This window comes from Arvicola amphibius, chromosome 9 (genome assembly GCF_903992535.2).
Source record: "Arvicola amphibius chromosome 9, mArvAmp1.2, whole genome shotgun sequence".
Classification (NCBI taxonomy): Eukaryota; Metazoa; Chordata; class Mammalia; order Rodentia; family Cricetidae; genus Arvicola; species Arvicola amphibius.
The window spans coordinates 94,638,622-94,926,979 of record NC_052055.2 but is presented as its reverse complement, the minus strand read 5'-3'; the positions used below and the strand labels follow the sequence as shown (position 1 = coordinate 94,926,979).

Sequence of the window (288,358 nt, the reverse complement as noted above, 5' to 3'; positions counted from 1 at the left end):
CCTGGGGACCATGCAGCTCTGCAAACTCCTCTGCCTACCCGAGAACTGCTGGATGGCGTGCTGTTTTCATCATGGCCTCTCCTGGCCCCAGCTCTCTTTCATTGTTGGGGATGAAAATGGGAAGATGGTGGGAGACATCCTGGCCAAAAACGGAAGAAGACTTAGATGATGTGCTTGGCCAGAGGACCTAGTAGCTCAGCGGCTGTGATGCATTTCTACCAGCGCCTTGGCCTGGCCCCAAAACTGATGGGCCCAACCCTAGTAGGGAACTTCAGTGTCAAATGCATCTTCCAGTGCGTTAGGAAGAGTAACCAGGCCACCCTTCTCTTTCAGATCAGTGAACTGGAGTCCCTATGCAGATAAGAAAATACATATGTAATGAGGCAAATATACATATGCAATGATGGTAATATGCATATGTAATGAGAAGATGCATTTGCAATGAGGGGATATACATATGCAACGAGGGGGATACATATATTTAATGAAGTGGAACAGAGGGTCTGGCTTCTCTTGCCTCATATCTGACAACTCAGGCCCTGTCTCTTTCCAGCTGCGCACCCTAAGGCTCCTGGTGGCATCTGAGGTGGCACCTGGAACAGAAGGGAAAGGCCAGGCACATGGTGGGTGTTGATGGCCAGGGAGAACGAGGCAGAGAGCAAAGCCGACGTGCTTCAGCACTCAGGAGAGGCCTGTTGTGAGGAGGGCTGGCTGCTGAAGACAGAGCTGGCACATCAAGGACTTGAGCAAGGTCAGTGAGACCACAGAGAGCACAGGTGTGGAAGACACCTCAGAGCCCCTGTTTCTGCTTCCTAGAGCCAGGGCCACCCACTCCCAGTCCCACCCCCACCCCTTATGCTTTTACAAAACAACTTACCTGCGGTCTTGGGGAACCTATGAATGTGAAAAACAAAAACAAAACAAACAAAAAAAACCGCATAGCTTGAAGCATCGCCCATCAGTAGCAGCAGCGCATTTCCAGTGGGCGCTCTTGCTGTATGTCTGCAATAGAAAACCATACTGAACAACCCCAGCCCCACCCTTGAACCCAGGACCAGCCAGCTGCCAGTCACCCAAGGTGATGTCTAGCAAAGCAAGGTCTGGGGTGAACTACACTCGAGGGCTTAACCCTCTAAATTTGAAAGCCTTTAATATTTTTGTCAATAAGTTGTCCAATTCTTAAACTAGCAAAATAGAATTGGGAAAACAAGAATTATTGAGAAGTAGAGAAGTGTTTGTCATTGGCAAATGAGGAAAGATCATCTAAATATATTTCGGGCAGATCTCTGGTAATGTGAGCCACTCAGACTGTCCAGCAACAAACAATAGACAAACGGAGACCAGAAAGACAGTTCTTGAAAGATTCAAACGTGGAACCAGCAAGATGGTGCAGCGCCTGAACTATGGGAAGGTATGCGAGCTGGGAACTAGGCTGGAGATTTAAAAGCACACAGAGACAGAGACATGGGGACACGGGTCATTCTTGATACAAGAATGCCAACTTTATTGTGCTCCAGGGAAGCTTATATAGGGATTATTAACTGATAGCCATGCCCCAGTGCTGGGGATTTCCAGCTGTAAAACCCACCACAATTCACTCCCCTGCCATCATGAACTCACGAGGGTCTCATGCTCAGAGCAGCTGCAGGCACGGGAAAACAAGTTGTTTTGCTTGGTTCCTCCAACAGGCAAACAGTCTGAGGCAGGCAAAGAAAGTCAAGGGGCCAGGGGTCTGCAGCCCCCAACAAGATGGCTCAGTGGGCACAGGTGATTGCCACCAAGCCTGGTGAGTTCCTTGCCTGGGACCCATATAGTGGAAGGAAAGAACCAGCTCCTACAAATTACACACACACACACACACACACACACACACACACACACACACAGAGAGAGAGAGAGAGAGAGAGAGAGAGAGAGAGAGAGAGAGAGAGAGAGATGTGTGTGCTCTCATGCACTAAACAAACATAAATTTAAAAAACTCTGCCAGGTTCAGTGGTGCATGCCTTTAATCTGAACACTAGGGAAGCAGTGGCAGGACTACCTAGTGAGACTTTGTCTCAAAAGAAAAAAAGAAAAAAATGTGTTAGGTAGGTCTGGGGTGTAACTCAGTGGTAAGGTGCATGTTTGGTATGTATAAAGCCCCGAATCCAATCCCTGATATCAAAAATCAGAAAGAAAACCCCTCGTTTTAAAAATTGCCTCATTGTACCAGGTGGTAGTGGCACAACCTTTTAATCTCAGCACTCAGGAGGCAGAGGCAGGTCAGCCTGGTCTACAGAGTGAGTTCAAAGACAGCCAGGGCTACACAGAGAAACCCTGTTTCCAAAAACAAAAATAAAAACAACAAAATCCCACATTGTCTCTGAGGGCTCAACAGGACTGGGAATGGTAAGCTGAGTCCCGTGTCCCTGGGAAAAGCACGGTGAAGTTGCCCAGTCTGTTGTCTCCTGAATGAAGTCTGTCTGACCTTTTGCACTCCCGGAAAGGGCTGACCCTGATGTCTGAGAGTCCTCTTCCCCTAATGACTCAGCTAGCACTTCTGTCCAGCCATTTTCCCAAGGCTGGAGCCTCCAAACTGGCTCGTCTACCTGCCCCTGGGAACTGTCTCCTTCCCTTTGCCTCTGCTGTCTCTCGGTTGTGGGTGGTTTCACTCTTGTGACAGCCTGAGTAAACCGCTTTCTTAACTGTCTGCACTTCTGCCTTTCATGGGCCTGGAGTAAATTCTTTATTTTGAACACAGGAGCTTTTATTTGAGGTGTATAAGTGCTTTTTTTTCTGCATGTAGGTGTAACATGCATGACTGGTACCCACAGAGGTCAGAAGAGGTTATTGGATCCCATGGAACTGGTGTTACTACCATTCATGAGCCACTGTGTGGGTGCTGGGGACCAGACCTGAGTCCTCTATGAGAACAAAAGATGCTCTCAACCTCTGTGCCATTTCCACAGCCCTTCAGCACTTCCTTAGTGGGACATAAAGACAGTCAGTCTATCTCCAATAAAAATGATACAGCTCCTGTGTTCAGAATAAAGAATGCAGATAACTTTGAGAATCTCTGTAAGACCCAGCATCGCTCTGGGTTCTTAGCCTGCCTCTCTCCTTTAGCCCAGAGCTCCTGAAACCTCAGCTGGTCCATTCTGACAGCCTCCTCCGCCAAAGAGCCCCAGCTGAAATCAATCCAGAGATGATGTCTGATGGCCAGCTTTGATAAAGAGTCCAGGTAAGAACCTGAGCCACCTTGGGGACAGTCTGTGGATCTCTAGGCAGACACACATTCTCCATTAGAGGCCCTGGCGGGGGCCGACTTCAGCAAAATCATTAAAAGCTGACAGTTCTGCAGTCATCTCTCGTCTGCTGTGCGGTGCTGGTGGGGGAAGCAGGCGAGTGTCGTTTTCCTTTGACGCAGAACGAAGCGGTAGGTGTGGAAGGACAGTAAGACAACCCCACGCTTACCCTTGAACTGACCATGAAATTCAACATCCAAGACTTTTGAAAGACAGGAAGAAAGAGTTCCAGTGACCACTGCACTGTCTCAAGGCCACCAAGTGGGAAAGGAGGTCAAGGGCTCTTCAAAGTAAATTAGAGCGCAGAGGCTGGAAGCTGGGCGGTAGACTTCCCCCCCAGAGGATTTAACCAATCTCCCCGGGTGGGTTTGATGTGTCCCTGTGTGTGTATAGCTAAGTGTTCACGTGCATGTACATCCGTGTGTGTTTTTGTTCATGTGTGTGTAAATGGATAGGTGGATGAATGTGTGTGTATATGAGCCTGTATCTCTTCATTTTCATGTAAATGAGTGTGTGTATATGCACACGCATGTGTGCATGTGTAGGTCAGAAATTCAAGGTATGTATCTTCCTCACTTTCTGCCTTTAAAAAAGCTTTTATTATTTTATATGTACGGGTATCTCAACTGCATGTGTGTCTGTGTACCACATATGTGCCTGGCACCCAAACAAGCCAGAAGAAGGCATCAGATCCTTTTGAACTGGAATTGGAGACAGTTATGAGCTGCCATGTGGGTGCTGGAAATTGAACCCAGTTCCTGGCAGACCAACCAGCACTCTTAACTGCTGAGCCATCTCTCCAGCCCCTCCACCTTATTATTTGAAACAGGGTCTCTGAGTGAACCTGAAATTCACCAGTTTGGCTAGGCTGTCTTACCAGGGAACCCCCAGGGGTCTTCCATTGCAACTTCTCCAGTGCCACCGTGTCCCACTAGGGTGTTCTGGATATGAACTCAATTCCTTATGCTGTAACATGACTTTGCCAACTAAGCCACCTCTCCAGCCCTTGGGTTTGGTAATCTTAACACACTGGACACCACTGTGTGTCCAGGCATCTTCCTATGTCTAGCTCCAAGTGGGCTGGGGTTGAACATCTCTGTAAGGAGGCCTCAACTCCTCTGGGGAGAAATATAAGCTATGGAATTGCACAGGGGTCTAGCTACACATGCAATGAAAGAATCAGAAGGGAAGACTGAGAGTGGTGTGAATTAGGGACTGAACAGGAACCCCATCTGCTTATCCCCAGTTACAGTTACCTTCAGCATTCCCTGACCCCCAACTATGCAGATGTAAACCAACTCATTTGGAAGGGTAAATAGCATCTTAAAATTCTGAATGATGTTAGCTGGTATAATAATATATAATTATGTACTATTTATATATAATACATACTACTTTATTTTCTTATATTTATTATATAAATAGTATATAATTATATAATAATACTAATAATGCGGTGATACATGCCTTTAATCCTAGCACTTGCAGGGGGCAGAGGCAGGCAGATATCTGAGTCTGAGGCTAGCCTGGTCTACTGAGCAAGTTCCAGAACAGCCAGGTCTACACAGGGAAACCCTGTCTTGACAAAACAAAACAACAAAAATTCTGAATAATGTTTGATTTTAAAATATTTTTATATTAAAATGTTTAAATTTAAATTTTTTATGTAAGTGGATGTTTTGCTTTCATGGGTATGTGTGCACCATGTGTTTGCCTGGCTCCTGCTGCAGGCCAGAAGAGGCTGTCAGATGCTGGGAGCCTAATGTGATCCTCTGAAAGACCAGAAAGTGCTCTTGACCACTGGGCCATCTTTCTAGCCCTTCACATCTATTTTTCAATTAGCATGTGATCATTACATATACTGGGGAGATAGTTTAAATTAGAGGGCTTGCTTAATAAGGACAAAGTACCACAAAATAGTGACAAGAATATTGTACCACTATGTGTTCTCTGGGATAGCTTGATACATGCATACAATATATATATATATGTGTGTGTGTGTGTGTGTGTGTGTGTGTGTGTATTTGTTTTTTTGAGACAGGGTTCCTCTGTAGCTTTGGAGCCTGTCCTGGAACTAGCTCTTGTATACCAAGCTGGCTCTGGGATTGAAGGCATGCGCCACAACCATCTGGCTTGTGAATACAATATTTAGTGATCAAATAATTTCTATGCGCTGACACATTCATCAGTTCCTTGTATTAGGAGTCTCTGAACTCTTCTTACCTTGACCTTTAGAGTGGCATTTCTATTTTGTCTTTGTTGTTTTCTGTGACAGGATCTCACCATGTACCTCAGACTATCCTGGAACTTGATATGTAGACTAGGCTGACCCAGAAGTTACAAAGATCTGCCTTAGTCTCCTGAGTGCTGGGCCCCTGTATGTGTTTGTCACTATGCCTGGCCTGGGTAACAGTTCTAAATGACAGGTTAACACTGGTAGTGTTGAGACATGCATCATGCCCCCAAACACACATGCATGCATGCACGGACGCATGCACACATACAGACAATGGTGGAGTTTATACTCCGAGGGTTTGGTTTGTTAAGCTACTTTTTTCTTGGTATTTGTCAAATCTACCAGCTTTGGGAAGAGGGGGAGCCGTGGGCAATTTCACATCACAAAATCTTCTTGCTATTATTAAACAGAAGAAACGTGTGTGCACCCAGAAAGACTCTTCTGGCAGCTGGAGGAGACAGCCACATAACAGGCTAGCTTCCTCCGTTCCTCTCCAGGTCCTGGCAGGTGACCCTTGACTGCTGGCAAACTGCCAGCATCAAGCCCCAAGCTTGATGTGTGTTTCACAACTTCTTCCCTTTCTTGCAGGGAAGCGACCCCTCTGGCAACAGGTCTCAGTTCCTCTCTGTCACCACAGACCTGCGGAGTGACCCAGTGGCTCACTTTACTCTGCTCTCTGTGGGAGCTGGAAGAAGAGCTGAGAAAATTCCATTTTTTAAAGTTTTTTTAAAAAGATTTTATTTATTATGTATACAATACAATTGTGCTGCCCCCATGTATGACTGCAGGCCAGAAGAGGGCACCAGATCTCATTGTAGATGGTTGTGAGCCACCATGTGGTTGCTGGGACTTGAACTCAGGACCTCTGGAAGAATAGTCAGTGTCCTTAACCTCTGAGCCATCTCTCCAGTCCAAAAATCCCATCTTGAATGCCCAATGTGGACTGGGAGAATAGGTCTGATGGCTGAGTGGGAAGTAACCTCCTGCCAGGAAAGCTCTCAACTGGGAAACACCCCAAGTTTCCAGCCTTCCCTGAGATTTGGGTGCTATTTCCTCTCTCCTAATTCTCCTAGAAGGAGCGGCGGGAACGGAGGCCAGAGTGGGGAAGTAAGGTCACCCCACACAGAAACTGGGGCCCAAGGCTCCTTAGGTCCCACACAAAATCCCCCTAATTATTATGTCCTTTTTCCTTTGAATGATTGTGCGCTTGACTGACAGAAGAAACTTCTGGCACGGAAGCAAACACTGAGCTAGGTCAGAGCCGGAAGCTCCTGTGACTTCCAGAGAGTTTTCAGATGGCATCGAGTGGGAAAGGCAAGAATCCCAGAACATGGTAGTTCTGTCGATGATTCTTGAGAAATACATGGAATGGCAGCCACTGAGCCGTAACCAGAACACAGGCCTGTCTCCGGGGTCTGTCTGGGTGTGCAGCCAGATGGCACAGTTATAGGGCACCAGGGAAAGCAATGTTTCTGTCCCATAAATCCTGGGACAAACAGGAGTCTGATCTGGTTAGGGAAGGTAAAGGGTTGGAGAGGACACAAGTGTACATAGCTCTAAAGAGCGGTTATGAGAAGGTGATGAAGCAGGGGCCTAGGAAGGTGCGTGCAAGGCTTTGCATCCCGGTGTGATTTGAACACAGAACATGGGTCCCAGAATGTTATAGGGGTGAGCAGAATCGGGCAAGGTGTAGTCTTATTACCACACAGGCTGAGAGATTCAGACTCTGCTATGCAGGTTGGAAACTCAAGAAAGACATGATGAGAGTCTGGCGCCACACTGGCAGTGACGGCGGAGAGAGGAGAAGGTTGAGACCATAAGTAAGGGAGAGAGAGGGGCTGGAAAGATGGTGGTTTAAAGCTTGTGTTACTCATGCAGAGGACCCGGGCTTGGCTCCCATCACCCACACAACTGCCTACAGCTCTAGCTCCAGGGGATCCCATACCTTCTGGATTTCAGAGGCACCTGCACCTACACATACCCAGCCCCACCACACACTGGGCCTTTCAAAAAGTGGCTAAGGGAAGAGAGAGACATTTTTCTGTTGCGGGAGCTCCTTCTGCTCCTTCAGCCAATAGCCGCTGAGATACCAGCCCATTGGGGCGTGGTCTCTTTAAAAATGCGGCCTCTTCCCTCTGCTTTCTCTCTGGCTTCCGTTGTCTGGGACGGTGATCTGTAAGTTTTTCCCCTTTAAATAAACAACCATTCTATTAATCATAATTCCAAACTGGTGTGGGATTGTTTGTGATTTACGCCTTCATTTTTCTTTTAGAATATGGCCCCTGGTAGGTTGACTGTGGTCCAGGGCATGTCGCACCCACCTGACTATATGGGCAGCACAAATTGGACTTCACGGGTTATTTAAGGAAAAAAAAAGAGGGGGAGAGGTAGGAGTAGATGTCAGAGGAATTGGGGGAGGGTTAAGAGGTAAATATGATTGAAATACATTGTGTGCATGTATGAATTCTCGAAGAATAAAAATACCACATTTACAATAAAAAAAATAGGTCATTTAGGTTCAATGAAATCATAAAAGTTGGGCTCTAGTGGAAGAGGATTGGTGCCTTAGGAGAGGAGGCGACACCAAGGACACATGAGAGGAAAGGCCGTGTGAGACAGAACAAAAAGATAACGTCTGCTGGCCAAGGCGAGAGGCCTCATGGGAAACAGTTCTTAGCAGTCCCTTGATGGTGAGCCTGCAGGACTGCGAGAAAATCTGTGTCCATTGTTGCATGTACCCTTTCCTTTGTATTTCGTTCTGGCAGCTTCAGCAGGGTGACTTAGACTTGGATCTAGAATATATGAGAAATTATTGCACTTCAATAATAAAGAGACAGGGCTGGGAGATGGTTCAGTGGATGACTGTCTCCATTTAAAAAAAAAAAAAGGCAGAAGAAGACATTTAACGTTGACCTCTGGACTCTACATGGACACCCATGTGCACACACACACACTTGTATAGGCATGCACATGCACTCATAACACATGCACATAGCACACTGACATGTTTGTGTTTGCATGCACCCACACAGATAAATGAAAGATTTTCAGTGTGCAAATATGGTGGGCCACGTTTTATCTTGTCCCTTTAGAAGCTCTCAGGTCACGGAAATCGTTAGATTTTTCTTTCCTGGTCTTCCTCCCACTTCCCAGTGTGATGTCCACTTTGCTCTCAGCTGCACCCTGGAGGAACTGTTCCCAGCCATCCTGCCTTCCGCAAGCCAGAGGTCAAGGGACGCGCTGGCTGTAGGGGTCCCAAGTCCATTGTTTGTTTCCCTCTGAGGTCATAAGCAAGGCTGCCATGCCTTTCTGCACAGTCTGTACCCACGTGGTATTTGACCCCGAGAGAACCCGCACACGAATGTCTGTAAATGATAATGTGCATTTGAGATGCGATAGACATATGTAGTTTTCAGTGTGTGGCATGGAGCACTTTCTGAGTTTTTGCCACGTGTTATGAATAGAATTGTGTTCCCTTAAGATTTGTGTTTTGAAGTCACAGTTCCGAGTGTATCTCAGTATGTGACTGTATGTGGAGAAAGTGCTTTTGAAGAGGCAGGTAAGGTTTCGGTGACTTGAACGAGAAATCTCCCACACAGGCTTACACAATTGGTCTCCAGTTGGCGTCTGTCTTAATTAGGGTTTCTATTGCTGAGATGAAATACAATGAGCAAAAGGCAAGTTGGAGAGGAAAGGGTTTGTTTGGCTTACAGGTCAGCATTGCTGTTCAGCATTGAAGGTCAGGACAGGAGCTCAAACAGGGCAGGAGCCTGGAGATAGGGGCTGAAGCAGTAGGCCACAGAGGGGTGCTCCCTGCTGGCTTGCTCACATGGTTTGCTCAGTCTGATTTCTTATAGAGCCCAGGACCACCAGCCCAGGGATAGAATCACAATGGACTGTGCCCTCCCCCATCAATCACTGTTTAAGAAAATGCCCTACAGCTGGATCTTACAGGGGCATTTTCTCAATCGACGCTCCCTCCTTTGAGATGACTCTAGTGCTTGTGTCAAGTTGACAGAAGACCAGCCAGCAAGGCAGTACTGTTTGGGGAGCTTATGAGGCTTTTATAGGCTATAGCCTTGCTAGAGGAAGTACATCACTGGGGGCAAGTTGTGAGAGTTTATAGCCTCATGCTCCACTTCCACTTTGCTCTCTTGGCTTTCTATGTGTGGCTGAAGATGTGATTGCTTAGCCTCTTTCTCTGACCACCTGTTACCACACCCCCTCCCACCATTATGGACCTCCTCGGGATCCATAAGTCAGGATAAATCCTTCATCCTGTAGGTTGCTTTTGGTCGTGGTGTTTATCAGAGCAATAGAAAAGTACCACAAGAGGTAGATGAGGTCCTATGAGTGGGCCCTAATCCAAGAGTCCTGGTGGCCTCAGAAAAAGAGAAGGGAGAGGCAGCAGAGAGTGGTAAAGGCCAAGGAAAGGCCATGTGGAGACTCAGCGGGAAAGAACAGAGGCTCACCAGAAGCCACTGTGCCGGCGCATTCATCCTGCTGTGCCTATAACACACAGCACCCCAAGAAGGGAATTCCTGTTCTCTAAGTTGGTAGCCTGTGGCACTTTGTTACAGCAGTAAACATGACTTGGCATTTTTCCTCCTCTTGTAAGAATAATCATTATAATATGTAAGACCATCTTAAAAATTTAAAAACAGGCCAGGTGGGTGGTGGTGGTGATGGTGCATGCTTTTAACCCCAGCACTTAGGAGGCAGAAGCAGGAAGATCTCTGAGTTCAAGGTTAGCCTGGTTTACAACATGAGTTCCAGGCCAGCTAGGGCTACACAGAGAAACCCTGTCTCACAAAAACAAAAAAGAAAATAAAAAATGGGAACGTAATGAGCGCCCCCCCCACACACACAAATAAATAAATAAATAAAAATTTAAAAAATGTAATAAATGCACAGGATAATTAATGTGTTGTTTATTTTCAACTTCTTGGGTACAAAGTTCTTCTCACTCATGCTCTGAGAACAGTGTCCTGTTCTCCGCCAGTTTCCTTGATTTTGTTTGTTCTGTTTTCCCTGCTTGGCTCTATCGTGCAGACCCTAGTTCTAGCTGGCTGCTTCCAAGAGAGGTGACTTTCCCACCAAACCTGAGCATCATCTCCCTTCCTGGGTGCTGAGAAATCGCTGCCTCAGGCCTCATCTGAGCAAATGGCCTCTCTTCTCGTTTGACATAAAGTTTGAGAAGACTGGGCCCTTTCAAGTCTAGAAACAATCTTTTGATGGATTGGTTGGGTCTAGTTGCGCCTCTGGCAACAGGGAAGAAGATAAAAACCATTCATTTACTTCTATGTGGTTAAAAATAAACACACACACAATTCTTAATTTCTGTAATGGTGTTTGAAAAGCTAATTCTAACAATAGGCATTTAAAGTGTTTCTACTGAAGGCAGGTGTGGTGGCCCATGCCTGGGATGCAAGCGTGTTAGGTGGGGAGGGGAGGTCCAAGACAAGCCTGCATTGCATGGTGAGACTCTCTCAAAACAGGAAAAACATGAATTTTTATAGGTTTCATCTTAGTCTTTGTTACAATAAAATTCTAGGAAACGTACAGTTCTGACTCCAATGAGATATAAAATGAAATTGTAGAAAAAGTGAAAAGATGTCAAGAATTTATATGTTAATCAGTTAATATATGTATTATGTAATATAAATCTGTACACGCAGTATTTCACACACTACTTTAGAAAATGGAACTTGGAACAGGTCCACAAATCATAACCTTTGGGGTTATGAACAAAAATTAAACTAAAATTCCAATTGAACAGAAATTTGTCTTCATATCTTTTCTTTTTTTTTGAGACAGGGTTTCTCTGTAGCTCTGGAGGCTGTCCTGGAACTAGCTCTTGTAGACCAGGCTGGTCTCGAACTCACAGAGATCTGCCTGCCTCTGCCTCCCGAGTGCTGGGATTAAAGGTGTGTGCCACCACCGCCGGGCAATCTTCATTTCTATCAGACAAAAATCTACATCTTAACTCCTGTCTATAAAGACTTATAAAACAACCCTGACAATAAACTTGCTAGCTAGCTCAGTATGCTTCAATAAATGAATACCCGGAGTCTTGCTAGTCTCCTCAAGCTGCTATAACAGAATGTCTTCAACTGGGAACTTAAAAACAATAGGAATTTATGTCTCCCAGGTCTAGAGCCTGGAAAGTCCATGATTAAAGTGCTGGCATGTTCAGTATCTGATGAAGGTATGCATAGATGGTACCTTTCTTCAGTATTCTTATATGGTGGTGTGGAAAGTTTCTTTGGGGTTTCTTTCATGTACACACTAATTTCATTCATGAAGCTCTACCCCATGGTCTAATTACCCCGCCAAAGGCCTCACCTCCTAATGCTATCACGCTGAAGATTAGGCTTTTAACGTTTACATTAATCTTGGGAGGATTCAAATGTTCAAATTGTAGCACCTGTGATTTCTTTTGATTTTTTTCCCCCATGCATTTAAAATGTCCATGGGGGGGCTGTAGAGATGGCTGGGGGGGTTAAGTGTTGTGGAATATTGTTTTAAGATGTGTTACGTTTGTTTATGCTATGGACCATTTATGTAATGATGCAGAGATGTGTTGCATTCTTGTTGTTTTTTTTTTTTTTTTTTTTTTTTTTTTTTTTTTTTTTTTTTTTTTTTTTTTTTGGTTTTTCGAGACAGGGTTTCTCTGTGGCTTTGGAGCCTGTCCTGGAACTAGCTCTTGTAGACCAGGCTGGTCTCGAACTCACAGAGATCCGCCTGCCTCTGCCTCCCGAGTGCTGGGATTAAAGGCGTGCGCCACCACCGCCCGGCTGTGTTGCATTCTTTTATGTTGCATTTTTGTAACTCTGTGAAGCTTGTTACTTTGCCTGCCTAAAACACCTGATTGGTCTAATGAAGAGATGAATGGCCAATAGCAAGGCAGGAGAGAGACAGGCCTGACTGCCAGGCAGAGAGAACGAATAGAAGCAGGGCTGCAGCCAGCACAGCCTGGAGAGCCGAGACTGACGGGGGGGGGGGGGGGTGCCGGGATTGAGACACAGAGGCTTCTTTTCAGGTGGAAGAACAGCCACCTTTATTTTGCCCAGCAACCTTTTATACCTCTACTCCTTCTGTGGAGACCCACCAGCCAGAAAGAACACAAACATCCTTGTCAATTGCAGACCACAAGAAAATTCCGCTGTCAGCCAGGGGGAGTGAGGGCAGCTGGATCACAACAAAGCAGGAGAGCAAAAAAAAAGAGCAAGAAAAAAGGAGAAGGATGGAAGGATGTCAGAGGCCAGCCACCCAGCTACACAGCCAGTCACAGAGTAAGAAATAAAGGTATATAGAAGAGAGAAGCATAAAAGCCCAGAGGCAAAAGATAGACAGAATAGTTTAAGTTAACAAAAGCTGGCTAGAAATAAGCCAAGCTAAGGCTGGACAAGCACAAGTAAGAATAAGCCTCCCTCTGTGTGTTTATTTGGGAGCTGGGAGGTGGGCCTCCAAAGAGAAGAGAGTAAAAACAACCACTCCCAGTTAAGGCTCTTCCAGAAGAACTGAATTTGGATTCCAGCACCCACATCAGGGTGAGCCACCATCTGAGTGCTGGGAATTGAACCTCTGTCCTCTAGAAGAGCAGCCAGTGCTCTTAACCACTGGGCCATCTCTTCAGCTCTGTTATTCAAACTTCTAATGCAAAGTTAAGAGCTCCCTGCCCTATGGTCAGTGCCCAAAAGGTAACCTGTTTTAATACCTCTTCTTTTTTCTTACTAGTTTTATAATTGACCTTAGCCCAGAGCCAGAGAGCTAGTTCTCCTCTGTTTCCAAATGTTAGGCTCTGTTACCAATTCTTAAGTCTCAACATTCCAGTGTATGATATCGCTAACATTTTGCTTCCCAATATGAAGACCTGCTTTATATATTACTGTGATGCTAGGTGAGCCAAGGGCTTTGCTTTGAGGCCCATGCTTGGCCACCCATCCACATGGAACTCTAAGACTTAGCTTTTCTCAGCTCCTAAACTACACAGTAGTTCTTACGATCTGCTGGCCTGGCCTATCACCGGGGTACCCTGTCCCTTTAAGAGACAAACTCCGCCTACTCCCAACCCTCCCCTTCCACTGAGGCAAGCAGATTTCCCACCTCCTCCAGCCTGTGCGCTCTCTCTTTCTCTCTCTCTCTCTCCCTCCCTCTCCCTCTCCCTCTCCCTCTCCCTCTCCCTCTCCCTCTCCCTCTCTCTCTCCCTCTCCCTCCTGAAGAGGTAACTTCTGCTCTCTTTGACCCCCTCTCCCTGCCTCTCTCTCTTCTTCCCCCTTCTCTCCTCCCTCCTTTCCTTTTCCCTCCATAACCTACTAAATAAACTTTATACCCAAACTCTCTCTGCATGATGTATCTGTCTGTCTCCTCCCCGCCAAGGTGACCTGCCAAGGCCTCAGGTCACCAGCCACTACCACTGGTGGGACTGTCAACCCTTGTGAGACCGGCCTTCCCCCTTCCCCCTTATATCTTTTGTCAGCATGGCACAAACTACAGTCACCTGGAAGCAACCGCAGTTGAGGAATTGTGTCCATCAGATGGGCCTGTGGGCGTGACTGTGCGCTGCTTCTTAATGTATGACAGGTGTGTAAGGGCCCTGCCCACGGTAGGTGCCACCCCTAAACAGGAGGTCCTAGGGTCCATGACTAAGGCTGAGCCCACATGGACAGCAGGACAGTGAGTAGTGTAGCCTTATGCTCTCTGCTCAGTTCCTCTCTAGAGTTCCTGCCTGGGCTTCACTTCATGATGGGCCAAGAGAACTTTCAGGGATCCTATTAAACCAGGGTGTGTGCCTCTTGTAATGATGGCGGTCCCCATAGCTCAGTTGGTATCAATCAGGATGCTGTTTGTTGCTAGTTTAATATTTGGTGCCTGGGTGCTGATCAGGGCACCAACTTCAGGACAGACTCTATGTGGAGCATGGGGCAGCTTCTGCGTCCCTTGTCTCTTTCTTCCACACCCTCTTCCTGAAAGTGATCTTCCCAACCTCTGGACTGAGTGAAAACCTGGTTCACCAGGCTAAAGATGGCTGCTGCAACATTAAAGAAGAACTTTGAGTGACTGTCCAGGTAGCGAGATGTCTCTGTCAATTCTAGAGTTTTGGAGTTGTTAAAATGCACTTCCTGTTAACTTAGGCAATATTATATCCTTCTGGGGTCTTTGATGGAGTTGAAGAATAGATAGTTATAGTTTTCCTTAGTTATGCTAAAAGATAAAGTAGATATAAGTATTGTAACTAAAATTCTTGCTTGATACCTGTTTTACTATATGTAAATTTACTATGTTAAAGTTAAAACTTTCCTTTCTACTTAGAAAGGGGGAGGTTGATATGGGATTCCCCTATGTACACTGTGAATGTATTTGCTTAGTGAAGAAAGCTGCTTTCTTCCTATAGCAGGAAACAATAGGGCTAGGTGGAGATATTAAGCTGAAAGCTGGGAGAAAGTAGGCAGAGTCAAGGAGACACAAAAGATCTATCGCATGAGACAGAAGCTGGAGAGAAGCATATCAGTAGGCCACCACAACATGCCAATACACAGAGTAATAGAAATGGGTTGATTTCAGTCATAAGAGTTAGTCAGGAATATGCCTCAACTATGGCCAAGCAGTGTTGTAATTAATAAACTTTCTGTATGATTTTTTTCCTATCTGGGTGGCCAGAAACACCACCTGCTACATCGTCCCTCACTTTCATGAACTACTAAAAAATTTGTGGATTATGAGTTATTTTTTAAATTGCTGAACTCATCAGTGAATTTTCTGATAATATGTTAACCCATTGGTTCCTTCACATTGTGTTGCCTAGTTTTATTATTTAGAGGTTTAAGTTTTTTATTGATTCTTTTAAATCTCCGTTTTATATATGAGTTTGTTTCTTAGGGGAAAGCAAGGAAAGATGGGAGGTTACAGAGGGTCTGTGATGTGAGGAGAGATCCTCCATCCAGACACGAGAACTCTAGTAATGATGCACACTGACTGGGAGTCTGAAGCAGTTTCATTCCCATTAGACAAAGTATGTCTTCACGAACCTCAAAGATTCTCTGGAATCAGGAGGTCCAGCACCACCAAAAAGCAGGCTTCATTAATATCAGGCCTGTGCTACAATGACAGAAGAAGGGATCTGGAATTGAGGCTACTTGCAGGCTCACTGAATTTCTGGTGGGGATAAGTAGAAGAGACACATTCAGTGCATGACTGTGTGACAGCAAAGAATCTGCCTTGACTTCGGGAAATCTCAGGTGCTGGAAAGATGGGTAGGAACCCTCTTTGATAGACCCATGCTCATTGGATACATTTATGTTGTGATAAAATTTCATAACCACGGGGTCATAAGAAAGAACACATCTGGCTCATTTATGGAAGGATAAGAGCCCATGGAGGTGGGACAGTGGCAAGAAAGAAGCTGGAAGATTGAAAGCAGTAGACTTGAGTGCCACATCCCAAACCTCGAGCAGAAAGTAGGGAGAACAGAGAATAGCTTGCTCATCTCAACAATAACACAGTGATGGTCTTCTGCCACTAAGGCTCTACAATATAAAGTTCCCCAAATTGTACCATCAACTATACTTGTTCAAATGACCATTCATATGAAATATTTTTTCTTTTTTTCATTTTTTATTGATTTTTATTGAGCTCTACATTTTCCTCTGCTCCCCTCCCTGCACCTCCCCTCCCCTTCAACCCTCTCCCATGGTCTTCATGCTCCCAATTTACTCAGGTAGTTTTTCCATTTTACATACCCAACACAGTTCCCCATTCTCTTCTCCCACTTCCCACCAACTTCCACAAACCCCACCCCAATTCACTCCTCACAAAGGCCTCCCACTGGGAGTCTGGCATAACAAGTTGAGGCAGAATCGAGCAAAGCATCTGCCATAGGGAAAAGGCTCCAAAAATTAGTTCATGCAATAGGGATAGAGTCTAGTACCACTCCCGATGGTCCCACAAAGTGTCCAAGGCACACCACTGTCTCCCACAATCAGAGGGCCTACTTTGGTCCTGTGCAGTTTCTATAGATTATCAGTCCAGAGTCAGTGAGTTCCCACTACCTCGGGTGAACTGTCTGTGGGTTTCTCCACCACAAACCTCACCCCTTTGCTCATACACTCCCTCTTCCCTCTCTTCAACTGGACTCTGAGAGCTCAACCCAGTGCTTACAGGGTGAAGATTTTCAGGGTGGAAATTGGTCAAAATTCAATGTCTGATCTGTTGACAGCTCAGAGAACGGCTGGATTTTGTGCTTAGGGATTCGTTGATTTTGTGCTCGGGGAATGGATGGATTCCCTGCACAGAGACTGGTTAGTTTCTGTGCTGAGTTTGTCAGAATAAGAATGCATTCTCTAGGTCTGGTTTCTGATCTAAAGCGTATTGCATTCACTGACCCTTTTTAACATTTTGACTTTAATATCAGGGTCACTGAAGTGGCTCTGATTTCAGGTCCGGCTCTATTCTTTGGCTGTGATTTCAGGGACAACGGGGTTTCTTTGGCTCTGCTAAGAGAGTGCTTCTTTGGCTGTACCTTTGACTCTACCCTACCCAGAGCAAGTTCATCAAAACATTCCCGTGAATGCCTGTACAGCATTGTGGTCATACCCTTCTGCTCAATTTCACTTCCTCCACTCCATCCCTGTGACTAATATTGGTTCATTTATAAATGCTCACCCTCTTCTTGCTAATATCCACAGTCAAAACCTTATTTTTTGTTTGTGGATAGACTCCTTGTCTGTGATAATATCTCTAGTTGTAGCTACACTGTGTATAGCAGAAGAGTTCAGGGATCCCTGTGTCTGAGTATGGACTCCACCCCAGAATCTGAACATGTGCTGCTACTCTCTTGTCTGTTTCTTCATGTAAAGTATCCCCCGGATTTTTCCTGTGTCTAAGGGCCTGAAAAGACATCATTGTGTTATTTGGGATATCTCAGATTTCAAGACAGAAAATTCATAGCTATAATCTTCCATTCTAAAACTACATGAATTTTTTTCTATCATCATGTGTCCTAAAATTTTCCACAAAATACAGTGGCTTAAGTTGATCTCAACATCATGGGCAGCCAAAGGAAGAGGACATGCTTGGAATGGATGTCAGGATCTTAACATCTCTGGGTTCTGGTTCATGTGAGAGTTGATGCTTGCCTGCGACCACCCACATATGCACAGGTGGGTCCTTCAGAAACAACACAGTCTTCTGTCTCATAGCACTTCTGAAGCACACATCCTGCATTCCTTGAAACATAGCAACATAGTTCAGTTTTTTTCACGTCATTGACATACAGACATGATGCATGTCTGTGACCTACCCACACATGACAGATGGCTGTCGAGGCCTTCAGAAACAACACAGTGCTCTGACTCACATTATCTCTGAAGAAAACATCCTTCGATCTATGGAACACAGTTCCATAGCACATTTTTGTCTCGTCATCACCATACACTGATTTATGTGGATAGCAACATAGTCCAATTTTTTCAAGTCATTGACACACAGACACAATACATGTGTGTGACCTTCCCAAAAATACACTGTTGGCTGCCAAGATCCTTCAGGAACAACACAGTGCTCTGACTCATTATATTTGAAGTAAACATCCATCAATCTATGGAACACACTTAAGTTACATAGGACATTTTTTTTTTCAAATTATTGATACACAATGACTTATGTGGTCATGGAGTATGTTCCAGGAAAAGATCTGGAGATGTTCCTCAGGAAGATAGGCAATCTAAAGAAGGAGGAGGATAGACCAACCATCCATCAGGTTATGTCGGCGGTGCACTTTCTCAAAAAGACACATTGCACATCATGATATTAGAGGATATCATCCAGCATGGAACTGGTAAGGTCAAGCTCAGTGATATTGTTACGGTTACTCAACTTGAACAGGGAAAGATGTTCAAAGAGGTTTGTGGCTCCTTACTCTATATGGTCCCAGAGAAATTGGCAACAAAACCCTATGATGGTATGGCAGGTGGAGCTTGGGCATCACCCTACATGGCATGGTCACTGGCCACTTTACATGTGTAGAAACCACCCTTGATGGCATGCACAAGATCATCACCACTATGTGTGTCCCATTCATTACCATTTATAAAAACCCTGTCACACTATCATTGCATGATTACTCACGGTCCACATCTGGTAAATGCTAATAATAAGTCAACCTGTGCAACAACATTGGCTGGGCCACGTTCAACAACGTGTACCACGTGACAATAAGGAAATCATTCCCAGAGTCGTACAGCATATGTACAACATTGGCTATACCTGTGAAAAGATTGTGTCATTTCTAACACACAGGCAGAGACCAAATAATAACAGCAACATCAATATACTCAAATACCAATTGAGCTATGAGGACAGCCATCAGCATGACAAGTCCTGGTTAAATAGGATTCCTAAATGTCCTCTTAGCCTTCCTCTACCCGTGAAGAAAAGAGCTAGTGAGCCAGCATTTCATCAGTGCAGATGCTGGGAAGATTCACTTTCAGAGGATGTGGAACAAAGAGGCAAGGAATGCCGAAGCTACACCATGCTCCAAAGATACTTCTCCCTGGAGGAGATACCCTGTCCAGAACCCAAGTGACCAAATAATAAACTAACTGCAACAATCAATATTCTGAAATACCAGTTGAACACTGGGAACAGTCATCAGCAAGATTAGACACTCTGGTTAAATATGGTCCACACAGGTCCCTTTATCAGCACTCTCCCCTTGAACAGGAGCAAATGAACCAGCTTTTTAATCAGCATGGAAGCTGGGAAGCGTCACTTTCAGGAAGATTGTGAAGAAAGAGGCAAGGGTTGCAGAAGCCACACCATGTTCCACAGACACTCCAGCCTGGAGGTATGCCTTCTTCAGCACCCACATGACTAAATAATAAACTAACAGCAACAATAATATTCTCAACTACCAATTGATCCATTAGGCCAGCCATAAACAAGATATGTCCTGATTAAATATGATCTCTAAAGGTCCTCTTAGGATACCTCTTACCTTGAAGAGAGCTAGTGAACAAGGTTTTCAATCAGTCTAGAGGTTGGGAAGAGGGTGTGGAAGAGGCAAGGGATGCAAAAGCTGCCCCATGCTCCACATAGAGTCTGTCCTGGAGTTGATGCCCTGATCAGCACCCAGGCACCAAATATTAAACTGGCAACAGAAATATCCTGATCATTACTAACTGAGCTATAGGAACAGCTATCATCTCAATGAGACCCCCTGGTTAAATAGGACCTGTTGGGGTCCTCTTAGCCTCCACCTCCCCTTGAAGAAGAGATCTAGTGAATCAGCTATCCAATAGAATAGATCACTTTCAGAAAGAGGGTGTGGAAGAAAGAGGTAAGGGATGCAGAAGCTGCTGCGGGAGCTCCTTCTGCTCCTTCAGCCAATAGCCTTTAAGATACCAGCCCACTGGGGCATGTTCTCTCTGGCTTGAAAAAGCAGCAGTAGCCGCATGCTCCCTCTCTTGCTTCGGACTCCGCTTCTGGCTACAAGATGCCTTTCCTGGTCATGCAGGGGGCTGTTGTCTAGGACGGCAATCTGTAAGTTTTTCCCTTTAAAAAATAACCCTCTTATTAATCATAATTCCAAACTTATGTGGGATTGTTTTGTGACTTACTCCTTTAAGAAGCTACACCATGCTCCACAGATTGTTCCACCTGAACAGCTGATGCCCTGTTCCGTATCTAGGTGACCAAACTATAAACATCAATATTCTGAAATACCAACTGAGCAATATGGTCAGCCATCATTACAAGAGGCAGCCAGCTTAAATAGGATCCATGGAAGCCCTCCTCGTCTCCCTCTTTCTATGAAAAAGAGATGTACTTCAGCGAGAGACGCTATCATGAGAAGGTAATAAAACAATACTCAGCTCGTGTCCTTGATGCAATTTCTCCAACAAAGATGCATTGCACACCGTGATATTAAAATAGAAAATATTCTTCTTGATGGAGTGGGTAAGGCCAGGCTTTGTGAATTCGGAAAGGCAACTCAATTGCAGAGGTGCAGATGTTGGAGGAGGTCTGTGGCTCCTTACTCTATTGGGCCTCACAAATCGTAGCAAGGAAACTATTTGGAGAACTGGCAGGAGATAAGTGGAGCTTGAACATCATCCTATATATCATGGTCCCTGGCCACTTTACATTTGTAGAAAACACCCTTGATGGTATGCACAAGATCATCACCACCACAGAGTGTCCCCCCATTCCCTACCATTTGTCAAATCCCTATCACATTATGGTTGCACATGGAATGACACTGGCTGGGCCATATTCAATAACGTACACCACATGCCACTAAGGAAATCATTCCCAGAGTCATACAGCCTATGTCCTTCATGGGCTAGAAATGTGAAGACACTGTGTCATTTCTAATACACAGACAACCAAATTGTAAACTAATAGTCACAATCAATATTTTGAACTACTGATCGAGCTGCAGGGAAAGTCATAAACAAGATGAGACACCCTGGTTAAATGTGATCCCTGAAGGTTCTCTGGGCCTCCCTCTACCCTTAGCGGGAGAGCAAGGAACCAGCTTTTCCAATTAGTACAGAAGCTGGGGCGAGGGTACAGAAGAAAGAGCCAAGGGATGCAGAAACTACACTGTGCTCCACAGATACTCCAGTCTGGAGGAAATGCCCTGTTCATCACCAGGCACCTAGTAATAAACTGACAGCAGAAATCAATATTTTGAAATACAATTGAGCATGGGAAACAGTCATTGACCTGATAAGACATGCTGGTTAAATATGATACATTCACATCCTCTTATCCTCTCTCTCCCATTGAAGGAGAGAGTTAGTAAACCTCTCTTTCACTGTTGTCATGAAACACACAGTACAATGAAAAATGCCAACAGTACATACCTTTATATACACTTTAGGTGACAGTCATGAGTACACTTTCTCCACCATCACCATAACAGCACACACACACACACACACACACACACACACACACACACACACACACACACTGTTCCTTAAAGCATCAGCACCATCACCTCTTCTCCACATATACTACTATTGCTCAGGCGCTGCTGGAGACAACCCTGGTAATCTACATTGATTGTCATGTGTCAGACCCTATTATAGTAGACACTTTGCAAATGCTGCCACACAACATATAATGCTGTATTCATAAGACACTGTAGAGCATCTCCCTGAAGCTCCCACAGAGTCATCTCAATATCGGGGCTGTGCACTCTTCAGGCCTTATTAGACACCCCCTAATCCTGTTGTCAAATTCACGAGTGCTCTACTTGTTATCAGGCTGCCTGGACACTCCTTCCAACACGATGGCAGTCTGAACACACTCTTTGATTTCAGGGCTTGCTCACCACCTACCTGAGCCCTTGTGCAATACCATGTATCATATACCTCTGCACTCTACAGTCCTGAGCCTCAGACTGTGCCTAACTAATGCTCACTAATGCCTGGACACCGCTGACAATGCTAAGCAGTAAACCACCATCTTGGCTTAGAACAGGAATTTGTTCTCTCCTGGGGTGCGTCAGAGGCCAGGCTCTCTCTAGATGTCCTGAGGAGTTGTCTCCTCAAGCCGTTCTCCAGACTCTATTTCTTGGGCAGTGGCTGCAGAGCTCACATGAGAACAGTTCATCTTCTCTGGGTTGTTTCCCATCTTCCTCCTTATGAGCAGAAACTTGTGTAGGTCTCTTCTATAACTGTTGCATGAACATCGTAGAGTTTGGATCTGGGGCAGGTGTAACATTTGAGAATGAGTTGAGTTTTCTAATGGGTTTGCTGTTGATTGCTTTTGCACAGTTATCCTGCAGCCCTTAGAGGGCAGTCCATTTTCACTGCCTTGCTTTCCCTGGATGCCATTGAGAAAATTAGCTGACATAATGCGGGTAGGTCTGTCACTTTAACAACAGTATGGGTGCTGAGAAACAGGGGTGTCTGAGAGATGATATTCCTTTGTCTTCTCAGACATCCTAAACTCTTCTGAATGTCAATTAGAATAAATTCTCTTGGAATTCTACATCAATAATTCAGTATTTGTTCATTGTTTCTCCAAAACAAATGCCTTGTATTATACAAGTGGAGGACCTCAAGTACACCATGTGATTGATGGCCTGGAAAAGGGGTCCCTGGACAGTGCCCTTCACAGGCAATGCTGTCCCGATTCTTTGCAAAGAGGCTCATTAGTTCCCACCCGCTCTACTGGGGCACTTTCTCTATCTGCCCAAGCAGGTTTCCCGGGGCGTCTGTCAGAATAGAGAGGCATAGGTCACCTCTCGGCACTGTCAAAATATGCACAGCATCGAAGTGGAACAAGGATTCCACAGTAAAACGTCCACTGGGAAGCTTCCACAATTTGATCCTCCTGTCGCCCCCAGAATTTGCTGATAACTGGGGAGGGGGGTCTGTGATGGGATGATGCAACAGAATTTCTTTCATTGCCCTACCCAGGATGTCCTCCTGAACCAGGAGGGAGCATCTGAACCAAACAGCTCAGGAAAGGGCCTGCTAGTTTTCCAGCAAAAAGAGAGAGCTCTCCTCCATCACTGGCTCTAGTGCTGAGTGTGCACGTCCTCAGGTCAGGAATTCCCCGGGGTGTGTGTTTCAGGATGTGACCAGGCACCTATAAGAGAAGGAATATTAGAGACCAATGTAAGAGCTGGCTAAGATTCTACATACCCAAAGCTCAAGAAATCTGGCCTAGGAGGATAATGGCAGGTTTACTTTTAATGCACTTCAGGGACTAATGAGACACATATAATAATGCCCTTGTCTTCCAATGTGCCCTTCCCTAGGCCAACATCATTAGGGTTTCTTTAGGGACTTCTGACTGCAGGGAATGATGTCCCCTGGCTACTTTGCAGGAATGAGGGTTTGAGAACAATGAATTGCAGCTTCCATACAACATGCCTAAACTCGGGCATTCTGCTTGCTGCACCCCATCTCACTTACACTTGCCTACATCAGACAGGACACATCCTTGGTGAAAATGAGCATCCACAATAGAACAAGTCCTAAAGAGCCTGCAGATATTAGGAGATAAAGGATGGGAACTAGAGATCTGGAGGTGACCTATGAGACCACAAGGGATCCAACACTACCAACATAGTCATCATAGCTCAGCCAATAGGGCACTGGGTGAACATTAATAAGTTTCCAAATCAAATATACTTTGTCCAAAAGAACATCTCAAAGTATCAGCTTTGTCCTCTGCACAATGGATACTTGAGGACAGCTTTGGGATGATGTGTGTTCAGTTTCTGATACAAATAGCTGGTACTGAGTGCACCTGTCCCTGCTCCATCCAGCAGACCAGCAGTGACGGATGGAAGAGTTGGGTGTGGAGTCCTAGTTTTTAGCTGACTTCTATTCTCCCAGGTAAGAGGCAACATGGCTCCCTGAGTAGAAGGGACACACAAAGTCACCATCAGATCCAAGGCAATTTTCAGTATAAACAGAAATATACCTCACATCTCTTTATACTGAGACCATCTCCTGGGTTTGGAGCCAGTGATTCTCTTGGGCTGTCTCTCCTGGGAATCACTGACCTGGACATAGCACCCAAGTCTCCCTTCCCAGGCCTTAGCTTCAGTAAAGTGCATTAGGACTGAAACATCCCACTGATGTATAACGATTATGACCACATAAGTAAGAGCCTCAGTGTCTCATGACTGCTTTTCCTTGCAAGGCTGTCTGCATCCTCGTGCTCAATCATCTTCAGCCAATTACAGACTAAGTAGCTGGCCTGTGGGAGAGTGACTGTCCTCCCATACAGATGTAAAAAGATATTCACCCTCTTCTCAAACATTTCCTCCATAGTAGTTTGGGGCGAGAGGGCCAGAGGGCAGAGATGCATTGCTTGTCATAACTTATCCCCAAAATCACTCCGAATCCATTCATCTGTTGTCTCTCACTACGCCTTTACCCCTCTGCATCATGAGCCCAATAACCACCTTCCTGGAACTGGAAAGGGCGGCTTTGGCAGCTTATGCTTATTTGTCTATAGATCAGTGTCAAGGGTAAACAGAGAACATAAACCCATCTCATACAACAGTATTAAATTCAGTAGTTTCAGTGATACCTTCAGCATTTGAGACCCACACTGGAGTCCTCACATACAGTCCTGCTTGGAGAGTTTCCATGACAACCCATAGCCAACTTTGACAGGAGACCTCCCAACCAGACAACCGGGCTGGAACCCCAGCTCTATGGTCAAGGCTCTCTCTAAGCCTGACCATTGAAGTGGGGTATGAATAACATGTAGTTCCCAGATGCTGACTGACTCGTGTATGCACTGTGTCCAGGACAGGCAGGCATCACCCACCGTCCAAAGAGAGGCAACCTCCCAGCATCCCACCCACACTCCCACCCATTTCTGTTTACCTTGCAGTCACTGTCCTGTCAAGACACAAATACGGTTCTGGTAAACATCACAGAGTGACTGGTCCTTTTTCCAACATCTAGACTGAACCAGCATGCAGCGGGACGGTGTCTCCTGTGTTGAGAGCAACAAAGGGATATAGGTAGGATGCAAACACAACAGCAGGCCTGGGAGGAAGACGGTGGAGGGGTCACCTCCCCCAAAGTGACAAAACTTTCCTTTGGACCTGACCTTGATATCAAAGACAGATGAATGAGCTTTGCTCTTCTGGGTCCATGAAGACTGGTCCATAGGTTCTTCTAATTCCCAGGCAGCTTTTGTGGGGTTTTGCACAAGGCTCCACTCTTAGAACGATGCTAGGAAAGGCCATAAGTGGGACATATATCATGTTTACTATGTGTTCCTCTGGAGAAGCCTGCGGTAGAGGTTTTGTCTCTTTTTGTGCTGGACTTCTCTGTAGTAAAGCACACTGCCATCTGGACTCCCTGCAGGGCTCCAGATCCGCCTTCTCAGTCACACCACAAAAATACCCACCTCGGGTCTCAACCTGCAGAGAGGCTTATCCTTTACAAAGATCCTTATGTCATACTCAGGACCCTTGGACAAGAGACCTCTGCTGTGGTACAGCTGGCCTGCCGCCTCCACACAGAGGTGCGAGTTGCTGTGAAGATCCTGGTAAATGGCAGGACACATGACTACAGCAAAATAACAGAAATCAACATCATCAAAGTGCTAGACCAGTCAAACATCATCTAGCTGTGCCACATCATCAATACTAGAGACCATTAATACATAATGGAGTACGCACCAAAGGGGATCTGGCAGGCCACACTGAGAAAGTGGGCTGTCTGCAGGAAGAACACCGCAAGCACATCTTCACTCAGATGGTGTGTGCAGTTCACTACTGTCATGAGAACAGCATTATACATAGGGTCATAGAGAATCAGAGAGGCTTATCACTTAAATAGGATCCCTAAATCATACTCAGGACTCCTGGAAAAGAGACCTTTGCTGAGGTAAAGCTGGCTTGTCACTTCCACACAAAGGTGCAAGTCGCTGTTATCCTCGGAAACAGTAGAAAGAATGATTATAGCGACATAACAGAAATCCACATCTTCAAAGAGCTGGACCAGGCAAACATCATCTAGCTGTGCCACATCATCAGTACCAAAGAGCACACCTATATGGTGATGGAGCATGCTGTTCATGGCGATCTGGTGAGCCACACTGAGAAAGTGGGCTGTCTGCAGGAGGAGCAGGCCCAGCACAACTTCACTCAGATGGTGTGCACAGTTCACTACAGTCATGAGAACAGCATTGCACACAGGGTCATGAAGGGTCTGTGAGAATCCTCTTCAGAGGCACTGCTTTTGGGGTCCATCTGCATTGTCATGTCCTCTCTTCTCTTGCTCAGAAGTTTCTTCATAATTTCCACACCAACTGGACAAAACCAGATGAGAATAATGAGAATTGAGCCAAGGGGAACGTGTATGACTTTCAATTTCTATGTGGAAAAAGGAAAGATTTGTGAAGCAACAAAAATCTTCTGGGTCACAGAAAAATAAGAATAAATTAAATTCCAAAAAAGTACCTAGGAAACATTTGAAGATGAGGACAGAATGTAAGGAAATGGACAACAATGAACACACACAGACGTAAAAACGTAAATTACTGAAAAGGAAGAGCAGAGCCCAAAGTGATCAAGAAGAAGACACAGTGGAAGTCCACAGCCAGACAATGGTGCTGTTACAGAAAAAATGGCTAGACTCACTGGAATCATGTAGAAGTGTTTTTGGCACAGAACAACTTGTTTTATTTTGACATGGAGATAGCATATCTATTCTGTAAACAATTTTGAAGATAAAATGTGTTAGTAAATCTATAGCAAACCATTTCATTATTAGCAGTCTTGGGAATAAATTTTGCCACCTTGTTCACTACTGAGTTCTCAATAACTGGAACAATAGAAATCATATAACCATGAACACTTGGGATACTTTCTTAATGAAATTATAGATTACAAATTAGTATCAGAATCAACAAGCCTGAAGACATAACTAAATCAGAGGGACCAGAAGGATCACAAAGCACATTTTAGCAGATGCTGTCTATGCTGAAGGAAAGGAATGCAAATTATTAATATATTTATTACATACCAAGAAAACCTTTCCATTCCCAGATTCTGAGGGAATTATCAAAAATCTTATGCTATCAGAATACCTAAGTTTCCTGTTCCCAAACTGTATATTTTACTAGAGATAATTTGGTGAATATGATGATATCTCACTTGTTAACACCATAGTGAACATTATTCCTTAAATAATGTAGAATACCATGCTGCATTAGTTAGTAGTCATTTGCTTTCATGCTAACCCAATTCATGAAACATTTATCAGAAATCCATATTAATCATATATTATAAGCCTTAAGTATATTTATAACTTATTTTGAATTTTCAAATTTTTTTCTTTAATCTTGTAATATTTGTGACACTTTCATACATGATTATTCAATTTACATTCTTTTCTTCTACTGCTCTTTTTTAAAATCTGACAATGTTTCTCCTCAGGGCAGATGTAACGGGCATGATGTTTCCTGATAACATGACGTCATGTAGCCAGTGTCCCAATGTCCCCCACTCCCACTGTTAGGAATCGCACAATAACATCAAGCTACTCAGCCATAACATATACACAGAGGACCTAGGTAAGACCCCATTCCACAAAGGCTCCCATATTCCTGGTCAATTAATTCTTTGGGCTGTGTTCCTATGGTGTCCCTGACCACACTTGTTCCTATGTTCCCTTATCTGGAAGTATTTTAAATCCTTAAATCGTATAAATTATAAAACTGGAGCAAAGGGACAAATGTCTACATGTGTAACTTACCAAAACTGAAAAGAGGGCAAATAAAAACCTAAGCAGGTCAATAGTAAGAAACAGTTCAATATTCATTGAAAAAAAATCTGGGAAAAAAAAAAAGCTTTGGTTCCGTGACATGATTGGATTCTATCTTTCTGAATAGCTGGAAAAGGACCCCATGAAAACCCACTAGCTCATTCTGCAACCTTACTGTTATGCCCTATTGATGAAGACCACACTCATGTGTGTCAGCCAACACGGAGAGGTTAAGCTGGTGCATAACTAGAAGCTTCACCACTGACTGATGTTCATGATAATAGAAATGTATTTTGCAGGTTACTGGAGGAGAAAGATAATCATCAACATCATCCAGCTACAAACCCTAGGACGACAGTGAGCCATCTGCAAAGTGGACTGATAGAGGCACAAATACTAATGGTAGCAAGCAACCACTTTTTGATTGGATTGAAAGCCACTCCAGGAGATGGAAGCCATACCTGACACTGCTAAATGAGCCAAGAAACTGAGTAGGTCATTCAGGGGCCTAGGGGAAAACCAGATACTATTATTCTGCTAAAGGAAAACCATGATAAAATGACTCTTGATGTTATATGGCTATAACTAGATGTATATGAATAGATAGATAGATAGATAGATAGATAGATAGATAGATAGATAGATAGATATAGATATGTCTCAAACAGCCCGTGCCAGCCCATTCTTGAAGGTGATGGAATTAACACTGAGACTCACAACAATGTAGAGATTGTATGAAACTTTGGGATACGCAGTCCTAAATGGGATGGATTCATGAAAACCTTCCCTCGGGGTTGAGGGAGCTATTCAGAGGAGGAAATAGAAAGATACTAAGAGCCAGAGGTAGTAGACGATGCCAAGGAAACAAAGAAACACTGTATTCCACATATGACAGGACTGAGGAACACATGAATTCAGAGACTGTAGCAATACACAAAAGTATACAAAGGTTCAAGCCAGATGGAGGTTCTAGCACTGAAAAGAGGAAGAGGACACAGGGTTCCAACCTTAACCAAGAAGACATCTGCAACTGTTTCCTGACGGTAAAGAAAGAATAAGTTTTTCCAGTAGTTTCTCACTGGGTATCATCACCACTCCTCTTGGTAGAATCCTTGCACTAAATTAATGCCAAATTCAAAGTGAACCAATGAATTTTGGTACACAATTGGGCTCATTGTCCTTTCTTTGGGCATCTTATAGGTCTTGAATGCTTATTCTGTTTTTTTCCCCTGTTTTATTTTTTTTAACTGAAAAAGAGATAAACCTTATCACTGTAAGGGTGGGGAGCTGAGGAAGGTCTGGGAGGAATAGAACAGGGAGGAGGGAATAATCAAAATACATTTGTATAAAAGATTTCCAGTGATAAAATAGCAATAAAATGAAAGACTGATATGAATGTATTCATATATAAATTCTACACAAGTTTGAAAAAATTAACACTAATATTCCTCCAAGTATTCAGTAAGGGTGAAGGAGACACTTTACAGCCTGTTCTACACAGTCTGCAGGAGCCACTGCCAGACCTGCTGACTTCAGCTTCCTCCCTTGATTCCCCAGTTGGAAAAATAGCACCTAGAGCCACAAGTTTCCCTCTCAACTCCATGTGTCTGGGTTGTGACAGAAACTGATAAACACACACAGCAAAATAAATAATATAAAATAACCCTAAGTGTAAAATAAACAGGAGGTGTAAGGGAAGAGTTTATGTACCTAGATACGACAATCCTTAATGAAAGAAACTGAAACCTTCTAGCAAGTTCAACAACAGAGAAACAAGGCCAAGTTCATGCTCAAAATGAGTTTGTCACTTAACAGAAGGACAATTCTAATATAAATTTTGACAAATAAAACATATAAAGAGGATACAGGACAAAAAGTCCATAGTTCCAAGAATGAAATTTAGTCTTTTTCCAGAAAAAAGTTGCAAATGAAGACGATTTTGTTATCTGTGACTTGCCAGTCTCCAAAGGTAAATTTTGAGGGAACATAAGACAGGCCAGGGAGGACATGAAATAGGACAGTAGTCTCCCTGGGACTGTCCACAGTGTTCTGGGAAGGAGCCTGGGTGTCTCAGCCACCACAGATTCCTCAGACAAAACAGTGACGCTCAGAGTCCTAGGTGGTCCAGGATCCTGGCCTGGGCTCCTGACTAACCACAATTAGGAACAAGGGCTGCTGGCCTAATCCACATTCCAAAGTGGTTTTGACAAAAATAATAATAATAATAATAACAACAACAACATTGTGGGTGCCATGAAAGCAAAACAGTCTTGGTAGACAGCAGTCAATCAGGACGTACCTGGTGTTGCTTGAGTAGATCAGAAACTTTTCTTCCAAATCCGTGCCACATCGCATTGTCTGTGCGCACTGCCTCTGCCTCTGGTGTCCTCCAAGTGAAAGCCCCGCCTTCAACAGCACATAACTGTCACCAACTGACTCTTAGCCACATCCCTCGTGCTGTGGGTTCTGATCTGCGACCTGATTGGTGATACTTACAGAAATGAGCCAATCAGATTGGGTACCTAATCACAACTTCCTCATTGGTCAGGTTGCAGTCATGTGACTCGTGTCTACTCTACAGTGGTTTTAGTCTGACCTGGACTGCAGCTGGGGTCTTGTGAGAGCAGGGTTAGAGTAGAAGTTTTGCTTGTGCTCTGCCTTTTGTGCAGAGACATCCCAGCCTGGCTGTATCTCCCCTCACTTCTATTCCAGGGTCTCCTTTCTGTATGAGAACAGACTCGGTTCTGAAGGTCGGATTGGGGTTCAGTCTCTGTTTCTAGTTTATCCTGGGTTAAAGGGTCTTCGGTCGATATCTGTACACTGTTGACTTGTGATCAAACCTAAATGCAGCATCAACGAGTTGTGGGGAACTCCTGTCTTCAAAGAGCTAATACTCTGAAACAAAAAGGCAGGCTCTCTTAAGAATCCCACATCCATGCTGGGCGGTGATGACACAGACCTTGAATCCCAGCTCTCAGCAGGCAGAGAAAGTTGCCTGGTCTAGAGAGCCAGTGTCAGGACAGGCTCCATAGACACAGAGAAACCCTGCCTTGAGAAACCAAATCATCATCATCATCATCATCATCATCATCATCATCACCACCACCACCATCATCATCACCACCACCATCATCATCATCATCAAGAATCCCACATCCATGCTGGGCGGTGATGACACAGACCTTGAATCCCAGCTCTCAGCAGGCAGAGAAAGTCTCCTGGTCTAGAGAGCCAGTGTCAGGACAGGCTCCATAGACACAGAGAAACCCTGCCTTGAGAAACCAAATCATCATCATCATCATCATCATCACCACCACCACCACCACCATCATCATCATCATCATCATCATCATCATCATCCAAAATCCACATATGAGCAAGTGTTGACCTGTCCCTAAGAGGCCTCTCTCTTGTTTAACGCCAGTGCTGAGGGCTGTGTTAAATCCTTTACTTTGCGAACTCGAAAGTTACACCATTAACTCCTCATGGCTTATCATTCCTGTTTCTGCCTCAATAGCCTAAAATTAAAACAACACAAAACATGACCAAAACCATTGTTTTCTTCACCAACTTTTACTATTCCTTGTACTACATTGTGATAGGTCATTTTAACCCATTAATTTGTATTTCTCAGTTGGAGCAACTTCCAAACATTATTCCATTTGTGTGTTTTCCTTTTCCGTGGGAAAACATTTTCAATCACTAGGTGAACTAGTCCTCAAATTCCCAGATGCAGTTTTCACATTTCCTCGGTATTGCTGCCCAACCAGGAACTAGTTCTTTTAAGGTCTATTGAGAACTTCACATATGAAGACTGCATCTAAATATCCTCCACCAAGCCCATTCTCATTTGTGCCTCAGTTTACCTCATGGACCTCTCCCTAAATTATGATCTCTCTACTGAGCAATAAACATGTGTATGTGTGGTTTGTGCACATACTTACACACATGCATTTCTAACCTGCTGAGTCCAGTCAGCCTTGATCATTTGTCCCTGTGTCCAGATTGGACCAATGGGGACTGAACAGCCTATGTGGGGTCTTGTCCCTGTAGAAGCATTCCCCCTTTCATAGGTAATGACAACCTGTAGTTCTTCTTCTAGTGGTGTTCCATGCGGGAGTGCCCTGTCCACATTTGCACGTGAACTGCTGTTGTAAGGTGTCTTTTGTATATGTAACCACATTATTGAGAGGCAAGGTTTACATGTCCCATAAAAGACACAACTGCAGATCTGTCCGTGTAGATTCAGAAGGGCATAGTCACTTCTCTGCATTCTGACAGGTTAAGTCTCATTCAAAAGGAAGCTTCTTTGCTGAGGGCCAGTTGCTATACTTCTCTGTGGGTACAAGGTTATGCATTTGGAACACGGTTAGACATCACATTGGTTTTAAAAAATGGAAGTCGTAGTTCTCCTCTCTGGTCCATGACGTCTTCTGTGGGGGAGCAAAAATGTGGGTCTGAAGGTTAGAGAATTTCAGTTTGCTCAAAGTTGTTGACAACTATGGTTGCACACCCTGGCCTAGGGTGTGGTTACTTGGTGTTTTGGACACTAAGAAGGCCCACAGAAGTAGATCCTCTCCACCATGACCAATGGTCAGAGAGTTGGAACTTACTTCTGTTCCTTCAAGGTTATTTTCTGTTTCTACCTCAGACAGAGGTCCCACCTTGATTTAGATCAGAGAGTTTTGTGCTCTCTCAAGGTTATTGTCAACAGGTGTGTCTAATATTTGGACCTTGTGTTTCAGGTATAGAGAAGCAAATCTCTTTCTACCACTAACAAAAGACTAAGGATCCAAATAAATTCCTGCTTCATTAGGGAGATAACAATGGATTCCACCCAGGGAGTGGTTTGCCCACAGAATGTTTTGGTCTAGGGTGTGAGCTTTACTTGTCTTGTTCTGGCAACTGGTCTTAGGCCACAATCCTTCAACTGTTTTGTTAATTGGTTTGTATCATGTTAATGAATTTTTTTTTATCTTACTACACCTCTTGTGGTCTGGGTATTTTAAGCAAATGAAAATGAAACGTGGGCTATTTCATATTCACTGGAACTCCCTCCCAGTGCTATCCTGTTTCTGTTTCTGTTTTATTTTCACCCACGTCTTCATTCTCTTATTTTCCTCGTCCTCATTCCCCTACCCTGGTAAGTGGCATACTGTCGAAGCTGGCCTCCAACAGCCTTCAGCCAAGGTTATCGGTCTAGGTTTGCAGTACCAGACATAAATGCCTTAGCCAGGTGTTTGTTTCCCCGAGATAAAAGCGCCACGATTGCACCATTGCAGCTATCTCGCCGGCCCGTTCATTTCTGCAGATCATAGAACTGCAGCTCGGTGAGCCAACACATTCCTCCTCTCCTTGTCAGTTTACCCAGTGCCTTCTGAGGCTGTGAAGGCCAGTTCTCACGGAGGCTTTCAGGTCAACTAGACTGGAACTCCTCCAGTTCCTGTGTTGGAAGTGTGTGGTGTCTTCAGCAATAGGATCTGAACTTGAAGACCTGGCTGGCAACCAATGACAACAGCAATAGCCTATGTTGGTCTGAGAGTCTCTTAGACTCCCCTGTGCATTAACTCAACAGGAAAGTTTTTATATATGGCCTCATAATTTTTGTTAGGTTTTGACTCTTGCTGGTAGCATCATCACCTCAAATGGTAAAACTTCATTTATACATCATACACAACTGCACACACATGTATTTTATCAATGTACATTTAGCTTTAATGAGGAAAATTTATCTCTGGAAGAATGTAGGCAGTCATGCCACTATAAGATATGCTTAATTTAAATCTTTCCTTGATTGAAGAGATTCCAATGCTAGAACATTCCGTTCCTAGGAAGGAGACTCTCAAACTAGAGTCTGAGGCTTCATGCTGCCAGCATCCAGTTTTTGCCATGTGTACAATGTCTAGTCCATGAGACAATTTGAATTCCACATGAAGGAAGGCTCTGCCTATGGAAGCCACACCACATACATGAAGCTGCTCTTGTTGGATGCAGCAAGGAGAACACGGCAAGGCATTCTTCCCAAGTTTGTCCATTTCTGTAACATTCCAGTGATGTGGTTGTATCTCCTGAAGGTCTGGGAAATCTTTAGCAAAATGATACCACAGGGCAAACCATCCTTACCAAAAATATGGCAATGCCACAGAGAGGGTGCTCATGGGAGTACTTATGTCTAAACTCATCCAACACTAAGGTGCTCTTGGACAGGTGAGGAAGGGGTCCCTGGCTTTCAGCTCAGCAGGCAGCACCTGCTTACATTGTCACTATCTGCCAAGTTCACCCAGTGCACACGCAGGAATGCTGCCTCTTCCTGAAGTTCCATTTCCTTACTTATCGGGGGATGAAGTCACACTCCAACACATATACCCTATGTTCACCCTGAAATGCTGGAACCTCACCTGCAGGAAACTGGAGAAAATTAGGACTTCTGTTGGTTTGGAGAAAGAGGAAGAGGGGTGGTGTGGAGAGCATGTGGGCCTGAGTCTTTTGATAGCAGTGATCAGGGCCTGAAAGACTCTGCAGATTTCTGGGTATAATATAGTTCCACAGAGAGTCAGTGCTTCCTCAATGCTATGTATGTGTTTGTACATAATACAAGTAACATAATATGATGTTTCCCTATGGCATCTTCAATATTTCTTGGTGGTGCTGTTCCCCAGTTGTTCCCTTCCTCCCCCTTGCCCAGAGGATATAACTGCCTTTTGCGTGCCCAAAGGTCCTTGCACCCATAGATCACTAGGCAAACCAGAAGGCTAACCACACAGGGGACTCTTCTCAATGGAGGAGATAAAAATCACTCTTTTCCCACCCAGAAGGCTGAGAGTTGATTTTGTTAAGGACCTGGTGACCACTCTGCTGTCTTTGAAGGCAGACCTCACCTGCCTTTTACTATAGAGGAAGCCCTCTCCCAAACTCCCCACAATGACTATTCCTGACTCTTCCCTCCCTAGGCCATTACCCTCCCTTAGAGAAGATGTCACAAGTACTTTATAGCCCGCAGACCTCTATGCTCTCTCAGTCAGAGAGCACAGTAGATTCCAGGTTTTAGCTATCGCCCTCAGCCTCACAGTCACGTGTGCTTTGTAACGGAGTTTCTATGTAGCAACACCTTAAGCTTCATTGTGCACCCGGAGTTGGAGTGATTGTAACCTGGAAATACTTTTACCAAATTGCACAGTGTTTTAAATATGCTGACAATGAACTGCCTGGCATTAGCCTCCTAAAGGTCAGATCCAGACTGAAGAAGTCAATCTGAACTGGGTTTTCCCTCTCATCTCTTCACAGTTCATAGTCTGAATTAATACCTCCTGGATCCCAGCTGCCCACCTGTCTTTCCAATTTTCCTTTTCCTAACACTTGTGTCCTATTATCCCCCTCTTAGCTGCCAGTCATACCTCCAGACACCTTTATATTTTTGGTTTTTGTGGTAAGTTCGTGTAGTGTTCTCATATTTAAAGATTTGGAGCTGGAATCCATAGAGAGCATAGAGTGGTTGACTCTCTAGCTTATAACCGCTCACTTTATCATACATGCTAGTTCCATCCATTTACCAGCATATTTCTTGATCACATTTTTCCTTATAGAAGAGTAGAATCCCATTGAGTATATTTACCACATTTTCATTACCAGTTCATCAGCTGAAGGCCATTTTGACTATTTCCACATTTTGTTCCTATTGTGTAGAGGGGGGCAATGAACATGGCTGAGCATGTATCTGTGGAGTAGAATGTTCAGTCCTCTCTGCATATGTCAGGGAGTGGCATAGCTGGATATATGCGGATTTATATTTAGCTGCCTTTTGAGAATTCTCCACAATGATTTGCCGGGTGGCTGGCCCTTGGCATCTATTTGTTGTTGTTGTTGTTATTGTTGTTGCTGCTGCTGTTCAAGGATATCATGTAGACCTCTAGCCTGCTATGTGGGTCAAAGACATCAGCAAACTTTTTGTTATTATTGGTTAGGGAGAATTTGTCTCTCTTGTGGGAGAAAGTTGCAGTGTTCCCTATAGACATTCCCTTAACCATGTTCTCTAACATTATAATCTGTTGGTTCTCTATTTCATTTCTCACTCCAGATAGGAGTCAAACATGATCACATTCAGGATAAATCCCCTTTTTAGAGATGGATTTCTGTAATTCAGGCTGCCTGGGTTACAAAATGGATAGTATAAAAACCATATGTAATTTTAGCTTAAATACCCATAGGCCAGAGGATATAGGACATAGAAAAGAGAAAACTCAGAACGTATAAAATAATGAAGAAAGAAAGAACATTGGGATTTTCTATTTCCATTTCATGATTATGTCACAATGACTTGAAAGGGAAAACAAAAACATGAGTTTGGGGGGCATGCTGGGACAGACACAAAAGCCAACCGCAAAACTGGACAAATAGATTCCCAAGTATCTTAGAAAAGGAGGCTTGGAGATTCCATGTGGAAGGTGGGGCTGGGAGAGCATCTTGACACTCAACATAGCCTGCATATTTAGCCTCCAGGTGTCAGATTTGTCAGTGGCAGCTGCTTGTCTGATACCCAGCAATCTATGATGGAGGAGAGTTATCTGTCTATGTTTCTTTCATTGGTTAATTAATAAAGAAAACTGCCTTGGCCCTTTAAGAGACAGAAAATTAGGTAGGTGGAGTAGACAGAACAGAATTGTGGGAACAAAGAAGTAGAGTCGGGGAGACGCTTCAGGCAGTCGCCATAGTGAGTCTCCATGCTTCTCCTCTCCGAGATGGACGCAGGTTAAGATCTCTCCTGGTAAGGCACCCCTCGTGGTGCTATATAAATTACTAAATATGGGTTAAAGCAAGATATGATAATTAGCCAATAAGAGGCTGAAACTATGGGCCAGGCAGTGTTTAAAAGAATACAGTTTCCGTGTAATTATTTCGGGTGTAAAGCTAGCCGGCGGCCGGGTAGCGGGACACACCCCGCCGCTTCGCACTACAAATCTATTCCTTTTGTTTCACTGGGATGTGTGCTTTCTGAAGACCGGCTCTAGGCTGATGCAAATTCACATGAGCCTTCCATGTCTAACCACTTTAAAGTGTCAGCTTCCTTTGATAGTTAGCTAGTGCTTGTGGTTCATGGCTAAGAAAAGTCTTCATTCAGTGTAGATATATGCCTGCATATACAGCATGTAGAGTCATATGTCCAAAATCACATAATGCAAACATACTTCAGGAAAGACTTGAGTCGCTTCCTAAATCTATAAGCTGGGTGATATTCTGAATGCTCACTTTTATGAGGAAGTTTATGAGTATCATCATTTTGGATTATGTCAAGTGGTTATAATAACCAAGAATTCATTTTGAATTGGCTTTTTAATGGAGCTATTACCAAAGACAATAGTCAAGTCACATAGTTGTTCCTCCATGATGTGGTCACAAATCAAAAGATGGCAGAAAACCACATGGTGGTCTGGTCAGTGTTAACCCAACTCCCTTGTAAGGTGAGCCTGTGCAACATCAGACATGTCCCTTTGGAATCCAGAAGGCTCAGAGGTTAAATGTGAACTGTTATACTCTTTTCTTTGAAAAGACACTTAGTTAGGTTAATAGGAATACTATCATTAGTTAAGAGAGCATGTCACTCTCTTGGCTCTGGTGTGTTACAAAATGAACAAACCAATTATATCATTCTAACATACAACAACACAGAATATAAATTTTCCTTACAAAGTAGAGGAAAGGTGGTTACTCCAATTCTTTTTGTATCTGTGGATGTTTGCTGTGTTATTGAGTATGTTATCAATTTTTGAGAAGGTTCCATGAGGTGCTAAGAAGAAAGTATATTCTTTACTGTTTGAATGAAATGTTCTATAGATTTCTCTTAAGTCCATTTGATTCATTACCTCTGTTAGTTCTCTTATTTCTCTGTTAAGTTTCTGTATGGTTGACCTGCCCATTGGTGAGAGAGGAGTGTTGAAATCTCCTACTCTTAGTGTGTAGTGTTTGATGTGTGAATTGAGTTCTAGTAATGTTTCTTTTACATAAGTGGGTCCTTTTATATTAGGGGCATAGATATTCAGGATTGAGACTTCATCTTGATGAATTGTTCCTGTTATAAGTATAAAGTATCCTTCTCCATCTCTTCTGATTGATTTTAGTTTGAAATCAATTTTGTTAGATATTAGGATAGCCACACCCACTTGTTTCTTAGGTCTCTTTGATTGGAAAAACTTTTTTCAACTCTTTGAGGTATTGTCTGTCTTTGAGGTTGAGGTGTGTTTCCTGTAAACAACAGAATGCTGGATTCTGTTTTTGTATCCATTCTCTTTTAACCTGTGCCTTTTTATAGGTGAATTGAGTCCATTGATATTAAGCGATATTAATGACCAGTGGTTGATAACTCCTGGTATTTTTTGGTGGTAATGTTTGTGTGTTTCCCTTCTTTGAGTTGTGTTGGTAAAGGGTTATCAGATGTCTGTGCTACTGTGGGTGTTGTTGGCTTCCTTGGGTTGAGGCTTTTCTTCTAGTACTTTCTGTAAGGCTGGGTTTGTGGATACGTATTGTTTAAAACTGTTTTTGTCATGGAATATCTTGTTTTCTCCATCGATAGTGAAAGAAAGCTTTGCTGGGAATAGTAGTCTGGGCTTGTATCCATGGTCTCTTAGTTTCTGCAGTACATTTGGACTATGTTGCTATTCACATAAATCAGTGTATATCAATGACGAGAAAAAACTGTGCTATGGAACTAAGTTCCATATGGATCTATGTTCCATAGATCGAAGGATGTTTACTTCAGAGATAATGTGAGTCAGAGCACTGTGTTGTTTCTGAAGGCCTTGACAGCCATCTGTCATGTGTGGGTAGGTCACAGACATGCATCGCGTCTGTATGTCAATGACATGAAAAAAACTGAACTATGTTGCTATGTTTCAAGGAATGCAGGATGTGTGCTTCAGAAGTGCTATGAGACAGAAGACTGTGTTGTTTCTGAAGGACCCACCTGTGCATATGTGGGTGGTCGCAGGCAAGCATCAACTCTCACATGAACCAGAACCCAGAGATGTTAAGATCCTGACATCCATTCCAAGCATGTCCTCTTCCTTTGGCTGCCCATGATGTTGAGATCAACTTAAGCCACTGTATTTTGTGGAAAATTTTAGGACACATGATGATAGAAAAAAATTCATGTAGTTTTAGAATGGAAGATTATAGCTATGAATTTTCTGTCTTGAAATCTGAGATATCCCAAATAACACAATGATGTCTTTTCAGGCCCTTAGACACAGGAAAAATCCGGGAGATAATTTACATGAAGAAACAGACAAGAGAGTAGCAGCACATGTTCAGATTCTGGGGTGGAGTCCATACTCAGACACAGGGATCCCTGAACTCTTCTGCTATACACAGTGTAGCTACAGCTAGAGATATTATCACAGACAAGGAGTCTATCCACAAACAAAAATATGAGGTTTTGACTGTGGATATTAGCAAGAAGAGGGTGAGCATTTATAAATGAACCAATATTAGTCACAGGGATGGAGTGGAGGAAGTGAAATAGAGCAGAAGGGTATGACCACAATGCTGTACCGGCATTCACGGGAATGTTTTGATGAACTTGCTCTGGGTAGGGTAGAGTCAAAGGTACAGCCAAAGAAGCACTCTCTTAGCAGAGCCAAAGAAACCCCGTTGTCCCTGAAATCACAGCCAAAGAATAGAGCCGGACCTGAAATCAGAGCCACTTCAGTGACCCTGATATTAAAGTCAAAATGTTAAAAAGGGTCAGTGAATGCAATACGCTTTAGATCAGAAACCAGACCTAGAGAATGCATTCTTATTCTGACAAACTCAGCACAGAAACTAACCAGTCTCTGTGCAGGGAATCCATCCATTCCCCGAGCACAAAATCAACGAATCCCTAAGCACAAAATCCAGCCGTTCTCTGAGCTGTTAACAGATCAGATATTGAATTTTGACCAATTTCCACCCTGAAAATCTTCACCCTGTAAGCACTGGGTTGAGCTCTCAGAGTCCAGTTGAAGAGAGGGAAGAGGGAGTGTATGAGCAAAGGGGTGAGGTTTGTGGTGGAGAAACCCACAGACAGTTCACCCGAGGTAGTGGAAACTCACTGACTCTGGACTGATAATCTATAGAAACTGCACAGGACCAAAGTAGGCCCTCTGATTGTGGGAGACAGTGGTGTGCCTTGGACACTTTGTGGGACCATCGGGAGTGGTACTAGACTCTAGCCCTATTGCATGAACTAATTTTTGGAGCCTTTTCCCTATGGCAGATGCTTTGCTCAACCCTGAATCAGGGGAGGGTCTTGATTTTGCCTCAACTTGTTATGCCAGACTCCCAGTGGGAGGCCTTTGTGAGGAGTGAATTGGGGTGGGGTTTGTGGAAGTTGGTGGGAAGTGGGAGAAGAGAATGGGGAACTGTGTTGGGTATGTAAAATGGAAAAACTACCTGAGTAAATTGGGAGCATGAGGACCATGGGAGAGGGTTGAAGGGGAGGGGAGGTGCAGGGAGGGGAGCAGAGGAGAATGTAGAGCTCAATAAAAATCAATAAAATAAGAAAAAAAATCTCATATGGATGGTCATTTGAACACATGGACCTTCAAGTATAGTTGATGGTACAATTTGGGGAACTTTATATTGTAGAGCCTTAGTGGCAGAAGACCATCACTGTGTTATTGTTGAGATGAGCAAGCTATTCTCTGTTCTCCCTACTTCCTGTTTGAGGTTTGGGATGTGACACTCAAGTCTACTGCTTTTGCCTTCAATCTTCCAGCTTCTTTCTTGCCTCTGGCCCACCTCCATGGGCTTTTATCCCTCTATAAATAAGCAAGATGTGTTCTTTCTTATGACCCCATGTTTATGAAATTTTATCACAACAGAAATATATCCAATGAGCATAGGTTTAGCAAAGAGGGTTTCTATCCATCCTTCCCGCACCTGAGCTTTCCCGAAGTCAAGGCAGATTCTTTGCTTTCACACAGCACACACACACACACACACACACACACACACACACACACACACACGGCCCCACAAAAAAATAAACAAAAGACTGATAACACCAAAAAGAAACAAACACCAACAAATCCCAAATAATTAATTTGATACCAAAACCTCACAGAAATACCACTGAATTTGTTTTCTGTGCCTTCCTGAGGTGTGGTTAATATACCTGGTGAGACTCCATTGAAGAAAATCGATTCCTTTGCCAGTGGGTATCAATTGCAGATAGTTTCTTGGCTAGAGGTGGGATCCTGTGTCCACTTCTCCATCTCAGTGATGGGACCTGGTCTGGTTTGAACTTGTCCAGGCCTTGCATGTGCTGCCATGTCTCTGTGAGTTCCTATAGCATCAATTCGATCTACAGCCATACCATCCTGAATGCCCCAATCTTGTCTGAGCATCAAACCTGTTTTGTCTGGAAGATGCTGTTTCCTTACCATCCGTCCCCTCTGGCTCTTATAATCTTTCCAACTCCTTTTCTGCAAGTTTCATGAGCCCTGAGGGGAGGGTTTGATGAAGACATCCTATTTAGGACTGAGTGCTCCAAAGTCTCTTGTTCTCTGTACATTGTCCAGTTGTGTGGTCTATGTTATTTCCCATCTATTTGAAAAAGGAGAAGAAGAGGAGGAAGAGGAGGAGAAGGAGGAGGAAGAGGAAGAAGAATAGGAGGAGAAGGAGAAGGAGAAGGAGGAGTAGAAGGAGGAGGAGGAGGAGGAGGAGGAGGAGGAGGAGGAGGAGGAGGAGGAGGAGGAGGAGAAGAAGAAGAAGAAGAAGAAGAAGAAGAAGAAGAAGAAGAAGAAGAAGAAGAAGAAGAAGAAGAAGAAGAAGAAACAGCTTCTCTGATGAGGACCCAGTGAGACACTGATCTATGGGTGTAGCAGTATGTCATTAGGAGCCCTTTATTACTGTGCTCCTTTAGCAGACCAATGGTATTAGGTTTTCCCCTAGGCCCATGATCTATCTAGTCTAGGTTCTTGGCCACTTTCCCAGTGTCAAGTATAAGTTACAGCTCATGGAGTGGGCCTTAAATGCAATCATGAAGTCTTTGGTTACTCCCATAACATTCATGCCACTGTTTCTCAGGTGTATCTTTTTTCCCGTAGCACTTGGGAGGCAGAGGCAGGCAGATCTTTATTTATTTTTTTTTAATATTTATTTATTATGTATACAATATTCTGTCTGTGTGTATGCCTGCAGGCCAGAAGAGGGCACCAGACTCCATTACAGATAGTTGTGAGCCACCATGTGGTTGCTGGGAATTGAACTCAGGACCTTTGGAAGAGCAGGCAATGCTCTTAACCACTGAGCCATCTCTCCAGCCCATCTCAGGTGTATCTTACAGGTTAGTTTTGTTTGTAGGTTTCAGGGTTAATACATAGCTTGGTGAAATAAATGATTACTTTTCTTCTCCAGTAGCATGCAGAGTGCCTTCCAATACCATGCATGATAGTCAGTAGGGATGAAGCTTCTAGTTAGGCACCCACCAGATGGACTTCATGTTTAATGGCATATGTAAATGTTATCTTTAGCAATAAGGTCTTACCATCAGGTTATGGCAATAGCTTGTGATGTTTGACTATAGGGCCTCTTTGGCCATAGGATGAAAATGTTTACTCTGCTTACTGTGTGTTGGAAGTATGTAGCTTGTACTTTTATTTCCCAGGATCTCGTATTTAAGAGACTGTCTTGAGTCCCAAATGAGAGTTTTGATTTTGAAACAAAACTGTTGAAAACCATGGAGGACTAGAAAAATAGCTCAGGGGTTAAGAGCACTGGTTGCTCTTTGAAAGGACTCAGATTTAATTCCCAGCACCCACGTGGCAGCTCAAAACCACCTGTAGCTCCATTTCTAGAGGATCTAGTACCTTCCTCTGGACTTATGGGTATTGTAGAGCATATATATTATAAATGTGTGTGTGTGTGTGTGTGTGTGTACACAGAGAGAGAGAGATAAAACACTCATACATATAAGTAATAAAATTAAATAATAACAATAAATTATGAAACTTTTGAAGTTGGAGTGAATACATTTTTTTTATCATAAGATGGTTATGAGCCTGGGGCAGAACGTTGTGGTTTGAGTGTGGAATGTGCCTCATAGACTCATGTGTTTGAATGCCTGGTTGTCAGCTAGAAACAGACCTTGATGTTTCTTAGTGTAGCTCAGTTCCTGTTCTCTCTGACTAACTGCAGTGTGACCAGAAGCCTCACTCTCCCATGTCTTCCCCTTCTAATTGTAAGCCTAGGTGAATTCTTTTTCCCTTCAGCCATTTCTCCTCATGCATTCTTTTGCAATCATAAGGAAAATAGCTACTAGAGTTGGGTATAGAAGTTTTTTTTTAAACTAAAATCATCCTTCCGGGGCTGGAGAGATGGCTCAGCGGTTAACAGTATTGTATACTCTTCCTTCCAAAGGTCCTGAGTTCAATTCCCAGTAGCCACATGGTGGCTCACAACCATCTGTCATGAGATCTAGTGCCCTCTTCTGGCCTGCAGGCATACAGGCAGGCAGAATACTATATACATAATAAGTAAATAAATCTTTAAAAAGAAATATCCTTCCTTAGACCTCTGGAGGCTCTGCTCTGCTCTCTTCTAGCTTTGGTATTTCCCCCGAGAAGTACACTATCGATTGCCGTGCTGGTTTTCATCATTAGATTGGCACAACCGTGAATAACCTGGGAAGAGCGTCTCAGTGATGGATACCCTAAATCAGGCTCACCTGTGGGCAGTCCTGTAGGGCCCATTCCTTAATTATGTTCATTGAGGTGAGAAGAACAGTTTGTGGGCAGCAGCATCTCTTGAGCCGGGCCCTGAACTGTGTAAAAGTGGGGAAAGCAACCGAGCAGTTAAACATGCCTGCATTCATTTCTCTCTGCCCTGGCTGTCCACGTGAGAGTTCCTTGTTTTAAGAACCTGCTGACTTGATGCCCCCACATGGCAGACTGTAACCTGGAATTGGGAGCTAAAATGAAGCGTTTCTTCCCTGTTGGTTTATGTCAGGTTATTTTATCCCAGTAACTGAGATGAAACCAGGACATTTTTCTAATGCCTCATCTTTTGTTTGTGACTGTGCTGCTCTCTCTGGGAAGGGTTCAGAATCATATTTCTAGATATTTCTAGCGCGGGTCTATTAATTAGTGTGATGGTGTGTCTTTGCATGGTTCTATTTTAATTTATGAAGCTGTGTACTTTCAAATTGGGTCTTAAAGTTCGTCACTGAAACAGGGACCTTGCAATGCATAGATTCATGTCGTCTAGTTCTGGTTAGTATTTGCTCTGTGTTTTTAGGTGATTTCCACTGTCATTTTCATGTTTTCCCTTTACAAACTCTAATTTGTTAGACACTGCCTACTTAAATGGATACCTTGTTTTCTTTCTGTGTCTGTATTGTTTCCTCCTGGGGAATGTAACCTCAGGCTCCACTCCCTGCCTTTCTACTGAACTTCTCACTTTCCCATTTGTAACTTTTCCCTTTTACGGTTGTATTTTTCTCTTGCTCCAGTGTCTTCCTTATTCTCTTTTTCCATTTTTAAAAATAGCTTCTGCTCTCATGTCATGGCACAATGCTTTATTCTCTGAGGACTTTCAATATAGATTTTTAAAAGTTTTTTTGTTTGTTTGTTTGAGACAGGATTTCTCTTCATAGTCATGACTGTCCTGGAACTCACTCTGTAGACAAGGCTAGCCTCGAACTCACAGAGATCCGCCTCTCTCTGAGTCCTGATTAAAGGTGTGCACCACCACTACCCGGCATAGATTTTTAAAGTTTTAATTTTGTTTTCTTGAGATGGAGTCTACTTAAGTTGCCAGGTTGGTTTTATCCTTCTGGGCTCAAGAGATCCTCCTGCCTCAGGTCCTGAGTACCTGGAATGATGATCGTATATCACCGTCCCCAGATTTCATTATAGATGTTTTTTAAGATGTCATCTGTTCCCTGTGTTGTCTTGACTTTATTTTTTATAGTGTTGTTTTCAGAGTCTCTTTCTCTTTTAGCATTTTCCAAGTGTATTGAAATATCCTGTGGCTTGTTCATATTTTAGAACGAAGCACTACACAGTAGATCTGAGCGGCATATGTGTGCATGGTGGTGCTGATTGCTGGCGCCTCACTGTGGGGACAAGGAACTGAGTTATCTTTTTGAGAGAAGCTTCAAATGTCCGTATCTTGTAGTCATTTTTTACCAGCTAGGCATTTTCTCTCCTTTCCTGACTGTGTGTGTGTGTGTGTGTGTGTGTGTGTGTGTGTGTGGAAAACCCCTTCCCATGTTCCTTAAAGCCTCAGTCAATGGTTTTTGTTTCCAGTTTTGCCTCCACTCAAGCTAGAGAGGAAATTGATGACATTCAGAGCTGACAGTGGAGACAGCTCAGCTTTGTGTGAGCAGAATTCTTTGGAATAACCTTTTCATAGTTTAGACTGGTTTCTAGCCCGATTCCATTTCCAAGCTCTTGCTAGCTCGGCTACCGTTTCTGCTCTCCTCCTCCGTTTATCAGCCTTTAAGTCCCATTCACAGTCATTTCAGTGGAGTTCTGAAAGAGGAGAAAAGAAAAAGGCCTGGAAGGGGCACCTGGACTCTCAGCATGGCCTCTAAATGCAACCCCTAAGCCAGTGGTTCTCAATCTATGGGCCGCCATTCATAACAGTAGCAGAATTACAGTTACGAAGTAGCAACAAAAATAATTATATGATTGAGGGTGGTCACCACAATGTGAGGAACTGCATTAAAGGGTCGAGGCATTAGGAAGGTTGAGAACCACTGTCCCAATTAATTCAGGAGATGCATTATACACAAAACATATGAAGTGTAATAATTTGTTCCATAACCTTTTTCTTTTTTCTTTCTTTTCTTTTTTTTTTTTTTTTTGAGACAGGGTTTCCCTGTAGTTTCTAGAGCCTGTCCTGGAACTAGCTCTTGTAGACCAGGCTGGCCTCGAACTCAGAGATCCACCTGCCTCTGCCTCCCGAGTGCTGGGATTAAAGGCATGCGCCACCACCGCCCGGCCCATAACCTTTTTCATACATGTAGGAGGAACATGTACTAAGCTGTATGGTACATCAATAGTAAACCAGTAGACATTGCTGACTATCACTGGGTACATGCACCATGCACCATGCATCACGCACAGGCAATACTTCCATAGGCCAATAGCACAGTAGGTCATTCATGCTGGCAGCACCACTCATACGACTAATGCACTGTGCCAGTCCCTGATGTGTTTCACGGGCAAGAGGAAGTTTTTCATTCTTTTATAACCTTATGGGACCACTACCATACATACTGTCTTTGTTTACTGCGGTGTCATGTGTACACATGACTAATTTAAATTGACATCTAAGGCCAAGGATGGAATCCTCATCCACCTAAGCAAAGCAGACCCTGGGTTCCATCCCTAGTGTTGGGTGCCAACACTGATACTAAATATGGTGGCTGATGCCTGTGATGACCTCAACTCTTCAGAGGCAAAAACAGAAAGACTTTTGTGGGTTTGAGGCCAGTCTAGGCTACAAGGTGATTGCCAGCACGAAGGCATTGCAATTCTTGCTCTTCTTAAAAAGAACTCAAAACGGTCTGTATGCCAAGTGATAGCATAGCCAAAAAGTCGTAGATCCACAGGCATTTCTCTCTCTCTCTCTCTCTCTCTCTCTCTCTCTCTCTCTCTCTCTCTCTCTCCTTTCTTTTTTTCTTTCTTTCTTTGTTTCTTCCTTTTATTTGAGGCAGGGTTTCTCTGTAGCCCTGGATGTCCTGGAATTCACTCTGTAGACCAGGCTATCCTCAAACTCGGAGATTCACCTGCTTTTGTCTTCCATGTGTCTGGGTTAAAGGTGTGTACTACCATGCCTGGCTTGACTTTTTTTTTTAATTTAAAAAAGTTTGGCGTGGTGCTAAGCTAGGTAAGAGCTCGACCACAAAACTCTATCCCTAGTTCTGTGAAAATCATTTTTGTTTTGTTTTTGGAGCCAGGTTTTGTTATGTAGCCCTGGCTGGTCTCGAACTCATGACGATGCTTCTGCCTCAGCCTCCTGGGTGCTAGGTTTACAGGTCTGTGCTGCTATATCACACCAAGCTGGAGATTCTTTTCTTTTTTTCATTCTCATGTGTATATGTGTATGTATGTTGCATGTGTTTGTGATGCACTTGTGTGGAAGTGTGCATGCACATGGATGGACGGATGTTTGTGTGAGAGTTGGAGGTTGGTGAGAATCATCCTTGACTGTGGTTTCTAAGGCATCCAAACTCAATCCTTAACTTTGTATGACAAGTTGTTTAAACACCGAGCCATCTCCCTAACCCCTTGAAGATCTTTTTCATTGACTGAAGAGAATTGTTCTCTTCGTAGACCCAGTCATGGTACCGGAATCCAGCACTTGGGAGGTAGAGGGCATTCTTGGCCACATAGTGAGTTCAAGATCAGCCTGGGCTAAGGGAGAGGCTGTCATCTAAAGGATCTCATACCCCTACCACAGAGATGGTTGCTTATCCATGCTTCTCTATTCACGACAGTGATGAAATGGAACCAGCCTGGATATCAGTAATATCTATAAGATATCAACAAGACTCTGTGAGTTCGAGGCCAGCCTGGTCTACAAGAGCTAGTTCCAGGCCAGGCTCTAAAAAAGCTGCAGAGAAACCCTGTCTCGAAAAACCAAAAAAAGAAAAAAGAAAAAAAAAAGATATCAACAAGAAAAATGTGGTAGATAACTATAAATGAAACATGAAACCATGAAACTTGCAGGAAAATATATGGATCTAGAAAGCATCATAATTAAGTGAGAAAACCAAACTCAGCAACACAGAACCTGTGTGCTTTTGTCATACACGTGTCCTGGCTGTGATGTATGTGTATATATATGAGGGTAGACATGGGGGAAGCCTAAAAAACTAGAAAGGAGACCTAAAGGGTAAAGATACTTGCCAAAGCATGTGACTGGGGGGGGGGTGGGGGGAAGGAGAACAAAAGGACCCATGGCGTGAATAGAGAAAAGAGGCTGAGGGGCGATTACAAGTGGGGAGAGGGATAAAGGAGGAGCCAAAGATGAGGGAGAAGAATCTACTAAGACACACTTTGTTCAAAATACCAAAATGAGACAGCCGGGCCTGGTGATCCATGCCCTTAGTCCTAGCACTTGGGAGGCTGAAACAGGAGGATAGCTGTGAGTTTAAGGCTAGCCTGGCCTACCTAGTGAGTTTCCGAACAGCCAGGGCTACACTGTGATACCTTGTCTCAAAACAAAGGCAGATGATATCTAATACCCTAGAGGTAAAATTTAAAAATTAAAAAGAAAAATAAGCCGAAATTTGCTATCATTCTGTTTAAGAAGCGTAATATTGAAGTTGAACACCAGGCCAAGGGGTTGCGGCTCTGTGGACGAGTGCTTGACTGTCAGGCCCAAAGGCCTGGCTTCAGTCCCCAGCACAGCCACCCATTTAACTCTCCAAAGAAACAGAAAGCAGATTTGTATCTGCTGTAGATCAGGAGCCCATTAGAGATCATTTTCACGGCTCTGTTCTTTGGGCTATGTGTGGATGCATGTGTTCTCCTTCTCATTTTATAAAGAAGTGAAACCAGCTGGTTTTAAAATGGGGAAAACATTCAGCAGAGGACATGGTTCACCTGCTCATCTCACTGTGGTTTTCTCTGACACGTGTACAGATTCAGCTGTGTACAATTTCTGAGATAGGGTCTCACTGTGGAGCCCAGGCTGGCCCCTGCCTCAACCTTCCAAGTGCCTGGATTGCAGATTTCACTACACCCCAGCTTTTTGGGGGGAGGTAAGTTTGGGAATGCAAAGAGCTACATACACGCACACACACACGGACACACACAGAGACACACACAGACACACACAGACACACACACACGCACACACACCCCTCCCTGGTCTCCCTTCTTTGGCTTTCTTCTGGTGCCTTAGTCTCACGTTGGAGCCACGCAGCTAGGACGGGATGCCAGCTGTATTTCTGCAGGATGCCTGTGACCTGTTAACATTTCTAAGGTGAGTCCCGAGTCAGGGAAAGGCAAGCGGAGGGCAGGTGAGCTCCTCTACAGTACAGAGGCATCAAAACACCATCCCTGCAAAAGGGGTTGGCAGGGACTGTCCTTCTCCCTGTACCAGATAAGGTCCTTTTCAGTGACGGGCTTGTCTGAAGACACAGAAGTCAAACTTACCTCAACATCCATATGCGGCCTATATGGGTGCTACGTGGTTTTAATCTTCATCCTTGGGAGAATGCCAGATAACCCCACCCATAATTATGCATAAACATACTCCAGGCATAGTTAGGAATGTGTATTTGCTTTCCATGCTTTTCGTGGTAGTTCAGTGTAGTTCATTATTATTCATGTCCTATCACCTTATCTTCCTGGATGCTGACCTCCACCTATGCTTGGAAGAATGCCAGGGCCGTTCCTTTGGCCTTCATGATTGGGAATCACCTGCAGAGCGGCAGGTAGAGGTGAGACACACCACGACATACCAGGGCTAGGGCCGTGATAACCAGGAGGTGGCAACAGCTCTGTTTAGGAGATGCGCATATGACAAGCCTGTGGTAGACCACCTTATTTCAGCCGTGTGAGGCTGCAGTGAGAGACTCTCAAGTGTCTGGGTGAAGATGCTGGAGCTGTCTGAGGTTAAAGGGCTCGCCTGTGGTTACACCCTAGAGGAAGCTGATGTTCAGATCCACATCTGCCCTCTCAGAAGGTCATGCTGATAATAGTTGTTAGAAATGAGTTTTGGGTCCCAAAGGAAGAGACCGCTGTTCCAATTGAAATGTCTGAGCAAGGCCAGTTTTATTCTTGGTCATGATCGTGTGTTCGGAAGGTGAACACACCGACGAGACAAGAATCATATTTGGTTTTCATCCTAACTCAGGTGGTAACTGAGTCTTTGCCCTATTGGCCCAGGTCCAGGGTCACAGTCTTAATCTAAATGGCTAGTTTGAAGAGAATGGTGCCTGGGAAGTGAAGGAAGGGAAAAGGGTCACAACTCCAGGTGTCAAATTCCTGGAACACAGTAGTGGCCCTTTGTATAAACAAACTGTGAGACGGGGATCAAAACATTTGCATAAAAGTCTTTCAAGGTGTGTGTGTGTGTGTGTGTGTGTGTGTGTGTGTGTGTAAATATCTGAGTTCATGGTCCTGAACACAAATTTTGTAGTATTTGACAGGAAAAACTTTTATTTTTCTTACTCATTTCTCCTCTTTTCTGAGTGCTTCTCATCTCATCTGGGGCATTCCTGTGCTTTGTTTCCAAGACCTTTCTCTCTCTCTCTTTTTTTAAACCTAATAAACAGATTTTATTATATGTAGACATGTAGTGGCACAGACTATTTTCAGAGTGTTTCAGACATCTTTATTCTCACACTACAATTGCAGGCTCCATTTGTAGGCTACTTGAATTATTTTTTTTCACTTCTAGCAATGCTTTGCACTGTTTCTTGAAAGTGCTTCTCTTTTTTTTTTTTTATTAAAAATTTCCGCCTCCTCTCCGCCTCCCATTTACCCCCCTCCCTCCTCCACTCCTCCTCCCTCTCCTGTCCAGAGAGCAGTAAGGGTTCCCTGCCCAGTGGGGAGTCCAAGTTCCTCCCCCACTCCATCCAGGTCCAGGAAGGTGAGCATCCAAACAGGCCAGGCCCCCCAAAAGCCAGTGTGCGTAGTAGGATCCAAATCCAGTGCCATTATCCTTGGCTTCTCAGCAGCCCTCATTGTCCACCATGTTCAGGACCTTTCTAAGGCCTCTAGTCAGTGCGGAGGAGGTGGCCTAGGACTGGGTGACCTTGGGATGGGTGGCAGCTGCGTCCTAGCTCAGGCCTGTTTCTTTCCCTCCTGGGCTTGGCCAAGTGTCTCATCTGAAGAGATTAGCGTATTTTCTTGGGATTCAGTGGGGGCATTCAGTGGGGTGTCTCTATTGTGGAAACGTACCTTTGAGGGTTTTTTCTTAGTTCCTCAATTACATGTTCCCTTCCATTTGTTTATTTATTTATTTTTGTTTATGTTCTGGTGTATGTGAGTGTTCATGTATGTCCAGATGCACATGCATGTTCCTATTACACACGTATGTATATGCGGAGTTCAGAGGTCAAACTTATGTTTCATTCCTCAGAACTGTCAAATTTGTTTTTCCCACCTTAAATTTATTTTTTTTAAACATTATGTGTATTGTGTGGGTCTGCGTGTACATATGTGTAAGTGCCAGTGCCCAAGGAACTGGAGTTACAGGAGGTTGTGAGCCACCTGGTATGGGTGCTGGAGATTGAATTTGGGGCCCTTTGACAGAGCTTCAAGGGCTATTCACCACTGAGCCATCTTTCTGGCCCCCTCAACCTTATTTATTGAGACAGCATGACCCACTGGGACCTGGGACTCTGGAACTGAGCTAGGCTTTGGGGGGCCGTGTGTTGATTGCTCCGAGACCACCAATAGATTACAACCTTGGTTTGGAGAGCTGAGTTCACAGTCAGCTGGCTGGGGTGAAGTGGTCCAAAGAGTTTCCCCACCGGCTACCTCAGAGAGAGATAGGAGGACACACAGGGGAGAGAGAGGAGGAGCCAAGGGGTTGCGTGGCCCTATTGATCTAGGAAGTCGGGAGGGGCAGGATCGTGTCTTGATCATTCAGTGGATCTCCCAGGTTTATTCCCATATATTTATCCCCCAGTTTTGTTTTTTAATGAAACGAGAAAAGGAATCACAGTAAGGCTTACTGACTAGGGCCCAGGTGTCCACCTGTGTCTGCCTTCCAGCACCAGGATTACGCATGCGCACCACCACGCCCTGGTTTTCACTGGGTTGTGGCAGTCAAGCCTGCGGCTTCATGCTTGCAAGGCACATTCTTGACTGTCTCCCAGCCCTATCCTTCCCCGTTGAAACCATTCAGCCACACATTGCATTGCTCTGAATAAGAATTATCTGTTACTGTTTTCTACAAAATACCTTTTCAAATATTTACAAAGTTATTTTGCTTCCATATATATATGTGTGTGTGTGTGTGTACGTGTGTGTGTGTACGTGTGGGTGTCCGCACGTGCACATGGAGGCTGACACTGATGTCAGGTGTCTCCCTTCACTGCTCTTTAGCGTTTTTAAAAAGTCAATCCTGAAGCCGGGCGGTGGTGGCGCACGCCTTTAATCCCAGCACTCGGGAGGCAGAGGCAGACGGATCTCTGTGAGTTCGAGGCCAGCCTGGTCTACAAGAGCTAGTTCCAGGACAGGCTCTAAAAAAGCTGCAGAGAAACCCTGTCTCGAAATAAACCAAAAAAAAAAAAAAAAAAAAAAGTCAATCCTGATTTTTAAAGGTTATTTATTTATTTATTTATCTTTCCAGCCTTATTTTTTGTGATGGGGGTCTTTTGTTGAACTTAGAGCTTGCTGAGTTGGCTAGACTGGCTGCCTAGCATGTCCCAAGGCCCTTGCCATCACCATTGTGCTATTGACTTTTCTTGTTGGTTCTGGGGGTTCAAACTCAGTACTCATGCTTATACAGCAAACAGTTGATTGACTGAGTCCTCTCCCTAAAGTCACAAGCCTTCAGTGGTTTTTGTTTATTTATTTGCTTTGTTTTGTTTTGTTTTTTTTGAGACAGGGTTTCTCTGTTTAACACTCCTGGCTGTCCTGGAATTCGCACTGTAGACCTGGTTGGCCTTGAACTCACACAGATCCACCTGCCTCTGCCTTCCAAGTACTGGGATTAAAGGCGTGCACCACTACTACCCAGCACAAGCCCTCACTTGTAAAGGGATTTTGGCGTATGCATGTATATTTGTAATCACCATAACCTTTTCCAAAACTCGTTTATTACTCTGACATATCATATATCACATAATAATCCTAAGTATGTGACTATTTATAAATATTGCTGACTCCAATCTTATATTTCATCCCTCTTGGTCTAACACTCTGGAATATGACTTGTACATGACCTTCAATATATACAGACAAGACTTTCCAATTCCGAGGTACATAATGTATTTTTATTCCCCTTCCTCCAACTGACCTTGGATTCTCCTCCCAGGGAGCCTCTCTTCTGCGATCCTGGAGTTGATGATGTACATCAGGGTAGGTTTTAAGCAAGGGCTGCGGTGAGTCTCAGGTTTCCTGTAGGTGGAGGCTGAGGCTGATTTCCCCCTGCAATGGCCAGGGAGATGTGGATCTGAGGGTCAGTCCAAACGTTTCCAGAACGCGTCTGTTGACAAACATCTCCCCAATCGGTGTCCTCATCTTCACAACGGAGCTGGCTGAGGTAAAATGCCTAACCTTTGTCCCAGTTTGGTAACCTGCGCAATTAACATTTAGCATCAGAAGAACCTTGTCTGTCCTGTGGTCACACAGAGAAGGGCTTCTTTGAATTACACCACGCCTCTACCTTGAGACGCAAATTTAATACTTCATGCTTCTTTCTTTCATTCTCCCCTTCTTTCTCTCTTTCTCTCTTCAGGGCAGTGGCAAACAGCCATCTCATTGTACAAGCTTTGTAATTATCACGGTTGCCATAGCAACCACACTTCACAGCAGCAAGAGCCCCCGAGCCTTGTTCTTTACCAGCCCCTCACACCACCACGAGGGATACGTTGAGTAACCCTGCTGGCAGAGAACCGCATGGGTTCCTAGTATACTGTTGTCCCCTGTGCACGGTTAGAGGAACAGCTCAGTCAGGATTCCTTGTCAATAAACTGTTTCCCGAGGTCATTCTTCATATCAGCCAGGGGTCCTGTCCAGAACCGGAATCTATCTCAGAGTGGTTGGAAGCTACTCGATGCTGCACAGATGTAGGCAGGCTCAGGGAAGCAACCGTCGTCTTTTTGTTAGAATAGGGATAATGAAGTACCACAAACCAAACTTTAAATAGAGATTTATTATCTCCTAGTTGTGTGGGTTGGAAACCCAGAATTCAGTGTCACTGGGGTTGGTTCCTGCTGAGGATGGTCAGGCTTTCTCCGAAATCCTGGAGTTTACTGTGACAGGATTACTCTAACCAGCACGTGGTATTCTGTGTGTCTGAACAAACTTCCCCCTTTTATAAGGCCCACACCCTCGGGACTAAGACCCACTTTAATAATCCCGCCTCAACTAATGATGCCTGCCCTGATTCTAAGTGAAGACACAGTCTGAGCTACTGGAGGGGTAAGAGCTACAGCCCAGGAATTTTGAGGGATACACTATGATAACCCTATGGTGATTAACATCCAGATGTGAGTGACAGAAGAATTCTGTGGGTACCTGTGCTATGTATTCTCCACCAGGTCCTGTGGTTCCCCTTTTCTTGTTCTGTTTCAGAAGACTGAGCTCCCAAGACTGCACCATGCGTGTTCCTGGCTTCTACTGCATTCTCTCTGACATAGATGGTGAGAGGCCTTAGAGACGGGAAGAGAGGTAAGTCAGAGTAGCTTCTCTGTGTACCTCTTGGTCTTGTTTTGGAAGATTAAAAAAATATTTTATATTAAGTGTTAATGTATGTTTCTGTGTGTGGGTTTGTTCATGTGAGTGCCGTGCCTGCAAAGGCTAGAAAAGGGTGTTAGCTGCCGTGCGTCTGTTTACAGGAGTGCAGTACCTGCAGAGGCCAGAAGAGGGAGTTGGACCTCTGGAGCTGTCTGAGTGCTGGGACCCAAACTTCAAAAACAGTAGTCTTGCTGCTAACCACTGAACCATCTTTCCAGTCCCTGCTTCTCTTACTTTTATTTAACATTTGACAGGGAAGCCTTTAATAATTACAACATGAGTGACTGTAGCTGCAGCGGGAGATTTTACATTCTAGAAGAACAGCTAATGTTCATTGGGTGTGTGCAGCATGTCTTGTCTGGTTTTGTTGCTATAACAGGATACTTCAGCTGGAATAATTTATGAAGAACAGAGGTTTATTTGTGCCACAGTTCTGGAGGCTGGGGCATCGGAAGCCATTAGGCTTGACTTTGTGGGAAGCCCATATATAACTTTTAAGTTCCCGTCTAACAAAAGCTGCTATGTAGAACTTTCTCAACCTGGTGCTCAAGGACTTGAACATTGAATTTGTGTATCTGCAGTGACTTCAGTCAGAGCTTTACCGTCTGTAACTCTTTAAGGCAGATGTTATGTAACAGTTTCTGCGGGTTAAAACATTCCATCCTGCAGGGAAGCTCCTTAAGCATGAAAGTAAACAAATTGCTTCAGGAAGTCCTTGAAACTGACCAGAGTCTCTAACACCCCCTCCCCCCTCCCCCCCGCAGAGCAACAATAAAAGCCAAGAGTCTCCCTCAGACACAGGAGAACTAGACCGCAAAGAAGCCCCTAAGACCAGACCAGGCGCCCTGAAGAAGCAGAAGCCAGCCAAGCTACCTGGAAGAGTTTAGACCCTCTGAGGTACCTGGGAAGGACACTCTCCAACCTGTTGAGCTGCTGCAGGCTGTGTGGTGTGCTCCAGGTTCCCAGCCTTGTGAGCTGTCACCCATGCTGGGGTAGGCTTTGGTTATGTAGCTGATTTTGAGTCATTTCTGGCTCTGTAAGTAACCCCAATAAAACTCATTGGTTCACCAAGACGGACTTTGGTGGCATGTGTGCTTGGGTCTGTCATGGGTTCCCTATCTGGGGTGGACACGTGTGTTGCCTCTCCCCAGGAAAAGTTTTGACACATAATAGCAGGCTAATAGCCAGCTCGCCTCTACGATTCCGGCCTGCTGTGCATCTGAGAGCAGAGGGTGCCCGTTAATATTTCTCCCAGGGATGTTTACTTGCCACCCATCCCTGACTCTTTTGACTCTGGCGTGGCTCCATGCCTGTGATTATGGCTTGCAGACTTTCTATTTTATTCAGAAGATGGTTGTCTGTGGCTAGCCACAGAACCGGCTTTCTTTCTTTCCTTTCTTTCCTCTTCTTTCTCTCTGTATTAATTTTTTGGTTGATCTGAAAAGAATTGGGTTTCATGGTGACATTTTCATACAACATAGCTCTAAGCCTTGCTTATTCACTCCCCCCACTGCCCTCCCCCAGCTTCACTTTCTACAAGGTTCCTGTCTGCTGGATCTGATCAGAGTTTCTGATACTCCCCCAGACAGGTTCCTCAGCTTCTCCTTTTTCAGTCCTGTCCTAGTTAACAACCACATTTTGTCCCTTTGTCAAAACCCAGGGACTAAGAGAACCTTTCCCCTCTTTTTGGCTAGGATATTGGCTCTAACCACCTCCCTGAGGAGCCCTTGGATCCCTCCTCCGCCGCCCTTTCAAGGACAGCTACCATGTACCAATTTCTACAGGAAAAAATATTTATTTAAAAGCCTGTGTCCAGGATAGGCTCCAAAACTACAGAGAAACCCTGTCTCGAAAAATCAAAACAAACAAAAGCAAAACTCAAACCCTGTGTCTACACGCCCGGTGGCTTCTCGCTACTATTACCTGTTCCACATGTTCTAGTGTTTGATGTTTTCTCAGAATAGACGCAAGGGCTTTATTTCTGTGTCAGGGACCCCCAGGGGTAACTCACATAGCGGTGCCTCCTATCTTCTGTGCCTCTGGAGGGACATTGCCAGTGTTCACTATGGTCTGCTGCTGTCTCCGGTTCTGCCTCTCTGCCCCTTCCATAGCTCAGTTGGAGATTTATAAAAGCACGAAAAAAACGTGCTGTAAGGGAAATAACAAATGGGGACTGTCAAGATGACTTATGCTGTCAAGCCTGACGACCTGACTTTTATCCCCAGGGCCCACAGAGTGGAAGCCAAGAATTGTTTCCCGAAAAGTTGTCTTCTGACTTCCACATGCCAAAACCTCGCTCTCTCTAACCACCCTCCAAATAAATGAAATGTAATAAAGAAGAAATGGTAAATGTTTGAACTAACGGAAAGCAATTTCTCTGATCCTATCCTCGTGTACTGTATACGGGTATTAAAATATGCAGTACTTTGTACGTAGTTATTAGTGCCAGTTTAAAAAATAAAGAACGCAATAGTTAAAGAATCCAAATATAATGGTTTCCTAATTTCAGTGTTAGCTTTGGTTATCTGAAACTCAAACACACTCGAGTTTACCGGCGTGCATTGTACTTCCCAGGGTTAACTAAGACTCTGGGTTGGACAACCTGCAGTTTGGATAACAAGATGCCTTTTTTTCCCTTAGGGCCTTCCTTCACCTCTTAGAACCTGGAGCGAGGAGACAACACGCGCTATTGCTTGCTTCCTCCCGGGAAGGAGGGGATTCAGGACCGGAGGGAGGGAACCTGGCTGTGGTTACGATTTCCTCCCGCCACTCCGGAACCCTGCCCGGGAGCTGCTGGGACTAGGAAACCAGGGAGGCGCCACGGGAGCCACGGGGGCGGGTGGAGGGCGTGACTTCAGGGAGGTGGGCGGAACCAAGCGGGCGGGGAGGGGCGGGGCTTAGTCGGGGAGGGGCCACAGCGGGCTGCGCGGGGTGATCTCGGCGAGCTGTGGTCTCTGCGCTCCGGGACTCGGCAGGCGCTCGCTCGGGCTGCGGTCCTTGCTCGCAGCCTCCGCCGTCTCCTTCCAAGCGGGCTCGGCCCGGTGAGGCCGGCGGCTGGGGCGATGTGAACCGGGGCCCTCGGGCGCGGCAGGTTCGCCGCGATGTGGCTCAAGCCCGAGGAGGTGCTGCTAAAGAACGCGCTGAAGCTCTGGGTGACCCAGAAGAGCAGCTGCTACTTCGTCTTGCAGCGGCGCCGCGGGCACGGCGAGGGGGGCGGCCGCCTCACGGGTAAGGGGCGCACGCGGCGGCTCGGCCCGGGCTTCTGTCCCTGCTGCCCGATCGCGTCGCAGGTGGTGTTTTGGTGGCAGCCTCCGAGGCCAGGACGGCCCAGCCTATGGCTTGTTTTCCTTTCTCCTTCGTTTCTCACGCGAGCTCTGGTCGGGCTTGGAGCTCAGGGACCCACGGGCCGGGAGAGGCAGGTGCACCTAGATGTGACCTGGCTCGTGAGCGCTGGAGACACGGTTTCTAGAGCTTGCCACAAGGCAGCGGGATCGGGGCGCCCTAGGGCCCCGCCAGGTGACAGAAGGGTGCGCCCAGGCAGGCCCGGACTTGACCATCTGGACGCAGCTGTGGCTCCAGGTGGTGTTGCAGCTGGGGACCTAAGGCCAGACCATAGAGAGGCTCCAGAGACTCCGGACTTTCTGGCTCAGGAGGAGAGGACTGTGTCTTCGCTCCGGAGGGAAACTGAGGCACTATAATTCCTAAGCTTGTAATTGGAGTAGTGAAGTTAAGCATGCCAGTTCAGTTTCTCCTTTCAGTTAAAAACTCAAGGCTTTGAAGTTGCCCAAAACAAGGCATTTTCCCTTCCTAAAAGTTACAACTCAAAGCTTTTAGAAAATGGGACTAGTTTTCATTAGCTATAGCGCCCGTTCAATCAGTGAAGAATTACAGTATTGTTATCGAGGGGATGGAAATGAATCCTTTGAATAGCAGGGATCTTAGATGATGGTCCATTCTTTCAAAACCTTCTGCGGAAGGGAGCTGAGGAAGTTAAAGGAGCAGAATCGTGTGCTCAGATTAATTGTTGGTGACTCTCTGCTCTTGGGCCAGTCTGGGAAAGGCCCTTTGGGAATAGAGTATGATTAGAGAAATTGAGGAATATGCCCATAGAAAAGGGCAGTATATTCTAGCGTGTGGGTTTGGGAGTGAGGGGGGATCCATCGTGACAACAGAGTCTTTCTTGAGACCTCAGCTTTGGGTGGGGGATGGTAGGGTTCTGGTTGAAAGGGGTAGCGGACAGTGGGGAGCTCTGGGTGTGGCAGTGGGGTGACCATTAGTCCGCCTGAGCAGCAGGGAAAACTTCTGCAGCAGGTGGGCTGTGCGGTAGGAGGCGGGAGGTAGGGGCCTTTTGTGAGCACCTGAGCAGCAAGGTGGGGCTTAGTGTTGGCCTGGGGAACAAGAACTTGGTATCATCCGGTAAAGTGCAGTAGAGGCCAAGAGACTGGAGAGGACTGTATGTCCACAACACTGAGGACAGTGGCTTTGTGGTGGATTGAGTAGAGTATCTGGTATACAAGTGGTCTCCTGTTGCAGAGGGTGACCGTAGGGCAGGAGACTTGTGAACTTGGGAAACATGAGGACAGTGTGTTCCTCCAAACATGTTCTGTCCTGCCCACCCACCCACTTAATCCACTGACCCTGTGGGATGTTTGATGCATTGCCTTGGCGAAAAAAACCCAGTGGGGCAGGTAAGGACCCGCAGCCTTGGGCTTATTCTCCATCTAGCAGGGTCCAGACTGGAGGGCACAGCTGCCTATCAGTGCTGGGCGGAGCTTCAGGGGGTTTATGATTCAGATGTACAGAGTCCATTTGTCCGTGACTTCAGAGCAATGTGGACTCCTTCCTGCTGAGGTCTCGTGTTGTAATACCTGTAGCTTTGGTCTTCCCTGGTGTTTCCGTTGTCTCCATCTTGTGAATATGCAGAAACTTCCCTCTCTTCTTCTCTTTGAGACACAGTCTAAAATATGTAGCTCAGGTTGGCCTCACATTCACGTTCCTCTTGCCTCCACTTCTGGGGGTCTGGGATTACAGCACATGCCTGCATGCCCAAGCAAGAAATTTCTTAAAAACAACACATAAATAGAAAAAAAAAATTAAAATGAGAGAAAGCCCACAAAGAGAAGGTAGTTCATTTCTGAGATGTCTGGCATTGCGTTTTGATTGTGCCAGGAGGACATGCCCTTTGTAGACTGAATCTTAACCTTTGCACATTTATTAAGCAATCTAGACTTAGTGCATTGCCCTTGAGAGCTCATCTTCACTCAGCCACGTAGGAATGTGGTAGAGTCAGGACCCGATGAGGCGCTGGGCAGCTCCGGTGTGGCAGCTGTTAGAAGGCAGAAATGCAGTTGGCATATTTTAGTAATAAGAGTTTATCGTTTACATTGTGTTTAAAGGAAATGATAGGGACTAAAATGATGAGTGCCGTGACCAATTCTAGATCTTTTTCGTTTTTGCAGAGAAATCAGTAGACTGGCTCCATAAGATAACAACCAGAGGTGGAGGAAGGGAGGGAGGGAGGGAGGGAGGGAGGGAGGGAGGGAGGGAGGGAGGGAGGGAGGGAGGGAGGAAGTTGAGAGGGAGAACTGGGAATGGCTTGAGATTTTGAAACCTCAAAGCCCACCCCCAGTGATGCATTTCTTCCAACAAGGCCACACCTCCTAATCCTTCTCAAACAGTTCTACCAACCTGGGACCATGCATTTAAATACATGAACTTATGGGAGCCATTTTCATTCCAGCCACCACATTCTCTCAAGTCATGTAGTTATGGTTTTTTCTAGTTGTTTTTTTCCTTTTTTAAAGAAATACGTATGTGCATTGATGTTTTACCTGCATGTATGCCTGTGTGAGGGTGTCAAATCCCCTGGAACTGGAGTTACAGTCAGTTGTGAGCTGCCATGTGGGTGCTGGGAATTGAACCTAGGTCCTCTAGAAGGGCAGCCAGTGCTCTTAACCACTGAGCCATCTCCCTGGCCCACAAAATGTTTTTCTTGATTCGGTTGCATGTTTATAAGGGCAAATGTTTTATCTTTGATGCTTGGTACATACTGTGTACGCTCAATAAACATTTGTAATAGGCATAAGTGGGTGAAAACAAATGAGCCTCCTTTTGGGGGTTCATGTTGGGTATGGGCATAGTGACCCAGGCTAAGCTGATCCTATGGGATCAGAGCATCCCCCACCTCCTCTAGACTTCTTGCTTCCCTGTCAGTCTGACAACTGTGGGAAGCTGCGATGGGTGGATGGGTGTTGTACCCTCCTCTTCCTCCTCTCCCATCTCCTTTATTTTTATAGCTCCTGCTTTGGAGACCTGGGGAGGACCATGGTACTGACTTCTCAGGTGGCCAGTAAGGGTGGGTAAGAGGGAGCTGTCCTTGTCACCTCCTGGGACCCGTTTCTCTTAGAGGGGAGGGATTGCTGAAATGCGAAAGCCGGGGCTCTGGAAAGTCTGGGTAGCCGTCATGTCAGGTTAGAACACGATGAGTTCAGTGTCATGAGACGTTTCCTGCGCTCTGCTGACAGAAGTGGTTTTGCCACCCTGGGAAGGACGTAGACTGAGGCGGTGTTCACTTGGATACAGTCTCCAGCCCATGGGAATATTGCGTAGGGAAGTTCAGTCCACCGTGGGAGAACAAAGAGCCAGCAAGTGAGCACGTGGGAGGTGGTGGACAGAGAGAGCATACACCATCTCTGCCCCCTCCCCCAGGTCTCTCTGAAATTAACCCTAAAGCTCAGGCCTCCTAGACTAGACGGGCCCCTCTGAAGGATTTCGTTTTAGTGTTTGGTTCTGTACAGTTCTCTATAATCTTACAATTGTTTTCTTGTAGAGCCTTGCTAGTATAAACTTACAACTTGAACAAGTTATTGACGCTTTCTGCTTTGTAGAGTGCTTGGCCGTAGGCTCCCCCCCCCCTTCACATTGCTGCATTTGTAATGACCTAAGGCGGATCAGGGAAGGGGGTAAGAGGTAGTGGAACATAGTGGCCAGTGTTGGCTTTGGTTAAGCATGCTGGGTACCAGTGTGGGGTGGGAGGCCTGAGCTTTGTTGATCCGGTCCTCAGAGTTGAAGTGGAGCAATGGTCAAGTTAGGGTGGAGGGTTAGGGGTGGTTCCACATTAGCAGCTCTGGGCTGCCTTTCTGCCCAGAAGGGTTAGAATTCGGAGGGATAATTCACTATGCTGCCTGGCCCTTAGCACCTGGTAGGTTGGAAAAGAAGGAAAAGTAGCATTAAAAGAGACTCGTGTGTTGTGATGGCTTCTGAGAGTAAATGTGTAAAGAAGTTTGTACTGTTGTGTGAGCTGCAGGGCTGACCTGCAACTCACTCTGTAGTCCAAGCTGGCCTAGATCTCAGCCGACTTCCTACTTCAGCCTCCTAAGGTCTAGGTTACCAGGGTGAGCCACCACACCTGGCTTCCTAAATGCAGTTTAAAAATTGACACATTGAGAGCATTGCAGGGCAAAGGATTGCCCATTGGCAATGGAAAGGCATTTCGCAGCCTGTGGTAGCTCATACTTGCAATCCCCATACCAGAGAGAGTGAGATGGGAGCATTGTTGAGTTTGAGGATAGCCCAGGCTAAGAAGTGAGTTGTATCCAATGTGGGCAAGAGCTAGACCTTGCCTCAAAACAAAACAAAAAACAAACAAAACAACAATAATAAAAAAGGGAAAGATTTTTTCCAGATTTGATATGGGACTCCTTAGATTACATACAAAGAACTTCACCCCATATCCTTTTGTGGAGTGTATTGGCAATTTGGGCATGAGTGAAGCCAAGCATGCCTTTGCTTTTTTTTTTTTTTTTTTTTGGCTAGTGTCATGGCTAGTTTTAATTCTTAACTTGACACAACTTAGAATTATCTGGAAGAGAGTCTTTTTTAATGTTATTTTGTTGATTTATTATTTTGTGTATATGAATGTTTTACCTGTGTGTATGTCTGTGTACCAGATGTATGCCTATTACCCAAAGAGGTGGTAAGCCTCCATGTGGGTGCTGGAAATTGAACCTGAGTCTTTTGCAAGAACAAGTGCTCTTAACCACTGAGCCAGCTCTTCAGCCTCTGGAAGAGGATTTTTTTGTATACAATAGTCTGTCTGTGTGTATGTCTGCAGGCCAGAAGAGGAGGGCACCAGACCTCATTACGATGGTTGTGAGCCACCATGTGGTTGCCGGGAATTGAACTCAGGACCTTTAGAAGAGCCATCTCTCCAGCCCTGGAAGAGGATCTTAATGAGGGGTTGCCTAGATCAGGCCCATGGGCATGTGAGGGATTGCCTAGATCAGGCTGATGGGCATGCATGTGAGGGATTGCCTAGATCAGGGTGATGGGCATGCATGTGAGGAGTTTTATACTTGGTTGAGGTTGGAAAAACCACCCTGAATGTGGGTGGCACTGTTTTGAGGGCTGGACCCTTCATGGTGGAAGTGTGTAAAAAAGCAAACTAAGAATAAATAAGCATGACTGCATTTATTTTTTTTCTCTGCTCCTGATTGTGGATGAGCTGCGACTAACTGCTGCAGGTCATACCCTGATGTCCCCGCACTGATGGCTGGTAACCTGGAGTCGTAAGCCAGATAACCAGATAAAGCCTTCTTCCTCCTCTAGGTTGTTTCCGTCAGGCTATTTTATCATAGCACGGACTTGAAACTAGGGTGGCAGGTATGTCTGGTTCTGGCTGGGGACCCACTCAGGTGACTGGATTTGTTGGTGGTTTTGTTTCCAAGGAAACCCCCTGGCTGGTACCTACATGTTGCTTCTGGAGTCTTACTGCTTTGGTCTTGTTTCCCCAAAATACCATTAAGAGAGAAACCATAAATAAAGAGAGTAGTTTGCATTGGTGCACAGATCTGAGAAATGACAGGACTGAAGTAATGGACACAATCCCAGGGGCTGGTAAACCATTAGCAGAAAACTTGGTGGTTTCCAAGACTTGCCCTTACGGAGGCACTGTAAGAGGAAGCGCTACAGGGAGATGATTAAAGCCGTTCTAGTGGCACTCCCAGAACATGGAAGGAGAAAGCCTCTGAGTGGTGAGTAGTGAGCCTCCAGCCGCTGGAAACCCCTGAGGAAGACTGACCGACCTGGGTGGCCCATAGCTTTAAGAAACCGAATTCATAGTAGGGAAGGAGGGGCAAGAGTTTTAGGTTCTTGACCTAGTGTTCTGCTGGCACTGAGGAAGGGAGGAACTTAGGGAAAGAAAAGTAGCAAATGCCAAAGATAACACTGTAAGGCAGCGTTTAGCCGTTTGTATAAACTGTTCCTCACCTGTATCAAAAAGTGGCCAGAGTAGGCTTTCATTGCTCTGAATTGTGGGTGTTTCCCCTTTTCTGAGTCCTGGGACTTCTACACCTTCTGCTCTTACCCTTAGACCTAGGCAGTCATGTCTGCCTGGATCTTTATCGCTGGCTGTCCCTACTGGATCCTTCTGCCACACGTCCCTCACCCCTCCTGCTTCATGTTTTCGCTTGTCATCCTGAATTCCATTTCCTGGAAGTGCAGGACCTGCCCTCCCCCCCCCCCCCTTTTAGTCTTGAACATCTTCTGCTTTCCACCTGTGTCACATCTGAGCTCCTGGTGGCTTTATCTGTCCACAGTTAGCTAGCGCAGGAACTGGAGTGGGGAGTGGGGGATGGGGGAAATCCTTGTTCCTCTGCTGTACTCTCTCTAGCTGGAGTGGTTCCTGCCGTTGGAACATGCTTGGTAAATATTTTTTGAGTGAATGGGCATCAGGCAGGTCTGAGATGGGAGCCTGTGAGTTTAACCCTGGAAATGGAAATTCTGCATGGTCGGAACATAGGGATGAGCAACAGAACATGGCTTCTCACTTCTAAGGCCAGCGTGGTGTGCAGTTGTTGAGTGTTGGCAGGGCTAGCTGTTGGAACTACCCATAGGTGACCTTACAGAAGCGATTCCACTCTGAGCCAGACAGAGCTCTCAGCCTGGTAGCAGCCTCTCAGCTCTGTGAACTCCAGCCATTTATCTTTTTTTTTTTTTTTTTTTTTTTTTTTTTTTTTTTTTTTTTTTTTTGGTTTTGCGAGACAGGGTTTCTCTGCAGCTTTTTTAGAGCCTGTCCTGGACCTAGCTCTTGTAGACCAGGCTGGCCTCGAACTCACAGAGATCCGCCTGCCTCTGCCTCCCGAGTGCTGGGATTAAAGGCGTGCGCCACCACCGCCCGGCTCCCATTTATCTTTTTGAATGCTTGTGGATTTTTATCTTTTCTTCTTCTTCCAGAGATCTGCTTTTCACAGAGGAAACAAAAATTCACAAAATAAACACCCCTACTGTGCTCTCTCCTTAAGAAAGATGCATGTCATGCATCATCCTGAGTATGAAACCTGTGTGAAATCCTGTGTACGACATAAGCGTAAAGAATAAGCCACAGGACCAACCCTGTGCACACATCGCTGGTTAACAGAAGGCTTCCCTGCTTCTCTCCCCTTCCCCCATGGTAACCACTGCCCTGATTTCTGTGCCATCCCCTTGCTTTCCTTCATTTTAGTAGGCTTATGTCTATCCCTACTCCATTTATTGCTTAGTTATGTATAATTTTGTAACTACGTAATGAAGAGTCATGCTTTATTCAACACATATATTTTTTCAGCAGCTTGGTTACCAATTTCCCTCAATAAAATGCCTCCCTGACATTGTACCATGGTGCGTGTGGCCAGAGTCCACTCATTTTCACCCACGTGTGGTAGCCTGTGGCCTGACTACTGCTGTTTATTCTCCTGCTGGTGGCTATTTGGCTTCTAGTTGCCGTTGTTACTATTACATGTAATGTTGTGAATGTTCATGTTTCTAAAGATTTTTTTGTTTTATGTGTATGAATGTTTTGCTTGAATGTATGTGTGTGGGCCACATGTGTGCAGTACCCTCATGGAGGTCAGAACGTGGTATCAGATCCCCTGGATATTTGTAAGCAACAGTGTGAGTGTTGGGAACAGAACCCAGGTCCTCTGCGAGAGCAACAAGTGCTCTTAACCACTGAACCAACTCTCCAGCCCCTTGGACATTTTTGTTCACACATACAAAATTTCCTGTAGAGAATATATCATCTGTGACAGACTTCAGTGGGGCACATCGGAAAAGGGAGGTTTTTTTTTTTTTTTTTTTTTTTTTTTTTTTTTTTATGCTGCAGTAGTTCACCCACCAGCAGAATTTATTTTTCTCTTTTGGAGTTGGCCCCGGCCTTGGATGACACGCCAGGCAGGTGCTCTACCCACTGAGCCACACGTCTGTTTCAGGGAATTTGTTTTTCTTCATGCTGCCCGTCCTGCGTGAGTCAGCAGTGGTCCCCTCTCACTGAAGTCATTCAAGAGTGGATGAAGGCTTCATCCAGAGTGTCTCTGTGATCACTGGAGCAGGGGAAAGGCACCTGGTAAATGTCGTATTGGCCGGTAAAGGTTCTTCCAAAGTGGAACATGTTTCTTTCCTCTGCATTCAGTAATGTTCCTGTGATTGTAATGATTTCAAGGTTGACGTACTAAATTACTGTCTTGGTGGGATGTGAGTGGTAGGGGGCATGGTGGCCAGTGAAAGGGGACTGACTCCTCCACTGCTCAGAGCTGGTAGCTAGTGCCTACACTGAGAATTCAAGAGGCTGGATGAGGTGGTACAGGTCCACAATCCCACGACCAGGGAGGCAGAGACAGGAGGATTAGGAGTTCAAGGCCAGCCTGGGCTGCTTGGTGAGACTCTGCCTCTGAGACAAAAACCACCCAAACTGCCATGGATATGGTGTAGTGGTAGAGTCCTGTGTACAAGGGTCTGACCCCTAACACTGAAAATCAGAAAAAATAAATTTCAGATAGTTCCATGGCGTGGACTTGAAGAAGTGAAGGAGAATACACTCGGAGAACTGGAAGAAGTCGCTCTCAGGAGCAGGGGATGGGAGGTCAGGCTGGGGTCAGGGGACTGTGTGTCGTCCACTTGAGCCTTGCCAGGCCTATGTGTTTCTTTGCACACACCTGTAGCTTTGATTAAACAGAGCAGAAGCTGAAGTTTGGGAGAGCTTGGTAGTGTTTCTGCTAGCATCCCTGTGTGGGTACTGATGTTGGGACAGTGTCCTGCCCTAGCCTCGGGAGACCTCGTGGCCAGTTCCGTGTCCCCTCGGTGGGCTGTGTTTATTCTCCCGATGTCTAAAGTGTGTGGGGTGTGTTTCATGTAGTCTTGCACCTGTGTTCAGAAGTGAGCTAACCTGCTCAGGTGTTTTCAATTAAACTTAAAAGATAATTTACTCTAAATTTTTCTCTCTAGAAAGGAAAGCAGTTTAGACTTAGGCTCTGTGTGCTGCCTCCAGTCTAGAGAGGTGACCATCACATGACATGCTCCCTCTAGGGTCTCAGGCTCTTAACCTGTAAAACAATAGTAACAATTACTATCAAACCACCTAAACAATTTTTGTATTGCAGAAGATTTCTTGTCCCACACCATTTTGTTCTCCATATATGCTGACAAAGTCAATTTAGTTACTTACAATCAGAGAAGAAGAAATTCCCAGAAGGCTTCTCTTCCCCACAGCACGCAGCCCTGTGCTCATAAAGCTTTACAGTCTGACGGAGTTGGAGTTGGAGTTGGAGTTGGAGTTGGAGTTGGAGTTGGGCAGTGGTGGTGGTGTGACATTAAGTCACAATACGATCCTACCAAGGGTGGTGAATGCAGGGAATGCAAGAGACAGCATCAGATAAATGAATGCAGATCGGAGCACCATGAAGCATCTCTCAGGACCTGCGATCTCAGCTGAGACCTGCAGGGTGTGTGAGATAGTGTTAACTGGGTCAAAGGTGGACGAAAGTACCATAGGAGAATCAGAAACAGTGTGTGCAAAGGCCCTGAGGCCACCAAGAGTCTGTTAGCATTGACATTCCCAGAGCTGTTCAGTAAGCCCTGTAGTAGAGGAAACAGTAGGAAACGAGGGGTGGCCAGAGGCACAGGAGAAAACCAGCAAGCGTCTTTTCCCTGAAGCTGAGGGCTATGCAGGAAGGAAGGAGGGAGAAGACTGGCAGTGTGGGTGGAGGAAGAAGTTCCTGAAGACCAGTGGTCGTTGAGCGAAATGGGAGGGCACGTGAGGCAGATCGTGAGTGCATTACACTTATTATTCTTTTCTGTTTAAAAGTTTTTTTTATTCACTGGGAATTGAGATATGACTCACAGGTTAAAAGACTCACTGACTGCTCTTCCAGAGGTCCTGAGTTCAATTCCCAGCAGCCACATGGTGGCTCACAACCATCTATAACGGGATCTGGTGCCCTCTTCTGACTAATAGGCAAATAGTATGCTGTATAAATAGTAACAAATAAATATTTTTTAGAAAAGTATGCTCAGTCTCCAGGTGGGCGAGCCAGGGGGAGAGATGGCAGGCCTTAGATGGGTCAGAGTAGGATTTGCGTAATCAGGAGGCAGGTGAGGCCTCCCCAGGAGGGGCTTAGGTGTCATTTCCCAAGGAAGTTTTGCTTTTGAAATCATGCCAACTACTCTGCACAGAGAAGAGATAATTGCTTCAGTGACCCAGCGAGCAACTTCCTGTACGTAATGAACACATTCGTGTCTCTCCCTGGCTGGAGCTCCTAACATGCTATAATTTTTGAGTGACAGGGTGTTAGAAGCATCTTTTGTTCCAATAATTGGCCTGTCACTTGGGTTCCTGCTTCAGAGATCTTAATCCTTGGGAATTTCCTGGTGATAGGAGCATCCTTTGTCCTAGTGAGGCAACCTTTGGGCTCCTGGACCAACCACGATCAGAAGTTTAGAGTTCCCAGCCCCAGCCCTGTGCTCCTGGAAAGAGAAAGGGCTTAGATCAAACCAACAATTGATCCTATATGATGAAATTTATATAAAAGTACCTAAACTACAGGGTTCCAGGAGTCCAATCTGAGAAGACCATGTTGCTAGGGAGAGTGGCGCACCTCATCCTCACAGAGACTGTAGCTTGTAGGCTTGGGTGTAGCCAGCTTTCTTGGCTTGCCAGCCTCCAAATCAGGACATGAACACACTATTAATTATAAGTGCTCGGCCTTAGCTTAGGCTTGTTTCTAGCTAGTGTTTTTTTTTTTTCTCTCTTTAACTTAAACTAGCCCATTTCTATTAATCTGTGTGCTGCCCCAAAGGTTGTTTACCTCATCTGCATACTGTCCATCCTGCTTTCCTGGTTCCTCCAGGTCTGTCTGTCTGGCCCATGACTGGCTGGGCCCTTTGTTGGCTGGTTGGCTCCCCTTTTCTCTCTGCCCACCAGCCCCACTTATCCCTCCTCTGCCTAGCTGTTGGCGGTTCAGCTTTTTATTAGAACAATCAGGTGCCTTAGGCAGGCAAGGTAACAACATAAACACATGCTACACGTCTTTACATAGTTAAACAATTACTCTGCAACACAAACAAATGTAACAATGTTTACTTAGTTAAACAAATATTCTTTTTTTGAAAATCCTTTTTTATTGAAAAACATTATTTTCATACAATATACATTGATTATGATATTTTTCTCCCCAGTTTCTTCCATGAAACACTTTTCTAATTTAGGGTGGTGGGTTGCTGAGATGTCTCAGTGGGTAAAGATGCTTGCCAACAAGCTTGATGACCTAAGTTTGATTCCTGTACTCACGTGTGTACCAAAATTTTTCTTTGGGGCCACCAATCAACTCCCAAATCATGACATGGAGACTTCTTATTACAAACAAATATTCTGTTTCACAACATTTTCCCTTTTGTCTAAATAAAAAGGAAAAATTTTAACTTTAACATAGTAAAACTATATACAATAAGAACAATTATCAAGTAAGAATTCCATTTACAGTATCCAGTCTATTTGTATTTGGCAAATGCAAAGAAAATACTTCATTATTTATCCTATCTTGGTGAATTCAAAGTTTTGTTTGTTTTTTTAACCTAATTTACTTTCTATCATAACTAAGGAAAACTATAACTGTCTAGTCTCCAACTCCACCAAAGATTCCAGAAGGTTATAATATTACCTGAGTAAACAGAAGTGCAGTGCAAGCCACTTCAAAACTATAAAAATGACAGAGACATCTGGCTGCCTGTAGATTCACCCCAAGGTTCCTCCACAGTGTTGGGGCATCCATCTTCAGCCTAGAATATCTGGCAGGCTTTTCTACAAAGCTGGAACTTTGAAGGACTGTCTTACCTTGTCTTGGCAAAGTTTGATAGTCACTTTCCTTTGAATCCTGTATGTACACCTGTCAGCAGTTGAAGCAAGAGCAGTTTCTTACCCCGTTGGCTAAATTGCCACAATGAAAGCAAACTCCATATGGAGGCTCTTCAAAGCCCATCATCCTTCTATGAAGTAGATTGGTGCTGCCAGGATGTGTCTCACTGTCATGAAAAGCCTCAAGTTATTAAACATGCCATACTCTGTAGGTCTCTGAGGCATTTGAAGATCACCGATCTAAAACATCTGTGTAACATTGGAAATATACCTAATATCGCTACAAGTTTGATTATTATAGATGACTACTGACCCACATTTTTAATTATACATTACATTTTTAAATGAGCTGCATAAGCACAATACTCCAGACAAGAGTAGGAACATACATACAGTATAACAAAAATATCTTTAAATTTGTATCAGTATACCAAAATCCATACCAATGCAAAAATACTTGAGGTTAACAGTTGTCTTTTTATCTTATATTCCTATATCCCCCATAAACAATGACAGACATCCATAACCCACCAAATGTCCAAAAACCACATATCCTACCTCTTGGGAATGTGGGCATTGTGTTCTCTGGACTGCTTTCTGTTGTCCAGGGGCAGCGGCATCTCCAGAGGACCCTGAGAAAATTGAGACAATGGTCAAGTCCTGGGAAAACTAGCTGTGACATTGTTGTCCAGTCTCAGAGCTGTTCCCATGCAGAGGGATCAGTAAATATGCCTCCTGTCTTGTAGTCTTCCCTGGTTTATTTCTTTATGTCTGTGCCAAGATTTTCAGGAGGTCTCCTATCAAACCTGATCTCTATTAACCTTGAAGGAATCCACAGCCTTTCATTTCCTGTGGAAACAAAAAGCATAACTTCTCTCCCAATGCAATGCATTTTCTGAATTCCATTTTAAAGTTAAGATATCCCTAAAGTATCTAGGCTGGTTTAATTCATCAGTTCCTTTTATAAGCCAATGTTTTTCAGCATTCAAAAAATTCAAAGTCAACACAACATCATACAGGATTAAGACTCCCTGTGTATTTTTACCATCTTTACAAGACTTTTTCCCTTTATTACTTTACTCTCACTTTAAAGACTTATTTTTCTTTCTCCCCCCCCCTTTTTTTTTTTTGTTTTCGAGACAGGGTTTCTCTGTGTATTTGGTGCCTGTCCTGGAACTCACTCTGTATACCAGGCTGGCCTCAAAATCACAGAGATCCGCCTGCTTCTGTCTCCTGAGTGCTGGGATTAAAGGCATGCACCACCACCGCCCGACTAAAGACTATTATTTTTAAACTATTTATTTTTCCTATGACAGTCTGTACCCATTTTCTTAAGTGCTTATGGACATTTTAAAACACAGTGTAACCTGTTTAGAGGTTTTTTTTCCCATCTACACCTGGTTTACTGTGTCTCTGTAGCCTTTTCTGACTGCCTGAACCGAACCTTAGACTTGGTGTGCAGCTCTGTGCAGGCGGCTGGCTCTGCCCCACTTGGGTCTGTGAAAGCCCTACTTTGCGCCCACGGGCCTGATCAAGAGCTGTTCTGGGAGCTGCATTTAATCCCCCAGCTCTAGGAAGTTGGTGTCCACACTGTGGTGGTGTTTTTCTTAGCTTGTTGTTCCTACTTAACGTGCTGGATGCTCAGGTGCTCACTGTATGGCGGAGCCATGCCCCTGTACTCTACCCGCACTGGGCTACTAAGAAACCGTGTCAGCTTTTTGTTTTTTCTTTTTTTTTTTCAGTTCTCTCAGGCCCTACATAGAAATATGTGCTCTATGTTAGGTGCCAAATGTAGCCAGCTTTCTTGGGCTGCCTGTCCCAAATCATGACGTGGAGACTTATTATTAATTATGAATGCTCGGCCTTAGCTTAGACTTGTTTTCTATTAATCTGTGTGCTGCCCTGAGGCTTGTTTACCTCATCTGTATACCGTCCATCCTGCTTTCCTGTTTCCTCTGTGTCTGGCTGACTGACTCCCTAGTCCTGCCTATCCCTCTTCTGCCTAGTTATTAGCCGTTCAGCTTTTTATTAGACTAATCAAGCTCAGGCAGGCGAGGTAAAACAACAACATGTCTTTACATAGTTAATGATTCTGCACCACAAACAAATGTAACACATCTTTACTTAAATATTCTGTTTCACAATACGTGGGATCTTCTGGGCCTTACCCTGGACACCCCTTTATCTGATTATTTATCTGTACCTGTTATATTCTTTATAATAAGTTGATTCCTGGGTGCTGGGGGCTATTCAAATAAATTATCAAACGTGAGGAAGGGGGCATGGTGATTCCTAGTTTCTGGTTGATAATACAGGTAGAAACTATGGAATGAGCATCTGAGGTACCTATAGGATGGTACCTTTGACCTGCAGGATCTGCCTGAGTTCCCAGTAGTCGGTGTTCTGATGGAATGCTGGACATCCCGTTGATGTAGGGAGAATCCACACTTACCTGGTTTCAGAACTGTTAAGAATAGTAGTCGCCTCCCAGCTCAGAGAATTAACTAATAGAAAGTGGACCCCAAGGATGTCTTCTTATAACTAAGACAGAAAATGTATCACTGGGAGAAAGGTAGCATTGGGGGAAAATTTAAAACTTGAGGAACATGGGCCGGGGGTATAGCTCGGTGGTGAAGTGTTAGGGAATGTTATTTGCAGGTGTGTGACTTTTGTTTACGCTGCATTTCTTTAACTCTGTGAAGCTGTGTTACCCTGCCTGTCTAAAACACCTGGTGGTCCTAATAAAGAGCTGAACGGCCAATAGTGGGGCAGGAGCAAAGATAGGTGGGGCTGGCAGGCAGAGAGGAGAAATAGGAGAATGGAGAATGAGGAGGACATCGGGCCAGCCAGCCACCCAGCCAGCCACGGAGAAGGGTGAAAGTAAGATACACAGAAGTGAGAAAAGGAAGAAGCCCGGAGGCAGAAGGTAGTCGGGATGATTTAACTTAAGAAAAGCTGGAAAACACAAGCCAAGCTAAGCTAAGGTCAGGCATTCATAACTAAGAGTAAAGCTCTGTGTGTGATTTATTTGGGAGCTGGGTCTTGTCCCCCCCAATAAAGGCCAAAAGAGCAAAAACAACACACAGTAGTGAAGCAAACCAGAGGCCCTGAAAGTGAGTAATGTGATTTACGTGGCATCTGGTGACACATGGTGTCTGGATGTGTTCCACGCTGTCGGTCTCACCCAGAGTAGATGGTGATAGGACCCTTTGCCGGCTTCATGTCTCAGCATCATAGAAATGTTTTGTTATAAATGGTATGATCAGGATTTGAGCAATACAGTTCAGGTTTAGAAGAGAACTATGGGTAGATTTCACTTCAGTGACTTACGTGGACTGACCAGGAGGTTTGGCTCTCCTTAAAAACTGTGTTAAATTCTTGGTGTGTGGCAGACCATGTGACGCACACCTTTTGGCAGGAGAGACTCATTTGATTTCGGCTCATGGTTTAAGGATTTTCAGTCCATGTCTGCTGGCCCCACTGCTGTGGGCCTGACATGAGACTAAATACCACGGCTGGGAACGTATGATGGAACAGGCAGATTGCTCACAGTGACCAACAAGGAGAGAGAGACCCCGGGAAAAGGTACAGCCATCAAGGATGCTTGACCAGGAACCTATTTTGTAGAGCTAGCCCCACCTCTTAAGATTTCCAGAACGCACGGAAAGAATATCATCAGCTGGGGCCAAGCCTCCAAGAATGAGTGTGTGTGTGTGTGTGTGTGTGTGTGTGTGTGTTTGGGGGGGGGTGCATTTTATAATTAAAGTCCAACAATGATTGACTGTTTCAGAGAGTCTTGAATGTGTCTGTAGCCCATTGGCTGGGATGCAGAGGACTTTGTCTACAGAATGCAGGGGCATTCTTTCAGTGGGGTTTGCCTAGTGAGGAACAGCTTAGAATAGACTCTTGGATTTTTCCCATGAGAAGTGGTGTTTGAATGACAGAAACACTTCAGCTCCACGAAGGCATTCGCCCAACTGCAGAAAGAAGCTGGAGGAGGTGCCGAGAGCTAACAGGGGCTCTGGGCTGTGTTGTTTTAGTGTTACGATTTAAGTGTAAAACTTGAACAAGGCATGAAGCTTGCTCTCAGAATCTGCAGTTTGAGATTGATCTCACCTGTGTGGGATCCAATAGCAACAGTATTTACTGGTGGGAAGGATCAGGCTAGGTGTTAGTGGATACAGTGTCTCCAGATTTCATGGGAACCACACCTTTGCGTTTTTGCTTTAATAAGTAGCTTCTCTTGGATTCCTTAAGAAAGGGGGATTTGGACATCCGGTCTGCTTTCTGAACAGATAAGGTTTATTGCCTGTGATTTAATGTCCGTGTGTGTGGGATTAGGTTGCAAAAGCAACACGTGGGATAAGGGTTGCTTAAGGTGAAAACAGCTGCAGAAACAGCAGGCCACCTGTCCCTCTGTAACATGGCTGTGCTGTAAAGAGTCACTGGGTGATAGTATCCCGTGAATTTGTCTGGGGCATGCTTTCTCCCAGTAACAGGCAGTCCATGCTGATGTGTTGCTCAGGGTGTGTTGGTTGACACAGATTGTTGAATTTGATAAGTCAAACTTGAGATGTGAGTTGAAGACCCTAAGATGACGTCACAGCCAGAGGTCAGACAGTTGTGTGTGGTTTGCTGTATTAACGGGGAGGTGTTACGGGGGTGGGGGAGGGACAGTGGTGTACTGGTGGTGAAACATCTCACTGGGGCAACAGCACTGGTTTCTGCTGTTTGGATGGGCTTGTAACCACAGGGTACATCTATACTAAGTGGATGCTGTTTCCCCTTTAGCCTTTTGCCCCTCTTCATTTATCCAAACAAACATTTTGATCTGGGAAAGGAAAGAGTTGGGAGTCCATTGTAGAACTGGAGGACTCTCTGTGGTTGTCGTGTATCTCACGGCACAAACTAATTTCCAAGTTTGGATTTTACTTCTTATATAACCGAGAAAGCCAGGTGTGAGCACTCAATATAAAAAAATAAAAGGTTGGCCGGGCGGTGGTGGCGCACGCCTTTAATCCCAGCACTCGGGAGGCAGAGGCAGGCGGATCTCTGAGTTCGAGGCCAGCCTGGTCTACAAGAGCTAGCTCCAGGACAGGCTCTAGAAACTACAGGGAAACCCTGTCTCGAAAAACCAAAAAATAAATAAATAAATAAAAAAATAAAAAAATAAAAGGTTAAGTTAAACTCTGCTAGATGAATAAAATTCATTTAGGCTGAGGATGGATGCAGTGTGGGCACCTGCAGTGGACTCAACAGGCCAAGTCAATGTGACATTTAACTACAATAACAGCATTGCATGAAAGAGCACCTGTTGCCAGCCAATCATGCTGCAACTGGTTGACGTTTGATTAAGTGATAGCCAGTCTAGGAATTCTCTATGCTTTGCCACTGTTTCCCCTGAACGCTATCAGGTCAGGTTGTCCGTTAGCATTCTCAGAGCCTGCTCTAGCTGTCTGGTGTGAGCATTGTTTGAGGAAATCACGGTCTTGGTGTCGTGGGTGAGCTATGAAGCAGGGCTCCAGCAGCCCCCTCCTTTCTCCCGGGAACCAGGTAACCGACATAGGTGCCCCACAGCGCATTGTACTGATCTTTGTTGGTCAGAGTAAGTTCTCCCCTGACTTTTCATAGCTCCACGCATTTATGGTTTGAGTTCTTTGAGTCTGATACACGTTTTTGTCTGGCCTGGATTTAGAAGATGTGGCAGGAGCAAGACTGGGTTCTGGAAGGAATCCTAAGGTGTCTAAGTTAGACAGAAAGTGAACTGGGTTCAGTAGGATGGGGTTGGATCATGGAGATAGGATTCCCCCCCAAATAAAAACAACCCAAACTGAAGTGGGTTCAGTACATAAGCTGACACTTGGGAGGCATAGAGTTGGGGTTCTTCTAGACCCCGGGATTGTGGAACTCTGCCTTCCCTTACACTGTCAAGAATTAGCCTTGCTGCTAGAGAACTAGTAACCGTAGGGTGTGCCAGGGGCCAATGTGTGCTAGGGAGGGCATGTGACCCTTTGGGGGTTTGTGGTGATGCCTGAGTTAAATAGACCTGGACTAGTCCCAGGATCCGGAGCACATCTGTTTGGATCTCTAGCCAGTCTTATGTATAAGAATTCCCTGAGCCTAGACTTCTTGAGAAAAGGATAGAACTTACCAGAAGTCACAGTGGCCACAGTTATGGAGTTCTGCTTTGGGTAAAACTATTTATAGAGTACATTATAAAAGGAAAGTTCAGAATCCACAAGACAACAATGGAATGTATAATATTACCCTTGAGACAGAATCCATCTCAAGGCCAGGCTGGCCTTTTGAGTGCTGGAATGTATGGAGCTTTAAATTGTTATTTATGTGGGGGTTTGAAGTGTGTGCGAGCATGCATGTGGGGGTTGGGAGACTGCTTTCAGGAGTCAGTTGTCTGCTGTGGAAGTGGGTGCTGGGTGCTTAGTGCAGGCACCTTTACCACTGAGCCATCTCAACGACTCTGGGATAGAAATATATATATAATTATTATAAAGAGGCCTTTAAAACAACTAAGTGTGTGTGGGAAGGGGTTAGTTTATAGATGTTGAACCAGATCAGTGGGCTCTGTCACTTTGAACACCTTTATGTGTTGATCAAAACTCCTGAGCCTATAGTAAAGGATCCTAGTTGGAAGGTGCCCTGTGGGCCCCATGTTAACGGGACCCTCAGCTTCAGTAAAAAGGACAGAGGCAGTTAGAATACTGCGCTTCAATTGCTTCCATACCAATACTTAGGGGAGGTGGCTCCCTTTAAACCTGGGGCTGAGAGAAGATGAAGCTTCACCTTTGACCATGACATCCTACCTAGTGTTTCTCTTTGTCTTGGCCGGGAATGGTGTTCAGGTCTGAAATCTGATTTACAGCAATTCTGAGGCAGTTCAGTCAATGGAAAGGCGAGAGGTTCTGGAATCAGCCCTCTCTCCTCCATGGTCAAGGACAGAGTGGGTCTCCCCAGATAGAATGACTACTGAGAACGCTAAGTGGGCAGGAGGCTTTGTTTAGGGTGCTGTGCCTGGTTTAGGGGGAACCTCTCCTGAGATAGACTTGATCTCTGAGGATCGTCGTTGGTGCAGTCTTGAGAATCGTCTCTTGTTGGAGAGGACTTACCCTGGCAGTTTGTTGTCTTTCTAGTGCTTTGGAGTTCTAATCAATATGGATATTCAAAAGAATATATTTTGGGGTGATAATTTTTAAACTCTTTCAACAACTTACTTTAAGCATTTCAAGCATATTTAAGGTAAACATAAATCTGTTGTGAGCTTGACAATAGCTTTGGGACTCTTGAACTTGAGGTCTGTCTGCCACCATGTTGTTGAATTCACAGATACCTGTGAAATGTCTGGGTCTTTTTGAAGAAAGTTAAACCACTAAAACTTCTGAGAGATTTCAATGCGGTCCCACAGCAGAGTGCCCAGGTGCCTGACTACCAGAGGCGGCTCTGAAAACCAGCTGTGCCCTGCTGGCAGCGAGAAGTGTGTAGTGGTTTCTAACTGGAAAACACCGAGTCACGGAGCAGCAAGGTGGTTGAGGCTGACGACGTGTGGCGTTCAACAGATGCACAACCATCGAAGTGTAACACAGTCTGCGAGGCACAGGGAAGTGACAAGGTAGATATATGTAGTTCCTTCCCTCATGAGAGCCATAGGAGAAGCAGATGCACACACGGTGGGAAAACACAGGGAGGAGAAAGGGGGCTGTCTGTTCTGTCACCTGTGTACTCCTGCAAGACAGTGAGGGCTTGAAATGGGCTCCCTGTGTCAGCATTATTGTACCAGTTAATACAGATCAGAGAGATGCTTCTGTTGAGTCAACTTTTCTCAGCTTTACAAAGTGGAAAATCTAGGTGCACTTGGGTCTGTGGGTAGCCAGAACTGTATGATGAGGAGACATGATTCCAATAATGTTATGAAGTGATGTTTATTTGCAAATTGCTGATTCAAAACCACTCAAAATCACTCCCTTAGTCGTCCCTAGAAGTTGAGATTCCTAGGAACGGACTTCTGGTGAGCAGGTGGCAGCTGAAACTGGAAGCTGTTCCCGTGTGAAGAATGCAAGGCAAGAATGCAAGGCGTGCCCTCGGTTGGCTGCAGCCGCAAAGTAGATCTATTCACAAGTAGAATTTTGTAGCTTTTAGAATTTTGTCTGGTCTTAATAGGACGCAGGTTTGACTAGCGCTCTTGACGGCTTCATGCTCTGTTGAAGAGGTGGGACTTGGTTTCCCTTTGTAATCTCGTTTTTCTCGAAGGACCGCTGCGTCCAGTGCCCTGTGGTCTCATTGGATCAAGGCGTGTGCTGCTGTTGGTGGTGAGCTTTTGATCTGTAATCCAGGCCCGTCTTGACCTCACTGAGTGGCTGAGGATGGCCCTGGGTTCCTGAGCCCCTCCGCTGACTACAGGAGTTTGAGCCATCATGCTTGACTTGAGTCATTTTGTTGAGCACAGTTTGTTGGGAGACCATATATATAGACTGGACCCCTACACTGGCCAGAAGGACTTAAGCCAAATAGGTTGGTGACAGTGATGGAGCTTTGCCTGAAGGAGGCCTAGTATCAAGTGAACTAGGTTATAACTAACTGGCTGGCTGATTAAGCTGTAGCCAGTCAAGTAGTTTTATTTTTTTAAATTAATTTGCAAATTATTTTTGTCTTGTTTACCATTCTTCAAGCAAGCACTGCTGACCATGATCCATCCGAGGAATTTTCTGTAGCATTTTACATAACAGTATACTTAACTTTCTTTGAATTAAACTTTATAGGAACTCTAGAACGTTATTTCATTTATAAAGCAAAGCCAGAGTTTGGTTTGTTGATACCCGAGTCTTCCTAAGACTCCTGCCCAGAGCTCCCATTTATAGCAGAGAAAGTATATGGGTGAGGGGGTAACCTGAGATGCCTGTGGCTGATGGACTAGCGCAGAGAGGTCCTCGTCCCGGAACTGGTTGGCAACACACATGCCCATACACTCTACCTAACATAGATGTGTGCATTCCTGAAAAGCCCTATTTAGATTCATAACTGTGCAAATTAGGAATCTTCCCATTATAGCATCAGAGAGATTGATTGATTTTAAGTATGGAACATTCTATTAAAATTTATATTCTCTAAATAAAATAAAAGAATTTAATGTGGATCTGGAAGCACTCACTTATTGATTTTTTTTAAGTAGACTAACATTTGAGTGATAGTATCACTCACTTTACAAACTGAAAGTAATTTGATTGATGGAAAGGGAGGGTGTGGAGACTATTGGGTAATCAAAGTCTGCCCTCCTGGAACCCGAAGACTACCTTGGTCATGTAGGGCAGGAGTTCTTGGCGTGCACATATGTGCATAGTGCCACATATGTTAGCTTGGACAGTATTTTACATTTAATTAAAATATTTGGTGTCTCCATCATATATGAAGATCTTGACTTTTTATAGTGCTTACCGTTCAGAATAAATATTTAGTCAGAGGCACCTGGACCTCTGAACACTGTCTTTGTGGCTCTCTTCTGAGGTGTGTTGATGTCTAGCCTGGGGCAAAGCACTTGGATTTGGAATGAGCAGCTTTGACTCCGCGAAGGTTTGTTCACCAGAGACGTGAGGCCTGTGGAGCATGTGAGTGCATAGTGGAGCCCTGCTCGGGCCTCAGGGTGCAGACACCTGTCCCCTGGGCACAACCCTCTTCAGCCCTATAGAGTTTGGCACAGCCACTCTGGTGGATAGATGCTTTCCTGTCTTCCCTATCCCCGCTCCTTGTGTTCAGCAGCTCAGCTGTTTTCTGGAGGAACCAGGGATAAAGGGGACTCATGTTTCTGCTTTAAAAATAGCCCCGACAGCTGTGGGTTCAAGGCGTCTGATCACGAGGATGGCACCTGTCTTGGGGCTGGGACTCCTGGTCACCATGCTCCACACGGGACAGGGCAAGTCCTCATTCGAGGTGGGAGTGGAGACTATCTTCTTGTAGATGAGAGAGCTGGGAAGAGGTTCAGGAACTTATCTGTGCCCGAGATGGGTTTGCTTGGTTGTCCTTTACCTGAGGTTAGCTCTTCTTTCCCATGAAACAACTGTTTAAAAGATGGGTTTCCGCGACTGTCTCATGCCTGAGTGAGCGAAAGAGATGTGGCAGTGAAGAGTCTTCTATTTGATTTCCACACAGGCACCGTCCTTTGTCTGAAATACCTTACATCCGCTCTGTAGCTTGTATTAGCTTTGAACTTGTCATTTTTCTGTCTCAGCCTCCTAAGTGCTGGGATTAAAGACATGTGTCAACACAGCTGCTTTTAATGGTTTAACCCATATAAAAATCTTGTGGCAAAAATATACCGATCGTTCGAATCACCACCTAAACCATTAAGAGTGTGAGGTTGATGCCGGGCGGTGGTGGAGCACGCCTTTAATCCCAGCACTCGGGAGGCAGAGACAGGCGAATCTCTGAGTTCGAGGCCAGCCTGGTCTACAAGAGCTAGTTCCAGGACAGGCTCTAGAAACTACAGGGAAACCCTGTCTCGAAAAACCAAAAAAAAAAAAAAAAAAAAGAGTGTGAGGTTGAGTGGCCCTTCACGAGGTTCAGCCATTACTGCCATCTGCTTCCAGAACTTTTATCCTCACATGGAAATGCGGCCCATCCCCGTCCCCTCCCCAGCAGCCCCTGTGTACCACCATTCTCCTTCCTGCCTCTATGGATTTGGTTATTCTTGGTCTTTTCTGAGAGTGGAGTCATACAGCATTTATTCTTTGTGTCTATTTTATTTCACTGAGCATGGTATCTTCAGGTGTCCTAAGGAATGTACTCCAGGTTCACGCTCCATTGTATGCACTTACACACGTCATCCATCGTTCATTGAAGGGCATCGAGTTACTTTGCCCTCCTGACTATTGGAAATGAGTTCCGGAGAGGCCGGTTTGCCGACAGCAGAGTTAGTATCTGTAGGTCCCTGCTCGCAACCCTTTACAGTATGTATCCTAAAACTGGAATTGCTGGCCCATGTGGTGATGGTTAAATTTTGAGATTACCTTGACTTTTCCCTGCTGATTTCTTCAAAGAGGAAAAAAAAGTGACTTAGTGTTTCCAGGTTTATTAAGTCTCATTTTGGATTTCATGGGTTTTGTTCTAAGTGAAGTGTTGCAAGTTAGTTTGGTTTTGGAGGCTATTCCCAACACATCCTCAGTTCTATCTGTATGTAAAGTGGGTGCCGTTAGGAGGCAGGGAAAGTAATCTTGTGTCTGTTATCTGGATGTCCTTAGGCCTTAGTTTCCTCTTCTGTGAAATTGAACCAATGACACAGAACCAGTAATGGTTGTGAGTAATTGGGAAAGTGGATCTGAACCACCTGGGGCAGTGCTTAGTCATTAGCGAGCTGGATCCTGTTGTCAGGGAGTGTTGGGGGTGGTGTGTTGTAGAAACCCTGTGGCAAGGGTTGACTTTCATACTCCACTTTGGAAGGGAGCTGAGGGTAGAACTCAGGCTGAATTTGGGTCTCACATAGGTGTTTATCCTCCACCCCACTCCTCACTCATTTTCCTCACCTGTGAGGAGGCTGGACCTCTCACCTCCCCGCCCCTCTCTGAAGACGGCAGACACGTGTCTCATGGGGTGTGAAAGAGCTGAGAAGATGCCCAGCCTTCTGGGTCATAATTTCCTGTTAGCAGCTTGGTGCTGCGTCTCTGTAGCCTAGGATTTGAAGTACCTATATGACATCAGCTCCCAAGGCCCCGTTTCTCAGAGAATATCCACACCAGGTGGGGCATGCAATTGGAAAATAGAATAAGGCAGGAAAGAGGGACTAGGAAGGACTTGGCTCTGCTGCCCTCTGGCCATAGCCACCGTCTTCCTCTGAATTCATTTTCCCGTTCTTTTTGTGGTTCTGGTTTTTGAACCTGGTGTCTAACACATGCTAGTCAAGTGCTCCAAGACTAAGCTACACTCCCTACATAGTGTTGTCTGTCCTGAAACTCAATATATAGACCAGGCTGGCCTTGAACTCAGAGAGATCACCCTGGGAATAAAGGCCTGTGCCTCCACTCACAGATTTTCACTCTGTAGCTCTGGCTGGCCTGGAATTTGGCTCTGTAGCTCAGGTTGGACCCAGACTCACCGTTATCCTCCTGTCTTAGCCTTTAGGTGTCCTGGCCTGCAGGCTCTATGTGTTGCTGTGTAACATTAAAAACGTCTTGCCTCCTCTCTCTAGGCTACTTGACAGTATTGTTAGCTGTAAAAAGACAGGAAATATCACCTAACATATGTTATTGCTGATCTTGAGGTTTGGGGGCTGGCCACTTTCCTTCAAACCAAAATAAAGGCTTTAGATATATAATAAGCGGATCCGTAATGGATCTGTCTATACTGTGCTTTGTGGAAATCCTCCCAGAGAGGCTTTTGTCTGTGCGTGTGAACGTCTTTGTATATTTCCTCGAGTTCCTGACTCCGCAAGGGCTTCATAAATCTGTCAGACTGGTATTCGGAGTGGTGCAGAAGTCATGGAAAATGTGATGTTTTCCACGGTTTTTCCTTACAGGCTCATCATGTATCCTTTTAGGAGGGAGTGGCTGTGAGGAGCAGGTTCAGGAATGTGGGGCCGTGTTGTCATAGTCTGAACCCTGGGCCCAGCATGCAGGGGGCTCCGTAGGTGCTGCTTTGACTGGCTGGCGCTTGTTGGCCAGAAGTGATGTTGTGTAGAGGAGTGCCCGGAAGGCTGCTGGATGTTTGGATGAGTGCATTTGTCATGGGAGACTGCATGACAAAAAAAAAAAAAAAAAAAAAAAAAGCATAAAAATATCGTTTTGCTCAAAGGAAATTGATTTACTCAAGAGTGCCGTGAACCTTGGTGGTCTTAGGTATTGCCTGTGAGATAGCTTTGGTTGACAGGGAAACTTTGTTCTGAGGCTCTGACCCCTCTGTGGGAATGCTCAGCTTCCTGTGCTGAGCTATGAGAAGCCCTCCCATGCCTCCAGATTCTCTGGCCCACTCGGCTCCTTCATAGCTGGTTGCAGCATTTTTTTTCCCACAGCTTTACAAGTAACAACAAAATATGTGCCTCCCCTGCCGCACCAACCCTGGGCCATGAACCAAACCAGGATTATGTCCTGAGCATTAGAAGGGAAAAGCCAAGTGGAGTCTGGTCCCCGATGTAGGCTTGTCCCTGCTTTTGGAGAGAGCAAGCCTTATTTGCTTTTTTGAACCCCTTTGCTAAGTCACACCTTCATCCACTGGTCGACCATCCCCTGAGTTAGTGTGATGTGTTCCCTTACATTGAGAGGGTTTGCAAAATTGGTCGGGTGGCGGAGGGGGGGGGGGTATTTGCAAAATAGCAATGTGGTAATTTCCTCTTGTTCAGTCTTTATATAATTCCTCAGGTGTTTCAGATGTCCCCCAAATGGTTTCTTTAGGTATATTCATATGTGCATAGGTGTGAGTTTGCATCCCCACGTTCATGTATTCAGCGTGCTTGTATGCATGTAAGAGACTGAGAGGAGGACACACACACACACACGGGGGCGGGGGGAGAAGGGAGGGAAGATGTCAATTTTAGGAACTGTCCACCTTGTATTTGAGATAGTCTCTCCCTGGAGCCTGGTGCTTGCTGATTAGGCTGGACAGGGTGGACAGAGAGGTCTTGTCTTTGTATCCCCAACACTGGGATTTTAAGCACACTTCGATTTGCCTGGCTTTTAGTGTGAGTATTGGGGTTTGTGTAGCAAGAACTTTACTGACTTAAGGCCCAAGAGCAGTTTCTCTTAACAGCCTTGAGGTGTCAGACGAACTTGAGACGAGTCACACATCCGCGTTACATTTGTGTCAAGGTTGAAAGTGTGTCACAAGAGTGAGTCCTGCTTGGCTGTGACATAGTGTTTTTGCCTTTTGTCGGCAGCAGTCTACACCCGTGTCACAAGACTGCCCCACTTGCTGCTGGCCAGTAGACAGCAACATACATGTAAATACCTCTGCTGTGGCAAAGCACACTTTATATGGTGACCAAGACTCGGCACCGTGGTGACAGACCTTGGGATTCGCTAGGGAATACAAGTATGGTTGGGGGAGGGGCTGCTGTTTTAAATTTATTAAGTGTTGGAACAATTAAAATCCTGCCTAGTTCAGGAGTGTTTGTGGTTACATGTATTTATGGCTCCAGTTTATCACAAGAGCTGCTGTCTTTGGGAGGGAGCCATGATGATTGCTAAGGTGGCATTATTTAGAGACTTTCTCAGTCCTGCCTGCCTGCCTGTCATTTTTATTTCTTCCCCTTCTCCTTCTCTTCCTTCATTTCTTAAGACAAAGTTACTGTGTAGCCCTGGCTGGTGTGGAACTTGTGTAGACCAGGCTAGCCTCAAACTCACAGAGATCTGCCTGCCTCTGCCTCTCAAGTTAAAGTTAGGATTAAAAGTGAGTACTGGCTTGATGTCTGGTTACTTATTTCTTTGTGTCTTTTATTTATTTGTTGACAAGTAAGAGTGATTGTGTGTATGTGTGTGTGTGTGTGTGTGTGTGTAATTTGATTATATCTACCCCTATTCAACACTTCCCATCTCATTCCTACAGTCATATCTTTTTTTTAAACCCTCTGAGTCCAGCTAGTGTCTTCTTTTTCAGTACTGATCTTGTTGGCCTGATCTTGAAGAGGTCACCATAGCTGTAGTGAACTCTTGAGTACATTGGCCATGCATGTCCAGCAGGCAGCATTTCACGGCAGCCTTCCCATCTTCTGGCTCTTGAATTCTTTCTACCCCTTCTTCCACTGAGCCTGGGTGTGTGGGGGGTGTTTGATATAGGTCTCCCATCTGGGGACTGAGGACACAGTAGTCATGTATTTCTCAGTAACTTGAGTAGTCATGAGTCTCTGTATTAGCTGCTGTCTACCTCAGAGAGAAGCATCTCTGGTCAAGGTTGAGAGCCTCCTTAATTTATGGGTATAAAAAGTACAATGTGTCCTTTGAGAAAAAGAGCAAAACAGTAGTAGGTCCATCCCTTAGGTCCCTCTAGGGCCTATGACCTCCTGAGTCATGGGTTTTTGGCCAGGTTTACAGCACAAGACCTGGGTTTCTTTCTGTAGAGCAGACCTCAGATCTACCCAAAAACCAGTTGGTTACCCCTGTACCTTCATCCATTCTTGGCCAGTGGGCACATCATCTCTGGCAGGTCAGTATTACAGCTTTCAGAGTTTTGTTTTGTTTCGAGATAGATCTCACCAAGAAGCCCAATCTGGCCTTAAACTTGAGGTGATCCTCATGCCTCAGCCACCTGAGTAGTGGGTTACAGGTGTGTCCAGCTGTGATGGACATAATTTAGTTCTTAAATTAGAAGACAAGAGCCAGGGCTCAGTAGCGCCCCCTCCCGCCCCTGAGGATTTCTACATAGTTAGTGCATGCTGCGTCCTCATCCACTTAGATCATGAAGCCCAGTTTGGATAGGTTCAACAGAAGTGTCACACACGGGCTGCCCATGCCTGCTTTAGCACTGCCAGGACATACACATACATTTTAGTTTTTTCAGTGTGTGCTGGCAGAGGGAGAGACCTTTTCTTCAGTGGTGTAACAACTGTCAAGGTCCCCGTAGCCCTGTACACAACCCAAATGATATGCATTGAGTTATAAAGAAAACGAGATATGAAAGTAGATGAGTACTAGTTGGGAAGAAAAAAGGGAATCGGGAAGTGCGGAGGGGTAAGAGAAAGTTACAGAGCAGGGCTGAATATGATCAGAATGGTAAATATATGTATGAAATGTCACAGACCATGTTAAATGTATGGAAATGTCATAGTAGAATCCATTCTTATATATAATTGATATAAACTAATAAAAACATCAACAAAAACAAGAGCCTGGCAGTGGCATGTAGTATAATTCTAGTGCTCTAAGGTTGAAGCAGGAGGATTACCCATGAGTTCAAGGCCAGTCAAGGAGAGTGAATTATTTGTGTGTGTGTGTGTGTGTGTGTGTGTGTTTAGTGATGCTTTCTTGAATGGCTTTATAAATGGCGATTATAGATGGCCAGGAAAATAAAAGAGAAAGATCTCATCCCAGAGTTCACTTTCCTTCTTTTTTAAATGAGATCTCATGTTTCCTAGACTGTTTTCAACTTGCTGTGTAGCTGAGGATGACCTTCAATTTTTGATCCTTCTGCACCCTCCTCTCCAGTGCTTTGGAGTTTTTACTCTGATTCCTTTCTTTCCTCCTCCAAAGCCCTGCTGGAAACCTTGAATATAGTCCATTAGGCCAGTTGGAGACTTGTTGTTTTGGGGTCTCAGGCCGTTCAGTGTCCTGGTCAATCATGTCCGGTATCGATGTGCTACTGGGCTTCAAAAGGGCCAGGAGAATAACAGAGTAGAAATAGACAAGAAGGCAGTTGCTTACAGCGCTCAGCTGTTCAGCCTGCCCGAGGCTGTGAGTTCTAACCCAGAAAGCATGACTTTTCTTTTCCCGCCTCCATTACCCATGGCTTCCTAAGTCTGCGCCTTGACACTGGGGCTTTTCACCATTTCCTCTCACCACCCTCCCCCCTCCCACTTTCCCACAGCTGCTCACGGCCCTTCCTTGCTGCTCTGAGACTGCCTGCTTTCTTGGACCCTAACTCAGAAGGCAGAACTCTCTCTCTCTCCCCCTCCATGTCCCTCCTCCTAGCAGCTGTGGGAGTTACAGCTTGTCTGCCCTGCCTCCCTGTGTCTCAACCTCTTATAAAATGTTCCTCAAGCTTGAAGAAAGGAAAAGAAGAGGAGAAAGGAGGAAAAAGAAAGGGTTAAGAGCTCAAATCTACTGAACATTTCAGCATAACACCAGCGTGGTTGAAGTGTAATCGTCTCGTTCTTATGTCCTCCCAGGCCTGTGTATGTGCATAAACCCTTCTGTGGGCCCTCTTACTAGCCCCCCTCCCCAGCCTGTGCCCATGAGTGAGCTGTGCTAAGGTTAGATGTCAGCCAGCTTTGTGTATGGTCCTTGGCCTTTCCTACCCAGTGTGTGAGTCTGTCCCCCATGAGACTGGCATTCTTACAGGGGCCTTACTGGATGAAGGAGACTGTCGGATGTTCCAACCTTTGTAATAATTCCTAAATGTAGGCGGCTAGCCTGTGTTTTATGTTCTCTCAGGCAGAGTTTTGGCGGATAGTTCCGCTTCGTACCCAAGGCCCCCCCGCTTGACTGTACAGAACAATGGGGTAGACCCTGTGTTTCTCAAGCGTGACTGTCCCAGGCCGCATCCCATACTAATGACTCCTCTGGTACTGGGATTTCAACAGCTCCCTGGGGTTTCCTGGGCTAAAGATGAGGTTGGAGGTGTGAGGGGCGCCTAGGGAGGCTAAGCAGCAAGATGCCCCACCCCCCAACATGCTCTGCAGACTGGAGAGGTTTTCACACTGCCTCCAGCACCAGACTGGAGCTGCTACCGGGATGCTTGAACAACTCTGTTCTTCCGTGCCCCCACCCACGCTGGAATGAGAAGTCAGGGAGCCCCTCCCAGCCCTGACCTCCAGGGACTGCACAAAGGAAGTCCCAGCTGAGAGACGGGGAGGCCCGAGTCCACAGTGGTCTCTGGTTTGGTTACTTTATTGCCTGCTCAGTGGGAAAGAGGAACCTCCCTGTCTACCGTCTTGTTTTATCTGCTCTTCCTATGACCAGCAGGAAGGATCACCGTCTTCATCCTGCAGATGAAATGGGGTTTGGACGGCAGGTGCAGCAGTGAGGGGGTATGCTCTGCCTCACTTCAGAGGGGTGACTTGCGGTGCAGAGGGAAGCACAGCAGCAGGTTCAGTAGCCCCGGGGATGAGAGGACAAGTCTAGAACACTGGTCCTAGGCTTGGACTGCATAGTGCGTCCCCCGTGACCTGGGGTAGTTCCCATGTCTGAAGCAGCCCCCTAGGCTCTTGCCATTGGATGGTAGGTGGGGCCTTGGCCTCAGCACTGTAGCCAAAGTCAAGAGCCTCTGCAGTGGAGAGACTGGGCATCATTGAAAGGGACCAGGAGCGTGAGCAGAGAACTGTCTGTGTAGTTTCTAGGTGGGGCTTCTTGTGGGGTATCTACGGAGAGAGACTTGAAGGATTCTAGGGATAGATGCTGAAGTACTCTGTTGCTCCCCACTCTGCAGAGAGCTGAGAGGGCTTCGCTGAGGCCCTGGACCTGAGGTGCTGGGGCTGGTGTGTTGCCAGGTCACCTGTTAAGTCCTATCCTTACTAGTTCTGGCCCGAAGAATGGTGATGGTGCTGGCATAGCCTTAGCTGTTTCAGGAACGTGGGTATATCAGCTTGTGTGCAAGGAGGTTATTATTATGTGGGGAGGTTATTAAGAGCAACCTGCCCACGTCCAAGAGATTCTGAGGAGTTCACCCTTTCTGAAGGTTAAACAATTTTTTTTAGCTACCCTAATAACTAACATGGTCTTTGATTGTGGCTTTCTCCCTGAATGTGTCCTTCATTGCACTTTAGAAAGTCAAGAAGATGAATAAAATGAAGAGTAATAAAAGAACTACTATAGAAATTGCTTTTGAAATCCACCTTGAGTTCAGTCAGATTCAGTCAGATTGACTAACTGAGATGGTTAATCCACAGTTGTCTCTTTCTTTCTCCTTTTCTTTGCTTCTAATGGTGTTAGGAGTGGAAGCCAAGCCCCTGTACATGTTGGGAAGTGTTTCCTCAGCGAGCTCTGCTCCAGCCCTATCCCAGGAGGTTTTAGAGATAGATCTGCTCAAGCCCTTAGGACTTGCTGCCTAGACTGGAGCCTGTTCCTGCATCAGGCAGTTTGTCAGTTTCTATGAACCGCCATAACACAGGGCCACAAACTGGGTGGCTTGAGATAGCAGAGCTGAGGTCCTAGGGTTGATCTAGATGTCCAAAAACTGGGAAGTAGGTGGGACCATGCATCTTGGAAACCAAGAGAAGAATTCTCCCTCACCTCCTCTTGCTTCTGGTGGCTGCTGACAATTTGTGGGTTTCCTCATAGTTTCGGTTTGCCTTCATCCTCAGATGACATTCTTCCTGTCTCCATATGTCTATCTTCTTATGAGGACACAAGTCATTCGACTAAGGGACCACCTTACTCCAATATGACATCAAATAGCATTGAGTTTTTCCCCTTTATTTATGATGCTGTGGATTGAATCTAAGGGTCTCATGCATGGAGGGCAAGTGTCCTAGCGTTGAATTATAGCCCTGCCTCTTGGTTTTATTTTTTTTCAACATTGACTCATGTTGCATCTAAATAATATTTTTTAAAGTTAATATCCATAGGCATTGAGGCTAGGACTAAATATGTTGGGGGAGAGACACAGTTTCACTGCAGCAGGCAGATGGGTGAGTCTTTGTGCATGTGCCACCCCAAGCAGATGTGTGCGCTGGGTGTTACCGTGCTTGGACTCACAGGACGCTGAGACCGAAGGGGGTGAGTGTGCTTGTCTAAGCCACACAACTAGGTGGGGACAGAATCAAATATTGAACCTAGGACTTTGTAGCTCAAGAACATATGACTCAAGACTGACTGGGGTCCTTTGGGGGCATCTGGAATGGAATCCATATTCTCTGTCCTTTATAGAACCAGGGGTGCTGGAATGCATCTGCAAGAAGCTGTTCTACTGAGAAACCACGGTCCTGTCTCCTACCTCTCTTGATAAAAATAAGTATCACCTATTTCTAAAAGGGAGCATGGAAACACCCTGTTAGTTTAATTGGTTGAAGTGGTGAGAAGGGGTGGATGTTTTTCTTAAATATGCATATTTACACACATATACACACACACACACACACACACATTTGCTCTAACAAGCTGTACTTAACTTTTAATGGAATTTAAAAAAAAAGCTTTAAAAAAAGCTTTTAGATCTTGGCTTCTCCACACTTTGCTGAATGTTGCTATGAGCACGGGGTCCTTTTATGCTATCAGCTGTACATGATGATTGCTTATGCTTCTGGTGGCTTCCCTAGCACACAAGGGCCCAGAGGGTAGGAGCCCTAAGATGTCCTGGCTCCATCATCATCTTCTTCTTCTTCTTCTTCTTCTTCTTCTTCTTCTTCTTCTTCTTCTTCTTCTTCTTCTTCTTCTTCTTCTTCTTCTTCTTCTTCATCATCATCATCATCATCGTGCTTCTGTCTGCAGAGTCGGTGTCAGAGTTCTTTGCTAATAAGTACTGTGCACTGGTTCATCTCAGGGATGCAGAATCTGGAAGGCTGCAGCGGCCAATAGATTGCAAGCTCTGAATCCCCAGTAGGAAACCCTCTGTAATAAGGAGTCAGCCAGCCATCCAAGGAAGTAAATTGTCCCTGCTGGGATACTGCCACTCAGTCTTAATAATTTTAATTGGATAAGAATTTTTCCTAATCACTGTCCTCACATTGACTGTCAGCCACGTGTTCTCTGCCTGCAGATGTTGGTGGAAATACATCTTGGGGGTAAAAAGGACAACTTTTCCTAGAGATAAGTTGGGTGACCTTTGTCCCTAGGATGCATGTTGGCCTTAGAGACATAGGGCAAACTCTCACTCTTTCTCTTCGACTGTCTTGGTCTTGTCAGGACTTGTATGCAGCTGAGCCCTGGTCCATGGCCTTCTTAGGAGCCAAGAGTAGCAACAGAATTTGTAACTCATGTGCACTGGCAGCATTTTAAAGACCAGCTCTGACAGTGTCACCTTCCGAGGAAATCAGACCTTGGAATGGCTTCATATTTGATTTCTAATGTTCCCTGAATAGAGCCCTTCTTGGGGGGGGGGGGGGAAGGCAGTGTGTTCTCCTTTCTCCCATCTTGCCCTGCTCTACTTTCTGGAGTTAATGGTTGGCGCATTTGCCATCTGTATCTCTGTACAGAAAACAAGCAGCATCTCTGGGGATACATTCTATCCTGCTGGGACTTTACTGTATGCTTTTGCCTCAAAAGAAAGCAACTATTTTAATCCACAAGATAAATTTAGTTACTTAAACATGCATTTTTGCGTAGTCCAGGATAAGATTAGCAGGGCACTGTCGCAGAACTACTACGGAACTGTTGCTGTGTTGCAAGTCCCTGCATGAGAGTGACAGATGGCCAGCTTTGAGTAATCCGATTTCAGGGCTGTGGTGGACACACTCCAGCTACTTAGCATATGGAAAACAGTTTCCAAATGAGCTTACAGACTCAGTGCTCTGAACTTCTCTTGTTCAGAGGGCTCTTCAGCCCTACCCTTTGCCTTTGTCCCTCTTAGACTTGCGCTTAGGAAAACACGTGCTGTTTAGTGGTAGGAAACTAGATTGAGTTCTGAAGACACCGTGCGCTCAAAGATAAATGTTGACATGAAAGTTAGTTTGGGCTTTGTTGTGAGGTCTGTAAACAGTCCTACCCAATGCCGCTGTGTGCTCAGCTGGGCACCTTTGGTATCAGTGGAACCCGGTCTGGCCTCAGGACACCTAGCAGCAGTGGATGAACAACAGATGCTTGTTTCACAAATTAAGGATGAGCCTCTGTCTTGATGTGCATGCGGCTTGGTAAACAGTGGCCTCTGTTTGTAGCGTGCAGGCTCCCAGGGAAGTTCTCCACCCCTTCCCCCACCCCCGTGCTGAGACAGAGCTCACCTCAACGCCGTCTTTCATTTTGAACTTGAGCCTATAGAACTCACGTCATTCTCTGACCTTTTTGTCTTCCATATTGATTTCCATTTTGCAAAGGAGACACAGTTGGCTTATTTATTTTTCTGTGATTATTAAGTGCCTCCAAGGTCCATTTCCTGCCTTTAGTTTGGAATGGGAGCGTCAAACAAAAGCGTGGATGGCAAGGTGGAGGTGGCGGGATAGTGGCTCTGCCAGGGTAAGATACCGTCCGGCAGCAGGCTGCATTTGTGCTGAATTCAGCCTGGCAGGCTGACTGTGTCATGTGCTGTTAGTCCTGTTGGGCAAGTTTAGCAGCCTTTCTGCAACTGTCTCTGAATATGAAATGGAAACTCTGTGTGTTTTCATGTTCAATCTTGTGTGCATATGTATAGTTTGCATGTGGTATGTGCACATGGTCCTTTGTGTATGCGTGCGTGAGGTCAGAGGTCAACATCGGGTATCTCTCCCTGGCATTCTCCATTCTTTGGAGACAGGGTCTTAGACTGAACCTGAACCTCAGCAATTTGGCCAGTGAGGAAGTACTTTTTTTTGTCTCCCCCTCCCCAGTGCTTAGGGTTACAGACATACCGCCAGGTCCAGTGTTTGTTGTTGGGATCGAAACACAGGTCCTCATGCTTGACAACAAGCACTTTATTGGCTGAGCCATGTCCCCAGCCCCATGTTGCCTATTTCCAATTTTCAGTCTCTCCTGGGTGGTAAGAGGAAATAAGCTTATTAGTACAGCAGATTATTTTAGCAGCCAAGAAGTTGCTATTAAGGGGACAGATCAAAACTCAGTCTTATTTTCCTAGGTGGGATTTTAGGAAAGGTATTTAAAAAACTCATTCTTTCTGGACAGTGGTGGTGCATGCCTTTAATCCCAGCACTTGGGAGGCAGAGGCAGGTGGTTCTCTGTGAGTTCAAGGCCAGACTGGTCTACAAGAGCTAGTTCCAGGACAGCTAGGTAGGGCTGTAAAACAGAGAAACCCTGTCACAAAAACCCCACTTCATTCTCTTTGTGATTTTAGGGTAGGGGTAATAGTTACTAAACTTGTTAAAAGGGAATATCAAGGTGTATGTGTGTGTGTGTGTGTGTGTGTGTGTGTGTGTGAGAGAGAGAGAGAGAGAGAGAGAGAGAGAGAGAGAGAGAGAGAGAGAGAGAGAGAGAGAGAGAGAGAGAGAGAGAGAGAGAGAGAGAATGTGTATACACAGGTTTCACTAAAGGATCTTGGTTCTTTTTTTTCTTTTCTTTTTTTTTTTTCTTTTTGTGGTTTTTCGAGACAGGGTTTTAGAGCCTGTCCTGGAACTAGCTCTTGTAGACCAGGCTGGTCTTGAACTCACAGAAACCCACCTGCCTCTGGGATCTTGGTTCTTTTGAAGCAGCAGGCATTGGCAAGAGAGTATCCTATGTACTATATGACCTGCATGTATCTATATGACCCCATGTAGCAGTAAGATACATATTTTAGAAAATAGTTTTTGTCTAAGCTTCATGGTTTAGGGCATGGTAATAGTTTAGTCTTGGTGGGTTAGGGGTTACTGGTCACTCATGGAGGAGTCTAGCAGTTAAAATGGAAGTCAGTACGGCTCCTAGGAAGAGCCTATAGTGAGTGGACCCACACAGTGGGATGGAACCATTAGGACCCACAGCTGCTGAGAGCCAGAACAGTTAAGGACAAGCAAGAAGTGTCCTTGAGGGTCTAAGGAAGAGCTGTGCATGGCCCTGCTTGCCTTGGGCTGGATAATTGTCTGTTCTGGATGCCTCTGGTAGCTGGTACTTCATTTGAAGACTCTATTAGAACAGAAAGCCATGCTCTTTGTCAGAGCTTCATTTTGTTCTTCCTCCCATCGTGTCTATGGCCTTCTACTTTTACAGACTTGAATGATGACTTTATGACAAGAAAAGACCTGTCTTGCTTCCACCACACCAGAGTGTAGCTTAGATCAGGCAGAGCCATGTGGACAGAAACGCTGGAAGCATTCACAGAGCTGCACACGCCATGTCTGTGGTCACAAGCGTCAGCAGTCTCCATGCTTGGGCTGCCCAGCCTGACGGCCTTCTGTGCAGGATGCTCACAGTCGATGCGTTTGGAGCATTACATCATCCTGCTTCATGGGCCAGGACCACAGCACCCCTGCATTTACTGTGAGGCAAAGCAGAGGGCTTGGATCCCATCCAGGGGTTATTTACAGATTACACAGAGGAAGATGCCAGGGTCAGCTGCGTGAGTTCAGGCTCAGATCCTGTTCAGAAACATTTTCAATTCCTCACTTGTAGATGTGGATTAGGCAAAATTTGCATTGACGTTTTGAGTTTCGGATGTTCTGACTGTTGGAGTTTCCCATGCTTTCCACGCAGAAATCGGCCTTTGTGCACGTCTCGAAATGTATAGTTCCACAGTGTTGAGCATAGTCCCGCTGTTGTGTAAACCTCACCATCGAGCTTCTTCAGATTTAGGCTGCAAAACCAGCTCTGTTTTCAGTGGTTTTTTAGCTTAAATGAAAACCCTTCAGAAGCTTCTCCCTGCTCTTTAATTGCACTGCTGTAAAGAACGAGCAGCGTCTGTCGCCCTGGCTGGCTGAGGCGGACAACCCACCCCTGCCGTCTTCCCTTGATGTCCTGAGAAAGCTAAGGACTGCTGCATAGATGGCATCCCACTCGTCTGGGGCATGGCAGGCAGTAGGTTGGCCGCACCCTTGAGCTGCTCTTGCCTTGCGCTGCTCTTCAGGGCACCCATGCACACATACCCTGGTATTCAGGTTGTGGCTCCTGCAGCCGCTTGCAGCTGCTGTGACAGATGCACCATCACCATATTATCTACTTAGTTTTGAGAGACGAGCTCATTTGGTGGATGTTGCTGGGGCACTGGGTGTGATTTGGCTACTGCATGGTGGCTTTGCCTGACGGTCTGCTGGTATCGCTGAACAAAACCCTGTGCCTCTTGGTTTAGGTGAGATTTGGGTGGAGCATAAAGGTTCTGCATCCAAAGGGACCCTGAGTTATACAGAAGAGTCTTTGAGTAAAGAGCTCAGAGTTCAGTGTTCCGGTGAGTGCTGGCACCTGGATTAGGACGAACTGTCCCATTAAAAAGCCAAATCTTTCCTCTCATACTCACTTCTTACAGTTAGGGGAAAGTACTTTTTTTGGCTATGGGATATCCTTTTGGTTATTTATGATTAATGAGTTTAGCATTCTTTTCCTTTATGATGGTGTGTGTGTATGTTAGGTCCTGATGCATGCTAGACAACGGGCTACCCACAGCCCACCTGATGATTCTTAATTTTTCTTTTCTTCCATATTCTATAGCCACAATAGCCAGACCAAACAGCCTATTGGGAAGACAGACCCAGCCAGTGCTTGGGTTACCCCCCCCCCCCCACACACACACTGGGTTGCGGTGCCCAGTGAACACACTTTGATGGCTAGTATATGATGATAGGAATCCCTTCCCTTGAGGTAAAGAATTTCCCGTCATGGGATTGCTCAGGTTGTGTCTGAACCCAAAGCCATTAGATACCTGCTTTGTTTAATACAAAGGTAGAAAAAAAAATAAAAGACTTCAGGTTTTATTGAAATGCTTTATGTGTAGGGATAGGGGGTAAATGTCTCCATTAAAAAAAATAGGGGTCTCACTGTGGGATTATTTTTCAATAAGAGCAGAGAACATTGCCACAGTGTCTGTGTTAAGTACAAGGCCCAACACAGAGATCACAAAAACTACAAAGCCATGGAAGGTTTCTCCTAGTGTCCCTGTGTGTCCCGTGTCCACACTGCCGTTTCATCTCAGCCCTGACAACCCTGAGCAGACGGATCCAGCAGGGATCAAATGATGGCACCCTCATATCAGAGTGTGTTCTTAAGTAAGCCCCTCCTTGGTCTCTCCTCCTGCAGCTTGTCACCCGTTGTCGCTCCCAGCCAGAGTTGTTATTTTAAGAACCTAAAAATAGGAGTGTGTTGCTCACTAGGATGCCAGGAGGCTTTTCCTATGGTGCCAGACAAGCCACGTGGAGCCTCTGCTGAGGGGAGACCAGAATGCACCCCGCGAGCTGCCCTGGGGTCCCCTGGAGAGCAGTTGTAAATTTGGGCTTGTTGGTTTTAGGTGATGGCTTGTCTCTGTTTGTTTTTATGTGTGCATTTAGTTATGATCGGTCTGTATGTGGGTTTGTGCATATGAATGCAGGTGCCTGAGGCCAGATATGTTGGAGTTCTTCTCTCCTGGAGCTGGAGTTACAGATGATTGGGAGCCACCTGATGTGGGTGCTGGGAACTAACTCTAGTCCTCTGTAGACCAGAGGACTCTCCAACCCCTTTCTACCTTTTGGTTTTTTTGTTTGTTTGTTTTGTTTTTTGTTTTTGTTTTTTGATACAGAATCTCAAGTTCTCTAGGCTGGCCTTGAACTCTTGATCCTCTTGCCTCTACTGCCTGAGTGCTAGGAGTGAAGATGTGTGTCACCATGCTAAAACATCATTGTTCTGTCTTTAAACAGACCGTGCCTGGTAGGACAGACTATGGGTCCTGCAGCCAGGATGGATTATTTTACCTCCCTCTAGCCCAGTGGTTCTTAACCTTACTAATACTGTGACCCTTTAATACAGTTCCTCATGCTGTGGTGACCCCTCCCAACCATAACATTATTTTTGTTGCTACTTCATAACTGCAGGTTTGCTACTGTTATGAATCATAACATAAATATGTTTTCCGATGGTCTTAGGCAACCCCTGTGAAAGGGGTCTTGACCCCCAGATTGAGAACCACTGCTTTAGAACATCCTGTGTCTTAAGGAGTTCCTTCCAAAACTGGGCAGTTTTAATCTTGGAGCAAACTGCCACACAGCAGGGCATGTTGGGAGCTAGCGTAACTAGCCCCGACAAGTTCACCACTGTGGTCTTGAGGCATGCTGTGCCCAGGCTAGGTCAAATCTATACCAAAATAATTTTCGCTTTTCAAGAACAATTGCCATAGTTTACTGTGTGATTTTTGTTGTTTATTTTTCTTTTATAAACTTAAAAAAACTTTTCTAGTGATTCTTAGCTTAAAATATGTCTATAAACCTTTCCATATCCATATATATATATATATATATATATATATATATACACACACACATATTATATATATATAAAATCTCCATATCCTAAGATCTTAGGGAATATATATATATATATACACACACACACACACACACACACACACACACACACAGACACACACACATATGGTCTGTATAGATATATATCTTAGGATATATCTCAGGCTATATCTATATATATCTTAGGCTATATCTATATATATCTTAGGATAGTCCTATATCTTAAGAGATTTATATATATATATATATATACACACACACATATATCTGTATACACATAGATATATGTGATTTTAAGTTTTTTGCTTGTTTGTCTTTTGCTAAAGCGGCACACTAACACAGTGCTTGGCCTAGGACTACATAGCATCCAGACCAACAGTATCACTGTCTTTTACACATCCTGTTGCCCTGGAAGGACTTCAGGGTAAGTAACCTCTTAAGGTGACAGTCCTGCCACTGTCTTCTTTTTATTTTTAATTATGCACGTGTGCCTGTGTGTGTGTGGTGTGTGTGTGTGTGTGTGTGTGTGTTCATTTTTTGGTGGGAGTGCAGGTATTGGAGATAGTCAGAAGAAGGTGTTGGATCCTCTGGTGCTAGTTATAGGCTGAAGTGTGCTCTCTGGTGTGGATGCTGGGAATGAACTGTTCTGCTAGAAGAGTACCTACTCCTGATTGCTGAGTCATCCCTCTAGCTCCACCAGTGCTTTTTTCTGGATCTCTCCTGCCCCTCTGTTTTCCTGTAGAGGTATGGCCATGCTGATAGCTGGGCTTGCTTCTTTGTGTCGTAGACTTGTTTCTGAAGGGATAGGTAAGGTCCTGTGGATTCTTTTCTGCCTTGATGAAAACCTTTGTTTCCGGGATGTATGCAAATGTTTATTGTGGGACTTGGTGTAGGAGGTTCTTCTGTTCATGTTTTTGCTTTCATTGGCTAATCAATAAAGAAACTGCTTGGCCTGATAGGGCAGAACTTAGGTAGGCAGAGAAGACAGAACTGAATTCTGGGAGGAAGAAAGCAGAGAGCCGCCATGGATCTCCTGCCTGAGACGGACGCTGGTTAGAATCTTGCTGGTAAGCCACAGTCATGTGGCGATACACAGACTAATAGAAATGGGTTAAATCAAGATGTGAGAGTTAGCCAATAGGAGGCTAGAGCTAATGGCCAAGCAGTGTTTTAATACAGTTTCTGTGTGATTATTTGGGTGTAAGCTAGCTGGGCGGCCAGAACAAAGGGACCCTCTCCATTCAGCAGGGATTGATGTGATTGTGAAGACTGAGAATTCACAGGACAGGTCAACTAAAAGTTGGAAAACTAGAGAAACTGACGATGTAACTGAGATCCAGGGGTGAGGTGCCAGTGGAGTAAGTCTCAGAGTGTGAAGGTTGGAGCCCCTTTAGCTAAGAAGTCCAAGAGGAAGAGGGCGGTGTAGCTTGAGAAAAGATAGAATTCACTTTTTTTCTTGATTTTCCGAGACAGGTTTCTCTATATAACAGTCCTGGCTGTCCTGGAACTCATTCTGAAGATCAGGCTGGCCTCAAACTCACAGAAATCTGCCTGCCTCCGCTTCCAAGTGCTGGGATTAAAGGCGTGCGCCACCACTGCCTGCAGAATTCACTTTTCTTCTGCCCCCGTTGATGTGATTGGACGATGTCCTCCTAGGTTCAGCGTGGATCATCTTAATGTATTGATTGAAACACCAGCTTCTTCTGGAAATATCCTTGGCATTATGTCCAGAAATAGAAATATCCTTGGAATTAGAGACGGTGCTGTACAGTTAGAGACACGGGCATTCCTCTGTCAAGTCTAAGCATCTTCCCTGATGCTTCATTTCTAGTAGCTGTGTGTAGTAGCACCAGGGTTGTTAGGCTGTACTCCATGGGCTACATACATACATGCATGCATTTCTTTGTGTTTCTTGTTTTAGACTCAGTTTATGTCCAGTTACATGTGAATGTCGTTCTCCTTGCCCACTTTAGTAAGATGGGTCCCAGATCGCTTGCACGGTTAGATTGTCTTGCACGGTTAGATTGTCTTGCACGGTTAGATTGTTTTTCCTTAAAAACCAGTGAGGACTGGTCACACTTGAGGCCATCTAGGTGGTCTGTGTTCTCATCTGAAACTTCTGTGCCTTAGTCTTCATACTTCATACTGTAGTAGGCTGTTGAGTTAATTTTTGTCGCTATTGTAAAGTCTGTTGTCTAGGTTGTTTCTTTCAGTTTTTCCAGCTGCTGAAAAAACTTTTCCCACCAAGTTGCCTTTGCTCCCTTGTCAAAGATCGGATGGGTGATTGATTGCATCTGTGAGGGTCTGCTCTCTCCTACTGGTGTGGGGTAAGGGCTTGACCATCATAGCTCTGCAGAACAGCTTTGAATCGTCCTAAATCTGTTCTCCAGAGTTTGTTGGCCCTTGCTTTTCCTTCAGTTGTCAATATTTATGAAGTAGCATGCTGGGATTTCTACTCATGTTGAGTTGAATCTACATGACCTTGACAATAGCTCCAGTGTCTCCCATTTACATTATTTTTGGCTCCTCTTCCTCAGCATTTTGTATTGTTATGCATGTAGATCTGTGCATATTAGTTAAGCTTGTGCTGGAAAAAAAGTACCTTTGACTATTGCCCGTAGTGACTTACTCTGTTTTTGTTTTTCTTCAGAGTCTCGACATTCATTCCTGGCATGCAGGAAAGGAGTTGCCATAGGGGGTGACAGGTATCTTGTCAAAAGTACTATACTTTTGGTTATTAGTTCCTTAAGGCTTCTGCTTTGTGGAGCAAACATGTCATCTGTGAACCAAGTTTTATTTCTCCCTTCCCTATCTGTGCACGCTTTATTTCCTTTTTTTGTCTTGCTGTGTCAGCTAGGACTTTCGGTATGATGCTAAGTGGGAGTGATGTGAAGAAAGCTCCTTACCGTCTTCTTCATTGTCCAGGGATGTGTTCGGTTTCTTACCACTCAGTGTGGTAACTGTAGGGCGCTCTGTATGCTGAGAGAGATTTCCAGATTATAGACATTCTCAACTCCTTGGTGGTCGGTTTTTGTCTTAATTAATCATGAGTGAGTGTTAGATCTTTTTTCAAGTACCAATTGACATAAGAATTTTTACCTTGATGATTTTATTTTTTTCCATTGTATTATCCTTGTATATTGAGCAAGTCACAATTGCCCATGGAGTTTAATTCATGTTATGCGATATTGGATTCTTTTTGTTGATGACTTTATGCAAGGGTTAGATATGGTAGCTTTCTTTTTTCAGTAGCTCCATCAGTTTGGTTGTTCTAGAAATGCAGGGTTCCTGTCACAGTCAAATGCACTAGAAGAGTGGTTTCTGAAGAGATTGCGGGGACAAACACATTTGCTTTGGATAATTTATCAGGCTATTGCTATTGATTTGAATTCTTTATTAAATAAAGATCTGTTCAAATGACTCACTATTCCTTGAGTTTTGGTAGTTCATTTCCTTAAAGGATTGTGTCATTTTGTATAACATACTGAATTTAGAGGCATAAAATTATTTACAGTATCTCCTTATGGTTACTACCCTTGGGTATTAGCTCTAATTCCTCCTCCCAGGAGGACCTCAACATCTTGGCTGTGTTGAACACCTCCCTAGCCAAGGATGACCCAGATTCCTGATCCTCCCCCGCCTATGGAGCGCTGGGATTATAGGTTGGCAGCCTCACACCCAATTTATGCCATGCTGGGAATCAGAGCCCAGGCTCTTATCATGCTGGGCAGACACTGTACATCCCCGGCCTTCTGTCCTTTTCTAATATTGGTAACTTGTCCTTTTCTTCTTTCTCTGGTTACCCTAGGTAGGGCTTTGCCAATTTCCATTGATCTTTTAGTGTTATTTTCTTCTCTATCTTTTAGCTTTTTATTGACTTCAGCTTTGATTTTTCTTTTGCATTAGGATCAGATTGCTCTTTGGCTTTCTAATGTACTGGCTTAGGTTATTGGTTCCTGATCTTTGTATTATCCTAACTTATGTTGTAATCTCCCCAAGCAATCCTTTTGCTCTATCCTACACATTTGTCTAATTTGTAAAACCTCACTTCCATGTGGTTAAAATATTTTTAAAAAAATCTCTTGAAGGTTTTTTTTTTTTGACCTGTTTTATTTGAAGTTGTTTAACTTCTAAATTTTGGGGAAATTCCCATCTTGCTTTCTGTTCCTTGGCTTCTGGTGTGATTCCTTTGTGGTCTGAGGGTGCTTGTGTGATCTCTGTTCCTTTCAGACAGGGTTTGTTTTAGGTCCATCTTGGTACCTGCCACCGTACACTAGAGATGCACTGTCTGGTGCCCGTGAAGGGTCCATAAACACAGAGGAGATTGTGTTGGCTTGATCCTGTTTGGGGTAAATGTGGACTCCGTGCTTTTCTGCAGGCTCGGTCTGCCAGTTACTAGGAGATGGTTATTGAAATCTCCAACTAGGATGCTAGACTCCTCTGTTTTCCCTGAAGTTTACCACTCTGGTCAGAAGGATGTAGATGTGCTGTTAGGTAATTCGTGTTAATGACTGGTGTGCAGTCCTTCAGAAACCTTCAGTGTTACATAACGCCTCTCCTAACCCTGATAGTGCTTCCTGTTATGAAATCTGTTTTGTCTAAAATTAACACATCTGCTCAGTTTTAAGTGGTGTTAGTCTAGTATCTCTTGGTATGCTTACCTTCCTTATCCTAGTATTTAAAAATTGAAACTTCTTTTAAAAATTTATTAAAATGTTGCATTTCTATATATTCATTGTACAGTTAGTGTGATGTTTCCATTGTTACTTTCATACAAGTGTATTGTACTTTGACCATGTTTGCTTTCTTTATCGGCCCTTGCCGCCTCCTCCTTCCCATCCCCTTTCTCAAATAGAAACCTCTTACACACACACACACACTATTTAGATTTGGCATATGAGAGAAAATCATGTTTATCTTTCTGAAACTGGCTTAGTTTGCTGAATGATCTCAGGTCCCATCATTCTGCAAATGACAAGATTTTGTTCTCTATGGCTTTTGAAATCTATTTTAGTTGGTATATTTAGACCAGAAACATATAAAGTCATAAACTAATTTTATGGCTGACTAAAACCCCATTTTGCGTGTGCACCACAATCTTTTTTTCCTTCCAGCCACGCTCCTGTTGGTGAACATGCCTTGCTTGGTGTTGGTAGCGTGTTAATAAACATTAAGCTGGATGTGGTGGCACACAACCCAAATCCTTGATGCTTGGGAGGTAGAAGGAAGAGACGTGGCAGGTGCAAGGTCAGCCCAGGCAATACAGTTAGTTTGAGGTCAGCCTGCACCACAGGAGACGCTGTTTTTTCTTTTCTCTTTTCTTTCTTTTTATTTATTCTTTTTTCATGCAATACATTCTGATTGCAGCCTTCCCTCCCTCCACTCCTCCTAGTCCCTGTCCACTTCCCCCTCCCCAAGACCTATTCCCCCTCCATTTCCTCTCAGAAAAGAGCAGACCTCCTAGAGATGACATCTAAACAGGACAAAAGAAGATTCAGCAAAACAAGGCAAAAGCCCTCAGATCAAGGCTGGATGAGGCAATCCAGTAGGAGGAAAAGGGTCCTAAGAACAGTCAAGAGAGTCAGGGGCAGCCCATGCTCCCACCGTTAGTAGTCCCATAAAAACCCCAAGCTAAACAACTCCAGCACATATGCAGAGGACTCAGCACAGACCCATTTGGGCTCCGTGATTGCCATTTCCGTCTCTGAGTCCCTGTAAGCCCTGCTTAGTTGATTCTGTCCATGAGCACTCTGGCTTCTACAATTCTTCCTTCCCCTCTTCTGAGGGGTTCCCCTGAGCTCTGGAGACCCTATCTTAAAAGAAAAAAATTAAAATTGGTGTACAGGTACTATTTGCTTACTTTTAACTTTATCCTTTGTAAGTCTTCATGTGAAGTTCCTACAAAGTGGGATTTGTTATCTAAAAAATACACTCTGGAAAAAAAAATCACGTTTAGTTGGTGGTGGACTAAGACTGAAACCACGCAAAGTCATAAGTTGATGTGGTAGAGGTAATTTCTAGCATTTATCAACTGGCCTCTATTAACTGTCCTATTTTAAACCTCTCTCTGATTTTAACTGAATCCTTTATGTGAGCCCAGCTCTTCTCTCTCCAACTTCTTTTCTTGGGCAAAGTCTAGTTTTCTGATCCACAGGATTCTGTCACTCCCTGAAGAAATCTTGCAGGTTAGTCAGGTAGGAATCAATTTCCCAAGTTTTGTTTAAGAACAGCAATTCTCTTTTAGGATATAAAAAAGTGTATTTTATGGATAGGAGTGTTTTGCCTGTATGTATGTAAGTGTATCACGTGTGCAGTGCTCTCGGAAGCCAGAAGAGGGCATTAGATCCCTTGGGACTGGAGCTGCGGATGGTTGTGAGCCTCCAAGTGGGTGCTGGGAACTGAACTTGGGTCCTCTGGAAGAGTATCAGTGCCTTTGTAACTGCTGAACCATCTCTCCAGCCCACTTCAGGATTAAAAAAAATGTTTATTATTGTTTTCTAGACAGAACCCTGCTATGTATTCCTGGCTGGCCTTCAGTTTGTGTCCTTCTGCCTGTGCTGGATTACTGCCCAGTACTACTGTGCAGTGTTCTCTCAGTTTTAAGGATGGTTTCACTGGGTGTAGATTTCAAGGCTGGTGGTGTTTGCTTTCATGTGAGCTCGTGCCCCTGCTGCTGTGCTGGAGTACAGTCTTGTGCTGCTTTATGCGGTTCTTTCAGTTCCGATGGCTAATGGGTCTCTCTGGGTGTGGATTTGCAGGTTGGCTTTTCAGTTCATTCTTGGAGTTCTCTCTTCATTTAAATTTCTTGCCTGCCCTTGCCTTTCCATTAGAAGGGTTATTAACCTGTTAAATAGGATTATTATAAACTCCCCATCTGTATCAGCACGGTCAGCATCTCAGTGATTGTGCTTTCTCTCTGAGACTGTTTACTTTCCTACCAACAGTCACTGTTGTGAAAGCCAGTTGCACTGCATTGGGTACGAGGAACTGAAGGTGTCATCAGTGCCCTGGCTGGATCGGAGCATGTTTTAAGGTTGGCTACAGCTGTAGACACCAGGACTTTGACATTCCTCAGAAGTGCTCATTCTGATGCCCTTCCGTTTTTGGGTTCCTTTAAAGATTTTTTCAGACAGCGTGAGTCTTAGTGCTTTACCCTCTCATGTGGCATCACTGTGCTAGGGGCTTTTGGGAGTTGGTTCTGTGATCATACCGGCAAATCGCAGTGGTGATAGGCTTATGATCTTCACGAATGTTTCTTGGTCACTCCTGTCCGTCTTTGGGGACAGAAAAGTCAGAGGAAATGTAGGACTTGGCCAGTGCTCTTCCCTAGCTTGGATAAGGCTCTGGCCACTCCTCTGTGGAAGTCCAGGATTTTGATGAGGAGACTGTGTAGAGACCATTGCATAGTGTTACTCTGTACCTTCCCAGCCTGGTGGGTGCCTGATGTTAAAGCCCATGCAGCTCAGATTGTAGTCTTGAGATTTACCTTTATGCACTCAATCCCCATGCAGCATTTTCCAGCGTTGCTCTTCAGTTGTTCCTGCAGTCAGTGGCTTTACCGAGGAAATCATCCCCATCTGTGACTCTGGATTCTCCTGGGTGTCTCTAGATTTGGTGATTGTGGTTTGATCTGTGACCTCAGTTCTCTTGTGAGCTGAGGAAAAGTCCCCCTTTCTCAGGCTGCTCAGCTTTTTCTTGCGTGGATGGAATGACTTCCAGGCTCCACATGGTTGAGCCAAGGGTGGAAGTCCCCTTGTGGCTTTCTTCACACAGCCTTCCCCACCGTCCCACTAGTTGAAGAGGCTGGGGTTATGTAAGACACTGACCTTTCAAAAGCGCCTGAATCTTATAGGGGGAAGTAACCATTCTTTCCAGTCCAAAAAAAAAAAAAAAAAAAATCCCTGCTTTTCTGAGTTGATACCCACCTCCCCTCCATTCTCGTTTCCATGGCTCCCTGAGTCCCTCAGGAGGCTGGGGTTATAGCTGGGTGCTAAGTGCATGCCTCTTGTGCACAAAGTACTGGATTTAATCCCCAGCACCGTCAATCAAACAAAGAACGGGTTCTCTATCAAACTTGGAAGTGCCAAGGGCCTGTGTGGGTTGGGTAGATGGGTTTTTTTTTTTTTTTTTTTTTTTTTTTTTTTTTTTTTTTAGCTCCTTTCTAATTTTTCTTCGGCCTCTCTATCCCAGCCCATCTTTGCTAGACAAATGTCTTATCTCAGTAGACTTTTGCAAACACACCTTTAGCCCTCCTGCCTAACAGCTGCTGATCGGACCTCCTATCCAGAGAGGCCCTGCTCCTGCAGACAGCCACGTGGGTTTCTTTGTTGCGAGAGTAGTTCTGGCTATACAGTATTGTGCCCTTTATCCTTCTCCCGGAGAAGGTTGTTAAGTGAGGGCGGAACAGTTGGAGGCTGGGTAGCATGAGGAGGACATCTGCCAAGGAGGTTATCTTGGATAGATAAGTAAACATGCTAAGAGTCATAAAAGCCAGGCTTTGTGGGGGCACATCTGTAATCCTTACTCAGAGGGCTGAGGCAGGAGGATGGTAAGTTAGGAGTTAGACTGAGCTTGCTGAAAAGGATTTTCTCAGTGTTGGGTATGGTGTAGCTGCAGGTTACAGACTTTGTGGGAAGAATACTGTAGGAGTAGATTGTAGTCAGAAGTGCTAGTGTAGAGTCCACTTTTCTAAGTGTTGATTGTATATGTGAATACAAATGGAAGTCTTAAATGTATATATATATATATACATTTGTACAAAAATATATGTGCATAAATTATATAAATATATATGTACCTATGCACACATATCATGTATGTCACACATGTCTGTCATACATGCATAGTCATCTATATATTTGGGGGTTTTTTGAGACAGGGTCCCACCATGTAACTCCAGCTGTCCTGTAACTCACTATGGAGACTAAGTCTGGCCTTGGACTCAGAGATTTGCCTGCTTCTGCCTCACAAGTGCTAGGATTAAAGCATGTGCTTTATCTGGCTTTTATAGTAAGCTTTTATTTAAATTTGAAAAGATGCCACAGAAAATGGCTAAATACATCACTTGACCCTGAAGTGACCTGTTACAGAAAAGGGTAGTACAGATGGGTCTCCACATCTGAGGTTTGGAGTCGGTGTTTTTTCTCTATGTAATGGTATAGAGTTGATCTGTGGAATTGGAGTTTTGAATTTGAATCTTCCCCTGGATAGGTGCTACAGTCCTCATGGGATACTGGGCAGTGGTGCGCAGCTACAGCTTGCAGTCAGCCCCCAGGGCATGAGTGGTGCTCTCCCATGGGTGGTGCGGTCTACCCGACGTGAAGTGTACTCAGTAAGAGTCTCCCCAGGCTTGTTCCCATGTAGGAACAGACCGTTAGGTGGGAGCAAATGCAATTAATTGTCCACCTTCGCTCAGGGCACATCCATCACAGCAGAAAGCCATTCCTTTCTTTGTATCATATATCTGTATCTAGACACACATACACATACGTATACCATACATAGCACATCATGTGCATAACACATACATGTATATCATTTGTGTATGTTACACGTATATGTTATGTATATCTCACACAGATATGTATGTCACACATGTCTGTCATACATGTTTTTCATGCATATCACACAAATATGTGTATAATAAATATCACGAATATCACAATGTATATCATGATATGTACACCTTACATTTATATAATGTATATCACACATATATGTACATTATATATCACATCGGTGTGTGTGTATGTGTGCATGTGACTCCCAATCTGTGAAGGACTTGATAGATTTTGTTCTCACAGCATATTTCTGGAGCAGGTAGAGGTAACATTCAGTATTTGGGATGAGGCCCAGGATAAGGTAGTAGCGGGAGCAATGCTTAACACAGTGCTTTTTGTGATCCAGGCAGCACTTCAAGTAACAGACATGAAACTCATGGAATTCTCTCAATTACTTTTACAGGGGAGTGTTAGTCTATCCTATACAAGGTAGTGTTATACTAGTTGTTCTAATTTTCAAATAACAATTTCAGCAACACCAGAAGTTTAAGCACTTTAAATCACACACGCCAGGTTTGAATTAGAAATCTGACGTGTGGGACGCTGCCCTTGTTTCCCAGGTCTTGTTGCTGTAGCTGATGGAGGTAGACTCCAGATGCTGGGGAAATGGGAGGAGCAGTCTCTTGTGGGAATCCAGGAATGTGACCTGAGGCTCCTTGCCTGTGGCTGCTCCTGTCTTAGTCACTTTTCTGTTGTTGTATTAAGACATCATGATCAAGGCAGAGTTTATTGGGGGCTTATAGTGCCAGGGGGCTAGAGTCCATGGCCATCAGGGCAGGGAGCATGGCAACAGGCAGCTAGCTGTGATGCAGGAGGAGTAGCTGAGAGCTTATGTCTCTGTCTGCAAGTAGCAGGCTGAGAGACTGCCGGCAGGAAGGACCGTGGAACTCTGGGTGGGAAAGGCCACTGAGTGTTCAAAGCTTGGTGCACTGTTCTGTAGGAGAAAAGAGTGTGGAGACCCAGCCTGTGAAGTTTCAGACGAACCAGAGACTCTACCAGGCCATTTGTGTGAATAATCTGTAGTTCTGGTCAGCTGCAGCTTGAAGAATGGGCTGTGATTAATGAGAGACCAGAATTACTAAAGTAAAACCTCTGCTTGGCTGGGACAGTTGATTCTGGTCAGTTGGACTGAGAATTTAACAGTGATTAAGAAGAGACCAGCATCGCTGAGGCGAAGCCATCTGGGAAGTGATTCTTCAGAGTCAGTGCATTGAGACTCTGTGTTCATGAAGTGGCCGAGGTTGTTCCTTGTGCTGACAGCTGGTCTTGGTAATGTGTAAGCATCCCTAGGTGGTACTGGGGAAGGCATGAGGGTTGTGGAGAGCAGCTGGGGCTCAGCACTATGAGAGAGCCGGAGAGTCCATTGGTGAAGGTGCAGCCTCCATAGCAGCTAAAAGCCTAGAATTGAAGGGAATCATACAGAAAAGTTGAGGCTTGGCACCTTGAAGAGAGCCCAGGAGAGGATAACGGTGAAAGAGCAAGCCAGTAGGCAGCATGCCTTCATGGCCTCTGCGTTAGCTCCTGCCTCCAGGTTCCTGCTCTGTTTGAGTTACTGAATTCCTTTGGTGATGACTTCTGATGGAGAAGTGTAAGCCAAATAACCCCTTTCCTCCCCAGGTTGCTTAGGTCATGAAGTTTTATTACAGCAACAGGAACTGTGCTCAGAACAGGCCCATTCTCGTTCAGACCACCCCAGCTCCCACGCATGGGAGCAGGAGGATGTGTGCTGGCTGCCCGGCCTGGTCTGCCCTGGACTTAACAAGTGTCGTTTCTTCTGTTCCCCCTTTTAAGGTCGCCTCGTGGGTGCTCTGGATGCGGTGCTGGATTCCAGTGCACGCGTTGCTCCATTTCGGATCCTGCTTCAAGTTCCTGGGTCCCAGGTTTATTCTCCCATAGCATGTGGTGAGTTACTGACTGGATCAGACATTTACTGGGCCATAGCCACTGGTGAGTTTTGTTCCAGGTGGAATGTTCCAAACCTAACCAGAGAAGCATGCGAGTGTCTGCATGTCAGTGACGTTTGAACGGTAACACCCTGGAGCCTTCACCTTCTCTTCCCTCTTCCTCCTCTTCTCCTGCGCCTACTTCTCTCCCTCTTTATCCACTGCCTCCTGTTTTTCTGGGTTTTGTTTTTTCCCTTATCCTCCATGTCTCTGCTTTTAACCACCATAGTACATAAACGCTGCGAGTCTGGGTGTGCCAGGTTCGGAGAGGTGTCCCGGAGCACGACTATGGCTCTATATGAATCGAGCCATTTTCTTTGTAATCTTGCTCCGACCTATGTGTGCCCGACACCCACTGTACTGACACAGAGGCAAAGTCTGAGGGCTCTATCTGATTTGGACAACATTCTCTCCTTGTTTCACACAAGGGGGGAGCTAGACACAAAAAAAGAACATGACTCGGCCATGTACTGAGGGAGTTTAGAAAACAACCCACTTCTCAGGACAGGACTTGAGGTCCTGTTCTTCCTGGTGTTGCATTGAGCCCCTAGGGTCATCCCGAATGGAGCTGTCACACCCCGAGAAGCCCTGCATCACTGAAGCCTAATGTCGGTTTTATTTTATATGAATAATATATTTTAAAAATAAGAAAATATCACCCGAGAGCCTTTCTTTGAATGCTGGAGTCAGTGTTAACCTTCGGTCTCTGTGTGCTTATGGACATAGTGTCTCTAGCTTTGCACTGGGTACAGTAAACTTTGCTCATTGCCTCCTGTTCAACAGCTATACTGTGCTTTCCCTTGGAAAAAGCAGAAGTTTGGAAAAACTTCTCATTCCCATCTGCCATCCCATTCTGAACACTGTTAACACCTGGACACGCTCTTGTCTGCCTTTTTTTTTATAACTAGGGCAGGTTGTTCCAATTAAAAAATGATTTATAAAGCAATCACCTTTCAGCACTACTAAGATATCTGTTGCCTCAAACTCTAGCCATCCTGAATACCTTCTGGTTACACCAGATGGACATTTTTCTCTTCAGCTTTTTAGTGGGTCCAACAAAGATGGTTACAAAAGTGGATACATATAATTTTATAAAAGCCAGCTTATCTGACAATGCCATTTTATAAAGAAAATGTTGCATTTAGTTAGTTTCAATAGAAAGAAACTAAAGAGGAACAAGACTTCAGATGTTTAGACTAGAGATTATTTTTTCAAAAAGGTTCATGTCAGGTTAAGGCCAGGACAAAGCTAGAGTTGCAGTGTTTGAAAAACAGTGACAGTATTCTCTGTCACCTATGGGACAAGAGTACCAGCATGTTTTCCCTTCTGCTGCTCCTCATTAAAAATGAGCTGTTGATATTGTAAGCCCCATTCAGACCTACAGCGATATTCCATTATTATTTTCTGATGCATGTATGTAGGTGTGGTGTGGTTCTTTGCATAGTATGTACGAAGGCCAGAAGATGATACCGTGTGCTTTTGAGACTTGGTCTCTCACTGAACCTGGGGCTCTCTGCCTAGGCTCGACTGGCTGGCCAGTGAGCCCTAAGGATCTGCCCGTCTCTGCCGAATTCTAGCTCAGAGGTTGCAGATGCTGTTGTGCCTCGCCTTTGTGTGGATGCTGGTGATCTAAGCTCAGGTTCTCACGGTTGTGCAGCCAGTACTTTATCCACGGAGCCGGCTCTCTCCCCGGCTCCTGTGTTTCCTGTTATTGCCTCAGGTCTTTGTGCTGATGCAGTACTTGCAGGCAGGTATGACTTTTCCCATCCTGGAACCCTCATTTTGTTTGATTTCTTTCCTGGGGACCAGAGCAGCACTTCTTAATCTTTGGGGGTTGAATGACCCTTTCACAGGGGCCACCTGAGGCCCTTGGAAAACACAGATGTTTATATTACAGTTTGTAACAGTGACAGAATTACAGTTATGAAGTAGCAGCGAAAATAATTTTTGTAGGTGGGGGTCACCACAACATGATTGAATGTACTAAAGGGTCACAGCACTAGGAAGGTTGAGAACCATTGGACTAGAGTTTTACTGGGTAGTCCCGGCTGGCCCGGAACTCTCTGTAGGCTAGATCAGGTGTCTTTGCCCCCCACTCCTCATCCCTGCCCAACTGCTGGGATTAAAGGTGTGAGCTTCCCACTTTCTCTTCTGTGAGGTTCAGCGTGGCTGGCTTTATGTTGAGGTCTTTGATCCATTTGGACTTGAGTTTTGTGCATGGTGATAGATAAGGATCTACTCTCATTCTTCTACATGTTGATATCCAGTTATGCCAGCACCATTTATTAAATATGCTTTCCTTTTTCCATTTGATATTTTTTGCTTCTTTGTCAAAAATCAGGTTTCAAAGTTATGTGGATTAGTATCTGAGTCTTCAATTCGGTTCCATTGGTCCTCCTGTCTGTTTTTATGCCACTACCCGGCTGTTTTCAGTACCATAGCTCTGTAGTAGAGTTTGAAGTCTGGGATTGTGATGCTTCTAGAAATTCTTTTATTGTACAGTTTTTTTTTTTTGGCTATTCTGGGTTTTTTGCTTTCCCATATGAAGTTGAGTATCGTTCTTTTGAGGTCTGTGAAGAATTTAGCAGGGATTTTGATGGGCATTGCATTGAATCTGTAGATTGCCATTTTTACTATGTTAATTCTACCTACCCAAGAGCATGGGAGATCTTTCCATTTTCTGGTGTCTTCTTCAATTTCTTTCTTCAAAGATTTAAAGTTGTTGTCATACAAGTCTTCCACTCTTTCGTTAGAATTACTCTGAGATATTTTATGCTATTTGTGGCTATTGTGAAGGGTGAAGTTTCTCTGATTTCTTTCTTAGCCCATTTATCATCTGCATATAGGAGGGCTACTTTTTTTTTTAGTTAATCTTGTATCCTGCTACATTGCTGAAAGTGTTTATGAGTTGTAGAAGTTCCTTGGTAGAAGTTTGGGGGTCGCTTATCATATCATCAGCAAATAGTGAGAGTTTGACTTCTTCGACACATTGGCACAGGAGACCACTTCCTAAATATAACCCCAGTAGCACAGACACTGTGAGAAACAATTAATAAATGGGACCTCCTGAAACTGAAAAGCTTCTGTAAAGCAAAGGACACGGTCAACAAGACAAAAATGACAGCCTACAGAATGGGAAAAGGTCCCCACCCATGGTTTGGGGCTCTGGTAAAGTAGAATGCTGTAGGAAGTGTCTGTGTCCAACCGGGAAGAGCAGTCTGCAGGAACAATCCAGATCTTCACTTAAGTGTGACTGTTGCACAGTGGACTGACGAGGCTGAGCGGAGCCTTTGAGAGTTCGCTTGCTCTTTTGAGGCAGAGGTCAAAGGAGATGGGTAGATTGTCTCATGGGTCAGTTATTTTACTTGGCAAAAGATCTGAAGATCATCAAGGTTCCAGACAGAGACAGGATACCGTTTTAACAGCATGGACCAAGCAACCATAAGACTCTAGAAAGACAGGCAGCTTCTGTCACTAGGGAGCTGAAGTCAGTTCTTGCGGGAGAGATGCCGAATTGTTGGGGAAGTTGCAGACAGAAATGGGCCCAGCCCTCCAGGTCAGAACCCAGATATTCCCTTCCCTAGCAACAGACGCCTGCTTCTGTGCGTTCCCACACTCTCTAACCACTGGCGTTTCTTGTTTCCTGTCTGCCTCCCTCATGGATATGCCAACACTGAGAGTCTTTCTGGACAGTGACCTTCCGATGCCCACGACAACATCGAGTATGTCACCACCAGGTGAATGAGTTGGGAAGAGGGGGACTCAGGCTTCTCTGTGAGGTGACGCAGGTTCACATAGCCTTGGACTGAAGAGTATTTTGTCTTTATCTGAAGCACAGCCGGACAGCAGCTCTGCTGTTTACTTTCCTAGAGATGTGGTGGTCCATGGGCTGATGGAAGCGTACCAGCACACTGACGGCAGGCCAGGCGCGGTGGGTCACTGAGTGAAGGGCATTTCTGACTCAGGAGTTCCAGCTTAGGTGTTGGTTGCAGCCCCACCTTAAGTCGAAGAACCTCAGTTTTCTGACAACTTGACACAAGCTAGAGTCATCAGAGAGGAGGGGGCCTCAGGCTGCATAGCATGTTCTTAGTGATTGATATGGGAAGGCCCAGCCCATTGTGGGTGGGGCTATCCCTGGATTGGTGGTCCTGAGTTCCGTAAGAAAGCTGAGCAAGCCACGAGGAACAAGCCAGTAGGCAGTGCTCTTCCATTGCCTTTCCTTCAGTTCCTGCCTGCAGGTTCCTACCCTGACCTCCTCCATGATGGATTGCTGTCTGTGTGGATTCAAATAAACCCTCCCTTCTCTAACTTTCTTTTGGTCATAGTGTTTGCTACAGCAGTAGAAACTAAAGACACCAGAAAACAGGCTCTCTGGGGCACGTCGCAAGTCTCCTTGTTAAACAGGTAGAACTCAGAAGGCAGAAGTTAGGAATCTTTAAAAAAAATGTTTTGCTGAGCTTGGTGGCACAGGCCTGTCATCTCGGGTACTCAGGAGTTGGAGCCAGGAGGATTGCAAGTTCAGGTCCTGCCTAGGCAATGCAGGTGGACTCCTGCCTCAAAATACAAAGTCAGAAACTCTCATTGGGCTACACTCTCTTTCACAAAGAATGCTGAGTAACACGGGGAGGAGAGTCAGTAATCGCTGGGAGGGAAAAACTGAAAAAGGTGTGTAACTTGGTGCGTAACCCTTGCCTAGCACGGATGAGGCTGGAGGTACTCGTCTAAGCTAGGGAAGAAATATTGGCAACAGTTCGTTATCATAACCTTTTCCTTTGGTGGGAGAGGGAGCCAGCCCAAGACGGGCACGTGCAGAGCCAGCATTGCACCACTGAGCTGCGTTCCCGCTGGGGCTCTGTTTATGATGGTGTACTTCAGATGTACTGCTTTTCATGGTCACCGCTGATCCTTCAGACTCGTCATTGTTCCAAGCTGAGACACCGTCCAGAGGAGACACCTTCCTAGCTGAATCACCGTCCAGAGGAGACAACTACTTCTGCACCTTCCCACCACATGCCTCTGGCCACCACCATTATCTGTTATCTATCTCTGGATTTGACTCACATCTCATTGGTGAAATCGTGCATGAGTCATCCTTTTGAGAGTGGCTTGTAATGTCTTCTGGGTCCATTCATGTCATGGCGTGTTCTTGGTCCGTTCACGTCATCATGTGTCAAATTTCGAGATGGTAATCCAGGGTATGACCGCTTTCTTTTTGGAATTAGACATCTAACAGTTGGCCCACGAGTAGGAAGAGGACGTGAGGCATGGAATGAGGAGGGCAGAATACCAGGAGCTAATCCCTGGTCAAGTGAAGAGGAACAGATTGGAGCGGTGGTTCTCAATCTTCCTCGTGCTGTGACCCTTTTAATACAGTCCCTCATGTTATGGTGACCCCCCCAACCGTAAAATTTATTTTTATTGCTGCTTCATAACTGTAATAAGTCATAATGTAAATATCTGATATGCCACCCCTGTGAAATATCCCACAGGTTGAGAACCGCAGAGTGAGGGTCTGGACCTTGCTGAGTGGATTCCTATGCTGTGGCAAGCTTTGGGGCTCTCCCTGTAAGGACGAGGCATCCCTGTCATTGCAGTGTCTGGTGCTCTCGATCTTGTCCTGCACTTGAAGTCCAGGCCATCCGGGTCACGCTGTCCTCTGTGCTGGCTGTCCTCATTTCCACATGACATGTCCTGGTAGTTTTCAGTGGTCCTTAGTGCTGTCGCAACAGTGCTGCCACGCACATCTTGTTCATCACTGTGTCTTTGAACACTGGGTGGATTGTTTGTTGTCCATGTGTGATTTCTAGGAAGCACAGGAAAGAGCTTCTGCAGGGCTCTAAGTTATCTGGTGAGAATCAGTTTTCAAGAATCAAATTGCTTATGCAATAAGGTGACTCCTTTTACTGTCAGCCTGGTGGGGGGCTGTGTCTTTCCTGGTTCTTGGAAGAAGCCATCCTAGAGCCAGTGCAGAGGGGGCCGCCGAGCATCTTAGTCTTCTTGTACAGGACTTTCCACAATGCCCCGTTCCCAGACCTTAATTTGGACTTGAACTGACTTGAGGATTTCATAGCTGCATACGTGCAGAGTCTCCCTGCTTGCTTGCCAGGTCTGCTCCATGGGGTTGAATGAAATGAAGGAGAAGCAGGGAGGGTTAGGAGCATGCTTTCCATGGGCCTGGGCAGAATGGGTAGGTAGGGTCTAGATGCACAGCTGGGTGGGCAGAAGCATGCTCACTGAGCGTGTGTATGCACTGAGCCTTAATGTTTGCATGTTCCATACCTTCAGATTCAGCCAACATGGAACAAACAAACCCATTAAAACCAGCAAAACAAAACAACAAAAATCCTTGCATCTGTACCGGACATGGTCAGACTTCTTGGTATTCCGTGAACAAATATGCTATGAGAATTCTGTATCATTTGCTTTCTATAAGGAATCTAGAGATGACTTAAGGTATCTGGGAGGAGTGTGTAAGTAACCTGCAAATTACACCATCTTAGATAAGTAGTTTGAACAGCCCTGGACTCTGGTGTCTTTGGGAAGCCCTGGATCCAGGCCCCTGCAGACAGAGAGGGACTGCCGTAGTTTGAAGAACACTTAATAGTTTAGATTTGGAAAATGAAGACAGACACCCTTTTAGAAACTTCAAAGCTCACTAAGGGAAAGGTCCAAACACTTGCTAATTGAAACATGGTGCACATTTTTAAAAGTTAGGAGCCATAGGAGCTAATCCTCCTGTTAAGCCCCTTTATCGTCCCCATCCATTCCTCTCAGCAGCGCAGAGGCAACACACCCTACTCTGGAGGGGTAGGATGCAGAGCGCAGGAAGCCGGCCACTTGCCAGGGTCACGCCAGGCGCCGGGGTGCTAGCAGCCAGCTTAGCCGCGAGCTCTGACAGAATGTACGTTCAGGGTGTTCTTTCTGACGCACGGTCTCTTATCCGTGCCCTTGACCGTGGTTGGTGTTTTGCTTTCTTGTGTTCTGCTTCACTGTTTGCTTTGTCTTTGCGGAGTGGATTTTATTAAGGGGAGGAAATGTTCCCGGGTGGACCAGATTAGTGTCTTCCTGAACTTCATGCCAAGGTGGCAAAGGACGTGCCAGCTCGTTTTCTCCGAGCAGTGCACTCACAGGGGTGCTTCAAGGAACATCTGGGAGGCAGCCCAGCAGGAGGAAAGTGTGAACTTTCTGGGTTTATGCTCTGAGGTCAGAGTTGTTAGGCTTGTTTTCAGTAGTGGGGCATTTCCTTGAAACAACACTGGCTGGAATTTTCCACATGGGCTCACCTTTAGAAGTGGAAGAGGGGTGCCAACTCATGTTTGTTCCCTTGTCATGGAGATACTGCCATTAAGCTGTTAGTGTATTTTTTTTTTAAGTAATTTTGCTTGTGTACACATTTTCATTGAAAGGACGCATTCTTTTGTGATGTGTGTTGCTGGTGGGTGTTTTATAGCAAGGGCATGCTGAGACCAACTTTTAGATCTAGTATGTTTTTGAGGCTCAAAGTGAGGTTTAAAAAAATCTCTTTGGAGATGAATGTGTTGGTACACGCCTGTATTCCTAACTATTGAAGAAACTGAGGCAGGAGCATCATTTGATCCCATGAATTTGAGATGAGCCTGAACCATACAAGGAGAACAAACAAAAGCAAACTTAAAACTGAATCCTAAAATCTAAGGTTACCTGACTTCCAGGTAGATCAACTTGTCAACAGAGATCACCTGGAGGGGGTGCTCAAAGATAATCCAAGTTAATTCCTTTTTTTAAAAAAAAAAAAAAATTTAAGAGACGCTGAGACATGAGGGTCCCAGAAAGATAATCCTGGTGACTATTAGGTAATAATCCCTTGGTGGTCAGAAAGGGGTATCATGGGAGCAGTTGCTGGGACGCCCTTGTGCTGTGTGCTGTCCCGAGGGCTTTTTCTCTTTTCACTAGACTCACACTGGAGGGTGAGTTCTCCTACCCTCTGTTGTGTGTGTCCTGCTAGTGTCAGTGATGTCTCAGACGGCTCAGCTGAGTGGCTGTTTCTCTAGCATCTCTGCCGTGAGCAAGCATCTAATACAGTGTGGTTCTCAGCATGAGCAAGCATCTAATACTGTGTGGTTCTCAGCATGTGGGTTGCGACCCCCTTGCTCAAATGAGAGGGTTCACCTAAGACCATCAGAAAATAGAGACATTTACATTACTATTCATAACAGCAAAACTACAGTCAGAAGTAGAAACTGAACTAATGCTATGGTGGGGTCACCACACGAGTGGACCGCAGCGTGAGGAAGGCTGAGAACAGCTTATCTAATACGTCTGAGTTACGTGGGACTGGCAATGATCCTGCTTTCAAAACCACAGCCTGAGAACCACTTATCTGAACTGCTTGGATTATTTTATTATATTGGAATATTTACATAAACGTTATAAAATACTTTAGGGATGGAACCCATATCTAAACACAGAACTCAATTTATTTCATACATACATACATACATACATACATACATACTATACATAGCGAAGGTAATTATTGCAATCTTTTAAAATAATTTTTTGTCCATAAAAACAAGTTTCTGGTATGGAATTTCCTTCTTGTGGCATCATGTATGTTCCTTCAAAGCTTCGGATTTGGGATGTTTTTTTATTATTGAATCTCAGCCTGTCATCTGGGGTCATGGACGTGCATCAGCTTGTCTTGTTTTGTGGCGCTCCTGAAGCCAGTCCTGAGGCATCTCTGCAGAGGAAACTTTGTTTGGAAAGTTTCCCTGCCATTTGGCAACTTTTGTAGGAAACAGACACTGGGGTGGAAATGTTTCCTCTCTCCGATTGTCTTTGCCCGGAGAGGCATGCGTGAGGACTTCCACTCACAAGCACAGAGGCACAGTTCAGTCGTGCTGTGGCCCAGAAATGGGTTTTATATAGCAATTTTCTTTTTTAGTTGTGGAGTTTCTTTCCTTATTACGAGCATTGCAAAGAAGTGCTTTGTGAGAGTGGAAGTCGGGCTTCCCCCTCCCCTCCCCGCTTCACCCCCTGAGACAGGGTTTCTCTGTAGCTCTGGCTGTGCTGGAGCTTACTCTGTAGACCTGGCTGGCCTCGAACTCGGAGATCCCACCTGCCTCTCAAGTGCTGGGATGAAAGGAGTGGGCCACCATGTCTGGTTTATCTCAGGTCATTTTTTAAAAAAAAAATGTTATTTTTATTTTAAGTATATGGATGTTCTGCATTTATTGCCATATACCATGTGTGTGCCTGGGGTCCGTGGAGATTAGAAGAGTCAGATCCCCTGGAACTGGGATTATAGACAGTTGAGAGCCATCCTGTAGGTCCTGGGAATAGGGCCCTGTCTTCAGCTCCTGTCTCAACTTTTAATTCCTCAGTGATATATTGGAATTGGGATTTGACTGTAGTTTTATTTGTGCTATCTAAATTGTCAGTTGAAGCTGTTAGTAGTTATTCTTAGCTCGTGGGAGCTCTGATGACGTGATCAGGAAAGCCTGTATCCCAGGGCACGGAGAGATGGTCAGCAGTTGAGCGCAGTCACTACTCTTGCAATTGACCTGAATTTGGTTCCCAGCTTTGTTTGGCAGCTTACAGATGCCTGTAACTTCAGCTTTAGGGACTCAGACACCCTCTTCTGGCCTCCGTGGCCAACTGCATGCGGTGTACGCACACAGCCCCAATATACATATTTAAAAACAATCCAGTCTTTAAAACAAATGAAGCATCACCTGTATCCCTGCGTCTGGGAAGATGCATGAAGAGGGGATTGCAGGAAGAGCCTTGTGCTGCAAGCTTGGTTTGCTTTTCATCTGAAATGCGACCCAGGACAAATATTCGAGCTTCCATTTCCCTTTTTATCTTGAATACAGATCAGCAGCTCTCTCCCCTCTTGCCTGTTCCTCCAACTGTTTTGTTTTTACGAATGAGGAAGCACTTCTGAAAACCATAGCGGGATACTGAAGGCTGATAAAGATGGTTCCTCTTCAGTTTCTTCTCCTTTCGTTTGCTCAGTGTCCTGGTTGGTTTCTGTCTGAGGGTACATAAAGGCCTCTCCATCTCTGTGCAGACTCACAGGCTTTGTAAAGGGACTCCTGCTCTCCAGATGCCAAGGTGCCTTTCTGGATACTGTCACTTACACAGTGCTGAAGGGACGGGGACATGCAGGTCAGAGGAGGGTAAACTGCCTGAGCCGTGTCAGCCCGTGGTGTGCCACAGTCAGCTGAGGAGCCAGAAGGGTGCTTGGTGTCCCAAGTTCAGGTAGCAAAAGGTCAGAGAAGAGAGGGAAAAAGAAGAAGCTGAGGTGGATATTCATGGGAAGGCTGGACTTGGGTGGTTATACAGAGAGATGTGGGGAGCCAGAATTGTCAGAATTGTTTGTTTCTGGCTGCCCAGATCACAAAATATCACACAGAAACTATATTATTTACAATACTGCTTGGCCAATAGCTTAATAATATTTCTAGCTAGTTCTTATATCTTTGGTTAACCCATTTCTATTAATCTGTGTATTGCCACGTGGCTGTGGCTTATCAGCAAGGTTCTGGTGCATCTGTCCCTGGCAGGGGTAGATACATGGCTTCTCCTGACTCTGCCTTCTTTCTTCCAGCATTCAGTTTAGTGTTCCTCCCTCCCCTAGAGCCCAGCCCTCCTCCCCACCTCTACTCCACCCTATCACAGGCCAAGGCAGCTTCTTTATTCATTAACCAATAAAAGCAACACATATTCAGAAGAACTTCCCACACCACAGAAGGGCTAGGGGGTTCTGGACAGCCCAGAAACCCCAAAGTGTAAGGGAGGAAAGCAGAAAGCAAGAAGAGCCTCTTGCCCCAGGGCTATCTCTTGGTAAGCCCCAACTGAACATGTCTGAGATATCTGGGGAGGTACAGCTAGAGGGAAGTGAAGGTCAGGGGTCATGAGCTGTAGGTGCAGGAACCAAATCGGGACCTGTGAATAGAGGCACTGGGCTGAGAACCACATGGCTGGTCCTGTGCTGAGACGACTGGATTTAGTGAAGACACAAACACGCTCCTCTGAGTGCTGCCAAGGGATTGGGTACTTTGTGGTGTTTAACTCTTGATTTTCCTTCTGATGCAGCCTCTTGGGCCTTTCCTGTTCCTACCCTCACTGCCCACTCAGAACAGTGGCCCAATTTAACACGTGGTTTTCGTTTCCACGGACCCAAATAACAAGTCCAGACTGAGCCCTCTGACACTTTATTACGTGTAGTGCAAGTTGGTCCTTCATCCAGTATTCTCAGGACTGAAGTGTTTTGGATTCTTTTGGCTCATGGAATACTTGCATAGACATAATATTGTGGGGATGGGACCTTGGTCTAGGCATGAAGTTCATGTACCTTCTCCCACCGCCTCCATTTTTCTTATACTGTATTTCAAATCTTGCACATGAAGAAAGTGTAAATACCTGGCCATCAGACATCAGGCAGCTGTAGGTTTTTACACTTGTGACAGCATGCCACAATTCAGACTTGTGGCCTTTCTGACTAGCAGTTTCGGATGAGGGACCCTAACGCAATACATATATTTCCAAGATCTTTGCAGTTATGTTCAGGGAGAAGAAGACTACAAGTAACACAGAGAAAGGAAGCTCATTTTTTAGCAAAACACATCTGCTTTGGGATCACTAGTTTCTGCTGACCCTCTTGCTTTGGGTGATCTGCACTGTGGTTCAGTCATTTTAGCTTCGCTGAGCTTATTCTCTTCCCATTTTGGAAATGTGACTGAAAAGAAACTTTTCTGGTGAGGGACTCTACCTGTCCTCGGTGCCCTTAGTTGAGCATCTGACGCAGATCCTATGTCGGGTATCCATCACCCAGTGGAGATTGAGTATAAGGGTCCTCGAGAAGAAAGAGAAGGCTGACACCTCTACGCTTTTGTTAACAGCGTTGCTTAGTGCTTTGGTAGTATAGTAAGAGTTTTAATTGCCTTGAATAGAAATTAACAGATGGATTGCATATGATTTCATGCTTTTGTGTGTATGTGCTTTAATAACATGCACTGTAAAAACTCTTTATGCACTTGAGGGGTATATCTGTAAATGTCACAAGGTATCCATCTGTAGACAGCTGATTTCTAAATCAGCCCCTGGCTGGCTCGAGCTCTGCTGCTCCCAAGTGGTAACATTCTTATATAGCCTACAGGGCTTTGCAGCAGCTCCTCCACTGTGAACCTGGGCTTTAGGACCTCCTCACAGGGTACACTGTGCGAGCCTGTGGGCAGTGAGTTTGCGGTCTGGGGGCATGTTCTGTGTTGGCATAGCTATGTAATGACCAACATCTCTGTCACTGAGCGGAGGTGGAGATCGGGGGGCATTGTCAAAGCAGGCAAGATGGCCACATCACATCTAAGAGTGACCCTCTCGGTCAGCCGGCCTGTTTTGTGGCGGTGGGATTTGTCCCTGCAGATGCCCACACTGCAGGAGGAGACTGGTTTTAATGGAGGGGGTCTGCTCTACAGCAGGCGCCCTGATCTTGATGTAAGATACACAGACTCACACATGGTGGGAGCTGTAAAGTGAGTTCATGCATTAGCGATCCCTTCTGTTTCCTGACACCCGTGTCTGTCCAAATCCAGGTGCAACGCTGGAGGAGATCAACCAGCACTGGGACTGGCTGGAGCAGAACCTGCTGCACACCCTGTCGGTCTTCGACAACAAGGACGACATCGCCAGCTTTGTCAAAGGGAAGGTGAAGGTGGGCAACGCTTCTCCCTACCCGCTAGTCCCCCTCACAGGGCCCTGAGCTCCGCAGCTTCCTGACAGCTTCCACACTCACTGTGGCTACATTTCCTGTCATGTTACGTACAGCAAAGCGAGTTCGGTTTGCCACCCCCCATTGCATAAAGTCCAGTCCAGCAAAACACACCCAGTGTTTTGAACAAATTTGAACGGATGAACAAATTCATCCGTTTCTCAAGTTTCTGTTTCAGAAGTTTGGGATCCTGTTTGTTTTGGGAGAGCATGAGGCTGTTCGTTTTTCCGTTTTGCTGTATGATGCATTATTTGAATCTTTGAATTATTTGAATCGTTATTCCTAGCTTTGTTTGCAGTGGATGGCATCATGTCTGTTTAGTGGGACCTGGCACTTCCTCTCCCTAATAGTGGCTGCTTATTCTTCAGTACTTCAACTAAATGGAATTAAAGCCAGTGAAGGTGGGAAAAGATGGGGAAGGGAATATTCAGAGAAGTGTTTGTTGCTGTCTCCTGTGCGGTGTACACAGCTGGTCTTGCTGCAGCATCATTGATAGTTAGCATCAGCTCTGGAGAGCCTTCTGGGCAGGGAGAGGCAAGTCAGTTTGCACACAGCTTTCCTCCCTCGGGGTAAAAACCCAGACCGTCTGTTTTCTCTTAAAAAGCAAGGAGCTATGACCCCTCCAGTGTTCTGCCTGTTAGTAGATACTATCAGAGGGCGTCTTAATTTATTTACTATTCATTCATTTATTATTTTTTGGTATTTTGAGACAGAGCTTTCTCTGTGTAGCCCTGGCTGTTCTGGAACTCACTCTGTTGACCAGGCTGGCCTTGAACTCAGAGACCTACCCTCCCAAGTGCTGAGATTAAAGGCATATGCCACCACAGCCCTGCTGGGAGTCTTCATTTAGAAGAAGAGGATATAAGTGCTTTGGGGAGGTAGAAGGACTGAAGGCCTGACGAGGCTGCATAGTGCAACCCTGTTTCAAATCATGTTCAAAAACAAAATGGAAGTCCCCTTTCCTTTGGGGACTGAGGTGTACTTGTGGGACCAAGGCAATCACAAAGCAGCACATGCATTTAATGCCAGCATTCTTGAGGCAGAGGCAGGTGGGTCTCCGAGGGTTAGGCCAGGCAGAGCTACACCGTAGTGAGGAAAAATATTATAAGCAGAGGACATCCGAGCGGGCCAGGACACCTGTGTTGGTTGACATCCTCCAGAAGACCCCCAGGCTAGGCCGTCAGGGTAGACCTAGGCAGCTGTCCTGAACCCTCATCCTGGTCTAAGTGACTGACAGCAGCTGCAGGGTGATGTCACACAGGGTTAGTGACAGAGCTACCTCTCTGTTTCATATGCGACTGGCCCTTGTTTTGTCCCTCCTCTTCCTCTCTCCCAAACCCATACTTTTGTACTTGTTAGGCAAGCCTCTACCACTGAACCACATCCGTATTCCTTGTTTCTTTTGGTTTTTGAGACATGGTTTTATTTTGTAGCCCAGGCTGTCCTCTTACCTCTACTTGTTGAAGGCTAGACCCGACCCCCCACACACTTTTCTCAGTCTTAAACAACTGTAGTGATTTTTCTTTTTGAGTTAGATATTTCTTTTGATTGGCAGGAAGTTCATTTCTGCTCCAGTGGCTTCATAAAAGCTGTCGTGGCGATAGCACTTCTCCTCCTAGACTCTGTGGTGCGACCCAAGATAACCTGACAAGAGGGGGTTAGCAAGAGAAAATAAAGTGGTTTTATTTTTAACTAAAAAAGTTTTAACATTTTACTTATTTTTGAAATTAATGTGTGTGTGCCTGTGTGGGTTTATGTGTACAGGTGCCACAGAGGCCAGAAGAGGGCGTTAGATCCCATGACACTGGAGTCATGGGCGGTTGTGGGCTGCCCCATGGGTGCTGGGACCTGAACACAGGTCCTCCGCAAGAGCAGTAGGCACTGTCTCTTGGGTCCTCCCACCCCGGGGGTTTATTTTAGTATTCCCAGGGTACATAAGCATGGTGGAAACTCAGCTGTGAGTAACTGTGAGAAGTGGTTAGCACTTAGCCTCCTCAGGCATCTTGAAGAAAGGAAGGGTGAGTTTGTGGGGGGAGTGACAGACCAAGGACGAAAGTCAAGGGAACAGGGGCTTGTGGAACAGCTTGTGACTTAAGGGGTTCTGTGTCGCGCTGCAGTGCTGTCTCTAGGCTGGTGAACATCTGAAGGGGTCTCTAGTGATTTAAAGTCAGATCCTCTTGCTGGCCCTGGGGAGGCTGTGCTGGTACAAACAGCTTATTGCAGCCTTGGGTGGATGGTGGATGGAGGCTTCTCTCAGTTGTCTTCAGCTCAAAATAATCCGTGTGCTAAAGTAGCGTATTTGGGGGTGACAAATCTAGATTCTCAGTACTGGAACTAGCTACTTTTAAAAAGTCATGTCTCTTTGCTCTATGTGGAGGCACAGCCCTGCAGTGTCAGCACTGGGGAGGCTGAGGCAGGAGGCTTTCAAGCTGGAGATTAGCGTGGGCTACACAGTGAGTCAGAAGCTTGCCTGGGATGCTTCTAAACCTAGAACTCCCTTAGGTTTTAGACAGGGCTTCCCATTACGCCAAGAGCACTCTGTTTTGATTAGATTGGCTAGTGAGACCCCTGGGATCTGTCTAATACTTACTGTCCCTCATCACTAGAGACGTGAAAAGTAGGTTGCCACACCTGCTCTTTACATGGGGCTGGGGATCCAAACAGAGGGCTCATGCTTGCACAGCAAGGGTTTTTACCAACTGAACCATCTCGTCAGTCTACCCTTCAGATTTACTTTTTAAAAAATGAGATGTCAATTCCCAGGTCTAATGTCTAAGATGAGTTGTAGTGAGGGGTCAGGCAGCACACTGTAAAGTTGCCTCATCTTAAGAACATGGGTGTTTATGAGATCAAATTATAACTAGATTTTTCAAATTAATTCAAATACACGAGGCCCGTGAACATTTCATAGCAGATTACTTAGAAAGATCAGGAACATAGATGTTTTATTTCTTTCTTTAAGATAGGATCTCACTGTGTAGCTCTGCTGGCCAGAACTTGCTGTGTGGACCAGGCTGCCCTTAAACTCACAGAAATCTACCTCCCTCTACCTCCTGAGCGCTGGGACTAAAGGCACGGAATGTACCACCACACCCAGCTTTCTCAAAAGTGTTTATTTATTTACTTATTTATTGTATGCATAGTTTTGTCTGCTTGTCAGTTCATTATGTGTGTGCCTGTTGTGCCTGCAGAGACCAGAAGGGGGCATCAGATCCCTTGGGACTGATGTTACAGATGGTTGTGAGCTGCCATGTAGATGCTGGGGATTGAACCCTTGTCCTCTGGTAGAGCAGTCAGTGTTCTTACCTACTGAACCATCTCTCCAGCCCAAGGAAGATACTTGAATTGAAGAATTTAGCAGTGAGCTCCCAGGATGGGGGATCAGAGTTTTGTAAACACAAACTTTTGACCTTTTAAAGGGATGTGTCTTGCATTCTATATCATGGGTGTTCATCCAGATTCTTTGAGCTGTCAATGTCTTCACACCTGAAGGCAATGGAGATACTTAGTACCTCAGGGAAGCTTGACTTGATTTCCATTCTCCCTCAGCAGAATGTATGAAGATACCGAAGTGCAGTAGTTGCTAGGTTAATATCAATATTTGTTCAATTCATGCAAAAATGCTTTTACTACATTTATTTGTGTGCAAGGATACCCATGCCACAGGATGTGCAGAGGCCAGAGGATAACTTGTGGGAGTCTGCTGTCTCTTTCCATTGTGTAGGTATTGGGGATCAAGCCCAGATGATCAGGTTTGGCTGTACTTTTACTTACTGAAGCATCTCAATGGGCCTAAATCAACTTTTTTTTAATGTGACAGGAAGACATTCGAGTTAATGTTTAACTCCAAATTTTAAGGACAAGATTTGGTTTTGACATCCTTTGGGTCAGTTTGTCCTCTGTTACCTTAACAAACATCCAAGGAAATCTGGTGCCCATCTTTTCTTCCTGCTTTCCCCTTGTGTTGAACTTCAGCTTGGCTGACCAGGTCCGCATCTCTTTGTGCCCCAGGCTCTGATCGCGGAAGAGACCAGTAGCAGACTGGCTGAGCAGGAAGAGGAACCCGAGAAGTTCCGAGAAGCCCTAGTGAAGTTCGAGGCCAGGTTCAACTTCCCTGAGGCAGAGAAGCTGGTCACCTATTACTCATGCTGCTGCTGGAAGGGCCGGGTGCCCCGCCAGGGCTGGCTCTACCTCAGCATCAACCACCTCTGCTTCTACTCCTTCTTCCTGGGCAAGGAACGTAAGTGTGGTTGAGCCAAGAGCCACTTGGTCCTGAATTCACAGACACAGCCAGCCCCAGGAGGATGCTTAGCCGGGAATGCTTAGCACCTCTGCTGAGAGAAGCTGTAAATGGGTGTATTTCCATGGCATGCTTGCTCCACTTCCCAATGATGCTTGCAGAGAATTGTGTTAATTATATAGTGTCTTCAACAAGGGGGCTGCCTCTTCCTCCCTTAAACATTTCTGCATAACTCAAGTAGCGACTATCAGGTTTTAGTACTGTAGATGCTTTGAAAATGCAGTATCTTAGCTAATAACTGAATAATCCTCCAGGAGGGTAGATTCTTCTCCAGCGTTTTTATTTTCTGTCTGTGAGTGTTTTGAGTATATGTATGTGCACCGTGTGTATACCCAGTGTTCACAGAGGCCAGAAGAGTGTGTCAGATCCTCTGGAACTAGTGTTATAGACAGTTGTGAGCTGCCATGTGGGTGCTAGGAATTAAACCTGGGTCCTCTGGAAGAGCAGCAAGTGCTCCTAACTGCTGAACCATCTCTCCAACCCTGAATATGGCCGCGTGCGTGCGTGCGTGTAGGCAGCTGAGCGTCAGCATCCATCTTCCTCAGCTTCCTGACTGTGGATGCAATATGACCAGCTTCCTCAAGCTCCACCACCATGATGTCCTCGCACCATGGATTGTACTCTGAGACTCTGAGTCCAAATAAACTCTTTATCTCTCAACTGCAGGGAGTCCTGTCACAGCACTAGGTAAAGCAACAAATCTGATACATAGTGTTTTTTTCCTTTTCTGCATTTGTCTTTCAAGGGAAGTTGGCTCAAGGCCCCCTTTTGAGCATCTTTGGCGAGCTTCCTGTATATAGTGGGTCATTCTCCACTCGGCTGCTTCCCTGATGCTCCAGGACTCACTGCACACTGTTCCCACATCCTCCCCTCCCTTGCAGTGTACACTAGCCTGACCATAGGCATTCTTATTGTTCTTGTCTGAAATTCTCATCAATTAAATAGTCTTCCTTTCCTCATAGTTTCCCTGTTTGTAAATACCTGTTACATCCTTTAAAACCCAGTTTTGATTTTGTCCCCTCCAGGAAACCGTCCCTCCATATAATTTGTATATGCTTTTGTTTTTGTGCTTGATTCCATCAAATTGGTTTGTTTACTCATTTGTCTGTCTTCCTTATTTTAATGATCTTCTTCAATACATGATATAGTAATGATTTTTCATTGTTGAACCAAAATACCTGATAGAAACAGGAGCAGGATTTATTTGGTTTACAGTCTCTGAGGTTTCACACTTACATAAAACATCAAGGCACTGGGAATGTGTGTCAGGGAGGCCTCCCTTTCCACTGTGGATAGGAAGGAACAAAGGACAAGATTCTTCAAAAGGTCCATTTCCCCCCAGATAGCACCGTCAGCATGGGACCAAGCCCCCACATGCAAACCTTTTGAGGTACATTTTATATCCAAACCATTACATTGCAAACTATTATACCGAGATCTTCACAGTCAGTTACTTAATAAACTGGAGTTGGTGGTGTAAGTGAACTAAGGTGTGTGTGTGTGTGTGTGTGTGTGTGTGTGTGTGTAAGACACTTCGTATGAAGACACAGAAGCAGCTAAGAAACTTGCTGTTGAGGACGACACAAATGGTGCCCTTTAAAATGACCAGAGCCCTGAAGACAGAATTGCACGGTGAATGGAAATGGTAGATGTGTTTGTCAGCTACTCGGTTCAACAAGAAACCATTTTCAGATCTTTATTAAGGCTCTCATGGCTGGCGGGGTATTTGTGGGAAAGTTGTGCATGGTTAACTCTGCTTTCCAGAATGGTCTTCCCTGGATGTGTGTGGCACTTGGGGCAATGCAGTAGCCATTAATGTGGGAAGTTTTACACAAATCTGAGAAATCCCCTGAATGAGGCGCAGTTCCACATGGCCCTAGACAGGTCTCTCTGTCCTGGCTCAAAAGACATTTGTGTTTTTGCTAAAGGAGAGCTTTGACATCATCTGCCACATAGGTCAGGTTTGCCCTTCTCTCGTCCAGTTAAACTTGTGATCCCTTGGGTGGACATCCTGAAGTTGGAGCGGACGTCCAATGTCTTTCTCACGGACACCATCCGGATCACCACACAGAATAAGGAGCGTGACTTCTCCATGTTTCTGAACCTGGATGAGGTGTTTAAGATGATGGAGCAGCTGGCAGATGTGACACTCCGGAGGCTGCTGGACAATGAGGTCTTCGATTTGGACCCTGACCTTCAGGAACCTAGCCAGATCACCAAGAGGTAGGGCTTCTGCTCCAAGGTGTCCCTCAGCCGCTCCGGGGACCCGCGCTTGTGTTCACCCTTCATGTGTTTGTGCACTTGATAGCCTTGGGTACGTGGTTTTCCTCCATCTGCCTAGGTCATTGGTTCCAGGATCTCTGTGGCCACCCAGTCCACAGCTGTGCAAGGCCCTTCTGTAAAATACTGTGTAGGCCTTGCACATGGCCTGTGCAAATGCCCAGATACCGTGTGGTAGGTACCTCTGGAGGACTTGTCACACCTAATACAGTGGCAGTGCCACGTAAATAATTGTCACACTGTACTGCTGAGGGAAGAATGCTAAGAAAAAAATGTATGAATTTGGTACAGAGAGATCGTTTTTCTGAATATTTGACTGATGGATGGTTGGACCCAAGGGTACGGATCCTACGAACACTGAGGGCCGATGTGCCAGACGTATGTTTTTGTGGTGGTGTCACGCAGATTTGCCTCTCTGGTTAACCTTTTCCTTCTCTTCATTTTTGTCTTGTGTTTGAATGTGTGTGCTGCACACACACTACTGACAACACGAGAGTCAGTTCTCTCCTGCATCGTGTGGTCGGGCTTGATGAAAATGTCTGTACCCTCCAAGCTGTCTGGTGGGCCCCAGTCTGTGGTTCATCTTGACACAGAGCAGAAATGATGACTCGTTATTCCTCATTTCCTTTGTGTGGTAGTAGACATTGCTTTCTGGTCTCTGTTCCCTTTCATTCCAAATAGTTCAGTACTTAATGTGGACTCACTTGTGGTGGAAATGGGCTGTTTATCAGGGACCATGAAGACATCATACTTCTTAATGATGGTGGGCCTTAAACCCAGGTACATGCCAGCCAGGCATGTGCTCTGCCACTGAGCTACATGCCCAGTCCTCTTGTCCGATGGTAATCTTCTGGGAGGGGTTGTTCGGGACAGCTGGATTAGTTTGGGTACTTTTTGTCCTCAGGAGTACACTTCTACTACAGAGCCAATCGTCGTTGTCTATATTTAGCTTGACCATAACTCGAAAGACTTGGTAGTGACCTTGTGAGGTAGTCATTTGGATTTGTTGCTTTAAACAAGTTCAGCCTTACCACCAGAAGCTCAGAAGTTTGAGCCTGATGGGTTTTAGGCTTTGTGGGTCATGGCACTAGGTACAAAGGTGACCTTTGAGAAATAAGAGCCCATGGTAATTATGCTTCAAAGAATTTTAGGAATCACTACACTTTGGTTTTGAGACTTAAGTATCTATCCCGGCTGGTCTTGAGTTCCCTGTGTAACCTAGGATGACCCTGAATTTCTAGTCCATGTGCCTCTCCTTCCTGAGTGCAGGGGTTGCAGGTGTATGCAGTCAGGGCTCTGCATGCTAGGTCGCCCCTCCACCAACTGAGACACGCTCCACCTCTTTGGTTTTGTGTTTGTTAGTTCTCTGTTTTAATATTTCTTTTTTGGGGGGGGGGTGGTTTGAAACAGGGTTTCCCTGTAGTTTCTAGAGCCTGTCCTGGAACTAGCTCTTGTAGACCAGGCTGGCCTCGAACTCAAAGATCCGCCTGCCTCTGCCTCCCGAGTGCTGGGATTAAAGGCGTGTGCCACCACCACCCGGCTTTGTTTTAATATTTCTATCCATCTTCTTAGTTGAAGACATAGAAGCTGTGCTTTTCTCCTGGGGAGGGAGGAGCTAGGTACTGCAGAATCAGAGATTCCTTGGCATGGCTGCCAACTGCATCTCATGGTTTTTCATCTTGGATACATGACTTGGATGGCTATAGGTCAAACACACGTGACCTGGAAAGAATCTGAAAGCTCTGAAATCCGATGTTAGAGCATGTTGAGTTTTGGGTTATCAGGCCAGGGATGCTCAACCCATAAGATCTATGCACTATCCCTTTTTTAAAAACACAAAAATTTGAGATACTTTATGTCTCAGTCATTTTACAGAGAGAATACTCAGCCTGCATTAAGTTCCTTCAAAGCTTTGCAGTCTAGTGTTCAGTGATAACAAGTCTCTAAAGAAGATGAAGATTCCTCAGTTCTCACACATGAATTCCCTGAGCATCTTGGGAATGTGTTCCACAAATGATGGTGTGTTTGGGAAGAATTCCCATTCCTTCTTGCTGTGTGCATTCGTTTCAGACTGAGTGTTAGGAATAAGGCACCAAACCTCACTGCCCTTTGGGGTGAAATTCCAGGAAATTTCACATGATTTTGGTCATCTTTGATAACGGGAGAGTTTCCTGGTGAGACATTCTGTGCCGCCCTCTCTTGTGGTGGGCCCTCGGAACTCTGTTCTTTGGTTTGCTGATGCCCAGACCCAGGTGTTTGCACACCTCCCTCCCCTTCAGTCTTCACAGCCGTCTGAGGAGATTCGGTTTGAAAAGAAACAGCCTGGTGCCGCCATGCTTCTCTGTATCTCTGCAGAAGTGTAGCTTATAAAGAGCTCTTCAAAGTGGAAAAGCCATGATGGCAGGGCCCTGGGTGTTGGGTCATTGCTCTTGTTGTCTGTCCATGTGTAAACACTTGCAAGCCTGTGAGCTGTAGTCACATTTCCTTTGGCATAGGAGTCCTGCTTGCAGCCACGCGTGTGCTGGCCGGCCTCCCTGGGTGTGTATTGGTGTTGTGTGTCCTGGCCGGCCTCCCTGGGTGTGCATTGGTGTTGTGTGTGCTGGCCGGTCTCCCTGGGTGTGCATTGGTGTTGTGTGTGCTGGCCGGCCTCCCTGGGTGTGTATTGGTGTTGTGTGTGCTGGCCGGCCTCCCTGGGTGTGCATTGGTGTTGTGTGTGCTGGCCGGCCTCCCTGGGTGTGCATTGGTGTTGTGTGTGCTGGCCGGCCTCCCTGGGTGTGCATTGGTGTTGTCCACCGGACAGAATCTAGAGTCTCCTAGGAGACAGCCTCTGAGCATGCCTGTGGGGCATCTCGAAGAGGTAGGCTAAGGTGGAAGATACTGAGTGATGCCCTTCTGACTGGGGTCCTGGATTGTGTAAGATGGAGAAAGCAAACTGTTTTAGAAGTGGCAGTGTTGACTGTGTACATTTCACACCCAGGATTCAGGGAGTCCCCAAGTCTCCACCCACATCTACCCTGGCCAGCAGTTGAGTGTCCAAGGGCCCATCTGTGCCCAGGGCTGGACCCATGACCTAGGCAGGGTTCTGGTCTCCAGCTGCATCCCCACCTGCCAGTTACCTGGGAAGGGACTTTGTCTAACGTGAAAGGCTCTGGTTGCCTGTCCTTGGGGTAGTGCCCATCAGTAGCTTTTGTCATGGAGACCAGGCCTGTGGGTGTAAACAGGTAATGACTCAGGTTCCTTGGCACCCTGCCTAGAGGCAGATTTTAAAGTTTAGGAAAACAGTCTCCCCAACTCAGAGCCAGAGAAGCTGGAATGCCCTTCCAGCCCTTGCCTTGGCCCATTTTCACTTCCCTTCCCACATGACAGCTTTCCAGTGGTGACCTTTAGGGGCAAAGGCCGAGGTTACTGAGTATCCGATTGCCCGTCAGTCCACCTTGGTCCTGTGGTCTTTCCACTGAGACTTGGGTCCCCGGGTTGGAGCAGAAGCAGGCTCCGTGAGAGTGGGAGGAAGGGATGGTGCTTTGCCGTCCCTCCGTCAATCTGATGGAGGAGAGAGGAAAGCTGACTGCTAGGCTTGGTACTCACCTGGACCAGAGATCCTCAGCACATCATCTCAGGGCTCAGGAGGCAGGCTGTGGTGGTGCGGAGGAAGGATGCTATCTGGGTGGTGGGAGAGCAGGGAATAAGCTGATCCTGAAATTTCCAAACAGTGTTTACCCCAAAGTTAGGATCTGGTCCGATGTCCAGCCATTTTGTATAGAGGGCAGGACAGGGGAGCTTGGAGGGGAATGAGCCATGGCCTCTTCCAGTCTCTGGCAGGTTGAATACTGGGATACAGTCAGTTGCACATGGGAACTACTTCCTTCCCAGTGGTGACTGGAGTGTGTCCTCAGTGGCAAGCTTCTGCCTCTATAGACCTTTTTGGCATTATCCCACTAAGCCACCTATCCTGTTTCCTGCTCCTCTTCCACAGCCCCCGCCCATCCCATCAGAGCAGGCCCTATGCTGGGAACAGGAAGACAACTGGGAAAGCGGTAACCCACCCCACCGGGCAAGAATAAGACCACTACCACAATTCTTGAGCCAAATTTGAAGCAAGCTTTATTAAATACTGGCCAGGCACATAGCTGGGATTCCCAGAACATGTGGCTAAATTACATTGGTCATGGGCTTATAAAGGCAGAACCCTCAAGACTACAGACTTCCTGCCTTTACCCAGTCAGGGGCAAGCATACGTCCTGACGTACTTCCTGCCTACATGTGAGCAAGCGCACATCCTGGGCAGTCATACTTGTTTACAGACGTGAAAACACGGGACTTGTTATCTTACGTGTTTAGCCCCCCGTGTTTCAGGGAGTTATCGAGTTTACAGGTTAGAGCAGTTGTTCTCAACCTTAATGCTGTGACCTTTAACATAGTTCTTCATGTCGTGGTGACCCTCGACCATAAAACTATTTTCATTGCTACTTAACTGTAATTTTGCAGCTGTTGTGAATTGTAAATATCTGCTTTCCGGTGGTCTTAGGCGACCCCTGTTGTTTGACACCCATGTTGAGAACCACAGGGTCAGAGGCATTTCTGTTTTATAGATCTCTTAAGCACAGTAATTTAAATTTAACATATAACATTAGCCGTCACAGAAGAGAAATCTTCCATGGGAAGGTCCACCCACCCCTTCCTGACCCCACAAACTGGACTGCTCTGAGATTGTCTGCTGGTCAGCCCAGGGGGTTTCTCTGGGGCAACACAGCTAGAAGAACACACAGCAGGCAACTTTTCCTGGAGAGCAGAGACCTCTGGGTCCTACGTTGCCTGATCCTGCTCTCTTGGGGCCAGTGTGGATGATGACAGAGGCTCTCAGAAGCCTCTTCTGCCGAAGCGAAGGGACCCCCATGGTGACCATGCTGAATAACACATGCCTTCATCTTTTTCTCCACTTTGATTGAAGAGATGGGTTTTTATTCTGAACTTTGGAGTCTAGGAACAGTGTGGCCTCACACGGTAGAGGCTGCACTCCACAATGCAGGCGTTACCCACCAGACTGAGGGTGCTCTCTGGAGTGGCAATAACCATGTCCTGACAATCCCCTTGTTCCCCTCAAGCAACAGTAAATCCTTCAGAGCTCCCTGCAGGACAGGAACCAAGGCAGTGATCAAAGGGACCACGCCTAGACCAGGGCTGTGTATTTGTGCACGCCTGTCCTAGGCTTCCCTCTCCTTAACTCATAAGCTTATGTTAAAACCCAGAAGATGGGCTTGGGGTTGCTGCACCCCTTTATCTACTCCTCTTTGCAATGTGGCCACACTGAGTAATCTTCCTCTGCTTTTCCACACCACTTGTTTCTTTTTTTTTTTTAAAGATTTATTATATATACAACAATCTGCCTCCATGTATGCCCACAGGCCAGAAGAGGGCGCCAGATCTCATTACAGATGGTTGTGAGCCACCATGTGGTTGCTGGGAATTGAACTCAGGACCTCTGGAAGAGCAGCCAGTGCTCTTAACCTCTGAGCCATCTCTCCAGCCCCCACACCACTTGTTTCTTAGTTGGTCAGGATGGGAGGTTGAACTAAGCTTTTTGGGCTCCGGGAACCCAGGCTCTGGCCTTGACAATTCTGGTTATGTTTCGAGTGAACACATATTTAAGAAGGAAATCTTAGGTGTGGACTGAGGCATTGAGGAAAAACAGTATCTGCCCTTTCAGCCTGTTCCTGTGTTGCTAATTTTCACATTTCCCAAAGACCCATGGGTTTGCATCTTGGTGGCTACACAAGGCAGAGTCCCTGAAGTGAAGAGTCTCTGGTGAGGCAAGCTGACAGCATAGGACCCACGTGACCCAGATGACGCGAGTCACGGTCAGTCAGGTGTTCTGTACTGGACGTGACTAGAGAGCCGCCAATGCTAAGCTAAGAAATAGCCAGGCTGGCCTAGCCTGTCACTCAACCTGAGCACAGTGGCAGAGGGAGTGGGCGTTGGACTATGAGCCCCAGGTGGAATTCTTCCTTAAGTTTTTCTAGAAGATTGATGGGAGAAGAGAGAGAAAAAAACCTGGTTCTGGAACGTTGCTCTGATCTAGGAGGGATGGATTGTTTGGACTAAACAAATTCTGGATTTGGAGAGAAAGCAATCTGGTTTTTTTTTTTTGCCTGTCAGTTTTGGGGTTTCTTAAGTTTCTAAGTTCCAGAAGCCTTAGGAATGAAACCTAAGTCTAATACAGGTGTCCGTGGAGTCTAGCTCTAGAGCCTTCTGAATTGAGTCTGCTGCTCCTGTGGCAGTGTCCACGCTCAGAGATGCTTCTTCCGCGGCTCAGACCAGGGCTCGCTGTGGTATCCTGCGTGTTCTTCATGACTGCTGTCTGCTGACCTTTCTATAGAGGAAGCATTGGGAGGCCCTGTGCTAACTTTCTATAAAGCCCTTCCACTAGACGGTTTGTTTTCCTAGATTCTAGCTCCTCTTGCCCTCACAGCTGGTTCTGCACACAAGCCTCAGGCCAACAGCCCCCTCCTTCCCTGACACCAGCTAGAAGTCAGAGAGAGCCTAAATTTGTAAGACGATGCTACAGACTGTCCGTCAGTCATGTGGTACAGCACCTCCCCCTTCCACTAAAGTAAGAAGGGCCCCTTCCTCTGCCATGCTGGCCTATACTCTCCTCAAAGCCCCAGCCACACGGCTGTCTGTCTGTCCATCTATGACATTAGGGTTTTTTTTTTTCTTCCTAAATCTCACTGAAAAAGACAGTCCCTTCCCTAATGTCACTCTTGAGTCCTTTCATCTGAGAAGCAAGTGGCCAAGCATGTCACCTGCCTGGGACAGCCTGACACGGTGGGCTGATGACGGTCCTCGCATGGAGCCAGTGCTTACTACACAGGTCCCTGTTGTCACCGTAGCTGTGCTGGAGTAATGGCTAGCCCCCAGATGTAAGGCATCTGTCAGCATGTGCCCCAACTCAGGCAGTAGTCTGTGTCTGGCCCACACACAGTGTATTTGAGCTTCATCCTTCTTGCCATGCGCGTCAGGACATTCCTCCTGTCTTGTAGCTGAGTAGCACCTAGCCCATTAAAGGACAGGTGCCACATTTTATTTATTCAGTTGATGGATATTTGGGTCATGTTTTGGTTACCATCACCATGTGACTTGTTAGCAGGTACAGTGTCTCTTGTTTGTGTACCCCCAGGAGTAGAAGTTCTAGATCAACGGTGAGTCTCCTTTAAGCTGCGAGGCTGGTTCCCTACATGAACATCATTTTACATTCCCAACAGCAGTGTGTGAGGGCTGATTCCCCACATCCTGGCCAACACGTAGAGAAATCAGACTTTCTGATGCTTAAATTTTTTTATATGATTTATTTTTATTTTATGTACATTGGTGTGTATGTCTGTGTGAGAGTGTCAGGGCCTCTGAAACTGGAATTACAGACAATTGTAAGATGCCCTGTGGGCACTGGGAATTGAACCAGGGTCCTCTGGAAGAACAGTCAGTGCTCTTAAGCCATCTCTCCAGCCCCAATACTTAAATTTTTATGCCGTTTTTGTGGTCATTCTTACCCAAACCAAACCAGCAACGCATGCTTATTTCTTTTTAAATATTTATTTTGTGTGTATGTGCTTTGCCTGCATGTATGTCTGTTTACCTGTATGCTTTGTGCTTGTGGGTGGGGTTTGGATATCCCTGGAGCTAGAATTAGAAAGTGTGGAACACCATGTGGGTGCTAGGAATGGAACCTGAGTCCTCTGGAAGAGCAGCCAGTGCTCTTACCCCTCCAGGCCTTCTGTCCCGCCCCGGGGAATGTTTATCCTGATCCACAAGCTCAGGCACTAATTTCTGTATGGACTCAGTGTGTTCTGCTTGCAGTGTTTGCTCCGAGGGTTGGCTGTGAACGTGGAGCACTGAGGCCGCCTCAGGCTCTGGGGACACAGCAGCTGCCTGCACACCCTTACTATCAGGCTGGCCAGTGGGTGTTGAGGTTTTCTCTGTGAGCTCAAGTCCACTCACCTCATTCTTTCCCCAGGGACCTGGAGGCCAGAGCACAGAATGAGTTCTTCCGGGCTTTCTTCAGGCTACCGAGGAAGGAGAGGCTGCACGCTGTGGTAGACTGTTCCCTCTGGACACCCTTCAGCCGCTGCCACACGGCGGGGCGGATGTTCACCTCTGACAGCTACATCTGCTTTGCCAGCCGGGAGGATGGTTGCTGTAATGTTGTGCTCCCACTGAGAGAGGTAGAGCCAGGGGCTCACCCCTGCTGCCTTGCTTTGTGCTCCTGAAGCACCCTGTACCATTTGAACCCAAGTGTTTTGAGTCTGCTTTTTGTTGCTTAAACAAGATACTCAAGGCCAGATAAACTTGTAAAGGAAGAGGTTTAGCTCCTAAGAGTGGTGCTATGTTTGGGCTCACATCTTGCCCAAAATGATGATACAGTGGCTGGAGACATCACATGGTGAGACAGAGCCAAGGCCAGTCCTGTTGCTGTTTGCAATGACCTACTCTGTGATAACTAATTGGGGTCTCATGAAAACTGTGTTAATCCTTTCTGAGGGAAATGCCCCTAGTGACCCAACTACATCATCTAGGCCCTACCTCTTAATTGTGCCACTTCCTCTTAACACTGCTTCTTGGGGACTGAGCTTCAACTAGTGAACCTTTGGGGTCATGCTGAAACCATAGGAAACCACAGCATCTCTAAGATGCTGCTGTGAGGGGCCCAGGGAGGGCCCAGAGGCTAGGGCTCTGTTGCCTAGAGACGGACCTCTGGCTTTCTGAGGAGCAGGACCTGAACTGCCCGTTACTGGCGTGGCTGACTACTAGTATGGTTCTGGTTACTGGCATGGCTGTGGTTCTTTCTGGTAGTGTTCTAGCAGCCCGAAATTTGCCCAGAAGGGCTGGGTAAAGAGTATTCCAACCTCCTCCTCATTGATGGAGCTACTGTTAAATTTAGTGCGTGCCAGTAATTAAAGCTTTTCCAAGAGCTCCTAGAAATACATTCTCCCCATTTAGCCCCCTCCCCAAGAAAGAAGCAACCTGTAAGTTGTCTATTAGAAGTGTCACCTTCAGGAACCAAATGGCAAATTCCTTGGCTTACATATACTTCTAGAAGTTAGCTAAAAATTTAAAATTAAGTGCGATTTGGGTCCCTTTGTAGTGTAAAGTTGTTTTTTTTTAAAAGATTTATTTATTATTTATACAACATTCCTTCCATGTATGCTTGCATGCCAGAAGAGGGCACCAGATCTCATTACAGATGGCTGTGAGCCACCATGTGATTGCTGGGAATTGAACTCAGGACCTCTGGAAGAGCAGTCGGTGCTCTTAACCTCTGAGCCATCTCTCCAGCCCCCATACTATAAAGTTTTATAAACCTTACTGGAGATCAGAGACAACTGTAGTTTATGTCCAGATGTGAACGGCTCAGTCCTTTGGCTTCAGGCACCCCAGCCATGACAGCACCAAGACCCTGACACATGGGAACCTCTGGAGTCTGGTGCCTGTGTGTATGTCCTTGCATGTTCTCTCAGTGGCCTCTGGTCTGTGTTGTTCTTCTGCAGTTGGCGTGTTCCTTCGGAACAGTCAGCCAAGAAAGCCAGGTCAGGTGTGGGCCTAGCTCTCTGGAGGCAGGGACAGGCAGATTTCTGTGAATGCAAGGTCAGCCTGGTTTACACAGTGAGTTCCAGGCCAGCTGAGGCTACATAGTGAGCCCTATCTTCAAAAAGAAATCCAGAACATGCCTCATCTGCTTTTTTTCCTAGTGAGCTTCGCATAAGATAACTTACCCTCTTAACCACTGTCAGTGCATTTCAGTGGTACCACGACGTTCATATTGTCACACAACCAACCCACCATTGTCTCCAGCACGTCTTTCATCTCCCAGTTTGAAACTTTGTCCCTCTAAGACACTGATGCCCCTCTCGGTCTCCCTCCCTCCCCTTGTGAATTTGACTATCTAAGATAGTTGAATAAATGGAATCCTACAGCATTTATCCTTTTTTGTTTTTCTCATTTTAAAGTGTGTGTGTGCACACGCGTGCACACGAGAGGGCTTGCATTCACGCACGAGGCCAAAAGAGAGCATTAGCTACTCTGGAGCTGGAATTACAGGCCGTTGTGAACCACCTGATACAGGTGCTGGGAACCAAACTAGGGTCCTCTGCAAGACCAGCACATGCTCTTAACTGCTGAACCATCTCTCCATCTCCAGTATCTATCTTTTTATGAGTGGCGTCTTCCAGATAGCATTAACACCCTCAAGTTTCATCTATATTATAGCATGCATTGGAGTTTCCCTTTTGGAGGCTCACCAATACTTATTATCTGTACAAACCAGTTTACTTAGCCGCTTAACCTGTGGTTAGAATCTTGGACTGCTGCCCCCTTGTGGTGATGTTGGGTATTGTGCCTAGCCCACTTTCTGGCCTTTGCTCAAGAGCTCTTCTTGCAAGTGATTTAGCCTTCTGCCTTGGGATATTGCGTAAGGGTGTGATCCTTTCTTGATGTACCTTGTGTGCCATCTCTGCTCCAGGTAGTAAGTATTGAGAAGATGGAGGACACGAGCCTGCTGCCCAACCCCATCATTGTCAGCATCCGCAGCAAGATGGCCTTCCAGTTCATCGAGCTCAAGGACAGAGAGAACCTGGTAGAGGGCCTCCTGGTGAGACTGAAGCAGGTCCATGCCAACCACCCCGTGCACTATGACAGCTCACCAAGTGACGACGACGTGGTAGGAGCCTTTACAGCGCTGGCTGGCTGTGACCTCCAGTGCCATGGTCTCTTAAGAGGACTGCCTCGGAAGATGGGCCCTGTGGGTGTGAAGACAATGGCTGGAGACAGCTGTACCATGCGTTAGTGTGATGTCACCTCTGATGCCCTCGTGTCCTGAGTTGGTGCCTGGGTTAGGAGGACTGATGGGGGAAACCTGTATGTTGGAGAGTTGACTATGTCTATGTCCCGCCCTGGGGGGGAGTTGATGTGACACCTCCCTCTGCGGGTCAGGGGGGTAATGCAACCCGACTAAGTGGGGGGGGGCACTTTTCAGGCATTTTGAAGCAGGTATCACCCCATTTTCAAAGTTATAGGAACTAATACTCAGGTGGCTGTGATCTGTTAAGAGAGATGGTTTGTCATCCTAAGATTGGAGAGATGGGTTGGCCGGGACATCATTAGCTGTGACTTCCATTAGAAAACGTCTTTTGGTTTATCTTTAAATTTTCATGTGCGTGTTGTGTATCATGTAAGTGTGTGGTAGACATATGCACGTATGTGTGCATGGATATATGGAGGAATCATCCTGATCATTTTTCCACCTGTTCATTGAGGCAGGCTCTCTCAGTCAAACTCAGAGTGCACCGATATGGCTAGTCTCACTAGCCAGCTTGCCCCGGGATCCCGTCTCTGTCTTCAGCTGCCACACTTACCCAGCAATAAATCTGAGTTCCAGTTATCCAAACTCTGGTCCCCATGCTTGTGCCGCAGGTGTTCCCCAGCCCCCATTTTTTATTTTTCAGGGTACGCAATACTGTCTATACTCAACGCTCTTTGCCTTGCAGACTTCATCTGTGTTTTATTCAACAAGCATGTGCAGTGACAAGTTTGGGGATCTTGAAATGGTATCTTCTCAGAATGGCGAAGAGAGAGAGAAGGAAAAGAGCCCACTGCCACACCCTGAGCCCCTGACTGCTGTCTTCCAGCAGTCAGGAGGTCAGAGTCCTGACTCCCGCCTGGTGAGTGAGATGCCTCCGGGATGTGGGGGTCGCCCAGCTGTCTGCTCCCAGCTCCACAGGGTTAATGTGGGAGGCATTGTGAGAGTCACAGAACTGTCTTCATTGTGGGGCTGCAAAGAAAATGGGACTCAAAGGGAGCACACAGACTCACGGGACACCGGACAGGGTGGAAACCGCAGCGCCCCGCTGCTCTACTCCAGGGAGATGTGACCCTGCTTGCTTCTGCTCCGACCTCCCAAGAGAGCGAGCATGCTCCTCTCTCCACTCACCAGGGCACACAGAGCACCTCAGACCGCACCCAGAGGGCCGGTACCCCAGAAGCTGTTGACTGAATCCCCACAACACAGCGTCTTGGGGGTGGTTTGGCCTAGGCAGCTGGTGAGCTTCCATAGTCACTTCTCTTACCTCTTTCTGTCCTGGGCACCAAGTGAAGGGCCTGAAAGGCAGTGGGGAGCTGGCCCTTCTCTGTGTGGCCTGCACAGCTGGCAGTACTGCCCCTGTGGGCTTCCAGGTGTGCAATGAGCCTTTCTTTTGCTAGTCTGCGTGTGCCTCTTACATTGTTTTCTTTGCCCCTTTCTGAATCTGATGTTTGCATTTTGGCCAGACTAGCAGGGCACCAAGCTCCCGAGACCGTGTCTCTACCCTTCCTCCAACACTGAAATCACTGGGTTTTCCTTGGGTGCTGGATTGAAACTGTGTACCCAGGCTTGCAGAACAAGCCCTCCACACCCACTGATCCATTTCCTCAGCCCCTGTTTTTGTTTCCTATATAGTTGTTCTTTTTTTAACATGTAAATATCTGAAGCAGAAGTCATGTAGTGAGTAGAGCTAGAAACTGGACTCCGGGCTGGTAGGTAGGAAGCCACGCTGCAGCCCACAGGCCCATGGGTGACCTCAAGTGCTATTATCGGCCATGCTGCTTCCCAGCCACCCAAGATCCTGGGTCAGTTGTCAGCGTTTTCCAGTCCACACTGAATCTTCTCAGTTGCCTTACACACTCTGTTCAGTCATTTCTTGTCTAAACGAAGGGGAATGCTAGACTATGGATATATTACTCACATTATTAGACAGCAATTATTACAAGTAATCATAAATATCTTAGGAAAGGTCCTAATGTCGCTGACATGTGGATAGTCTCATAGGACTTTTAGAGAAATAGTGTCTCCCTTATTTCTGATGATGAGAATGGGGGCTGGAGAGGTGGCTCAGTGGTTAAAAGTGCTTGTTTTTCCGCCGAGTTCCCATGTTGGTTCAGAACCATCCCTAGCTCTGGTTCCGGGGGAGCCAACACCACCTTCTCACCTCTGTGGGCACCAGACATGTATGTAGTGCGTGTAGACAAAGCACTTATATAAAATGGTTAAATTCTTGAAGGTAATTTGTTGGGTCAGGTTTCAGTTTTCTCTTTGTCAGGAAATCCAGGGCACATCAGGTGCCTTTCATTCCCCTCCGTCGCTGGGGTCGAGTGGTGTTTTAGCAGTTGGCTCTGCATCAGTGCCCCAAAGCCTTACCCCAGTTCTCCACTGTACCCCTCTCTCCCATCCAGTTTGAGCTGCTCTAGGCCTTGGATGGACCAGTTCCTACTATGAGCCTTGTGTCTTATTTGCACAGATGTTGCACGAGGCCCCTGAGGGTCTGGCGCTCTGTGTTACTTGTCCGGCGTCCTTTATGCCCAGCAGAGGCACAGCCGTGTTTTCCCGTGTGAACTGCTCTTCCTGTCAGTCCCCGATAAACAGAGACACTATTACACCGTGCTGTGCGGACGGGCTGCCTGGCCCCACTGACAGATGTTTCCCTTTCCAGTCCCGGGAGCAGATAAAAATCAGTCTGTGGAATGACCACTTCGTAGAGTACGGCAGGACTGTGTGTATGTTCCGCACTGAGAAGATCCGGAAGCTGGTGGCCATGGGAATCCCCGAGTCTTTACGTGGAAGGCTGTGGCTGCTTTTCTCAGGTAGGTCTTGGCATAGTCAAGCATTTTGTGATCTTTGGAATAGACTCAGAAGCAGGCATCCTGTGAGCAGTGCGTGAGGATGAAGTCCTCTGTCTTCAGACTGCTTCTGTAAATCCCCAGTGCGGACTTGGAAGCTGCCACTATGTTGGTTAGCTATGGTGCCTTCTTAGGAAACTTAACCGTGGCTGGATGCTGTGGCGCACCTATAATTTCAGTTCTGGAGAGGCTGGGGTAGGATCGCAGGTTCTAAGCCTGCAAGACTATTTCACTCCTTCTCCCACAAAAGATAAAAGAAGCAAATAAAACTGTAAGCCTGCCCATAGTACTAAGAATTTTAAAAACAGCTCTCTAGCATTGCTTAAAGTGTGGTAGCATATGCCTGAGATCTCAACATTGGGAAGTGGAGGCAGGAGGACCAGAAATTAAAGGCCAGCCTCAGATAGCATAATGAGTTCAAGGTAGCCTGGGCTATAAAGAATACCCAGAAGTGATGTGTCTAATTGGCTGTGAGAGCTCATGTAGATGAACCAGAAAAGCTGTATTTGTGGAGTTGAACCCCCCAGTGTATTTTCTGTCACTGGACATAAGGCACCCAGCGAGGTATGGCTGTACTGCCGTCCTGTCTGCCATTCAACACCACATGAATCATCAGTGATGGCCTCATCTGGACTCAGTAGGATGGCAGTCCTTCCCCGTGCCTGCTGGGTACCATCCTGGAGTCAGAGTGCTCACTGAGGGATGGCTGCTGAGACACGGCCTTCAGAAGCTTCACTCAGGCTGAACCAGGACCAGGCTTCTCCCTGCCCATGAGGGATGATTATGTCCTGCTAGACAAAGGGAAGGGCCTGCCGCCTGTGGGAACTGAGCCACTGTCGGGTGCTGTGGGTACATAGCCAGGGGCTGCTTCCCCGTATGATCTGCTGTGCTGTGGTCACTGGTGAGGCTCCAACAAGCTGTGCCTGGGCAGCATCCTGTCCCCATTCCCTTTTCCTCAGTGTCTGTCTGACTGTTCCGTTGCTTTGAAGAGACACCATGACCAAAGAACTCATAAAATAAGCTGAATTGGCTTGATGAATTGGCTTCAGAGGGTTAATCATGGCCGTCACGTTGGGGTGGAGGGAGCCTGGCAGCAGAAAGACAGGCATGCTGCTGCAGCGGTAGCTGAGCGCTCACATGGAACCTGCACGCTGCAGGCAAAGAGGGGAGGGACAGGGACAAAGACAAACCCAGAGAATGACAGAGACAGAAACAAACTGGGCCTGACATGGGCTTTTGAAGTCTCAAAGCCAACCCCAGTGACACTTCCGCCACCAAGGCCACACCTCCTAGTCTTTCCTAAACTGTCCAGCTAACCAAGTTCTCAAATAGATGAGCCATGCTCATTCAAACAGCCACACGGGGGCGGAACCTTCCCTCCTGCTCCTTCCTCACAGCCACCCTTGCTAGTGACCCTCGTTATCCCCTTTCTCCCCCTGGCATCGGTTTGGTCCCACTCCTCTCCTGTCCAGGATTTCAGCTGTGTAGCAACCCACAGCCTCAGCTCTGGCTGTGCTCCTCCAAGCTTCTCCTATGGCCTAGCCCATGACTGCAGTGGGCCACCCTCCTGCTTCCCAGTGTGTTTCAGCCACTGCCCATCAGAGACACAGCATGGAAGCCCCGCCTTGAAAACCGCCAATGCCTTCTGTGTTTCTGAACTCACTGAAAAGTGCTTGCTCATAATTGAGATGCAGGTGGGGGAGTGAGCAGAGGGAGCGAGGTACCGAGAGTACCGCCTGTTAAATGCTCTGGGCTTCAGTCCTCGGGCCCGCAACATGTGTGAACACATCCTTTAGGTGCTGGTTTGTTTTCACCTGGGTGAGAAACGTCCTGTTACCTGTGAGAAACGAACGTCCCATTACATATGAGAAACGTCTCATTGCATGTGAGAAACATCCCGTTAGCTGTGAGAAACATCCCGTTACATGTGAGAAACATCCGTTACATGTGAGAAATGCCCTATTACATGTGAGAAACATCCCAGTACATGTGAGAAACGTCCCATTACATGTGAATGCTGTTGTGGTGATGGGATCACAGCTGCTCACTCGAGGAGAGTTGAGGCAGGGGGCTGTTTTGACTATACTCTCTAGAATTTAAGCCTTATCTAATTTCTGAGACAGAATTAGATACATTTCTGTTCCCTTTACCTTGTGTGTTCTGGGGCAGGCTGGTGAGTGGACAGATTTCCTCACACCCACCACTCATGTGTCCCTCAGTACTACTGCCCAGCTAAAACCTGGGCCTTGGCTCTGGGGTGGTGGCCATCCTGCTCTGGGGTGGTGGCCATCCTGCTCTGGGGTGGTGGCCATCCTGCTCTGGGTTGTTCCTGCCCGCTGTGGGCTGCTTGCCAGTGGTTTGTTAGCCTTACTTAACCTGGGTTGTGCTTTCTCGTGTGCTTTGAACAGAGATGCAGGACAATTTTTTGTGGAATTAACACATAAAAATTGTGTGTGGAGATGTGCATATCTGGGTGGCACAGCTTATTAAAAGCATATTAATAACTTGACTGCTCTGGGTGTCTGTTGGGGATTGAAAGCAGCATGGGCTCTGTCGTCGGGCTTCACCCTGATTTGTGGATGAACCTCTTGCTCTTTCTGTATGACGTTATCCTTGCTCTTTCTGTATGACGCTATCCTTGCTCTTTCTGTATGACGTTATCCTTGCTCTTTCTGTATGATGCTATCCTTGTTCTTTCTGTATGACGCTATCCTTGCTCTTTCTGTATGACGTTATCCTTGCTCTTTCTGTATGATGCTATCCTTGCTCTTTCTGTATGACGTTATCCTTGCTCTTTCTGTATGACGCTATCCTTGCTCTTTCTGTATGACGTTATCCTTGTTCTTTCTGTATGACGCTATCCTTGCTCTTTCTGTATGACGCTATCCTTGCTCTTTCTGTATGATGCTATCCTTGTTCTTTCTGTATGACGCTATCCTTGCTCTTTCTGTATGATGCTAAGGAAAGCTGCTTCCCTTCGTGTTATTCTTTGAGCCTGGCCACCTGACAGAAATGAAGTCTCATAATGTTTTATGGCACATAGTCACGTGCCCCTCACCTGTCGTGACACCATCGTGATAACCATGTCATCTTGAAATGTCGCTCTCTAATCCTCAGACGCTGTGACGGACCTCGCCTCGCACCCTGGGTACTATGGAAATTTGGTGGAGCAGTCACTGGGCAGATGCTGCCTCGTGACAGACGAGATAGAGCGGGACCTGCACCGTTCTCTGCCTGAGCACCCTGCCTTCCAGAACGAAACGGGTATTGCTGCCTTGAGGCGGGTGCTGACAGCCTATGCCCATCGGAACCCCAAGATTGGCTACTGCCAGGTGAAGTGGTGTGCACGGAGGCATGAGAACCCTGTGTTCAGTGATCGCCCCGGGTTTCTGCTCATTTCCAGCCATCTAGCTAAGCCCCTCCCCAGAATCAATACAGCAAACTGCTGTCCAGTCAGACAGGCTGATCCTCTGGGAAGGAGGACATGCGGGTGGAGGTTAGGATGGGCGGCCATGCTTGCTGCTCATCTTCCCAGCACAGTGGAGACAGAGTGGGCTAATTAGTGCTGAGACCGATACAGAAATAGTAGGACTGAAGCAGCACTGTGTTTGTGGAGGACAGGGCGACCTGGGCCAGGCTCTTTCCTGCTGGAAATGTGCGTAGAGTGTTCTTTGAGCCGTTCCCAGTGGGAGGATGCAGCCAGCAAGCACACAGTGGAAGTCCAGGGAATTCAGACAACAGTCTGGCAGAAGACTGGGTTAGAAGCTCTGACACTGGCAGATATAAGATTTAACTATCAGTGAATCAGCAAAGTCAGTGGGTGAACAAAGTGTATGTGTGTCCATCCGCTGAGTATACAGAAGACGGCTGTATTGACCAAGCCTAAAGCCGTGTCCCAGCTACCTGCAGCTCATTACTGTTCCGCTTCTGGGGGTTGTTCTGCTTGGGGAATGCTGGGTCTTTCAGCTACAGACTCTACTCCTGTGGGTTGCTTGGGCTTACTTTGTTTTGTAGTTCAAATCCAGGGCTTTGTGTAGGCCAGGGCAGTGCTTGTCCACCTCCAGCCCCTCAGTTGTGGGTTAATGTTTGTGTGGCACTAGGTGGCCTGGACACTAACTGTCACTTCTGCGACCCTCTGTGCAGTCCATGAACATTCTGACCTCTGTGTTGCTGCTGTATGCCAAAGAGGAGGAAGCCTTTTGGCTGCTGGTTGCCGTCTGTGAGCGGATGCTGCCGGATTACTTCAACCACCGGGTGATCGGTAAACTGCCTTTTTTTTCTCCCTCTCTCCTGTCTGGACTTATATTGGTCCATTCTGTTTTACTTTGTGGTTGTTGCTATAAGGAAATACTTGGTGCTGGTTACTTAGAGACAGGTTGGTTTCGCTCGGTTTTGAAGGTTGAAGGGCACAGTAGCTGCACAGTTGAGTTCTGGCGAGGGCTCCGTAGTGGGAATGCTTGTTGAAGCATGTGGTCACATCTCTAACCAGGAATCAGAGAGAGTTAGGTAAGGACACACTTGCTCCTTTTATTTCAGTCTTTGCGGGAGAACTGTGTCTTGTCCCCCAAACCCAAGCACCTCTCATTAGGCCCTGCCTCCAAGTCACACCACCCTGGAAACCAAGCCTTACCCAAGACCCTCCAAGACTGGGCAAGATTCAGTTATATCCTAATCATAGCAGGGGCTTGGGGGTGCCTAGAGCCGCACAGCCTGCACTGGCTAGATCCGCCTCTGGTATGGATTAGATGTGGATGTGCACAATCTCATGTCCCCACAAACTCCTAGTGGAGAAAGCAATGCATTGTTTGAGTTTGGCACTATTCTTGGGGGGGGGCATTCAGGGCTACTTCTTAGTAATCCAGAGGAGCCGTCAAAGTGGTTTAAAGTTAGGGTAGCTGGGCATGGTGATGCATACGTTGAACCCTAGCACTTGGGAGGCAGAAGGAGGTAGAGTTCTGTGAGTTCCAGGCCAACCAGGCCTATATAAAGAGACCCTGTATTGAAAAACAAAACAAAAAAATCACAACTAAAATGAAGGTGTCAGGGCAGGCAAGAAGGCCCTGTAAAGTGTTGTGTGCCGAGCCTTATGGCCCGAGTGTGATCCCTAGGAAGGAGAAAACGAATAAACGGATTCCAGCAAGTTGCTCTTCTCTCCATGCATGCCCTCCCCGACATCCCCCCCACATCCCCCCCCCCACTCACTCATACAGAGAGGAATAAGGTGTCAGTATGGGAACAAACAAAAGAACCAGGCTGATAGAGAATTGGTACCTGGCTATAGGGCCCAGGTAGGAAGATAGATTTAAAGACTGTGTCCTAAGAACTGAAGGGCCTGCCAGACTGCAGGAGTAAGACATAGAATGCGTGTTGTGTATGTGTGTGTGAGGCTGTGTTACTTTGAATATATTTGTGCCCTTGATGGGCATTTGGCTGTTTTTATGGCTCTCCTCCTTGCCTGAGCCTTGGGAAAGGATGAAATATTTAGAACACTTCCCCTCACCACAGAAAGTCACCGTCTGCCCCTCTTGCTGCCTGCTGCCTTTGATACTGGTCTCTGCCACCGATAGTGAATTTAGCCTACTCTGGAAGGAACTGTTTTGGGTCTGCGGAAGCATCTGCCATGTAGGTAGTTTGCTCCTGTGTGTTGCTCCTCAGGTCCATGCCATGATTGACTTGCCCTGTATTAGTCAGCATTCTTGAGGAACAGAGCCAACAGAATGGATGTATATTAAAGGGGTCTAATAGACCAGCTTATAATATAGCTTAATATAGTCCAAGAGTGACTGTCTCACAGTGGAGAGCAGAGAATCCAGGAGTTTTTTGGTCCGTGAGGCTGGATGTATCAGTCCCCGTTTTGCGCTGAAGACCTGAAGCCCTCCCGGAGAGCTGCTGGTCCTCAGGCTTTGTTAGATGGCTAGAGAAGCTGGTCAGACACCACTGAAGGAATGCGGCCGGAGCAGCCATCAGCAAGAGAGGGCAAGTAGGCAAAAGGCAAAAGGGGATGTAGTGGGTCATTTACGTATTTCGTTTCAGCAGCATGAGGGCCTCCATTTGCTGTGTCCCGGTTAACATCTGGGGCTGTCTTTTTCATTTTATCCATGTATTGGGAATGGTATTTATCATGTGGCTTTTAGTTTGCATTTCTCAGGTAACTAATCACTTTGAACATACTTGTTTGGGTTTACTGCCACCTGGGTAATTTTTAGCTTATTAAAAAAAGACTGGTTGCTGGCTTCTTATAGAACTGCAATCTTTGGGTTTGACACAGGCAGGTGTGTTGCGAATGTTTTCTCTAGGTAAGCTTACATTTGAATTTTGTTGACTGTTTCTTTTGAAGGAAGTAAGTTTTTTTGTTTTTTATTTATTTATATTTTATTTATTTAATTTTTTTTAGAGACAGGGTTTCTCTGTGTAGTCCTTACTATCCTGGAACTCGCTCTATAGACCAGGCTGGCCTGGAATTTACCATGGTCCCTCTCCCTCTGCCTCTGCCTCCTGAGTGCTAGGATTAAAGGTGTGTGCCACTGCCTGGCAAAGAAGGGGACTATTTATTTATTTATTTAGTATACAGTGGTCTGCCTGCATATGTCCCTGCAGGCCAGAAGAGGGCAGCATATTTCATTACAGATGGTTGTGAGCCACCATGTGGTTGCTGGGAATTGAACTCAGAACCTTTGGAAGTGAAGCCTGTTCTCTTAATCTCTGAGCCATCTCTTCATCCCCAAAGAAGGGGCTTTTTAATGTTTTTAATGGTTAGTACTTTTTACATCCTAAGATAATTCTGTCTTGTTCCTATATTTTCTTCTAGAAGTTCTAAATTATGAGCGTTTGTCTTTAGGTCTATGGTTTGTTTCCAATGTGTTTTTCTATGTGTAAGGTAAGGTTAGGGGTTAGGACTCCCCTCTACCCCCTATTGATAACCAGTTGACTAAGCACTGTTTCTTTGGAAAGCTTGTCCTTACATTGACATTGGTCAGCTGCCAAGAATTAGTGAACTAATCACATGTCCTTTTCTGGACTCAGATCTTGTTTCATGACATCACCTTACTAAGGTTTAGAGCAAGCTTACTTTGAGCCACCCCGGAAGAGCACGCGTCTTCCCCAGCAGAGCATGCGTCTTCCCCAGCAGAGCTTCCTGCTCTCTTTGGCAGGGGCTCAGGTGGACCAGTCTGTCTTTGAGGAGCTCATCAGGGAGCACCTCCCAGAGCTGGCGGAGCACATGAACGACCTCTCGGCACTGGCGTCCATCTCTTTGTCCTGGTTCCTGACTCTGTTCCTCAGCATCATGCCCCTGGAGAGTGCTGTGAACGTCGTCGACTGCTTCTTCTACGACGGGATCAAGGCCATCTTCCAGCTGGGGCTAGCCGTGCTGGAAGCCAACGCAGAGGAGCTGTGCAGCAGCAAGGATGATGGGCAGGCCCTGATGATCCTCAGCAGGTGGGCACTGCTGCTTCCTCCTGTGGCTAGTGTGGGCAATGAAGTAGGTTGCAGCTGCGGCCACTAGACGACCACAGAGGGAGGCCACAGCATGTGTGCCACATCTGTGGAAGCTTTCTGTTCCACACGGCCCCTTGGCACCTGTCATTCTGTGGTCTCTCCAGAATGAGTGTCATGTGGCACTACCAATGGGAGGCAAAGAAGGTTGCCATCTTCTCTCATTCTTTCTGCCAAATAAGATTTCAGGGAGAATAGGGCCCTACGTGATTTTCTTCCAAGAAGATGAAATGTTTTAATGGTGCCACACACCGTTAAGGACTGACAGGAAATGCTGATGCATGTATAGGTTGCCAACTGGAAGTGTCAGGTGCTATGTATAGGGCATTAGTTCTCAACCTGTGGGTCCCCAACTCTTTGGGGGTCAAATAGATATCCTGCATATTAGATAATTACATTATGTTTCATAACAGTAGCAAAATTAGTTATGAAGTAGCAACAAAATAATTTCATGTTGGAGATCACCACATGAACTGTATTAAAGAGTGGCAGCATTAGGAAGAGTGAGAATCACTGGTGTAGTGGTAAGTGAGCTAGTGGCAGAAAATCACACAAGGTTGAGCCTGGACCCTGCGTCTCAGAGACAAGTAGATGGTTTCTTTTCAGACTATGTTGGAAGTTCAAAACCACACAGGCATAGTTGATGCTACTTCACTGGGGAGTCTCAGGGCTTAGTAATGCGCAAGCCTTACTTTTGGGGTATGTTGGCTGTTCCTGCTAGAGTGACCATAGTGTTTGGTGCCTTGCTCTATTCCAAATGTTAAGTCTGAGCGTGTGCTTAAACTCATGTACCGTGTGATCTCCAGATGAGGGTAGATGTGGGCTTTAACTATGGGGGTATGCTCAGGTTTCTAGATCACATTAAGAATGAAGACAGCCCGGGGCCCCCCATTGGCAGCCACCATGCCTTTTTCTCTGATGACCAGGAGCCCTATCCAGTGACCGACATTGCTGACCTGATCCGGGACTCTTATGAGGTACAGGAGCCCCTGTTCCATCCCTCAAGACTCTTGCTAGTTGGAGACAGAAGTGTGCCTGGGATGTAGATGTGGAAGGAGGGTTGCTGGCGGCTTCCTGTTAGCTTTGGATTTAGCAGGCCCATGTTTGTGCAGAAATTTGGGAACCAGTCTGTGGAGCAGATTGAGCACCTGCGATGCAAACACAGGATCAGGGTCCTGCAAGGTCACGAGGACACCACCAAGCAGAATGTGGTGAGCAGAGGACACTTTCTTGGGGTTCATGGGATGGAGCTGATCACAAGTACTGCTTCCTTCTCTCCTTCTCTCAGTGAACTAAAAACTGCCACCGTGTTATATGGAATGTGATGAAATTTTAGGAGTCAACTGTGAACTACTGGGAGCCTCAGTTTCCATGGTTATAAAACAGGGGTAAGGGCTATGGTTTAGTAGGAGATGATGGAGTGGGGACTATGGAATGCTCAGGCAGAGGGGCTGCAGTTAGTGTTCTTATTTTGAACCTCAGTGTTCTCATCTCCATTAGAACTTAACACATTGGCTCAGAACATGTGCACATTAGAAAGACGCTGAAGGCAAACTGCCTGGAAAGACTATAGGAGTTGATGCTACTGAGGCAAGGGTGCCGCACGTGTCCCCACCTTCCCTCTGATGATCCCGGGCTGCAGGGGCACACCTGGGTGTTACTCATCACCGTTAATTCTTTCCCTAAGCTCCGCGTCGTTATTCCAGAAGTCTCCATTCTTCCTGAAGACCTTGATGAACTCTACGACTTATTCAAGGTAGCAAATCTGGCGGGAGGGGAGTCCTGGGCCATGAGCCAGGTCCTAGCCCAGAGTGCCCAGTCTGCCTGTGGGCCTGTGGCTTCTTATAAGGCTAATGGTTGCTTGAGGAGGCCTGCCATGTGTTTTTTTTTTCCTTTGGTAGCAGAGGCTAGAGCTGCTCACCGACTTTCTTTAATCAGAAAACCCTACCTTAACACTCTGTCCACAGATATGTGCCTCTTGTGTGTGTGTGTTGGTTTTCCTTGGGGTCCAGCCTCAGGCTGGCTGGCACATGAAGGGAGGAGCTAGTATGATCCCAGGACAGCCCGACAGGGCTTGTGCAGCTGCGACACCCCAGCAGCTATGTGCTGATGGAGAGGCAGCAATGCTGTGCTGTGCTCTAACTTCCACTGCTCTGCAAGTCCTAGTGAGCGTGGTTTCCTTGTCCAGAGCAGAGAAGCAATGGCTATTCTGAAATGACCACATAGTATACATATATCAGTTTTATATTCTGTGGTTGGTCTGCGGCTGCGTCATCTAGTTGCCCTTGGTGATGTCAACACTTTCTTGTGTTGCATAATCCTATTATCATTGTTGTATCATGTCTTCTAGCTGGCTTTTTAGGGTATTTAAATTCTTTTGAAGCGGGTCTAAGTTCCCAGGGTGGCTTCTAGCTTGGTTCTATGTCTAATGTAGATAGTATAGGCATGTGCAATTTACCCAGTTAAATTTTAGCAAACTAGAGTTCCAGTTCTTGGGTATTTGGGTAAAGTTACAGGTTGTTAGGTAAGCCACCCTGCAGAGCATACCGTCTGAGAAAGACCTGCCAGTGTTATTTTTCTTACTCCCCCCCCCCCCCCCCCCCAGGAACTATGTATCCCTAGCTGGCCTGGCACTTAAAGTTATCCACCTGCCTGTCTCCAGAGTACTTTTACTTTTAGCTTTTGTGTAGTGTGGCACTTTAATGGTCAAGTCATGTGGGCATACTGTCTTCTAAGTGCATCTTTTGCCCTTTGAACCAGAATTGTTTCCGTAGGGGCTACACAGAAATATCCTCACCCTATTTTAGAATTACTCACTAGGTTTAACTGAAAATGTTATCCTCACTTTATTCCCTCCTTCCGTATGCATAGGACTCACAGGCATCATTTCTGACCAACTACCTTAAATATTCTCTCAATTAAAGAATGGACATAGTGGTGCATGCCTATAACCCAAGCAAATGAGAGGCTGAGGCAGGTCGGGAGTTTGAAGCTAAGCAGGGCTACTTAGTGGGACAACCAAACTAGGGGCTGGCAAATAAAGACTCAGCAGGTAAAAAATGCCTGCCACCAAGTCTGAAGACCTGAGTTCATTCCTCAGAAACCTGTGGTCGGAGAAAGCCTGTAGCCACAAATTGTTCCGTGTGCACACAAATACACATAAACATGGGAGGGGAGGCTTGGAATGTAGCCCAGACAGTAGTGGAATGTAATTTTATTTCTATTGCTATGACATTTCCTGACCCCCACCCCCAAACATTTGAGGAAAAGGTTGGCTTAGCTCCTAATTCCAGGTTACAATTCATTATTTTGGGGAGGTCAAGGCAGAAATTTAACCAGCTAGTCACATTACATCACATCCTCAACCAAGAGCAAAGAAAACAAACGTTATCTTTGCTTGTTTGCAGCTAGCTTTCTCTTCTCAGAACCTTCAGTCTAGGGAATGTTTCCCCCAATGGGTTGGATCTTCTACATCAATTAACAACCAAGACACCCTCCCCCCCCCCCCAAACTTGATCTATTAAGTTTCTTCCGACGTGGTTCTGGATTGTGTTGACAATTAAAACTAGCCAGCACCCCTTGCATGGGCAGCCCCGAGCTTGGTCCTTAGTACCACATAGGAAGGAAAAGAGATGAACAATAGGATCGGTGCCGATAGCATTAATTTTATTGACCTTCAGTAGTCCTTTGAGTTTCTGAGCCCAGACATGTGATGTTGGCTTTCCCTCCAGTTGAGACCATGGACACACATAGTTTTTAATGAGTTCCTGGGACTTGAATGTACCACTTCTTTAAAATTAAAAGTTATTAATATACACATGGTAAGAATTCAGAAAATAGGAAAAGACTTCTACCTCTGTGCTTCAAACCTTCATCACCCTGACCTACAGGCAGCCTACACTGACTCCTTCTATGTTCTGTAAATCCATGTGTCCTTTCTGAATCTCAAATAGCCATTTTCAGTGAAAATAATAAAAACATCTCATAATTAAAACTACATCAATTGAACTACACTTCTAAAACTGCATAAATTGTGTCATGTATGCTTTATCACAAAGAAATCTTTATAAAAAATTTAAAAATTTTTGTAATGAAATCAATATTCCCTTTGGCAAAGATAAGACCATAACCATCGTCTAATTCCAGGCTCTGCTGACTTGGGCGAGGTGTTCACCTGTCTGGTCCCACAGCACTGTCATTCTGAATAAGCAGCACTTTCTGAGGCACTCGTGTCCCTGTGTAACACAGCTTTTTCTCCCCTCATGCTTTAAGAGAGCACACATGATGAGCTGTTACTGGGAGCACCCCAGGCCCATGCCCCTGCGCCATGATCCCAGCAGGCCCTATGCTGAGCAGTACCGCATTGACGCCCGGCAGTTTGCACATCTGTTCCAGTTGGTATCTCCTTGGACCTGTGGAGTCCACACAGAGATCCTCGCTGAGAGAACCTTCAGGCTCCTGGATGACAACATGGACCAGCTCATGGAGTTCAAAGCCTTCGTAAGCTGTCTAGGTATGACTCTTTAGGTCTTCACTGTAAGGTTTGGCATTTATCTTGCTGCTAGGCAGATCCACACAATGCGTTTATAAATTATCCCATGATTTTAAAATACTGCTCTACAGGCTCCCGTTAGGGCCATCCTTACTTGTCCTTTGGGGAGGAGAGGGGCTTGGCTCTCCATATTTAAAGCCCTGACCTGTTCTCCTTGATACCTAAGGTGTGACCATAGTTTGCTATGCATAAAACCAAAATCTTTGAAGTCACGAGGTTATCCTGCACTTCATTTCTAGTATGGGGTGCATTTGGGCTGAGGGTACTAAGAGCAACAAGCATTGGCATTACTCTGAGCTGAAGCCATGACTAATGGGATTCATTTGTACCTGGTCTCTTTCTTGAATTTCCAGACATTATGTACAATGGAGAAATGAATGAAAAGATTAAGCTGCTATACAGGCTTCATATCCCACCAGGTAAGAAAGTCATTTTGGGCTCTGCTTTAACACAAGGCCAACTTTGTGCAGGACAGTGACCAGTTCTAAATTTAGCTTCCCCTTTCTCCATGTGGATATTGTTTTCCCAGCACCATTTATTAAAGCGACTCTACTCCCTCCCACCCCCATGCATTTTTGGACTTTTATTTTAAAAGATTGGTTGGATATAGTTATGTGGATTTCTTGGCCCTCTATTCCATTGGTCTTTGTGTCTGTTTTTATGTTAGTATCATGTTGGGGGTTTGTTTTGGTTTTTCGAGTAACCTTGACTGTCCTGGAACTTGCTCTGTAGACTAGGCTGGCCTCAGAGATTTGTTGTCTGCCTTTGCCTCCCAAGTGCTGGGATTAAAGTTGTGTTATGTCCCTCCCCCCCAATGCTATTTTTGATACTATGGCTATGCAGCAAATTTGAGATCGGGTATTACGATACATCTATCTTTGAATCATTGATGGAGTCCACCAGTGGATGGGACAAACCTACCCCAGACTGCAAAGCAACTTGAGGGCTTTGGACTTGCGCCAGGGATAGGACTGCTGTCTCTAAATTACATTGGGTGTCAGAGGTGACAAAAGTTATCTATCATACGAAGTCTGGAATGGCAAGTTTCAAATAACCAAGTGAAACATAGTGAAAGCTTTACTGTAGAAATGTCTCTACCCATTTATAGCGTCGAACCATAAAACTACATATACACTGAGATCCATCATCCTAAAATGAACCCCCCCCCCCCCGACCATTCCATGTTTCTGCAGCCTTCTGCAATCTGTCGTTGCCTATTCCATGTTTTTTAAGTGGTTATAGCATGTACCAGTACTGTCTGGCTTCTGCTGATATCCATGTTCAGTTGGCTCATGCTGTAGAATCAGTCCTTCTGGCCAGGTGTGTCTACTGTGGCCATGACCACTGCTGCTGTGGTTGTGTTGCTGCTATCAGTTTTGCATAAAAAATTTCCCATACTCACAAGTAGACTATACAGAAGTGGGAATTCTGGGTTTAACCTTAAAAAATGTATATGCATTTCTGCCTGCTGCCCAGAGGCCAGATCTCCTGGGACTGGAGTTCTCACTCACACACACACACACACGTGCTGGGAGTCAAACCTGTGCTCTTAACTGCTGTCTACCTGACTTTTTTGTTCTGATACTGGGTCTAGACCTCAGATGTAGATATTAAGAGATCTGCCTTCCTCTGCTGGGATTTAAGGTGTGAACCACCATTTACCTAAGTTTTTGAGAAATGCCAAATTTTAACTCATCGAACCATTTTATTACTTGCAATGTTTGAACTTCTGATTTCTTAGTTTTAGTGCAATTCAAAGAAACCAGTGTGGTTTGAGGCCAATTGGTCTACAAAGGAATTCGCAAGACAAAGCCACACAAAGAAACCCTGTCTCGAAAAGCCAAAAATCACCAGTATGATGTTTGGAAGTCAGCATGACTTTTAAAAACAAAAATAAAAAAAACCCTACATGATGTAAGAAGCCAGAGACAGGTGGCTCTCTTCAAGTTCTAGAACTGCCAGGGCTATGTAAAGACGCTGTCTCAACACCCTCCTCCCACCAAGAGCCCCCACTCACACACACCATCTAAATATACTGGTTATATGCTCACTGTAATTCATTGTCAAGATAAGTTTATTCATAGTTTTAGAGGGGGTTTGCTATGTTTTCTCAGATCAACACCAGCAGTATCTGCATATGAATTTATATGCTTATTATGCCCACATATCTATAAAAGAATTTGCCTACTTCATTTGGCTTTAAAGGCTCTTTACAACAATACTGGAACTGTTGGCATAGTCTTTGTCAGTTAAACAGAAAATATGTTCAGTTCTAATACTTCTCTTTTAAGCACTCACTGAAAATGACAGAGACAGCCAGTCACCACTGAAGAATCCTCTGTTGTCAACGTCAAGACCCCTGGTATTGGGTAAGCCCAATGGCAAGTATCTGATTTCACCACTTGCTCCTAGCAGCCCATCCCCTCTCCCTCCTGTTCCCATTTAGCCCATGGCCAGCACTGCCTGACTGCCCACTGAGTGCCTTCTGCTGCTTTGCTCTTTTTCTAGGATCTTAACAGGAAGGTCCTATGTAGTCAGCTATAAAAATGTAGCCTCTTGCTTCCTGGCTTTATATGACGTTTTCTCAGTGGGACCCTGTTCCCTTACTGTCCTAATCTTATTGCTTTCATAAACTCTAAACTATTGTTTCCCTTTGTCAAGGTGACACAATTGATTATCAGAAACAACTGAAACAGATGATTAAGGATTTAGCCAAAGAAAAGGATAAAACGGAAAAAGAGTTGCCCAAAATGAGCCAGGTAAGGACTTTTGGGAAAAAAGAAACCATCTTGGCAACTTGAGACCATAAATCCTATGACTTCCCAGACCAGTGTTGTAATCAAGTCACCTCTTAAACAGGAGGCTACAAAAATGATACACACCACTGAAGTCTCCATACCTCTAATCACTTCCCAGAACAGGGAGGTTTTCTTAGGTGCTACAAGATGGCAGGTTTAATTTGGAAAGAAATTTCTTGTGTTAGCAGGAAGATTAAGTTAGGAATGCTCCTGTCTCCGATATCAATTTTTTCCATGCCACATACTGGGAGGCTTTGGGCCCATGTTTGATTGAAACATGCATGAGTAGGTATGCATGAAGGCCAATGGGTTTGTTTCCTCTACCTTTCTTCAAGTCTCTCAAATCAACCTCAAGCTAGATAGGCAGTCCTTGGTCTTCCCAGCTTTACATGGGTGCTAACTTTCATTCTGTTCCTTATATATGTGATGGTTAAACCACCCAGAGCTGTCTGCATCATTTGCTTTGAGCCTCACCTACCTATCTCCTAAGCACTGGATTTAAAATTATGTGCCACATGCCCCCTTTCCACTAAGAAGCAAATGTAGCTCTGGATTTTGAGACATACCATTTCTCACTGATACCACCACCTATAAAGCCTTTTCTTATTTTCTGCACATGGGACCAGGAACTAGCAGTACGCTCCTGCTGGTAAGGCAAGAAGATCACAGGTTGCAGGACAGTCTTAAAACAGGAAGCTCCTATTGAACAAAAATTAAATGCTACACACTTTTCTGATAATGTAAACATTATACTTTCCATCCTCATGTATGTTGTTTTTTTTTTATTCTAGAGAGAATTTATCCAGTTCTGTAAAACTCTGTACAGTATGTTCCATGAAGATCCAGAGGAGAACGAGCTGTACCAAGCCATTGCCACAGTAACCACTCTGCTACTGCAGATAGGAGAAGTGGGCCAGCGAAGCAGCAGCTCAGGAAGCTGCTCCCAGGAATGTAGTGAGGAGCTGCAGGCTTCGGCTCCTTCTCCTGAACAGGACTCGGTTTTTGTTGAGACTGGGAAAACTCCCCAAGACCCTCGGGCCTTTCCGGAGGCAGGGGAAGGGGACTGGACTGTCTCGCTGGAACATATCCTGGCCTCACTTCTCACTGAGCAATCACTGGTAAACTTTTTTGAAAAGCCACTCAACATCAAATCCAAACTTGAAAATGCCAAGCTCAACCAGTACAGTCTCAAAGCTTTGGAAATGAGCCATCCACCACAGCCTGAACTGAAGCTGAATAACCTGTAGCCAGGAGCTGCTGGAACACACTGGATCCCACCACACCAAAGCATGGACTGGACTGTTGTCAGGCACTGTCCAGATTTCAGTCTAAAACAGGGAACTCAACAAACTGAGTATGCGGATAACGAACCTCAGACCCACGGCCGGGGAATTTGCTCCAACTCCCACACAGTTCTATTTATTAAGAGGACAGACAGGTGGAATGCCCTTTACACTGTGATTATCAACTTTGCTGAAGCTAGAGTTTCTGCTGTGATCCTGGTTTTGTGTTTACCTTTTTCATGGACAAAAAGATGTCATGGCAACCAAGAGACATCAGCCCCAGGCTCGTTTTCCACTGGTTATGGGACTGGTCAAGAAATAAGCTCACCAAGATCCCAGAACCATTATCTGCACAATTGTATTTGGCTTTTTTTGCACTAATTTTGTTTCAATGCTGGTAATTGAAACCATTTTAATATATTTCGTTGTATTCACTTTGTATGTCCTTCCAAAAACATGTGCAAACCATGCTTTCAATGTTGACCCCCAAGGTTTTTAATAAAAAAAAAATCTTTCTTTTTGTACTGACTCTATAAAAACAAAAACAGCACTAAGGAAGCATGCAGATCTGAGTTTGAGGCCATCCTGGTCTACAAATCAAGTTACAGGACAGCCAGGGCTGCTACAGAAAACCGTCTTTGGGGGTGGGAAGAGGGAAAAACAAAAGAGCTTATATTGTCTTAAAAGTATATAGCATATTCCAGGGAATGAACTGGACTGGTTGGCAAAGATGGCTAGAAGACTAAGACTGACAAATTTCAGTATTATGTACAAATTATAAAACCTCAATCCTTAAACTCAACACACACACCTGGGACTAATATGAGACCTAATAATACTGTGGCTTCTTTGCTAAAAAACAGACAAGCTAGGCATGGCGGTGGACACCTTTCAGTCCTTGCAATGTTGAGGCCAGCCTGGACTACAGAGAGAATGTGTTTTGAAAAATCAAAACCACAAATGATATTTATGAAAAGAACATCACATAAGCCTGATTTCCCAAGTACCCAAAGCAGCAATTAAGTAACTCCCAACAATACTCCTTAGACCCTATTCTAAACATTACCAAAAATTCCCCCAGTGGGGCAAACAAAAAGGAAAACAAAACCTGAAGGCAGCTCTCCAACTTTATTTGAGATTCAGTGGTTAGTTCTCATCCACATTGACTGTCTGTAGATCTGAAATGCAGAAGTGACAGCCAGTCAGCACCCATACTCGTCCCGTCTTTTAGCCCTGCACAACACCACAGTTGTATGAACTCCGTTATTTCCCCCACTTTAAGACAGTCTTAAAGGTCTGATAATTTTGCCCACCACTCATCGAACTGAAAACAGGCACCAACATTCATTCGATCAACAAATTTAGGGTTGAAGGGTCCTAATAATTTTCTCCTATAATTTCAACAGCTTTGATAACAGCAAAAAACTTACTTTTGAATGTGGTAACAGGCACGTAAGTTACCAATGTGTAGAGTTTGTTTGGTGAGTCCTCATCCTCATTACGTTTTCTGGACAAACGTACCCGGATACGGTATGGAACATTCCTAATAAAATAGAAATGTGCTAAGGTCAATGCTTCCTTTCAGAAAGCAGTGGTATTCACACCTATTTCTGCTTCTTAATGTTCTGAAAAACTTATCTGACCATAAAAATAATTCCCAGGTGAATGAGCAACAAGCTGTCTGTCACCTTAAGATGCATGCTTGTTAGGAGTCACCGAGGCAGCCACCGCGACAACCCTTTCTTAGGCAGAAAAATGGCTGTCATCAACAGAAATACTCAATCCAAACAAAAGGCCAATCCTTTTCCCTTCCAGAAACAGTAGAGCTGATCTATCTCCTTCCCTCATCTCAGGACATGCTAGGTGTTCTTAGGCCCCAGACTCCTACAAACAAGGGTTCTCCATGCCCCTGTGACACTCCCCCACCTCAAGGTAGACACTGTAGTTTCTTGTTGGACAATTTTCTATATAGAGGGTCCCAAGATTAAATACTTTCTGCAGCAGTACCCCCTTCCATCTTCGTATGTACTCCCCTTTAAAGGGGACTTCCCAAACTTGGCATTAATTTACATTCAGGTTGGATAAAACTGAGAACCCTTTCATGTTATAGGACATGGTACAAATCAACCTTTCTCGGCAGCAAGATTTCTTCCTCAGGCTTAGAAACACTGCCTTTTCTGAGCGTCTCATGCTCCAGATGGAACTCTTCAAAGCCCAATCTCTCCCAGATCTCACCAAGCTCTTACACTGCTCTTTCCCTTACAGTAAAGGACATTAGCTTAGAGCTGCGGTCCCAGTATCTATACTTCACATCCGGTAACCAAACTACCAAATCTGTCACAAGAGACTATGTAGAAGCAACAGCTGGTGCATTGGTAACAAATAACTTCAGTACCTTATTCCTTTGGCCCAGACGGCTTTATTGAGCCTGGTATCAATCCGCACATCTGGAGTCCCCATCTCCTTCATGGCAAATTTCCGGATTTCTTTGAGTGCCCTAGGAGCACGCTTCTTGAAGCCCCTGAGGTTCAAAACACAAGAATATAAAATCAAATTACATAGACTATAAACGGTATGCTCTCACAAAACAAACTAGTCAGAAACATACTCTAAAAACAACCAGCATCAATACTTTGAACAAGAGGACGAAATAAATATGAAGTATTCTACAATCCTGGCACAAGATGCCATGCTTTCCCAACTTAGCATCCAGAAACTTCCTACAACACACAGCAGTCCTGAAGTGCCACAGGGGTTGCAGAGACGGCCCAGGGCTTAAGAACACTTGCTCTTGCAGAGGATTCAGGTTTGGTTCCCAGCACCCGTGTGATGCACATACAAACATGCAAGCAAACCATGTACAGAGGGCAAGAACATTCTGTGAAACCAAGGCAGCCATTTACCTATATTTTAGGCTTTCAGTCAAATGAGTACGAAACTCTAAAACTAGTTGGACGTGGTGTTGTGTTCATTTAATCCTAGCATCTGGGAGGCAAAGGCAGGTGGATCTTTTTGTGTTCAGGGCCAGCCTGTTCACACAGCTAGTTCCAGGACAACCAGAGCTACACAATACAGATTAAAACCCAACGAAACAACAAAACCTACGATCTTCTCTAGGGCATGGTGGCGGTGCTCCCATTAACTACAACACTGGAAGCCGGGCAGGAAGACCTCAGCTCCAAAATTCACAACCAACCACCAAAGTCCAGTTGTGCTCGGCACCTGTCTGTCTATGTCACTCCAAGACAGACAACAAGACCACCTCTACTCAGTACCAGCCCATGTGCAGTGTCCAAACAAACCCACTGCACTAATCTGGAAAAAACGTGGTTAGGAATAACAAGGGCTGGTCTATTGGACCCAGCTCATGCAAACCACCCATCAGGTGGTATCAATGAGTACCCAAAAGGACACACCAGGAAAGAGATGGAGCATTGAGCGAATCCACTATTGTGGTCAGGGAATGTAAACAAGATGCTGCTGTCACTACTTAAAGGCAGTCAGCTGAATTACCAATTAAATAGATTAAGTAGAAGACAACAGCAGGGAGCAAGTTTGGTCTGGAAAACGAGGACCAAGATATGAGCAAAGAATGAAGGAGGCTGGAGATCCTCACATAGGCCTTTCCAAGAGCACAAATGCCCGAAAATCATGCCCACCCACACCCTATATTTCCTTCACGGCTTCTAAAGAGCACCTCTTTCCCCGAGAATCACCCAACACGTGGGGCACTTAAAAGCAAACAATCTTCAACTCAAACTGCTTTTCACCTACTTTCCCCCTGTTGGTGACCCTGGGAGGGCAGGGTCTTATCTTTCTCACCTATCTGTCCACTTCAAAGCAATGCCCGACAGTACTCAATGTGCATCAATCAGAGGATGGAATGTGGCTGGTCGCAAGAAGCATTTACCCACAAGAGACTTCACATGGAACACAGGAACGCCGATACAATCTCGACACGGCAGAATCTGTCACTAGAGACTGAACAGCCAAGTCCAAGAAATCTTGCTCTACATGCTGGCCTCGGAATGTATGTAAATATAACTGATGATAAATTCACAAGCGCCTCTCCTCAGCACTTCCAGTTCCAGTATTACAACTGGACCCGCATTAGTACGAATCTCCACCAGTCAGAGGACGAAGAAGAAAAATCTATCGGGGCTCAGCAATTCACAGCTGCCTAGTTCCTGCAGCACCGAAGTTTAGTCAAGGTCCCCCTTCACAAGCTTCTCCTCTGAGCCGTCCAGATGACCAAAACTCTCGGTTTAGCACCACCAAGCGTTCCAAGTTCCACTGTTCTTAAAGTTCCAACACGACCTCCCTCCAGTTCCTAACCGGAACCGTACACTCCAGACCCTGCACACCTTTAAAGGACACGCGATAGGATCGAAAAGACAAAACCCAGCAACAGGTACTCACACGCCATGGATGCGCTTGTGAATGTTGATGGTGTATTCTCGGGTCACCACCTCGTTGATGGCAGAACGGCCCTTCTTCTTCTCGCCACCCTTCTTTGCGGGAGCCATCTAAAAAAGGCAGGCGACAGGGAGGCTCTAAGCAGACAGCGGGAAAAGGCCGGGCTGATTCCCCCGCTCAGAATCCGGCCGACCCCGGAACCCCTGCTCCTCGGAGCCCCGCCACTGTCCCCCAGCGACCGCCCCGGACCGCCGAGCCTCCGGTCAGCGCGGAACAAATCCCCCAAGCCGGCCCGCCCCGCGCCCGGAGTGGATGGCGCTGGATTTCAGAGCCAGGACCCCGCCGCCATACTCACTCTGCCGGGCCCAAGCTGGAAAGGACGGGCGCGAGGGATTGTGGGAAGGAAAGCCGCGCCGCGAGTATAACTTCCGGGTCGGGAGGCGGGGGAGAGGAAGTGTGGCGAGGGAAGGTCGAAGGCTAGGCTGCGACGTAAAGGTAGCGCGTCGGAGGCGGAGCGAGCGGCACGGGGCGGGGCTAGGGCCGGGCTGGGGCGGGGTCGAGGCTCCAGTCTTCTGGCGGCTGTGAGCAGCGTCCCGTCAGCTGTGTTTGAAGGTGGTGGGTGGGATTTAAATCCGCACCCTCCGACTGCAGGGCCAGGAAAGAAATCGCTCTTCTGTTTTTCGGATTCAGTCATTCATTCGATCCTACACGTATTGAATCTATTAGGTGATGTGCTTGGCAGAAGGTCCCAGGTCCCTGAGACCATAACCAAAGCACTCATTTCTCCAGGTCGAAAATGTCCACGTGAGTGCTAGCCTTTTCGGTGGGAAAATCCCCCGAATCCAAACAAGTCCGAACAGCCTATTCTAGGGTTTCAGCAACGGCACGTTTCAGGATCCCACAGATAAAAAAGACAGGCAGGCAGAGACTCCACGGTCTTACCTGGAAATTTGGCTAAGGGATGCTGTATTTGCGAATTCCCCAAGGGCAGGACTTGGGGGTAGACAGGCACACTCCCTCTCGGATCTCAGAAGGAAACAATGTCCTCAGGGAGTGTGGTGGTGCAGAACTTTGTAGGTAGCCTCAGGAGGTCACGAGTTCAAGGTCATCCTTGACTACTGGGTGAGTTAGATGCCTGCCTGAGGGGTTAGGTGAGGAGTATTGACAGTGAGCTAAACACACCTCACAGTTCTGAAGACTTCTTCATGGGGCAAGGAGGAAAGACCGGGACAGGCTCTGTTCCAGTTCTTTGTGGGGTGCAAACCACTAAGGGGCTCGATGGGAATGCGGGTTGGTACAATAATGCTGGGCTGAGCTCCAGGGAATTCCAAAGCAATCTCCTAAACAGAACCACTCAAAACATTTTAAAGAGAAAATCAGGAGTGATGCACTCAGGAGGCAGAGCAGAAGGATAGCAGATTAAGCCTGAGGCTACTCTAGGCTACTAGAGGCCAACCTTGGCTACCCAACAAGACTTGATTCGAAGTTAGGGGGAGAAGGAGGAAGTGAGGAAGAGGGAGAAAGGGGAGGGAAGAGTAGACTGAGGGAAGGAGAAGGAAAAAAAAGGGTGTGTGTGAGGCGAATATGAAAATATGTATCTGGGGATGTAGCTCAGTGATAGAACATTTGCTGACATCCGCAAGCTCTGAATTTGATAGGCACTCACCCTCCTCCACTACAAAAAAGGAAAGCAGCCTGGTGATGAAAACGGTTCCAAAGGGAAGGAGCCTGGTGAGGAGGATGTTGCTATGATACTGCAGAGATGGAGCCTTGAGCATGTCAGCAGATAGTGGACCAGAAAGGAAAGGTACAGACAGCATTTGAAATGAAAAGCAGTAGTTTAAGAGTAACTTCCATGTGAGATGGTCAGTTTAGGAGAAAGACAATATCAGGTAAGAATTGCATCAGAAAGGTAAAATATCGCACGATGTATGATCCATCAGCTAGGCAAAACCGATGTGATTCTGTGACTTTTGTGAGTCTCTTATAAGCAGCGTATTCCCAGAGATATGCCATTTACTGTCTTCATTGTTGTGCAAACATTGCAGTGTGTGCACAGCGATGTGCTTTAGCCTCTCACAAACCTAAGCTGTATGGTCTGTATCTTCAGCCAGGCCGTCCTTCAGTGATGGCTGTCCTTGAGCATTGCATGGCCCTGTATACCTTCAGCTCTCTCCCCACAGAATGAGCCAACGACAGGAACTAAAGCAGCGCTATAACATCACTTCCCACTTTCACTTTAAGCACCAGATTTTAATATTGGACACTTTTTTTTTAAAGTAAAAGAATATCAGGAAGGAAGTTGATCCCATACTTTGGGGCAGAGGGAAAAGTAGATAAATAAATCATGCCTCTGATGTTCAAGAGAGAAATCTGGAGGCTGGTTTTGGATGGACTTTACTAACGAGACAAAAGAGGAGCCAGCTCTCTCTTGTCAAAGTGATGATCTGAGCACTGAGGTAACAATGGTTAACTAGAAACTGAGTTTATAAAAGGCTGTGAGTTCATGACTTTGTACTAAAAAAATATGAGTAATTTATGGAGTCAATAAACTAGACATGCCCATCACGGATTAAGCTAAAATTCAAAAAGAAAATTTCCCTCCTACCCTATTTCTAATGAGTATTTCTACAGAAAAAACAAAGCTTTTTATCTGCATAATATTAAGTTCATCTGACCACTAACAACATTTCTCTAGATGACTCATATTAGATATTTTTTCAGGATATTAATTACTGACTTTGAGATCTTCAGGCTACAACATGAACAGAAATTAAAGTAATTTTGTATCACTAAATTTTTACCAGGACATTTTGGCAAGAGTGCAAAAGTCATGGCTAACAACTGCTTAATAAGCAGGGCCATAGTAGCACATGACTTTAATCCCAGCGCTCAGGAGGCAGAGGCAGGCAGATAGATCTCTGAGTTCGAGGCCAATCTGGTCTATAGAATGAGTTCCAGGCCAGCCAGGATTACACAGAGAAACTCTGTCTTGAAAACACCAACAAGAAAAAGGAAAAAAAGCTACTTAATGGTTGGTTAGCATAGCTGAGTGTGGTTGTATACACATTTAATCACAGAGTGGAGGCAAGTGGATCTCTGTGAGTTCCATACTAGCCTGATCTAAATAGGGAGTTCCAGGCCAGCCAGAGCTACAAAGTGAAACCTCATCTAAAAAACAACAATAACAACTTACCATGTTGTTTGTACAAAGCAATATTTAGACAGAATATGCTATAATTTTAGTTAGTTTGTAAAATCTTAAACCAAGTGTTCCAAGTTCACACTCAATCTTGACTCTTGAACCAAGAGACTTTTATACTGTTCCAGACAGTTCAGGTCATGGTTTTTCTGGAACAAATATGTGTTTGCAAAATAGCCATTTAATGAGCAGAGTAATGAATGAAGAGCTCAGTGATTACAATTCCCAGGATGCCTGCATTTAATGGAAAATTACACAATAAGAGTTTTTTGAATTTATCCAAATTCTTAACATGTGTAAAATTCAGGCATAGCTAAATTAAATTAGGAGCGTAACACACTCCACCCTCTTTAATGGCTTCCAGCTAGACAGTCCTAGAATAATGAATACACTGTGTCCATTAACAATCTTGTTCCACTTAGGGGTCTAACCACCAATTAAAGTATGGCTACAATTGAACTATAATTTTTTTTCTAGAGAAACCAGATCTCTAAACCTTAGACAATGTTAAGTTTTTTTTTTAAAAAAAAAAATAGGTCATTGAGTTCCATTCATACTTCATGTTTTTAAAACAAGGTTCACTTCAGGTTCTTTGAAAAAGTAAATGTTCCTCTTCATATATACAAAATATTTTTTATTTTGTTTTTTACTACCTACCCCATCTCTGCCCTCAGGCATAGAGCAATCATGGACACACATATATAGCAACTTCATGGTATCCAAAACTTGATCCTAGCTAGAGAACCAAAAAGGAGCCTGTCATCATTTTATAGAAGAGGGTGAGTGGCAGACCTATCTTGATAGAGTGCTGGAAGGAACATTGATAGCTCCGTGCAGTCAGGATGTTTGGAGAGGGAGCGGCCATCTTGATGGTTCCCATATGCCTAGTGCTCCTAAGGCACTCAGGGAGTTTTCACTGGCAGCTTAGCAACCAGGGACTCCTAGCTGCATGGAGCTGTGTGTACAGCCTTCTCCAGATGAAGTGGCCAGTCAATCCTAGCAACCCCTAGGGACTCCCCCTTTGTGGTCACACATGTTGGAACATGTCCTTAGAAGTGTAGGCAGTGAGCCAACTCCGCCTGGGCTGAACTTCAGTGCTCAGGCAGAGAGGCAATCTGTGTCCACTGAGTGAGCTCTCAGGGGAAATCATTTACCATTCTATGCCTATGCATGATTGGGCATGCGTATGATTAAAAATTTTTGATGCATCATGAGAAAGAACATGTTGAGTGAACAAAGGTTACATAACTCAAACCTATCAATGGAAACACAAAGTCACCTACTCCTCATCCCTGAGAGCTAACTCCTCCCTCCCGTCCTCCTGGGCCTACAAAAGGAAGCTTCACAAAGTAACCCAGAGCTTGGTCTCCACTGCTCTCTCTTAGCAGTGTAGCTATTCTGTGTATTTCTTCTGCTTCTGAATAAGACCCTAGCTCATTCGCTATTTGTCTGAGCTTCAATTTTTTTTTTTTCGAACAAGACAACAAGAACCTGGAACCACTCCATGGAGACCACCAGTACCACCAGGGTACCCTCACATTAGTATGCTAGATCTCATGAATGAGATGGCTTTAACTGAGCAAGACCTCAGACAGGCTCTTTGCCTTCTCAATGTGTGTATGTGTGCACATCTCACACATACCTGGGCACACTTACCTTGCTGACATCACTGGGCTAAATGTTAGCAGTGGGAGTCCATCAGATCCAACCTGATTGTGTACAATCGCAAGCAACGAATGAGTGCTTTGGTGGGGAACGTCTCCATCATTTCTACAGGTTTCCAGTGTTCACAAGATTGAGGTGCTCCCAGGAGCTCTCCCGGCATTGTTATCATGTCTACAGTGAAACATTGTTTTCCTCTCACAGCTTTGAACCTTAGGATACTGGCAGACTGATTCAGCTCAAGAAGCCCCATCCCAGTACCATTTATTGTATTGTGCGTTCCATCATACTGAGGTTTGGGTCTTGAACGGCCCCCCCAAAGGCCCATGTATTGAAACCCTGGACCTCAGCTACTGGGTGTGGCCCCACCTAGTGGAATAAAGTTTGCTCATTGAGGATGGGGGGGGGGGTATGTCTTTTAGTGGGACCCTGACCCCTTTCTCTTTCTTTGCTTCCTGGCCATCTTGAGGTGAGCAGGTCTGCTCTGCCATGAACTCATTCCATGATATTCTGTGCCGCCACAGGCCCAAAGCACCAGGGCCAAGTGACCATGGACTAAAATCTCTGAGCCCATGAACCCATGTCTGTAAAGCTTATCACCTCACTTATTTCATCATAGTAACAGAAAGCTCAAAGAAAACATGAAAAATACCTTGGAAGCTTTCATCATCTTTTTTTTTTTTTTTTGAGACAGGGTTTCTCTGTGTAGCCCTGGTTGTCCTTGCTTTGTAGACCAGTATGGGTTTTGAACTCAGAGCTCTGTCTGCCTCTGCCTCCTGAGTGCTGAGATTAAAGGTGTGCACCACCATCCTGAAATTTAAAAAAATGTGTGTGTTTGTGCGCGCACACGCGTGTGGACATAACAACAAGGGACAAAGGAAATTGTACAAACTTGTTAATTTATTACAAAATCTTCACTCACAGAAAAACACAAGGAAACCTTTATACTTTTATATTTGGGAATGGAACTGGTGTCTCAGATACAAAATAATTTACACATAATCCGTACAATTTTATTCTTTTATAGAAATAGGTCATTATTACAACAGCTGTACAATTCACTACACTTCCTCTTAAAATTACATAAAATCTTCTCTTTAGAAACATCTCAACATAACAAAACATACAAAAAAAAGCAAAGTGCATTATGAAAAGGAAAATCCAATCTTCAGAATCGTCAGGGGAGATCTGTGGAAAGATGCAGCGGCCTCACCAGGATGGCCGTCACGTGACTGGTTTCCCGGGAGTCTGCAGCCTGCCGGGTTGCCCTGCTTGTGGACCCTCTTCCCTCATGGTCTTAGAGGTCTCTAGGGGATTCTGGAACAGCTGTGAGGTTGTGCTTTGCTCTGAGTCCACTCTCATGGTTACTATCGGTGAAGACAACGGGAATAGTCCAGTGTTCTGTTTAGGGAGGAAAATGGCAACCACTGGGGTGTGGCGGTGAAGAGCCTCAGTCCACAGGGTTTGGGCCAAGGGTGTGGCTCTGCAAATTCATTAATAACAGGATTATCTGATTGGTGGGCTGTGTGTGTGTGTGTGTGTGTGTGTGCTCCCAGTGAAGCCACGAGACCTTATTATTTAAATAAATTTAAAAAAATTCAGAAAGTGCCTAAGTTATTTCCCCTGTGTGCAGCTGTGCAAATTAAAACAAAAAACAACCTTTAAAAAATAATGAAAAGAACCTCTTTATTCTCTCTCTCCAAAGACCTCTAACATAGTCCTTGACTATAAAGGAAAGACCATCAAGAGAGTGAAGGCCAGCCAGGGCTTGGGACCTGTGTCAGTCGGTAGAGTACCTGGCGCTCTCTCTCCTGGAGGCAGCGAGAGGTACCACCTCTGCAAACAGAGCAGGAACCCCCTTACGGGGGGCACTTGGTTCCTGCCTAGTATGGCTGTAGCGGATGCCCGAGAACTTCGGGGCAAGGGAATCATGGCCAGTATTCCTGTTCTTTCCCCCATTCTGCCAGTGCCACACTCCAGACTCATTACCATAGGGAGTTCTGAAATGTACACAGGGTGTGCCAAAGTCACGTAAACCTTTCTTCCCGTTTCCCACGGCTATTCCCCTCTCCCCCCTCTTCCATTGGTAAAGCTGGTTGCATCTGGACTCCAGTGTCAGGGCACTATCGGGGTGGCTGCTGGAGACCTGAGGACTCTGACAGTCGACTGACCCTGCGGGAAGGGCGTGGGGGCTGAGGCTGTGTGGGCTGGGTTGCGGCGGCATAGCCCAAGGTCCCGGGCTGCTGGGAGAAGGTGGAGAGAAGGAGCGAGTCCGGCTGCTCACTGTGCAAAGACGTTGGTGCCTGTAGCAGGAAAAAGGAGAAAATGGGTTGCGTGGCTGGCCCCCGGGGTTTGCTGCAGATGCTATCGGATTCTGGGACTCCCCTCAGACGGCTACGCGTGTGTGCTTGCCGGAGTGCATGATGGGGGAAAGCCAAGTTCTTTGACTGTACACTTTTGTATCGCTTCTGGGTGGGGAGGAGGAGTGGGGCTCCTCTGGGTCAATGGGCTTGGGGCTGAGGCTGCAGGTAAGGTTTCCGAACCAGTGGTACATGCTATCTGTATACATCCTCTGTGTGTGTGGATGGTGGAGTCTGAAGCCCACATAGGTTGTGGGAAGGGAAGAATCTGCGTAGACAAATGTATGCCCCTTAAGTCGGTCCCTGGTCCTGTGACTACTTCAAATACTGCCATTTTCAAGAACCTGGAAGGAAACTTCATGATTGGAAATGCAAAAGCTTCAACCGGTCAGTCCGACTTTGGAAGTTCCTCTCTCATTTTCCGCTCTTGCCTACAAATAAATGTCCCTCTAGAATAATCAGCGCCCCAGCACCACCTCTGAGGCCTCTCAGCACACCTCTCCCTGACCTTATATTGGGCTGTCTGTGATCTTGATGGTCGGGTTCTGCCAGAAATGCCTCTGAGCGTTTCTCCAGGACGGCTTCTCCACCGGGCGCTCTCTTTCTCTTTGTACAATCAGAGCCGGAGAGTGTTCTGTGCTAGCCCACCTCCCCCGCACGCGCTCTGAGATCACCAGGTCACGGGGATGGGATGGCTGGAGAGCTCTTTGAGTCTCTGCTTTGTCTCTAGAACGCAGCAGGTATTTAACTCCTGCTGCTGAAGATACGTTAAGACCTTTCCTGTTCTCACATCCATCCCCTTTTCTCTCTTCCTCATTGTTTCACGTGCCAGATTACATGCTTGTCCTGAGAACTGAGGAGATCCACAAAGTAGAAGTCGGAGTTGACACCCACCTTTCACTGGGGGTCCAGCCAGGGGGATTTGAAAATTAGACCACAGCTGTTTTAACAGCTTTGGAACCAAGTGGCATCCTAGGTCTTTAAAAATGCGGTCGTCACCTCTGTCTGACCATTCTTAAGATGTCTCAGCTACTGCATGCTGTCTTTTGGCCTCAAAGAAGCCAAGCAGAGCGAGTAGGTGGTTTTTATTAGGGGAAGTCCACAAGGCAGGGTTCGGAAGGAAGAGCTAGAAGGGTGCCCTTGACATGTGTGAGGGGAGGATGGAGACCTGTGAGAGCTTCAGGAGGGATGTGCTCCTATCTGAAGCCCCAGGCCAGCCCACCCTTCCTCCTCTGGTGTGCTTGAAGCTTGCTTGATAGTACTTTCTGCTTTCTGAGTAGTGTCTATGTGAAATGTACCCCCGGTTTTCACAACGAATCTTTATCTCACACTTTAACATATTTACCTAAAGTAGTCAATGTGTTTTTAAATAAATGTGGTTTAATTTTATATGTCAATACACCAAAATGTACGGCAAAACCAGTCATTAATTTTTGACTTTTTTTGTAAAAATATGAGCATATCAAGATGCAAAACTGGTAAAAATTACCTTTAAAAAGATATTTTCGGCATACCACCGAATGAAGCATACTGTTTACCTATTCTTAATTTCCATACTGTACATTAAGCATTAAAATTAACCAAATATGAACTTCTCTGAGGTTGTTCTCTCTACTAGGGGAGAAAAAAACCTGCAAAAGTCGAATGTGGAACTCATTCTCTGCTCACTAAAGCCGCTCCGGTCTCCCTTGGGCCCCGCTGCTCACCTACCTGCAGGTAGTGCGGTGGCGGCTGCTGCTGCGCCTGTGCTGGCTGCAGCGGTGATGGCTGGGACGTGGGGAAGCTGGGATGGAGCACCGCCTGCCCCATCAGCAGGACAGGGGTGGAGGCACTGCTGCTGGCCGGGTGCGAGTCTGGACTTGGAAACATGACCTGGCTCTGTGCGTACCTGTTTAGTTTCATGCAGGACAGATAGAACAAAATCCTCTGAGAAAGAGACACTCGACACGATACTAGAAACACCAACTAGAGGAGAAAGGATGTATTTAGTTGACAATCTCAGGTTACAGTCCATCACACGAGGGAGGTCACAGTGGCTCAGAGCAGTTGGTCACATCCCACCTATAGTCAAGAGCACAAGGAACTAAATGCGTGTGTGTTTAGTTGTGTGCTCTCTGTGCCTACCTGGATTTTTCCACTCTCACACAGGTCAGGATTCTCTTCTTAAGAAGACCCATAGTGGGCTGGGGCTTCTTGCATCAATTAATTTAATTAAGACAGTCTTCTACAGACATGGCCACAAGCCAACCCAAAATCGACAATTCCTCATTGAGACAATTTCCTGAGATTAATCTAGGTTGCATCAAGTCGATAATCAAAGCCAACCATCAAAACTCCTGGCCACCACTAACTACAAAAGACACTAAATGAACACTGTGCACATGGGAGGAAGAAAGTCTTAATCACAACAACAAATGAAAGAATAAATTTTATGAGAAGAGCAGATGAATAAAGAAATGTAAAGAGGGCTGGAGAGATGGCTCAGAGGTTAAGAGCATCGCCTGCTCTTCCAAAGGTCCTGAGTTCAATTCCCAGCAACCACATGGTGGCTCACAACCATCTGTAATGGGGTATGGTGCCCTCTTCTGCCCTGCAGGCATACACACAGACAGAATATTGTATACATAATAAATAAATAAATATTAAAAAAAGAAATGTTAAGAATGCCATCATGTTCAACAAAGCAAATCAGTAGAACTTAATTCTAAAGGAAAGAATAAACAATCCAACCAAGCAGAAACAATCAGCAAAACTCCAGGAATTAGTAACCATCTCTCGGCCATAACCTTAAATGTAAATGACCCCAACTCACCACAAATAAAGAGATATGGATTTGCTGGCTGGGTTAAGAAAACAGCTTGCTGTTAAGACCCAGCTTGGTGTTGCTTCCAAGCAATACATCTTTCTAGCCAACACATGCGCAGACAGAGTGTGGAAGGATGGTGACGAATCTAGTGAGTGTGTAAAAGTGGGAAAGAAGCTGCTGCCGCTATTCTGATACTGGATAGTCGTCACATTTGGATATCCACATGTGTGGATATATAGTGGGTAGTTGTCAAACCAAAATTAGAAGAAATAAAACGACCACTACATATTAACAAAGAAAACAATATATTAAGAAGATATAGTCATCATAAATATATTTGCCAAATGCTGGGACTCCCAATTTCGTAAAACAGACACTAGTGGACATTAAAGGTCATTGGGTGTGCTCTCATGCAGTAATAGTGGGTGACATCAATATTTCACCTTTATCTTCAGATAGGCCACTTAACCTACAAACCAATGAAGAATCTCTACAATGAAAGGACACCACACAGGCTGGAGAGAGAGACCAGCAGTTAACAGCACTTGTTGCTATTCCAGAGGACGGTAGTTACGTTCCCAGCACCCATGAGTACCTTGCAACTGCATTAAGAAGATCTTATATCATGAACAAGAATGGTTTTCAACATTTGCAAATCTATAAATGCAAAACAGAGCACCAGTATACTTGAGAACAAAAACCACAGGATCTTAATAATAGACACAGCAAAGACCTCTGAGAATGTTCAATATTCCCTCATGAATGAAAGAATTCTTCATGAATAAATTAGAAATTGAAGGCTCATAGCGCAATTTAATAAATGGTCTACATGGAAAGCCTACAGCCAATAGTTTGCTATATGGGGAAGAATGGGAAAGACCCCTCCCCTCAACCAGGAAAGAGACAAGAGTTACCATTTACACCTCTCTTATTAAGTCACGTGTTTGAAGTCCCACTAGAGAAATAAGATAGAAAGGAAATAAAAGGGACACAAATAGGAAAAGATGACGTCAAATTGTCCCTACATGCAGATCACATGGCCATGTATTTAAAGACTAAAGAGTCTTCTCTTAGACATGAGAATTAATTTCAGCAAAGTAGTAGGCACAAAATTAACTTACAAATTTGAGCAACTTTTCTATATGTCAATAATGCATTTGCCAAAAAACAATCTCATTCGTGATAGCTTTAAAATGACTAGATAAAAAAATCTTACATCATTGAAAATGACCGGTAATGAACCTAACCAAAGGAATGACAGACATCTGTGGTGGGAACTTTAAGACACTGAAAAAAGTTGTTGAACAGGCTCTAGAAGGTAGAAAAAGCTCCCACACTCATTGGGACATTGGAAAAGGTAATAATGTGAAATGGCTCTATTACCAAAACAGATCTACGGTTTCAACACGTTCACCATGAAAATTCCAGTGTTACCCTTCACAGAAATAGAAAAAAGTCCAAAAATGAAAATGAAATACAAAAGACCCCAAATAGTCAAAGCAGTCCGTTTCAGAAAGAGCCATCTTGGAGGCATCACAAGCCCTGACCTCAAATCACACTGTAGCACCATAGTGACAAGCTGCTGGGACAGAAATGAGTGGAGTAGTGGAATAGAACGAAGGAGACAGATACAAGTCCACACAACCAAACCAACTAAACCGTCAACAAATGTGTCAAAAATAGACATAATGCCCAAAAGAGAGCATTTCCAAAAAACAGCTCTGGAAAAACTCAATTTCTCACAAGTAGAAGAAGAAACCGGATTCATATCCTTCACCTTAAGCAAAATCAATTCAAAATTGATCAAAGACCGTAATTAGTAGCACCGGAACTCTGGCTGCTAAAGAAAAGTATTTCTAGAGTCAGGCATAAGCAAGGACATTCTTAAAAGGACCATAGGCCCACAGGAAATAATTCCAAGAATTGGCAAATAGGATTTCATGATCATAAAAAAACTTCTATACAGAAACTACTTGTGGGAGAGGACAGGAGCCAGCAAGAGGGTGGGATTGGAATACAAGCAAGAGAAATGGCGGGGGGGGGGGGGAAGGTTGATAAGAGCACACATGTCAGGAAATTTCATAACAAATTCCATTAATTCATTTGTTAACTAAAATTCAAGAAAAATAAAAATAGAATTATCATATTATCCAGAAAGTCTGTTTCTGGTTATATATTCAAAAGAAGTAAATGTACACACTTAAACAGATATTTGTGTACCCGTAGAAATATCATTCACAACAATAGCCAGAAGGCAGAATGGCATCATGTCCACTGACTGATGAATATGTCCATACAAGGGAACGCAACACCTTAGTACTGACACAGGCTAGGACAGGAAGGAAACCTGAGAACATTATGCAAAGTGAAAACTGTCTGCTACCAAAGGGTTTGTCCCCAAATAGTCAAAATCCCAGAAAGGCAGAGACAAGGATGGTGATTGCCAGGGGTTCTGTGGTGGGAGGAACTGGAGCTATTACACAGAGATTGCGTCTAGGGAAAGGAAAAGTTCTGGCAATGGATGGTGGGGAATGGCCGTGCAAAGTGCAGATGCGCTTGATACCATTGAACTATATACTTTAATTGTTACAACGGCAGATGCTATAATACATGTTGATGGCAAATGTTCCCTTACGTGCACTTTATCACACTAACAATAACAACATAAAAAGATGTTGGTGATATGGTCTGTTAACGAGGACCCATGAGTGGCCTTTATGGGAAGGGCTGGAAGAACAGGGTGATGTTTGAAGACAAAACAGGGAATTTCCCTGTTATTTCTCTGTATGAGGTCATCTGTTACAGGCTTTGGGACTCCCAGACTTCCCCTGCAGAGACTTCTGTGTGTATATGAGAGACAGAGCTGGACACCCCCTGGAGAACAGAACTGTTAGGTCATGTCTGGAAGAGACAGTCGGATAGGAATGATTGGTTTGACCGAAAATGGCAGTTATAGCTGGGAAAACACTCTGGGGTTTGTCTTGTTCACAGCGGAATTGAGCCTCTCTGGAAAGTGAGGTACCAAGCGTCTTTCTTTCCACTTACTTGGAATATTTTGGAAGAACAAACAACACAAAACCCAAATTCAAACCCGCCTGCCTAATTGAGACCAGAAGCCGTGAATTTTAAAGATGGCTTCCCACAGGGTGTTTGCCCTTGCCTGCTCCGATTCCAAGGGCAGAGGGAGGGAGGTCAAGTATTAAGGAGCACAGATGACACAAGAAGCTATCAATATGCTGAAGGGAGACCCCAGGCAGGGTCGACAAGGCCCTCTTGAAGATTCAAAGCCAAGGGACTTTGTGCTCTGGAGTCACGTAGGTGATGTGTGGCCTTCCAGATATATCCTTGTAAAGGAATGGAAGGAATTGAAAGCATCCTTAAGCCATAGGATAAATGGGAATAACCCAACACCCCCCAGAACTGCTCAGTTCTGCTATTATGGGTTGCAGAAGGCAGAGAAGAAAATCTTAGGGACAGTCCTGGGGGCCACTTGATAGGCTTTGCACACCAGGCTTCAATAGCTAACACTGTCCTGATAAACTTCAAACTCAAATTCAGTGTTTATACAAATAAGGGCCATGTGAGAGCCTCTGGTCTAAAGGCTGGGCATGGAGGAACACACCTGTAACCCCAGCATTCTCAGGCCAAGGTGGGAGAATCCTGTCGTGAAAGAGGAGGGAAATCAAAACCTAGAAGGGATTTTTTTTTAAGCCTGTTTTCCTCTGTCTCCGGCAACCCTGGTCACTGCTAATTCACCAGCTGAGCAAATCTGCTCCTCAGCAGTGATAAGTAGAAAAGGGGCTGCTCTGGCTTGAGTGTGTTCCCCAAAGCCCATGTGTTGGAAGGGAACCCGATTCCTAAACTCTGTGTTTATGGTCATTTTAGGTGGGGCCCTTGGAAGTCATCAAGGCTGCATGAGGTCATTAGGGTGGTGCCTCCATGATGACATTAATGGCTTTATAAGAAGAACAAGAGAACTCAGCTGGCACACTGACTCTCTCTCTCTCCCGGGAATGTTCTTCTCCCGTGTAATAATGTTGCAAGAAGCTCCTCACCAGATGCTGAACAAGTGTTGGCACCTGCCTGGACTTCTGCTATCTAGAATCAGGAGGCATAGAAAACTCTCATAGATTACCCTGCATGTGACACTTGGCTAGAATAATAGACAGTGCTCTGAGATGGAAGGGAGGCTGTATCTCTGAAAGGGTAAGGGAGCTCCTGTGTGTAGCATCTCCTGGTCCTGGGTACCAGTGCTGGAAGCATGAGGCAGGGACGCTTAGTGTGGTTGTAAAGCACTCATGGAAGTTGGAGAGGAGCCTTAGGAAGGGGAAAGGGCTGTTGTTCATTCAGGATGTCAGCTAGGATGAAGGCTGTGAGATCTGTATTTTTTTTAAAGTCCCAAGATAGCTGTAACCTGCGAGATGTCATTATTTCCTTCAGTTCCGGTTTGGAGCATGAGACTGTACCAGGTTTTATCTGTTTACATGAGCACTGTAGAAGGAAAGCTCTGGGAAAAAGTCACTGAAGGCTATGAGCACACATTGTAGGACATCCACAGTGCACCTGACCAGGCCTGTAAAAGCCTGGAGTATGGGGGCTGGAGAGATGGCTCAATGGTTAAGAGCATTGCCTGCTCTTCCAAAGGTCCAGAGTTTGATTCCCAGCAATCACATGGTGGCTGACAACCATCTGTAATGAGATCTGGCATTCTTTTCTGGCGTGCGGGCATACATAGAGGCAGAATGTTGTATACATAATAAATAAATAAATCTTAAAAAAAAAGCCTGGAGTACCACTGCCAGGAATACCATGTCCTGGAGCATCATTTTAAGGAAAAAAAATCCAACCTACTTGACTTGCCGTCCAGTCCTGCTGACTTCTGAGGGCTGCCTGGCATCACAGGACCCGGGCATCATAGGCTGGATGGGCTGGCTCAGCAACAGCCTTTCAAAGGAGAAAGAGAAAAGGGTCAGTATAGTCAGCACTTGCGATGGTCAGTTTCCAACTGTTACCCTGATACAATCTAGAGTCACCTGGGAAGAGAGTCCTGAGGGACTGTTTATACTGTGTTGGTCTGTAAGCATGTCTTGGGAGAGACTGTCTTAAATTAATTGCTGTGGCCAGCTCACTGCGGGCAGCACCATTCTCTAGACAGGGCTCTTGAAATGTGTAAGAGCAGAGTGGTCAAGTCGAACACAAGCAAGTGAATGAGCGTGTATGCATTCATTTCTCTCTGTTTTTGACTGTGGATGCGATGGGACTTGGTGTTTCAAGTTCCTGTCTTAACTTCCCCACAGTAGTGGACTGTAACCTGGAATTGTAAGCCGAAGAAAACTCCTTTCTCACCCAAGTTCCTTTATGGTAGAGTGGTTTTTGTTTGTTTGTTTGTTTGTTTTTAAATTACAGAAACAGAAATGAACTAGAACAGCACCCAAACTGTGCCCCCTGATGAATACTATGAGCCACCCAATGGGTCATGTCCCTGACCTTCAGGACCTCAAGGTCTTCCCTGCTGCCACCTTAACTGAGACCAACTGGGGAAGCCTTGGAAGTTTCCTGTCTTCTCGACAGGGTGGTTTCGTACCTGAGCTGCCGATCATGGCCGAAGTCAGGGCTGGGCTGGCACTGGCTGGCATCCTGAGAGGTGGGAGCAGCCGTGGTGAGGCTCAGGCCTGGCGGAAGCACAGCGGCCGCGCTGCTGAATTGGGATGACAGGTTGCTCACTGACCGGCTGCTGGCGGGCAGCAGCTGTGAGCTTCTCATGGCCTTTGGACCCTGGAGCATCGGTTGACAAGAGGGAAGTTCAGACTTGGCCCAGACCATCTCTCTAGGAAAGCTCACACAACTTCCATCTTGCCTTGCCTCTAAGGTAGGGCCTACCAACAGTGCAGCAAATGGTTTTTATTTTGAGTATCTTCCCCACCGGGATTGTAAGCACCTTGAAGATTCTGAAAATCTCATCTCGGGTTCCAGGCTCTCAGCAGAACTGAACCATTGAACTGCAACTTTTCTTTTTCCTTACAAATTTTGCTTCCCTAACAAAGAGCTCTTTGCTGTCTGTCTACCTCACTGGTCCTATGCCTGCCCCAGGGCCTTTGCACAGGCTGATCCATCTTGACAAAATGTTCTTCCGCTGGATGCTGATACAGCTGACTCTCACCACCCCCCACCGGCTTTGCTGACACACAGTCCTCCCAGGGAGGCCTCTTCTGGCCATCTGTTTTAATCTACAACCCGTCTCCCGCCTGGCATTCCCATGCCACTCTCTGACACAGTGTGCTGTGTACCCATTTGTTGCTGTTCTGCCCATTGGAACTGCGAGTTTTCTTTATCATTCATGGTTCTCTCAGTGCAGGCCATGCAGTGAGCTTCAATAAACATCTACTGCCTCAGATAATAAGTGAATGAGGAGGGGGTGGCCTTGCCTTGATTTTTCTTTTCTGTCGGTGACACTGACTGACCTTTCCTCTGGTGACACCTTAAGGCTTTAGATTTTAGTTTTTACAATAATCTTCTAGTATCTGTGTAAACTTTGCCCCAGTCTTTGCTTTTCCAAAATCCCCTTGGTCATTCTTACCTATTAGTTTTGTGTTTTGTTTTGATGACTCTTTCAAATTAAAAGGCTGTGCTTTTAGGCATAACTCTTAATTTGTTTAAGGATTAACTAAGCTCCCTTCTGTGTGTAGATTTGATTCCAATCCCTGATAAAAGTACTTGGAAAACATCACATCTGTACTGACCATGTACAGCTGTCCCCATAATCCCTAGATAACAATTATTCCTATAGCCCTGGTGTTATATTGGTCATTATAAGTCATCTATGGGACTGGGGCAATGGCTCAGCAGTTAAGAGCACGGTCTGTTCTTCCAGAGAACCCAGGTTCATGTCCCAGCATTCACATGGTAGCTCACAACCAGGTGCAAAGCCATGTCCAGGGGATTTGATCCCTTCTTGTGGCTTCTGTGAGCACCAGGCATGTAGAGCACAGACATACATGCAGACAGAACACCCATAGACATAGAATTAAACAAACAAACATCTGAGATGAGTTAAAACATGAAGGGGTCTGGAATGCAGCACACTGGTCTAGTGTTTCCACGGCATCTAAGAAGACCCGAGTCTGAGCCCCAGAATCAATAAATAAGCAAATAAATTATTTAAGAGGATGCATGCATATCTTGTGTGCAAACACTCTATCATTTGATATGAGGGACTTGGGTCTCCTCAAGTTTTGGCATCCATGAGTAGTTTCATACTGTCCACTATGGACCTGGAGGGATGGCTCTACTTATCCATCCCGAACTGTCCTCTGGCCCAGTTTCCAGATTCTCTATCAGATGAGGAACACCTTGAGGTCTACAACACCCCCCTCTTTTATTGCTGCTCCCTAGGGAACAGATATGCACTGGAGTCCATTGTGTGGCTGTGGAGGCGTCAGGAGAGGCAGCGATCTGCCAGCTATGCTGTGATTTCTCAGGACTAGGGACTCAGGACATCACTCTGCTCTATACAAGTGTCACTTACCATAGTGACCTGGTCAACTTGTGAGGTCACTGGTGGTTTGTATTGCGTGGCAATGGCTATCAAAAAAGGGTTTTTTAGGTGGTCCGGGGGCAAGGGACTATGAACAGAGGTAGCTATTTATATGACAGGGGTGAGAGAGGACAGTAGGTAAGGGGCATAAAGCCCAGGTGCAAAGTACAGAAAGGAAAACAATATAGCTCGGACCCTCAAAATGGTTTTACAATAATAATTAAATAAAAACACATAAGCGTACTCTTCCCCTAGTTCAGATAAAGGTTTCCAGAATTTCACAGCTGCAGGAATCAAGTGTATCTTGGCTGTGCGAGTGTACCCTAGGGATACAGACAGGATGCACAGGAGGAAACAGTACCTGGGTGGATATCACATTCGATTCTCGGAGCAGGTGCTGGCTTGTGACTTGGGTTGACGTGATCTGCCCTGGCAGCGGACTGTCAACCACGAGCTGGGGCTGAGCGGCTGCTGCAGGCCTTTGCTGCAGCTGCTGCTGGCTTGTTGGTCGCTGGGCACTGCTGAAGCTCAGGGACACAGCTGGCTGCTGCAGAAACATCTGGGAAGAGAAGAGAAATGCCTGTGAAGTCGGGGCCGTGTGGGCTTCATACGTGTCCACCTTTGTTGTCTTCCTTGGCCCAGGGAAGAGGGAGAAATGCCTGGAATCCTTGACATGCCTAAAAATGATTCCCTGGATCAGCAGCAGACAGCATGTGTCTGTGATGCTGCTGGCATGGGCCAACACACTAGATAGAGTTGTCTGGGTCAGAGAGAGAGAGTCCCTGCCCTCCTGAGGGTCACAGTTAAGTGGCTGTGATCTGATAGTGCCAAGGAGACCTGCATCTAGGTTCTCTCTCTCTCTTCTTTCTTTCTTTTTTCTTTCTTTCTTTCTTTTTTTTCAAGACAAGGTTTCTTTGTAGCTTTGGTACCTGTCCTAGAACTAGCTCTTGTAGATCAGGCTGGCCTGGAACTCATAGAGACCTGCCTGCCTCTGCCTCCTGAGTGCTGGTCTTTTCCTTTTCTTTTCTCTTTTTTCTCTCTCTCTCTCTCTCTCTCTCTCTCTCTCTCTCTCTCTCTCTCTCTCTCTCTTCTCTCTCTCTCTCTCTCTTTCCTAAAGACTTATTTATTTGTTAATGTATACAGTGTCATGCCTGCATGTATGTCTGCAGGCCAGAAGAGGGCACCAGATCTCACTACAAATGGTTGTGAGCCACCATGTGATTTCTGGTTCTTGAACTCAGGACCTCTGGAAGAACATTCAGTGCTCTTAACCAGGAAGCCATCTCTCCAGCCCCCACATCTAGGTTTTCTATGCACAAACCAATGTGTTTCTGATGTTTAAGCAGGTGTATCTGTGTCACGTTAGAAGGGAACGGCATCGAAGGAACAGAATGGTCCATATACTAACAGTGGGAGAGGGCATTGTATGGCTCATATTATACTCAGAGTAGGGCTGGGTCTTACGCCCAACCTTAAATCTCTGCCCAGTGACCAGGGTTTGCACCTGTAGTGCTCTTGGGAACTTTCAACCCAGGCCTGAAAGGAGAGGGGGCAGCTCTGCTTCCAGAGAGCTGATCTTCCAGGCAAAACAATAGGAGCAGAGGTTGTCGCCAGGTCCACCTACCTGCTTTAAAGTTACACTTGTTTTGTAATCATGCTCTGTGACATAAGCTGCCCTAGCCACTTACAGCTGTGATACATTATTAGTTTAAGAAAATGAGTCAGTATTCATGAGGATTCCGATTTAGTGCAGATTGTGCGGTACACAGTCGATGCGCATTATCTGTGAGTTTCCATCTCCAGACTCATCCAGCCTGAGGTTAAGACTGCTCAGGGAAGGGTTGCATGCGTACTGAAGCAACTGCACATGGCTTTGCGCATCATTTCCTAAACAATGCATCACAACAAGCACTTACGGAGCACGAAGATTGCTGGAGGTGTACGCCCATCTAAGGATGATTCAAAGCAGGGGTGTCCAACCTTTCAGCCCCTCTGGATTGCACTGGACAAAACCAAATCATCTTTGGCCACATAAAGGCGTCCTAGGAGTGGTCTGGTATTTTTTGTGACGGGGAACAGGATGTTGTCGTTGACAGAGTTTAAGAACCACTTAGTCAAGTCACAAAAAAAAAAAAAAAAAAACAATTTAAAATGTTTTAAGTAAGTTTATGACTTTGACTATGAGGGCTCACAGTTGTGGGTTGTGGCTGGGACGCTCTTGATTTAAAAAAACACAGAAGGATGTGGGCCTATTTTATGCAATTCCATGCTGTGTTACAAAGGGTCTTGAGTTCCCGTGGATTTTAGTATCTCTGGGGATTTTGGAATCAAACCCTGTGGACACCGAAGGGCAACTGAAGCTCATTTCAAACAGCTGTTTAAGTGATTCAACAGGTCTTTTCCCTTAGGCTTTTAAGTTTTCTGTATTGAGTATGAGGGATGTCTGAAAGATTTAGATATTTGAAATGTTGCATTGATATTGGCTCTGGCAGTTAATGTGGATTGTTTAGTTTGTAAACTAATTGGACACAGATTAGAGAAAAAAAATCAAATGAAAGCAGTGATGGTTTAAGACCCAATTAGAGTTGCAAGAAAAAAAAATCCCATCTATAAGTTGAGTTTAAATGCTGAAGAAACAACTTTAATAATCTTAATAAAAATTTAATCAGAAGCACGTAAATACTTCTTTGGGTATTAAAAATGCACACTGACAATCCCTGTCTTGGCTCCTATTGTGCATGTCCCATTCCAAGCTCTTAGCTTTGCAGTCTTTAGAAAGGGATGCTCTTCCTTGAAGCATACAGTAGATTGAGTTGCAGTTTCTGAACCAGGGCAACACAAACATATATCCATCCCAGAGCAGCAGGCTCACATTCCCTGAGTGCCACAGGGGATCTGGAGAGGCAGGGGTGAACCTGCCTCCTGCAGCTGCTGGGAGGCGCGCTCAAAGGCCAGCTCTCCCAATATTGCATTCACAGATGAAGCTGAGCCACCAGCCTGGGATCCTGAGGGCAGCAGGTGGCTGCGCCGACAGGTTCGGATCAGACACCCTTTTCTCTTCACCTACAAACATAGCTCATCCCAACCCAGGAGCCTGCAGCTGTGAAATGAAGGCTCTTGGTTACTTTAGAGCCTAAGAGAATTTTTTAAAAAAACATTTTATTATTTTTAATTATGTGCATGTGAAGATGTCTGCATGTGAATGCAGGTGCCCATGGAGGCTGGGAGAAGTTGTCAGATTCCCTGAAGTTGGAGTTCCACACCACCTGACATGGGTGCTGGAAGCTGAACTCAGGTCCTCTGGAAGAGCAGCAAGCGCTCTCAACTGCTGAGTCATCTCTCCAGTTCCCACCCCTTTTATTTGAGACAGAGTCTTACTGTGTTGCCCTAGATGGCCAAGACATGGTTATGTAGACCAGGCTAGTCTGGAACTCACAGAGATCTGCCTACTTCTGCCTCCCAAATGCTGGGACTACAGGTATGTGGCACCAAGCTTAGCAAGAATAATTTCTGGGTACCCACCACCTCAGATTCAGTACCCACACACTCAAGCATTAGTGTTTTATACAAACCCAGCTATGTCTTAGCATAAGCTTTGTGATGAGCACATGGGGTGAACAGTGTCTCATAGCTTCAGCAAATCCTCAGGCTCAGGTCCTTTTACTATATTCCTTTTGGCTAGAAACGGTTTGCTTGCTAAGGGTCAAATTAATGCAAGGTTTATATTTACCTTATAATATAATGCAGGCCTTGTATTTGCCTTAAAGATGACCTTTAAGAATTACCATTCCCTGCCACTGAGAATGATCTTGGGTAATAGTCATAACGTTTTCAGTGAGTTGGTTTCCTCATTCATACAGGACTCACTGTGCCAGTTAGGGTTACTATTGCTGCGATAAAACACCACGACTCAGGGGCTGGAGAGATGGCTCAGGGGTTAAGAGCATTGCCTGCTCTTCCAAAGGTCCTGAGTTCAATTCCCAGCAACCACATGGTGGCTCACAACCATCTGTAATGGGGTCTGGCGCCCTCTTCTAGCCTGCAGGCATACACACAGACAGAATATTGTATACATAATAAATAAAACAAAAAACAAAAAAAACAAAACACCGTTACCCAGAGCAAGCCTCTGTTTCCCTGAATAACCCCTTTAGTCCTGGGCCTTCAACTGCTACTGAGGCTGCACCTTCACCAATGGCCTCTTCTGGCCTCCCATGTGCCAAGCCTCAGCTGTTCACTACGACTCCTTTATGACTTCAAAACCAGTGCCAACTGGGTGACACTTATACCACCAGTAGCTGTATTAGTACAAGACACAACCTTTGCTGCCCCTGGAACACACAGTACCAAATGGGTGACGCTTATGCCACCAGCTCAGCTAGCAGCACAAGGCACAACCTTTGCTGCCCCTGGAACACAGCTTCATGTGCTGACTCTAAGGAAACACTTCCGAGAAGATTCCACCCCATTGATGCTGATCTCTTCTTAATCATCGCTATCTTCTCAGCTCCAGCTGACCAGAACTGATTGTCCCAGCAAAGCTAAAGGTTTCACTTTGGTGGTTCTGGTCTCTCGTTAATCATGGCCCATTCTTCAGCTCTAACTGACCAGATACCCCAGAGTCTTCACACAAATGGCCTGGTAGAGTCTCTGCTTCCGTCTGAAACTTCACAGGCCGGGTCTCCGTCCTCTGCAATTCTCTCCACACTCTTTTCTCCTACAGAACAGTGCACCAAGCTTTGCATTCTCAATGATTTTTTTAAAACCTACTTTTAAAAGTTCCAAAGTCTTTCCACACTCCTTCCAAAAACATGTGGTCAGGTCTATCACAGCAACACCCCGCTATCCTGATACCAATTTCCGTGTTAGTCCGGGTTACTATTGCTGTGCTGAAACACCATGACCAAAAGCAAGTTGGGAAGGACAGGGCTCCTTTAGCCTGTGCTACCACATCTCTGTCAGACACTGAAGGAAGTCAGGACAGGAACTCAAACAGGGCAGGAACCTCGAGGCAGGAGGCAGGAGGCCATAGAGTGGTGCTGTGGCTTGCTCTCATGGCTTGCTCAGCCTACTTTCTTACAGAACCCACCATCAGCCCAAGGATGGCTTCAACTGCAATGGATTGGACCCTCCCCCATCAATCACAAATTAAGAAAGGCTGACCTACAGCCATATCTTAATGGAGGCATTTTCTCCATGGGAGTTCCCTCCTTTCAGATGACTTTAGCTTGGGTCAAGCTGACAGGAAACTAGCCGGCCCAGTGACATAGTCTCAGAAAGGATTAGTGAAGTCAAGGCATAGTACATACTTAAGATGCAGGAAGTGCTGAACGAATGCTAGATGAGAACAATACACTTCAAACAGAAGAGAGAGATCTCTGCTCCTTTGACTGGGCATATCGGGACCTGGACAAGGTATGGATGGGGAAAGACACAGCCAAACAGATAAGGGAACAAAACTTTTTGCTCCAACTCTCTCTGCTAGTGTCATGGAGCTAACAGTTTGGTATGTTACACTGGTCCATCTGTGTTGATCCATAAGGATTAAAACCCTTGTTCTCTTTAGCCTTCCGCCCTCTCACTATACCACTAAGTGAGGTACACATATTTGGACAGCTAGCTGGTTGGCTGTTTGGCTAGACTGAAGGATGTCTCAAAGAACCAGTCAAGGAACATGTTCAAGTAGCACAAACACTGAGAGAAACAATTAATAAATGGGTCCTCCAGAAATTGAGAAGCTTCTGTAAAGCAAAGGACAAGGTCAACAAGACAAAACGGCAGCTTATAACCCACATTAGACAGAGGGCCGATCTCCAAAATATACAAAGAACTAAAAAAAAAAAAAAATTGGTCATCAAAAGAACAAATAATCCAATAAAAAAATGGAGTGCAGACCTAAACAGAGAACTCTCAACAGAGGAATCTAAAATGGCTAAAAGACACTTAAGTAAATACTCAACATCCTTAGCCATAAGAGAAATACAAAACAAAACAACTCTGACTTTCCATCTTACACCTTGGCTAAGATCAAAAACTCTGATGACAGTTTATGCTGGAGAGGTTCCATATAAAGGGAACACTCCTGCATTGCTAGTGGGAGTGCAAGCTGGTACAGTTCCTCTGGATGTCAGTGTGGCAATTTCTCAGAAAATTAGGCAACAACCTTTCTCAAGATCTAGCAATACACTTTTGGGTATATATCCAAAGGATGCTCAATCATACCACAAGGACATGTGCTCAACTATGTTCATAGCAGCATTGTTTGTCATAGCCAGAACTTGGAAACAACCTAAGTACCCCTCAACCAAAGAATGGATAAGGAAAATGTGGTAAATTTACACAATGGAGTACTACACAGCAGAAAAAAATAATGGCATCTTGAAATTTGCCGGGCAAATGAATGGAGCTAGAAAACATTGTATTGAGTGAGGTAACCCAGACCCAAAAAGACAAACATCACATGTACTCACTCACAAGTGTTTTTTTAAACAAAAAGCAAAGAAAACCAGCCTACAAATCACAATCCCAGAGAACCTAGGCAACAAAGAGGACCCTAAGAGAGACATACATGGATCTAATCTCCATGGAAGTAGAAAAAGACAAGATCTCTTGAGTAAATTGGCAGCATGGAGACCATGGGAGAGGGTTGAAGGGGAGGGGAGAAGCTTAATAAAAACAATAAAAGAATACCACATATTATTTCTCCAGTTTTTTTTAAAAAAAGGAACATGTTGTATCTGTCCTTTTAGGCATTCATTAGAATAACCAGCAGAGGGTGCACATGCTCCAGTTTAAAAATAATAATAATAAAAATAAAAAATAAAAAGCAAGAGGCCACTTTCTCCTGGCTGGAGGGGGTGCCAGGGTCTCTCACCTGGAGCAAACATCAAACATCCCGGAGGACCTTCTCATAGCCAAACTTTAAAAGAACTCACTAGCACACGCTTAGGTTCCGAGCCCATGAAGTGAGCCCGCAGGACTGTGGTAAAGGACTCCGGCTGAGTGGAGTTCTGGTTTGCCTCTAGGCACAGATGTCTATGTCTCTGATTTTTTGTTTTTTATATCAACAACAGAGAAGAATTTCGTGGACTTCTCCAAAAGGTTCTGGGGTCAGTTTTATAGAAAAATAGTTCCTCAAACCAAGTAAGAAAAGTATGTTAGAACAAATAGGCCACACTTACGTGTAATTTTCCACTCTTCATACCTTCCTAATGTTACAAATTATTGTTATTTTTAAAGGACATTCAGAAGTAATTAATATAGGAACAGTACAGAAAGTTCTGTATGTGGCATCCTCCCCAGGCTTCAGCGATCGCCAATGTGTTATCATCCTTCTGCCTTCCCTCTCTGGTGGTATGTGGGGTGGAGGGGTGGGGAGGTTATAGTCATTTCCACTTGCTTATATTTATGGTTGAATCAGCTTTTTTTTTAAAGAGAAAAAAAAACCAAGGATCACATTTTGGTAGGAGTTTCAGGGTGTATCTAAGTCTGGCGGAGATGTTCTCTGGTTTGATTATCTGTGGATCTCCATGTTCTTTTGGAAAATTCCATTGTGAAGACGAGGACAGAGGAACGCATGCAGCGAAGGCTTGCAGCAGAGGGCTTAGCTTCCACCGGGAAGATGTGCACCAAGGAGCTTGGCATGCACAGGGGAGGTGTCCACTGAGGGCTTGGCTTCATTGTGTTCGGGTTCCTTTTCTCCACAGGGAGGCATACACTGGAGGGCATAGATTCAGCAAGGGAGGTGTGCATGACTTCCCCAAGGGAGGTGTGCACTGGAGAGCTTATGTGGCGTAGGGAGGTGTGCACTGGAGAGCTTATGTGGCATAGGGAGGTGTGCACTGGAGAGCTTATGTGGCACAGGGAGGTGTGCACTGGAGAGCTTATGTGGCACAGGGAGGTGTGCACTGGAGAGCTTATGTGGCACAGGGAGGTGTGCACTGGAGAGTTTACGGTGCAGACAGAGGTGAGAGGCTGGTTTTCGTAGGGAGGTGCGCACACTGAAGGACATAAGCCACAGAGAGGCCTGGACTTTAGGACCTGGCATCTCCAAGGCTGGAGAGCACTAGAACAGCCTATAACCACAGGGAAGGCACACACAGGGGGACTGACTGGGTTCCCACGGCTACATGTAGAACTCAGGTCACATGTGTTTCGGCACACATCTATGCTTTGGGGGGAGGGGGGCTTCACAAAATGGGTCCCTAATGGGGAAACATCCTATTCTCTACAGCGGGGAGCAAAAGTAGTAGCTTTGTTGCCTATTATTTTAAAGCCTCACTCTAATGTGGCACAGGCAGGAAGCAGAAGGCTCCAGGCGCTCTGGAGGATGTTCATACGCCTACCTTGCTTTTTAGCACTTTCTGTTTCAGCACCCCCCCCCCCTTCCTGTTAGTATAAAAATTCCATTAACGTAATTGAAGTGAGACAAGTTCAAGGCTAGCAACCAGGTTATGGATCTACACGAGAGAAAAAAAATACTGCACTTGAGGAAGAATGAGTAACAAGTGGCCTTTTATGAATTTGACAGCTCAATGATCACGCTTTTAATTTTGTGGAACTGCTCCAGCATCTACCTGTGTCCAGGCAGGGAAGGCGCTGCAGCAGAGGGAGAATATAGCTCACTGCCAAGGAAGGCTTGCAAGAATACAGAAGGGTTTCTCCGCACTTCAGCACAGGCATATCTTAGGTTGTCCCTTCTGGTAAGAGTGCCATGCAGGGGCTGGAAGGACAGGATCAGCAGGTGCCACCAAGGTCCTCTGAACCTCCCAGCAGAGCTGATGAGTACTTAGGGAAGCAGAATGGTTGGAGAGAGGATTCTGTGACCATACAATGAAATCACTGTCATATGTAAGTCTTGCCATGCCAGTACCCACCATGGCGTGCCTGTCGCTGCTGGATGTTCAGGGGAGTCGGTGTGGACAGAAGGGTAAGCAGTGGGGACAATTCTGTGGCCATTGTCCTGAGCTGTCCTTTCTGCCCTCTGTATCTTGCCTAAGGTGGCTGTAAATGCTTGCTGCTCCAAGACAGTCTCAAGGTTAGTTACAATGATGTCGGCAGTTAAAGGCTGGGCCCAAATCCATAAAGTTAAGCGGCCCTGAACTAAACTATGCACAACTCCCCGCAAGGGTGGGGGAGTCTGTGTAACTTACCCTTGAGGTAGATCTGATTTTATGTCCCTGACAAACAAACCCAAACCCCAAACAAACAAACGATTTTTAGAAGAATTCCAAGCAATGAATCTGGGTTTATGGCCTAGGCCACTGCAGTCAGACTATGGAGTGTCCCCACTGACTTTTCAACAGTGCGGTGACAGGGTGACAGACCAGCTGTCTCTATTGCTTCCTTAGGCTACAGAATAGGTAGCATGGCTTCTCATCTCCAGCTCTGTCAGAGAAGACAGTGGAGCTCTCTGCAGTGACCTGGCCTGGTTCTATGAAACCTAGCTACAGAGGTCCTGGGAGGTGGGTCCATGACCAAAGGGACATCTAGGCAGGGAAACCAGATAAATCATTTCTGGAAAGGAAATTCAGGAGGGACAGTAAACAGAAATGCACCCACAGAAGTGAGGGGCGAGGAAGAGGACACTGTGAGGATTTCAAGTTTGGCCCTGGGTGGATTTGTTTTGTGTGATCTGTCTGTAGGAGTTTCCACATGCTTCCTAAGCATGCTGGGTTCTGTAACACAGTGCACAAGGACTTGGGGGATGCCCTGTGAACAGAGGTGTATCCTAAGGAGAGCAGAGGCCAGCCTGTGCGGCGCATCACCTGGACGTTGGAGTCCTGGACCAGGCAGAGCTGTTCCTGGATCTTGTGAAGCTCCTCCTGCTGCCACCGGATGTTGGCCTGCAGGATCCGCGTCCTCTGCTCCAGCTGGTCTTTAATGGTCTGGAACATGCTGAACTGTGCTGAAAACTTCAAAAGGATTTTTTTTTAAAAGGTAAATCAGATCAAAGCTTATTTTAGCCTGAGACTACCCTTGCCACCATCCTGATTAATCAATCTTACATGGTTTTTTTTTCTATTCTTCAAACATTGTTCTCAATATCTCTGAAGAAAATGCTGCTCAGCTCTGAAGGAGGCAGGATCTAGAACAAGGGCTAGGTGTTCTGAGGGTCTCTAACCAATCTTCCTTGTGCTAATTATGGCAGCAAGCCTTCCTGCCATCCTCAATTTGATCCTAATGGGCCTGATCCATTGAGGCCTTCTCACCCTTTCCCCATGCACACCTTTGCCTCCCACAGTCATACAGGATAGAACTATGGGCAAGGACAAGGTGATGTTTGCCTCAAGGATGATCATGGCTGAGGGGGCTCCATAACATGAACTATTTGCTTGTTTCACCTGAACTTGCTTTTGGCCTCTGAATCCCTTCCTGAAACTGAGATTGGCCTTAGAAAACTCTGTGCCCTCTTACATCTCCTTCAACAAGGGCTCCTTCCTTGCTGAAAATCAAAAGAGAAACGTAGGGGTGGCCTTCCTTGGGCACACAATCCCTGCTCTGGGCTTGCTTTCTCCTTTCTTTCTTTCTTTCTTTCTTTCTTTCTTTCTTTCTTTCTTTCTTTCTTTCTTTCTTTCTTTCTTTCTTGTTTTTTCGAGACAGGGTTCCCCTATAGTTTCTAGAGCCTGTCCTGGAACTAGCTCTTGTAGACCAGGCTGGCCTCGAACTCAGAGATCCGCCTGCCTCTGCCTCCTGAGTGCTGGGATTAAAGGCGTGCGCCACCACCGCCCAGCTCTCCTTTCTTTCTTATTTCCCTTCCCGTCCTTTTCCCATTTCTCACTTTGCCTGTCTTTTTGAGACAGGCTCTTGCTATGTAGCCCAGGTGGGCCTGAACTCATGGCAATCCTCCTGTCCCAATCTGCTGAGTGCTGAGATCACAAATGTATGCTATCACACCCAACTTGATGCTTATGTTTTGAGGCAAATTTGCTAGTTTTGCAGTTTCCCGTTCTCTGTCTCCTCTTTCTCCTTCTTCTATCTTTTCTTATTTCTTCTTTATCTCTATCCTTCCTTCCTTCCCTTTCTTCTTCTCTCTCCTCCTCATCTTCTCTTTCTTCCCCCCCTTTTTTTTTTTAAAAAAAAGTGACTTCCTCTTTTTTTCCTCAACTTCTACCCTTATATCTTCCTGTTCTGTTTCTTGTCCACCGTCTTTTGCAAATATCCATGAAATCTGTCCTTCTACTCTGGCCTTTGACCTCTCCTATGTGGCAAAAGAAGGAGGGCAGTAGAGAGTTGAGAATGCAGATAGAATCTTCAGGAAGATGCACCATTTTGGACCAGCATACCAATAGAAAGTGTAGGCTGGGAGTATGGCTTGGTGGGAGAGTATATGCCGAGCAAATGCAAGGCCCTGGGTTCGGTCCCTAGTACTGGCCAAAACTAGAGCCTTTAAGATGGTAAGGGTAGCTGCCATTGTTTGCAGAGAGCCCCACTCATCAGCCATCCCCCAGGCTAGCAGACATAGGAACACCCCATTTCTCCAAAGCAAACTTCATTTCTTCATCATAAACTCATGCCAAGTTTATTAGAGGTCAGAGAGCTGCATGGGTATAGGGACAAACTGGACCTGAGCCTCAGAGACTAGGTGACCAGCAAGCTCCTCTCTCATCTCCAGTCCTACCTCAGTGAGAGGGGCTTTAACATCAGACCTCCTCAACAAAAGGTTCCTCGGCCACACAGGAGTTTAATCATGACTGATGTAGACTAACCTATCCCACATAAATCTCTGCTGCAATGTAACCCATCCAACCAGGCAGTTGGGTTTTGAAAGAACATTTCACTGAGGGAACAAGCAAGTCACACTGGGTATTCAATTAAAAAACAAGCCACAAAGCTTCTGTGGTGGGTTCTATAAGGTCTGTAAATGTCAGGGCCTCAGGGTATACTCGAGAAGAGCTGGCAGTAGGGTGGTTCTGGTTGGGCATGGTAGGGACTACAGGAGTTAGTTTTCTCTCTCTCTCTCTCTCTCTCTCTCTCTCTCTCTCTCTCTCCTCATCTCCACCTCTCCCTCCCCCTCCTCCTCCCTACTTCTCCCTCTCCCTCCCCCCCCTCTGTGTGTGTGTGTTTTACTTGAGTTCAAGGCCTTGCACACCTAGATAGGTATCCTATCACTGAGCTACAGTCATGACAGTGCCCTTTGTGATAGGGGAATCTACTCTAACTTATGAGTATGAAGGGAAAGAGGCTTTTGGTAAACTTACGAGTTAATCAGACAAATGCCTCCCAAGACATGGACTTTACACCCTACCCTCACCACAGAACAATACAATAACAGAAGGCAGGTACATAACTGAAGGGAAGTCCTAGCATCTCATCCTCTCTTGCTTGCAGTAGCTCTGAGAAGGACTTGAGACGTCAGGAGAGTTGGCTAGTGTGGCTCCACCGACCTCAGATGCATTTTCAATGCACCCTGAACATGCATACTGAACATGCGCAGACATGCGCAGGCATGCCTCGTCACCGCTATTCCGCAACACTACAGACAACAGCTGTTGGTAGGGTACTGGCATTGGATTGGACACTCACCACCAGAGGGATCTGCAGGATGTGAGAGGGTGTGAGCAGGCTCTATGGAAACACTGGGACCTGAGTATCTGTCGGGAGAGGCCTCAGAACCAGTCTGTCTGTTTTTCGTAAGACTGTCTTAAAGAATGCAATAGTTGGGGCTGAAGAGTTGGTTCGGCATTAGGAACACTTGCTGCTCTAGCTGAAGACCCTGGTTGGTTCAGTTCCCAGCACGTAATGGTAGCTCACAGCTATCTCTAATTTTGCCTCCAGGGGAACTGATACTCTCTGGCCTCTGTGGGCACTTGTACACACATGGTATGCATAAACACAAACATAAATAAAAATAAATCTTAAATATAGTTGTTATCATGTAGAACATACCACAGAACAGTTACTAGTAAGTAGATTTCAAGAAATAAAAAAATTAGAACTCCCAAAGGAGTATAAAACCATTAGGTATTATAACAATACATTTTTTTTTCTGAGACGCAAGGCCCAGAAGTGAAAGGGATTCTTGTTTCTTGTGTCTTTGGATTGGAATAAACCACTTATTTCATACCAAATCTATCCCAAGAACTTGAAAAGGAAGAACACTATTCTGATTTTCTTTTTCCCGATGAGGATAAAGATGGACTATTTTAATGAGGAGACTCTGGCTGAACAGCTTTGATATCACTGCTCAAGTCAGACGCTAGCAAGAAGCATATGCTAACACACGTCTTTCTTATTCCAGGAAAGCATCCGAGGCCACTTCTACGAGGGCATATGTTCCGAAATGTTCCCATCAGCCATCTCGGAGCTGTACGGAGAGAGACAGCCAAACTCTGAGAAGCTGAGGTGTTGGTGAATGGCCATCTGGGAAACAGGTACAACTTGGGACCAGAGATTGGGACAATGTCAAATTCCCCTAAAGAGACTGAAGTCAGAGCTCTGGGCTTAACAGCCGAAACAGGAGCAATTCTGTGCAATACTCCCCGTGACCACAGAGTGGATAGCTCCACGCTGGGGCTCTTGCCCTGTGCCAGGCGAGTGGGGCGTTGCATATTCTCCTCTAAAATGTTTCTCTTTTCTATTGTCACCCATTCATTCGTCTCCAATCTCCTAGCCATTCTTCAGGGCCAATTCAAGGGATGCCTCCTCCAGGAAGCTGTCCTACACAGACTATGTCTGACTGGCCCTGTGAAGCATCTGCAAGAGGTGGTTTCTCTGGTTACCTGACCACCTCCCCCTTGACTCTACAAACTAAGAGTGAGGGTCAACGTTACAAGCATTCCTGCATCACTAATGCCTTGCTCTTGGACTGACCCAGGCAAGAACTCAACAAGCGAGCGTTACCAAAACAAGGAAGGGATTGCTCCACAGAGCTGTAATGTACCCCCTTTCAAAAGAAACATGATATTTATCGCAATGGATTAATAGCTTCTAGAGCCTTCCGGGATCTTCTACGATGCTTTGTCTAATTCAGACCTTCCCTAAAATTTGGAGGTATAGAGAATGAAAAGAATGCAGACAAATGGCAGAGTGACGGACAAAGATGATCATGAAGACAAAAATCAGACACCGGGGAAAAGAACATGAAGTGAGAAGACACAAGAGACAGCTGAGGACGGCGCTGATAGGGAAGTCCATTGTTAGATAGGTCCCATGTGGACTTTGGGGTAAAATCCCCCACTTTAGGTCTTAGTTGGTACTTGGATGTACAATACATAGTAGCGTGAAAACCTTCACAAACTCAGAAGACGTCCCTCTGTCCCCAGTCTCTGACTCACCTGTGTCATGGGAGCAGGTGGACTCTGCAAGATTGTCTGAGGGAGGAGCTGCTTTGCAAGGTCACAGGATGATGGGGAAGGCAGGGGAGCCTGGTGAGAGAGGGGGGGCTTTATTTAAGATCACTTCCAAACTGCTCAGGAGCCCGGCTCTCTGCTGGCTGGGTTTTCTAGCTGCAAGACTTAGGATGAAGACTTACAGAAAGTTAAGGCCTCTATTTCCTGACTGTAATGGCTCTGGTGTAGGACACATAGTTAAGGGCGACCTACGGTTGGTCTAAGACACTTGTGACTCTTGAGCCACTTTTGGGTGCTCTCAGAGTATATGATTCCCCACCACAATGGCTTAGGCAAGGCTGCTGATGTCTGCCTGCCCTTGGCAGCTCCACTCTCTCTCCCTCCACTGCCCTGTGCTAGACAGACTCCTTCCGTGAGGATCAGGCTACTCTTCTCCCCAGTGCATTTATTCTCAGGATGTCGTCAATGGAGTCATTTCCTGATCACTTGGGAAACAATATGTAGAAATAAGAGCTACGGCTCCCAGTTTCATGGGCTGTTAAGAAAGAAGACTCGTTTGAAGTTATTTTCCAATGCACTTAGTCCCTGTTGGGGGTGGGGGCTGTAAGAAGCAGTTTGCATAGAAAGCATTGCTCAGGACAGAAATAGGAGGAAGTAGAATCAGGAAGATGTGATGCCAGGGAGAATCCCAGGTACAGGCTTGCCCGCCAGAGGCTGTCTCACCCTCCAGAGGCTCACTTGGCTTCTTCTGTGTCCCCTGCATGTCTGGGGGAGACAGAAGCACACTGGGCCACCCTCCAATACAAAATATGGTCTGTTGATGACTTTGCGTACAGTTCAACAATCTATGGTGTTATGGAGAGGTTTGGCATACATCAGCACCATAGCCTGCCACCAGTCTTCTTGAATAAAGTCACATGTAGAATGAGATTCAAACAGGAGGGCCCCTAGAGGCTCAGGAGACAGACCCTTATGATTGAAGCACTAAGTTCTATTCTTAAAATCACTTAAATTTTGTTTTCTGCAAGTACATATCCATGCCCATTTTCCAATAAAAAATATCTAAAATTAGTTGCTAAATGAATACCATGGCTTCATGCCTCCCTCCCTGCCCACCATACCTCAATCCCTAAGTAAGACTGATTCCCTGGAGAGCCTCTGTGTGTTCCTGTGGCTCTTCAGCCCACGTCTCAAGGCAGCAAAGCCCTGCTGAGAAGATGGGGATCCCACACATACCGGCATTGTGGCCGTCTGACTGAGTCCCGGCACTGGTAACTCCTGGGGTAGGGTGGCCGATCTTGGCAAAGCTGTGTTGCTGTTCTCAGCCATCAGCTTGGTTGGCGTGGCTGTAAGGAAACCAGGGTCATGCCAGGGAATAAACAGGGGGTGGTAGTGTGCTGGCTGGTTCTTATGTCAACACGACACAGGGTGGGGTCATTTCAGAAGAGGGGGCATCAACTGAGAAAATGCCCCCACCAGATTGGCCTATAGACAAGCCTGTACTACAACTTCTTGACTGTAGGTGGTGCCAAATGGCACCTAAATGGGTCCTAAATGGCATAAGAAAGCAGGCTGAACAAGCCAGGAGGAACAAGCCAGTAAGCAGCACTCCATGGCTCAGTATCAGCTCCTGCATCCAGTTCTTGCTCTGACTCCCTGGATGACAGATGAAACAGACCCATCCCTCCCTTCATTGGTTTTTGATCATGGTGTGTATGTGTTTTACGTCATACCAATAGAAACCCTAGCTAACATGTATGAGAAAATACCAACAGTGAGGTGTGAAATACAGAGGGTAAACTGGGCTTTCTGGGTACGACGGCCTGACCCAACTCAGTCTGGGACTTTTTGTACCTCTGTGCCCCTGGTCTGATGGGGTTCCTATCTGTTTCCCATCCATGGAATGGCACTCACAGGTGGGTTCTGACATGGCTGTGTGCGAGGACTTGTGGGAACTCCTTGAGGACGCTGACGGCGAAGGACTGGTAGTTAGACCCGAGGTACCCATGTCAAGTGCTTTAAAGTGCTGCTGGGGCTCCAGGCTGGAGTCCTTTTCCTGAAATAGATACAGACACACAGACATGCAGACACACAGACACAGACACACAGACACAGAGACACACAGACACACAGACACAGAGACACACAGACACAGAGTCATACAGACACAGACACATAGACACACAGACACATAGACACACAGAGACACACACACATAAAAATCCATATTTCAGCATTAAGACTCCATGAAAAAATGACACAACATGACTTTAGTTCTAGTATGTAGAAGAATTTGGAAGAAATGGAGAAAAATACTCTATATTTTGGTAACATTGTAAATACATTTGGGTAGAGTAGAAGCTCATGTGCCGTGTAGCATCGCTGGGAGGCTTATGTCTTGCTAGCCACATTTCCTATACTGTCTCACCTTCTATTTTGAATTTTCACATCCCCCCACCACTGACTGTGCATCCTATTTTTTCTTTAAAATCATTATCTCATCACCCGAAATTTGGGGATTCTGAAATGAGAGGCGAGATCAGAAAGAAATAAGGGTACTGTAAGCACTGAACTCTTAACACGGCTGGCGAGATCAACACCACAAGGCCATCAAAAGACACGTCTCATATTGTGGCTCAGGCTTGCTCCCTGCATCAGTGAAGAGCCTGGGGTCTCTCATCTTTAGATCTCTGACTCTTAACTGGTCCTGGCTTCCAGGCTATCTCTACCTCAAACAAGGCATGATGAGAAAGAAAGCAGCAGCTACAGTGGCCCAGCTCCCATCCTCCATGGCTTAGACTAAATGTATGAAAAGCTATAATAGCTTTTTTAAGCCGAAGAAGAAAAAGCAGTATTTATTCTAAGTCCTGTTCTCACTTGGAAAGGTGGAAATTGCCAGTACCCACTGTGTTATGACCACTGACCTGGGTATTCAGTTTCACATATGCGATTTCATGTGCTGTTCTGTCTTTGGACTCATGGCTCCAGTAAGGATGGTTGCCACCATAGTGTGTGTGTGTGTGTGTGTGTGTGTGTGTGTGTGTGTGTGTGTGCAAAGAGGACCGCGGTGACTGATATGAGACCTACAAGCTTGTGCCAAACAGGATGTGCCTGTCTGTGTGGTAGGAACTAATAGCCGCTCAGTGACAATCTCCTTAGGTAAGGCTGGTCCCAGGGTCACTGCACATGACCATAGTGAACTGCACATTCCTGTTCAGCAGAGGAATCATCCAGGGAGTAAATGTGCCCACTGAGGGGCTATCACAGCCATTGCCAAGCTTGAATATCAATCCAATGATAGAATAGCATTTCACAAACATCTCAGGCAGTGGAATGTTAAAACTCCCCCAAATAGGATCAGCACGGATAGTTTGAGAAGCAACATCCCAGAAGTTCCACTTCAAAAGGAGCTGATACCTTGTCACCCAGAAACTTGAGTGACAAATTTCTGATTGGCTGATGGCTAGGTTCACATTACACCTGTTCCTTGGTTGTGACATATGGTGTGCCGAACACTTGTCAAATACTAGCGGAATTCCATTCTCCGCCATGATATAGGGTGTGTGATGTGGTGAGCTGGGTACCAGACTCTTCCCTAAGCAATGGCAGCCTCCTTGTGTAAGGATGCAGGTGATGGCTTATGGAGGCAGAACCGCAGCAGGTAGGCTGCTGCAGACACTGCTCTGTGATCTTTAAAGGGGATTTCTCTTTGCTCCCAGTTTCATCAGCAAGAGATGAGAGATGTTTTTGGTGATCACAGACAGGCTGGCGGGCTGCCACAAAGCCTTTGGTCAGATTCTGGAATCTAGATTGCTGGACACCCTAGAACTACCTTTCTTCTTTATAAAATTGATTTTATTGAGCTATATATTTTTCTCCATTCCCCTTCCTTCCTTGCCCCCTGAACTACCTTTCAACATATCCAAAAAGGGTTTCATCCCACAATTGATGTATGAAAATCCTTATTTCATGAATTGATTTTTTGCTTTCTTAAAATAACACTGGCCCTTCTAAGCTGATAGCTTCTTAGTTTTAATGAAATGCAACACTCTTTCCCTTTTTGCTTTTTCTCTTTGCCTTCTAATGTTTCTGCTCGCTTTATCTATTAGGTGATCATCACAGTTCCTTGTCTGAGGAAAAGCCTGGTCAGATGGGACCAGGGAACTCAGGGTAGGAGAAGGAAGGAAGGCCTTATAGACGGAAAGATCTCTTTGGCATCAGAGTTCCCTTCTTTACACCAGACTTCTTTATACAAAGCTGACACGGTTGTAGCTACTAACGAAAATCCATGATACTGGAATAAAAACAACATGGAGGCACGGGATGGTAGCTTTGTGTGGATTCCATTCCCATCACTACCAAAATCAAAACCAGAAGGAGCAGGAGAAACAGGCTAAGAGCTGGAAACAACACAACAAAGCTCAGTCTAAGGGAGAGACCGAGGCCTTGAAGTGTTCCACACTCTAGTACGTTATGGAATCACTCCCCAGCATTTTATCTGTGGGAGAAATGCAAACTGGGCTTTTGATAGCCATCATTGGAAGGCTGAGAAGCTGCCAAGCCATCCCTTGGGTCCAGAGGCTGCTTCTGAGCCAGCTTTTCCAAGTGTGCCCTTGAATCCCCATGATTCCATGCTCACCCGAGGGAAAAGAGCACACAGTGCCCACTTCATAGGGCATTCATGAAAGCTAAGTGAACAGGCACCCACAAATCACCGAGAGTAATGGGGAACTCAACACGTGCTCAGCTGAGAGGAATCTGTTCTTGCTACCCCAGAACTGATCAAAACAAGGTGGGTGTCACTGCTTAGCCCTCGTCCATTTTCATCCTCTGGACAGGGAGGCATAAGCTCACCTTCAGTGCGGAGGGATGCATGGCCTCTGTGGGTGGGTCCTCCAAAGCCAGCTCCTGTCTCCTTTCTACCCGGACATCTGCGTAACTGCTCAGGAAAGAGACAGACCATTGTAGTGCTGGAACATTCTAGGAGGGCAATACCCAACGGAGCACATGGGGGCCCTCTACATAAAACCTGCTCATGATGTATACAGCACAGAAGAACCCATCTGTGACCTTAGAGGTCTGAGTTTCATTCCCGCCCAATTGCCTTACATGGATTCTAATATGTTGTAGATACCTCCATTTCCGGGATGGTTTGTTTCCTTCCCCACTATTCTATCCCTTCGTTTCCCCAGACCTCCAGATACAGTAACATTTAAGATATATTTTTTATTTGCTGATGAGCTTCTGTATGTAAAGGACTAAAAACCGTGCTTCAAGCATGTTCCTTATAGACAGTGTATATGAAATTATACATAAAGAAACCAAGCCAGAACTAGCCAGACCCAGGTCACTGCGGAATCTAGGGAACCATTCTGTCACGGGGTAGACAAAACCCCGTGTGGAGCTGCGGGATGGGGAGGTGACTGGGATGAGAAACCGGAGCATTGGACCCTTATTTAGTAGCTCAGTTCACTTCCCAGGCTCTCCTAGAACGAGCTTCTTCCTATGATTTGGGAGGTGGAGGGTCAAGGAGGGTAGCATCTTCCCTTCCCTGGGGACTGAGCATCCCACTGGAAAAGACACAGGCTGAGAGGCAGTGGATGACTCCTGGCCATGAAGTCACAAGACACTGGCTGAGGAAGTCCCAAAGGATGAACTGGAGAGTGGGGCACAAGATGTAATGAAATCAGATCAAGGTCATTGGCTGAGAAAGGCCAGCGGTTTTCTCTATTCTCTGCAAACACTAAGCAAGTCTGTTCTATATGCATAGGTGTGTATCCACCTTCATATATAGTTTATATATACTGTTGTCCCTCAGTATCCGTGGGAACCAGACTCAGGACCTCCTTGGATACTAAAGCCCATAGATGCTGGAGTCCCTAACAAAATGGGGTAGCATTTACACATCACCTGTTGTCCTTCCTCTTGCATACTTCAAGTCATACCTAGCTTCCTTCTGATATTTAAGGCAAGGTAAATGCCACGTGCACACTTGGTATACTATGCTCTTTAGGGAACAGTGAGAAGAAACATGCTTGCATATGTTGCCTATAAATGCAGTTTAAAATATTTTCCATCAGTGTTTAGCCAAAATATATGAACACAAAATCCACTTGATATAGCGGTGAACTATTTACTATTTTTATTAGATTTTTTTTTCTGAAATGGGGTCTCACTCTGTAGCCCAGGCTGGCCTCAAACTTGAGATCCTTCTGACTCAGCCTCCCTCATGTTAGGATTATTGGAGTTTGACACTATGCTGGGCACAACGTCTCTCTTCTAAGCCAGCCTCTAGATGACTTGTCTTCTTGGCATGTCTCTCCTGGGATGGAGGGTGAATCACTAGGTTTTTTTTTTTTTTTTTTTTTTTTTTTTTAACTCTGAGAGTTGGGAACCCACACAGGACACATCCATGCCATGCTGGGCATATTGCTATCCTTTGAATTCCTGCTCACCCACCCTGAGCTGAGGGTTCCCCAAAGCTACGAGGGACCCCCAGGGCAGCCCAGCTGTTGCCCTAACATGCCTCAGTTGCCAGCAGGGGTTTTTGAAGCCTTAACAACAACAACAACAAAAAAGTATGAGTTATTTGGAGGTAACATGTTAATGTTTGGAGGTAACATGTTAATGTTTGGAGGTAACATGTTCTTTTCAAAAACAACCAACAAGGAAAAGTTGGGGAATGGATGGAGATGAGGGAAAAATATGTAAGTAGGTCAGTGAAGCCGAAACTTACTAAATAATATCCTGGCAGCTTTCAAAGGGGCTTGACTGAAAACTCACAGCACGTCTCAGAGCTGGGAGGAAGGAGGGCGTGTACCTGGGCAGGGGCCCGAGTTCTGATCATCCAGTTTGCTACCGACGACAGCCAGAGCCTTTCCTCTGACACAGGGTGTCCTTAAGGTGGTCACTGATCCTTCCCCACACCCTTGATGGCCTTGCCCACCCTCCCAGGCACTTCACAGAGGCCCAGGCTTCCGGTCTGGACGGTACCTGACCACCGAGTGAGTGCACACGATGAACTCGGGCTTGGAATTCCATTGGTGGTAGGTGATGTAGTAGTGGGTCTGTAACCAAATCCATTGCTGTCCTTTGGTTAGAAACCGGTAACAGCATGACTTCCCTTTGCCAAACTGCATCACTAGGAGGAAAAGAAGTAGACTTTGCATGTAACAACGCTCACTGAAAAGTGACCCTTCTCCCAAGACTTATTACTAAAATCCAAAAGTTCCAGAAGACGGCACCAAGCATTGCTTATTTCCCTAGTTGCACTGTAGTTTAAGTGACTATTATCACACAATCTGATACTTTTGGGGGCTGTGAGGTGCTGGAATTGATTTGGGGGCCTCATGCTTACTAGGCAAGTGATCTGACTTGGTCATACTCAGTCAAACCAAAGTATCACTTCTTTTCGTTTGTTTTGCTTTTTCGAGACAGGGTTTCTCTGTGTAGCCATGGCTGTCCTGTCCTGGACACCCTCTAGACTAGGCTGACCTCAAACTCACAGAGATCCGTCCGACTCTGCCTCCTGATTGCTGGGATTAAAGGCATGCGCCGCCACCACCTGGCGCATGAAGAATTCTTAATACAATGACTTCATGTGTTCCCAAATGCACTAAGGCTGAAAAAAACTCTTCACATACAAGGGCATACAAGGATAGGTTTTCCAGCTGGAGATTTCAGTAAAAAGAGACCCTGATTTTCTTGGGATTCATCTTCCTGCATGGGAGATGCCTTTGGGACTTCAAGAGCTGAACAGAGGATGGAGCATCCAGACACTGAGAGAAATGGACCCAAAATAAACCTGCCAGCCAGCAACCAATGGGCATCTACCAATCGTTGAGTCTCAGCCCACAGCGTTTTAGAACAGAGAGTCTGGCATGGATGCCTGTAGCCCAGGTCTCCCCCTGCAGCTGCATGGCTGCCTAGAGCCTCCATAGTTGTGTCTGCAGATGGCTCCTTTGAGGGGTATACAGGACAGAATGCGTGCTGGTGGTTTATTAGCTCACGTGAGGCAGAAGCATAAATTATGGATCCAAGGAAGAGGACCAATTTGGATTTTATTACCACAGTGCCGGCAATTTAGCATCTTGTAATAAACACAGTCATGAGGAATCTTACCTAGGAAAGAGAAGCTGGCAAAGGATTCACCGCACTGTTTAGATTTGGATCTGAGTAAAGAAGCCTGATAGAGTGGACGTGTGGGCGCTACAAAGCAAGCACTTCTTGTCCGAGTCGCCACACAAGTCTATCAGATGCCTAGTGTGATCCTGCCACCTGAGAGGCTTCTCTATGCTAGAGAGGCAGAAGCAGCCAGAGGTTTAAAGCAGTGACTCGTCTCAGATCTGAATGTGCATCACCATCCGCTGCAGGGACTTGTGAAAACGGATTTTCTCATTCCTGATCCCTGGTGGAAGAAGCCTGAGAGTCTACAGTTGGAGCTAACCTGGTGCTCACATAGCTTGCTTAAGCTGCATTTTTGAGAAATGAAGGGCTAAGATGAAGATGAACTTTCCGTCTCGACAGATCTAGTAGCAGCTGCAGCACGTTCCCTTGTTAACAAGGACGGCACAGAGAAGAAAGTCCTAACAGCCACTCTAGACGAAGCAGCTACTGGAGACCAGTGTCTGTCGTCTGTTAGCTCAGAGTCCACAGCTCAATGTTTGGGAAACGGTTCCTCATCAAAGCCGAGCACTGGCACTAAAATACGACACTGAGTGGCCGGTTTCTGATTCTTCTTGTGAAACGTGAACTAGAAGAGTTTATGATTCCTGCTGCCTATGCCATGGGGCCTACCCTGAACGCTTGTCGGAATGTTCCCCTTTTCTGTGGCACAGAGTCCTCTCTGACTTATCTATCGGCTGTAGAAGGGCCCTCCCGAGCCCCCAAGATCCTGCGCATACCCCTGCTACACACTGGCAGCGTCTTGCAAATTCACCTGCTTCTGGATTTCCCAGTAGACTCTGGCTGGGAGGGCAGTCCGGAGAAAAATCTAACCCTACCTTAATTCCTTGATTAGGATTAAAGAATGTGACTCCTTTGGTTGACGGTGGGATGTTGCTGGGGATCAGGGCAATGCCAATTCCGAGTTAAAGTAGGACCCGTGGAGGGCTGGAGAGATGGTTCAGTGGTTAAGAGCATTGTCTGCTCTTCCAAAGATCCTGAGTTCAATTCCCAGCAACCACATGGTGGCTCACAACCATCTGTAATGAGGTCTGGTGCCCTCTTCTGGCCTGAAGGCATACAAGTGACAGAATACTGTATACAGAATACTGTATACATAATAAATAAATAAATATAAAAAAAGAGTAGGACCCGTGGAGTTAAGCACGCGAAAGAACCCATTAGCCCATATAATTGCTGTGTGGGACGCCATGCCTGCCCCTGCTGTGGCAAGCCGACTTCCAGTCGCACAGAATCCTGCTATCCGGACCCTTGGCAAGCACATGACTCCAGGCTGCGCTGGCAAGTGGTACTCACGGTGCTGGTGGCACCTGGCCAGGAGCTCCAGGTCATCGATGTGGTAGTAGTCATAGCCTGAGGTGCCGAGCACTTCAAAGGGCAGGTATCCTATGATGGGAGGGGCCCTGAAGGGAGACAAGAAGAACTCTTTACAAGAGGAACGCCACACAGTACACAAGCTGGTTGTAACACTTGGTGAGGAGGGGCAGTTTGAACGCTTAGTGGCTTCTATGGAGGCCTAGCTGATCAAGAACCAGGGGCAGGAAAATAGTATCACAATGACGGTCAGGATCAGAGTGCCCATATTGAAAAGGAACTCACTCATCCCAGCATACAGGCATTTCATTCCTTGGGATAACTTGGCCCAACTGTTAATAAGGACTTATAGATATTGGAGAATTTAAAACAGCTATCAACTGGGCCAACCCAATGTTCAAAATGAAAGGGCAGGGAGGGAATGGTTGCTAGTTCACAAACTGGGAATGATGTGCTATGTAGGAAAGAAAGCACTGGGCTGGAGGATCCAAGGAGGATCAAAGAAATCAGAGTATTTCTCTCCCCACATCTGCTTTTGACAATCAGGAAGTAGGAACAGCCTAAGTTGGGTTCATCCCAAAGATGTCTTGGGGCTGAGACATCACTCTGAACGTAGGACCTGGGCACAAACGGGATCCCGACCTTCCCCTGAGCTGGGAACAACTGTTCCTATCACCAAGGAGTCCTTCTCCTTCAATGTACCAGGCTGGACTTCATTCTCCTAAGCGGAGCCTGGCTCCTGCAAACAACTCTTGAAAGGGACCCAACTCAAATATGTTTTTCTTCTCACAAACCTGTGATCCAGAAATAAAAATTTCCATTCCAAGCTATGCCTCGAAGTGAATTCCTCTAAAGGTTCGTCAGCTACACACATTTCCTGTGTTGGAAAAGGAAGAGAAAAAAAAAAAAACAGAATGTTTCTCAGGGTGCCAAATGCTCACCCTTGGTTGGTTCAAAAGGAATTGAATGATGGGTAACACAAGCTAAAACCGCTCTGAGCCAATCTCCAAACAGTGCTGGACTGAAATTTGTCATCTGCACTTAATTTCTTTATTAGCTGACCCTAAATTTATTTCACAAACTGAGAAAAGTACCTAGAAGCCAAACGGTACCTCACCCCCTTCCCATCATCTGGGCACGTAGAAAACATGAGGCGAGGGCTTTTCCTCTGAATTCGAATCACGAATTTAATTCCATCCACATTTGTACCAGAGATAGGAAATGTGACCACAGAAGGGAAAATATAATAAAGGCTCACAGTTTTTGGACTCACAGTCTGAGGCACACCAACTCAGTACATACGCATAATGGTGGTGTAGGGATATGAAGCCTGGCCAAAAACATCTTTGGGGCTTTATCACTAATGGGTGAAGCCTTCAAACAAACAAAAAAACCCCACAGGAACCTGGGGCTTTGGGATGGTCCATAGGGGCAGGCCAGAACCTAGACATTTAGAGTTTTGAAAACTAATTTTCAAACTAACTTTATCACAATTTTATTCCCTTCCATAAGGATCATTAATGACATGTAACCAAGTGTGATGTCATTGAAATAGGTCCACATGGTGACGTCACTTTCGGGAACTTGCCTTTAAGAACTGGGGTGTCGCCAGACGCACGGTGGCGATGAAGCAGACCTCCTTTCCTAGGGGCACGCGGCAAGGTCTGGAAAGGGCGTTGTCAAAGCCATTGCAGGACGGGCTAGGCACTGGGTGGGAGGAAGACGCACAAGTTAGCCCTGCCTGGCGACAACAGCTAACCTTTACTTGGCACTTTCTGCTTTCGGGAGTTTAGGCATGTTACCTCGCTCCATTTTTACAGCACCCTGAGGAGGTAGGTTCACCTGTTATTCCTACTGCACAGATAAGGAAACTGAGGTACTTGTCTGAGGCCATCTTCCTGGCTGAAGTAGGAATTGAAGCCACGGCAATTACCACTATACCCCCACTGACCCTCTCTCCCACGAGCTCTTCAGAATTTGCTTCTTGTGTTGGGGAAGCCGCTCTCCAATACATGGCCCTCCTTCTACAGCAGTGGGTTTCAACCTTCCTCATGCTGCCACCCTTTAATATAGTTCCTCGTGTTGTGGTGATCCCCTACCATAAAATTATTTTCATTGCTATTTCATAACTGTAATTTTGCCACTGTCATTACATTGAATCATAATATCAATATCTGATATGCAACCCCTGTGAAAGGGTCGTTCGACCCCCCAAAGAGGTCGCAGCCCACAGGTTGAGAATCACTGTTCTCAAGGAAGGGCCTGGATGCTGGCTTTGATGTTTTAAGGGTGAATTACATTGTCCAGCAGTGTTTCCATTGCTGATAGTCCCAGGAGAAGAAGTGGTGGCTTCACAAGCATGAAGGGACTCTGTCTCAAATCTCATTTTAGGGAGTCTCGGATGATATGGGGCCAGACCATTGAGAAGCTGTCCTTGCAACTTAGGTGGTTGTGGATGGATCTGGGATGCCCCCTATGGGGTAAAGGCTTAATTTCTAGTTTGATGTTATTGGGAAGTGGAAAAACCTTGAGAAGTGCACTTGGGATGTTCTTGACTTCTGGGGTCTGCCTTCGAAAGGGATTATGAGACTCTGGTTTCATCCATGCTGTCTCTCTTCCAGGCATGAATTATGCACCTCTGTTCTGCTCTGTGCTCTGTGCTCCCTGATGTGACCATCTTCCTCACCACAGGCCCCAACATAACAGGACAGTGGATCACAGACTGAAACCTCAGAAACCCTGAACCAAAATAACTTTTAAACTTGCTAAATGTCAACAAGTAGAACAATACGTGATGGCATCTCTCTCTACGAGTCTGTCGTTTTCTTTTCCCCATGAGTCTAAGAAGACATGACTGCCACCATTTTAGATGGGGAAACTGAGGTCTGGAAAGGTCACCTGACAGTCCCAAAGGTCTTTGCCTAAGTCCAGTTCTCAGGGGGATAAAGGATTTGGATCTAAATTCACATCCACCAATGTGTTGGACTCAGGCTCCCAATGTCCTCCTATGATCCCCCTGGGTTCTTCCTGAGGACAACCAGACCTTTCTTCAGGGTAACTGTGAAGAACTACATGACCTTTTGGGCCAGAAAAATTCTATCATCTGTAGATTGAATTTTTGAGGGGAGGAGAGAACCTGGTTAACTATGAAAATAACCAACTTGGCCCATCCATAGAATCCTCAAATTTCAGTGTGTGGCTGGCTCCCCTGGGTCTTCTGGTTTGGTAACTTGGGTTCTGCCCAGATCACATAATTCAGTCATGGGTACTTTCCAGACCTCCACTGACTAGCCATGATGTGGCCAGGACTGAGGATCCCTAGAGGAGCAGGCCGCATGACCTTTCCTTTAAAGAATGTGGCTGGTTACAGTTGGCCCTTCACAACTGAGGCTTCTGAGTCTGTACACTGGACCAACTGTGGACCCCATATATTTGAAAATATCTGAAAGAAGCCACTACATATCTATTGAACACACACACACACACACACACACACACACACACACACACACACTTTCAACATCATTATTCCCTAAGCAATTCAGTAAAACCATGTAGCATTTATATTTTATTAGGCACTGAAAGTCATCTAGAGATGGTTTTAAACCTATCGGGTGTGTGAGGGGAGATAGGAAAATACCACACTATTTTATACAGGGGACTTGAGAACTCATGGGTTTTGGTATGTCTGAGAACATTGGCACCCGGGAACAATCCCCAGTGGATACTGAGGGGTGTCTGCATAACCTGTGCTGTCTAAACTCACAGATTTCAGCATCATTATGCTTTCCAATTTAACCAATAGCATATGGAACATCAGAAAACCAAATCCATTTTAAAATGGAATCTGCAGGATTATAGTTTAGCTTTCCAATCATTTTTTGTTTTTTTTTTTTAAAATACTTACAGGTTTGTAAATGAATCTATAATGTGGTCTGCTCTCCGCTAACATGAATAAATTCATTTTACCAAACACATTCTCTGAATTTACTCACATAAATACTAATAAATGTTTCCAAACACGAATACAAAGTGAGTAAAATAAAAAAAATAGTGGTCTCGAGAGAGTTTACATCTGTCATGAGCTGACTTAAGACTATTGTAGATTCGTTTTGTGGAGTGAGCCAAGAGATTTATCAAGAGAAAGGAAAACAATCCCACATAAGGGAAGGTCTGCAGATGTGAACATCTGTGCAATAAAAAAAAAAAGACATTAAAAATTTCCCAGATGTGAAATACTCTCTGCTTGAATCGAAGAGACATTACCCCGCCAGATAATGACCTAATAAAATTCTCTTGGCTCTCTCTGGAATGCCGAGGCCTTAGAGACAAGCTTCCGAGGTCTCCCTAGGAACTTAAGAAGGCCGCCTTCTCCCCGAAACTGATGCACCTGGCTTGAGCCACCCTTTGGCTACTAAACCCACACGCTGCCAGCAAGAGCCTTCTCCCCGATTTCCTGTGAGGAGTGGACAGAAGCTGGAGAAGAGGGAAACACCTGCCTAAGGCGTGCTCCTTCCCTAAGGAGGGCAGAGACCGGCATGGTGGTCATTAGTGGGATTTTGCAGACTTTCCACTCAGCCTGGCTGCCTTCCAGCCCAGTTTTATCTGCTCTTTTATAACTTCAAAGGCTTCAAAGGTGAAAATCCCCAGCTCTGCCCCCATCCTTGTTTAGGGAAGTTCCATTATTACTGGTAGCCTGCATTTAGATGCATATTCTACAGACGGGGCCCCAAATTGCATTTGTTTTTCAACTAGCTTTCCCACTGAAAATCTCAAATACCTGAGAGCCTGATCCAGGGTGATAGACAGCAAACTGGAGTGAATGTTCTAGTCAAGGCCAAGAGGAAGGCCTTGCAGAGGAAGTCAGGGAAGGACACTCCCTTACACAGTGCTGGTTAAGTGTGAAATGACTTTTCCCCTGAAGCACAAGGCCCCTCACGTGTTCCAGAGGCAACACACATGCGCACTGTACACCCAGCCTTCGCAGCCATACTTAGCATCTGAATAACTTTCTGGCACTGCAGATCCCAAGGCAGTTTAAAGCCATTAATTAAGGATTCAATTACCTATTTCAATTTAAATAATAGAAAGAATACATCTAATTACAACTGGCTTTCTTACGTCCTCAGGAGAATTTGCCACCTACTGTCGGCATAGCCTTCCTTCCTCTGGTCTCCCAAACTCGTGATATAGAGGAGCGTTTCTCTCTTGCTCCATTTTCTTTCTAGAATCTGCTTACTTAAAATTGATGCTACCCTTGCCAAAAGCTGGGTAAGTGGGCCTTTCCTACGTGGGAGCCAAGCTTTACTTCCTATTTCCAGCGCTGAGCTAGTTCTCAGCATAGGTTTTCTGGAGAATTTCTCAAGGAGGACTTCCACTTGATGCTCAAACTGAGCTTAGGGCTCAGTCCAGGAAGGAACGTTCTGATGTTTGCCAGTAACTAGCACACGGATGTGGGAACCCTGGGGTGGCTTCTCCTTCAGAGTTCCTCTACTCTGGCAATGTAGGAGGGTTCTAGAAGTCACTGGTATAGCTCACTACCTGGCTAGCTCCCTACCCGGCTGATGGATAGATAAACACTGGTCCAAAGGAGGCCTGGGCAAGATAGTGTCTGGGAATTACATGATACAGTGGCCATCAAAGGTTGACAAACAGCGGCAGTGCCTAACAGAGGACTGAAGAGTCCATCTGGAGAGATGCATGGTGACATTGCTATGGATCTTCAAACTAAAATGTTTGGTCCAAAGGTTCTCAGGCTCTGAGCTATTCAATATCATCTCTATCTTAAATACCTTGAATGAGTTGTCTTGGGTTGGAAGTCTCGGGAGTCTTAAAATTAAACTCCCAAGGTTCTTTGGGTATTTCGATTGACTAACGTCCTTGGGACATACCTGACGTTGGCTCCCAAGTCTGTCCCATGGCAAAGCTGACCTCCCAGATCAGTCATGATAAGGACACGAGACAAATCCTGATGTGGACACAAGGCTGGGAGATCTCAGGTGGCAGAAGAACTTGTCTCAAGGGGTTTAGGAAAGGACCGAGGGAGGGTGGGGAGGGTCAACACTAATGGCCAATGTTAGCTAGCAGCAAAGGGGAGGAAAAAGATGCCCTGATCCTGCTCCATTCAGCTCGTAGCTCAGTCAACTCTCCCCAGATGGGCTGCTGATGAACTACTTGCAGAGTCTCTGGGAAAGCACACACTAGTCCATATAGAAAGTAAAGGGTAGCTTTCTGGGCGTTTCTTGAAACTAATGAGAATCAAAGCTGATGGGCATTTGGGAAGACATGGCTTAGCAATCAGAGATGAGATTCGCTCTGCAGAAGGAGGAGTTTTCCAACCCCCTGTGTTTGACAGATATCCTACATATGTAGTTCTGGTTTGGGGACCATAGGGAGGAAAATACTCTTCAGTCCATTATGGGGCATCCTCTCACACAAATGAAGTGCCAATTTCAGATTCATGTTTTTTACTTCGCAACATAGTTAATTGGGTATGTTCTGAACAGCCAAATAAAATGTTCTTGGGCAACAGTAACACACTCTGCTACTTCCTGGCCTGAGTACCACCTACCTGGTTCACATAGTGCTTGGCTATTTTATTTCTGCCGGTTCTGACTAGCAGAGAAGTGTCATGTGTGGTGAGAAGTAAGAGCTCCATGAGAAGGCTGGGTTTGCAGTTTGGTGAGCTGAGGAAAGAACATTGCTCTAAAGGGCAACTGTATGTCTTCAATCTTTTCTACTTCCTGCCATTCACTGAGTATTTTCCGGGGACCAGAGGACTTTGGTGATGGAATTAAGACGTCCCCTGGGGGGTGGTGTGGGTAGCAGTTTCTTCATATGTTGAGGAAACTGAGCAACTTCTTGAGATCCTCATCCTGTCTGGATATTTTTGACATACTTTCAGTTAAAATTATAGACCGTCTTGCACATGAAGTCACTCTCAGATGAGAGCAAATGGAAAGATGCAGTTGATGAATATCTGCCCAATCCTTATTGCTCCATTGTAATATGGACTTGAGATGACTGTGCAGGACCATGGCTTGTTATTGACCATGACCTGAAACCTACTGCTGCCTAATCTGATAGCTGACCTCCATTGGGGGAAGACTCAACGCTGCCTGGCTGAAAGGAGAGCATTTTTCCCTGCTAGCTCTGAGGGGCCAGTGAAGCTCACATCAGACACCGTATAAGAGATTTCCAACCCTCTGCCTCTGTATCCTGGGAGATCTGGTGTGTCTCTGCCTTGATCTCTTAAACCAAGACATCTTAATTAATTCAGCACAGGGAAAAAACAAAACACAGAAGCAGCAACCTCAAAGCCAGGCAACCTACAGAAACCCCAGGGAGCACATGGAACCAAGTGTTGAAGCTGAAAGGCCCCATTTTTTTTTCCAGCACTTCAATCTGGTGCTGTGGTTAGAGGCAACTAGGTAGAATGAGGGCAGGGAAACTTTTATACTCTGGTGTGTGGTTTCTGGAAAGCCCAGGGTGGAATGTTTGCTGAGGGTGACCTATTTGGAACCATACCAGCAACTTTTGAAATACTGTGTTCTGGATTTCAGTCAGATGCACATTTAAGTCCAAGGCTGGGAGAGGACCCAATAAAGGCTTTCTTTTTGCCATGAAATGACCTATCAGGAGTAGAGCCCGCCTCTTACGACCCCTGAAAGCAAAGATGTTCATTGTATTCTTGATGCTCCTCTAGCTGCTTCTTCCACGCTCTTGTAGCGGCAGGGTAGGGGATATGGCACTTGGGTACATGGAGCTTAGGAAGGTCCTCTTGACCCCATATTTAGTAAGAAGAGTGAGAAAAAGCAGTATGTTTGTTCAAAAGTGTCTCTCCTTGTCTCTCTTTGGAGAGAACATCTGGACAGGACAGCCAAAGTTCAAAAACACTCTTTCTATTTTCGCGATGCTCTAGAAATCGTCAACACACAGAGCAGAGGAAGACAGGACTCCTGCATTCAATGGCTACCCCATGCTCTCCACCAGCCAAGATTCCTGGGAAAGGATGGGACTTGAGGTCACCTAGCCTAGTCTGTATTCTTCAGGAGCCTTTTGCCAGGTAGGTCAGAAACTGTCCTCAAGTGAACACTTCTAAAAAGACTCATTTCTTGTTCCATTTCCCAACATATATTTCTTCATATGTTAAAAACTTCTAGGATAATAAAGTCTTGGTTTGATACCTTCTTCCTAGAGCATTGGGGCCAATGATTATCTTCTAAGGAGTGGCCAACAAATATACAATATTACATTTTGCTCAAGCCTTTAGGCAATTCTGCTGTTTATGCTGCCCAACAAACTGGGGTGGTGGACAGAGGTGAATGGGTGGTCCTAAAACTCCTATGAGAAAGCATAATCTCACCAGTGGGAGCAATGGTACTCCCCTCTCCTTCTTCTATGTTTCCCTTGCTCCCTTGCTCCCTTGTTCCCTCCTTCCCTCTCTCTCTCCCTTCCATTGCACTCCCTTGGCCAAGGTCAGGAAACTGGAGGAAAATCAAAGTGTTAACCAGGGTCAACAAGAAAGCAGACAGGATCCTCATGTATGCACCGTGAGGGTCTCCAAAAGCTCTCATTGGCTCAGCATCATCCTGCCCCGCCCCCGCTCTTGCTCAGATGGAACCCTGGGTCCCATGCCTGCCACCTCCATCACCCAGCTCTCCACCAGCCCTTGTGTTTTAAGTTGACACCTAGCAACTGTACATACTAAGGAGGAACCAGGAGCTTCATGTATGCTGTGCAATGTTCAAGTCAAGGTAAGCACTGGTTCCTCCTCAAACACTGATCACTTCTTTGTGGTGACAAACACCAAGGTCCTTTCTTCTAGAGTTTTAAATGAGTGAAATGGTATGACTATCCCTAGTCACCCTATTGCAGTAGAAAAGGACATTAGAATTTATGTCTAATTATGTTTGAATTATGGCCGAACGAGGTCTCCTGAATGCAGGTGACAATGGTGTGTGGCTTGGACAGTATGTGGGGTCCCTGGCAGTGGGACCAGGATCTAACTCTAATGCATGAACTGACTTTGTGGAGCCCATTCTCTATGGAGAGATACCTTGCTTAGAATAGGGTGGGGTTGGTGGTAGTGGTGGGGTGGGGTAGGGGGAGGGTCTTGGTCCTGCCTCAGTGAGGTGATGGGACAGACTTAGTTGACTCCCCAGGGGAGGTTTAACCCTCTCTGAGGAGCTGAGGGGTGCATGAAGGGTGGGGTGGGGGAAGGGGAGAGCGGGAGGAGAGGAGGGAGGGGGAACTGGGATTGGTATGTAAAAAAGAATAAAAAACTAAGAATTTATGTCTCTAGTCTAACTGTAGCCAGCCTACACATTTCACTTGAGGTCTTTTGCATTCCTGCCAAGGTCTCCTTTTATACTTGGGGACCCTTTCTCCAACCAAACCTTTGTAATGTCAGCCTACCCAAGAAGGTCTAGGGAGAGATGACATTCTTGGCTTCACCATTTCTGCTTTTGATGCTGCGTGTTTATAGCAGCAACAGTTAAAAAAAAAGAAGTCACACATAATTTCCACACATTCTTTCAGGCAAACAAACACTGTCTCAGTTTGAAGTGAAAATAAAGCCTTGCTACTTAAAAGATAAAAGATGAAAACACAGCTCAGGTATTCAGAAGGAAGCCTATTTTCTTGAAGCCTTCTCGGATGTCATACATGACAGGATGATTTGAAGCCCTATTTGGAAGGGTATTTTTTTTTTTTTTTTTTGGAAGGGAAACATAAATTCACAGAGTACAGGATGGCGGCTCACCAGCCAGCCACAAGTGACCCTTTGCCCTGATCATGGGTACTGTTGGCAAAGGGCCATGTAGGAGCAGCATCCCAGAGTGCTCAGTCTGAGTGCCACGCCTTTCCCTCTGTGCATTCGGCCATTTAGGATAGTCTTCAACGGTAGCAGTTGCCATTACAGCCAACAGGGACGCCTGCTTCAGATAGTGTGATAAGTCACTATAGTATCAGTTCAACACTAGCCATTTTCTTGTTGGTGCTGGGGACTGAGCATGCCACCGAGCTACATTCCAGGCTCACCCTGCATTTAAATATAGAGTTAAGCATCTCTGTGCACCACCACCAGCATCCATGTCTAGAACCGTACCTTAGAAGATGGAAAGTGCACACTCACTCAGCAACTCCCCACTAGCCCTTCCCCTAGCCTTGGGCAGATACCCTTTACTTTATCCCTATGGATTTAGTTATACTAGGAACCTCATATGCATGGAATCCCACAATGTCTACCCTTCGATGACGGGTTTATTTTACTTAGCATTGTGCTTTTTTTCAAAGCTCTTCTGTGTTGCAGCATGCATCAACACTGCCTTCTTTTTCAGGCTGAGTACTAATCTGCTGTAGGGATACTGCACACTTTTATTTTGAATCCTTTCACCCACGGATGAACAATTGGACTGCTTCTACCTTTTGGCAATGGCACTTAATGCTTCTATTGGCACAGATGCACAAATACCTCTTGAAGCACTTGCTGTCACTTCTTTTGGCTATGTACTAAGAAGTGGGGTGACTGGATCATACAGTAGTTCAGTTTGGGGTTGAGCAAATCAGCATACACACTTTAAGCCTATTCTAAATGTCCACTTACATTCAATGATAAAGCTGTTGGGGAGGAGCACTATTTGTCTCTAGGGAATGATACAATAATGAACTCATGAAGTCCAGGACTCCTGGAGCCAGGATCTCTCCAGCCCTCTCCAACTGCATGACCCTAGGCTGTGGGTCCCCTGGACTAGCATTTTTGAACATGGCCTAAGAATTTGCATTTTGACAAGCCGCCTCATTCAATGAATCGCTGCTCTGGGGCTGGCACAACATTGGCTTTTCTACCAGGTGTCAATGTCATCAGTCAGGCAGCCTGCAAGCTACCACTTACTTCTAGGTGGATGGCTCCTAAGGCTACCTCATGAAGCTTGCCCATGCCTTTCTGATCAACCAGATCAGACGCGGTCAGGCCTTGGCTTTGTGTAGACTTAGGGGCTCACGTAGGAGAATGAATTGCCCCTCCCCTCTCACTTACCATCATAGTCACATGGATAGCTGGATAGATTGGTCCTCTGAAGGACCAAATCAGCCATGGAGGCCACTCTCCAGGCAAAAAATCCTGAACGAGGACCTGAAAAATCACTCTGGCAGGTTTCCTCTACTTAGCCATCTTTTAAATAAAGCATGCGTGTTTATTGAAATACCATGCAGCCAAGGATCATTTAGGGTAGAAGGAAAAAAATCCTGGTTAGCCTCAGCATTAGAATGTGGTGCCATGACTTTGGCTTGTTCCGTTGGAACCTGGGACTAATTTGGCTGGGGTAACAGCCTCAAGTGGGTCCCGAGTCAAAGAGTAGTAACCCAAGCAGCAGAAGTTAGAGCTGTTCTCGTGTGTTCCCTGTGCCTCCCACAGGGCCCTCCTCCTCAGCTCTGCAGCTCAGCCTCCTACTCTCTTTTCCTCTGGTTTCCTTCCCTTCTCCTGTTCTCTCCTCCTCCCCCACTTCCCATCAATGTCGTCTCCTATTTTTCTTTATAAAATATTAGATTTTCTAATGCTATCTGTTTTGTGTTGAGTTTGAGGGCCACAGCAAGTAAAGAAGCAGGCCTTCTGTGCTCTGCCCAGAATAGGACCTGGGTTGGAAATTTCTGGCATTAGACCTGCGTTTCTATTTTGCATAGGTAACAAGTCAAAATGAATGTTCAGGTCTGGTTTAGAGTTCATGTCTCTGCCGCTAGAGGCTGGGCAATTGGTTGTCTGGGTAGTTTCTGGAAATAAGACTGATTTCTGCTGGCTAGTTGATCCGTTGTAGATTTCTGGCTCATGGTAAAACAGGCTCTTTATTGTGCACAAGGACCTTAGTGAGTGACCTTGAGCCAGATCTATTAAACTGGGCTCACAGTGGGAATGTAGGGGAGAGATAAACATGCAGGGAGCAAGGGGCAGATCTGGGTGTCACAATTCAGGCTTGCTTGGTAGAGTAAGTAGGCTGGGTCTGTTCTTTATTAACTGTAAACTATTTCTCACTGCACAAAATTATCCCACCAGCCGGAAAACAAATAAACAGAACTCATACAGTTGAGGGTGCATGCGCAAACCAGCACAAACTGGTGTGTGTATGTGTTCTTGAATGGGAGAGAACACTGATGAATACACACACACACACACACACACACACGGTCCTGGGGACAGGAAGATCCAAGTGCAGACATGAAATAATTCTTAGGACCTCCTGTGCATGTTTTGCATGATAAAAGACACCGTCGAAAGGATAGGAGGACAATTAAAGCTTACCATTGTTGTAAGAGCGAAAATTTCCTACAAATTTTATGTATTCATAAGTTGGAAATTCCTTTGGGTTCAAGCTGCCTCTGAGAAGGTGGCAATAAAACTCTAAATCGTTGTCAGCTGGGCCGTTAAAGGGAGGAGAGAGAAAGGGAGAGGAAAGGTTACACAGACGTCAGACTAAACAAGTCGTGCCTTCCTGACCTACTCCACGCATGGCCTGCGCGGATTTCGTCTTATAACGGACCGTCGGATCTGGCTTTTAACCCTGGAAGCTACGGGCCTGCCTCTTCATAGCTCATCCATATTCCGTATTCTATACTTGGACCCAATTAGTCAATTTGCTCACAGATGTCTGTGGTTGGTTGTGTCGGCATCGATTAGTTCTGGTTGTTTTCACATGCCATACTAAAATAAAGCTGCTCGTATAGAGCCACTCTCTTTAATTTAATCTTTTTTCTTGCTTTGCTTTGAAGGGAAATCAGATGTACGATGGGACCAATTATGCATGGAAATGGACTGGGGCTTGAGCAAATGCGAGCATCTTCGCTACCGCCTGCAATTGCGTATGCTTCGTTAAGCGGCGCGTGGTAAGCAGGCACCGAGGCCCGCCTTCTATCTGGGTTGCCAAATATTTTGATATAAATCTCAAACTCCCATGAAATTGCACATGTATATAAATAACCAGATGACAGCCCCAGGAGGACAGACTATGGATTTCCGGCCTAATTATTCAATTAGCGGTTGATTATTTCGCTACCACAGAAACTTTACCTTTTAGTATTCCCTAAAAGCAGCAGTCTGCTCGCTGACTTTTGCCCTACTTATTACTCCCATGTGGAAAGGCATCTCTTGTCATACATGCAAAAACATGTTATCCTTATGAGGCCGTACTTGCGACTTTTTCACATAAAAGCTAAAATGTCTCACATTCTCTAAGTTCCAGTTTTAGCTTCCCCTTAAAATATACCTCAAGGGATCTTGGAGATGCTCTGAGTCACGAGGAAAATTATTCTTAAAATTAGTCCTCCCCTCTTAATTCATTCTGACCTCCTTTCACGAGCTAGAGCTAATTCTTGTCTTGAGAGCCAATAACAGCACCAGGAAGGTGAACTTACATTTTAGGAATTCTGGGGAGGGGGAATCCGTCACAAGCATATGGGAGGAAAGCATTTTATAAACTTCAGAATGTTCTTGTTCTGGAAGGAAATTTAACAAGTTCTGATCCATGACATCCGACTGCAAGAGAAAATAAAGAGAAAAGGCATACGCTCGACCTAATGAACGCCAGAGGGGGCAGAGCCCCAGAGTTCTTGGAAGCTCAGCACTGATGTAGAGATTAAAACTTGGGGGCCACATGGTCTGTGAAGACTCTCCATGGACCACCCCTCCTCTGTACTGGGGAACTGCCATGTGAAAGCTTTTACAGGGGTTGGGACCACAGCTCGACGAGAGAGCGCTTGCTTAGAGAACATGAGGCCCTGGACTTAGTCAGCTGCAAATATATAGATTACAAGGTAAAAGTTTTAGGGACATCTATTTATGACTCTCTCCATATCTCAGGGGACTTTGTAGAAGAGGGGGTGGAAGGAATGGAAGAGCCAGAGGATGGGGAGGCTGTCTTTTGGACACGTACAGCTGCTGGGCTCGAGAACTCACAATGGCTGTGGGCATCTTCCCAAGACCTGCACAAGATACTAGCCCCCATCACCATTCCATCATAGACTGCAGAGAGTCAGGGGCGGGGGTTCCTGAGCTATTGGCAATTAATGGTCTCTGGGGAAGGGGGAGTCATTTAAGTAGCCACCCGTAACTTGCCCATGATCTTGTAAATAACACACCCACCCATGGCAACCATCCATAAACTCACTGGGTCATACCAAAACAAAACAAAAGTCTTGAGAGTAGGAAGGGGACATATTGCTTAGAAGAGAGGGCCTGAGGGGAGTGGGAGGGAAATGAGAGAGGGGGGTGATGAGAGGCGAGAATGATTATGTATGAAATTGTCAAAGAATAAAAGCATTAAAGGCTTTTTTAGATGCTCTCCAGTACCCTCAGGAGACTGTTGAAGGATCTCCTGTGTAATCCATGGTATAGCTTTTTCAAAGAACCTGGGCTCTGGTCATCTCTAACAGCCTCACAGTGCCTGAGGCAACACGAATGCCCTGCTCCGAGTTGTATCATTTAAAGACTAACGACATAGAAAAGGGGTTTGCGTATGGTCAGGGCTGGCGGTTTTGTCTCAAGTGTTTCCAACCTGCAGCTGGTTCGGTCTGTTGGCTAGGAGGATTCTGCACTCGATCACATGCCTGTGTGTGCACTTGCTCACACGGATATGTGCACAATCGCTCACATTCATATATGCTGCTGTCTGCGGCTTAGGGAAAAACCAAGTGTCAAGTCTGACACATGTACAAAGAACCAAGCCCCTTCCTGCCTTGGAGAGCCCTGTTTGCCTATACTCCTGCCTTCTGGCTGGAGTCTGTGAGGACAATAGGAGCCCTGGAGAGAGGTCAATCACTCATTTAAACCACCATAAAGAGAACGTGGAGTTCCCTGGAACTTTAGCCCAGCTAAAAGCTACTGTCTATTTCTCATAGGCCCCTAATTCATGGAGTTGGATTGTGTTCTCCTGAGTGCCCAGACAGTGGGAATACAAAATGAATACTACATACGGTCCAGGTCCAACTCCGTCCTACAGAACTGCCAGTGGAGGAGCAGAAGTGGATATCGTCTTGATCTGTGACAGAAGGCACCAGCCAACACGGATGCTGAATTCTTGGGAGGTAGCCAGTGTGACTGAGGTACAACGGTTTGACTAGAGGTGTGTGACGAGGAGCTCACAGTGAAGAGAGGAGACCCGCATGGCTCACCCTCCTCCTCGTTTTCCCCTAGTAGATACGCCCAGTCATGTAGCTTTAATCCCACCTGTATGGGGCTTAGCTCGAATCTTCACCAGCTTCACGTACACAGACCCAACCTTCCATCAATCACTCAGATTCCCCAGGACCATAGAGTCACAAGTAATCCATGCCATCTTAATTGTTCCTTGTCCTCTCTGAATCTAGGGTTCTCATCTCTATGGATGGTACTACTAATAAATTGGTCACCAGGTTACCTGGTATATCACCCATGAAAGAGGCGTTCAGATATCCTTGTCTCCTTACACCTTCATTGCCACACCCAGATAGTTCTGTCTTACAGTTTTTATTCCTGGGATAAAACACTATGACCAAAAGCAATTTGGGGAAGGTCTTAGCCAGGGTTTTTCCTCTCTCTCTCTCTCTCTCTCTCTCTCTCTCTCTCTCTCTCTCTCTCTCTCTTTCTCTCTCTCTCTCTCTCTCTCTCTCTCTCTCTTCTCTTTTTTTCAAGACAGAGTTTCTCTATGTAGCTTTGGCTGTTCTGGAACTCGCTCTATAGACCAGGCTGGCCTCATACTCAGAGATCCACCTGCCTCTGCCTCCCAAGTGCTGAGATTAAAGGTATGCACCCCGTTTACCTGGCTTAGCTTGGGTTTCTATTGCTGCAACGAAACATTATGACTAAAAGCAAGGTGGGGAGAAAAGAGTTTATATGATTTACACTTCCAAATTGTACTTTATCACTGAAGAAAGTCAGGACAAGAACTCAAACAGGGTAGGAACCTGGAGGCAGGGGCTGATGCAGAGGCCATGGAAGGGTGCTGTTCACTGGCTTGCTCACATGACTTGCTCAGCCTGCTTTCTTATAGAACCCAGGTCCACAATGGAATGGGCCTGCTCCCATCAATGGCTAATTAAGAAAATGCTCTTCAGGCTGACCCACAGCCTGATCTTATGGAGGCATTTTCTCAGTGAAGGTTTTCTCCTCTTGGATGACTATAGTTTGGGCCAAGTTGACATACATCTGGCCAGCACAACTGATCTCTTGTCAACTTGACACCTAAACACATCGCTGTTAAGTCACGACTTTTCTTGGTCATCCGCAAGATCACACATTAACAAAGACATCACAACATAAGACATTTTCTCCAAACTTAAATTAAAATCCGCTATAAAACCCCAAATCTCTCTCTCTCTCTCTCTCTCTCTCTCTCTCTCTCTCTCTCTCTCTCTCTCTCTCTCTCTCTCTCAACTGTGGGCATCTGTTAAAAATAAAAAATTAAGTACTTTCTTACTTCAAGAGTAAAGAACCAGGGCACAGTTACAATCTGAACAGAGCAAAGCCAAACTCCCAATACTGTTAATAAAGAAATTTCCAGCATCCAGGGTCCACTCACGATCTCCTGGGTTCCTCCAAAGGGCTTGGGCCACTTCTCTGGCTCCACCCTCTGCAGCCGGCACAGCTTGTCTTCTAGGCTCCAGCCGGCTCCACTACACTGCCGTTGCTGTTCTTGGTGGTCTTTCCACGGTACTGGTATTCCAAAACTGCTGGGGTCATCTGCTACAACTGGGCCAATGACCTTTCCCCAATAGCCTCCCATAGGCTCTCTTCGTGGTGCCAAGCCTCACGATTCCTTCAGCCTGGGCCTTCAACTGCCACTGAGGCTGCACGTTTACCAATGGCCTCTCCTGCCCTCTCACAGTGCCAAGCCTCAGCTTCTTCCCATAACCCCTTCCTGCCTTCAAAACCAGTACCAGCTGGGCGACTCTTATACTACTAAGTTCGGCTGCCGGCACGAGTGACAGCCTCGGTCACTTCTGGAACACAGCTTCAGCGTGCTGACTCTGGGGAAGCACAGCCCAGAATATTTCACCTCAGTGATGCTGGTCTCTACTTAACCACTACTGATTTCTTAGCTCCACCTAGCCAGCATCAATTGTCCCAGTAACACAAAGGTTAACTTCAGTGGTGCCAGTATCTGGTTAATCATGGCTGGCTCTTCGGTCCCAGCTGACTGGAATGACAGCTCTTAATTCAAGATAGCAAACGGCCCTGAAAGAGTCTTTAAACTTCTCCCCTCCCACCCCGGAACTTCACAAGCCAGGCCTCCATCTTCTGAGCTGCTCTCAATATTCTTATCTCACAGGCTCCTACAAAACATCCCACTGAGCTCTCAATACTCAGTGGCTTTTCTAGTCCAAAATTTTAAAGTTCTTCCACAAGCCTCCCCAAGTCATGGTCAGGTCTGTGGCAGCAATGCTCCACTGAGCTCGTACCAACTAGTCCTTGCTGGAGTCTCTATCACTGCAATGAAACACCATGACCAAAAGTAAGGTGAGGAGGACGGGGTTTATGTGGCTCACACTTCTACAGCACTGTTCACCACTGAAGGAAGTCAGGACGGGAACTCAAACAGGGCAAGGTTTATTTTATCTTAGACTTGCAGGTAACAGTACTTTCTCTGCAGGAAGTCAGGGTAAGAAGTCAAGGCAGGAATCTGGAGGCTGGGGCTGAAGCAGAAGCCAGGGGTGCTGCTTACTGGCTTGCTCTCTATGGTTTGCTCAGCCTGCTTTTGTCTTGTTTTGTTTTGCTTTGCTTTCCAGGGAAGCATTTCTCTGTGTAGCAGCTCTATCTATCTGTCCTGGAACTTAATTCGTAGATCAGGCTGGCCACGCACTCACAGAGATCCACCTGCTTTTGCCTCCTGAATGCTGCTGGGATTAGAGACATGTGCCACCACCACCCAGATAGCCTGTTTTCTTATATAACCCTGACCACCTACCTGCCCAGGTATGGCACTCCTCCCGCCCTGGGACTTGAGCTCTCTTACATAAATCACTAATCAAGTCTGATGGAGGTATTTTCTCAATTGAGGTTTCTCTTCCCTGAGAACACTAGCTTGTGTCAAGTTGTCAAAACAAGCAAACAAACAATCCCAAAACAATCAACCAGGACAATGTCCTTGGGGCTGCTTGGTGTCATTCCCTGTAATTCTCTCTGCTCCACTCCTTCTGTGGTTTCTACCTTTGTGGATCACCTTTATCTCTTACCTGAGTCATGGCATGGACAAAATGGGCTTCACACCCCAGTGCTGGTCCTTGTCCAAGGTGACCTCCCTAGTAGCCAGAAGAGGTCCTAGTCATCACCTGATTACCACCATCCCTGGATTTCCCCTGTCCTAAGAACAGACACTCAGCTCACTCCAGTTTTTAAGCTCTGTGCCCTTTGCCTGCCCACGATCCCTAGCGCCTCTCACTTTACCAGCTTCCCGTTCTTCCATCGTTTAGATTCCTCGGGCCTTCATCCAGCTGGGCCATCCCACACCTTTGTGCTCAGTGAGCTGCTGAGTTTTGAAGACACATCTTCTGAAGGAGCTTGCAGCTTCCTTCCTGAGCATGCTCTCCCTAGCTACTCCCCCCAGACCCCTCTTCCAGTGTGCTCTTATGTCATATTGTTGCTGCTGGCTCATGGGCCTGTGAGGACAGCCCCTCTGCTGGATTATCAGCATGCCTCCACATCACAGCAAAGCCCACAGGAGTCCCAGAAGGGCTTTAAACATTGGCTCTGCGCTTTCCTCAAATGCAAGAAGGAGGAAGGGTAAAGATTAAATGAGATGGAAATGCTGTTGACCAAATAGTATACAGCAAACACCCCATACATGCTAGGTATGCTGAGCAAACACTCGGGGAATGCGTATAGACGCATCCACACTGCAGTGATGTTTGCTTGCTCATACACCCGCAGACTGGTGCCCTCTGCTTCCCTTGCCACCTACAGGAACCCCAGAGCTGGTTCAGTGCTATGTCCCTGATCCCCAGCATGTCATACGGACTAGCTGGACAGCCAGCCCCATGAGAGAAGGTTTAAAAAAGTGCCCAGAGGATCCCAAGTATGGGTGCTAATTTCACATCACAGGCTGGGAGGTCTACAAGGAAACAATTCCAGAAAGAGGACTTCTTGGGTGGGATCCAAGAGTAGGATGGAGTTTGGGAGATGATCAGAGTGGAAAGGAACTCCAGGCAGAAGTCAGTACACACACCCAGCACACGGCTGCCAGAGGATGGGAGCAGGGGGCGGGGCAGGTAGCTATGGAAGACGAGGTTGCAAAGAGAATGCCGACCCAGGTTGCAGAGTCCTGGCTGGAGGAATTAGTGTACCGGGAGGGTGCCGAGACTGTGGGAACGGGTGGTGGGCATAGGATGGACAGTCCCTGGCTTACAATTTTCTGACGTGCCAATGGCCCCAAGTGGACTCACAGTCTGCAGACATTGCACTTAGAATTTAGAACTTTTTATCTCTTCTTGGGCTAGAAATATGGGGTCCACTCCTCTGTGGGGACCTGGGCAGTGGTGGGAAGTGATTGCCCAGGTCAGCTTCACAATCACGACCGAAGCTCCAGCATGTCCTGGGATGTAAAGCCAAGGCACAGACCCCGGTCCGTGTTATGCATTTCCGACTTAATGATGATCACAGCTTGCAGATGGGCTCATCAGGACACCACCCTGTTACAAGTGTGAAGAGCGTCTTGCAAAGCAAAGAGGTCTCACGTCTATATTCTGAAGGGTGGGATACTCAAAGCTGGGTTGGTGATGCTCCGAGTGTGAACAGGAACAAGGAAGGGAACAGGGAGCAGGGACAGGGTTCACGGGACTCAATTCACTGCTAAACTCCAGCCAGCAGTACTGAGGGCTCCTGGGTGTCAGGCTCCATTTGGGAGTCCGAGAAAGCATTAGAGAACAGGTAAATCCCTCCCCTCCTGGAGCCAGCATTTAAGCAGGTGTGAAGACCAGGGACAAGGGGGATTGGCTGACTGGGAGTGAGGAAAGGAAGTACCCAGGCGGCTTACACTGGAGATGTGAGTTTTTCCCTCCGTCAACAGACCCTGCGGACACTCTTTATCTGCCCATGCCATCCTTCCTCCGTTTGGCTCTCACCACCTCCCTTCTGGCACTCGGGATTTTATTTTAAGCCAGTTCCCTCTAGCATTTTTAGCATATGACTAATGCTCATCCAGATGACAGTAGCCTGTCTTCTTAAAGATATTTCAGACTCTTGCAAACCCTAAGCCCCTCCATAGTCTTTTCTCTGAGGGTTCCATCTAAATCCTTCCCCTAGGGTGGATGTGGCAGAGCGAAGCGAGAGACCTTTTGGCTTAGGTCCTTATGTGGGAGAGCAATGGTAGGCTGGAGGACTGTGGGGCGCAAGGATGAATGACATTTAGAATGAAGACGAATGGATAGGGGTAGGGGATGTGGGGTATATGGGAGGTTGTGGGGTTTTGGTCGGCTGATATTTAAGCAAGGGCTCAGTGCTGCTCTTAGATCTTACATGCATTTGCTACTTATTTTACTATGATGCCATTTTCAGATGATTAACAACTGCTACAAACAGTGGTAATTGGAAATTTTAAATCCTAGTGCTGAGGGAAGGGTACTTTGCCTCTGCAGTTGAATTGTTTCTTCAATGAGCCGAGCTCTGTTGGTTAAAATAATAGCAGTTACAGAGAGGAAGGAGGGACCACACTATCTACGGACATCTTCCCACCTGGTTCATCTCCACAGGAGCGTCGCTTACCTGTGGGAGGCAGGAGGTATTAGGGGCTCTCTCCCACTTGTTGATAGACCCTGGACTGACTGATCTAGGACTTAGTCCCACTTGGGATTTTCTTGGGAAGGCCTCCCCTGAGTTCCACACTGTGTTGTTCTCAGGTCTCTCCTTGCCAAACCTTAGAGTCTCGGGATGAGCTGAGACTGCTGTGTACCCGGGAATCATCTCAGGTTTGAACAGGTAATGGCAGTTCAGGGGCACCCAGCAATGTGTAGTGAGCCTGTACCAAAAGCAACTTCAAGATGGCTGCAGTTCTGCAAGTAGGTTGGGCGAACATTCAGCTCTAGAGTGTCCCTGAGGGGCTGTGGCAGTTCTAGCTGAAGCTTTGTATTGGCTACAGCTAAAAAGGACCATCTGAGAGGTCCCAGGGTTGGTTCCCAGTGAGAAGACATGCCCATAGGCTCAGGGGAATCCTAAAGGCCTTGACTCAGGCAAAGGAATCAGCCAACTAGAAACATGCTTGAGATACATAGATTTATCTAAGTCTCAAGTCAAACTCATGGCCAGATATTCAAGCTCCCAGAAGACAGTACAGAAATCCCTCTGACTGTGATTTCATGAAAGAACATCTAAATACAAAAGTAGCAAACACAAAGAAAAAACCCCTCTGTTCACCAATATATCTTAAAGAGAGGGAAGCAGTAAGCCACACAAAGAGGCAGTGTTTACAGGTTAGCTATCTACACTAGAAGGCTCCAGACTGAGGCTCAATGTTATGTGGTGTATATTCTTGGCATCCGGAAGCCTGGATGGCCTAACTGAAAGCTCCTATTGTCAAGAGACCAGGCATGCCTCTTGCTCATTCCAGGATGGAGGATTTGGTGCCAACCCCTGCAGGTAGAATGACTCAAAGAAGCTAACTAGGATCTGGGTGCATACTCCCATCTTGTTATTACAAAGTCAGTCTCTCTCTCTCTCTGACTCCCTCCTTCATCTATGCAAAAGCTGTCATGGCCCTTCGGATGCACAGTGTTCTTGTCCCCTGGGTTCTGGACTTGGGTAACTCATGTCCTGCTACCGATCTCTTCTATCTAGTGTCAGGTATCATTAGCTGTGTTAGGACATCTCCAGCAGGGATGGGGCCTAAGAGGTGACTGAAGCAATTTTCCCTGAGAATCAGTGTCCAGACTGTGATGAGAATGCCTGCACGAAATACAAGACACATGCTGCATATGGATATTGCGGTTACTGATGGGCGGTGATGGGTGGTGATGGGTAACGTCCTGTCCTGGTTGTCCCATGAGGTTACAATACACTGTTTACTGTACCCTTTCTGCTCAGATACACAAACACTTAAATACTGTCACAGTTGCTACAGTATCCAGCACAAAAACATGCTGTATAGGCTTCCAGTACAGCAGCAACAGGGGAATCCATCACACAGCCTAGGTGTGTGGCAACCACAAGCATACACTGTGTTCGCACAAGGACAAGCAGCTACTAATGCGTGCATCAGAAGGAACCCCCAACTGTCCTTGAATACATGCTTCACACAAGAGAGCATCCACCTGGCCAGTAAGCACATGACAAAACAGATTAGTATCCAGAAAAAAAAAAAAAAAAGCAAGCAACATCTTCATGGGATATGCCAAAAGCTAAGTACCCTGACAAACACCAAATTCTGATGACTTAGCAGTCCCAGAATGCTGCCCCCTGTTGGCAGAGGCAAACTGACACAGCTTTGGGGGCAGACAAACGTCATCTAGCGAGGGTGAAAGCACAGCATCCGTCCTGCAAACCAACAAACACCCTACACAGGGTCACTTCTCTAGGGCTGTTTGCTCATGCTCACCAGGAAGTGCAAGGGAGGAGGCACACAAGCAAGAACTGGGAGTTCATTCTTACAACGGGTCCTGCCCTTTAACGGAAACCAATGGCTGCTCTGGAGCTCAAAAATAAGGCTGAGAAGTCATACAGATCTCTTTGTTATTATTATTGCTTGAGTCTAAAAGTCCTTCAACTTTATTATCAGTGTGTCTCTCTCTCTCTCTCTCTCTCTCTCTCTCTCTCTCTCTCTCTCTCTCTCTCTCTCTCTCTGTCTCTGTGTGTATGTGTGGTGGGGAGTGTGTGCCATAGTATGCCTACAGTGGTCATAAGATAACTTATGGGAACTAATGCTTTCTTTTAACCTTTTCAAGGGAAATCTTGTTTTTAAAAATGATGTGAGTGCATGTGTGAGTGTGTGTCTGCACTCACGTGTGTGCGTGCATGTGTGTGTGTGTGTGTGTGTGTGTGTGTGTGTGTATAGTGGAGGAGAGGCCACAGGCTTAACATTCTTTGGAACTGAACTTACGGAAGATTTTGAGCTGCCCACCAAATGTGGATGCTGGGTATCAAATTTGGATCCTCTGGGCAAAGAGATGCCTTCTCTGCCCCCAGGTTCCAGGGCTCTGCCTCAGGTCATCGGGCTTGTGTGGCAAGCACTTTGACTTGCTGGGTCTGCTCTTATGACCCCTCTTACACAAAGAAGGACAAAGGAACAGAGCTTGAGCACCTCTGATCCAAAAGCCCCAAATCTGAAACTTTTTTATTTTCTTGGGATTCAAAAAAATTATTTTATGCGTGGGTATTTTGCCTGCATGTGTGCAGTGCCCACAGAGGCCAGAAGAGGGCGTTGGATCCCCTAGAACTGGAATTACAGAGGTTGTGAGCTTCCATGTGGGTCCTGGGAACTAAGTCCAGATTCTCTGGGAGAGCAGCCAGTACTCTTGACTTTTGAGCTGGATCTCCACTCCCAAATCTGAAACTTTTAGAAAAATTCTACACTGTGAAATGTTGTCTAATGTATGGAATGATTTTAAATACTTCCTAAAACTTTTCTCAGGCTACGAATGTCAGGTGAAGTATAGATGTGTTTTGTTTGTTTAGATTTGGGGCCATTCTCAAGATAGTTCATTATGCAAATATAGAGGCACATGAAAATTTATGCAAATAAACAAAAATCTTAGCAGGAGGAGGGGCAATATCCTGTACTGAAACACTCCTTGTTCCAAAAACATTTGGGGTATGAAATTTTTTCTTTTCTTTTCTTTCTTTCTTTCTTTCTTTCTTTCTTTCTTTCTTTCTTTCTTTCTTTCTTTCTTTCTGTCCGTCTGCCCTCCTTCTCTCCTTCCCTCCCTCCCTCCCTCCCTCCCTCCCTCCCTCCCTCCCTCCCTCCCTCCTTCCTTCCTTCTTTTTCTTTTATTTTTTCTGAGACAGGATTTCTCTGTGTACCAGCTCTGGCTCTCCTGAATCTCGCTTTGTAGACCAGGTTGGCCTCCAACTCACAGAGATCTGCCTGCCTCTGCCTCCGGAGTGCTGGGATTAAAGGCATGTGCCACTACTGCCTGGCTGGAGTATGAAATTCTTAACCTCTACTAAATTACAACTCAGCAAACAATTCAGCATTAATAAGACTGCAAAGAAAATAAGCAAGTAGTTAGGTTAAAACTTAGGAAGACAGTTGTCTCTAGGCAGAGGTGGGTCATGGTGAGAGAGTGGCAGATGGGCCCTCGATGGTCTCAGATCTGTTCTAGTTCTTAATCACCTTGATAGATGTTTTACCTGCCTGTTCTTACTCAGTCATTAGTTTAAATTCTAGAGATATCACACACACACACACACACACACACACACACACACACACACACACGTATGCACGCATGCACCCACGCATGCATGCAAGTTTGGACTTGCAATCCATGATCAACTTTAAGTTGCAATCACATTTGTTGGGCTCCCTGCCTTGGAGCCCTCTAATGATGAGGCCTGGAGTAGGCATTTCCTGCCGGTGGGGGTGGGGGTTGTTTCCGGGAAAGTGGGTCGGCTGCTGGCCTTGACCTTGCTGCTGAGTTTCACAACACAAGCCAGAGGCTGAGCCTTTCCTTTCGTGTGACGAACTCCAACGAAAGTACTTTCCAGCCTCTAGACTTCCTTAATCTTATCTGATTTCTTTCGGTGGGATTGAGAGATCTGCACGTTTGCCTTTCTTCTGGGACGCGCCCACCTTGAGGAACTATGTGCAGGCAGTTGCTCCCATCTGGCAGGCCTATTCAGGAAGCTGGTGTCTTTTTCATAAACACTCAGACACATATACCATGCTCAGGGTTGGGGACGTGACTTCTGTCTTCAGAGAGCACAATGACCTAGGGCTTCAGGCAAGCACCACGTTTGCAAACAAACCAGAAATAGGAACCAGAATGGTAGTTAAAAAAAATGAAATAAGTCCAGACAGGAACCCCAGATCATGCCTACTGTGGTTCTGCCATAGCCAGACTGTTTCCCAATTGTGCCCTTTGCATGCAGTCTGCTTTCCCAGCATTTCCCATGAAAGTCTGACATCTCAAAAGCTCCCTTTAGCCCTGGGCTTCCAGAAATGTGTTCATGTACACACAGACTCACAGGCACAGTCAGGCACGTGCACACACCACACACACACAGACACACAGATAGACTCACAGGCACAGTCAGGCACACACACACACACATGCACGCACACACACACACACACACACACACACACACACAGGCCCAGACAGGTACATACACACACAGACATGTCTGTACACACACACACACACACACACACACACACACACCATTTCTGCTTTGGTTGCCTGTGCTCATTCTAGACACTGAGAAAGGCCAACTGTTGATGCTAACACCACTGGAAAAAAAATTGCTTTTATCTTAAAATCACTTTCTATTTTGGGCGTGTTTTTGCTGTTTGCTTTGTTTCATTCTTTTTTTTTTTTTCCTCTGCCAAACTGAGAATAATGTTTCATCTGAAAACCACTGTCTGAGAATCTATCAGGAACATATTATCACATGAAGATGAAAGAAAACAGCCTGGAAGCTCGCCCACTCATGGGAAGAATTCTTGTGGGCTTTTCTCTGTCGTGGACAACCCTCTCAACCCAGTCACCCAGGAGACGGTGGGGTTGGCCCTTGGCATGCCAGCCTGTGCTAAGCAACATGGCTGGGCTCTGCTGTTAGGAACTGCGGTCTCCTGCCCCTCGTCCTGATTGTCCCCAGCCAGCCACACCTTTCCCCAATGGCCACCTCTCCTGTAGAATGACTGCCTTCCAGTAACTCACCACTCTGACTACAATCTGGGGAGCTGGCACCTTTTTATTCTGTCCTCTGGAGAGTTCTGACTAATGGTTAAGCTCTGAAGCCATTGCCCCGGTTCACACCACAGCCACACCCCGGACTGACTGAGGAACGGTGGGCCAATTACTGGACTCCTCTGTGACCGTCATGGCGTCATGGTAAGGAGAGTGAGAGAATGTTCCAAATGCTTTACAGATATTAATACACAGGAGCTTGGTGGACAGCAAGAGCTCAATGAGCATTCCTAATAGTGGAAAAGGCGGAAGTTCTCTGATTGAAATCCTGAAGGAAAGTCACCCTCACACGGCTTCTGCAAATATTCAATACTCTATAGACAGGTCCTGGTTTCATGCCAGAAAATAAGACCCAGATGAATTCCCAAGCTGCAATCCAAATTCTTGGCCCCAGGAAGATACCAGAGCGAAATGGCAACCAGCTTGGTCTCGGTCTCGCCACAGCGGCACCTGTTTCAGCCGCTGCTCTGCCCTCAGTGGCTGGGTCTCTGGGCTTCCTCAGCTGTAAGTTGGAAGCAATAGAGGCATGGCTCCCAGAAGAAACGGTAGAATGCCGTTGGAACCAGGGACATGTCTGCTCTTAAAAGCCCTTGCAGAGGAAGACCCCAGTGAAATTTCAAGCCAGAAAAATTACTAAGTTCCCTTTGCCACATATAGCAACTGGGTCATCAGATAATCATGAAGGCATAAAGCAGAAAAGAGTAACCCTGTTTACCCAAACAGCTCTGGGCTCCGGCCTTCCTTCCCAGCCAGAAAGCAGGTCACACTTGACTGTTTTCGGTAGGGGCCCATCACTTTGCCATTCAAAAGCAAAATAGAAGTTGTCCCCCAGAAAGGCACCTCATCTTTTCCTCTTTCCCCAGCCATCCTCGGATAAGCACCGAGAAACCGTGCTGAAAATAGTGGAGGTCGCTCCCCATCCGTCACCACCCTCCTCACTGAGACAAAGATCAAGGTGTGGATACACTTCAGCATCCTTCAAGACCAAAAGGAACCTCTTCCAGCAACTGTCCCCAAAGAGACACCCTGTCTGCCCATCCCACTCTGGCATCAGGAAACACTAATGGTATCTATGATGCCATGGGAAAGGTCCTCACCCAGAGAGATAAAAAGTACCTTCCGGACCTAAGAGACAGGGATAACGGGAGAATGCCAGTGATAGTTCTGTAGGTGAACAAGACCATCTGTAAAAATGATGGGTTGGGAGAATGACTTCTGAGGAACCAATAGGCCGGGACAATGTAGAAGGAACTCTGAGCTCCCATCCATCAGAGTAGACCTTATCATTACAAGACAGACAGAAGCTGCTCATGAAGCAAAGTCATGCTGCCTCCTGGCCTGGCGTGGCCATGAAGAGGGGAACCAAACTTTCCTAGTATTCTGCTGGTCCGGGATTTCCTTTAATCCAGGGCAAGCGACTACCCTGCTTGTCACATAAACTGGAGGCCTTACCTTCTGAATGCAAGGGTTAGGAATGGGGTGGCGGGTTCTGCCAGTCTGGTTAGGACCAAGAGGGGATGTTGATCTCTCACTCACATGCGTCGCTCCCAGTGGAGCTGACGTTTCAGGCTGCCACGTTCTGTGGCAGTCAATAATGGCAAGGCAAGAAATGGGATGCTGAAAAAAAAAAAGGCTTGAGGCTTCCTCAAGGGGGGATCCTCTTCTAGCTTGGTGCAGACCTGCAAGTGATTTCGTGTCGGGCTGTTTTATCAAGGAGCCATCAAGGCTTATGGAGAGGAGGGAGGAAGAAACCAGGAGAAAGGAAGGAAGATGAAGGGAAGGAGAAGGAGCAGAGGGGCCTGCAGCTGCCTCACAGCGAAGCCTCTATCATGGCTCTATCCATCCATGGCTGCAGAGCTGTCCTCTCCTCCCTTCCTGTGCAGTCCCTTCTCACTCCCCAAGGCCCCCACAACACTGGTCCAACAGCATCTTGTTGGAGTATTTCAGTTCCCAGGAAACATTGCTGCAGTGAAACCTACTTGCAAGCTCATACGTGTCTCCAGAGCTCCAAACCACATATCCCACAGGAGCCATCTGTCTCCCTTCCTTAATCAGCTCTCCGTTGACCAGGGACATCTGCTGTCCTCTGAGCTCTGCTAGCAACACTGAGATACGATCATGCCAGTCCCATCCCGACGGCTGCCCAGGGCCTGACGAGAAAACGGTTCCATGCCTCAGTTTCAGGCTGATATATGCCTTCTCCTGCCCTTCACCTGTCCCACGACGTCGGGCTCGGCCTGGTTTGGTTCGGCAGAGCTTGGACACTCTTGAACTCTCCACACACCTCCTTCTCACAGAGAGCTTCCCTTTACCCGCACCACTTCTGATCTTAGATCTGAATGCTTCTCCAGAGAAACATAAAAAGGTGCACGGGCCAAGGCTGCCAGAGCAGAAACTCACCGGTAAATGCCCAAGGAGAGGCGTGATGCTGTCAGAGACATAGATAATGCTGCCATCTGTTGTCACTGCGATGATGAAGCCATCTAATGCCTGGGGGGGGGGGGGAGAAATACAGCATTTGAAAGCTTCTTAGAGATGCTTTTATGGAAGAACATGATACTGAAGCCAAGGGTCCACCTTTTATGACGCTGGCTTTGTTTCCCAATCCTCAGACCGTTTCTGTGAAGGACCCCACAGCACTTTCCCGCCTTACACACAGGATGGTTTTGCACGCCATTTGTCCAGCTCAGGCAGAGGGCTTGCAAAAGCACTGCGGGTTCGGTGAAAAAGTTGACCTATTGGTATCATAAAATGAAATGCAGCCGTGGAAACTGCTTCAGCAGGTTTCACGGCAGGCACGTTACTGAGTGGAATCAGAAATATCATGTTACCACTTCACGGCAACAGTGACAGGCCACGGTCCCCAAGCCCTGCCCTTAAAGTCATTGTGCGCTCAGGAGCAAATGAACATTTCCTGCAAGGTATCGAGAAAGATACCTTACCAACAGAAACGTGTGCCTGCAGGCCAAAGCAGGTCTCTTGGGAACTGAGGAATGAGCTTGCGAAGGCCTGAGCAAACTTGTGTGGTTGACATAAGCCCACCATGTCAAGGACCCCCGTGCCTCAGGCCTGTGGGAAAATGGCAAAGTCTTCCTTTCCTATCCAAGTGAAAATGTCCATTGTAGCCCCAGCCCTCACCCTCAATGGATGTTTAAGGCTTGAAAACTGCCCCCTACCAGAGACTGCTCCTACCAAGATTAGCCAAACCCGCCTCTTTGTTCAGCTATATGCAATAACCCTGCCTCCCTGTTCAACTGTAACACAATAAACACACTGAGCTTCTGGGGTGCCGCAGTTTCTATGTCAGGCATCCCAGTCCTGGTTTTTCTGTCCCCCTGTCTCTCTGTGTGTCTCTTTTTCATTCCCTTGCTGCCCCGGTCAAGTCCATCCCTGGAGGCGTGCTGGGTATGGCAGATCTCCATCAGCATCCACGTAGACACCGAAGGAACCATCTATATTAGAACATTGTGATGGCAGTAGGTCGTAATCCTAGCACTTGGGAGGCTGAGGCAGGAGGATAGTGAAACTTGTTTTTAATCCCCACTGACTCCAAAAGGAATCACCTTGTTCCACCAGGCTGGGTGGGGGTGGGGACTTTATAACTAACTCATCCGGACACAAGTGTTTCCAAACATCTAAAAATTCCATGTACGTAGAAGCGTCTATACTGTCTGCTAGGCACCTTGCCTTGGCGGTGAGAAAATGAACATGAATGCCCTTTCACAGGGTCGGGTCGGTCTCTTGAGGTTTAGTGTTTCAGATTTATAGAAATCTGACCGTGAATATTTATAAGGCTCTCATAAGACACAACTCAAAGTCAATTTAATTTCTAAGACTCAATCTATGCAGTTCAGCAAAGAAGGGGTCACGCTGGCATCTGGCTATCTGGGGAACCTGGGGAATGAACAGCCAGAGCGAATGAAAGCAAGGCCCACTTCACCAGAGAGTCAGTCTACGAGGGAACGGCACACAGGCTCAGGTGGACAGCCACGGGAAGCCTGCCACTGCTGCTACACCAGCCATGTCTTTGAAATACCGTCTTCTCCAAATCTGGGGACGTTTTTGCTTTGGGGAAAGAGGCGGAATGTTTGCTTAGAAGGAATTGGGAACATTCTGGATGCCTTTCCCTAGATCCTCCCAGAGTGCTGCTGGGAACCTAGCCCCATGAAGGTGCTGTGAAGTCGGGAGGGCATGCCTGAGTGTGGGAGAGCAAGGCACAGAGTAGGGCGCTAACTGTGGATGTGGTTTGTATTTTTCCCTTGCAGCTTTCAGAACTCTTCCTTCATTTTGTACTTAGTGTTTTAAGTACGATATGTCATGGGAATTTCTTTCCTGGTCTTTTTTTTTATTTGGGACTCTGTGGACTTCTTGAATCGGTATGGGTGTGTCTTTTCTTAGTTTGGGAAAGTTTTCTTTTATGATCTTGTTGAAGATCTGGTCTATCATTGACTTCTCCCTTATCTATGCCTATAATTCAAAGGTTTGGTTTTTCATGGTGTCCTACCTTTCCTGTGTGTTCCTTCTGTGTTTTAACTTTCTTCCATATTGTTTGCTTGTGTGCTCTAATTCCTCTATCTTCAAGTTCTGATATTTCATCTTCTCATTGATCTGTTCTACTTGTAAGGCTTTCCCTTGAGTTTCTTACTGAGTTTTCCAATTCCATCTTGATTTCAGCCTTAGCTCTCTCCCATGTTTCTCTTTATTGAATTCCATTTTAAAATCCTGGGTTGTCTTCATCATTCTGAAATTCAGCCTTGAGTTTGTGTTTTCTTGGGCATTGCTTGGGTTATTCTAAGTTGACTCAACTGTTTATTTTTGTGTGTGTCTTTAAACACCTTGAATTCTCTGATGAAGCTTATGAATGATCTTTTATGTTCTCTGTCCCATCCTGAGAGTTACCACCCAAGTAGCATAGGACTGGTGGGTTTGGGGTGGTGCATACTGTCTCGATCTGTCATATTGTTTGCGTTTTTGGAATGAGACCTGGGTATGCTAATTTCTTTTGTTGATTGCGGGTCTGATGTGACCATAGCAGAATGGGCCCGGAGGCTGGATGTAGTGTAAGTGGGATGAAGTCAGGTGGACACAGGGGGCTGGGCTGGCATGTAGGATGTGAGTCATGTGACCATATCTTCAGTCCCTCATTTGTTTTCTTGATGTTAGCCATTCTGAGTAGGGCGAGGCAGAACCTTAATTTTAATTTACATTTCCTGATGGCTAAGGATGTTGAAGACCTTTGCGAATATTTATCTACTAGCTATGTTTCTTCTTTTGAAAACTGTTGAGTTCACTGGCCCACTTTATTGATGGAATTTTATTTATTTATTTTTCTTTGGTGTTTTCTTTTTGTAGTTCTTTACATAGCCTAGATGTTAACCCCTTGTCTAAGAAATACCTTGTGCAAGATTTTCCCCCCATCCTGTAAGTTTTCTGTTTACTTTGCTGATAGCTTCTTTGGTTGTATAGAAGCTTTTTAATTTCATGCTGTCTCATTGTCTCATTCATCAATTCTTGAGGTTGGGTTTTTTTGTTTTTTTTTTTGTTTTTTTTTTTTTTTTTTTTTTTGTTCTTGCCTCTGCCTCTATTGTGAAGCAGTTTTAGCATTTTGGGTCTTATGAGAAGGTTCTTGATCCATTTTGAGTTGATTTTTGTAAACACACAACTCTTAAAGGAACCTCATCTTTTGGATACATCCATGGACCTCTACCTTGAGGTGTCTGGCCATGCTGTGGGTGTTTGCTGTTGTTGTTACTGGAGGTTGACAGCAGTCTCTAGTGTGGAGAGGCAGGATGCCATAATACACAGGGTATCAAAGAACAATCAGGCGCAAAATGCCAATCACATGGAGGCCAAGACACTCTGGGTTAGACTTGGGAGTGATGGTTGTAAGAAAGCAAAGCCTCGATTATTTTTGTAAATGGTTTTTCCTTTAAAATTCAAATCTGTTTCATCAATGCAAGCTCAACTCAGGAGTTTCTTTTGGGGGTGGTGCTTTGAGGTTGGACCTAGAGTGTCACGTGTGGGAGGTGAGCTCTATCACTGCGATCCAGTTCCAGCCCTTAATTAGATTTATTTAAATTGATATATAAAAATATAAAGTTGGACCTACCCGTGGGGTACCATGGGATATTTGTTATGTGTGTAGATAGTATAATGTTTAAGTCAGGTTAGAGGTATCTGCCTCTAAAATCTTTACCATCTATTCATGGTGAAGATATTTAAAATACTTCCATTTACTTTCTGTAAGTCACAACACTTATAGCTGCCCTAAGAACTTCTTGTTTCGAGCTGACTGTAAATCAGAGCCTATCCGTTAGTCTTGTCTCCTCTCACACCCCTCGTCTCTGCAGCCTATGTTAAACCTCATTTTCCTCCAGGCTCTCTGCGGTCTGTAGGTGAAGGTTTCTAAGGCATGGAGGCATTCTTGTCAACTGGACCTTTCTGGAAATAGATGGGAAGCCTGGGGAAAGGAGTTGAACAAGTCATTTTTCTTTTTTTTCTATTTATTTTTTTGTACAGTGAGTCCCTGCTCTTCTTGGGCCTGTCAAGCACATAGGCATTACAAAACTGAGTGTACTCTCAGATGTGAGATGACCACCAGCTCACTGGCCTTATACACAAAGTATATAAGACCCACGTTGAGTCTCTATGTGAACAATTCTTGCCATTTGCCATGGCTCTGGAAATCCCACAGCCACACTGTGTGTGGTACAACAGAACCACAATGTGCCCCTCTCCACGGAAGGGGGATTTCCACAGGTCTTGGAGGCTTAGCCACACTGCATATTACAGAGAGATGAAATTACCTACAGATTCCTGATTCTAGTAGAACGGTCTTTGCATTCTTGGGGGCAGTGCATGGGCTAAGAGAAAGAACTGCTAAAACTTTCCTGAAAAACCTTGAATTCCCCAAACCTTGGCCAGCAAGAGCATTCTTTCCTTTACAGGCTTGAGAGATGTCTCAGTAGGCAAAGAACTTGTTTTTGCAGAGGACATGGGCTTGGTGCCCAGCACTTAGATGGTGGCTTTGAGACGGCCTGTAACTCCAGTTCTAAGGTATCCAGGGTCCTTTTCTGACTGCTCTGGACACCAGGCACTCACGCTATGTCTGTCTATACATACATGTAGGTGAAACACTTACACACATAAAAATAAAAGAGATATATCCAAAAGGGGTGGGAAAGAAAGACAGAAAAGAAAAAAGGAAGTTTCCATCTTTTTGAGTCATTTCTCCAAGTGCTTTGGCCACAGTCTTCCTCAGCTTACACTCTACCAGAGAGGCTGGGCTCTAACTGGGCCATTTTTTGTTCTTCTGTACTTCACAACAGTGTGAGTCTTGAAGTCTGGTTCTGTGCCCCTTTGACAGATGGTAGGAAGAAAGAAAGATTCATGCCTGGAGACACTAGAGATTCCCTAGGGGCATATGCGTTCCCAGCCAGGTTGGGTCCCCATGGAGGTAGACGGAATCTCCTGGCTATGAAGCCTGGAAGCCTGGAAGGACATGCTCTCTGGAAGAGGGGAATGTGCCATAGGGAAAAGTTGTTCCATGGAAACTCACGAATCACCTGAAGGGGCACATTGTGGCATTCGGATCATCAGGGAGGAGAAATCAGATGGTTCTCCTGAGTCAGTCCCAGATCTGTGTCTACTGAAGGGCAACAGGCTGGAAGAGAAGCTCAGCTTAGCTAGACACCTGCACTAGGTGGTAGACATCTAACTCAGAGCTGCCTTCCGTGGACCAGGGCTGGGTGGACATCTAACTCAGAGCTGCCTTCCGTGGACCAGGGCTGGGTGGACATCTAACTCAGAGCGGCCTTCCATGGACCAGGGCTGGGAAGACATTTAACTCAGAGCTGCCTTCCGCGGAGCAGGGCTGGGGAGACATCTATCTAACTCAGAGAGGCCTTCCATGGACCAGGGCTGGGGAGACATCTATCTAACTCAGAGCTGCCTTCCGTGGACCAGGGCTGGGTAACATTCAACTCAAAGCTGCCTTTCGTGGACCAGGGCAGGCAGGGATGAATGTAGACCCAAGTCATGCATCTAGTCTTCTGCTCTATCTGCTTCAAGGACTCTCGTCTGAGAGCAACCACATGAGAACATTAATCCACATTAATCTAAAATCTTTTTCTAGAAATGTTAGTCCCAGTGGTTAGACCTTCCTTCCCGACATGAATTTATCAAAATTTTTAAAACTTCACAGAAACTTTGTTCTGTGAAATTCTTTGGACACTTTGAAACTCACTGGATAAAACAAAAAGGTTGTGTTAACGGGCTCTTAAAAAGTGGCTGATTCCAGAGGGCTATATGTTTTTAACTTCTTTTCCGTAGGAATTAAGAGATAAATCAATTCCTGTAAAGCAGCATAATGATGCATCAAATTAACATTCTATTTCACAAGCTGCTTTAAATTTAACATACTTAAAATACATTGCTTCTGCGGAAAGTTCTGTATTTTCTTTAAATATAGTTCCCATGCAGAGTTAAGTAGCTTTCATTTGCTGCAAATGTTCATTAATGCATTTATGTTTCATAATATTTAGACATCTTTATTCTGGCATTTTCTTATTCCAGTACTTTCTGTTTTCTGCATAGATAATCTATGGAAATTGAAGTTTACATCAGTGTTATATAGGCACAGGGAGGAGCTATAGACAGACTTATCCTAACAAGCCACCCTCCGAAGCCTCAGCCGAGAGCCATTCACGGTCATTGCGCCCAGGTAGAACTTCCCTCTGCTGGACTTTTCTGTCCCACTTCTCAGTCAAGCCACGTCTGGTTCTGTCAGTCCTGATGGCCTTAGGCATGCACCTCCAGTAAACCCCCCAAGTAGGAAGTCAGTATCTGTCAGTGTTTTGTAGAGGCTTGATCAGTCCTGAGGACTTTAAGCCATGTGTGATGATTTCAAGGACGTTGTTGGAGGTTATTACTTCAGCAGCAGCAGGCCGTCTGCCTCAACTTGGTCTTTCAGGGTAACTCAGTGACTGGACCAGATGAAGGAGCATAGTCACGTTATACAAAAAGGGCATGGTTTGGGTGGGAGGCACAGGTCATCGTGACTGACATCCACATAAATGTTAATGTACTACGAGCCCAGGATTAAAACATAGTTTTCAAAGACTTGTTTGCCAATGTGTTTCCACTAAGGAGGAAATTACAACCTTTGCATTCTGCAGAGGGGCTTCTGTCTGTCACGATCTTCTATTCCTCTTCACGCTGTCTTCTTCTGCCGCTCACTCCTGGTTCATGATCTACGCCCCTTCTTTGGAGACAACAAAGAGGGCCGGCCCTACAGGTATTGAGGCAACAGATAGCACCCCACCACTTCCAGTTTGGGAACTCTTGCTTAGGTGGCCCAACTCAGTAGCCAAAGCATAAACAATAGCAGGCAGACTCACAGCAGGATCTGTTCCAAAGCTTATTTCCAAGGCCGTGAGCAGTTATTTTCTTCAGGCATGGGAACTAACAGGAATCAACAGCTGCATTTTAATTTCTAACTTACTAAACTCTTTAACCTATCAAGGACATGTGTGTGTGTGTGAATATATATGAATGTCTGTGTATGTGACAGTATATGTCTGGGCAAGTGCATGCGTGTGAGCGCTCATGTGAGTACATGTATGTGAATACATATTCATGTGCATGTGTGTGAATATAGATTCACATATGTGTGAGTGCATATGACATGTGTGTGAGTGCAGTGCATGTGTGTGCATATACATGCACATCAGAGATCAGCCTTGGGCGTCGTTCTTCAGGGGCCATCTGCTTTGATTCTTTTGATTGAGACAGGGTTTCTCTTTTTTCCTGGGGCTCACCATGTCGGCTAGGCTGGCTGGCTAGGCAGCCAGTCCTACAGACCTGCCTGTCTCCACCTCTCAAATGCTGGAATTATAAATTATAAATTAAAAACGTGGCTTCTGAGGACTAAAATCGAGTCCTCGTGCCTATGAGGCAAGAGCTTTACTGGCTGACTTACTTCCTTGCTTTTTGTTTGTTTGCTCATTTGTTTTGTTGTGGTGGTGGTTATCGTTACTGCTTTCTGGACAAATGCCTCAGGTACGTGTGTCTCAAGTTGGTCTCAAACTTGCTAAGTAACAGAGCATGGCCTCGAACCCCTGATTCTTCAGCCTTCGCCTCCAGAGCGCTGAGATAAAAGGCGTTTGCCACCACAGGACTTTGTGTCCATTCTGTAAGTGTCCTCCCAATTCATTCCCACTCTACCCCCAGCTTTAGTAAGCTAACTTCAAAGTACACTTTACCTCCAACATCAGCTGGGTGAATTCTTCATTACTGAGGAATGAAGGCTTCCAGTCTTGCTGAATGTCACAGATTTCTGTTTGGGCTGAGACTTCTAAAAAAAAAAAATCAAGAAAAGAAACGCATACATAAGCCTTCACATTCAAGGCACCTCGAATCTGGAATTAATAAACGAAGCACATGTCTCTTTTATGTTATTTTGTGTAAATCTTTAATTAAAGAAAGCAATGGGCATATGCTAGCCTTGGTTTCCAAACTCTGAGCACTCTGGATATAACGGGCTGAAAACCACTTTTAACGGTGTCACAGCCTTTAACGATGCTATGGAGAAGAGACTATCCCTTTGTGAGCGCAGGTAGAGCAGAGTGCCCGCCACTGCCGTGACCTTGACTCTGTTATGTGACAAAGCCTGAGCAGCTAGGATTAGGCAGCCTGCACCCTCAAGGGAAGGAACAAAGACTGACGTGGTGGTTTCTTGTCAAGTTTCTTATCCATGGTCAAAGCAGAGAATAAACACTTCTGAAATCTAGGATTGTCAAAATCCAAAGGCCAGGGGTAGAGCTCACCAGTTAGAGAGTGTGCTTCCCATGTAGGTGGTCCTGGATTCTGTTCCCAGCACTTAAAAAAAATTCCAGAAACACCACAGGCTTACAGTAAATAAGCCCACTGTATCACGTAGGACAGAACTCATTTCTCACCCTCTCCGTCATTACTGAGCCACAGTTCATTAGAGAGACACTCACTATTCAGCTGTGCCTCTGTGGGGTGCAGGCCTCACGCGTGCTAGGGAGGCACCTGACTCACAGCTCCTGGCCTTCGCCCACGGAGCTGCTTCCAAGATCTGAGTTTACGGTTCCCCAAACTCTTTTTGTTGTTATTACTCTAATCTGTTCTCTGTCATGATGGTGACCTGATAGCCTGGTTCACACTTGTCAATTGGATTCTCACTGGCCCAGGTAGGACTCTTTAAACACCCTAGCTTTTTCTACACTTAAATTTTGTTCTACTATTAAATTACCTCACTATTACCGCGGACACTATCAACATGATAGCGTATCTATTTGGCTTTCCTTATTTATCCTCTATCTTAAACCAACACTTCCCCCACTTACATCAAGACCAATGCAAATGTAAGACTATACCACTTACCCCACGCGGGGAATAAAACTAACCCGTGGGACTACTTTCTGCAGACAGCAGATTGTGCAGGCAGAGAACCCGCCCCTTGTACACAGGGAAGATTTCACGGCTGTTTTCCTTAGCACCCTTTACGTGCTAAGCACTAAATCCGGAACCTCACACATGCCAGGCACACACTGTTGATGAGCAACACCCAACACCTGCACCCAATGATCTTGGCAATCTCTCTCCCATGGAGAGGGAGTTGAGTCCTCTCTTTGAATGAGTCTAAATGGATTTGGGAGTTACTCATGAAGAAAGTGGGTGGGAAGTGCCAAGCTACGAATGAGACTAGACCTTGACTCATTCTGCCCGTCCCCAGTGTCCCTGTGAGAAGCAAGGTCTCCTGGGAAGTTTTTCTCCCTCCTAAATGCCCGAAAGAACATGTTGCTGTCGTTGTTAGACACACTTGGGCTGTCCTTCATGTATCGCTGTCTCAGTTAGGATTTCTGTTGCTGCAATGAAACACCATGACCAAAAAGCAAGCCAGGAGGAAAGGGCTTATTTGGCTCACACTTCCATTTCACTCTCAGTTGCTGAAGGAAGTCAGGACAGGAACTCAAGCAGGGCAGGCACCTGGAGGCAGGAACTTAGGCAGAAGCCATGGAGGGGTGCTGCTTACTGGCTTGCTCCCCGTGGCTTGCTCAGTCTGCTTTCTTATAGAACTCAGGACCAGCGCAGGGACAACTCCATGAGTGGAGCCTTCCCCATCAGTCACTAATTAAGAAAATGCCTACAGTCAGATCTTAGGGAGGTGTTTTCTCAATTGAAGTTTTCTCCTTTTAGATAACTCTAGCTTATGCAAGTTGACATAAGACTAGTCAGCACAGAGGTCTTAAAAGCTTGCAGAAGGACTTCAAAGAGACTTTGTTAACTGAGCACAGGAAGGGATCTGGAAGACACCATGTGGGCTGTGAGGCCATCCATTTTACATCCGTGGAAAGTGCTGCCCCACAGTGCTAGACCGCATGATACACATAGCGAAATGCACTCTGGAAAGCAGAGAGAGGGCGCTACACACAGCTAGGCTAGAGTTCATCTCGGGGCTGTCAAGTTGATGCAATGGAGTGAGAAAGAGCTCCTAAGGCTTGACACAAATCATTGCTATAGCCTAAACCCCCAGAAAAGGCAGGCTGCGCTCGCTATAAGGAGCAAACCCTTCATGGCCTCTGTTCCTGCTTCCAGGTGCCTGCCCTGCTTGAGTTCCTGTTCTGACTTCCTTCAGGGATGAACAATTGATGTGGAAGTATAAGCCAAATAAACCCTTTCCTCCCCAACTTGCTTTTTGGTCATGGTGTTTCATCTCAGCAATAGAAACCCTAATTAAGGCATTTGGTAGAGTTCTTGCCTTGCAAGCACAAATACCTGAGTTTTATCTTCAGAAGTCACAAAAACATTTGGGTATGGTGGTGTGTGTTTGTGAGCTCAGCCCTGAGGTGGGAGGGGCAGGCACAGGCAGATCCCCAGAGCTTGTTGGTTAGCCTTCCTAGCTTACTTGGCAAGTTCCAGACCAGTGAGGAACCCTGTCTCCTCAAAAAGGTGGAAAGCACCTGAATAATGAGACTCAAGATTGTTCCTTGGTATCTACATGATGCACACACACATATGTGCATACCTGCACACATATGCATCGTATGCACAAGTGCATACATGGACAAATTAGCACTTTCCTTGAGTTGGCACCAGAAGGCTCCAAGCACACTGCTGGGGAGCTACCCCAAGGTTCGGGTTATCTTATCCATGGGTGATTCTCATGGGCAGCCATGGTTGAGAAGCAATGATCCGAGTGGGTATACTAACACACACGATGCAGCTATGACGGACGAATCTCCAGGAGCCCTGTGCATTACATCTTGTAGAGAACAGTAGAAGGGGACTTAAGAACAAGGCCCTGTAAGGTAGGCTGCTGGGTTTAAAGACCGCGTCTTCCTGGCTGTCTGACTTGGAAGTTAACCTCTTATACTTCAATGGCTTCCCCTTTGCCACGAGACTTTGCGTAAAGCGCTGTTGTGAAGTTTAGAGGCACTGAAGGGAAACTGGCTCTCTGTTAACACAGAAGGAAAGCCATCATTCCACTCTGTCGCCTGGACCTGTGGAGATCATCTGTACATGGAAAGTGACTGTATTGGCTTTTCACCTTAAGCCACAGTCTAGAGTGAGCACCCTATTTCGGTGTGAAATTTACCATGGATCTCCCTCCCCTTCTTCTGAATGGGGAATCTCAGAAACATGTGATTCTGCAGAACTCTGATTGCACGTAAACAGTCATGCAGACAGGTCTTGCTTCATGAAAAGGCGAGCCTGGAGAGGCTCTCCTGGTGTCAGGAAGCTCACCGCTGCTGATCTGGCCCATCTGGGGTCCAGAGGAGGGAATCTGGTAACTCTGCAGTGGACAGAGAGTGGCATAAATGTCACGCTGATGAACTTGACCCCAGCTGTCCTATTTAACAGCTGTCCTGCTTCTCCGTGGCACTGACCTAGTTCAAGTAATTTGCACAAAATATCTTGGCAATCAAGCCAACCTGCTATTTCACTTGGCTACAAAGTTACTTAGGAAATAGAAGTATTCTGATGAAACTATCAGGGTGATAGAACTGTTGCCATTCAGCTTGTGTGGTCTTCCCTCTACGTTGAACAAAAGTAATTAACACAGTCTTTACTCTCTCTTACAGCAACTCCAAGATAAAGGACAGCCTGTCACCGCTGTCAAGGATGGTAACAGGAATTTACAATTCTCAAGGAATTAATGAAAGAATGATATATATAAGGACACCCTCCCATGTCCCAGCACTACTTCCTGCCGTGATTCCATCTCGTTTAAGACACGTCCAGAGGAAAGCAGGGTCAGATGTGAAGCTCAGGACTGTAATCATGTCCTCGGTGATTTGGACTTTCCTGATTTTATTCTGTTTGGTGTCACAGGCCAAAAGATTTTTTTCTTTCCAGGCTTGTGAGTGGCTCCTGATTCCTCTCAACTATTCTCTGACCTTTTCCTTATTTATTTTCATTATTGTGGCTTTGGATACCATTCAAAGTGAGTGGCAGGGTTGGTGCAATCAAGCGTAAAGGGGTAAGAGCACCAAGGGAGGATGATCTGAGAAAGACACGTGTTCCAGAATGGCATCACGTGGTGACATCACATGACAGGACAGTCTCTGACAATGACAGGGGGAGGGGAGTATGAATGGACTTGGTGATTCCAACTAAGATCCCAAAGGGCAGAAATGGCTTCAAGTGTGGAGTCAGAACAGATGTCACATGTGGGGAAAGATGTCCCATTAGGGGCAGGTACTGGGGGAGTTTCAAGGGTTTATGATAAAGGCAGACGCATGGTGAGTGCCACCTGTGCAGGCTGTGGGCCACCTGTGAGACTGCTCTCAAGGCTCCCCTCAGGATGATAAAGTATTTTGTAGTGTGACTGTCTTCTCCCCAGCTGGACATAGGACTTTTTTTTTTCTTTCAGCGAGTCCAGAGCCTTTGAAGAGAGCTCATGGGTGATGAGGGTGACTCTGTGATAACAGGAAGAGGGTTGCCTTGCCTGACAAACTCATCACCTGTGGGAAGGGCAAGGTGGAAGAGATATAGCAAGAAGCGCGACCTTTACCGTTGTGTTTCTGCAAGAATCCGATGACCTTCTCCAGCACGGTCGTCTTGTCCATTTTGCGCGTGTTGCCCGGGAGCATGGAGCTGAGCTCTTTGATGAGAACATTGAATTGGTCCCGGCGCTTCTTCTCAGACTTGTTTCTAGAGGCTCTGGAAATGCACAAAACACAGGTAACTAGAACGTTCCACTCCACGAAGGCTCTATTCTGCAAGAGGGGTGCCTCCTCTCTCAGAGCACATTTCTGTAGAGAGCACCCGACTGAAAAGACTCCCATGGAGGTGATGTTGGCCACTGCTCAGCGCTGAGTAATGGGGCGAGAAACATGTTTTGCTAGACTTTTGGCCACAAAGAGAGACAGCATTAATAATAAGCAAGTTCTGACTCACATACAAAACCTTACATGGCTTAGCTCCACTGACAGATACAGCCTCCCAACTTCATAGAGCTTTAAGCTCCAGGAAGCAAATTGCATGCTGTTTACCGGGATCTACTCTGAGAGCCCCTGGTGAGGCTCCAATCCTATTTCCTCTAGCCCAGAGCACCCAGCCTCATGCCAAGTCATGAGGTGTGGCTGGGTTTTCTGGCTGTACCACTCACGCGCATGTCCTGGCCCGTGCCCCAAGAACCACCATCCTGTTGGAGGGGTAAAGCTGTCTCGGCACAGTCTGTGAGTCGCGCAGATCCAGGGTGGTATATGACAGACACTGCTGTCCTGTCTGTCAAGTGGCTGGTGTGTTGTGGAAAATAGAACACTTACTCTTCAGCCTGACATGGAAGAAACTCAGACTGATGTTCCTAAGTCAATGAAACTGGGGTCCTAAAGCCAGATATTGTGTGACTCTAACTATACGACCTTCTGGAAAAGGTGAAACGCCAGAGGTGGTAGGGCAATCCTGGCTCACCAAGGCTCACGGTGAGGGATATGTGGGCACAGCACAGAGGTTTTGGGGGCAGCGACACAGCTGTGTCCGATACCACCATGGCAGGCATATGGCACCATACTTCTGCAAACACAAAGAACATGCAGCACCAAGAAGGAGCCCTAATGGAAACCATAGGAGGTCGAGACATGCCAAGGAGTCTCACCAACTGTGACAGGTATGCCTACTACTCATCCGGAGGGCATGTACAACAAGGAAATTCGTGTGGATGCACGACAGGGACTATATGGGAAGCCTCTACACCTCCCATCCATTATTTTTCTGCGGTTGTTGGTCTACAAGATGAAGTCTACTTTCAAAAGGACATTCTACAATGGGTGTTTGGAGAAGAGATGAAAGCAAGGCTACCTAGGTTGAGGGCCTCTGAGGAACCCCAGGCTTTGACGAAATCAGAACAGAAAATCTGGGTTTGGGGCTGTCCCAACAAGAATAAGTAATACATGGTAGAGGGACTACCTCCCCCCAAAGCTCAGGAAGCAGCACTATGGTGGAGTCTTGAGCCTCAATGACACACCAGAGTTTCTTCATCAACAATCAACTTACGGCACTAGAGAGATGGCTCAGCAAGTCAGAGCACTGTTTTTTTTTTTTTCTTCCAAAGGATCCAGGTTTGATTCCCAGCACCTACATGGTAACTCACAACCAGCTGTTAACACCTCCAGTTTCAGGAGATCTGATATCCTCTCCTGGCCTCTGTGGGCACCAGATATATATGCACACAAAAGGCCATGCACATTAAAAATGAATAAAAATAAGGATTTAACTGATTCTGAGGTGAGCCACAGCTGGAAAAGCTTCCCTACCCCTCCCAAGTATACCCAAGATGAACTTTTTTTTTTTTTTTTTTTTTTTTTTTTTTTTTTTTCTCCTGAATGTGTTCAGAAGTGCCACTGGCACAAGCCTAAAAAGGCCTCGCTTAACTGGCAGGGCTTCTAGGATGCTCTGGTCCACAAGCGAAGCCTGGCAGATCACTGACTGATCAGCAGGGATTAGGATGGACCACCAAGATGAACTTTTAACAGAGAGCCAGCTCGCTGACGGGAATAGAAACCTCTACATGTGGTCTGCCTTCTGGTCCATGTACCCCAGGATCTTGGGGTCACAGTTCCTAGGGGAGTTAATCCTGTTATCGGGAGGCTATTGATGAATGTATGCTTAGGACAGAAGATTTTGGTGGATAGTGGCTCACTTCTCTTGGGGCAGGTATTAACACCTACAGGTATTAGTACCATTTCCCCAAAGAGCCCATGGAAACATAAGAACACACCTCAAATACCCTTTCCCCGGATGCCACCATAGTTTGGTCACTTTGTTTGCCTCAAAAATCCACATCATTTCAAAAATACAGGCACAGTCCAGTTCCCCTGATTCTGTCTCAGGCATGGCTATTTCCTGCCCACATCTTAGCAACTCTCCAAAGCTCAACTCAAGTGCATGATCTCTAGGCTTTTCTAAGGGGTCCTTTCTTCCTCTGATGTCTCCTTCCTTCTTGCCTGGTCTTGGTTTTGAGAGGAAGGGATTTCTGCAAAGGTCTCATTTCTGACCAAGCCACTGTCTTCTTGTCACAGATCAGTGGCCAGCGTGGTGAAATGTGGAGACTCTCCATTGCTCAGGGTAAAAGGCCCAGTGTTCAAATGCATGAGACAGAAGAAAGAGACGCTTTCACTTGCTGAGTGGCTATGTATCATAAATCATTTTTAGCCTAGATTTTAAAGAGTGACATGCAACCTCCTCAGCCAAAAAAAAGCTCTGCTCTTGTCCTAGTTTGCCCGTTATAAATTATTTGTGAGCTGATAACACCCAGCTCATTATTGCTCTGCTCTCATCTTCAATGGGTGTAATGACGATGGACACGGCCTGGCGGAGAATCCGATGGAGGCTCTTATCGTTAGTGACAGGAACACAAGCTTGTTTCCATTGGCCTCCGCCTGGGATGCACCGCAGTGCACCCTGGAAATCGGTCAATGTCAGCTGGATCTGCAGCTCGGAGGCAAGAGGAAGCCAAGAGCCTGGGATGACCTTGTTTCCAGTAATGAGCACTGCTTAGACTGAGGATCTGGGACAACAGGTTGGATGACACTGGGACACTTGGCCTCTGGGATTTTTAAAGGCATTATCTGCATGCCATGAAATGCGTCCATGTAAAAGCACGCGGTTTAATGAGTCTTTGTAATTGTTGACTGTCACCAACACGAGAGAGACAACTGCTTCATCTTAAGGGATTTTTCCCCTAGCTTCTTTTTGTTTTTCCCCAACCGCAGCCACTTAGTTTTGCATTTTCTCGAGATTTGTGTTAATGGAATCCTAAGTCTTGGGCCTTCATTTAGCATAACTTTTGGGACTCCTGCACATGGCTGCACAGACTGACAGCTCTACTTCTACTCTCTAGTATTGCTTTGTGTAGATATGCCATGCTTGGGATGTGTCCAGGTTGAGGGTATCATGAATTGGGAGTGTGGAGGTAGCTTTGTGGGGAAGACATTTGCTGACAAGCCCGGTTACCTGAGTTTGATCCTCAGGACCCATATGGTAAAATGGGAGAGGTGACTCCTACAAGTTGTCCTCTAAGCTCCACGCATGTGCATACCCAATACATACACCATAAAAAAGATGCTGTCATTGCTTTTTTTTTTCTACTGAGTAATACTCCATTGTGTAAATGTACCATATTTTCTTTATCCATTCTTTGGTTGAGGGGCGTCTATGTTGTTTCCAGGTTCTGGTTATTTTTAATAACACTGCTATGAACATAGTTGAGCAAGTATTCTTGTGGTATGATTGAGCATCATTTGGGTATATGCCCAAGAGTGGTATTGTTGGTTCTTGAGGTAGATTGATTCCCAATTTTCTGGGAAATTGCCATACTGGCTGTACAAGTTTGCACTCCCACCAGCAGTGGTATGAAAATAAATGTAGCAACAATAATAAAAGAAAACTAGGCAGGCATAGTAGCACGCACCTATAATCCCAGTACTCAGGAGGCGGAGTTAGATGACCATGAGTTTTAGGCTGGCCTGGGGTTCATAGCAAGAAGCTATCTCATATCACCAAACAAAACAAATTAACCCCAAACGAACAAACAGGACTGGAGAGACGGCTTAATGGGCAAAGAACTGTCTATACAAGTGTGAGGACTGGGGTTGGATCCCCAGCTCCCACATCAAACCTGGAAGGCTTGACAGTGTCTCTACAATCCCAGACTCAGGAGGTGGAGACAGGGGATCCTTGGAACAAGAGGGCTAGTGGAGTAGCCTAATGAAAAGCTCTGAGTTCAAGTGATAGATTCTGTCTCAATAATAGGGTGGAGAGTAATCAAAGAAGGCACCTAATATCAGCCTCTGGCCTCTGCAAGGATGTGCACACATGCACACATGCTTACAAACATACACATCCCCCAACTCCTCATCCCAATGTAACAGGAACAATAACAAACTCTCAACAATGCACTCTGAAAATTCATCTCTACATGCCTTTAAGCAGCTGTAGGGATTCATTCTCTTGGGCAAATGCAGAGGCATAAAACTGTCGGGCCATTTGACAAATAGGGGCTTAGCTGAGATACCACAATATTGTCACATGAAGTTGGCTATAGCAGGACTTCGTTTCTATTGGGAACAAATGAGAGTCCCACTTGCCACCATCTTTGCCGATACTTGGGACTGTCAATTTTTACCACTGAAGTATGGTTTTATTGGGGTTTGGAGTTGCATTTTTCTAATGAGTGGCAACACTGAAAAATCTCTTTGTATGCTTTATGGCCGTTAATATGTCTTCTTTAGGAAGAATTGTTCAGTTATGCCTTTATAAGCAACTGTGTTGTCTTATGGGGGGGGCGGACAGAGACACAGAGATGACAGAGACAGCAGATTGGGGAATAAAGGAGATGCCTCTGTGTTGACACATACCCTCAGGAACCAGCCTTTGGCTTTGGAAGGAAGGTCCCAGGATACCTTTTGTGAAATGTCCATCATTGGACATCTGAGGAGCTTGATCCTGGTTACATAGGCCTCATTTGTTGGGTACTTATGACTTAAGAGGTGCTATGTAGTTCTTGACATACAGTTGCAAGCCACATAAGGTTTCCATTAACAACAGATCACACACGTGACACCAGGCACATAAGAGTTTCACAGAGCTGAATTGTAGTTGCCCATTGATCTCACAACATCACAGTTCAATACATTGCTCATGTGATTCTGACAACACTGGTGTAAACCAACCTACCGTGCACTCAGGCATCTAAAAGTCCAGCACCAACAACCATGCATAGGAACGCTAATATTTATGAAAAATTGTAACGCCACCGGTATGTGTATTAGTTGCATTTTAAATCATCATAGAGGCATATACACCTACTTCTGAAAACATGTTGACAGAAAACAGGCCACAAGTTCCATCAGCAGCAACAACGTCATACATCTGCTTATCAGGTTTCTTGAAGGCATCATTTTCTCTTGTGCTTGATTCAACCTCATAGCATTTTATTTATAGTAGTCCCAAGAGCAGTAGGATATGGCATACACATATGTATATATGCCATACATATAGATGTCATATATATGACATAGATATCTCTATATCTCTATCTGTATCTATAGCAACAGCCTAGGCGTGCAGAAGGACATGCCCTCTGAGTTTGTACATGGTATGGTATAGTCTATGATGCCTGCAGAGATGACAAAGTCACCGTATGATTCATTTCTCAGAGCCTATTTCTGTCAGTAAGAGGCACACGGCCTTGCTGAGGCTTTCATGCTTACAATGACCCTATTAGGTAGGTGCTATTCTATTCATCTTCCCATTGCAGAAGCCAAAGCACCGAGAGACTGTGTAACTCATCACCGTCACACAGTGGGGTCAGTGGCAATGCAGGCTGGCATGGGCATCTATGTGTGAAGCCCAGCGCATCCCTGCCTCTTTCTGCAGCTTCCCTTGGCCATGTGGCATCATCTGCTAAGAAGCCACATACCCCGTGTTCCGGGATCCCAGAGCGGAGGGTGACTAATGCCTATGGCTTGTGGTTCATTCATAGCACAGGAATGAAACACACGCCCTACAGAAGACAGCCTTGCAGACAGTCTGTGCTGCCCTTCGGGACTGGATATTATAGGAAACCGAGCAGAGTGTGACTCCAGTCCCAGCTCCTTAAGGAGTAGCCTTCCCACGGCTGTGGTCACCTGTGGTCACACTGTACTGTTGTGGTCACCTGTGGGCAACTGTATTGCTGTTAGACTATAATATTTTCATGTTCTCTTTTAGACAGCATAGGATTGCCTTTCTTTACCCTGGAAGTCGGTCATGCTCTGACTCTTGGACATGGAAGACATGTAGGTACGAGTAACAGGGGTCCATTCAGAACTGCCGCTTCCTGCTTTGGCAACAAGGCAGGTGACACTTCTCTCATCCTGAGCCCCCAAAAGAGGGCACTTAATAGCAAGAATCTTGGTAGGATAGTATGGAGAGGTGGTGGCATCCTTAGGAGGTGGGGACTAACGGGAGAGTGTTAGGCCATCACCCTCAGAAAAAAATTAAGATTAATACCTGATGGGAGTGGATTAGCTGCCACATGGGCCGATTGCTATGCAGCAAGTTTGTTTTCTTAATTTACTCTTGTCCTTCCCTGTAGTGATTTTATTTGTATTTTAATAAATAAAGTTTGCTTGAAGGTCAGTGTAAAGCAGCCACTCTTGTCAGCCATGCAGGCCAGGCAGTGGTGGCGCACACCTTTAATCCCAGCAGCTACACTAGTTAGCCATAGAGGCCAGGCAGTGGTGGTGCACGCTTTTAATCCCAGCACTAGAGGGGCATATGAGATGGGATGAGACAGGAACTCGTTCTCTTTCAGTCTGATGATTTTACAGAGGTAAGAGCTCTCTAGTGGCTTGGCTGCTTTGCTTTTCTGATCTTCGGGTTGAACCCCAATATTTGTCTCTAGGTTTTTATTATTCGTGCTACACTGCCCTCACCCTCACACATGCTCAGTTACCCACCAGGAAGTCCTCACAAGAAGCTAATGTTAGCATCATATTATCAGACTTTAGGGAACGTAAGCCAAAGGAACTTCTTTTCTTAAAGACTCTAATGTAGGCATTTTGTTACAACAAGGCAAAATGTACTGAGACTCATCTTAGGATTCTGACGTGAGAGATAAAAGGCTCCCTCAGATCTTACAATTAGAAACAGGAAACAATATCGTTCCATCACGTAACGAGGAAGAGGCAAAAAGATAAACAAGCCTTGACATGTGACTCCGAGAAGGATTTATACTTTCCTTTTTAGATGGGAGCAGGAATGTCTTGGGGACTGTAGCCAGTGTGATCCAGTTTGGGAAACCAGCCAAATGGATACCCAAGTCTACCAGCTTGGGCAGTATAGGAATGGGTTTAAAACGAGATTCAGTGGAAGGATTTTACTCTCTTCGCCGGGAAGGAAAACACCATGAATAGCTTCTTTCCATCTCAGCTCGTTCATGAGGAATATGGCATTGATGAAACCAGTCCTATTGTCTACCTGGAATGTTTGGACACAGGAACCTGTTGGAGGAATTTGCCATTGAGGCCAAGTTCATTTTTAAATATTCTGTCTTCTGCACTGTGGAGGAGGTGATGACCCAGTATGGGGGGGGGATTTCCTGAGAACAGCCCTGATTCGCCTTTGATTGCACAGACAGAGAATCTAGGGGTTCCAGGACCACCAGTGGGGTGATAGGAAGAATTCCTGTTACAGAGAGCACTGTTGATATCTTTCATCTCAAGCATATGGATGTTACAAAACATAACATCCAACCAGATATCCAGATAGCCAAGACCTTTACAGAGGGCACTAAGCCAGATTAGCCCTCCTGTACACATTCTGCCAGGTTTGATACCAATCCCCAGATAGGAAACTCAACCATGGATAGAAGGTAAAGACCAAAGAGGCCCTTCTTGACTAGCCTACTTTGTACAAGTCCATGTTAGGCCATCTCAAAACCAGGATGGATAGGAATAGAAGAAAGCAGTGTAAATACTGTCACAGGTTGCTAAAGAAAAGACCCAGGAGGCAGTGAACAAAAGCTCAAGCATTAGAAGCTTCTCTGTGTGGGAGACCTCACACAGGACTCCAGGGTGATTCTGTGGCAGGCTCAGAATATAGCTATTACCCTGTGCGGAAAAGCCGGCATCAAGATGCCAAGTGGTGAGCCCTCAGAAACCACAAGGAGCTAATTTTTGTTTTGGGAGAGAACGTTGAATACCCAACCCTAGGTGGACCATTTATCTTTTACAGCTGTAGCTACTTCATCAAGATGTGCAAGAAAGCAAGCCCATGGCTAGAGGGAAGCATGGCACGTGACTGAGTGGTTTAGTCTCTGATGAGCACCATCTGGTTCCACAGCATACTCATAATAAGCAGGTTTTTGCAGATGCCAAGGAGAGTTGGGCACCTGCTTCAGGCAATGGGGGAAAGCCTGGCATATCATGGGAATGCTCTCACCATCGCCCAGAATGGAGCCATCAGGTTCTGGGGTGAGTTTGGCTACCTGTCCACTGAATGGAACAGCCCTCCACCATCTGGTGAGCTGCGTTTCAAAGGCCAGGGGGCTGTGGAAACCCTGACTGCTATTCCTCTGTGATTTGTGTCTGAAGTGGATGACCCGCCCTTTCCAGCTGAGTTCAGTAGGAGAGTTTGCCCTAGTACCTGGGTTTGCTCAGGGAACCATGATCTTGAGAAGGACTAGGGTGAGACTTCTGAATAGAAGCAGAAGACTCCCCTGGGGACATTTAAAAGGACCCAAAGACACAGGAAGAAGCAGAAGCAGCTGGTGGAGAAAATTCACCAACAGCAAGAGCTGTTGAAGGCCATACTAATCCACTCCCAAGCTGATATGAAGATACTACCTTTTGAAATGACCATCAGACCCTCCAATGAAGAACCTAAGTGGAGACCTCAGCATCCTATCAACTCCTTTACTGCCAGAGACCAAGAATATTCTGAGAATATTCCATCCTATACATGCTCCCACCACAACCAACCAATTATGAAAGGCCCTGGTCCCCAGTAGTGTCCCCAAGCCTTCTGCTCTGATACCCCAACTAGAGGCCAGTACCTTCAGGCTGTTCCAGTCATCTGAGGTACCCCCCCCCCCGAGGTTTGAAAATCCTTCTGTCAAGACTGTACTCTGGCCCACCCCCTTGAGTGGAGGCCATCACTGTCTTGACTCTTCAGTTTCAAGAGACTTCAGGAAAGCGCTCAAATAGTTAGGGGAAGAGGACCCAGTGCATTCAAGAGGGCTCAGAAGGATAAAGGGTATATGTGGAGAGGCGTGCGAACAGGGAATAGACCATGTCACGGTCACGGAAGCAGCAGGAACGTGGTACTGTGGAAGTTTAAGTCCAATGACGTGCCCACAACCACTGGGTTGAGACAGTCAGTGGCGGTTTGGTTGATAAGGCCACCTCCAGAGTTATCAGAAGCCAGGCAGGTAAAGAGAGGATGAAAGAACAAGATTCCTTGTTGGTCCAGTCTTGTTGGTGCCCTCTGCCTCCGGAGCCCCTGCCTTCAGTCATCCCCACATGAGTCCGATACCACTGCTGCAAGCATCATTAACATCATGGTAAAGCCTCTTTAGGACTGCTGACGGTATTCCTGCCTCCAGGTTTCCTCATCTCCAAGGTGCTGAGTGAATTCAGAACTCACTATGAATTCAGAATACCTTTTACTTGGAGGGATACTTCAAGTCATATGTGGCAGGGCCACAGGATCTGACCCTTCTACCAGAGCTGTGCCAAATTGCTGGCCAAGGCCTTAGAGAAGAGCCCTGGATACATTCCAGATAAAACTCAGTGAGATGAGCTGAGGACCAGTACCCTGACTCCTGCAAAAGAGCGGGAGGAATCTGTGGTTCTGTCTTGGGCTTAACTCCCTACCAGAGAGCTTACAAGGTTTAGCAGGCTGGCCTTATCCCAGACAGAGCAAACCGGACTCTGTCCCTTGCTCATCTATTTTCTGGTGCACAACCAGCCTTTGAGAACCTTCCAAGCCATAAAATGAGATCCAACCGTGTTGGCAGAACATTTGGTTGAGTTGGAGGCAAGGCGTTGATGGAGTCCTGTGACCAGAAACTGGTGAGAGCGCCAGGAAGAGGCAGGAAGGATGCAATTGCGTGGCGGTGAGCAGACACAGGAAGGATTAAGGGGAGCCCCGTGCAAAGACTGCCCCAGGGTTATTCTCCAGGGTTACTGCTATTTCTTATTCTCCAGAGTCAGCCCTAACTCCTGCCATCGGGGCTCCAGGCTTCAGGGGTTCCTAAATGGAGTCCCTGTCCAGTCTCATTTGCCGAGGTAAGTGGCTTAGTCACTGTTCCGTTGCTGTGAAGAGACGTCACGACCACACCAACTCTTATGAAAGAAAGCATTTAGCTGGGTCTCGCCGATGGTTTCCAGAGGTTTTGCCCATGATCATCATGGTGTGGAGCATGGTGGTGAGTACGGTGCTGGAGCAGGAATGGAGAGATACATCCTCATCCACCGACCAAAAGAAAACCACTGGGGGCCCGGTGTGGGCTATCTAAAACCTCAGAGCCCAAGGCCAGTGACCTATGTCCTTCAACGATGCCACACCTAATCCTTCTAATCCTATCAAAGAGTTCTACACCTTGGTGACTAAGCATTCGACTATATGAAGCTATGGGGGCCACTTTTATTCAAACCACCATAATAAGGGAATTCTGATGATAGAATTCTTTCAAAATTGTAATCTTGAAAGTAACACAGAATAAGAGACTTTGGGAACAGAGCTCCATATACTTCACTACGTGTTTAGCCTGAACATTTTGACCCCATACTCCCCAATCTGCCCCACCCTCCTCTATAACCTGGCGAGCCCTGTTCTCCTCTCTACCACTACATTGATGGTCCCCAACTTCTGATGGCTCAGTGTGACATTCCCCTTACAGTGGTGTGAAGATGATACACATTCGCTAGAAACTGGACTTTGAGCTTAGATGTCAACATTTTCCTAGCTAGTGACATATGGCAAGAGCCTACGTTGGGATGTGGCTGTGAGCCACAGTTCTGTCAGCCACTAGGGGAAGCAACTGTTGTTCTACAGCATCCTGTGTGGCTAAGCTGAGGCGTTCTGTAGGTCCGGTATGCTGCAGGCATTTTGACCTTCAGGATTTCCACCTTACCAGAGTTTACTGAACTGGAACCCCATTGAAAGTTGAAGAACATTGTACTTTTCGATAACAAATTTTGGCACACAGCATGCTACCTTATGCTCAGCAGGAGGGAGACTATGGCTGGTGTTGGAGACCTAGCCAACTACACATGGCTAGCGATGTCATAAATCTTACAGGAGAACCCACTACCAATACTTTCTTAAATCAGTGTCATTCCTAAACTGCATTCTAGGTATCTTATTCTTATAGCCACCAATAAGTGTGGCTCCCAACCCCTCTCAACAAAGAAGCTGCTTTTTATGCCAGATGGAGACCTTTACAGAAAAACACAACTGGTCAAAACGTAAGGAAAAACTGACCATGGGGTGTGCAACCCAAATTGCGCCATGTACATCACAACCCCTATACTTCCAGAAAGTCTCCTGTGAGACTGTACCTTCTAGCTATGACAGGGAAGCTACATCCATAAAACGCAACACACAACCTCCTAAACAAGACCTGAGCAATCAGAGTACCAGTGGACTGTCAGTGTAGATGGGGGAAGGCTGTGACCCCACCACTGGATGAAGAGCCTCAGGTATGTAACAACTGCTGAGAGAGAGGGAGAACTGGTCTTTCTCAGGGATAAGCTACCTAGTTAGTGTTTCAATACCAAGTAGTCATCCCTTAAATCATATAATACAGGAAACAGTAAACAGACCCAGCAGGTTGTATTTGTGTGTTTATTGTGTGTGTGTGTATGTGTGTAATAATAATAATTAAAGAAAAGGAGGCCATGGTTTTGAGAGGGAGGATGGTAGAGGACATGGAGATGAAGGAGATATATAGATAAATTTTAATCAAAAATTAAAATATAAATTTTTAGAAAATTATGTGTATGAGTCTCTGTATATATGCCTTCAGATGCCTGAAGAGGGACTCAGATCTGGAGCTAAAGTTATAGGCAGTTGTGAGCTGCCTAACATGGGTGTTGGGAACAGAACATGGGGCCTCTGGAAGAGCAGCCGGCCGTCATGATCGCTGAGTGGTTTCCACTTTTTGAACTTGGCTTCTGCCCGGCACAATGCCCTTCAGAGTCATCTAGGTTGTGTCCGTGTCTTGATCCTCTTGCTGCCAAGGACTTTTCTGCTCTAAGAGTGAGCAACACAGCTGGCTCATCTACACACTGAAGGACACTCATGTGGTCTCCAGGGAGAGTCATGGATTATAGACTGGACACAAACGCTTGCATGACAGTTTCAGCTCTCTGAAGTAAACAATACAAGGGCAGGAGAGTTGGACCTGAGGGAAGATGTGTATTCACCTTTTAAAGCAAATGTCAACTCTTTCTCCAGAGTGGGCCATTTTACCTTCTCATGAGCCAGGAGTTCCCTGTCCTCCAGGGATTTAGTGTTGCTTTTTTTTTTTTGTTTTTGTTTTTGTTTTTGTTTTTTCGAGACAGGGTTTCTCTGTAGCTTTAGAGCCTGTCCTGGAGCTAGCTCTTGTAGACCAGGCTGGTCTCGAACGCACAGAGATCTGCCTGCCTCTGCCTCCCGAGTGCTGGGATTAAAGGCGTGCGCCACCACCGCCCAGCTAGTGTTGTTGGTTCTTACATCCAGCTCTCCTAGGAAATGCACAGTGCTGCTTTACTGGGGTCTTCACTTACATACATTTCCATATTGCAAAATGCTCTCTGTCTCTCTGTCTCTCTCTCTCTGTCTCTCTCTCTCTGTCTCTCTCTCTCTGTCTCTCTCTCTCTCTGTCTCTGTGTCTCTCTCTCTCTCTCTCTCTCTCTCTCTCTCTCTCTCTCTCTCTCTCTCTCATATGTGGAAGCCAGAGCAGGACTGGCTGTCTCTTCTGTTTTCCTCTGCCTCATCATCTTGAGACAAGGGCTCTCAGCCTGAAGTCCACTGTTCTGGCTAGGCTGACTATCCAGGGAGTTCACCCAGCCTCACCCCACCCTCCAGGGCACTGGCAGCCATGCTCAGTGTTGAATTGGGGGTCGGGGAGCCTAACTCAGGTCCAAGTGCTTGCAGAGCTAACTAAGCATGCTTACCCAAGTGGACCGCTTCTTCAGCCCCCTGTGTTTCTCTCCCTCTGCTGAAGCATTGCTCATGTCTTTGCCTTCTCATTACTGTGTGCTGTATGTATGTGTGTACGCATGCGCATGTGGAGATCAAAGGACAACCCTTCAGGGTGAGGTCTTTCCTGCCTCCTATAGGTAGGTTCCAGAGCCACCCTGCCAGCCCTTTCCTGTTTGACTTTTATCTGCATTGCTTGTTTCTTGATGCTAAGCTACATTCTAGGTACAAGTTATTTGGAAAATATGGGATTTGCCAACATTTTATCCAAACCACGTATTTCTCCTCTCCTCTCCTGTCCTCCCCTCCCCTCGCCTCTCCTCTCTCTCCTCTCTTTCTCCCCTTCCCTCTACTCCCCCTGTCTTCTCACTCCCTCCTCTCTTCCCCACCTTCCCTCTTCCTCTCCCCATCTCTCCTGTCTCCCCCTCCCTTTCCTTTGCCTTATACTTTTGGTGTTAGACCCAAGGTCATAACATTTTCTCTTAGGGTTTTATGTATTTCCCATTTCAATTTATGGTCTATTTTGAGTTAAGAACTACTTTATATTTCATGAAAAATTGTTCAGCTTCATTACACTCTCTTTTTGTATCAGTTGCATTATTATGTGGGGTTTCTAAGCAGTGGGCTGTACTCTGGTTTTCAAATGCTACATAGCCTTGCATTCCTTAGATAAATTCTACTTGATTGTGACTTTACCACGGCCCCTCTCCTCCCCCCCCCCCAACAAAGCAGGCAGGGGAGACATACCAGTGTTGTGTATTGCTTTTTTTTGTTTGAAGACCACACAAGGTCTCACTATGTAGTCCAGGTAGGTCTCACATTCATAACCCTCCTCTCTCAGCAGAGCTGAGATTCCAGGTATGTGCCCAACAAACTGGATTACCAATGTCTCCTCTTTTTTGAGACAGGGATTCTCTTTGTAGCCCTAGCTTCCCTGGAACTCACTATAAAGGCGAGACTAGCCTCGAACTCACAGAGATCTGATTGCCTTTGCTTCTTAAATGTTGGGATTAGAGGTGTGCGCCACCACACCTAACTCCGGTGTTTTCTTGAGGAATGTTCTATCTGCATTCACAAGGGACATGGTCCCCAGCTTATTTCTTGTTTGTTCAGAGGATAATGCTGCCCTCATAAAATCAGCTGGAATGTATTTCCCCCTTCTTTGACTTTCCACACAGGACTGCATAATGAGGGAGGTATTTCTTCCTTCAATATTTGGCAGAATTCAGAATTCATCAATTAAACCATCTGGATCTGGGCTTTTGTAGTTTCCATTTGGAAATTCAAATCCATGTATCAGAGAACTCTGCAGGCGCTTTTACCCCATGCGAGTCTGATTGCTTGTGGTTATTAAATAGCTAGTCCATCTCATCTGAGTTCTTGAATTTACATGGACACAGTTGGTCACAGAACTTCCTATGATCCTTTTAATGGCAAAGAGCTGTGCAGGAGAGCCTTCTTTTGTTTGTTTTGTTTTGCTTTCAAATTTGTTGATTTATGCCATGCTTCTTGTTGAGAGCAAGGACTCACTAGATACCCCTGGAAAGCCTTGACCTCACTGTGTGACCAGGTTGGCCTTGAACTAACAGAGATCTGCTTGCCTTTCCCTTCCCAGAGCTGGGATTAAAAGCACGGGGCCACCATGGCTGTTATGTTTATTCTATGAATTAGTTTTGTTGTTCCATTTCTTTTCTCGTCTCTTTATCTCCCTTCCATTCTCCACCCCCTCCATCTGTGTGTACAGACCAAAAATCAACATTAAATTGCTTCCTTGGTTGCTTTCCACCTTATTTTTTGAGACAGAGCATTTCATTAGACCTGAAGCTCATCGATTCAGATAGGCTGGCCAGCCCATGAGATCCAGGGAGCCACTTGTTTTGGCCCCGGACCCCCAGTGATGGAGTTATAGATACCTGGTTTTACATAGATGCTATAGTCAGGGTTCTGAACTCAGGTCCTCCTGTTTGTACAGCAGGCTGTTTCCCCAGCCCTTGTTTCTACCTTGAAAAATTGTGTGTGTGTGTGTGTGTGTGTGTGTGTGTGTGTGTGTGTGTGTGTGAATACGAGTTTGTGCCAGTGTGTGCAGTACCTGAGGAGGTCAAAGAGGTCTCCCAGAATTAGAGTCACAAGCAGTTGTGAGTCCCCTGATGTGGGTGCTGGGAACTGAACACAGGTCCTCTGCAACAGCCCAGCGGCATCTCAACTGCTGAGTCATCCTCCCAGTTTCCTCCTTCTGTGGTGGGAGCTGGTTGGTGGTGGCATAAGACATTCTCTTTTTCTGATGTATCTGCTGCTGTGGGTTCTCTAGGTACTACAGCCGCCATAGCGCACAGCACCTGCAACACATTCTCTGCTTCATTCAGCTAATACAGTCTCTAATACTCCTGGAGATATCCTTTCTGACCTGTGGGTTACTTAGAAATTTGTTATTCAATTTCTAAGCTCCAGAGATCTTTTTTTCCCCCTAAAGTTTTTCTGTTTCTAATTTAATTTTGGTTCATTTGGATTTCTCCACATTTGTTTAATGAAGCAACATTTGGTCTATCTTGGTACGTGTTCAATAGGTACTTGAAAATCGGATTCTGATATTGCTGTGTGGCGCGTTCTATAAATGTCAATCAGATTCTGTTGGCTGCTAGTGCGTTTTAGCTCTTTGACATCTTTGCTGCATCTCGGCTCGCTGGTTTATCACTGAGGAAGGCGCAGTGAGGACTCCTCTTGGTTCTTCAGGTTGTGCTGCACAGACTTGGAAGCTCTTGCTTTTCAGTGTGCACACATTTAGAATTGTTATCTGTTCTTGGTGAATTGATCTTTTATCTTCATGGAATGTCACTCTGTATTCCTGATACGATTTTGGACTCTGACATATACTTTGTAATCACTTTGGCTTTCTTTAAATTACTGTTTGCGCCAAATATAAGTTTCTGTTTTACTTTTAACCTACTTACAGGATTAGGTTTCTGGTAAGTGTCTCTTGTGACAGCATGTATTTAGGCTGCTTTTTTCTTTCTTTCTTTCTTTTTTTTTTTTTTTTTTTAAATCCTGCTTGATGGTAAGACCCTGTTGCTGAAGACATCACATGCTTTGGTTACAGAATTTGAGAAATCAAGCTGGTATTGACCCGGAAGCTTTCTCCCAGCTGACTAGAGTTCATAGTACCAGAGGAAAGAAAAATCATCAACAGTCTTACAGTTGTCAACTTTGGGAGCCACAGTAACAACTGACCTGGCAAGCTATGCCTATGGGTGCAATAGAGTCATTTCTGATTGGATTTAAGGCCGTTCCACAGGAGGAAACTCATGCCTGGTACTGATAATCTGACCAGAACCAGGTTGAGGAGCTCTGAGGCTCCACAGGTGAACCTACTACTCTTACTTTGCTAAGTGGGCACTGTATCAAACTGTCTTCTTAACGTGTATCTCCACACCCATAGATTAGTGCAGCCTCCGTTCTCATCAGAGAAGCATCTTTGTTCAGTGGGTAGTTAATACTAAGAGTCACAACAGGTCCAAGTGCAGAGAATGAGAATCTGGAGAATGATCAGACATTAACGGGACGTCTGTGCCACACCCCCAAGCGTACGCCAAGGCTCAGCAAACATTGTGGAAGAAGGAGGCAGAAAGATTCTAAGAGCCAGAGGTCAGGAAGGACTGGGGTGAAACAGTGTCTTCTGGATGTGTCAGGACCTTTGAACTCTGGAACTCAAAGAGCAAGCACAGCCATAATAACACTCTATCCAGTACAGATGTGGGAGAGGCACCTGAGCCCCCACCCCTAGATGAGGAGCTGTTAATAGCTGATGGCTGCTAGGCGAAAAAGAGTTGGTTTTCTTTAGGGATATCCTGCTGGATAGATTTACAGCAATTAACACAAGCCAAAGTCATTCTAAAGGAGAGAACCTCTAGTAAGAAAACATTTCCATAAGACAGGGTTGTAGGCTGTGTGGAAGCACTAACTTCCTTAATTAGTGATGATGGAGGAGGGAGGGCCCAGCCCATTGTAGGTGGGGCCATGCCTGGGCTGGTGGTCCTGGGTTCCATAAGAAAGCAGGCTGAGCAAACCTTGAGGAGCAAGGCAGTAAGCAGCTCCCCTCCATGGGCCCTGCATCAGTTCCCGCCTCCAGGATTCTGCCCTGATAGAGTTCCTCTCTCGACTTCCTGCCCTGAGGAAGAGTGGTATGGAAGTGTAAGTCACACAAGCCCTTTTATTTTCAGGTTTCTTTTTGGTCATAACTAGGACAGGTATGGTCTCTGGTAGCCTGACCCATACTTCAGCAGATGAACCCACACACACCACACACATGTATTTATAGGCAGCACTAAATGGCCTCTGTGATTTATAATAAAAATAAGAGGACATGAATTTGGAGGTCAATACAGGGAAGAATTGGGGTGTGGGGTAATTATGAACAAAACTGTACACATGTGTGGTATTCTCAAAGACTATATAAGCATATTATAATTTAAAAAAATTGCCCTGGGGAGATGGTCAGTGATGGGGAGAGGGCACTGTTCTTGGGAGAGCAAGTTTGTTTTCCAGCACCCATGTATTCAGGCAGCTCACAAATGCTTGTAACTCCAGCTCCAGAGGATCTGACGCCTCTGACCTCTGCCAGCATCTGCACTCTGTGCACGTACCCACACACAGACACACACACCTAGTTATAAATAAATAAATAAATAACAAACTTATTGGACAACCTCTGTGTCATCTTTAGATACTTTGTATTTAACAGAATAGTGTGTGTGTGTGTGCGCACGTGCGTGAGAGAGAGAGAGAGAGAGAGAGAGAGAGAGAGAGAATGTTTAGGCTTAAGATATCATCCTATAATCTGTTTTCTGTTTTCTGTTTATTCACTCGCTCCTTTTGGTTGTTCCTGTTCATCTTTTCTATCTTCTTTTGAATTAGATGAACATTTTGTTTAGTATTTTACTTTATTTCATCTAATATTCCCTTTTATTTCTTTGCAATGTGTGTCATGAACACTTTAGGGATTCTACAATGGAAATTTATCTTTCCAGAATGTGCACGTGAAATTTTACTCTGTGTGTTTCTCTTTTTATGCTCTCCCGGTTTGCAGTGTATCTGTGATTTTGTACTCTGTGTGCAGATGCTAAGCCCCAACGACATTAGGAGATTGTGCAGTTTTAATATGTCAGACATTACCGTCTCTCCCCAGTTAGCTGCCATTTCCTTTATGTCTTCCTTTATCCCTCATACTCCCCAGTTTCTGTGCCTGATATTATTTCCTTCTTGTTAGTGTTACTTGAGTAATTCTTCCCTAGCGGCGTCTCCTGACAGCATGGCCCCTTTCTTAGATATCACCCTCACTTAGCGTCCTCCCTGAAGGACAGTTTCATTGGAAATAGAGTTTAAGATGAACACTTTTTCTTTGACACTTAAGAAACACTGTCCCGCTTCCAGATGCTTCTATGACTTCTGCTGAGGACTCCATAGGGCTTCTCAGATCAGTCCCATACGGCCAGTCTAGGATTCCAGGTGGAGGCCTAAGAAGAGATGTCAGGGTGTGTGGGGGGAATACCACATAGCCTTAAGTAGTTTGTAGAAGAAGATATTTATTTTGGTTTTAGGGCAGAAAATTCCATATGGGGCAAAACAGGTTGGGTTGGTGCCACCTGAGGTGAAGTCGAGGACCTCGCTACGACTTCTCTGCAGGTTTGGCAAGCAATTCAGGGTGGTTTCGAGGCATTTCTTCACTTCTGAGGTGGTGCAGGACATCTTTATTCTTAGCCACCATTTTCAGAAAAAACGTCTGCCTCCCAATGGGAAGCTGGCCTAATTTCACAGTGACTCTTAGTTAACACGCACATCCTTCAGCTTGAGTCTGGCCCTTCGCAGCTTGTCACTACACTCCTTACAGGAATGGCTAGCCTTTTCCAAGGAAGGATGGTCTGGCCAAGAAGGTGGACACCTGGCCGTCCTTGATGACTTGGCAACTTACTGAAATCATTGAACTTGCTTTGAAATAAATTATCCTTTACCTTGGATGCCCCAGAGAGGTTCAGGGTTTCTCTGAGCCAAGACAGCTCCAGGTTTCCAAACCTTCCAGGCACAGATTTCTGATGACAGTTCTCTTTAGTCAAAAGAGCAGAAACCAGGAAGGTAAGAGCTAAAGGGCCCCAGAGGAGGGAGCCCCCTTTTCCGTTCTGCTGTTTACTGGGCCACGGGAAGAATTAGCATTCTGCCTGCAAGCACAGTTCTACTTTTCCCTTTGTTTTGAGAGCAGAATCACTCATCTGGAAATTACAGGGTAATATAAATGAATCCCGTGTCCTGTTACCGCCCCTGTTCTTGCGATGCCTGCCGCTGCCTTAATCACCATCTAAGCACAGAGAGAAAGCCTCGAAAATGGCTTACTGTCATCTCTGTCCCGTGATGGAGCTAATGATGATATACATAAAACCAAGTACAAAGCCTGGGATAGGCAATCACAGCAAAACGAGGATCCAAGATCCAACTAGAGCAATAGCACAGAGACAGGGCGTGGTGCCTGTCGGCGTGGCACTCTGCGAGCACGCATGGATCCCACGTCTTCTGTGTTGGTCACAACCTTTGTCTGTGAGCCTTTTCATCCACGCCTACATTATTTATAGGCAAAGAAATCATACAAATGAAACAAGATCAGTGTGTGAAAAGTTGCCTGAGAAGGCAAAGCTCATACCTTGATCACTCACTACCCTGGTTTTGCCTAACAGACTGGTTTCCCCTCTATGATGGTTTCCATGATTGCTCCCCCCACCCCCGCCCCAAATGTGTTCTTTGCAGGCAGAATGCTACCTGCCTTCCTCTGTAGCATTCACTTGCTTACTGTAGGACTCGGTTAACAAATGCAAATGGATGGTCCCAGTCAGCGGTCCACACCCTTTCCTACCACCTGGGAATTGAGAAGTAGCCACACACCTGGGCATGGCTGAAGCTCTCCCTCATACATGGCTCCCTCAGTGCAGCTGTGGGAACACAATTCTTGCTCATCCTGTTTGAATGTCTCCCAAACCACACTGAGACTAAGGATAGGGTCAAAGAATGAACAAGAGTTCACATTTCAGATCCAGCAATCCCTACTGAGAACCCCAAAGGCTGGCTAATCTTGCCTGACACTCTTGATTCTCTTGAACAAAACACAGCAAAGCCATAACCTCCTCCCACCTCCTCACCTCAGCTAAATGCTTGGGGTTATGGAAACAACTTCATAGCCAACTTGAAAGAGGAGAGCATAAATTTCTTCAATACCAGGTCAGTTCTGAGCATCAAGTGTCTGGTAGCAATGAGTCAAGCAAACAATTCCACAATGTAGACAACCTGCAGACACCCGTGTTCTCTGAGCAAAGCAACTGCCAGCACTTCCTGCCCTTGCCTCCTGCGCACAAAGCAAAGTAAAGCTTCTACTCACAAGCGTGGGAGGAGGTCAGGGATATTGAGTGTTGGTCCCTGTGGGCTTTGGAATTCCAGGTTCTAGGACTTCTCTACTGTGGGACAGTAGAGATGTAGGGCAGTAATAGCCCACTTTCCAGGGATTCCATGAGAATGGGACAGGAGCTGTAGATTGGGCGACCCAGGCAACCCAAGGAGCCCATACACCTTAGCTGTTTCTTCAGCACCATGGATGCCTAGCTGTGCCAAAAACTTACACACACCGAATGCCTGTGACTGTCTCAGTCACCCCTGTTTTACAGTAGATGAAGCTGAGGTTAAGGGCAGTTTGGTGGCCTGTCCAAAAATAGACAAAAATAATCAAAGCCAAAGTTCAGTGTGATAGATGCCTATGTATCACACACACACACACACACACACACACACACACACATACACACACTCACATGTGCATATGCACATTCTCTCTCACGCACGCACGCACGCACACACACACACACACACACTCACACATTCATGCACACATACATGCAGAGTGATTCATTTGAATTACAGAGACATAGTCCTATACAAAATGGCAAACTGGAAGCTTCATTATCCTGGGACCTCACATCTCTCAACCACAGTGTTTCTCTTTTGACCTCCTGGATTTAAACCTTCCCCAAAGAAAGCAGTAGATGGTCCCGGACACATGACAGGAATTCAATTAACACCCACTGGGTTGACATGGAAATTCACAGAAGAGAGCAGAACCGAATCCTTTCCAGAATATATGAGCCATCCATCTGAAGGCACTGTGTTTCCCCCCAAAGTTGCTTCACTTAAAGTAAGTTTTTTTGGGGAGACAATGAGGATCATGATCTCCGGCTAATAAACATTCCTAATATCACAAGAATGTCTTGTGAATGCAAGGAAATCCTTCCAGGGTCTCCTGGTATGCTAAAGGAATGGCTTCCTGTATCGCTGCCACAAAAGTCTGCAAAACTGGAGGTTTTGAAAAGCATGTGGAACAGTCTATGGTCACAGTGTTAGGAAGGGCTGCATCTTGGCCAAGGGTTGGGGTGTTAACATTTGTTCTGAGTCCCTCTGTGCGTCTGAAGGTGAGAGAAGCGAGGGCTAGCAGCTTCTGTATGTAGATATCCATGTAGCGGTACCCTGTAGAAAGGGACATTGTAGGAAGCGGTCCTCAGTGGGATGGTGTGAAGAGATGGTGAGGGCCCAAGGATGTGCAACCAATGGGAAGCAGTGATCCTGGTCTCTCTCTGCTCTGGATTCCTGACCGGTGATGCTCATGATGCAACCTTTCACCTCTTTTCTCCTTCCCTCATCCTCCCCACCCCCTCTTTTTCTCCTCATCCTTTACCGTAATCTCTCCCTCTACTTCTTGGCTCCTATGGTGATGCCATCTCCTACAGTTTCCTCACCAGAGTCCCTTCCCTTCCACCACCAGAACTCTGACGGAAGGAAAACCCTCCCCCCTTTATTCTCTTATAGCAATGGGTACCTGACTAAATGGAGAGATGTTCTTAGCCCAAAGCAAATGGGATTGGGAATGAATGAAAGCAAAGTGCAGGGAGTCTGACTGATTTCAAGGACTTAAATAGAACATCTTGGTCTAGGCCTGTGGGGGTGGATGTGGAATTTGTACTTAAATGAAAAGTCTCTTGCACATCCAAAGGGATTTGAGCAGAGTCTAAGGTTAAGAAAGCCTGCATTTAATGTTCCACCTGCCACTTCCTTGATTTTCCTAAGCCGTAGTTTAGAATAAAACCAATATACACATCAAAAGGATGTTGAATTGATGATTTGGGATAATGCACACAAAAGTACTTAGCTCAGTACTCAGTGGATATGTGTAGGAAACTCTCCATGCGTGCTGGTCTCTGTATAAATTCTCATATTGCTATTTTGTCAACATATTGTTGTAAAGCACTGTGAATTTTCAGACACATGGTGATCAATGCCTAAGTGTCACTTGGTGTATGTGGTGGCCGGCTCCCAAAATACCTCGAGTAGAACAACAGACCAAGTCTTGTGTCACAGGTGAGAGAACAGGAAGTGTAGGATCATAAAGGCTGTTCTGTCTCCAGTGCCATCTAGCTTACCCTGCAGGAATCCAAAAGCAAAATGCTCCAGAGGAAAAGCTAGGTGCCAGCCTGTCCGTGAGAGCAGGCAAGAATGTGCTTGGCCTGTGTGGTCGAGTTCATCCCTTTACTTGTTTGGGAGGACACACATGGACTTTGTGACTTTGCAGGCTGTGACTTCAAAAGCATTTCTGGAGGAGGCTGGAACTCCCAGGACCAGGTGAAGGGCCCAGAGCTGTTGTTTCAGAAGAAGCTCAAGACTCGCAGGCGTCATTAACTGTTTGTGCAGGGGTGTCTGTGCGCTTGGAAAAGTGAACGTGAGAATAAAAAAACCTGGCATGCATGAGGCCTTAGGTTCTTCCTTCAGTTCTGGCTACCCCCCCACCCCCGCATCCCCTAAAAAAAAAACCAAGGAAAAGAAGATCAAAGGAGATGGCTGGCCTTCCACTTCCTACCCCTTGTTCTGTGCCCCACTTGTCCCACCTGAGCTCCTGGTCTGCACACTGACCTTTAGTTAATGGAACTACGATGGGATGGTTAAAACAGTCCAGACTGCCGCAGTCTTGTGGAGTCAGACTGAGCAACTTTGCCATGGCTGTAGACTTGTGTCTCTCATGGCTTTCTCCTCAGGGGATAGTCGCTCTAGAGCTACCACAGTGCAAGTCAGTCCTGAAGCTCTATGGAAGGAAGGAGGTATGTCTGTCAGGGGCCCACGAGAAGGCCTAGAGCAGAGGACGGAGTACCTGCTCTGCACAGTGTGGAAGGGTGCAGGATGGGATTGGAAGGAGGAGGCTGGTCTATGGCTCTGCTGTGGAGGCTCCCCTGCCCGCATTTCATGTTACTTTCTCTACTGCTGTCCTGTCCCCTGTACCCTAATGATTTTCAGTGAGATTTCCTTGCTCATCGACTTGTGTATCCCTGGGGAGACTGAAGCCACTTACTTGCCCTTGCTTTCCCAGTTTACCAAGTTTAGCTCATTGGCTGCCCACTTGGGTAGGTTGTGTCAAGTCTGAGGGCATTTGACCATTCTTGACCTTCAGTATCAACTTCGTGACTCCCTTGAATGCAACAGGTATTTAACGAATGCTCACAAAGGAATACACACACGCAGGGTTATGGGCGCTTTAACATAGCAACTGCCAGGCTAGGAAATCCAGACTGTTTAACCGCGGTACAAGGGGCACAATGCCCCTACTTCATAGATGGAGAAATGTCAGGACAGTGCTCAGTGCAGTGCTGCTTGGTTACAACCCACGCAGTAACTACTGAGGATGGATAGAGAGAGTAACGACAGGGTAATAACGATGCTATTACTCCCCAAAGTCAGCCAATGCCCAACACCACCACCAGTGCCTGAACCCCGGCAGGCTTGGCTCCTATTAGCCGGCCTTGCGAAGCCATATCTGTCCTAGGAAAGCAGTAACCAGAGGCCTCTGGAGACCACCGTCAACAGGATCCCACACAATGGATAACTTTGCTGGTGAGGCGCGAAATTTTGGAGCCACTCTTAAATATTTCAGGGAGAGAGTGTGGAGACGCATCTCACAGCTGCCTGCCATGCTTTGTTAAATAGAGAGCAAATGAAGGCAAGCACTGTGAGGCAGGGGCATGCCTCCCACTTACCTCTTTGCTCTGTCCTTCTCATCTTCATCCATTAGATTTTCTATGCCGTTTTGCCTGCAAAACAAAATGGGGGAAAAAATCTGATGGTTGCAGTCTGTTTCTAGATCTTTCTTACAGGTCTGTATGGTTGTCACTATTTTGGTCTTAGCTAACATACATGCTTCAATTCAGTGGTTCTTGAACTTACTGACCACAGCAGCTCCCCTCCCCGCTGGATTCCAAAGTGTTCTTGTTCAGGTGAGTTAGAACAGTTATGTTTCGGCACAAGCATTCATGGCATTGAGCATGCCTAACCTTCTGAAAGGGCAGCCCACTTGTCATCCGAGAAGTAATCTGCTTAGGAACCACACGGTCAAAGTGAAATCGCAATGAACCTTTCTGATGGTGCTGGAAGGTGGCTCAGTGCTTATCATGCAAGCCTGAGGACCTGAGTTTGGATTTCTAATACTCACATGAGAGCTGAGCATAGTAGTGTGTGTGTGTGTGTGTGTGTGTGTGTGTGTGTGTGTGTAAAACCCCAACACTGGGCACAAGCAGGTAGATACTAGGACTCACTGGACTACAGGTCTAGCTGAAACAGTGAGCTCCAGGTTCAACGAGGGACCTTATCCTCCACCCCCCTCAGAAAAAAAAGAGATGGATAACAATAGAGAAAGGATATATAAACTTCTGGCTTCCTTATGTGCTCAGTGGGCAAAGGCCCCCACCCACATGTGTGCACACATATAACACACGCACATATAGAAACCTCACACTGTTACAGGTGTGTTTATGATTTTTGTATTGGACCACAATGACAGGTCCCTGGGGGCTGAAAGTTGGACATATCTGGTGCTATTAGAGTGATAAGTCATCGGATGCTTAAGCAGCTTCTAGAAAAGTTCACTGTAACCCCAGGGAATGAGTCTTTTTGTTTTTAAGTGAACGAACAATCATTGCTTTTTCAAAAGTAGATCTAGGTGTTTCCTGGTCATGTGTTGAGAATTTTCCTTCTCAATGAAGCAGATTCTCTGTCTTAAACCGGACACTAGGAAGCTCCTTCTGGCAGATGCCTGTGATATCCTGGGGACACTGCCCTTGACTTGTCCATTCAAAGACAAGTGACCAGGAAGACTCAGCCCCAAAGGAGTGTGACCCATATAGACCTTCCTTAAAGCTCATGGATATGAAAGACTATACAATCATTCTGTAATGTTCTTGTATCCCAAATTCTACCACTTGGTGCCTCTGCTCTCTGGGCCATGGGCCCCAAAGATGCAGTTTCCCTATCTACTCTGGGCAGCCCTGGGTTTTCTTCTCACAGCAGAAAACATCCCTGATTCTTTCTTCTATCATGCACCACCTGCCTGCCTGCAGTGCTCCTAAGACAGCCAGCAGTCAAGGAGAAACAGCCTCGAGGTGCCCACGAGGAAGAGCCCACTGGGGTACTAGAAGCAGACAGTGGCAGTGTCTGAGTGGACAAAAGGGCTTTGCTAGGCTGGGGTCAGCGGGGACAACGAACCAGCCTCCCCATCATGCTTTGCTCTTCCCCAGCCTTCTGAACTCCACCCTTGGCCCGCGCTCCAGCAAATACGCTGCGTCTTTGAAGTTTCTGATGAAAGTTTTCCCGAGGCGGTTTTGTCTTGTGATCTTGGTTGCTTCCACGCACAAGCACACAGCTGAACCAGAGGAAGGGCAGGAAATTCTGCAGCCACGGCGGCTGCTCATCTCCACGGCCCTCTTGGCCAGTGGTGGGTGGGTTTAGGGGTAGACGCACAAGGAGCTCCACTTAACAGCTAAGGTTCGCATCACATCCACATCGGCTCGCACCTGCACAGACACGCCCTCGATGCTTTCCAGATGGAATCTGCTCAGAGCTTTTGAGGAAAAGACCTTAGGGGTATTCAGTGAGGCCCTGCCTGGGTCCTGTGCTGCCAAGGGCTGTGGCAGTAAGACGAGTCCACGGGAGGAGTGAGGGTCCAGTAAGCTGTGTCTACAACGCCCCTGGACAGAGCACACTCGCAGGAGGGATGGAATGGTCCGGTACTAGATCCCGATTGCATGAGTGGGAAGGATGCATTGTAAGCCAAGCATTCAAAGCTAATAGCTATTATTTATCTGCATTCATAGCTATTTGAATCCACAAAGCCTGGGTGACCTGCTCTCATTTCCTCTTCTTCCTCTCCCTCCCAGGGCTCTGCCACCATTCCTTCCCCTGGGTAGCCAAATTGCTCCCCTTGAGAAGCAAGAATCCCAGCTCCCCAGCAACACCTGCCCAGAGGGCATTCTTGTCCCCACTGCTTTGTCACCTCTGCCATCTCCCATGTCTTCCCTATGCATTATTTTCTTACTATAAAAACTGGTGAGGTACCTATAATGAATCATAGTGTTGTAACATTTGTGCGCTTGAATTTCAGTGGCATCACGTTCATCCACCCTACTGTGCAACCACCCCCAGCGTCCATCTGCAGAATGCTAATCCTCCTCCAAGCTACAACTTGATGTCCCTGTCCTCCACTGTCTCCAGCCTTAGTGACTCTCGTTTTACTCTGTGTGAATTTGCCCATGAATTTAGATACTAAAGTGTTAAAGTATTGTCCTCTGCATATGGTTTCTTTTGCTTAGCCTTAATGCCTGTGAGACTTCTCCATGCTGTACCATGTGACAACATCTCCTTCCTTTTACAGGCTGTCAGCTATAGCACGACTTGTTTATTGGCTCGTCTGCCAGTGCACACTTGGTTTCATTAAAGGACTAACAGCAATTCAGGAAGAAGTTAAAAAGAATCGTGGAGGCATGCAATAAAGAAATAACAGAGGAATATAATTGCTTTACACAATTATATAGAGTTTCCAACGAGGAAACTTTGAGCAGCTGTTTTCCCATGACCTGAGAAAGATGGTGAAGAGAAATCAGTGGAGAGAAGGGAATTTCTCCTTGGGGTTGGAGAAACACCCATTGGTGGGATTCACCACCAGGGTGGAGTGTGAAGGGAAGCCGAGGTCTTCCCTCCAAATAACCAGAGTCCCAAGGCTTGGGAAGCCGGGACTCTACAGACAGCAGAGGGTACCATGAGGATACCTAAAGGAAGGCTCACTTACAAAGGTGTGTCGGACATAGGGAACTAGGTGGGATGGGGTCACCACTGGGTCGGCAATAGTAGAGGTAAGGGGTTAGAGGAAAAGTTGTTTCCCACAGCTGGAGGTAACAGACACACACGGGAAGCAGCCTTTGATAAACCAAGAGACAAACCAAGATGGGATCCAAGAAGTGACCACCCATTGCCTCATTCTCCCTGTCTCCCCAAGAGAACTACAGGAAGGGAGGGTTACTATCAGTAGCCAAGCAAGGAAGCAGGTTTAGCTATTTTGGGTCGGAACGATCTCTGTAGAAGGAACAGTCTTCAGATTGCCAACAGCCAAAGAGAGAAAGATGCAATGGACATTTTCTCCACATACTGTCAACATTCACACTCAGGTCAGGAGGGCAGGCTTTGCCACTTCCCGCAGACCTTGACATGGCCTTGCTCATGCCAAGAGCACACTCACTTCTGTGGATTTGGGGAGGAATATCCCAGAGGTCAAGTGGCCTTCCCCAACACTGTGTTGTCACTATAACCTATCCTGTGGAGGATGCCCTGATTTTTAAAAATATGGTAGTGATTAGCTTAGCTCTTTTTTTATTATTCCCCCTTCCATGTGTGTGTGTGCTGTGCACACACACATGTGCACCATACTGCACATGTGGAGGTCAGAGGACAGTTTGCAGGAGTTGGTTCTCTCCTTCAACCCTGTGGGTCTTGGGATCTTACTTAGGTAATCGGATTTGGTAACAAGTGCCTTTACCTGCTGAGTCTGGTGAACTCATCTTTAAGTGGGAAGTTAGGTTCCTAATAAGGAACGGTATATTACCATGTGCTATGTACACACAGTGTAAGAGTCACTCATCTTTAAGTGGGAAGTTAGGTTCCTGATAAGGGACGGTATATTACCATGTGCTATGTACACACTGTGTTAAGAGTCATATATAATACGTAGCATATGTAATAAAGCACAGGTGTGTCAGTTATATTTCCACAACATGTGTAATGCCTTCTTTCAGCTTCCAGACACCCTTTGATCTGGAGGACTTTTGTATAAACTTAAAGCAGATGCAGTTTCTAATCTGAATGAAAGGTCACGTGTGAAAATTTCCATGTCTTCACGTTGACACCAGTGGACTCATTGCCCGGCACTCAGAAGCACCTGGGCACGTGTTGTGTATTTCTTAAGGAAGCATAGCTGACCCGCATTTGAAGTAACAACATTTTCCACGCTCTGAAACACCATGCCGACCTGTCTTTATTCCAATGATATCCTTTTAAATTTCCTACACGTTTACAGACTTTCTCTTTCTTAGTGTCTGTCTCTCATTCTTTCTCTTAAACATATATCCTTTACACATTTATTTTTAAGTGTCTCTGCGTGTATGTGTACATGTGTGTGGGTGCAGACAGAGTCCAGAAGAGGGCTCAGATCTCCTGGGGCTGGAGTTACAGGCAGTTGTGAGCCCCATAATTTGGGTGCTGGGACGTGGACTCGGGCCTCTACAAAAGCAACAAGCAGCTGAGACACCTCTCTATCTCTTCTCTCCTCCTCTCCTCTCCTCTCCTCTCCTCTCCTCTCCTCTCCTCTCCTCTCCTCTCCTCTCCTCTCCTCTCCTCTCCTCTCCTCTCTTCTCCTCTCCTCCTCTCTCTGTGACAGGGTTTTATTACTGTAGTCCAAGCTGGACTTAACCTCTGGCCTCAACTCTGTAACCATCCTGCCTCAGTTTCCCCATTGCTGGTTCACAGATGTATACCACCATGCCCAGCTAGCAGCAATTCTCAACAGTACTGTGGTGTGGATCTTCTGATGTTATTCTTATTTAAGATCATCTTGTCTATACTCACTTAGTTAGGGTTGCTAGTACCGTGACAAAACACCATGGCCGAAAGGAATGTCTTATATATCCTGAGTCACAGTCCACACTGAAGGAAGCCAAGGCAGGAACTTAAACTGGGTAGGAACCAGAAGACAGGAACTGACAGAGGACCCAGAAGGGTGCTGCTTACTGGCTGACTTCTCACTGGTTGGTTAACTTGCTTTCTTATAGCACCCATGACCACCAGCACAGGGGTGGCCCAACCCACAAATGGACTGAGCTCTCCCACGTCAATCACTAATTAAGAAAATGCCCTGCAGGCTTGCGCATAGCCTGATCTTATGGGGGCGTTTTCTCAATTGAGGCTCCCTCCTCTCAGATGACTCTAGCTTATGACAACTTGGTGCAAAGACCAGTCAATTTGTATATTTCCATGAAAAATTAGAATTAGCCTGTCAGGTTTCATAAAGATACTTTCTGTGATTTTTATCGCCATTGTGATGTTGAGTCTAGGAATCAGACTGGGGAAACTTATGTGCTAAGGGTCTGGTCCATGACTGGGACATCCAGCCACTCTTTAGACCATAGTTAGTACATGATATAATCATGAGGTGTAGTGGGCGTGGTCGGCCGGCAATGGGAAATAACCAAACTAGCCTTATATGAAATACTCAGCTTTAATAAAAGAAGAAAATGGGAGAAACTTACAGAGCCAGAGTTCCAGAGAAGAACAGGGAACCAAGAGAGAGAACAACCAAAACAAGGATCTTTTAAAGGTATTTTGTGCCCCGGAGGGGTCACGCCCCTCAGAAAAGGGATTGGTCAGCTACCCCATCATCGAGGCATGAAGGAGAGACAGGGACAGGGATGGCAGTGGGCAGGGACTATCCTGGGCTGACCCCCTATCTGAATCTCCTGCAATTGCTAACATCGCTCCCTGAGAGCATGGAGAATCCAGAGTAACACCGTTTATGTAATATATTTCAAGGTACAATTATATCCTCACGACTAAATGAAAGCAAGAACTGCTGTGTATGCAGGAATTACCTGCTGAAGAGAACCCTCCGGGATAGAAATGGTAGCCCGTGCCCAAGGATTCCTTCCCCACTTCTCGGCCACAGCCAAGTTTTGGTAAACCAAAGCTCCTGTTTCCCTCCAGTTCCATGGTGAGGGTTGTGGGGAAGCTAGCCACAGTTATCCTCTGTGTGGGAGTTGGGAAGGCACCTCCAGGTGGGCTTCATGGCCTGCCCACAGATGCGAACTCGGAGGACAGAGCCCCTGCAACGGACACAGCCACTTTCCTCCATCCACTGCTGCTCAGGGTGACTGGCTTTCTGCCTGCCTGACTTTAATTTTCCTTTGTTACCTATTTGTTCCATGATGCCAGTGAGACACTTAGATGCCAGTCTGTTTCTCTATTCTAGGAGGAGGCTATGCACACCAGGCAGGAGACGTACCTGCACAGCCAGGGGCCCAGTCTGATGCCTGGCACACATCATCTCTCATCTGCCTCACACCACTGTTCTGCCTTTTTCCCACTCTGTCATTGGTGCAGGACAACCGTCTATATTCTGTCAATTATATTTTAAATAAACGCTGATTGGCCAGTAGCCAGGCAGGATGTATAGGTGGGACAACCAGACAGGAAGTAGAGGTAGGCAACAAGAACAGGAGAATTCTGGGAAGAAGGAAGTTCCCTTGGCAGTGCTGGCCCTGCCACAGAAGAAACAAGATGTGACTGCCTCGCTGAAAAAGGTACTGAGCCATGTGGCTAACACAGATAAGAATAATGGGCTAATATAAGTTGTAAGAGTTAATAAGAAGCCTGAGCTAATGGGCCAATCAGTTTATAACTAATGTAGACCTCTGTGTGATTTCTTTGGGACTTAACGATTGCAGGAACCAGGCAGGACCGAAACCCCGACAACATGTCATCAAGTCTGTTAGTTAAGGCAGGTGGTGCCAGCATCCCATTTTGTTTGCCTTGAATTCCCTTTTTAAGTGTAATGTACTTTAGTCTTTATTTTTAAAGCTATGTATTATGGAGCACAGTATGATGTGCCCACACACCTCCACATTGTACAACGATCAAATGGGGTAACTCGCCATCCCTGACAATTACCATCTTTCTTTTCTTAGTGCTGGGGATTGAACCCAGGGCCTCACACAAGCACTCAACCACTGAGCTACAGCCCCATTTGTCATTGCCTTGCTGTCTGCTCGCTGTTTTTAAACTTCCAGGATGTGTTGATCACGTCTTTCCACTGCACAGAATAGCACCGGAGCTTATTCCTGCCTCCCATCACCTGTAACTCCATGCTCTGTCTCCCCACAGCCCTGACAATTTCCAGAAATCTTCTCAGCATATTCAGTGCTCTTCTGCTCCGGCTTGGTTAGCTTCTCTCATTCTGCTTCCTGAGCCCAGCACAAGTGCCTCAGCCTGTCTCACTCTGTCCAACACCCCGCCAGCTACAAGTGGTTCCTGGAGCTGTGGGGGCAGCCTCAGCTGCAGCTGGGCATCTGGCTCTGTGCACCACGTGATTCTGTATACTGCATGGCTCTGTGCACCACGTGATTCTGTATACTGCATGGCTCTGGGTACCACATGATTCTGTATACTGCATGGCTCTGGGTACCACATGACTCTGTATACTGCATGGCTCTGGGTACCACATGACTCTGTATACTGCATGGCTCTGGGTATCACATGACTCTGTGTACTGTGTTGCTCTGTGTACCACGTGGCTCTTCCTTTCCTCTGTTCAAGAGTCCTTCCGTGAAACACTAGGTCTGTGTGACTCCAGGGTTTATGTCTGTCGCACCCCCTGGTGACCCTCTTGTGTGCAGAGACCGACCTTCAAGGGATGCCCATCTATGTCGTCACTAATGACAGGACTTCTGAGTCGATCCCGGTCACTGTCTGATGCACACGCTGCTACTGTAAATATCCGAGTAAAGACACAACTTCAACAATGCCGACATATGTGCCCAGCAGTGAAGAAGGTTGCTAGACACTAGGGTACTTCCGGTTTTAATGTTTGAGGAAGAGGCATACTGTTTTTTGTGATGGTCAAAGCCTTCTTCCCCCCACACCTTCATTGCCATCTTCTGGCTTCTGACCATGGTCTTACCCGGATTGATGTTTCTCTAATTAATGATCAGTGAAGTTGAGCTTCTTCCAAATACCTGTCAATCAGCTATTTGTCCTCTTTTGAATGTCCGGGAAGGACATTATTGTAGGTGGCATTACTGGACTCGGAGAGAAGCGTCCACTCTGCCATTTGTAGGGCCTACAATGGTTAATTCGGTGCAGCGGAAAGGGGCAGGTTCCACCCCACATAGGAAGGAAAAGCAGAAGCACGGCTGTGGCAACTTTTCCAGCTGGAACCCTGGCTCTGCCTCTGCTCATGTGATCTCACGCATGTGTGAAGCCCTAGTTTCCCATCTGTGAAGTGGGAATGACAGCAGGGTCTCCATTTCTGTGCTTAGTCGGTGAGATGAGCAAATCCAAACCCTAGCATAGTCCCTGGCACAAGCAAGTCATTAAAACTGTAGTCATTGTTACTTCCGGTATCAGTAACGATACCTAGATAAAAAAGGGTTAGCGGTGGGGCATGGTCCTGAAGGGGGCAGGTGTCTTTGGGAGGAGGATTATTACTTCTACCTGTCAGTGTCAAGGTGTGTGCATACAGGCACGCACTGTTGGTAATGTACACACAGACACACACGTGCATGCTGAATGGAGGAAAGGTTGTGCTAATGATAGCAGGGACACACCCCTGGCCACTGTGAGGTTGGGAAGGAGTGGGAGAATGGAATGGAACACGGGAGAATTCAATAAGCATGGGTGGAAGTGACTGAAGATATCTTTTATACAGCAAGGCTCCAAATAACATTTATATGACCTGGGTTACATTTCCGCCCTGAGGACCCAGGAAGGTTCTTTTCTCACAGGCACTTGGTTATTAACCAGTTAGTTGATAGGGGCTTTGCTGAATCAATGGGAACTGGCAAATGAGAGTGTGGCTATTTCCTGGTGCTACCTATGTATGCCTTTGGGGCTCACAGTGAGTCAACAGTGCGGCAGACAGGGGACGGGGATTGTCTGGGGGCTAGCAGCTGACAGTTGGGGCTTCAGAAGAGACCAAATAGAAATGAGACAAGACATGAGGAGAATGATGGAGACATAGAGCCTTCAGATTAGGTAGCTCGTTAGACATAACCAGGTAAACTAGGTAACTAGTTAGATATAGCCAGGTGAATTAGGTAGCTGGTTAGATATAACCAGGTGAATTAGATAGCTAGTTATATATAACCAGGGGAATTAAGTAGCTGGTTAGAAATAACCATGGACTGAAACACTCTTACTGGGATCTCAATGACTCTAAGTTCCTAGGTGAAATCACAAGAGTCTGAACTGCCCAGCAGGTCATTAGATTACTGTTTAGCCAGTTTAGTCTAGTAAAGAACAGACACCATTGCCCTTTCTGTCTTAAGAGTTAATCCAAATTGGCAAGCCAGTCACCCAGTAAAGCTTTCTAGTTCTAGATTCTTGAGTGTCAGCAGAAAGTCTGCCTGACATGTAGACGCTGGCCATCATCTACGCCACCTTTAAAGTGCTTCCCTCCTTGGCCACTTCTGAGAGTGCCACTCCGTGTTGTGTGATAGACCCCCAGCTGTGTTCAACACTCTCCTCTGCGCATCTCATCTGACTTCCTGCAGTAGTGATCGCGGGGTGGAGACAGACAACAGCTCAGCAGTAGATGAAGCCTCCCTCCCACCTTCGGAGAGTCAACAATTCTGAGCAAGCAGGACCTTCTGTAAAGATTACACACACAAAGACAACAGTCCTTCTTCTCATAGATAAAGATGTTAAAATAGCAATAGGCCAGGCTTGTGGCCCAAGGACATGTGACCTTTGGGCTTAACCTACTCCTCCCAGCTATAAACCTGCAATTTCCTGAGAACCTAACTAACTAGTAAGGTGATGAACTTTGTTTAAGTCAAAACACATCTTATTCCCCTGTGACCTAGAATAGGAAGGATTCCTTTAACCTTTGTGACAAAGGTTTTTCCTTATCAACCTGTAATTCTGTGCAGGTTCTTTAGAAATCTGTTAAAACAAGCCACTGAAACAATATTATTTTTATTTTATTAAGCCTGGAGTTGGTAACTGGTAAACAGTTTAGAGGCAGACCCTGTAGTCTGTGTGACTACTCCACTCTCACTGCCATGTAAATCCAGGCATTGACCACATATGCATTGAAGTGTATGGCTGTGTTCCAATAAAACCTTATCTACTGACATAGGCTGAGGGCCAAGCATGTTAAATATCACTAGCGTCATTTTGAACTTTCTGTACTATCTTTATAGGCCCAGTGGGTCACTCTGTATCATCATGAATCCTCCGTGAAATGACTTCCATAAGTCTATTGTGCTACAAGGCCAATGTTTTCACAAAATAAAGTGGAGATGTTTTCAAAATGGCTCAGAAGTGGTTTGAATTACAGGTCCCAAGCTAGCTGGAAAATCCCTAGCATACCAACAAAATCTGGTGAATCTAGTTCATTAAAAGGAAGAAATAAAACAACAACAACAACAACAACAACACCCCCAAACACTGAAAACAAAAACAAGTCGAAATCAAAACAGGCCAAACATACATCCTCCCCGGTTGGCTGGGTTTATAGCTATGAACAGAGAATTTGCCTTCTGTCTGTCCAGGCAGCCCCTGATATTATCTCATGTTGGCTTCAACAAGTATCTGTATCTTGTACATGGGAGATTGACAGTATTTTTTTCTCATTACATTATAAAAAGGTTTTGAGGGACAGGTGCCAATGAACTGTAGATGTACCACCTTGTCATTTGGGGAAACTAGGAAGTCACTTCTACATTGTGATTCTTTCTCTCCAGGGAATGGCTTTTCAGGTTGCTGGTGAGTCATTCCCGGGGGAAGGGGTAGTTTTTCTAAAGGCAATGGGCACTAAAAACCAGAGAGGCAGCAGCTGCTCTCACAATCCCGACTCCCCTTCAATTAAGGAATTCTCAGGTTCAGGCATATTTCCCGAGTAGGGAAAAACCAGGCTGGTAGATTTGATCTTATCTCATCAACCCAGCACTGGCTACAAGAAGCCACATCTCAGGAGCATTTCCTGTGGCTTCATAGAGTGAGACTCCAGGGTAAGTCCGTGGCCAGACCCTTACAGAGCTCCTGTGACCACCAGCGGCTTTGCCACAAACATCCACAGGGCCAAGGCTGTGGCTTTATCTGCCTCTTGTGACTCTAGTTCTTTTGTAGTTGCCATTTTCCAAGGGCCTGATGATTCACTGTTCAGGGAAAAGATGATATAAGCAATGAAGGAATGAATGGAGAAAGTTAGAAAATTTGTTACTAAGTCAACTTACAATGACATCGTTGGTCAGCAAAGAGTTTCCAACCTAGAAATGGTTGCGGTATCTGGGTGAAAGGGCCATTGTGACTGTCCATGCTGTTCTTGTAACCTTGGGCCCCTATGCCTCCATCCCTGAAGATTCCCTCTAGGGGGCTCCTTTGAAGACTTCAAGCCACATTGTGGTCGTCCTGAGTCAACTAGGGAATCTGATGAGTGACAGTGTGTGGCCTGGGTGTGGACAATGGCTGCCTTAGAGAAATCAGTATGTGGGGAGAGGAGGCCTGTGAGTCAGACTGGCAGCTGAGTCACTGGCAGCCTTTGTTGGGAGCTGCTGCCAAAGACAAACCCGAAGGAGCCACAAGCAGTGTTCAGCCCTGCTTCTCTCTCCAGGTAACTGCGCTCCAAAAGATCCTTTGGGCCTGGGAAACTTCATCCTAATTGGACTCAAAGAGAACAAAGGGAAAACAAGATATCCTTGGGAACAAGAAGCCAAACTAGTTTGGACACCAGCGTGTGGGGTTTTGAGCTTAAAACATCAGAGTGTCCAATAACAGTTCACCAGAATATGGGATGTTTCACGTGAACCCCTGGCTGGTGGAGGCAGTAGAGTAGTTAGTTTGAAAGGGAGTTGGATTTGGGTTTGACAGTCCTTCACCCTCTTCCCTTCTGGTCCTGTGGTGGCTTTTGCTGCATCCTGAGTATGACGATTTCATCAGCAATGGTTGTGGCTAAGACTTGCCCTGTACAGTCAAGAGAAGACACCACTAGGACCCTCTTCTCTTCTACTGGACAATAGCTACATTGGAACCACAGCTTTCCATGTCGGGCCTGTCTAATGTCACGCAACAGCAAGGATGAAGAATCAGTAACTAGCATTGTTCCCCCCACCTCCTGATATCGTTGCTTCTTTCATTTAGAGTTGCCTGCCCTAAACAGCCAGGGGATGTGGCCCACCCACTCTGCTAATACTGCTAAGCCAGCTGTGCTCACAGGCTGGCCTTGGCTCCTGTAGGGACTGTCTAAGAGCACCAGCAGCAAGGGGCTTTCTTTCTTCACAGTGTGAAGCTCTATTGTGCTTTATTCTACTTCCTTTTACAAGGTACCCATGAGGTTAAATCTCCCCGTATTTCCTCAGTTGGCTTTTGAGCAGATCAGCTGAGAAAAGAAGGGGCAGGCAGCGCAGTTTCGTTCAAAGGTCCCGATCATGAGAAAGCAGGGTGTGTCAGGAACTTTCAGGTCACTTTGCGTGACTAGCTACTACTTGCCTCTTGGCGTGCTGTTCTGAAGGTACTACAGTCCTATCCAGGTTGTCCTCAAGGCCCCACTCCCTCTAGCTAGGTCTTTCTTATGAAGGCCTGCACGGTTCAGTGCAGCACTGCATCTAGGGCTGGGAACTAATTATCCCTGACTTGCATCTCTGCAAAACAAAACAAAACAAAACAAAACAAAGCCATCTTCACTATGCTTTCCTACAGTCAAGTGTGAAGTAGCTCGGTTCCTGTTAACTCTGAGCCTGGCCTGGACCCAGGCACAGTCAGACACCGGACAGACCCTGCATGCCCAGAGAAAGTTTATAGCAGAGCAGGGCTTTCCTGTTTTCCTCCTCTTCCTTCTCCTCCTTCATCTCCTTTTCTCTATTCCCCTTCCTTCTCCTCCTCTTCTCACCGCCTCCGCCATGCAGTGTGAGTATATACAGGTGTGCTTGCCCATACACATAGAGGCCAGAGATCAATGTCAATATGCACGCACACTTGAGTGTACCACAACTTGCACCGGGAGGTCGGAGGACAACGCACCAGGAGGTCGGAGGACAACTTTTGGGAGTTTGCGCTCTCATTCTGCTATGCATCCTGGGTATCGAACTCAGGCTGTCAGGCTTGGGTAAACAAGTGTTTTTCTTGCTGAACCACCTCTTTGTCCTTCCACCTCAGTGAGGCTTACTGACCAACTAGACCAGCTGGTCAGCAAGCTCTGGGGCTCTATTTGCCTCTGCGTGCCCCTTCCCCCTAGTGCTGGGGTTGTACTTGTCAGTATGATCCTCACACTTGAGATGCCTGTGTTTTACTCACAAACCCATTGCCTGAGCCTTGGCAGGCTTCAGAATCGGAAGTCTTGGGTCCAGGATACCCTTTTCAAGGCTCATGTGTATATATATATATATATATATATATATATATATATATATATATATGAGCTGGTGAGACCTGTCCTGGCTAAAGCTCTGGCTTATGGTTTTCTTACACATCAACTTATTTTTGCCATAGGCATCAGATCCTAGCTCTAATCCACCCGAAACAATGAAGAGATGCTATCCTATGCTCACAAATACCAATCTGGCAAGACTGCGGCAAGAAATACAAGTAGCAAGTCTGTGCAGAGAACATGAGGGATCACACACACATCAATCAACACAGCCCCCATAGTTTAGGAGACAGAGATCACATTGTAGCATCCAAAGCCCCGATGACAAGCTGTCAATCGATGATCCTGCACTCCCATGATCCTTTGCTCTGTCACGGTACCTCCTTTGTCTCTGGCACCTGGTTACACTGTTTTCTATTTGCCACCCCTTTTCCCTGGCTTTAGACACTCAGAACCCCTTTTCCTGGATGGCAAACCCCCTCAAGGAAGGAGCGTCTCCACCTTTCAGGCGGCTCTACAAACAGCAGAGGTTCTTAGGGCTCAGGGCAGGTGTTCAGCGTGGCCTGTGCACAGATGTAGCTTACACGTGGCATCTGTTTTTAAAGCTGTGGGGAAACAGCCCAGTTTTGGTTCCCAGTGAGAGTTATCCTAACCCTGGGCTGCTGGAGACAGGAGACAGGCTGAATGTGGGGCAACCCCGCAACCCCCGTGATTGGATCCTGTGCTCCAGCCACCTTGGGGTGCCAGGTGGGCGTTCTTCAGACAGAACACGCAGTCTCAGACGGCCATCTGCACTCCTTCAGAAGGCAACCGAGCAAGGCCAGACAGGCTTAGCCTGCTGTGGGCAAACAGCAAAAGTGGGTCAGCATAACAGCCCAGCACTTCCTGGATGATAAACCACGAGGAAGGCAAGGCCGGTCCCAGGCCCAGCCTGAGCAGTTCAGGGTGGCCTCTAGGTGGCAGCCAGGGGACCCACAGAAAAGCACTGGGGAAACAGCAGTTCTTAAGGAGATCTACCTCCTTAATCTTCTGGACTCCCGTGGGCACCTGCACTCCCATGAGACCCCCTGCCCCCTTAGACATAAACACATAACTAAAAGAATAAAAACTGGTCTTTAAAAACAAGCCAGCAAAAAGTGGTGAACCTAAATTACAGAAAAACAGCCCAGATCCATGCTCCCAGAAGCTCCTGGAGGTCCGGGAGGCTTGTCACTAAAGACAAACTGGCCTCAATCTTTACTGTGATGCAGCTGGCTCAACTTCACTTGTTCAGGGCTCTGCTGTGACACTTTATGTGGGCAACCGGGAAGGCAACACCACCTCCCAGGTCTGCAGGTTCCTCTGCTGTACTCTCTCTCTCTCTCTCTCTCTCTCTCTCTCTCTCTCTCTCTCTCTCTCTCTCTCTCTCTCTCTCATGACCAACCCAGAGGCCATTAGAATAGATGCTGCTGCCTGGGAGAGAGGAATGGCTTGGTTAAGGGTTGCTGGGACTGGAGGGAACAGAGACCTCGCGAGGGCTCTGCTGTCCTCTGCTGTTCCCACGGCGTGATGAGGCTGCAGTTGTGTAGGCAGGAAGGTCTAGCTGAGACTCTAGATCAGTGGTAGGACATTTGCCTACCGACAAGGCCCTGGGTTGGAGTCCTAGCACTGCAAGAAAACGTACGGAAAAGCCTTCCCCAGGCATTTCTGTCTAGAAGCTGAACAGAAATCGACCAGAGGCAGGTGAGGTGTGGGAACAGGCATGTGGAGGCAGGTGGTTCCAGAAGGGTCTAGCCCACACCTGCAGGCTGGTTAGAGCCCAGAGCTCCCCCAGAGAACGCTGGAGTGTCACTCTCAGCAAATGGGGCAAACGAGAGTGAGTCTGGGCTCCAGAGCGCTCAGAGCAAAGCCGCAGCAGACACGCTTCTCAGAGGCTTTTCTAACGCACGTCGTGGTTTTTCCTGAATGCCATTCCATAAGAGATGGATGGACAGATGAGGAAGCCTTGTCAGCCGGTCCTTGAGGAACATCTAACAGGAAATACTCCGGACTTTGGGAATATTCTCTCAACCTCTTTTAGGAAATGACCTAATGAAAAAAGTTTTCTCTGACTTTCTAGGAACTAAAGGTTACAGTAGCCATCTGTCTGTCTTTCCTTCTCTCTGTCCTTCCATCCTCCCCTCTATCTCCTTCCCTTGACTTGCACTGATGAATTTATTTAGCAGATGATAAATGGACCCAAACACTAGCGAGAGAGACTGGGATTCGCCCTCCAGGAGGCACGGGTCTAGGAAGATCCCTTATTCAATACTGCGTCTGTCATCCAGCCATCTGAGTGACCTGAGCCACGTTACTCTCTCTGCTTGTCTCCAGCCTGCCCAGGGGCTGTGAAACTCAAGAACACAATAACCTGGAAGCACCTAGAACGTAAAACACCAGGGACGGGCAGGTGACCGTTTTTGTCATAACAGTTCCCAAGGGTGTCCGTATATCTTTACAACTGAAAACCAATCCCTGACCAGCCACAATTAGCTTAACTTCTAAACTTCCAAGACAGTCGTCACCCGCCACCAGGAAACCAGCAAAGTGTGTCCTTTTAAATGGACCTTGCTATCTACATGGCTGCTAGACCAGGGAAGTCGGCTGGCATGCAAGGAGTTTCCTGAAGAGCTGGCAGTAAACATCTCTATGAGCTGAATCACACTTTGAATGTGTGAGTGGCTCACAGCCACCAGCGAGGGGAGCTCCGAGTCCCACCCACCCTCACTAATGAGCCTTCTGCCATGCAGAATTCCTCACTGCCAATTAGGCTGCCAAACAAAGTAGCACACACCTGGTTTCCAGGCAACCGGGGCTAAATGCATTCTCTCTCTCTTTTTTTTTTGTTTTTGTTTTTGATTTTTTTCTCTCTCTTTCTCCAAACTTGGGAATCCGAGATAAAAATGAGAGATGTCTGAATTGTGATTATTGTTTTAATTTTAAGTAAAGACGCTTTCTTGTGCGCTTAGCTAAATTATAAAAAGTCAACTGCGAACCGTTGTTAAACGTGGAGACGCATCATTTCTATCCGCAACCCCAGGCATTTAACGCAGCAGCCTTCCCTCAAAGAGTGCTCCATCCCCGCCCCCCCCCCCCGAGTTACTTAAGTTACAGGAGCAGTCCAGTGTGCCACTGGGCAAGAAATGTTAAGGTTATTGTTTTTTTAATTAAGCAGTCAAGTTCTCTCTCCCCTACTCCCCTGTGTATGTGTGTGCATGTATTACATTCTTCAGTGGAGGAGTAGTAAGATATTACGTCTTTCCTAAGCCCTTCTAGGAACACTGCGGGATGAAGACCGTCTTCAACATTTGTCAGAGCTGATGGATACTTCGATCTTACAGTCACCAGTGTTGCTTTTCTCTCTTTTCCACCTACCCCTCCACTGAGTTTCTCACTGGTGAGTCTTCCTTCACACAATATTTAAACTGCATACTCTACCTTGCTGAGGAACACAGACCAACTTAGAATGTGCCTACTCTGGTTCCCTGTGGAGGAATGCCGTCTGGGTGTCCAAGTTTGCCAGCATTTGGAGGGTGACAAAGGACTAGTTACCAATAACATCACTGCCACCTTTACTATCCTCGGTCACAAGTGAGACCTAAAGAAAGTCTGTATCTGTATGCACAGAGTCACAGGCAACAATAAGAGCTGTCTTCTGGCAAGACCAAGAGTTCAAGAGGCAAGAAGATGGCGCATCACCTGCAATGCTTGGTGGCACAGCTTGGACGTTCCTCCACGGGCTGCCTCTGCTCTTGATTACAGAGAAACAAATGACCTTATTTTCTAACACTACTTCCTGATGGGCTTCTACATGCCCTTACAACTTCTTATATGGCATGGTCAAGAGAAGAAGGTAAGAATGTGGCTTGCATTCAGACAAAGAGAAAGGAGTTAGACTCAGGAAGATAATCATAAGAGTATAAATAAATGAGAAAAAAAACAGAGTGGTTTTTCATGCAGCAAGCTGTTTGCAAAGTGCCCCCATGGATCTGTATCTATGGGTAAGGAAACCCAGACTATAAAGAGTCAAGGTCAAGATCTCTCAAGCTTCTGCCCTTGAGGACTTCTAAGGAGGATGAGAAGAGGGGAATCCAAGGCACTCCCACAGAAAGGGTGCTATTCCTGCCTCCCTCAAGAGCTTCAGGCCCATGTGCCTCCCTCCAGGGGTGAAAGGGGTCCAAGTCAATGGCAAAGCATGCTCAGCCCTGGAAGATGAGGATGTTTGTGGCATCCCTGAGGAATCTTGGAGGAATTGTTGGCCTTACGTGGACTGTGTTTTCTTTGGTGTAATAGGAAGGAACTTCTGTAAACTATCAAATGCTGTATATGCTATTGGTATTGATAAGCCACTATACATATCAGTGGAAACAGAAGTTTCTCAAAAGACTAAAACTAGTCTTGTGATCGAGCAGGGTACCATAGAGATACCCACATGTTCATGTTGACTGAGGTACTGTTCACCATGGCCAAGGTATGGGAGCACCCCAGAGGTCCATCAAAAGAACAAGAGTACATACACAGTTAAGTTTCATTCAGCCTTAAAGAAGGACAAAGTATGTCATTACAGGAAAACGGATGCAACTGGAGATCACTGTGTTAAGTGAAGAAAGCCAGGTCCAGAATGAGGAATGTTACATTTGTTCTCATACATGGAGTCTGGATTAAAGACAAGAGACACGAAGCAGAAGAGACTTTTTGTGAAGAGGAGAAAGAGCAGTAGGAGGAGAGGAGAGGAGAATTTGGGGTGCGTACGGTGAAAGGACCCGACAATGCATGCATTAACAATGTTGTCTTGAGGCCTGTTACTCTAGACAATGAATATATGCTAATAAACATAAATAAAACAGTAGAAACGAGATACGTAATTATTTGAAGGTGGCCATTTATATCATGCTAAGGAAAGAATTATTTGCACAAGTGGCCATACAGCTACATAGGAAGAATGAGGAATGACGTTAGGAACCTTTGAAAGCAGAAACCCTGGTTACCTAGTACACCATTCTCCATCAGTGACCATGGTGGCAACTCAAGAGTCATTGGTGCCAACCCTCTTAACAAACCTCAATGTCCTGGAGTGCCTGGCTTCCTATGCTTCTGCTCCCAGCAGTGGCTCTGACATGCCTTTGCTAGTCACGTGGTTCCCACCTGCTGACAGGCGCTGGAAGGGACCAGGCTGCAAGTCCATTTTGACCCACAAGCTCTGCTTGGAACATCTACAACCAAGTTTGCCGATAGCCTGGTAAAAATCAAGATACCAATGTCAACATCTGGATCAGGCCTTTTGTTTTCAAGATGGGAGCCAATTTCAAAACAAGTTAATATTTTTGATATGGCTTTCTACCAAAAGCTCCTGTGTTGGGAGCTGGACCCTCAGCACGCTGGTCTTAAGAGGCAGAGCCTAGGGAGAGGTGGCTGAGTCACTGGGGGCTGGGGTGCTACCTTTGGAAGGAAGGAGTAAGTGCTAGTTTTGTGATTGTGTCTTAGTTGTTCTTGTGAGAGCCTGGTTATTTAGTCCCTCCTTCGTGTCCTGTCTCATTATGTGATCCCTTAAGGATGTGTGAGTGCTACTGTGACCAGAAGACCCTGAGCTTGGGCCAAGCTCAGTCTCCAAAACTGTGAGCTACACAAACTTTTGTCTTAACATATTAACGTGACTTGTTTAATATACACAGACCAGTGGCACAAAAGGAGTCCACTAGCTGCACTCACCAATCCCCTGCTTTCTTTACTCATTTGGATTTAGGCAGAGACTCTGGTGTTCCTTGGGATGGAAGCTACGTTTCTAAGTACAGGACATGGGATCTGAAGGAGTTTCCTGATGATTTGCTCAGTTTCTTTTTCTTACACAGAAAAGCAACTCCTATTCTCAAGACTATCCAATTTCACCTCTGAAAAGAAATATGGGTAAAAGGAGCTGGTTCCTGTCCCTTCTGAGCACAGAGGAACAGGCCTCAGAGAAAGTACAAGAAAGTACATTGTGCCTCTGTGTGTGTGTGTGTGTGTGTGTGTGTGCATCTATGCCTCTATGTGTGTGTGCCCATGTATGTGCCTATGTGAGTGTGCACCTATGCATTCGTGTGGGCCTGTGTATGTGAGTGCCTATGTGTGTGCACTTATGCTTCTGTGTGTATGTGTGTGACTGTGCGTGTGTGCATGCCTATGTACCTGTGTGTGAATGTGGGTGTGCCTCTGTGTGTTGCTAGAGAAGGAGCTGAGAGTTCTACGTTCAGATCTCCACAGCAGGAAGAGAGAGACTCTGGACTTGGAGGGGGCATTTTGAAACCTTAAAGACCAGCACCAGTGACATACTTCCTCCAATGAGGCTACACCTCCTAATCCTTTCAAATCAGGCCACTCTCTGGTGACCAAGCATTCAAATCTGTAAGTCTATGGGGGCCATTCATACTCAAACCACAACACGTAGAAATGCCACTCTGTCCAGCACCCAGCCATGTGCACCTATTTTTTCTTATATTTAAGGAGCCACATATCCCCCTACTAAAATGTTAAAAGGTTTGTGATTTCTTCTTTCCTAAAGAGAGATTGTGACTCAAAATTTAGAGGGAAACGAAGTGACGCACAACATCGTAAACATTTCCGTTTTACCAGGGAACTATTATAATACTCCACTACCGAGCAATTCCTCTTCTGGACACCGACCACCCAAAGGAACTGAAAGCACAGACTCACAAAACCTCTGCTGTGAACTGTAGTATTGTTCCCAGGAGCCAAGATGAGCAGACAGTCCTGGTGTCTACACTAATGGGTAAGGGAAGGTGCACGTGTACACAGGGGAATATTATTTGGCTATAAAGGAGATCCCACATTTGCCACAACATGGACAGACCGAGAAGATGTTACATTGAGTGAAGGAAACCAGATGCACAATTATAAACATTGCACCATTGTTCTTATTTGTGGGATTTTTTTTTAAAAAAGGGGTGTGTCAAATATAAAAGAGTAAAATATTAGCTATCAGGTATAGGGGGAGTGGCACATATCATTCAAAGAAGACTACGTAAGAAGGGACAATTCAAAAGGTCTAACACATGCCATGAATAGTTGGTAAAGATCATGTTACAGTAAGGTTTTCCTTTCCTTTCTTTCTTTTTGTCCTAAAGAAGTTGATTTTAACTGCTCATATCACTCAGAAAGTAACCCTATGAGGTAATGGCTATGTCAGTGAGCCTTACAATTGCGACTTTCCCCTTCTGCATGTCTCACAACATCGTTTTACAAATGCCAAAGACATACAGTAACATACCATGAAGCTGTGTCAAAAATAAATTATCCCTGTCTCCAACAGACACCCCAGGGACTTTTTTTTAACTGCATAGTTAAGAAAACATTTTGAAAGCATTT

The 288,358-nt window shown here is 46.0% G+C and overlaps 3 protein-coding genes, 1 non-coding gene and 1 pseudogene across 7 annotated transcripts; 2 read left to right on the top strand and 3 right to left on the bottom strand.

Moving 5' to 3' along the window:
- The first annotated feature begins 57,104 nt into the window (after positions 1-57,104).
- Tbc1d8 (TBC1 domain family member 8) lies at positions 57,105-157,150 on the top strand. Of its 4 annotated transcripts, none has more exons than XM_038341212.1 (20): positions 57,105-57,415; positions 107,322-107,432; positions 120,049-120,167; positions 124,236-124,464; positions 126,507-126,747; positions 134,813-135,020; positions 137,315-137,512; positions 138,339-138,512; positions 140,316-140,466; positions 143,620-143,834; positions 144,646-144,763; positions 147,654-147,939; positions 148,844-148,973; positions 149,109-149,207; positions 149,684-149,752; positions 152,269-152,509; positions 152,902-152,967; positions 154,840-154,917; positions 155,210-155,307; positions 156,138-157,150. In XM_038341212.1, the coding sequence occupies exons 1-20, from the start codon at positions 57,289-57,291 to the stop codon at positions 156,591-156,593; spliced, it is 3,414 nt and encodes a 1,137-aa protein (XP_038197140.1). In that variant the 5' UTR covers positions 57,105-57,288; the 3' UTR covers positions 156,594-157,150. The 4 variants fall into 4 exon arrangements, with proteins under 4 accessions (XP_038197140.1, XP_038197139.1, XP_038197141.1 ...); XM_038341211.1 differs by having other exon boundaries at positions 154,840-154,929; XM_038341213.1 differs by lacking the exon at positions 107,322-107,432 and having other exon boundaries at positions 154,840-154,929.
- Positions 157,151-157,738: 588 nt separating this feature from the next.
- On the bottom strand, positions 157,739-161,443 carry Rpl31 (ribosomal protein L31). The gene is made up of 5 exons (XM_038341215.1): positions 161,401-161,443; positions 161,049-161,155; positions 159,025-159,150; positions 158,060-158,172; positions 157,739-157,807 (listed from the first exon to the last, which is right to left on the bottom strand). The coding sequence occupies exons 2-5, from the start codon at positions 161,153-161,155 to the stop codon at positions 157,776-157,778; spliced, it is 378 nt and encodes a 125-aa protein (XP_038197143.1). The 5' UTR covers positions 161,401-161,443; the 3' UTR covers positions 157,739-157,775.
- A 6,160-nt stretch (positions 161,444-167,603) lies between these two features.
- Npas2 (neuronal PAS domain protein 2) lies at positions 167,604-251,093 on the bottom strand. Its single transcript, XM_042055766.1, has 22 exons — positions 250,911-251,093; positions 249,527-249,731; positions 244,152-244,305; positions 243,302-243,450; positions 238,521-238,612; positions 230,659-230,748; positions 215,803-215,923; positions 214,694-214,807; positions 203,987-204,105; positions 203,193-203,275; positions 202,381-202,487; positions 199,894-200,041; positions 197,755-197,839; positions 194,815-194,956; positions 194,137-194,246; positions 192,886-192,975; positions 188,377-188,523; positions 178,971-179,168; positions 176,660-176,850; positions 175,927-176,019; positions 169,980-170,157; positions 167,604-168,212 (listed from the first exon to the last, which is right to left on the bottom strand). The coding sequence occupies exons 1-22, from the start codon at positions 251,091-251,093 to the stop codon at positions 168,033-168,035; spliced, it is 2,979 nt and encodes a 992-aa protein (XP_041911700.1). The 3' UTR covers positions 167,604-168,032.
- LOC119824112 lies at positions 245,115-245,244 on the bottom strand. The gene has a single exon (XR_005287046.1). It is a non-coding gene; the product is annotated as a small nucleolar RNA SNORA52 (small nucleolar RNA).
- A 197-nt stretch (positions 251,094-251,290) lies between the features above and the next one.
- LOC119823759 lies at positions 251,291-252,263 on the top strand (annotated as a pseudogene).
- The last annotated feature ends 36,095 nt before the right edge of the window (positions 252,264-288,358 follow it).

Coding starts and splice junctions, on each gene's coding strand:
- Rpl31 (XM_038341215.1), bottom strand. CDS start 161,155: ATGGCTCCCGCAAAGAAGGGTGGCGAGAAGAAGAAGGGCCGTTCTGCC. Junction 158,173..159,024: donor GTCTGGGCCAAAGGAATAAG/GTACTGAAGTTA, acceptor CTATTTTATTAG/GAATGTTCCATACCGTATCC. Junction 157,808..158,059: donor GCCTGTTACCACATTCAAAA/GTAAGTTTTTTG, acceptor TCTGCATTTCAG/ATCTACAGACAGTCAATGTG.
- Npas2 (XM_042055766.1), bottom strand. CDS start 251,093: ATGTGTACAGGAGGGCTAATCTGGCTTAGTGCCCTCTGTAAAGGTCTT. Junction 194,247..194,814: donor AGCCATGTCAGAACCCACCT/GTGAGTGCCATT, acceptor GTTTCCTTACAG/CCACGCCAACCAAGCTGATG. Junction 168,213..169,979: donor CGCCACCGCACTACCTGCAG/GTAGGTGAGCAG, acceptor TTCCTGCTACAG/GCACCAACGTCTTTGCACAG.
- Tbc1d8 (XM_038341211.1), top strand. CDS start 57,289: ATGTGGCTCAAGCCCGAGGAGGTGCTGCTAAAGAACGCGCTGAAGCTC. Junction 138,513..140,315: donor AGAGTCCTGACTCCCGCCTG/GTGAGTGAGATG, acceptor TTCCCTTTCCAG/TCCCGGGAGCAGATAAAAAT. Junction 152,968..154,839: donor CAGGCTTCATATCCCACCAG/GTAAGAAAGTCA, acceptor TTCTCTTTTAAG/CACTCACTGAAAATGACAGA.